The following is a 245573-nucleotide window of genomic DNA, read 5'->3' on the forward strand; positions in this document are numbered from 1 at the left end:
CTGCTTCAATGAAGGAGTGACTGATATGTGTCGAGAAAGAGGGTTGCAAACTTGCGTCCATTGAGATACCAGGGTCCACTGAGGAATTCTGAGGTGAAGTCTGCAAAAGGAGTCACGTGTACTGTGGAGGCCATGTGACCCAGAAGTACCATCATGTGTCTCGCTGAGATGGAATAGCGGGAAGACACTGTATGACAGAGTTGAAGAAGAGCTTCCAATCGTTGTTGTGGAAGGAATGCTCTGAGTTGGACAGTGTCCAGAACAGCTCCAATGAATTGTAGATTCTGTGAGGGCTGAAGTTGAGATTTGGGAAAGTTGATTTCAAATCCCAAACTTTGTAGGAACCTAGTAATCTGTTGGGTAGCTACAATAACCCCTTGAGATGTGGAATCTTTGATGAGCCAGTCGTCGAGGTAAGGAAAAACTGAAGACCATGATTTCTTAGAGCTGCTGCTACCACTACCAGGCACTTGGTGAACACTCTGGGAGACGAAGGGTATTACTCTGTATTGATAATGCAGATGCCCCACCCGAAATCTGAGGTATTGACGGGAGGCCGGATGAATGGGGATATGAGTGTAGGCCTCCTTGAGGTCCAGAGAGCATAACCAGTCGTTCTGCTCAAGAAGGGGATAAAGGGATGCCAGGGACAACATTCGAAACTTTTCTTTGACTAGAAATTTGTTGAGAGCCCTGAGATCCAGAATGGGCCGCAGATCGCCCGTCTTCTTTGAACAAGGAAGTAACAGGAGTAAAACCCCCCTGTTCTGCTGTTCCAAGGGAACTGGTTCGATGGCATAGAGATGAAGCAGAGCTTGAGTTTCCTAAAGAAGAAGGGATGGATTGGAAAGATACTCTCTTGGAGGAAGCTCTGGTGGAACCTAAGAGAAATGAAGAGAGTATCCTTCCCTGATGATGGTAAGTACCCAGAGGTAGGATGTAATTGTCATCCATCGATTGTAAAAAAGATGGAGATGATCTCCTATAGGGGAAAAGAAGACAGAGTCAGAACGGTGGAGGGTATGCTCTGTTTTAAACAGTCAAAAAGGCTGAGTAGCTTTAGGTGCAGCAGAAGGTTGAGGTTTTTGTTGCTTCTGAGGCTGCTATTTCTTAAGAGGAAGGCGATTATAAGGAGCAGTCCTCGGAGGAAACCGTCGCTGATAGATAGAAGCAGGGCGTGCAGATTTGGCAGGAGCTAGCCTTGGCTTAGGTCTAACAATAGAAGCAAAGGATTTTTCATGGTCAGACAATTTCCTGGTGGCTGCCTCGATGGATTCATCGAAGAGGTCATTGCTTTCACCAGGGATATTAGCCAAGCGGTCTTGAAGATTAGGGTCCATGTCAATGGTACGAAGCCAGGCAAGACAACGCATAGCTACAGTGAAAGCAGCTGCTCGGGCAGACAACTCGAAGGCATCATAAGATAACTGTAGAAGATGTAATCTGAGTTGAGATAAAGAAGCAAGAACTTCTTGAAATTCAAAGTGCTTTTGAGTATCCAAATAAGTCAAGAACTTTGGTAATAGAGAAATGAGGAATTCAAAATAAGTAATAAACTGAAAATTATAATTGAGGACTTTAGAGGACATCATGGCATTTTGATAGATGCGACGTCTGAATTTGTCCATCGTTTTCCCTTCCCTTCCAGGAGGAACTGTGGCATAAACCTTGGAAGGATGGGATCTCTTCAGGGAGGACTCAACAAGCAGGGATTGATGAGATAACTGTGAGTTGTCAAACCCTTTGCGATGTACGGTTTTATACCAAGAGTCCAATTTTCCTGGAACAGCTGGTATGGAAAAAGGTGTTTCCATGCAACGACCAAAAGTCTGATTCAAAAGCTTATGAAGAGGAAGCTTAAGTGACTCTGCCGGAGGTTAAGGAAGATGCATGACTTCTAGATACTCCTTAGAGTATTTGGAGCCAGTATCTAATTGAAGATCCAAGTCCACAGCCATCTGATGAAGAAAAGATGAGAAAGATAGCTGATCTACCAATGCTTTGCCTCGAGAAGTACTCGAGGACATCGAGGCAGCCTGGGTCAAAGATGAAGCTTCGGCAGGATAAAAGGCATCAAAGGAATATGGTGACTTGAACGAGGCAATTGAAACAGGGACATCCTCAGCGGTCTAGTCAAAGTTGCTTAGTTGAAGAAGGTCGTTCTTTAGAAGAAGAACTATGCCTGGAAGGATGCCTGATGAAGGCCTTGATCGTCGATGAGATCTCTGCCTGGAAGCAGATCTCGAAGATCGAGGAGACTTCACCTCAGAGATGGAAGCAGTCGATGGTATCAAAGAATGTATAGGACTGGAGGCTGTAGATTGAAGCTCCAAAGGCTTGGTGGAGGAACCTTGATGCACTCCCAAAGACTCTGCTCCTTGTATAGAGTGTGAGGATTCCTTCCGAGGCACTTGAAAAGATTCTGCTTCTTGCTGTACGTGCTTGGATGCCAGACCAGACACTCGCAGATCGAAGCACTTGGGCTGCGGCCGAGCGGCCTGTCCCGGGAAACGGACAGAAGAGAAAAAAATTTTTTTTTTTTAAACTGAAAATGAAAGAAATAAAAGAACAGCGATTTGTGAGGAAAAAAATACAAACCGCGGTTCAGAGACGGCACAAAGTAACGAAGTTAAACGCAGAGTCAAAGATGGACTTCTCGGCTCCGCGGAAAACTGAGTAGACGTGCCCTGCGCTGGGCAGGAAAGTACTCGCGCATGCGCGGTGCGGGTGACTCGAAACTTTGAGTTTCTTCAAGCAAGTCTGCTTGTGAGATGTCCGCATCCGGGCTCCATCGATGACATCACCCATATGTGAGAATAGACTGCCTGCTTGTCCTGAGATAACTACTGCTCCTAAGCCTTTATTTTGTGCCATCTTCTCTTTGTCATGAGTTCAAGACCTTGTAGGCATACTATTGCTAAGGCAATACCCATGTGACACAGACTTTGCTGGACACTGGACTGTCTCATTGGTCACTAAGACAAAACGATTGAAGATAGGAAGTGAGGTGTATTGGAAAACTCCACACGATACAAAAAACCTCACTTGTCAGGATTGAAGATCCAAATAAATAGCAATTAATAAATCCGGAAGTGTGAGGAAGGCTAAAATGAGTGCTCCCTGCTGGAACCCTTGAGAAATCCTTTTTGGCGAAACGGGTCCCATCGGGCATATAAGCATTGGGGCAAGAATACTACAATAAAGGAAAAGTAAAGAATGACATAAGTTTGTTCATCATCTTTGATCTTAAGGATTTATTGATTGCTATTTATTTGGATCTTCAATCCTGACAAGTGAGGTTTTTTGTATCGTGTACTGTCTCATTGGTCCTCAGCCTCAGCTTTGGCTCATACACATGTGGCTTGCCATCTAGGGACTGGGTTAACTAAAGCTAGTGTATGGAAAATTATTCCAGCCTCTTCATAGAGCAGTTGTTGTTTCCTGGATCTGAGTCAGGAATTTGCATCTTGTCCGCCACAAAATGTAGTATGGTTGTTTATATTATTTTTAATTAGGCTATGGATCAGATAAAGAAATTATTTGGTTTCCAGAAGTAAGTGTGAGTCAGGCTGTTTGATACTTTGATTTATAAGAAAAACTTTGTAACAAATCTACTGCTAATTAAACATTGTTAATTATGTCTTTGTCCACTGCATTTGCCATGCTTCAATAAATCATGTTCTCAGAACTATATTTTTCTTGGCCTTCTTGTTGCTAGCCAGTAGTGTGAAGCTGAAACAGGGTCAGATTTAAGCAATTCTCCTAGGCACTGCACACTTTCCTACAGGGACATGCTAGTGAGAGAAGATCGGAGAAGGAACCATAGAAGGGACTTTAATACTATAGGCATTTGGATTTCAGGAAGAAGGGGGTAGAGAGGAACCATAGAAGGGACTTTAATACTATAGGTATTTGGATTTCAGGAAGAAGGGGGTAGAGAGGAACCATGGATGGGGGATGGTGATGCAGAGAGAAAAGGATCTAGAATGGAGAGGGAGTGAGAAAGAGAGGGAGTGAGAGGGAGTGAGAGAGAGTGAGAGAGAGAGAGAGGGGGAGTGAGAGGGAGTGATAGAGGGAGTGAGAGGGAGTGAGAGAGGGAGTGAGAGGAAGTGAGAGAGAGAGGGAGTGAGAGAGGGAGTGAGAGAGGGAGAGAGAACCAAGTATTTAGTGGAAGAAGAGGGAGAAAGGACCTAGGTTAGGAGCAGCCAAAGAGAGAGAACCTAAGACTGAGCTAAGAGAAGAAATAACAAAATAATAATATAGGAGGAAGAGAATGAAAAGGGGGGGGGGGGATTGCAAGAACAGGGAAAAAGGCAGGCAAGGAGAAAGACAGAAAATCACAAAGAATAAGGGAAAATATATTAATAAGAATAGCCTTACTGGGACAGACCAATGGTCCATCAAGCCCAGTAGCTCGTTCTCACTGTGGTCAATCCAGGTCACTTGTACCTGGCCAAAACCCAAAGAGTAGCAACATTCCATGCTACCGATCCAGGGCAAGCAGTGGCTTCCCCCATGTCTTTCTCAATAACTATGGACTTTTCCTCCAGGAAATTGTGTAAACCTTTCTTAAAACCAGCTATGCTATCCGCTCTTACAACAATCTCTGGCAACACATTCCAGAGCTTAACTATTCTCTGAGTGAAATAAAATTCCTTCTATTGGTTTTAAAAGTATTTCCCTGCAACTTCATCAAGTGTCCCCTAGTCTTGATCCACTTGTACCCATTCTACTCCGGTTGGTCTCTTTTTCCCATACAATGGAAAAGACTCTGGTGAGTTTAAAGATGTTCTCCCTGTGAAGAATGACTTATTTATGTTTCATATGATTTCATTGTCACCATGAACATTTGTCACAGTGAACATTTAAAAGGAAAAAGAAGAGAAAATGAGTCAGAAAATAAAGCCAGAACCATGACTGGGATTGTAAACTTGTACCATCTCACAAAGATTAATAATTTAAAAGTGTAAAACATCATGGCACCCAATTCCAAGTGTTAGTATCTGGATATATCTTTCATAGAATTTAGGGGAACCAATTCGATTTTGATCTGATTCTACTTATTCTAGTGTAGGACAAAAATGTTTTATGAGGGACATATATGGCAGATGGTTTTCAAAAGTTGTCCGATTCTTCTTTAAGGAAAAGAGAAATTATTATTTGGATTTCCATTGCTGAAATCTATTATATCTCATAAAATGCTGGACAAATTCACTACCTTATCAGACTGTACTAATCTGGAATGCTACATCAGCCCCGACAATCTTTAAGACTGGAGAACATGATGTGCTTATCTACTGATGGGTTACAGCAGCAAGTGAAGCTTTGGAATAATTTGGTTGGACAATTGAGAATGAATAAGAACATTCAGAGTTTTAAAAAATGATTAAAAATATCTCTTTTTACAGAAGCTTTTTGAGTGATTGAAGGAAAGCAATGAATAATGAATCTGTTCTCTGTATTTTGTTTTATTATGTTTTATAGTGTTTGGGGTATTTTTTAACCTTAAAATTATGTTTGATTTTTTGTAATCCGCTTAGGTATAAGTGGTATATAAGTTTTTTTTTCTTAAATAAATATATCAATAAATAGTTATTAGGGGAAATGACTACTTTCAAGGAAATTATTGAACATTTTTGCTGTTGTTTAGAAACTATGTTTTAGGCTTGTAGTGATGCTGTGGATCTGATGTCATAGTAACATAGTAGATGACAGCAGATAAAGACCCGAATGGCCCATCCAGTCTGCCCAACCCGATTCAATTTAAATTTTAAAAAATTTTTTCTTAGCTATTTCTGGGCAAGAATCCAAAGCTCTACCCGGTACTGTGCTTGGGTTCCAACTACTGAAATCTCCGTTAAAACCTACTCCAGCCCATCTACACCCTCCCAGCCATTGAAACCCTCCCCAGCCCATCCCCCACCAAACGGCCATACACAGACATAGACCATGCAAGTCTGCCCAGTACTGGCCTTAGTTCAATATTTAATATTATTTTCTGATTCTAGATCTTCTGTGTTCATCCCATGCTTCTTTGAACTCAGTCACAGTTTTACTTTCCATCACCTTTCTCGGGAGCCATTCCAGGCATCCACCACCCTCTCCGTAAAGTAGAACTTCCTAACATTGCGTTTGAATCTATCACCCCTCAATCTCAAATTATGTCCTTTGGTTTTACCATTTTCCTTTCTCTGGAAAAGATTTTGCTCTACGTTAATACCCTTCAAGTATTTGAATGTCTGAATCATATCTCCCCTGTCCCTCCTTTCCTCTAGGGTATACATATTCAGGGCTTCCAGTCTCTCCTGATATGTCTTCTGGCGCAAGCCTCCTATCATCTTCGTCGCCCTCCTCTGGACCGCCTCAAGTCTTCTTATGTCCTTCACCAGATACGGTCTCCAAAACTGAACACAATACTCCAAGTGGGGCCTCACCAATGACCTGTACAGGGGTATCAACACCTTCTTCCTTCTACTGGCTACGCCTCTCTTTATACAGCCCAGCATCCTTCTGGCAGCAGCCACTGCTTTGTCACATTGTTTTTTCACCTTTAGAACTTCGGACACTATCACCACAAGGTCCCTTTCCCCGTCCGTGCATATCAGCTTCTCACCTCCCAGCATATACGGTTCATTCCGATTATTAATCCCCAAATGCATTACTCTGCATTTCTTTGCATTGAATTTTAGTTGCCAGGCATTAGACCATTCCTCTAACTTTTGCAGATCCTTTTTCATATTTTTCACTCCCTCTTCGGTATCTACTCTGTTACAAATCTTGGTATCATCTGCAAAAAGGCACACTTTTCCTTCTAACCCTTCATCAATGTCACTCACAAACATATTGAACAGGATCGGTCCCAGCACCGAACCCTGAGGGACTCCACTACTCATCTTTCCTTCCTCCGAGTGACTTCCATTACAGCCAGTTTCTAACCCAGTTCACCATTTTGGGTCCTAACTTCAGCCCTTCAAGTTTGTTCAACAGTCTCCTATGAGAAACTGTATCAAAGGCTTTGCTGAAGTCTAAGTAAATTACATCTAGCATATGTCCTCGATCCAGCTCTCTGGTCACCCAATCAAAAAATTCAATCAGGTTCGTTTGGCACGATTTACTTTTTGTAAAGCCATGTTGACTCGGATCCTGTAACCCATTAGATTCAAGGAAGTACACTATCCTTTCTTTCAGCAACACTTCCATTATTTTTCCAACAACTGAAGTGAGGCTCACCGGCCTGTAGTTTCCTGCTTCGTCCCTGTGACCACTTTTGTGAATAGGGACCACATCCGCTCTCCTCCAATTCCCAGGAACCACTCCCATCTCCAGAGATTTGTTGAACAAGTCTTTAATAGGACTCGCCAGAACCTCTCTGAGCTCCCTTAGTATCCTGGGATGGATCCCATCTGGTCCCATTGCTTTGTCCACCTTCAGTTTTTCAAGTTGCTCATAAACACTCTCCTCCGTGAACGGCGCAGAATCCACTCCATTTTCTCGTGTAACTTTGCCAGACAATCTCGGTCCTTCTCCAGGTTTTTCTTCTGTGAACACAGAAGTATTTGTTTAGCACATTTGCTTTTTCCTCATCACTCTCCACATATCAGTTCCCAGCATCTTTTAGTTTAGCAATTCCATTTTTCATCTTCCTCCTTTCACTAATATATCTGAAAAAATTTTTGTCTCCCTTTTTTACATTTTTAGCCATTTGTTCTTCTGCATGTGCTTTCGCCAGATGTATCTCTCTCTTGGCTTCTTTCAGTTTCACCCTGTAGTCCTTTCTGCATTCCTCTTCTTGTTTTTTTTAATATTTCACGAATGCCAACTCTTTCGCTTTATTTTCTCAGCCACTAGTTTGGAGAACCATATCAGCTTCCTTTTTCTCTTGTTTTTATTGATTTTCTTCACATAAAGGTCCATAGCCATTTTTATTGCTCCTTTCAGCTTAGACCACTGTCTTTCCACTTCTCTTATGTCCTCCCATCCTAACAGCTCTTTCTTCAGGTACTCTCTCATTGCATTAAAGTCCGTACGTTTGAAATCTAGGACTTTAAGTATCGTGCAGCCGCTCTCCACTTTAGCCGTTATATCAAACCAAACCGTTTGATGATCGCTACTTCCCAGGTGAGCACCCACTCGAACATTAGAGATACTCTTTCCATTTGCGAGGACCAGATCCAATATCGCTTTTTCCCTCGTGGGTTCCGTCACTATTTGTCTGAGCAGAGCCTCTTGAAAGGCATCCACAATCTCCCTACTTCTTTCCGATTCCGCAGATGGAACATTCCAGTCCGCATCCGACAGGTTGAAATCTCCCAACAGCAGAACCTCCTCTTTCCTTCCAAACTTTTGGATATCCACAATCAGATCCTTATGAATTTGCTATGATTGAGTAGGAGGTCTGTAGACTACATGTCCTAGTTTGAGTGTCATCTTGAAAGTGTGTCATTTTTTTAATATAATTTTTTAAATCCGATGTAATTCCTAGTTACAGTCTAGTTGTTTTTGTTAACCGTTTAGAACCTTTGAAAGGTAACTGCGGGTTATAAGATTTTTTCTAATGTAGGACCAATTCTAAAGCTTCATATCTAAAATTGTACCAAATAAAATTTTGAAAGCATTCTGTATTAAGAATAGACGACTTTTCCATATGAACAAGTCATTGGCCAACGCTTCCCCTTTTTCCCTTCTCCCTGGTAACAATATAGACAGCAAGAAACCTAGATTCGGCCACCCCAAATGTGGCAAACTCAGGCCACTCGCGCAGCCCCGCCACTGGAGCGCGAGAGAGACAGAGAGAAAACCAACCAAAGTCTCGCCTACTACGGATTTGTTGACCTTTATTTCTAAGTCCCGTTAGGAAACAAATGACTGGCAGCAGAGCTAGCCAATCAGATGCGTCGCCCTGAGCCCGACCAACCAGGAGCTCGGGCAGCTCACTTCCTGGCACGAGCGGCTGCTGCACAAGAGGTTGAGCTGGGTGGGCGGCGTTCCCAGCAACTGTCGGGTTAGGCTGAGGAGCGAGACTAGTTTCTTTTTTTTTTTTTCTTCTTTATTATTCTTTTTTCCGTTGTCACACCTCGTTCTCCGCTTCCCCCGTTAGTGCGTGAGGACGAGAATCGAAACCGCGCATTAACCCCTCCCCCCCCTTCCAAAAGCGAAGTCGTTAAAGAAACCTCAAATCAATCCATTGAGCGTTGCGAGGAGCGGGAGGCGACAGGCGCTTTGGCGCTTAAGTCCTGGCAGGAAACGTCGAAGGAAGGACGGGCGCGCGGAGGAGGGAAAGCGCTCGAGACGTCCTGGCCTCGCTCCGTCTCTCGCGCTCGTTCTCTTTCCCTCTTCGGCTCGTTTTCCTTTCCCGCCCCCGCCTCCGGCGCTGAGCGGTGGTTGGGGGGGTGGGGCGGCCAAGGGCTCGCGCCGACGACGGCCTCAGCGCCAGCAGCGGCACTATCCGATTGTTTTCTTTTGTCTCTTTTCACTTTACCCGCGGCCGGTACCTGGAAAAGCCGGCGCTGGGCGGAAGTTTCGTTTCCTTTGCTCTCTCTCTCTCTCTCTTTTTTTTTTTTTTTTTTTCTAACTGCTGAGATTTACGCTTCGCATCTTTTACTCTCCCCCCCCCCCCCCCCGGTCTCCAGAGCCGAGCCGGCAGAGACGGGAAATAAATGGGAGAGACGGGAGGCGAAGCAAGCCAAGTTTTGGGGGAAGGGCTGCCTCTCTTTTTCTTCGGAGCAAAGGTGAAACCCGAGCTGCCCTTTTAGCATGCCGACCTTTCCAAAAGAGCGAGTCTGAACGCTGCCATTCGGAAGAGCAGAGGCGGCCTTGGACCATTCGTATTTGGGAGGATTTTGTTAGAAAAATTTGGGACAAGGAACGTCATTTCTTGGGGGGGGGGGGGGGGGAGAAAAGAAAATTGCAGAGAAAATAAGCACAACACTAATCTGGAATAGACAGTTTCTGAAGGCTCCAGCAGAAGAAAAGAAAAACACATGAAGGAAAACGGTTAACCTCGGAAAGACATTCTTAAAATGGAGAAGAGTGAAATGACTTGGAGGAAACGTTTCTGAGGCGCAAAATCCAGTTGTTGGGGGTTTTTTTGTAACGGGGACTGGAGATCTTTGAGATGTCAACGATTTGGGAAGCGAGATATTTTATCATCTAAAACACTTTTTAAAAAAAAAAAAAAAAAAAAGAAGCGTTATTTGGAAAGATAGTAACGTTAAAAACTTTTTGTCAGAGCAAACATTTGGCAGACCGGGCATTTGAACGAGCAACAGTCCTCCCCCCCCCCTCCCTTTATAATATGGAATAAGGCTGCGAAAATCTATAACGGGACAACAATATTGGAAAGAGAAGAACCAAAAAAGGGACTCTTAAAGCATGGGAGAAAATGCATAAAGTGTGCCAGATGGGGCTGGGATTCCAGATCCTGTGACTTTTGAACCGAGCCACAATCGCATCCTTTCTCAAAAGAGAGAGAGAGAAGGATGTAGTTGCAGCCAAGCCCGAGCTCTGTTAGGTTTTAAACGGGCAGCATGCACGTGCATTATTTTCCAGCTCCCTTTTAACTGCACTTTTCGTTTTCCTCTTAGCCGGGCAGCGATGGTGGAGAAGCAACGCTGCCCCTTGCAGAGGGACGCCGTGTACCGCTGGTTCTCGCAGCTCAGCTCTTCCCAGAGGGTGGACTTCCTGTGCGGGCTGCTCGACCTGTGCATCCCTCTGGAGCTGCGCTTCCTGGGCTCGTGCCTGGAGGACCTGGCCCGCAAGGACTACCACTCCCTGAGGGACTCGGAGATCAAGGCCAACAACCCCGCCGACCTGGGCAGCCTGACCAACTTGACGGACGAGGTGGTCCGCAGCAGGCTGCTCGTGTCCTTGGCCCTGCTCAGCTCGGACAACCGGGAGGCGGCCGGGGTGCTCTGCCGGACCCTCACCCACATTGACTCCATCATCAATAACTACGGGCTGCAGCTGAACGACGGCAGGACAGGGGACGAGTTCCTGCTCCTTTTCACCATGGCTTCTAACCACCCCGCTTTCAGCTTCCACCAGAAGCAGGTGCTGAGCAAGGAGTTGATTCAGATCCAGAGCATCATCGAGACTGCAAATCCTCCTAGCTCGAGCGCACTAAGTTCTGCTCCTTCTTGCCCCAATGCATTCACAGCTACCACCACGACAGTCAGCAGCAGCAGCAAAACCGCTGCCATTTGCCACAAGGTGAGTATAGTACAGCTCTTTAAATATGGGAGGTCATGATTGGGCGCGTTAATGAAATGGGGCAGGACTTGTAATAACCTATTGGCTGCAGCTTCTGTTGAGTTTGGGAAACAGGGTCAATTTTTTCCCCCCCTTCTTTTCTACTTAAGATCAGCAGCAACTTTATGACGTTTGAGCAAACGACATGATGTTCCTGCTGTTATGCTGCCCTCTGATAAATAGGTCTCTCGGTGACACATTGGGCTTTTTTGGAGTGTGTTGTGACGTTTCCGGTTATTTTTAATTTTAAATCTGAGAATGACGTTGCTCGTTGTAGTTATCATACCTACATTGAAGGTGCACATATTTAAATTTGTTCCTTAGCAAGTGTAAATGTTAGCACGGTATTCATGTATTTTACAAAATGTGTGTAAACAGTGATTCCATGCTTCCCTAAACACACCTACTGTACATGCGAGTAGGTATAACCTAATTTTGAGGCCTTTTACATACAGAGGTTTTATTACCCTCTGTCTAAAAGTCCTCTTTGCATGTTTGTGCTTTGTCTTCTCTGAAAACTATAGCTTTTCATTTCTCAAAACATCTAGAATAGTGATAAGAACATAAGAATTGGATCAGTGTTATATTCCACAGTGGTCAATCAAAGTAACAACCCAGGGCATACAGTATCTTCCCCAGGTCTGTGACCACTAGACAGAAAACCACATATAATTTTCATCTATTAACCTTTTTAAAAATTAGTATAAATTTGCTTTTTAAAAATGTAGGAATTTGGTATTTTTCTATCTTAAGTCATTTATGTACTAGAGTTATAATTTTTGCTATGACATATTTTAAAGTTTTTTTGAGGCTGCAATTTTGCTATTTTGTTGCAACTCTAATTAAAAACTGCTTACAATTATGCTTTCTTTAAGCATTACTAATAAATCATTAAATAAATCTGTAGTGAAATGTTTTCTGTCACTATATGCATGTTTTGAGGAAGGAAGGCTTGAGAAGACCCTTTGTGCTTTTTTCATAGTTTGATTTGTGTGTGTTTTAGCAAAGTTCAGCAAGATGATATTTTTTTTTATCATGCCAGTGTAAGAATTATCTAGAGATGAGAAACCTGTAGCCTTGAGGCTTATGTACAGTACTTCAAGCCATCTTCACATGTGCATCAGATGTGTTCCTACTGACTTATCCCTTCATCTAAGGACAATTTGTATACTAGTACAATTGTAAAGATCATAATTCTGCAAATTGTTTGTTCCAAGATTATTTCAGCCTGTCGAATGTATGTTGGTCACCTGTATTAAAAAAGGGTCAAACTTTTCTTACAACCCTGTGATGCAAACTGATTCAAGGCCAGTGAAAGCCATGTATGGTTATTAGGGGAACTTTGGATGTATGATGGGAACACATGTTGCCTTGGCAGTATGGTATAGTACAGTGTTAGTGATGTCTGCCTTTGGTGATTTTCTAGGGTTAATGCAGTACAAAGTACTTCTAAGACTTATAGGGGAAGGGAGCAGCATGGAGCACCAGTTACAGCCGTAATCATCAATAGGCAGACTATATAGAAACATTACAGCAGTTAAAGGCCAAATGGCCCATCTACAATAACCATTATCTCTTTCTCTCTCCTAGAGATCCCATGTGCCTATTCCAGGACCTTTTGAATTTAGACACAGTCTCTGTTTCCACCACCTCTTCTGGGAGACTGTTCCATGCATCCACCACCCTTTCTGTATAAAAGTATTTCCTTAGATTACTCCAGAGCCTAACATCTCTTAACTTCATCCTATGCCCTCTCATTGCAGAGTTTCCTTTCAAATGAAAGAGATTAGACTCATGCACATATACATTATGTAGGTATTTAAACTTCTATCATATCTCCCCTCTCCCGCCTTTCCTCCAAAGTATACAGATTGAGATCTTTAAGTCTGTCCCCATACGCCTTGTGATGAAGACCACACACCATTTTAGTAGCTGTCCCCCGGACTGACTCCATCCTTTTTATATCATTTTGAAGGTGCAGCCTCCAGAATTGTACACAATATTAAATGAGGTCTCATTAGTCTTATACACGGGTCATTTGGTCTTTATCTTATTTGAGATTTATTAATTGTCTGTATGAAGGATTCACCCAAATTGGTGTACGACGGGTACAGTTTAACTTGTTTCCCATTATCTACTCTTGAACTGTTACTATATAACACATTAGCAGAATTGTATTACAGAATTGTATTACAGAAAATATAAATGGTTTAAAAAAAAATGCTAAAAAAAAGTATGACGGAGTAACAGGATAAAAATATTACAAATGTGCCAGAAATGTTAGCAACCCACATAAAAACCTCTGTTCTGCCATTCAGTTCTTGACATTAACTTGGAAATCATTTCCTTAATTTTTACGTGGCTTCCACACTCCTAGTGCCTTTTTAAAGGTTCCCGCTCTTTGTGGAATTTTTCCTTGCTTGAGAAAGTGTCAGAATTGTAAGTTTGGGACAGAAGTACTTGCACATTCTGTTCTGTTTTTGGCTTTCTTCCTTTTGTCTCTCTCCCTGGAAACTAAATCTGGCATCTAAAAGACTGAATTCTATTTCATTGCTAAATCAAATTGTATATCCAGATTTTATCCCAGGACAAGCAGGCAGCCTATTCTCACATGTGGGTGCCGTCCATGCGGACAGCCTCGCAAGCAGACTTGCTTGTAGAAAACATGAGAAGTTTGAGTCTGCCGCACTGTGCATGTGCGAGTGCCTTCCCACCCAGCACAGGACACGTCTCCTCAGCTCTCAGTTTTCCGCGGGAGTCAAGAAGTCCGTCTTTGATGCTCTGCGCTGAACTTGGTTCACTTTGTGCCTTCTCTCACCGCGGCTTGTGTTTTTTCTTTTTTTTATTACCATGTCACTGTGTTTTTTCTTTTGATTATTTAAATAAATAAAAAAAAGTTTTAATTTTCATCGACTGACTGGCGGGGGGGCCTGCCACATGCCCTCAGCCTGCGGACTTCAACTTTGCAGTGGCTATCTTCTATGTCCCGGCCGGTCACGGGCTTTAAGGGATGTAGACAGTGCCAGCATGCGATCTCCCTCACTGACCCACACTGTTGGTGTCTTCAATGCCTGGAGCCTCTGACCATTGCCTGGAGTTGTGCGTTTGCTGTGCTACCGTTCAACCTCGAGCCCTCAAATGTCGAGTTCAAGTGAAGAAGATTTTCAGTATGGAAAACCCTGCAACACCTTCGACCTCTGACTTGGTCAGGCCTGCTGCGGGGTGTCCTGCCTCCACCACTCCGACCTCAAATCTCATCAGACCTTCCTCGTTTGGAACGTCCTCGACCTCGAGTAAATCTGCCAAGTTTTCTCCTGAGCGTCCCTCAGGTCGGATACCTCAGCAGACGGTTGCGGAGCTGGTTCTCAAGCTACCCAAGCATCATTCCTCCAAGTCGAAGCATGCTTCCTCTGCCACCTTGGAACCTTTAGCCTCAACAAGTGATCCAGTTTCAGACTCGGATCCATAATTGCAGGCTACCATCCAGACCATTTTAGAGTGGGAATTTTTTCAGTTATTGAGCAAATACAGTCCTGCCTCGGCTCTGTTTCCTGCAGCCCAGGGCACTCAGCAGTCTCACAAGAGGTCAAGTCCTTGCCTGTGCCTTGAGCTGAATCTACACACTATGCAAGGAGTCAAGACTATGCGAGTGTCTGGTCTGGAATCTTCACACTCTATGCAAGGAGCCGAGTCTTTGCGAGTGTCTGGTCTGGAATTTTCACACTCTATGTAAGGAGCTGAGTGGTTCAAGATTCCTCGATCCAAGCCACTATGGGGTTTCGATCTACAGCTTCCAGCCCTATACCTTCACCAAAGGCATTTCCCATTTCTTGGCACAAGGCAAAGTCTCCTCAACATCGCATGAGACCTGCTTCCAGGCAGCACTCTCGTCGCTGGTTGAGGCCCTCATCGAGGCACAGGTCCTCTTCCAGAGAGAAGCCTTCCTCATCCAGGCCTTCCAGTTCTTCTCAGCCTCTAACTCCTCAATTGAGGACACCGATAGTAGAACCTGAGTGCTCAGCCGATTCCAGTGCCTCATCCCAGTCTGTCTATTCGCTGGGATACCAATTCTCCTGAGAGGCCTTACCTTCGTTCTTCACTCGAGGCGCCTCAGTCATCAAGTCCCTCTCGAGGGCATGCTCTGGCGGATCAATTGTCCTTTTCCTCTTTCCTCCATCAAATGGTCGAGGACCTGGATCTTAAATTGGACGCTAGTTCTAAGTACACTAAGGAGTATTTGGAGGAAATGAGTATGCTTCGGATTCCTGCAGAGTCTCTCAAACTTCCTCTTAACAGGCTTCTATCTCAAACTTTCAAACGAAATTGGGAGACCTGCTGTTCCAGGCAAGTTGGAATCAAGGTATAGAACTCTACATTGCAAGGACTTTGAGAACTCCCAACTATCTCATCAATCCCTTCTTGTGGAATCTTCATTGAAGAGGAGTCAGCCTTCCAGGGTCTATGCTACCGAACCTCCTAGCAGAGAGGGCAGGACCATGGACAAGTTTGGCAGTCATCTTTATCAAAATTCGATGATGGCCTCCAGTGTTTTGAATTATAATTTTATCTTTACTACTTATTTCAAGTATTTTATTGATATACTCCCTGGTTTTTCTAAAGACCTTGGTCAACACAGGCTTTTAGAATTCCAGCAAGTCATTGCCATTTTGGCACAACTCAGTCATCTTATGATGCCTTTGAACTTTCCTCGAGGGTCACTGCATTCTCGGTAGCGATGCACCGTCTGGCCTGGCTTCGCTCCATCGATATGGATCCAAACCTTCAGGATCGTCTGGCTAATATTCCTTGTGAGGGCAATGACTTCTTTAATGAATCAATCGAGGCCGCCACCAAGAAGTTGTCTGAGCATGAGAAATACTTTGCTTCCATTGTCAGACCAAAGCCTAAGCCAGCTCCTGCAAAGCCTTCTTGACCTCTTCCATCCTATCAGAGGCGTTATCCTCCAAGGGCAGCTTCTTACACTCGAGCATCCCCCAGGAAACAACAACAGCAGAAGCAACAGAAACCTCAGCCTTCTGCTGCACCTTTTTGACTGTCTCAAACAGAGCATAACCTCCATCATTCTGCCTCTGTCCTCTCCTCTCCCCATAGGAGGTCGTCTCCATCATTTTTACCATGGATGGGAAAACATTACATCCGACCTCTGGGTGCTGTCAATAATCAGGGAAGGATACTCTCTTCATTTCCTCCAGAGCTTCCTCCAAGAGAGTATCCTTCCAATCCATCCCAGACCACCCTTCTTCTTCAGGAAGCTCAAGCTCTTCTTTGTCTCCGTGCCATCGAGGAAGTTCCCTTGGAAAAGCAGAGCAGAGGGTTTTACTCCCGTTACACCCACCATCCAAAAATGTCAAACGAAAAAAACTATATGACAACCTAATAGTCTCCAAAGCAGCTAAACAGGACAGATAGATCACCATTCTGTTGTCATCGACCACAGACTACAAAACCTTCAAGAAAGATACTAAAACCATATCTTCAAAAAATACCTAAAACCCATCTAACACGGCCATTCCCTACCCAAACCCCACCTACCCTCCCTATACCCTTAATATACTGTAATATGCTTCTAACTACCCAACGAATTCTAAAATGCTTCTAATTACTCAACATTTATCACCTTAAGATCTCGACAACTCTTTGGTACTTCTTAAGTAACTATTTTGACATCTCTTAGGCTATTTCTGTAAACGTTTATGTAATTCTGGATAACTTTTATATAATCCGCCTTGAACCGCAAGGCATTGGCGGAATAAAAATCACCAATGTAATGTAATGTTACTTCCTAGTTCTGAAGAAGACGGGCGATCTGCGACCCATACTGGATCTCAGGGCTCTTAACAAATTTTTGGTCAAAGAAAAATTTTGCATGTTGTCCCTGGCATCCCTTTATCCCCTTCTAGATCAGAACGATTGGTTATGTTCTCTAGATCTCAAGGAGGCTTACACTCATATTCCCATTCATCCTGATTTCAGGTGGGCTATCTGCATTTTCAATCCAGTGCTACCCTTCGGCCTGGCATCATCTCCCAGAGTGTTCACCAAGTGCCTAGTGGTGGTAGCAGCAACTCTAAGGAACCATGGTCTTCAGGTATTCCCCTACCTGGACAACTGGCTTCTCAAAGATTCTACATCTCAGGGGGGTTATTGTAGCGACTAAAACCGCAAAAAATAGAAGACAGGAAGTAAGGTAATAGGATAACTCCACAATACGAAGAGACCCTCACTCATAGGGTTAAATCATCAATCTGTGTATTTCTTGATCAGTCTATTAGAAAATTCTTAATTGGATTCAAAAACTGACCAACGACTGGTGCAACATTAATTACTTATCCTTTATTGTAGTGAAGTTGCTTGCCCCAATAATTATGTGCCCGACAGGACCCGTTTTGCCTAAACAGACTTTCTCAAGGGTTCCAACAGGGAGCACTTATTTTTGGCGTCCTCATGATTCCGGGGCAAAAGCCTGTTTAGACGAAACGGGTCCCGTCGGGCACATAATTATTGGGGCAAGCAACTTCACTACAATAAAGGATAAGTAATTAATGTTGCACCAGTTGTTGGTCAGTTTTTGAATCCAATGAAGAATTTTCTAATAGACTGATCAAGAAATACACAGGTTATTGTAGCGACCCAACGGATTATGTGGTTCCTACAAAGCTTGGGATTCAAAATCAACTTTCCCAAATCCCACCTTCAGCCCTCTTAGAATCTACAGTTCATCGGAGCTATCCTTGACACTATCCAGCTCGAGCATTCTTTCCTCAGCAGCGTCTGGATGCTCTTCTTCAGCTGTATCACAAAGTGTCTTCCCTTTCGTCACTCTCAGCGAGACACATGATGTTACTACTTGGTCACATGGCCTCGACCGCTCACTTGACTCCTTTTGCCAGACTTTACCTCAGAATTCCTCAGTGGACCTTGGCATCTCAGTGGACGCAGGCTTGCGAACCACTTTCTCGACACATTACAGTCACTCTTTCGTTGAGAAAGTCTCTCCACTGGTGAATGCTCTCTTCCAATCTCTCCAGAGGTTTGCTCTTTCAGACACCCCCTCATCAGAAGGTCCTCACGACAGATTCCTCAACCTATGCTTGGGGGGCTCACCTCGACGGTCTCCGTACTCAAGGCCATTGGTCCAGCATGTATCGTCAGTGTCACAACAATCTGTTGGAACTCAAAGCGATCTTCAGTGCTCTCAAAGCTTTTCAACATCTTCTTCATGACTAGGTAGTTCTCATTTGGACAGACAACCAAGTCGCCGTGTACTATGTCAACAAACAGGGAGGAACAGGATCTCTCCCTCTTTGCCAAGAAGCTCTGAAGGTTTGGGATTGGGCAATCCTTCATAACACTTTCCTCAAAGCTGTCTACATTCAAGGAGAGGAAAACTAGCTGGTGGACAAGTTGAGTCGTCTTCTGCAACTTCACGAATGGACACTCAATTCCTCGCCTCTTCATCACATTTTTTCTCAGTGGGGAACTCCTCAAATAGATCTTTATCCAAGGACAAGCAGGCAGGTATTCTCACAAGTGGGTGACTTCATCCGACGAAGCCTCGATGCGGACGCCTCACAAGCAGACTTGCTTGAAAAAACTCGAAGTTTCGAGTCGCCATCACTGCGCATGCGCGAGTGCCTACCCGCCCAGCGCAGGGCGGCCTCCTCAGTTCTTACTTTTCCGCGGAGCCGAGAAGTCCATCTTCAACTCTCTGGTTTTGTGTTATTTTTGTCACGAATCGCTGTTTTCTTCTTTGTTCTTTTCTTAAAAAAAAAAAAAAATTATTCCGTTCGTTCGACCGGGCAGGCCTCATGGCCGCAGCCCCCGCAGCTTCGATCTTGTGGTGGCGCTTTTTCGGCCTATGTCCTGGCCTGCAACCAGTTTTAAAAAGTGTTCCAAGTGCCAGCGCGCGATTCCCTCATGGACCCTCATCAACGCTGTCTTCGGTATCTTGGGCCTCAACATCTCCCGAAATCGTGCCGGCCTTGCTCAACACTTAAGTCTCGTGCTTTCAAGCGTCGCCGTATCCTGTGGGAGCAGCTCTTCATGGAGTCTTCGATGGAGCCTTTGACATCTAAGGGTGCTTCCCCCTCGACCTCATCCAAAGCTCTTCCGGCTTCTACTCCGAGCCTCATCAAACCTGCCTCGTTTGTACCGGCTCTGTCTTCGACGCCTGCTGCGATGCCTTCCTCTGTCTCTTCAGGTCAGATAGGGCAGCAGCCCATTCCCCCGGTGGTGCTTAAAGTGCCTAAGTCCAAGCACTCTCACACTGCCTCGAGGGAACACGAGGCCCGTGCAGAGACGCGGATCCATCCTTGCCGGCTTCGTTCCAGACCTTGTTAGAGAAGCAATTCATTCAGCTCTTTACTACCATGGGGCCGAAGCTTCTCTCACAAATCCAGCCTGGGCATACCGAGGTCTCCCGCGAGGTCGAATCGCCTCTTATGCCTCAATCTTATGCACACTCTTTGCAGGGAGCAGTCTCTGCGAGAGTCTGGTCTGGCATCTAGGCATGGACAGCAAGGAGCAGATTCTTTGCCAATGCCTCAGTTGGAATCCTCACACTCAAAGCAAGGAACAGAGTCTTTGCGAGTGCATCGAGGTTCCTCCTCTCAGCCTCCACTGCTTCGTTCCACAGCCTCCAGCCCTATCCATTCTCTGGGGGCTTTGACTGGGGCACGTTCTCCTCGATCATCGAGGCCTGCTTAGAGACATATCTCGCATCACAGATCGAGGCATTCTTCGAAGCATTCATCCAGGCATGCCTCGCCTCATCGCAAGCAGCCTTTTCTTCAATTTTTTCCACCTCTGGACCTCGAGGACCCGGTGGGTTCTTTTTCTCCATCCAGGTCTCCTTCTTCGCTGGACCAAGCTGCCTCGATGTCCTCGAGTCCTTCTCGAGGCCAGGCTTTAGCAGATGAGCTGTCTTTTTCATCTTTTCTGCATCAGATGGCGGTTGACTTGGATATTCAACTTGATACTGGCTCGAAGTTGTCCAAGGAGTATCTTGAGACCATGCATCTTCCTCAACCTCCGGCTGAATCTCTCAAGCTTCCTCTCCATAAGCTTTTAGATCAAACCTTTGTCCGCTGTCTGGAAACTCCTTATTCCATTCCAGCTGTTCAGGCAAATTGGACTCCAGATACAGGACAGTACATCATAAGGGTTTTGACAATACTCAGTTGTCTCACCAATCCCTTCTGGTTGAATCTTCTTTGAAATGATCTCACCCTTCTCAGGTGTATGCCACTGTTCCTCCGGGAAGGGAAGGTAAAACGATGGACAGATTTGGTCGTCGCATCTACCAGAATTCGATGATGACCTCCAGAGTCCTCAACTATAAATTTCATTTCATTATCTATTTTGAGTTCTTTCTTTCCATTCTTCCGAAGTTCATGCCTTATCTGGATTCTCGTATGCACTTTGAATTCCAAGAAGTTCTTGCATCCTTGTCACAACTCCGGCTGCAACTTCTTCAGTCGTCCTATGATGCTTTCGAGCTGTCTGCTCGAGCTACTGCTTGCTCTGTGCCCATGCGACGTCTAGTTTGGCTCCGTACTATCGATATGGATCCTAACCTACAGGACCGGCTGGCTAATGTTCCTTGCGCAGGAAATGACCTCTTTGATGAGTCTATAGAGGCAGCCACCAAGAAACTATCGGACCATGAGAAGTCTTTTGCTTCCATTCTCAGACCGAAGCCAGCTCCTCGTCCTACACGCCCTCCTCAAATCTATCAGCGGCGTTTTCCTCCAAAGCAGGCTCCTTCTATTTGTCAGCCTGTCAAGAGGCATCATCCCCAGAAGCAGCAAAAGCCTCAGCCACCTGCTGTACCTAAGGCTCCTCAGCCTTTTTGACTGTCTAGAAGGGAACATAACCTCAGTCGTTCTGCCCTTTCCCATCTTTCCCCCTATCGGAGGTCGTCTCCATCATTTTTACCACCGATGGACGACGGTTACTACCGACCTCTGGGTCCTTTCCATCATCAGGGATAGATACTCTCTTCAATTTCATCAAGTTCCTCCGGAACATCCTCCAAGAGAGCATCCTTCCAATCCCTCCCAGACCGCCCTTCTTCTTCAGGAAGCTCAAGCTCTCCTTGAGCTATCGAGCCAGTTCCTCTGGCTCAGCAAAACAAGGGATTTTACTCCCGGTACTTCCTTGTTCCGAAGAAGACGGGCGATCTGTGACCTATTTTGGATCTCAGGGTGCTCAACAAATTCCTAGTCGGAGAAAAATTTCGCATGTTGACCCTGGCATCTCTTTATCCCCTCCTTGAGCAGAACGACTGGTTATGCTCTTTGGATCTCAAGGAGGCCTAAACACACATTCCCATCCATCCGGCCTCCCGCCAGTACCTCAGATTTCGGGTGGGAAATCTGTATTATCAATACAGAGTACTTCCTTTCGGTCTGACCTCGTCACCCAGAGTATTCACTAAGTGCCTGGTTGTGATGGCCGCAGCTCTCAGGAACCATGGTCTTCAAGTATTTCCATACCTCGACGACTGGCTCATCAAAGATTCCACGTCTTGTCGTAGCAACCCAATGGACTATTTGGTTCCTTCAACATGTAGGATTCAAAATCAACTTCCCCAAATCCCATCTACAGCCGTCTCAGACTCTTCAATTCATCGGGGCCTTTCTAGACACGGTCCAACTCAGCATTCCTTCCTCAAACACGTCTGGAAGCTCTTCTCCATCTTTGTCATGCAGTGTCCTCTCGCCCTTCCATCTCGGCGAGGCACATGATGGTTCTTCTGGGTCACATGGCTTCCACAGTACAAGTGACTCCTTTTGCCAGACTTCACCTCAGGATACCTCAGTGAACCCTGGCATCTCAATGGACGCAGGTTTCCGACCCTCTGACTCGACACATCCAGGTCATTCCTGCTCTAACACAGTCTCTTCGCTGGTGGATGCTCTCTTCCAATCTATCCAGAGGCTTACTTTTTCACACACCCCCTCTTCAGAAAGTTTTCACGACAGATTCTTCAACTTACGCTTGGGGGGCTCATATTGATGGTCTCTGTACTCAAGGCTATTGGACTCCTATGAATCGGCAGTGTCACATCAATCTGCTGGAACTCGGGGAGATTTTCAACGCTCTCAATGCTTTTCAGCATCTTCTTCATGACCGTGTAGTCCTCATTCGAACGGACAATCAAGTTGCCATGTATTATGTCAACAAACAGGGAGGCACGGGGTCTGCCTCCCTCTGTCAAGAAGCTCTGAAAGTTTGGGATTAGGCCATTTGCCACAACACTTTCCGCAAAGCTGTCTACATTCAGGGGGCGGACAATGCCTTAGCAGACAACTTAAGTCGTCTTCTGCAGCCCCACGAATGGACTCTCCATTCCACGCCCCTTCACATTTTCTCTCAGTGGAGGACGCCTCAAATAGACCTCTTTGCAGCCCCCCACAACTACAAACTGCCTCAGTTCTGCTCCAGGATGTACACTCCTCATCGCCTCGAGGCAGATGCTTTTCTTCTGGACTGGATGAATCTCTTTCTATATGCGTTTCCTCTAATTCAAAAGTCGCTGGTCAAACTGAAGACCGACCATGCCACCATGATTCTGGTTGCTCCTCGGTGGCCCAGACAACCCTGGTACTCCCTTCTACTTCAACTCAGCAGCAGGGAGCCATACCTTCTACCAGTTTTTCCCTCTGCTTACACAGTATCCGGGATCTCTGCTTCATCCCAACCTACAGTCTCTACACCTGACAGCTTGGTTCCTCTCAACATAGCTCCTCTTCAGTTTTCTCAATCTGTGAGGGATGTTTTGGAAGCTTCACGTAAGCCTACTACTAGACAATGCTATCACCAAAAATGAACTAGATTTTCTACTTGGTGTTTTTTCATCATAAGGAGCCTCAACATTCCTCCTTATCTTCAGTTTTGGACTATCTTCAGTTGCACCTTTCTCATTCTGGCCTCAAGTCTACATCGATACGAATCCATCTTAGTGCAGTTGCTGCTTTCCATCAGCCTATTGAAGGGAAACCTCTCTCTGCTCATCCTGTGGTTTCCAGATTCATGAAAGGACTTTTCAAAGTCAAACCTCCTCTCAAACCGCCTCCGGTGGTTTGGGACCTCAATATTGTTCTCTCTCAGCTGATGAAACCTCCATTTGAACCAATGGACAAAGCTCATCTGAAGTATCTCACTTGGAAAGTGGTATTTCTTATTGGCCTCACTTCCGCTCGAAGAGTCAGTGAGCTTCAAGCGTTAGTTGCAGATCCACCTTTTACAGTGTTCCATCATGACAAAGTGGTTCTTCGCACTCATCCGAAATTCCTTCCGAAAGTGGTCTCTGAATTTCATCTCAACCAATCCATTGTTCTTCCAGTGTTCTTTCCAAAGCATCATTCTCATCCTGGAGAATCAGCTCTTCATACGTGTTTTGGCTTTCTATTTGGAACGCACCAAACCACACAGAACTGCTCCTCAACTTTTTGTCTCCTTTGATCCAAACAAGTTGGGACGTCCTATTTCTAAGCGTACCATCTCCAATTGGATGGCGGCTTGTATCTCTTTCTGCTATGCCCAGGCTGGACTGCATCTACAAGAGTCGAGTCACAGCCCACAAAGTCAGAGCCATGGCGGCTTCAGTAGCTTTCCTCAGATCTACACCTATTGAGGAAATTTGTAAGGTTGCTACTTGGTCCTTGGTTCATACCTTCACTTCTCACTATTGTCTGGATACTTTACCGGGATGGACAGTTTGGCCAAACAGTATTACAAAATTTATTCTCCTAAATTGCCAACACTACCACCATCCCATTCTGGTTAGCTTGGAGGTCACCAATATGTGAGAATAGGTTGCCTGCTTGTCCTGGGATAAAGCACAGTTACTTACCATAACAGGTGTTATTCAGGGACAGCAGGCAGCTATTCTCATAACCCACCCACTTCCCCTGGTTGGCTTCTCTACTAGCTATCTGAACTGAGGAGACGCGCCCTGCACTGGGCGAGAAGGCACTCGCATGCGCGGTGTGGCAGACTCGAAACTTCTGAAGTTTTCTACAAGCAAGTCTGCTTGCGAGGTTGTCCGCCTCTGGGCTCCGTGGATGACGTCACCCACATGTGAGGATAGCTGCCTGCTGTCCCTGGATAACATTTGTTACGGTAAGTATAAGTAACTGTGCTATATAGCTGCAGTTTGTTGGTTTGGGATTCAATCTGCCTTTTGGCCTTGGAAATGCTTCTGGGTTCCTCCTTTTCTGCAGGAGGTCTGCTCCTGTGCATCTGGGTGCCAAAGGGTTCTTTGGACTGAGCAACATATCGCCTTCCTTCCAAGTCAGAGCTTTTCCTTGTCCTGACAGTAGATCTGTCCTGAGGTAAAGGTACTGCAAAGGTAGGACTAGCAGTCTGACTCAGATAGCAGCGGTAGAAATGGGGAGGAATTCTCCCAAAACATGCATCAAAAAGATTTTGGCAGCAATAGGAGTAAGAAACAAAGAAAACCAGCTTAGAGAATGGCTGCAATGTGTCCTACCTACCCTGATGCCATCTTGGCCTACTTTGTAATGTCACAGTCTTTTCTGACTTAGCTTGCCGAGATAGTTTTCCAGGCACCAGTGTTCAGTATTGGTTCTGTTCATAAATTCTGATTCTACTTTTAGATCCAACCTAGTCTTTTTCAGCACTACCTGGATAGTGTGTTCTTAGTCCCCCTTCTGAGACTCTTATCTAGCTTGTATATTCTTAGATTGACTAAAACATATGTGTTCTTAGCTTCGTATCTTGTCACAATTTTCTGTAACGCATGATTACTGATCATGTATCTCACTATTTTTCCTGTAAAATGACATGTATGTTATCGATCCTGAAAACTACTGTATACATATCATTGCAACCCGTTCTGGGCTCCTGGAGAGGACAGGCTATAAAACAAACTAACATTGAGGCAATATTCAGTGGTACTCTCTGATCAAGTGCCACAGAAGATTGGCACCTGGTCAACATGAGTTAACTAGGTAGGAGCTGTTCCTGATAAAGACTAGGGAATACTCAACAAAGTTACATGGTAATACCCTACTTTTAAAATGAATAGGAGGAAATTTTTTTTTCATTCCTAAGTGTAGTTACCAGAGGATGTGAACCGTAGCTGATCTTGGTTTTAAAAAAGTTTGGACAAGTTCCTGGAGGAAAAGTTCATAGTCTGCTATTGAGGTAGAAATGGGAAAAGCTGCTGCTGTTCCTCGGTCTGGTAGCTAGTGTGACACCGCCGGTGCTGGCTTGTACGATGGCCCTGGTCAGCGCCCGGAATAGCCTGCGTCTCACGTGCTTCCAGAAGAGGCTGGAAGTCCTGCTGGTTTGTTGGTCAATAAAGTAACACAAAAATAGTCAGGAACAATAAAGTTCAAAATAAAATTAAGTCCCGATTTATTGAGTTCACAGACCCTTCTCAGGGTTCAGTTCATTGACTCCATGAACAAAGGAAAACATAAAAGAATCTCCGGGCTGCAAAACAAAAAGCCCACACCTTCCTTACAGGTATAACGGGTGAGTAATAGTCCAGCCTTAATAAATCTGCCTTTAGCAAGCAGGCAGGAATAAGACTATAGCACTTTCTTTGAGGTATGAAAGTGTTGTACTCAGGCCTGGATTGAGGCAGGCCTGTCCCAACCAACTTAGAAGTAGTTGGTGGGGGAGGGGAGTAGCCGAATCCACTTATTTAAATCTGCATTTAAACAGTTGCCACGAATGGCCCCACAATCCCACCCAGGATCTTGAATAGATTCTCCCCACTATCACCCTACACAAAGTCCATACTGCAGTTGCACTCAATCCTCAAAAGGAAAATACAAACAAAAACTTTCAGGTAAAATAAACCAGGTTTAAAGGCTTCCAGGTTTAGACACCTTTTCACTGGCTTCAAACAAATGCAAACAAAAAAAAACCTCAAAAAGTTCACCAACTTAAACACCACAAAAACAGAGATATTGTACTTAGCTTTCGTCCATTGCACATGCTTCAGTATCCATGCTAGTGTCCATAAATTCCATGGGTTCTGGAATAGCTAGCTGGCTGGCATCAGAGACAGGGCTGTATCCACCATCTCAATATCCTGAAAGCTCTGAGGTTCAGGAGAGCTGTCCTGTGAACCTCCTTCCTGGGCTGCCCCAGGGTAGACTGACTGGTTCCTCCTCAGTGCTGCCTCTAAAGCACTGAGGCGACCACGCCCAGTTCTATGCGGGGGTAGGGCAGCCTGTAACTTGGGCTGAGATTTCCCTGAGCTTCTAATTAAGCCCTGCAGCTGTGGGTTAGCTGAGCTGGTGGACTTGCTCTGGGGCTGTTCCAGGCTGTTCCCTCCAGATTCCTCACCTCCCCAGGGTTTTGTGAGCTGGGCTTTCAATGGGAATTCAGAGTTTTCCTTACTATTGCTGTCCAGCCTGTCACAATGGTTAGCCCTCTTTAAAGTCAGCGTAGGGTTAGGCAAAGCCTTTTCTGCCACAAGCCGAGCCTTAGGGCTAGGATTGTGACACTAGGAATCTGGCTGCTGTCTGGTATTCTTCCAGGTATTTTTGACCTGGATTGGCTAACATTGGAAGAAGGATACTGGGCTAGATGCATCATTGGTTTGCCCCATTATCCCAGGACAAGCAGGCAGCATATTCCCACACATGGGTGACGTCACCGACGGAGCCCCGCAGCGGACAGCCTCGAAAGCAAACTTGCTTGAAGATCTCGATCTTTCGAGGACTGCACCGCGCATGCGCGCGTGCCTTCCCACCCGAACTAGGGGGCGCATCTCCTGAGAGGATCCTCAGTTCGTTTAATTCCGCGGAGACAAGAAGACACGTTTTTCTTCAGCTCTGCAGCACTTTTGCCTTCTCTTCACCGCGGCTGTTTCTTTTTTTTTCTCAAAGTCCGGTCGCTGTGCTTTAATTTCTTTCTCCTTTTTCAAAACTAAAAAAAAAAAATAATAATAATTGAATTTTTGTTTCTCTTTTATATTTGTCCGGCCGGTGATCCTTGGGCCTAGGCCCAATTGCTCCTTCCGTTCGACACGGACTTTATTTTTTCTATGTTCCGGCCTCTCACCGGGTTTAAACGTTGTATTCAGTGTAATCGTGTGATTTCGGTCACCAATCCCCACTGTCGCTGCCTTCAGTGCCTGGGTCCTTCCCATTCACCAGAAGATTGCCATCGTTGCTTCACTCTCACTCCACGGGCTTTTCGACGCAGGTGCGTCCAATTTTTTCAACTCTTCGGAGACATGGAGCAACCTTCGGATTCGACTTCGACCTCGGCGGCTGCCCTGGTATCGAAGGCTTCGACTCCGACATCATCGAAGACCACGGTCTCGAAGGCTTCGACCCAAGTTCCGGCTGGAGCTTCGGTCTCGAAGGCCTCGACCTTGCCTGCTTCGGTTCCCTCGAAGACGGTGTCCTCGATGAAATCTGCCATGGGGGGTAAGTCTCCGGGTTTTCTTTCAGGTACCGTACCCAAGAAGCCGCCAGAGTCCTCTGCACGTCCATCTTCCAAGCGTACCTCCAAGACAAGGGAATACTCACCTTCGAGGTCTCCCTCTTCGGAGCGTACTGCTGCACCTACGAGATCAGAACCTTCTGTCTCGGTGCCGATGCTGGAAGACATGCTAAAATCTATACTGACCACTCAGATTTCCTCTTTACTGGCTCAATTGGTCCCGTCCTCGACCTTGCCTCGGGTAGATCAGCCTGTCACCCAACCGGAGCATCCAGTATCTCGAGGCCGATCCCGGACACCGAAGAGAATACCTTAATCTGATTCTTCTCCGGACTCAACTCCTTCGAAGCACCGATCGAAGCCTTCGAGACATAGTGCTTCTAAGCTTCGGAGAGAGTCTTCAGCTTTGGACACCGAGACTTCTCTTCCCCTTTCTTCGAAGTCGAAGTATAGATCTCGACACCATCGAGCATCGACTCGAAGTCCTTCTCAACCGAAGACTCCTTCATCGAAACCAGCTCGTCGAGACACTTGACCTCGACTCATTCAGTACCACGTACACCTGGTACTTCTCCATCCAGGAGCCTTAAGAGGAAACATTCTCTTACTCCACCTCACAGTGCAGCTTCTTCAGTGACTCTACGCCTTGAATCGGAACCATTGTCATCATATTCCAGAGAGGCTTCTCCTTCATACTCAGCACTCCCTAGATCTCGCAGTGTGTCTCCTGAGGAAGCATCTGATTCCAAATCCATTTCATTTGCCAAATTTATTTTTGATATGGGACAAGCTCTCAAACTAGATCTTCATTCTGATTCCAAATATACTCCTGAATATTTGGCAAATATGGAGCTTCCTCATCCACCTAAAGAGTCACTACGTTTACCCATGACTCCTGTTCTCAAACAAACCTTTGCTCGTAACATGGAAACTCCTTATTCCATCACTGCCATTCCTTCTAAATTGGAATCTTGCTATAGAACAGTTCCATGTAAGGGTTATGAAAAATCTCAACTTTCTCATCAATCCCTGGTAGTGGAATCATCTTTAAAGAAAGCACATCCTTCTAAAATCTACGCTTCAGTTCCTCCAGGCAGAGAAGGTCGTACCATGGATAAGTTTGGTCGCCGTTTATACCAGAACTCTATGATGGCAAATAGAGTTCTTAATTATAGCTACATTTTCACTTCTTACTTCAACCATTTTCTGAAGATTTTACCATCTTTTTATCCGGATATTTCCACAACTCGTCTTTCAGAATTCAAACTCATCCTCAAGACTCTCTCTCAATTACGACTCTTCATGTTACAAGCATCATATGATGCTTTTGAACTCTCCTCTCAAGTATCTGCATTTGCAGTAGCCATGCGTCGTTTAGCATGGTTACGGATTGTTGACATGGATCCCAATCTTCAAGATCGATTGGCGAATCTACCTTGTCAGGGTAACGAATTGTTCGATGACTCTATTGAAGCAGCTACCAAGCGTCTCTCAGAACATGAACGCTCTTTTGCTTCCCTCATTCGACCGAAACCCAAACCTGCACCAACTAGAGGTTTTAAACAGACTTCACGTCGTTATCCTCAGAAAACGACTCCTGCTTTTTCCAGGCCTCCTCCTCGTCGTCCTCCTCAACAACAGCGTCAGCAAAAATCTCAGACTCCTGCTGCCACAAACCAGCTCAGTCTTTTTGACAGTCTCAGCCTGAGCGTTCCAATTTCTCTATTTCCAAATTCTCCCCTCCCCTTAGGGGGTCGTCTGTCCACATTTTATCACCAGTGGGAGCTCATTACATCAGATCTCTGGGTGCTTTCCATCCTACGAGAGGGATACTCTCTTCGGTTGCTGCAGGTGCCTCCAGATCGCCATCCAAGAGAGTGTCCTTCCGATCAGTCGCACCTTCCCCTTCTTCAAGAAGCTCAGGCTCTGCTTCGCCTGCGAGCTGTGGAGGAAGTTCCTCTTCCACAAAGGAACTTGGGATTCTACTCCCGTTATTTTCTAGTTCCCAAAAAGACGGGGGATTTACGACCGATCCTGGATCTCAGAGCTCTCAACAAATATCTAGTCAAAGAGAAATTTCGAATGCTCACTCTGCCAACTTTATATTCCTTAATGGATCAAGGGGATTGGATGTGTTCCCTCGATCTCAAAGAGGCGTATACTCATATCCCTATTCATCCAGCATTTCGCAAGTACCTCAGATTTCAAGTAGGAAGCCTTCATCTGCAGTACCGAGTTCTCCCCTTCGGGTTGGCTTCTTCTCCCAGAGTTTTCACAAAATGTCTCGTGGTGGTGGCTGCAGCTCTTCGCAACCAGGGTCTCCAAGTATTTCCATACCTCGACGACTGGCTCATCAAAGCTCCTTCTTTTTCAGGGGTTATTGCAGCGACCCAACGGACTATTCTTTTTCTACAAAGTTTGGGATTTCACATCAACTTTCCCAAATCTCAGTTGACTCCCTCTCAGTCTCTCCAGTTCATAGGAGCAACTCTGGACACTATCAATCTGAGAGCTTACCTTCCACAACCACGTCAGGCCGCCCTTCTTCAGATTTCTCAACAAGTCTTCCAACTTTCAACTGTTCCAGCACGAAAGATGATGGTTCTGCTCGGTCACATGGCTTCTACAGTTCATGTGATTCCTTTTGCCAGACTTCACCTTTGTATTCCTCAATGGACACTGGCATCCCAATGGCAGCAATCCGTGGATCCACCAACTCGACTGATTTCCATAACTCCTTCATTGCGGAAGTCTCTCCGTTGGTGGATGCTCTCTTTCAATCTTTCAAGAGGCTTGCTGTTCCACCCTCTTCCTCCTCAGAAAGTCCTCACAACCGACTCGTCAACGTACGCATGGGGAGCTCATGTCGATGGTCTTCGCACTCAGGGCCTATGGACTCAAGCAGACCGTTGGTGTCATATCAATCTGTTGGAACTCAGAGCGATATTCTATGCTCTCAAAGCTTTTCAACATCTCCTTCATGACATGGTGATTCTTGTTCGTACCGACAACCAAGTAGCCATGTATTATGTCAACAAACAGGGAGGGACGGGATCTCATTCCCTATGTCAAGAAGCTCTGAAATTGTGGCATTGGGCAATTCTTCACAACCTCTACCTCAGGGCTGTTTACATTCAGGGTCAACACAATTGTTTGGCGGACAAACTGAGTCGTCTTCTACAACCTCGCGAATGGACGCTCAATTCTCCTACTCTTCACCAAATCTTTGCTCGTTGGGGAACTCCGCAGATAGATCTGTTTGCATCACCTCTCAACTTCAAGCTGCCTCAATTTTGCTCCCACATTTACACTCCTCAACGTCTCGAAGCGGATGCGTTTCTACTGGATTGGAGGAATCAGTTCCTTTATGCCTTTCCTCCGTTTCCTCTGATTTTCAAGACTCTAGTCAAACTGAAGTCAGAACATGCCACCATGATTCTGATAGCTCCTCGGTGGTCCAGGCAACATTGGTTCTCCCTACTACTTCAACTCAGCACCAGGGAGCCTCTACTTCTGCCAATCTTTCTTCTCTACTCACGCAGAGTCAAGGATCTTTGCTTCATCCCAATCTGCAGTCTCTACACTTAACAGCTTGGTACCTTTCTGCATAACAGACTTTCCTCAATTTTCTCAGTCTATTCAAGATATCTTACTTGCTTCCAGAAAGCCATCGACTAGACAATGTTATGACCAGAAGTGGACAAGATTTTCTACTTGGTGTTCTACTCGTCACTTGCAACCTATATCGTCCTCTTTATCATCAGTTTTGGACTACTTGTTTCATTTGTCCCAATCTGGACTTCAAACTACATCTATTCGAGTCCATCTTAGTGCTATAGCTGCTTTTCATCAGCCTCTGGATGGAAAACCTCTTTCTGCACATCCTATGGTTTCTCGCTTTATGAAAGGACTTCTAAATCTCCATCCACCGCTTAAACCACCTCCTGTGGTTTGGGATCTCAATGTTGTTTTAGCTCAACTTATGAAACCTCCTTTTGAACCGCTTGACAAAGCTCACCTCAAGTATCTCACTTGGAAAGCTGTGTTCCTGATCGCCCTCACATCTGCTCGACGAGTCAGTGAGTTACAAGCTTTGGTTGCAGATCCACCCTTCACAGTTTTTCACCATGATAAGGTGGTCCTACGTACTCATCCTAAATTCTTACCTAAAGTTGTTTCAGAATTTCACATCAATCAGTCTATTGTTCTTCCTGTATTTTTTCCAAAGCCTCATTCTCATCCAGGAGAGGCGGCTCTTCATACTTTGGACTGTAAACGTGCTTTGGCTTTCTACCTCCAACGCACTCAGCTTCACAGAACATCTCCTCAACTTTTCATCTCATTTGATCCGAACAAGTTGGGACGTCCTATATCGAAACGCATAATCTCCAACTGGATGGCTGCTTGCATTTCTTTCTGCTACGCTCAGGCTGGTCTTCCTCTGCAAGGTCGAGTGACGGGCCACAAAGTTAGAGCTATGGCGGCATCTGTAGCTTTCCTCCGATCAACTCCTATTGAGGAAATCTTCAAGGCTGCCACTTGGTCCTCGGTTCATACTTTCACCTCTCATTATTGTCTGGATACCTTATCCAGGAGGGATGGCCATTTTGGCCAATCTGTTTTGCAAAATCTTTTTTCGTAAATTGCCAACTTCCCTCCATCCCTTTTTACTTAGCTATGCTGCCTGCTTGTCCTGGGATAAAGCACAGTTACTTACCGTAACAGTTGTTATCCAGGGACAGCAGGCAGATATTCCCACAACCCTCCCACCTCCCCTGGATGGCTTCTTGGCTAGGTATCTGAACTGAGGATCCTCTCAGGAGATGCGCCCCCTAGTTCGGGCAGGAAGGCACGCGCGCATGTGCGGTGCAGTCCTCGAAAGATCGAGATCTTCAAGCAAGTTTGCTTTCGAGGCTGTCCGCTGCGGGGCTCCGTCGGTGACGTCACCCATGTGTGGGAATATCTGCCTGCTGTCCCTGGATAACAACTGTTACGGTAAGTAACTGTGCTGTATGGCTGTTCCTGAGTTACCCAGTTAACTCGTACTAAATATCAACACCCATAGAAAGTACTTAAAAACATCCTTACTGGGTCAGACCAATGGTCCATCTAGCCAAATATCCCATCTTCATGGAGGCCAATCCAAGTCGCAAGTACCTGGCAAAAACTCAAAATAGTAGCAGCAGTCCATACCACAGATGTAGGGCAAGCAGTGGCTTCTCCTATGTCTGTTTCAACAGCAGACTGTGGACTTTTCCTCCAGGAACTTGTCCAAACCTTTTTTTTTTAAAATCGGCTACATTAACCGCTCTTATCATATCCTCTGGCAACGCATTCCAGAGCTTAAATATTCTCCGAGTGAAAAAATATTTTTTCTTACTGGTTTAAAAAGTATTTCTCTATTCTAGGTGAGGTTGCAACATGGAACAGAGGCATTAAAACATTCTTAGTCTTGTTTACCATCCCTTTTCTAATAATCCTAGCATCTTGTTTGCTTTCTTGGCAACTTCAGCACATTGGGTGGAAGGTTTCAGCGTATTGTCTGTGATGACACCCAGATCTTTTTCTTGAGCACTGACCCCCACGGTGGAGCCTAGCATCTGTTAACCGATTTGGATTCTTCTTTCCAATTTACATCACTTTGCATTTGTCTACATTAAATTTCTTCTGCCACTTAGACGCCTAGTCTTCCAATTTCCTAAGGACTACCTGCAATTTTTTGCAATCTGCATGTGTTTTACAACTTTGAACAGTTTATTGTCATCTGTAAATTTAATCACCTTGCTCATTGTTCCAATTTCCAGATCATTTATAAATAAGTTAAATAGTACCGATCTCAGTATAGATCCCTTCGCCATGCCATTATCTGAATCCCCCTCTTTTGTTCATTGGGAAACTGAGGGCATTTACACCAAGTTTTGACTGAAGACAGTGAGCTAAAGTCATTCCAGGATATCCAAAGTGAGTTTCAGGTGCCAAGTAAGGATTTCTTTTCGTATATGCCATTCTCATTGTATGTCTACTTTGGATTTGGCTTGCCTTACTATTTATATGAGGAGCTGGATACAGCCCTGGCACTGGATCTCAACTTAGTGCCATTAGCCATCATCATCTTAAGGATCATTCATCTTCTGTACATTTTTTAAGCTAGAGCAGGTGTGAGCAGTTGTGATCACCTGGCTTTCTCAGGGCCCTACTGTGCAGCAATGGAGAATCTTTTAGTTTTACTTTTGCAATAGAGAGATGTTGAATCACAGAAGGATCATTCATCTTCTGTACATTTTTTAAGCTAGAGCAGGTGTGAGCAGTTGTGATCACCTGGCTTTCTCAGGGCCCTACTGTGCAGCAATGGAGAATCTTTTAGTTTTACTTTTGCAATAGAGAGATGTTGAATCACAGATTGTGAGTCATCTATGGGTAGGCAGTTTCAAGTGATATGGGAACTTTTTGGACAATCTTGACTAATACAGCACGGAGCAGAATATTGAAGTGTTCTTTGATGTTTCTTTATTTTGTGTCAGGATGGATTGTTGAGTTCAAATCTTGTGTGATGGGGATAGGTAGGGAAGTTGGTCGGGGGTGGGGAGTCACACAGGAAATCATTTGCTTATGAAATTAATATTGCCTTATCAGCAGATGAACCCAGAGACGAGTAAGTTATGACTATCCACCAACAGGTGGAAATAGAGATCCCCAAAACTGAGCTCTGTCATATATAAGATAGTATGCTCACTGGTCAGCCAGTATTCTCGTATCTCCAGCAGGCAGAGGGATGATCTCAGTTCCTGGTTTTATCTCCTGCTCTGCATGGCCTGGGAGTGATGGCTTGGTCCAGCCTGGCTTGGCTCCTGTTTCAGCTTTGCTGATTCAGTTGAGGGTCATTCCATGTCAAGTAGACCAGTACTGAAAACTGCCTACACCCAACCCGCTTGAAATCCAACCAAACAGAATCACAGCAATATCAAAGGTCTACACCCAATTGATCTTCCTGCAGCTGATCATTTAAAAAGCTATCACAAAGCACAAGTTTAAACCACGAGTTTAAAGCTTTGCCCAAGATGCAGGCAAGACTTGCGTCTCAAACTGCAAGATTTAAGTAACATAGTAGATGACAGCAGATAAAGACCCTGAATGACCATCCAGTCTGCCCAACCTGATTCAATTTTAATTTTTTTAATTTTTTTCTTCTTAGCTATTTCTGGGCAAGAATCCAAAACTTTACCCTGTGCTTGGGTTCCAACTGCCAAAATCTCTGTTAAGACTTACTCCAGCCCATCTACACCTCCCAGCCATTGAAGCCCTCCCCAGCCCATCCTCCACCAAACGGCCATATACAGACACAGACCGTGCAAGTCTGCCCAGTACTGGTCTTAGTTCAATATTTAATACTCTTTTCTTTTTTTTTTTTATTATTTATTTATAGAATTTTATATTACCAAGCATATACATCTTATACAGTAAAGTGAGATCAATAACATAATAAACTAAGTTTCCAAAGTTGCAATATACCATAATACATAGTTAAATCTAAAAATAAAAATACATAAATGAAGTAATAATGATCTAATTTGATCACACACTAGTCCTATCTGTCCCGGTGGGCTCACAATCTATCTAACGTACCTGGGGCTATGGAGGATTAAGTGACTTGCCCAAGGTCCTCAATAATTGGATCCAAGATTTAAAGAGTAGAACAAAATAAATCAAATGAGTTAACAGGAAAACCATGTCTACTACAGTGCAGGGAGCTAACCTTCCTTGGGCGCTGTTATTCCTTTCTCAAGACGTTTCCCTGAGAGAAAACCTATCAGATGAGATGGCTCTGTAAAAATGTACTTCAAGGATAAATATCTAACTACATATTTACATGGATATCTCAAAAAGAAAATACCCCCTATTTGAGTCACTCCAGGTTTCAGAAGTAGAAATTCTTTTCTTCTCTTTTGAGTTTCTCTAGAGACATCAGGAAAAATCTGAATATGATATCCCAGGAAGTCCTTGGACCTATTTTTAAAGAAAAGTTTTACTATCCAATCCTTGTCTGGAGCCAAGGCCACAGACAGCAAGAGAGTGGCTGAAACAGCCAATTCTCTATCCGATTGTTCCAAAATTGCAGAAATGTTCAATGGTCTATCCCGGGATTCTTCAATTTTTTCTTCTTCTTTGGATTGGGGCTTGGCGGGAAGATAATACACTCTTGTAAGAGGAGGTAAAGAGCTTTCAGGAATTTCCAATATTTCCATAAATACCTTTTCACCATCTCTCTAGGGGAAGTTGATAAGATCTTAGGAAAATTTATAAATCTCAAATTGTTAGCTCGGCCATTATTCTCCAGAGTTTCCAGCTTCCTCCTGAGTATTATATTATCTTTAACCAGCAGATCTTGATTTTGTTTTAATGATATTAGCTCCTTACTTGTATTTTGGTCTCTGTTTTTAACTGAGATATGTCCTGTTTTATCAATTTTATTTCTTCTTTCTGTTCTTTTAATTCTTTGTCCAAACTTTTTATTTGAGGATTTAAGGAATTCCCCAAATTCACTCCAAGTCCCATAGTGCTTCAAGTGTAACTTTTGGGGGTTTAGTAGGAGAAAAAAGTTGTAATGGTGTAGTATAAGACTGTTCTGAAATTAGTTTTACCTCAGTGAAGTCTTGTACTCCCCCAACCTCCGTTGTCCCGGTCGCAGGTCCTAGCAGAGAGAGCATGTCACTCTGTGTTGTTCTATTCGGCGAGCCTTCCATAACAGCCTCTGGAGACAAAGAAGCTACCTCTTCGGGTGCATTCTGGTCCCGTGGAGAGCTAGCTGCCTGCGGCGTCGGTTGAAGGGGTGGCGTCCTGACGTCGGGGCTAAGGGTAACATTAAGCCCAGAGGATCTCACCACTGCACTACTCTCCGGCGGTGTACCTAGCGAGTTGGCTCCCGACTCTTCCTGCTCCCGCTGTAGGCGCCGAAGAAAGTCGTCAATGGTAACCACAGGAGCTAAGGGTCGCTGGGAGGCTCCTCCAACGTTCCTGCCCCGTCTCTTCGGCATTATTGCTTATGAGTAAATCTCGACGACGTCCTCACTGCAGCAGAGATGCAGCGGCCATCTTGGATTTAATATTATTTTCTGATTCTAAATCCTCTGTGTTCATCCCACGCTTCTTTGAATTCAGTCACAGTTTTACTCTCCACCACCTCTCTTGGGAGCGCATTCCAGGCATCCACTATCCTCTCCATAAAGTAGAATTTCCTAACATTGCCCCTGAATCTATCACCCCTCAACCTCAAATTATGTCCTCTAGTTTTACCATTTTCCTTTCTCTGGAAAGCCCTAAGTCTGACAGTGATAACCCTACCAATGCATCTGAAAACCTCAATGCCAGCTTTTCACCACTAGGAATTTCTCCTCTAAAGATTCAACGGATTAGCAAGCAAAATTCTTTAAGTTATGCTAAACGCAAACTCTCTGAAGCCCATAATGCAGTTGCAGACCAAATTGCAATTATTGGTGACTTAACTCCAGCTGATATCAAAGCAGAACCAGAAAGTGGCCAATGTAAAAGGTGTTATGACTTATGACCTTATATTGATTGAACTGAAGCAGAAGTTAGAACTATCTAGTAATAGGGAGAAAATACAAATTCTCACTCTTGGTCCACACAGTTGGACTATTGAGAAAACTGCTTTGGAATTTGGCGTTCAATAAGAATGGTTAAAAAGGCCAGGAAGCTGAAACAGCAGGGGGTGGCATTATTGCTGTTCCAGCAACAAAGAGAGGAAAAGTGCTTGCTCAGCAGATTACACAGAAAGTCCTGGATTTTTATGAAGATGATGAAATCTCTAGAATATGCCCAGGCAAAAAAGAGTATGTCTCTGTTCGTATCGGTGGTGGAAAAAGTGCAAAAGCAGAAAAGATTGCTATTATGCAATCGGAAGAAACTGTACACCACCTATCGCAGTCAGCATGAGTCTGAAATTGGGTTCTCAAAGTTCTCTGAGCTTCGGCCAAAGTGGTGTGTCACAGTCAGTTCATCAGGGATTCATTCAGTCTGTGCCTGCACAATCCACCAGAATGTGAAACTTATGCTTTCAGCAATTGCAGTTCCAGATGACTACAAGGTGCTTCTGAATAAAACTGTCTGTGATACGAACTCAAAAAACTGCATGTTGCAGTGGTGTGAAATATGTCCTAGGGGAATATTTTACTGAGTTCTTTGGTGAACATGATCCAAATGATATCATTGAATTTAAACAGTGGATTCAAACTGATCGGAATACACTGGAAACTTGACAATTATCCATAGAGGACTTCACTTCCGAATTAATTGGAAAAATTTCTAATTTGGCCAGCCACCATTTTATTTCCAAGAACCAAAGTGCTTATCTGAAGGAACTGAAAGCAAATATAAAGGAGGGGCATGCTATTATTTTTTATGGTCTTTGCTGAAAATTATTCCTTCATCGTTCAGGATGTAGTACAGGGGCTTCACTGGGAAAATAGTTATCTACTTCTGCAATTCTGATATCAAAAGCCTATGCATATGCATGATCAGTGACTACTTGCGTCACAATACTATTGCTGTTCATGCATTTTTGAGGAAGCTTATTCTGCAACTGAAGGAAGTCTTGCCTGTCTTAAGCCATATTCACTACTTTAGTGAAGGTTCTGCTGCGCAGTATAAAAACTTCAAGAATTTCATTAACTTCTGCAGCCATGATACTGACTTTCAAATTACTGCTGAGTGGAACTTCTTTGGCACCAGCCATGGCAAATCTCCATATGATTGGATTGGGGGGAACAGCCAAGCGTTTAGCTGCCCATGCCAACTTAACGCTCTCAATAACCAAATTCTGACACCAAGGGATCTATTTGAATTCTGCGATAAATCTGTCTCGGGAATCAAATTTTTCTTCATTGCTAAGCAAGATATTAAAGCAATAAGACCTGCTCAGGAGCAAAGGTTTAGTATGGACCACACAGTGGCTGGAACAAGAGAAAATCACCAATTTAAGCCCATAGACACTGCTAGACTCTGCATTAGCAAAATTTCAAGTGACACCAGCTCATTCATTGCCAATGTCTTAGTCTGATACTGATCCTGAACATGACAATTCTTGGTGGATTGGTCATGTATGTGAAATTTCAGTGGAAGAATGTGACATCCTGGTTAATTTTTTGCATCCACAAGGTCATGCACGGTCATTTCACTGGCCTTCCCGCAGAGACATATGCTGGATCCCTGAACAGCATAATTTTGCAGGCCTTAATACACCTATGAAGGCTATGATCACTTCATCAGGCACCTCCGGCTGCATTAGAGAGACAAAGTTCTTGGATGCTGTAGGCGATTGCTTCCTGGAACAACTTGTCAAGGAAAACACTAGAGGAAATGCAATTCTGGACTTATTCTATATGGCCTACGAGGACTGGCACAAGATGTAGAAGTAGAAGGGGTGCAGGAGAGAAACATCAATCCAAAATGACAAGCCACGGCACTGAACTTCTGAAAAGGAAATTACGAAGGGATGAGATTCATGGTAGGGAAGAAGATTAAGAAGAGGATAAGCACTGTAAAAACGCTAGAGCAAGCTTGGTCCCTTTTTAAGGACATAGTCACCGAGGCGCAAAATCTATATATACCGCATATTAACAAGGGATCAAAGAGGGAAAAAAAACAAAGTTTCAAGTTCAAGTTTCAAGTTTTATTTCACATTTGATGAATCGCCTATTTCGAAATTCTAGGCGATGTACATAATAATATCATATAGAGACTTTAACCTAAATACAATAAAATCAATTATGACTCACATGAAAGATAGGGAAGGAGGGTAAAGTTACAATGGGGAAGAAGAAAAAAACAAAAAACCAGGGAAGAACGAAAGGTAGGGTAAAAATTTTCAAAGCTTTTCTTGCATATTTGTTTGAGTCAAATAAAAATTCGTTAGAGGCGTCTCTTATTTAAGTTATAGATCGAAGGCGTCCTTAAATAAATGAGATTTTAAAAGCTTTTTAAATATTAGGATATCACTTTCTATTCTGATGTACTGGGGAAGTGAATTCCACCATTGTGGTCCTGCAACAGTAAATATATCAGCTCGTCTCGTTCCAATGATTTTTAACGATGGCACAGTGGCGTGGCTCACTGTAGAGGAATGGTAAAGGTCAAAAACGGACAAAAACTGGAACAAGCACAAACAACATCAATGCAGGTGCCATAAGGTGGTTAAAGGGGCCAAAAGACTACGAGGAAAAAATAGCCAAGGAGGCAAATAACTTCAAGCCGTTCTTTCGATATATTAAGGGGAAACGACCCACGAAGGAAGTGGTGGAACCGATGGATGACCATGGAATAAAGGGAGTGCTAAAAGAGGACAAAGCAATCGCCGCCAAACTGAACACATTTTTTTTGCATCTGTATTTACTGAAGAAGATGTACACAGCATACCGAAACCCTCAGGATATATGCTGGAAATGAAGACGAAAAGCTGACAGTATTGATGGTCAGTCTAGAGGAGGTGTGTAGGCAGATTGATAGGCTTAAGAGTGATAAATCCCCGGGACCGGATGGCATTCATCCGAGGGTCATCAAGGAACTGAAAGGGACCATAGCTGAACTGCTTCAACTAATAGCCAATCTGTTGTTCAAATAGGGAAAGATTCCGGAAGACTGAAAGGTGGCAAATGTTACGCCGATCTTCAAGAAAGATTCAAGGGGAGATCCAGAAAACTACAGACCGGTGAGCCTGACCTTGGTACCGGGAAAGATGGTAGAGTCGCTGATAAAGGACCGTATCATTGATCAGCTTGATGGACATGGGCTGATGAGGACCAGTCAGCACAGTTTTAGCAAAGGCAGATCGTGTTTGACGAATTTGCTGCACTTCTTTGAGGGAGTAAACAGACTGATAGACAAGTGCAACCCAGTTGACTTATATCTAGATTTTCAGAAGGCATTTGACAAGGTTCCGCAAGAACGACTACTTCGGAAAATTACGAGCCATGGAGTCGAGGGTGAAATACTCACTTGGATTAAAAACTGGCTGGATCATAGGAAACAGAGAGTGGGGGTATATGGACAATACTCGGACTGGAATAACGTCACCAGTGGGGTTTCGTAGGGCTCAGTGCTTGGACCCATGCTCTTCAACATCTTTATAAATAATCTAGACATGGGTACGACGAGTAAGGTGATTAAATTTGAGGACGATACGAAGTTATTCAGAGTAGGGAAGACACGGGGATTGTGAAGATCTGCAACATAGAAACATAGAAAGATGACGGCAGAAAAGGGCTATAGCCCATCAAGTCTGCCCACTCTACTGACCCACCCCATTAAGTCTGAGTACTAATGACCTAGTTCCTTAACTCGACCCTCGTAAGGATCCTACTAGGGCATCCCATTTATTCTTAAAGTCAATAACGCTGGTGGCCTTGATCACCTGCTCTGGAAGCTTGTTCCAGTGATCTACAACCCTTTCTGTGAAGAAATACTTCCTTATGTCACTATCGAATTTCCCTCCTCTGAGTTTGAACGGGTACCCCCTTGTGACTGAGGGTCCCTTGAGAAAGAAGATGTCTTCTTCCACCTCGACACGTCCCGTGATGTATTTAAATGTCTCAATCATGTCCCCCCTCTCCCTGCGCTCCTCTAGAGTGTAGAGCTGCAATTTGTTTAGTCTTTCTTCGTATGAGAGACCCTTGAGCCCCGAGATCATCCTAGTGGCCATCCGCTGAACCGACTCAACTCTAAGCACGTCTTTACGGTAATGTGGCCTCCAGAATTGCACACAGTACTCCAGATGAGGTCTCACCATGGTTCTGTACAGTGGCATTATGACTTCAGATTTGCGGCTAACGAAGCTTCTATTGATACATCCCATAAGTTGCCTTGCTTTGGATGAGGCCTTCTCTACTTGTTTGGCGGCCTTCATGTCTGCACTGATGATTACTCCCAAGTCTCTTTCTTCTGAAGTCCTAGCTAGTGTTTCTCCATTTAAGGTGTAAGGTTTGCATGGATTTCTGTTACCGAGATGCATAACCTTACATTTCTTAGCGTTGAAGCCCAGCTGCCATGTCGAGGACCAGTTTTCCAACGTAAGCAGATCCTGCGTCATACTATCCTGCAGATTGCTTTCACTTACTATATTACATAGTTTGGCGTCATCAGCGAATAGAGTTACTTTACCCTGAAGCCCTTGGGTCAAGTCCCTTATGAATATGTTAAAAAGGAGTGGACCCAGGACCGAGCCCTGTGGCACTCCGCTGGTCACCTCCGATGTCTCAGAGAGGATGCCGTTGACCACCACCCTCTGACGTCTTCCACTCAGCCAATCATTGACCCATGCAATTAGTGTCTCACCTAACCCCATTGATTTCATCTTGTTTAATAGTCTACGGTGTGGGACGCTGTCGAAAGCCTTACTGAAATCCAAGTACACTATGTCCAGAGACTCTCCCGAGTCCAGCTTTCCTGTTACCCAATCAAAGAAGCTGATAAGATTGGATTGGCATGACCTACCCCTAGTGAATCCATGTTGACTAGGATCCCTTAGATTCCCCTCATCCAAAATCGTGTCTAATTTACATTTAAGTAGTGTTTCCATGAGTTTACACACTATTGATGTGAAACTCACTGGTCTGTAATTTGCAGCCTCCGCTCTGCAACCCTTTTTGTGCAGAGGAACTTCGTTAGCTGTTTTCCAGTCCAGGGGGACTCTCCCCGTACTTAGGGAGAGATTGAAGAGCATGGTTAACGGTTCCGCCAGGACATCGCACAGCTCCCTGAGCACTCGTGGGTGCAATTTGTCTGGTCCCAAGGCTTTGCTCACCTTGAGTCTTGACAGTTCGCTGTAAACATCAGCTGGTGAGAACCCAAAATTCTGAAATGGGTCTTCCTTGCTTGGCTTTGCTTCCAGCTGTGGCCCGTGTCCAGGTGCCTCGCAGATAAAGACTGAGCAGAAGTAATCGTTTAGTAGTTTGGCTTTTTCGGAATCTGTTTCCACATAAATCCCATCTGCTGTTCTAAGGCGTACTATCCCGTTTGTGTTCTTCTGCCTGTCACTAATATACCTGAAGAAGGATTTGTCCCCTTTCTTAATGTTCTTTGCTAGAGTTTCTTCCACTCGAAGTTTGGCCTCCCTGACTGCTGTTTTGACCGCTGCAGACCTTGTCTTGTATTCAATGTTAGCTTCATTCTCCCCGGTGCGTTTGTATGAAAGAAATGCTCTTTTCTTGTCCTTGACTAGGTGTGAGACCTCATCAGTGAACCAACGGGGTTTCTTCTTTCTTTGTTGTTTATTTACCGATTTTATGTAGCGGATAGTTGCTTCGTGTAGTGTCCTTTTCAGTGTTGACCACATAGCTTCCACATCATCCGTTGTTTCTTGAGCCTGTAGCGTCTGATGGACGAAATCACCCATGCTTGCGAAGTCAGTGCCCCGGAAATTGAGTACCTTCGTTTTTGTTTGTGATCTAGGGAAGCCCTTTCTAAGGTTGAACCATACCATGTTATGGTCACTGGTTGCCAGCGTTTCTCCCACCAAGACTTCCGTGACGCTTTCCCCGTTCGTAAGTACCAGGTCCAAGATGGCCTGGGCCCTAGTGGGCTCTAGTACCATTTGTTTGAGCTGTACTCCCTTCATGGATGTTAATATCCTCCTGCTACTACAAGTTGTTGCTGAGAATGTGTTCCAGTCTACATCAGGCATGTTGAAGTCCCCTAACAGGACAACGTCCCCCCGTAAGGTGATATTCTCAATGTCTTCAATTAATTCTGTGTCCTTGTCCTCCGATTGTCTTGGAGGTCTGTATACCACACCGAGGTATAGGCATTTCTCTCCGCCTCTGGCCAGGTTTACCCAGATGGATTCCCCAGTGTACTTGACATCTGTGATCCTAGTTGTCTTGATGTTCTCTTTGATGTAAAGTGCTACCCCACCCATAATTATGCTCGAGGAATGGGCATCGACATGGCAGATGAGGTTCAACGTGGATAAGTGTAAAGTGATGCATGTAGGTAACAAAAATCTCATGCACGAATACAGGATGTCCGGGGCGGTACTTGGAGAGACCTCCCATGAAAGAAACTTGGGAGTTATGATCGACAAGTCAATGAAGCCGTCCATGCAATGTGCTGTGGCGACGAAAAGGGCGAACAGAATGCTGGAATGATAAAGAAGAGGATCACAAACAGATCGGAGAAGGTTATCATGCCGCTGTACCGGGCCATGGTGCGCCCTCACCTGGAGTACTGCATCCAGCACTGGTCGCTGTACATGATGAAGGACACGGTACTACACGAAAGGGTCCAGAGAAGAGTGACTAAGATGGTTAAGGGGCTGGAGGAGTTGCCATACAGTGAAAGATTAGAGAAAGTGGGCCTTTTCTCCCTCAAACAGAGGAGATTGAGAGGGGACATGATCGAAACATTCAAGGTACTGAAGGGAATAGACTTAGTAGATAAGGACAGGTTGTTCACCCTCTCCAAGATAGGGAGAATGAGAGGGCACTCTCTAAAATTGAAAGGGGATAGATTCCGTACGAACATAAGGAAGTTCTTCACTCAGAGTGGTAGAAAACTGGAACGCTCTTCCGGAGTCTGTTATAGGGGAAAACACCCTCCAGGGTTTCAAGACAAAGTTAGACAAGAATGTAAGCAAGTAGGGCTAGTCTCAGTTAAGGCGCTGGTCTTTGACCAAGGACCACCGTGTGAGCGGCCAGCTGGGCACGATGGACCACTGCTCTGACCCAGCAGCGGCAATTCTTAAGTTCTTATGTTCTAAACTGCACATTAGAGAGATTTGAATCTGAAAAACAGTGAAAATTTGCATAAATGCATAAAGCCATATTTTTTGAATGGTCATATCTTCAGCTTCACTGTAAAGGCTCGTATTGCAAATCTTGGAAGTACCTCATGGTACATGTCTGCTGGTAAAATTGTACCCTCAGCTGACTTACCTACCAGCAGCAGTATGGAGCCAAACTCCATCAAAAATTTTCATTTGTGAACTATTTTGCTTAATTTGCTGACCTGTAGAAATGGAAGCACATTCACAAAAGATTTCAAACATGGCACAGAAACTTCTCCAAGGTGTTGTACCAAACTGCAAAATTTCATACACTTAGGTAGTTTCCTTCTGCTGCAGTGCTTAAGCAAAGTTGGTGTTTAGGTCACACGAGGCATGAGAGTGGATCGATTGCTTTTGTTCAACCACCCATAGCTCCTGACCAAATTGAGATCCAAAAATTTTTGTAGATTTTCATTTGAGACCCTAGACCAGGGGTGCCCACACTTTTTTGACTCGCGAGCTACTTTTAAAATGACCAAGTTAAAATGATCTACCAACAATAAAATTTTAAAAAAACACAACGCACACTGTACACATAGAATTGTTAATTATCATTCCTATTCCGGGGTTTTTTCAAAGAGGTCAAAGCAGATGACTCTATGCACTGTCACCTCAGTAACAACCATACAAAAATAGACAAATACCCACCCCTCTCCCTTTTTACTAAACCACAATAGCAGTTTTTAGCGCAGGGAGCTGCGCTGAATGCCCAGTACTGCTCTTGACGCTCATAGGCTCCCTGCGCTAAAAACCACTATTGCGGTTTAGTAAAAGGGGACCATATTGTAAAATATAGACAGCAGATATAAATTCAGACACATTTTGATCACTAAATTTAAAATAAAATCATTTTTCCTACCTTGTCTGGTGATTTCATGAGTCTCTGGTTGCACTTTCTTCTTCTGACTGTGCATCCAATCTTTTTTTCAGCCTGTATGCTTCCTCTCCTCCACACCTCATTCCCTCCCCCAACTTTTTCTTCCTCTCTCCCTGACCTTTCTTTCTTTCTCTCTTTATGCCCCCTTTCTTTTTTTCTGTTTCTCTTCTTTCCTTCTGTCTCCCTGCCTGCCCCCTTTCTTTCTTTCTCCCTGCCCTTCCCCAAGCCACTGCCGCTGCCATTGGGGAACAGGACCCAAACCGCCACCAATGGATAACAGGCCCCAAAGCCGTCGCCGCCCCATGCTCTCCCTGCTTCGGGCCGACCAGCATTCCTCTCCCCGACGTCAATTCTGCCGTCGGAGAGGAAGTTCGCCCAGCCAGGCAGCGATTGGCTGCCCTGAACTTCCTCTCCGACGGCAGAATTGACGTCTGGGAGAGGAAGACTGATCGTCCCGATAGATCGCCAAGGCAAAGTGAGTCCTGGGTGATCGACTCACTTTGCCTTGGCGAGCTACCCATCGATCGCGATCGACCTATTGGGCACCCCTGCCCTAGACAATACCCCTGTAAAATTTGGTTGGATTTCAAGGGGGTCGAGCATGGGCTCCTGGTCCACTTGACATGTAATGACCCATCTTTGCTTTCCTTACTACACAACCATCCTCTCTTAACTTTTCCAGATATTTTTGTCTGTTTTCATCTTTCTGTCATCTTTTGTAGTTTATGAAAGCTAACCTCTTATTCCTTACCTTCTCAGCTACTACTTTTGCGAACCAAAGTGGCCTTCTTTTCCTCTTACTTTTACTTACTTGCCTCACAAAAAGGTTCGTCACCTTTACAGTTGCTCCTTTCAGTTTTGCCCACTGCATTTCCACTCCTTCCAAACCCCCATCTGGACAAAGTTAGTTTTTTAAAAGTCTAGAACAGGGGTGTCAGTCCCTCCTCGAGGACCGCAATCCAGTCGGGTTTTCAGGATTTCCCCAATGAATATGCATGAGATCTATTTGCATGCAGTGCTTTCATGGTATGCTAATAGATCTCATGCATATTCATTGGGAAAATCCAGAAAATCCAACTGGATTGCAGCCTACGAGGAGGGACTTTGACACCCCTGGTTTAGAACCTTTGCTTCTGAATGAGCCCTCTCACTACCCATCGTAATATTAAACCGTACCATGCAGTGATCACTGAATGCCAGACACCCACAGACGAACATAAGGAAGTTCTTCTTCACCCAGAGAATGGTAGGAAACTGGAACACTCTTCCGGAGTCTGTCATAGGGGAAAATACCCTCCAGGGATTCAAGACAAAGTTAGACAAGTTCCTGCTGAACCAGAACGTACGCAGGTAGGGCTAGACTCAGGGTAATGGTCTTTGACCAGAGGGCCGCCGCGTGAGCGGACTGCTGGGCACGATGGACCACTGGTCTGACCCAGCATTGGCAATTCTTATGTTCACTGTAACATCGGAAACACTTAAATGAGCTAGCGGTGGATATCGTTAATGCTGATCCTCCACAACCTCTGTCTTAGAACCAGGCTTACTGAGAGGGTTAGGCACTAGGCCAGCATTCCTCCCCTCAAGGGTCACCTGTGGAGTCTGATCTCTTAAGAAAGTCCTCAGAATTCAGTCTCATGAATTCACTCACATGCTCATGCCCAATAATTCTCCCTTTCTATTCCTTTCCTCCCTCCCTCCCTTATGTCTCAAGTTCATGCCCCACCCTTTCCTTCTATGTCCTAAGTTCTTGTACTCCTCCTTGCCTTCTAGCCTTTGTCCCAAATTATGGCCCCTCCCATGTCACAAAGCTTTCCTCCCCCTCCTTTCTCCCTTACTTGTTCCTTTCATGTCCGTCCAGCTGGGTATGCCCGCCGAAGCCGATCCAGAAGGCTTCCCTTTAGTGTTAGAGCTGACGTCGGAGGGAAGCCTTCCAGGTAGAGAATGACATGGTGACTTGTAGCCGCGGGTAACCCACTGAAACGGGGAGGAAAAAAATCTGGTTGCCACGGGTATGGAGACAAGGCCATTCACCGCCCTGTGGAGCAGTGAATGGCCTTGTCCCCACAGTTAAGTGAGGCAATGTGCCTCAAATATTTATCATCCTCCTTGATCGCACGGTCCAGCAGCCCCCCTATCTCCTTCCTCCTGATCGCTGCGGTCTGGGCATATCCCTCCCTCCCCATCTCTTTCGCTGGTGATTTTCATTTTTCTATCTCCGAGCGGCACAAGCTTTTAAACAATTTGTGCACAACTGCCTGAAATGTCTCCTCTGATGCAACCGGAAACAGGAAGTTGCATCAGAGAAGTTTCAGTGCAGCTACACTCAACTTGTTTAAAGGCTTGTGCCACACGGAGACAGAAAAATGAAAATTGCCAGCGAAGGGGAAGGGAAGGAGATGCCTGGACTGCAGCGATCAGGAGGGAGGGGGCTGCTGGACCGCACAAAGGGCGCTGAAGGGAAGTGGAGAGAGAGAGAGGGAAATGGGGAGCAGAGAGTGAGGAGCAGACGCTGCATGGAAACAGGTAGGAGATAGAGGGGAGAAGACGCTGAAGGAAAGTGGGTGAGAGAGGGGAGCACATACTGGATGGAAGGAGGGGATATATAAGGCTACATGCTGGATTGGGGAGACAGATACCAGATTTGAGGGGAGTAAAGGAGAGAGATGCTAAAAGCCACCTGGGGGAGGGAAGGAAAGATGGAAGGGAAGAAGACAGAGATGCCAGATTAGGGGAGGGGGGAGTGGAGGGAAGAAGATGGGTGCCAGACCAATGTGGGGGGGGGGGGGGGGGAGGGGAGAGATGGAAGGGAGAGGCATAGTTTCTGGTAGAAGCATAAAAATAGAGCAGATTCCATATGGAAGAGGCAGAGAGAAGGCAGACAGTGGATGGAAGGAATAGAATGATGAGAAGATGAGAAAAGCAGAAATCGGACAACAAAGGTAGAAAAAAAAATTATTTTATTTATTTATTTTTTGCTTTAGGATAAAGTAGTATATTAGTTTTGCTGATAAACATTTATAGACAAAGCCCTTCAGTTGAAGATCTCTTCCTCTAGTTCGGTAGCCAAAACTTTGGTTTATAAAATAATTGTACAGAATATTTTCTTTTTATACTTTTATAAAATAAGCTCAGTATAAAACAGATGGTTTACAGGGGCGGAGATGGAGACCGAGCTCCCCGGGACAAGCCTGAGCGCGCCGGGATGGGCTGGAGACAGGGACAGGTTTTTCCCCTGTGTCATTCTCTATTTCCAGGTTAGCCGGGGATTCCAGTTACCTCAACAGTCCTCCTTCCAGCTGGGCTGCTCCTTCCTGCTTTCAGCCATACTTGTTTGCAGGGACACATGCAGCAGCTGACCAGAAGCAATCTCTCTGTCGGAGAGATGGTTTCCGGGTCAGCCAGGTGCAGTGTGCAAGAGCTGCTGCACACGTCCCTGCAAGCAAGTGCCGCTGAAGGCAGGAAGGAGCAGCCCAGCTGGAAGGAGGACTGTTGAGGTAACTGGGATCCCCGGCTGACCTGGAGGGAAATCTTCTGGGTCAGCTTTGGCGCCGGCAGCAGACGCATTAGGTGCGACTGTTCAACCCGCAATAGGCATGGAGGGTGGTGCTGGACTCGTGGGGGGGGGGTACCGCTGACCCTGGAGGGGTGAGAAGGGAGGCAACTCGTTGCAGATTTTTTACTGTGGGGATAAGGCCATCCACTGCTCCATGGGATGGTGAATAGCTTTGTCCCCGTACCTGCAGCAACTTGTTGGGGTGTGGGGGATTTTTTTTGTGGGGGGGAGGATTTCCCCCCTGTTCTGGCAGGTTACCCATGGCTAGCAGTGGGTAACAGTCACCGTGTCATTCTCTAGTTTGAAGTTCAGGAGAGTGGATGGTGGATAGGAGAGAAGAGAAGAGTGTAACTTTAAAATGAATTCAAGGGCGATCTTGTTGTCATGGAAATAATCAGCCATAATCTTGGGAGAGCGAGGAGGAGGGATCAGAGGTGAGGGTGCTTTGAGGAGGGAGTTCAGTATGGCTGAGATGATGGTTAAGATTAAGTTGGTTTGCAAAAAATTGTTTGGCCTTTTAAGGAGATATGTCCTGTTTGTAAAAAATTTTACAAATCAGTTTTTGCAGTACTGGTCCAATCCCTTATTCTTTTCCAAATTGACTAAACATAGAAACATAGAAATAGACGGCAGATAAGGGCCCACGGCCCATCTAGTCTGCCCACCTTAATGTCCCTCCCCTACCTTTGCCCTGTGAAGAGATCCCATGTGCCGATCCCAATTGGCCTTAAAATCAGGCACGCTGCTGGCCTCAATCACCTGTAGTGGAAGACTATTCCAGCGATCAACCACTCTTTCAGTGAAAAAGAATTTCCTGGTGTCACCTCGTAGTTTCCTGCCCCTGATTTTCAACGGATGCCCTCTTGTTGTCGTGGGACCCTTGAAAAAGAAGATATCTTCCTCCGCCTCGATGCGGCCCGTAAGATACTTGAACGTCTCGATCATGTCCCCCCTCTCTCTGCGCTCCTCGAGCGAGTATAGCTGTAATTTGTCAAGCCGTTTTTCGTATGGTAGATCCTTGAGTCCCGAGACCATCCGGGTGGCCATTCTTTGCACTGACTCCAGTCTCAGCACATCCTTGCGATAATGCGGCCTCTAGAATTGCACACAGTATTCCAGGTGGGGCCTCACCATGGATCTATACAATGGCATAATGACTTCCGCCTTACGACTGACGAAACCCCTTCGTATGCAGCCCATGATTTGTCTTGCCTTGGACGAAGCCTGCTCCACTTGATTGGCAGACTTCATGTCCTCACTGACGATTACCCCCAAGTCTCGTTCTGCTACCGTTTTTTGCTAGGATCCTCGCCATTAAGGGTATAAGACTTGCATGGATTCTGGCTGCCCAGGTGCATAACTTTGCATTTTTTGGCATTGAAGTTGAGTTGCCATGTCCTAGACCATCGCTCCAGTAGGAGTAGGTCGTGCATCATGTTGTCGGGCACTGAATCTTCGTCTGTTGTGCATTTGCCTACTACATTACTCAGTTTGGCGTCATCGGCGAATAATGTTATTTTACCTCGAAGCCCTTCTGCCAAGTCTCTTATAAAGATGTTGAATAGGATTGGGCCCAAGACTGAGCCCTGTGGTACTCCACTAATCACCTCCGTCATTTCGGAGGGGGTGCCGTTCACCACCACCCTTTGGAGCCTACCTCCAAGCCAGCTCCCAACCCATTTCGTCAATGTGTTACCTAATCCTATAGAACTCATCTTGCTCAGTAACCTGCGGTGTGGTACGCTATCGAATGCTTTGCTAAAGTCCAGGTACACGATGTCCAGGGACTCCCCAATATCCAGCTTCCCCGTTACCCAGTCAAAGAAGCTGATCAGATTGGATTGGCAGGATCTCCCCTTAGTAAATCCATGTTGTCGGGGATCCCGTAGATTCTCTTCATCCAGGATCTTATCTAATTGGTGTTTGATTAGAGTTTCCATTAGTTTGCTCACTATCGATGTTAGACTCACTGGTCTGTAGTTTGCTGTCTCCATCTTTGAGCTTTTCTTGTGGAGTGGAATGACGTTAGCCGTCCTCCAGTCCAACGGGACGCTGCCTGTACTAAGGGAGAGGTTGAAGAGCGCGGACAGTGGCTCCGCCAAGACATCACTCAGCTTCCTAAGCACCCTGGGGTGCAGGTTGTCCGGCCCCATTGCTTTGTTAACCTTGAGCTTTGACAGCTCACCGTAGACACTGCTGGGCGTAAACTCAAAGTTACTAAACGGGTCAACTGAGCCAACCCTTGTCTGTAGCTGAGGGCCGAGCCCTGGCGCTTCTCGGGTGAAGACTGAGCAGAAGTATTCATTTAATAGTTGGGCTTTTTCTGAATCCTTTTCCACATAGTCTCCGTCTGGTTTCCTAAGACGTACAATCCCGCCTGAGTTTTTTCTTCTATCACTGATATACCTGAAGAAGGATTTATCTCCCTTCTGGATGTTCTTTGCTAGAGACTCCTCCATGAGGAATTTAGCCTCCCTGACTGCTGTTTTGACGGCTTTTGATTTGGCCAGGTAGTCTGCTCTAGAGTCCTGCTTCCCTGATTGTTTGTAAGAGATGAATGCTTTTTTCTTCTCCTTGATCAGGTCTGAGATCTCCGCAGTAAACCACTGTGGCTTATTGTTCCTTCGCCGTTTACTTACTGATTTTACATAGCAATATAGTTTACTGTATACAGTATACTTGATTATAAACCGAGGTATCCTTGTTTTCCCTCCAGAAAGGAGGAAAAAAGGTTGACTCGAATATAAACAGAGGTTAGAAATTTGGGTTAACATAGTAAGCCAGTCTATGAAGACAGTTCACCCTCCCTCCCCATCAGCTATCTCGTAAGTCACTAAACATAATACAAATATCTGTGATGCATATCACAAGGCCCCTTCATAGGAAAATGCAACTACAAGTATCCACAAACTTAAATTAGACAAAAATCAAACTTAAACCTCAAAATTGGTAAGATATACAGTGCAACACCAAAGAGGAACATCAATCTACACTGCAGTGCAAATTTATAGTAAAACTGCATTTTTTTGTTCATGAAACTAAAAATAATTTTTTTTTTTCTGCCTTTTGTTGTCTGGCCATTTTATTCATGTTTATCCCAGTTTCTGCTTTCTTTCTTAATTTTCTTGCCAGGGGCTGCACTCTATTTGCCTGTTCTCTCCTTCCTGTCTTTACTTCCTCTCCTACATCCATCTCTGACTTTAACCTTTTTCCTTTTAGTTTTCCTCCATTTATTTTTCTGCATCTCTATCTCCCTCTTAGCAACAGCAGCAAATGAATCCAGAGACTAGTGGGCTAGCACACATCTACCAGCAGGTGGAGATAGAGAGACTGATTAACAGGTGTCCCTCTTGGATGTAACTTCTGTTCCTCAGTATTCTACGAGGGCTGTTCAAAAAGTATCAGACCTTAATTTTTCTTGCAGAAACAAATAAAGCTAGGGAGGAGTGGTTTAGTGCACGTATGTATGTGACCCTAATGCGCATGCTTGCATTTTTTCCCGCCTACAGAAACTGTCAGTTGCTGGCAGCCTGCCAATGAGTGAGGAAGTGTAAGTGAGCACTGTCAGATTTTCATTTTTGACAAAATGACAGAAAAAGTTGAACAATGCTACTGCATTAAATTTTGTGTAAAGCTTGGTAATTCCCAAGTGGAAACGATCCACAAGATTCAACAGGCCTTTGTGGATGAAGCAATGGGCACCACACAGATAAAGAAGTGGTACAACCACTTCAGAGATGGCCGCACAACAATGGAGAGTGAAGCACATTCTGGTAGGCCCTCAACATCCAGAAATGAGATTGTCATTGACCAATTGATGCAGGATTGTCAAATCACTAAGGGGTACTACCAAGAGGTTCTGCATTGCCTTTGTAACACTGTGAGCCGCAAACAGCCGGACCTGTGGGCAATTGGCAGCTCCATCACAATAGGCTGGCTTCAGTGTTCTCGAGCACCCATTGGATTCATAGGATCATTTCAGCAACTTACCTCACTCGTGGCAAGCAGCCACTGTTTTCTGTTAAGATCCACTCAACTGGAAGTGTTGCTACCGCATGAGCGGAGGCTCAAGTGTTTCATCCAGATGAAATTTGCAGGACGGCTGCTTGGTTCTGTCTTCATGCCTTTACCTGGTTTTACCAAGTGGATGTGCCGGCTCACTTCTTCTTTTAGTACCTTGGTGTTGAGGGCAGGTTCTTTCATCCCTTGACGCTGCCATTGCTTTGGTACGTTACCTAGAGTATGGAATCCGGAAGGGACGTAAAAGAATGGAAGATTAGGTTCTTACCTTTGGTAATCTTATTTGTTAGTCCCTGTAGGATTCCATATAGGCCGCCCTCTCTCTTCTTCTTTTTTTTTTTTTTTTTAAAGAATGTATTAAATATTTTATATGTTAGATGTATGATACTTAGTTTATTTTGCTTTGTCTTTCCTACTTTTAAATGGAGTTCTTTTCATTACTTTGATTGGATTGGATTGCTAACCGCTTTGATCTTTTTTGGCAAATTGGGCGGTATATAAAGATTTTAATAAACAAACAAACATATGCTTCATGTTTGTGAATCGCCTGCCTTGGTACTTTCTCCTTGCAGGCTGAAGTATCTTCCAGCTAGTAGACGGGTATATCTCTTACTGATGGTAGTTTCCTATGGGTGCTCAGTGCACATGGCAGGTGAGTTCTGCGTTGTTCCTAACTGTCCTTTGTATTGGCTGTTGCCTGTTTCTTCTTTATATTCCTATATCTTGCTGAGCACATCAAAACAGAAATTGCTTATGTTGCCAGAGTGGTTTCTTCGTGTTTTGTCCTAGATTGGTTTCGGTATGGTTTCTTGGCTTTGGGACTGAACTGCAGGGGGCTCTAACTCTCTCTTTGAGGTAGGAGGAGCATGTGCTCAGAAAAGTGTTTGGATTTCTGCAACACCCACACTGCGGGAAGGGATTGAAAGCTAGAGTATGGAATCCTACAGGGACTAACAGAAAGAAGATTATTGAAGGCAAAAACCTAATCTTACATTCATTTTCCATCTCCACAAGTAATTTTCATTTACTCAATGGAATGCATCTTTTTTTTTTTTTGGGCTCCTCTAATTTGGAATAACCTTCCTATTTTAATTAGATTAGAAGATTGTTACATAGTTTGTTTCCAGTAACTGATGTTTTATTATTATTTGCCATGAACCCATAAGGGCTTTGGCAGAATATAAATTGTAATGTAGTGTTCACATTTCACTTTTATTTGATTTGATTTTATCACAATTTAAAAATAGGTTGGAGTATTGAAGAAAGCCAATTATATTTACCTCCTATTTTTTGAACTTTACCTGTTTCTAGGCTTCAAGGGCTGAGGTCCCCATACGTATTAGTAACAGTTTGGAGAATGCACTACCTACATCAGCACATTCCATTGAAGAGACATCATCCAAAAGGCCTTCAGGGAAGCATTCCAAAGGTGAGGTCTATCTTGTATTATATAATCTCATCCACTAAATATGGAAAACCATTTTGTTCATTTCTTTTAAAGAAGGGAATAGTAAGAATGACCACAGATGAAAAATATGTACCCCATTTCAGAATAAACTGAGGCCATTGAGCATTGTTAATGTCTACATCAAGTTTTAAATAATGCTTTCATCTGTGACTATGCAATAATGCTATGAAAACATCTGTACCTGGTTGGATGAGAACAATGTTTTTCATGCAAGCAATAATGTTGATCGTATTTTCAATTTTATAGTTTGAAAGGTTTTAGTACAATTTTAATTATACAGTGGAACCTTGGTTTACGAGCATAATTCGTTCCAGAAGCATGCTGGTAAACCAGATTATCCCAGGACAAGCAGGCAGGTATTCTTACTAGTGGGTGATGTCATCCGACAGAGCCCCGATACGGACGTCTCACAAGCATGTCTTGCTTGAAGAAACTTAGAAGTTTCGAGATGCCCGCACCGCGCATGCGCCAGTGCCTTCCCGCCCGATGGACCGGGCGTGTCTCCTCAGTTCTTTTCTTTCCGCGGAGCTGAGAAGTTTTACTTCAATTCTGCGCTGACTGAATTCCCGTTTTATTGCCTTCTAATTCCGCGATTTTGGATTTCTTTTCCTCTTTTCGTGTGTTTTCTTTCTTTTATTTAAAAAAAAAATAAATAAAATTTTTTTTTCTTCCGGCGAGTCGGCCGGGTCGGCCACGTGGCTCAGGCCCAGCTCCTTCGATCTAGCGGTGGAGCTTTTTCGGCCTATGTCCCGGCCAATCACCGGTTTTAAAAAGTGTAGCAAGTGCCAGCGCGCGATTTCGCTGACGGACCGCATCGACGCTGCCTGCAGTATCTTGGTCCAGAACATTTCCCGAAATCGTGCCGGCCTTGTCCACTCTAACAGCGCGAGCGTTTAAGCGGCGCTGCCTGTTGTGGGGAGTCGATGTTCAAGATGGATAGCTGCTAAAGAACCTTCGGCTTCGACTTCATCGGCCACTTCGCCCGTCCATGCGAAACCAGCGACTGCTCCTGCGACTCCGGGCTTTTGAAGCCGGCTTCGTTTACCCCGACTTCGGCCATGAGTTCGACGTCGGTGCCTGTCCTCGGCTCAGGTACCGCCTTCCACTATTCCACCTGTGGTGTTTCGAGACGTCGTACTCCATCCCTGCGGTCCCAAGCAAATTGGATGCAAGATACCGCATTGTTCATCATAAGGGGTTTGAGGGCGCTCAACTCTCTCACCAATCCCTGCTGGTCGAGTCCTCTCTCAAGCGTTCTCATCCCTCCCAGGTCTATGCCTCTGTACCACCAGGACGAGAGGGGAGAACGATGGATAAGTTCGGTAGGAGAATCTACCAGAATTCTATGATGGCGTCTCGAGTGCTCAATTATAATTTCTTTTTTTCTTCATAATTGGAGTTCTTCTTGCCGGTGCTCCGCAAGTTTACTCCTTACATTGATGCTCAAGGCTCGATTCGAGTTCGAGGAAGTGGTAGCCTCCCTTTCCCAGCTACGTCTTTCAGCTGATGCAAGTCCTCGTACGATGCCTTTGAGCTCTCGGCACGTGCTGCCGCCTGTTCCGTGGCCATGCGTCAATTGGCATGGCTTCGGACAATTGACATGGATCTGAACCTCCAAGACAGACTTGCCAATGTGCCTATGTGCGGGACGCTGATTTATTCGACGAGTCTATCGAGACTGTTACCAAGAAACTTTCGGATCATAAAAAGTCTTTTCAATCTATCCTTCGGCCTAAGCCCAAGGCCTCAGCAGTCTCAACCTTCTAGACCGCCTTTGATTTATCAGCGGCGATACACCCCTCGTCAGACTCCTGCTGCGAGACAACCGGCGAAGAGACAGCCTCCCCAGAAGGCTCAGCAGAAACCTCAGCCGCCGCTGCACCGAAGGCTACTCAGCCTTTTTGACTCTCTTCCAGGGAGCATAACCGACCTCGTTCTGCATCCCCCTATTTTTCCCATCATTTTTACCATCAATGGGAGGCTATTACCACCGACCTCTGGGTCCTTTCCATCGTAAGAGAAGGTACTCTCTTCATTTCCATCCGAGTCCCCCCGGACCACCCTCCAAGAGAGTATCCTTCAACTTAACGCAGACCGCCCTTCTCCTTCAGGAGGCTCAGGCTATGCTTCGTCTTCGGGCCGTCGAGCCGGTCCCTGTGGACCAGCACAACCGGGTTTTAGCTCCCGGTACTTCCTCGTCCCGAAGAAGACGGGCGACCTACGACCCATCCTGGACCTTCGAGTCCTCAACAAGTTTTAGTAAAGGAGAGGTTTCGCATGTTGACCCTTGCTTCTCTCTACCCCCTCCTCGAGCGGAACGACTGGGTTATGCTCTCTGGATCTCAAGGAGGCCTACACTCACATTCCATTCATCCGGCCTCCCGCCAGTTCCTCAGATTTCGGGTGGACATCTGCAATCTGCAGTATCGAGTGCTTCCTTTCGGCCTGTCCTTCGTCTCCCAGAGTCTTCACGAAGTGTCTGGTGGTGGGTGGCTGCTGCACTCCGGAACAGGGTGTCTTCAGGTATTTCCCTACCTCGACGACTGGCTCATCAAGGCCCCCTCTGCTCCAGAGGTCATTTCGGCGACCTTGACCACGATCTGCTTCCTGCAGAGAGCTTGGGCTTCAAGATCAACTTCCCCAAATCCCATCTGCAGCCCTACCCAGTACCTTCCCTTCATCGGGGCGGTACTGGACACCATTCAGCTTCGAGCATTCCTTCCTCCTCAGCGCATGGATGCTCTTCTTCATCTCTGCCAGTCTGTATCTTCTCACCAGTCCATCTCAGCGAGACACATGATGGTCCTCCTGGGCCACATGACCTCTACAGTTCATGTGACACCCTTTGCCAGGCTCCATCTCAGAATTCCTCAGTGGACCCTAGCTTCTCAATGGACTCAAGTGTCAGACCCGTTGACTCGACACATCATAGTCACTCCTGCTCTTCGCAGGTCTCTACTTTGGTGGATGACTCTCTTCGACTCTGTCCAGAGGTTTGCTGTTTCAACACCCTCCTCATCAGAAGGTTCTCACAAACTGATTCCTCGGCCTATGCCTAGGGGGGCTCATCTGGCTGGGCTTCGCACTCAGGGATTCTGACCAGTGCGGACCGCCTCCATCAGATCAATCTTCTGGAGCTCAGAGCAATCTTCTATGCTCTTCAAGCTTTTCAACATCTGCTTCACGACATGGTGGTCCTCATACCGCACAGACAACCAGGGTCGCCATGTAATTATGTAAACAAGCAGGTGGGGCACGGGATCGGCCTCCTTCTGCCAGGAAGCACTCAGAGTCTGGGATTGGCAGTTCGCCACAATGCCTTTCCTCAAAGCTGTCTACATTCAGGGGAAGGACAATGTCTTGGCAGACAACTTGAGTCGACTCCTCCAGCCTCATGAATGGACTCTCCATTCAACCCCTTCATCAGATCTTTGCACATGGGGGACGCCTCAGATAGACCTCTTTGCGGCTCCCCACAACTTCAAAACATGCTCAGTTTTGCTCCAGGATCTACACTCCTCATCACCTCGAGGCAGATGCTTTTCTGCTGGATTGGAGGAATCGATTTCTGTATGCGTTTCCTCCATTTCCTCTCATTCAAAAGACTCTGGTCAAATTGAAATCAGACCAAGCCACCATGATTCTGATAGCTCCTCGGTGGCCCAGACAACATTGGTTCTCCCTTCTGCTTCAACTCAGCAGCAGGACACCAGTCCTTCTTCCAATGTTTCCTTCTCTGCTTTCTCAACATCAAGGATCACTGCTTCATCCCAACCTGCAGTCTCTCCACCTGACAGCTTGGTTCCTCTCAACGTAACTCCTCACCAGTTTTCTCAAGCGGTGAGGATGTCTTAGAGGCTTCAGGAAGCCTGCTACTCGACAATGCTACTCCCAAAAGTGGACTAGATTCTCTTCCTGGTGTATTTCCCAATGCCAAGGAGCTCCAGCGAGCTTCCCTATTCCTCTGTGATTGGACCTATCTTCTACACCTGTCTCAGTCTGGTCTCAAGTCTACATCTATAAGAGTCCACCTGAGTGCTATTGCGGCTTTCCATCAGCCTCTACAGGGGAAACCTCTTTCTGCTCATCCTGTGGTTTCCAGATTTATGAAAGGTCTTTTTCATGTCAACCCTCCTATCAAACCTCCTCCTGTGGTTTGGGATCTCAATGTTGTCCTGTCTCATCTCATGAAGCCTCCGTTTGAACCTCTCAACAAGGCTCCACTTAAGTATCTCACCTGGAAAGTGGTTTTTCTGGTGGCCCTCACGTCTGCTCGCAGGGTCAGTGAGCTTCAGGCCTTAGTGGCGGATCCACCTTTCACAGTATTCCATCATGACAAGGTGGTCCTCCGCACTCATCCGAAATTCCTGCCTAAAGTGGTCTCTGAATTTCATCTCAACCAATCCATTGTACTTCCAGTATTTTTTCCAAAGCCTCATTCTCATCATGGAGAATCAGCTCTTCACACTCTGGACTGTAAACGTGCTTTGGCTTTCTACCTGGATCGCACCAAGCCACACAGAACTGCTCCTCAACTTTTCGTCTCCTTTGATCCGAACAAGTTGGGACGACCTGTATCAAAGCGTACCATCTCCAACTGGAAGGCGGCTTGTATCTCTTCTGCTATGCCCAGGCTGGATTATCCCTTCCTTGTAGGGTCACAGCCCATAAGGTCAGAGCAATGGCAGCCTCTGTAGCCTTCCTCAGATCGACACCAATTGAGGAGATTTGTAAGGCTGCCACTTGGTCCTCGGTTCATACCTTCACCTCTCATTATTGTCTGGATACTTTCTCCAGACGGGATGGACAGTTTGGCCAAACAGTGTTACAAAATTTATTCTCTTAAGTTGCCAACACTCCCACCATCCCATTGAGGTTAGCTCGGAGGTCACCCACTAGTGAGAATACCTGCCTGCTTGTCCTGGGATAAAGCAATGTTACTTACCGTAACAGTTGTTATCCAGGGACAGCAGGCAGCTATTCTCACGTCCCACCCACCTCCCCCTGGGTTGGCTTCTCAGGCTAGCTACCTGAAACTGAGGAGACACGCCCGGTCCATCGGGCGGGAAGGCACTGGCGCATGCGCGGTGCGGGCATCTCGAAACTTCTAAGTTTCTTCAAGCAAGACATTGCTTGTGGAGACGTCCGTATCGGGGCTCTGTCGGATGACATCACCCACTAGTGAGAATAGCTGCCTGCTGTCCCTGGATAACAATTGTACGGTAAGTAACATTGCTTTACTTGTATATCAAAACAAGTTTCCCCATAGGAAGTAGAGGGAAATTCACTTGATACTTCCAATGTTCCCCACACTGCTCCAGCCCCCCCCCCCCCCCCCGAGAAACTGGCATCGCTCCCCCTCCCCCCCCCCCGCCCGCTCCCCCTCCCCTCGCCTGAACAGCACTCAGCCTTACCCCCATCTGGCACCGGCACGCAGGCCCACAGGACGTGCCGATGAAAGAAGTTCCTGCCTCTTGCCTGGGCCTTGAGCATCTGCGCATGCTCAAGGCCTTCGGGTTCTCGCTCTCTCCCAAAATCATTGACACGTGACTATACCAAAACTTGACGCTTTCTCTAACTCCCAACTTTAATTTTTAACCTAGAAGAAAAGATCAATATTACTATCAATGATAAACTTGCCCTATGGAATGACTCCATATCTGACTATAGCTTCTCATGTTATGGAACTTAATTTCTCCAGAATCAAAATGCTCGTCACATAATCCACCATTAGATGGTGTCCCCCCCCCCCCCCCTATATCTATCATGGTGGGGTAGAGTCTCATCTGTTTAAAATGACTTTATCCCCCAAATCATATACAGTACTCCCTCGGTATTCGCAGGGGTTTTCCGTTCCAGGAACCCCCACGAATGTTGAAAAACCGCGAATACGGTTTTTAGCAGGGGAAACAGGGAGAGGGCAGCTGGAATGCAGGCGAGTGAAGGAAATAAATTGCAGTATGCTCCGACCGCCTCTTCCTGTACTAAAGTTGGGCCTCACCAATCAGGAGCTGCGTGTCCCCTCTGTCTCCTCTTTCAAGGGAGAAGAGGCCCAGTTTCTCCAATCTCTCACTGTACAGCAACTCCTCCAACCCCTTAACCATTTTAGTTGCTCTTCTCTGGACCCTTTCGAGTAGTACCGTATCCTTCTTCATGTATGGCGACCAGTGATGGACGCAGTACTCCAGGTGAGGGTGCACCATGGCCCGGTACAGCGGCATGATAACCTTCTCCAATCTGTTCGGGATCCCCTTCTTTATCATTCCTAGCATTCTGTTTGCCCTTTATGCCACCGCCGCGCATTGCGCGGAAGGCTTCATCGACTTGTCGATCAGAACTCTCAAGTCTCTTTCCTGGGAGGTCTCTCCAAGTACCACCCCGGACATCCTGTATTTGTGCATGAGATTTTTGTTACCGACATGGATCACTTTACACTTATTCATGTTGTGAACCTCATTTGCCATGTTGATGCCCATTTCTCGAGCTTGATATGTCACATTGCAGATCTTTGCAATCCCTCTGTGTCTTCACTACCCTGAATAACTTCATATCGTCCACAAATGTAATCACCTCACTAATTGTACCAATGTCCAGATCGTGTATAAAGAGGTTGAAGAGCACGGGTCCAAGCACCGAGCCCTACGGCACCCAACTGGTGATGCTCTTCCAGTCCTAGTATTGTCCATTTACCCCCACTCTCTGTTTCCTATGCTCCAGCCAGTTTTTAATCCACGTGAGTATTTCACCCTCGATTCCATGACTCGCAATTTTCCAAAGTAGTCGTTCTTGTGGAAAATTGTCAAAAGCCTTCTGAAAATCCAGATATACAATGTCGACCGGGTCGCTCTTGTCTATCTGCCTTTTATTATGTCATGTGTTCTGAACTATATAGGCTTGCTCTAGTCTGTAGACAGAACCCAAAATCTCGAGTTATTGTACAACTTTGAATGTTTGTTCTTGTTTCAGTAAAAAAGATTTCACATAAAATAAAAAGGTTTGCATAATTTCCTAAAAGAAAAGGCTATAAACCATTATTAAGATAAACTTGTGAAAATCCACTGCTTATTTCTAGGATAAGCAGTATAAAATCTGTTTTAGTCTTTTGGGATCTTGTAAGTACTTGTGACCTGTCTTGGCCACTATTGGAAATGGGATACTGGGCCAGTATGGCAGCTCTTATGTTCTCTAGTCCTTCCCCCTTCTCCATGTGAGTGAATCTGCCCTTTCTCCTTCCATTGTAACTAGCAGCAGAGACTGCTCATAAGATCCAGTCAGTGAGAAGGCAACAGGGGCAGAAAACTGGAAAGCAGTTCTAATCACAGGAAGGAGGAGATGATCTGGAGCAATTCTGTGCTGTAGAAATAAAGCTTCAGCATATTTATACTACTACTACTACTACCATGTTTTCCCGAAAATAAGACACTGTCATACTAATTTTGGGCCCAAAAAAAGCACTAGGGCTTATTTTCGGATATGTCTTATTTTTTTTTCATGTACAGTGATCATCTCTCCCTTCCTCTCCTCTACCCCAAATCTTCCTATTTCCTTTCTCTCACCCACATGTTCAGCATCGTTCCTCCCCTCTCACCCATCCCCTTGTGCAGTATCTTTCTGTCCCTCCTTCCCTCCCTTCCATCCCCCTTGTGCAGCATAACCCTTGCAGCTTCTGTTCCTCCACCTTGTGCAGCAGAACCCTCGCAGCTTCTGTCCCTCCCATCCCCGCCATCTGCAGATGCAAAGATCGCTCCTCTGCAACTGATTCACTGTAATATTGTGATTTAAAGAATTGAACCTTTTTCAAATTGCCTTCCCCTCATCTTGTCTACTGATCACAGACACACAGAAAGCACACATACACCAAGAGAGACATGTACAGGCACATTCATACCAACATGATTGCAGAGGGGTTGGAAAGAATTCTATGAGTCATGTTCTGCATGATTTCCCCACTTATTTACCTATAGAAATGGTGCATATATCAAACCTCTGATATTTTGGAAGATGTAACATAAATGTCTCTCTTTTATAGTGAGTGTTGAAAAGGTAGAACTAAAGGGAATGCTGCTCAAGAAGAATGAAAGAAACTTTGATTGCTCCTTTGAGGTAAGATGTGGTGGTTTTTAAATAAATTTTAAAAAATTGCTGGCCTAATGACTTCATAACACTGCCATGTGGGGAAGCAAAATTTTGTTCTGAAATCAGACCTTTTGTTCTAGTCAGCAAGGATTTTGGGTTGCTGTGATATTAGTATTTGTGTTTCCCAGGAAGATGAAGTCTCTCAGCTTTGGTTCAAATGCAGTGGTCTCAAACTCAAACCCTTTGCAGGGCCACATTTTGGATTTCTAGGGACTTGGAGGGCCTCAGAAAAAAATAGTTAATGTCTTATTAAAGAAAAGACAATTTTGCATGAGGTAAAACTCTTTATAGTTTATAAATCTTTCCTTTTGGCTAAGTCTTAATAATAATAATATTGTAAAGCTAAAGAGACATATTGTATAACTAAAGAAACATATGATCAAGAAACTGTTTTATTTTACTTTTTGTGATTATGATAAACATACTGAGGGCCTCAAAATAGTACCTGGAAGGCTGCATGTGGCCTCCGGGCCGCATTTGACTGTTCTAGAGTGATATCTAATGTAGCTTAAGGCTACACCTGTATTGGGTTCTGAAGGGTAAAGGATCATAGAAATAAACTGCAGATAAGGGCCACGGCCCATCTAGTCTGCCCACTCCAATGACCCTCCCCTACCTATCTCTCTGAATAGATCCCACATGTGTATCCCATTTGGCCTTAAAATCAGGCACGCTGCTGGCCTCAATGACCTGAAGTGGAAGACTATTTCAGCGATCAACCACCCTTTCAGTGAAAAAGAATTTCCTCGTGTCACCGTGCAGTTTCCCGCCCCTGAGTTTCCACGGATGTCCCCTTGTTGCCGTGGGACCCTTGAAAAAGAAGATATCTTCTTCCACCTCGATGCGGCCCTTGAGATACTTGAACGTCTCGATCATGTCTCCCCTCTCTCTGCGTTCCTCGAGTGAATAGAGCTGTAACTTCTTTAGCCGCTCCTCGTATGGGAGATCTTTGAGTCCCGAGACCATCCGGGTGGCCATTCTCTGGACTGACTCCAGAGAATGACCACCCGGATGGTCTCGGGACTCAAAGATCTCCCATACAAGGAGTGGCTACTCCTCTCAGCCAACTGATTGCTACTACAGTGTCTGAACTACAGTACATAGGATGGAGTAGATGTAGTAGTAATTCAGAAAGCTTTAGATGCTTCAGTGCAGGGAGAATGATGGAGACTGAGAGATCTTGGACCTGTCTCTCACTGACTTTACAAAAAGGCATTCCAAGGAAAAACCTAACTTTTAAAAAGAGAGCTTGAACTGTAAAGGTTCTTACTCAGTGAGAAACAGGAGTGCTAAGCCTCTTAGTTAGAGGCCTGGCTGTTATTGAGTGAACATGTCAAAAAGCCCAGGGTCACCTACTAGTTAAGGGCTGCCTGCTGTAGATATAAGAGCATAAGAATTGTCATACTGGGACAGATGGAAACGGGATACTGGGCTTGATGGACCGTCGAACGATGATTAACTCAGGTCCTAAGAGATGTAAATTACCGCTCTTAACACGCATTCAATATCCCTAGCCCCACTGTGCTAGTCTACCTCTGTTCTTCCATGGCAGTGGCAATATTGCACATTTGTTCTCTTCAGTCTGGTTTGAAGCTTTCCCTCTGAATGGTCCTGCCCATGAAGACATAGGAAGTGATGTCATAAATGATCTAGAAACAGGAACGAAGTGCGAGATAATAAAATTTGCAGACGACACCAAACTATTTAATGGAGCTCGGACTACAGAGGACTGCGAAAAGTTGCAAAGGGACTTGAACAAATTAGAAGAATGGGCGGCGAAATGGCAGATGAAGATCAACATTGAAAAATGTAAAGTATTACATGTGGGGAGCAGAAACTCGAGGTACAACTATACAATGGGAGGGATGTTATTGAATAAGAGTACCCAGGAAAGGGACTTGGGGGTAATGGTGGACATGACAATGAAGCCGTCGGCACAGTGTGCAGCGGCCGCTAAGAGAGCGAATAGAATGCTTGGTATAATCAAAAAGGGTATTACAGCCAGAACGAAAGAAGTTATCCTGCCGTTGTATTGGGCGATGGTGCGCCCGCATTTGGAGTACTGCGTCCAATATTGGTCGCCGTATCTTAAGAAGGATATGGCGTTAGTCGAGAGGGTTCAAAGGAGAGCAACACGTCTGATAATAGGTATGGAAAACCTGTCATATTCTGAGAGATTGGAGAAGCTGGGTCTCTTTTCCCTGGAGAAGAGGAGACTTAGAGGGGATATGATAGAGACTTACAAGATCATGAAGGGCATAGAGAGAGTAGAGAGGGACAGATTCTTCGAACTTTCAAAAAATAAGAGAACAAGAGGGCATTCGGAAAAGTTGAAAGGGGACAGATTCAAAACAAATGCTAGGAAGTTCTTCTTTACCCAACGTGTGGTGGACACCTGGAATGCGCTTCCAGAGGACGTTATAAGGCAGAGTACGGTACTGGGGTTCAAGAAAGGATTGGACAAATTCCTACTGAAAATGGGGATAGAGGGGTATAGATAGAAGATTACTGCACAGGTCCTGGACCTGTTGGGCCGCCGCGTGAGCGGACTGCTGGGCACGATGGACCTCGGGTCTGACCCAGCAGAGGCATTTCTTATGTTCTTAGAAGCAGTAAGACAGGTCAGAGGGGAAAGCTTTGGAGCCGGCAGCATATATACAACACTTATCACTGCATGGGCCTTTAAGGTAGACCAGCAAGAAAGGGGAAGGAGCAGATGCCAAACCATGGGTAGAGAGGGGCTTGACCCACGAGCAAAACTGGAGGAACCATTAGTACAATCTAAGGCCAAGGTGGTGATCTGGGTGTGGGAAGAAGGGAGATTATCTGTCCTTTATGGAAGGTAAGGGGGATTTGATATATCGCCTTTCTATGTCCCGCTTTTCTACCCTGGGTCTGGCATCTCTCCCCACCTGTGATCTGTCATCTTTATTTTTTTTTTTCTCTCTCTCTCTCAAAACCTTCCTTCTATCTAAATTCCAATATCTTTTACTGCTAGAAATTGCTGGCATTGGCAGCAGTTATGATGCTGTGTGCTGTAGAAGTTGGTCTTCCTTCTGACAGGTCCTGCCCTTGAAGAAACAAGAAATTGCAGCAGAGGGGACAGGACACCATCTTGCAGTGTCCCTCAGGGATCATCCCTATTCTCTTTCACATCTATATGTCCTCCCTGAAACTCCTCCAATTATCCCCCCTTGAAACAATTTACACATATGCTGATGACATCCTTGTCCTCCTTGAGACAGACCAGAACCTCACCAACCTCCACGAGAACATTACAGCTTGCATAATGAGACTCTATTCCTGGTCCTTCTCGGTACAGATGAAATTGAATGAATCAAAAACAAAATTACTCTGGCTCGGCCCAAAATTAGAACACCTGCCCACCCTCTTTGCACTACCCTCTGGCGCTGCACTGCAGCTTGAGTTCTCAAGCAAGGTCCTTATCGATTCTTCTCTCTCCCTCAATGACCACCTCAACTCCTTGGCTAAATCATGCTTTTTCAGCCTCCACATGCTGAGGAAAGTAAGATCTTATTTTCGCCAACATTTCGCCGTACTTGTCCAATCCATCATCCTCTCCAAATTAGACTACTGCAATGCCATCTACTTAAGCCTATCAAAAAAAAGTCTTCAGCTAATCCAGAATACTGCAGCCAAGTTGATCTTTGCAAAACGCAAGTCTGACCATGTCTCCCCACTCCTAGCCAAACTTCACTGGCTCCCAGTGATTTCCAGAATCCATTTCAAATGCTCCTGCCTTGCTTTTAAGATCATTCTCGGCATCCTTCCTCCCTTAATCCCACTATCTTATAACTCCTCGAGTCCTGACTCTACCAGACCCGCCCAAAGGTATAAATTATCCTTCCCCTCTCTACATGATATTCGCTATGCAAGCAAACTGGGAAAATCCCTTCTCTTCAGAATCGCAGGTCTTTGGAACGACCTTACTACCCCACTGCGGAACCTGGGCTCCCTCCAATTATTCCGCAAGCAACTGAAAACCTGGCTTTTCACTAAAATGTAATTCTATCCCCCCTTACTCTTCTCTTCTATATATAAGTTCATGTAAACCTTTTTTTTTCCTTCTCTTCCTATATTTTAAGTTCTTGTAAACTGTGTCGAGCTCTACAACATCCGTGGAGATGATGCAGTATATAAACTTAAGGTTTAGTTTAGGACACATTGGAAAGAAGGTTTTAGGGCCAGCCATAGGCAGCATGAGCTTTGTGATCTCCGTTCATCATGCAAGCCCCTCTTATCTGTACCCTTTTCTTCCACTGCCAACTCTAGACTCCGTCCCTTCTTTCTTGTGGCTCCGTATCCCTGGAACAGGCTGCCTGAATCAATACGTCGAGCTCCATCCCTAGCAATATTCAAATCTAAGCTAAAAGCCCTTTTTTTTTTTTTTTTAACTGCTTTCAACTCTTAACTCGCACTTACTGCTGTCAGATACCTAGACCCACTGTATAATTTACTCTTCCAACAATCTCCACAACCTTAAATGTCCTGTCGAAATTAGATTGTAAGCTCTCCTGAGCAGGGACTGTCTGTTGTATGTTAAAATGTACAGCGCCGCATACACCTTTCAGCGCTATAGAAATAATAAATAAGTACTAGTAGCCATTGCACATTGCCGCCACTGCCAGTGACTTCTAGCAAAAAGTTGGGGTTTTTTTTTTTTTAATATAAATGAGGAAGGGGGAGGGTGTGAAAGAAAGGGGGAAACATTGATGGGCAAGAGGAAAGAGAGGGAGAATGTTCTGGATCCGGCAGTGGTCTGGTGATTCATCTTCTGTAGCGATATTGAGCCAGTTGCCCTTTAACGGACAGCTGTTATTCAGCCAGGGTCTGGATGACCTGGCCAGTGTGCAGGATCGCAGGCCCAAGTCATTGCCTGTTAATAGATCCTGCACCTTCAGGAATTCGGGGTGTTCTAATTTTCATCACTTCAAGTGCTCTCATCCGTACTTGGGCTCTTTCACGAGACAACTGTCCTCTTCATCTGCCAGACCGCCCTTGTGCGGATCTCAACGTCGGCAGTCCACAGGGAGTTGGCTTGTAACGTAAAATGTTCCCATTTTCCAATCAGTTTTGATTCTAATATCTTAATTTCTTGTTCCAAATTTGAAAATTTCTTCCTTAATTGCTTCTTAGTATACACTGAGAATGAAATAATTTGTCCTCTCATGGTTGCCTTAAAAGCATCCCATAAAATTTCTACAGAGATTTCTTCTGAACTATTAATTTGAAAATATTCATTAATTTTAACTTGAAAATCTTCACAAAATTTTGGATCCGCAAGCAATGCATTATCAAATCTCCATACAGGTTTAGAATTATCCTGATCAACTAAATCTAATGCAACCCACACACCACCATGATCTGACAAAATTATTGGATCTATAGAGGCTTGTGTAACCTGTTGCACTAATTGATCAGTAACAAAAATATAAACAATTCTGGAAAAAGATTTATGAACATGCGAACAAAATGAAAATTCTCGATCATTAAAATGAAGTATACGCCAGATATCTTTCAAGTTACAAGATTGTACAAAATTATCTAGACCTAAAAATTTCTCAATTTTACTAGGATTTTTATCCATTAAAGGATCTATAACAGCATTAAAATCCCCTGCTACTACTAAATTGGTAGCAGCCAGTGGTAAAACTAATTGTTGCAGAGATTTAAAGAACTCAATTTGATTCGAATTAGGGGCATACACATTAAAAAGCGCTACAGTAGTATTGCCCATGCTCATGTCCACATGCAACCATCTTCCTAAAGGATCTGCAGTTACCATATTAAACACAGCAGAACATTTTTTGTTAATTAGTATAGCTACTTCAGCCTTTTTCCTTGTCGCAGGTGCAAAGAAACAATGCTTTACCCAATTACCTTCTAACTTCTTAGATTCTTCTCCAGATAGGTGCGTCTCTTGGATAAAGCAAACATCCGCATTCTGCTGTTTAAGGTACAATAATGTTTTTTTCCGTTTAATCGGATGGTTGAGGTCATTAACATTCAAAGAAAAATTTTTAATACCCATTGTGTTAATATACTAAAATATCCATTAAAATTCCCCAAAACAACACTAAATACTCCTTTTCCCCAATCCAAAGAACTAAAATTATACCCCATCCCTACACCCAACCCCCCCATTACCCCCCTCTCCCCCCTCCCAACCCTCCCATAATATTAATGCAAACTTTGAAACGCACATACCAGATCAAGCAAAAGATAAAAAAGGCTAAACCATAAACAATTCTAATAGTTAACCAAAAACTTCTAATAATAAAAAGAAGGTCACATAATAATAATAAATCAACTAAAATGTATTTCCACTCCTTCATATATACTTTTTTTTTAAAAAACATATGAAAGAGTATTCAATAATATCCAATCAAAAAAGAAAATAGCACTGATATTAACATATTTTCTTAATATCATCTCTACCCAAACAAAAATAATCTCACATATCTTAAATAAAGATTCTTTTAACCATTACAATTCCCCAGCAAATACCAATCACTACTATCCTCTAAAGAGTCATACATACTCAGAAAAACAATACATAAACAAAATACATTTTCCTCTTAATATATCCTTTTGAAGAAGTAAGCAAAATCACCAAAACTCTTAATTAATCTATATAGACTTATAAGGAACATTAGTTAAGTCAATCTAATCTCTCAATTTGTGACCCAATGAATCAGTTAAATAAACTGATTTAAAGCACTATACATCCATAAGTATCACGATATTCTTTTCTCTAAAGTTCAATATTGCTGTTATGATGAACTTTCAAGCCTTCCATCAGAATTCCTTATAGACAGAGTGCAGCATATATTAATCCCAGATCTCTGCATCTATCAACCTGACGATATTAGAAAATCTTGTAAGATCTCTCAAAAGCAGATTGTAAAGTATGGTGTAAAACGGAGGTCAGGCCGTAACATACATGCACTCCTTCTGTTCAAATTTTAACACACCATATCAAATGCTCTCCACTACATCGCAGGAATAATCCAAAGTTTGAAGAAATCCTCTTTACCTCGATTATAAGTGACATCGTAAACATCCAGATACAAGACTTTAAAACACTCAATGCAGCAGATTAAGCATTCTGAAACCAAAAGTTTTAAACAGAACTTAGCCATAGTCAAAGTCTCAATTTGCTTGAAGATCCGTGTTTATTCATGCTTTCCAACCTCTGCCATCACATTTCCTCATGCTTAATAAACAATGCGCACGACTTTCAGCAAGCACATTTTCATATTGCCGCCCGATGTATCTCACAGCGCCACACTCCATACAGGTCAATCAACAGAAATGCAGGACTAAAAGAAGCAAAGTCCCAGCACTTTGTGCTAATATTATTTCTCCATTCAAATAAAACATAGAGAACATCATATCTTTAAATAGTCAAACCGATGATCAGAATCAGTAACTTTAATTTCCTTATTTGGAAAAGATCACTTATAAAATAACTGCTATAGAATTATTTCTATGCTTCAAGTGATCACGAGCTTGCATCAGAATGCTGAGCTGATTCAAATTTAACTGTAGCCTTACTGAATAGAAATATCCAGCTTTTATAAATTAAATATTTCTTATTCAGTTAAAAATAAATAAAATTATTGAGATAAAAGAAAAAGATGTATAACTCAAAAATCAATCTTATGTAGCCACAGGCGATTCACAGTGATCTAAAAACTCCTTTAACTTTGCTGCATCTTCAAAACTCAAAGTTTTATTTTCATAGGTGACCCACATAATTGCCGGATAAACCAAGCCATATCTAGCTCCCAATGCCCTTAATTGTTGGTGCAGGTCCAACAGCTGTTTTCTTTTAAAAGCCGTCACTTTTGCAAAATCAGGAACAATGTAAATCTTTGAGTCCTGACATTTGAGATTTTTATTTTCTTTAGCCAATTTTATTATTTCAGACACCTGCTGAAATTGGAGCATTTTAAAAATCAATGGCCTTGGTCCTTTCTGACCATTTGATTTTTTTTTTTTTTTATTGGGACCCTGTGTGCCCTTTCCAATTCTAATGGAATTACTTTGAATTGGCAGAATTTTTGGTAAGAAATTCACAAGAAAGGCAATCAGATCGTTCTTCTCAATCCCCTCAGGTAAACCAAGCACTCTCAAATTGCTCCTTCTTTCACGGTTAGATAAATCTTCCAGTTCTTTTTTCAATAGTTCAATTTCTTTATGATCTTTTTTAAACTGCACTGCTTCTGCTTCAGTACGCTCTACTCGCTTCTCCAAATGATCCACCTTAATATCCATTACTTGTAACCTCTTTGTTAAACAAGCCACTTCCTCTTTAACTTCTTTTATATTTTTTGCAGTATCCAGTATTTCTGTATCTCCTGCATAAGATCTTTATTCTCAATTTCTTCCGTTAGCAATAGAATCAGCAAAGGAGATGCCGACTCTAATTTTGATCTTTTCATGCTACCTCATCCAGATCCCGCTGAATTAACTTTACTTTGTTTACCTGAAGCCATTACTTTATACAATAAACTCCTTCAGAGTAACTTTAAACAATTTTTTTTTAAACTTGCAACTCTATAACTAGCCTGACACCACGGAGCTGATCAATCACCCGACCATCTTGGTACGCCTCAAAGCCACGCCCCCCCCTGAAAGTACATTATAATATGGGGAAGGGGGGATGGTATAAAGTTCTATTTAAGGTTTAATCATTAGATAATGTAATATTTATACAAAATTTATGATTAAAATATTTGTGGGAAGGGTGGGTGGGGAGGGAATAAATTTATGTATTTAAGATAATTGAAAAAAATTCAAGTGATGTGTATAAATTTAAATGATGTAATATTGTGTACTTGATGTAAGATGAAAAATGAATAAAGACTTTGGAAAAAGCTGTTAAATGTATTTTCTGCCTTTATTTTTTGATTTACCTTCTATGTATGTGTGTTGTATGTATGTGTACATAGCATATTTAAATATAATTTTTATATATAAATGCAGATAACATTTAGCTTAGATTTCTGGCTTACAGAAGTTATCCTTATAGATCTATTTTCTAAATCATTTTGCATTATTTTCTTAAGGTCTTATGGTCTGATTCATCTCTGGCATTGGTAACCAAGTCATATGCTGAAGTGTCTGAATTTATTTCAAAGGTAAGTGCTTTACAACTCCTTATGTCAAATTCAATCACATAAGGGGTTGAAATCTCAAACACAGGCTTAAGTTGAAGGCCAAATTTTATATTAAGATACTTAGGGCTCCTTTTACTAAGGTGCGCTAGCGTTTTTAGCACACGCAGCAGATTAGCGCACGCTAACCCTGCGCTACGTGGCTAGAAATAAAGCCAGCTCAATGGTGGCGTTAGCGTCTAGCATGCGTGGCATTGTAGCGCGTGCTATTATCCCAGGACAAGCAGGCAGCATATTCTTTACGCATGGGTGACGTCACCGACGGAGCCCTCGGTACGGACCTTTTTGACTAGAAAGTTCTAGTTGGCCGCACCGCGCATGCGCGAGTGCCTTCCCGCCCGACGGAGGAGTACGTGGTCCCCAGTTTCTTCGTTTCCGCGGAGCGAAGAAGACGTGTGTTTTTTCAACTCCGTTGAAATTCTATTTTTGCCTTCCCGCTCGCGCTATTTTTTCGTTTTATTCACCTTCGGGTACTTTTTTCTTTCAGTTTTCAAAAAAAAAACAAAAAAAAAAAACTTTAATTTTTCCCTTTTTTTTTTCGTTCCTGCCCCGGCGGGGCCTGTTGTCACTATCCAGGCCTCGGGGTTTGATTTTGCGGAGGCCGTGTTCCCATTCATGCCCCCGCAGCCGGGTTTTAAGAAGTGCCAGCGGTGTGCACGCCCGATCTCCCTCACTGACCCACACAATTGGTGTTTACAGTGTTTGGGACCGGAGCATCGGGCGGACTCCTGCACCCGCTGTGCCACTCTTAAGAAACGCACTTTGAAGAATCGTCAAATCCAGCAAAATCTACTTTTCGGCACCGGCCCGGCTATGGACTCGACTTCTTCACCTGCGGCACCGTCGAAATCGGCACCGACCACTTCGACACCGCCTGATCCATCATCGGCGCCACCGGCGCCAGGTAAGCCGGCTAAGAAGCCTTCCACCCTTGAGCGCCCTCCCACCTCGGTGGCGACACCAGTCCTTTCGGCTCCACGCCGACCGAAAAAACGCTCCGCCCCGATATCGGTGAGTGCCTCGTCATCGGCCTCCTCATCGCCGGGGCGTAGAGCGACACCCATGGAACCAAAACAGAAAAAAGTGGTTCCGGTGCCACCCCTGGATGACCGCATCGCGGCCATCCTCCAAGATAAGTTGCAGGAACAACTCCAACAGCAACTTCAGCAGCTCTTGCCCTCTATCTTGGCACCGCTGCTTTCGGTACCAGACCGGCCCGAGCCCCGCACTGTCCAACCGGTATCCACTCCATCGGTACCTTTGGACTCCTCCATGCCTATTCTCTCGGCATCGCATCTCCATACCCATGCCGAGAGTCTCGCCTTGGCGACGGCCGATCCTCCTCGGGACCGGACAGGGCACCGGTCTTCCCGTGACCCTGACCGGCACCGTTCTTCCCGGGACCAAGACAGACACAGGTCTTCATCCCCCGGTACCGTCTCGGTACGCTCAGGCAAGTCTCTGTCTAAAACTCACCATACCGAGCCTTCCACTCCGGTCTCCCGACACGCACACACCGATGTCAGAGACCCGGACCTATGGGAAGAATCCCCTCCCGGTACCGAGGAGGACCCATCGTCGTCGGACGAAGAGCCTTCAGCCCCCGATACCACATCTAAGCCTGAGCAATCTTCCTTTTCTAAATTCCTCAGGGAGTTGTCAGGGGCTTTATCTTTGCCTCTAGAGTCTGACTCTAAGAAATCACAAGCTTTCCTGGAGGCATTAGATTTTGATCAACCTCCCAAAGAGTTCCTAAAGTTGCCCGTGCATGACATCCTACGGGAAACTTTTTATAAAAATTGGGAGAACCCACTTACTGCCCCTGGGGCCCCCCGTAAACTGGATAGCCTCTACAGGGTTATACCAATCCCGGGATTTGATAAACCCCAACTGCCCCATGAATCTCTCCTGGTGGAGTCCACTTTAAAAAAGACTCAGGGCTCTAGTGTTTATGCCTCCACCCCTCCTGGCAGAGAGGGCAAAACAATGGACAAGTTTGGCAAGCGACTCTACCAGAATGCCATGCTTGCCAACAGGGCTAACAACTACTCATTCCATTTTTCATTCTACTTAAAACATCTGGTCCTGCAACTCTCCGCCATGCAGAAGTACCTGCCGGAACACAAAGTTCCACTTTTCCAGCAGCATATCTCCAGCCTGCTCCAATTGAGAAAATTTATGGTGCGCTCTATATACGACTCTTTTGAGCTCACCTCCCGTGCATCTGCCATTGCTGTGGCTATGCGCCGCCTGGCCTGGCTCAGGGTCTCTGATTTGGACATTAACCATCAAGACCGACTAGCCAACGCCCCCTGTCTTGGGGATGAATTATTTGGAGAGTCCCTGGATACCACCACGCAGAAACTCTCAGCCCATGAGACCAGATGGGACACTCTCATAAAACCTAAGAAAAAGGCTCCACCTGCTCGTCCTTACAGACCACAGGCCTCATATCAGCGCAGGTTCTCCGCTAGGCCGCTCAATCCACCTTCGCAGCAACCTAGGCGGCCCCGTCAACACCAGCACACCCAGGCTCGTGCCCAGTCTAACCAACCTGCCAAGCCTCTTCCTCCTACCAAACCAACTCAGCCCTTTTGACTCCTCTCTCCAGGGCTTAGCCAGTCTTCCACCCTCATTGCCTCTTCCTCAGCCAATCGGAGGCAGGCTCCACATCTTCCTCAGCCGTTGGGAGGTCATCACATCGGACCAGTGGGTCCTCAACATCATCCGCCACGGCTACTCTCTCAACTTCCAGACTCTCCCACCAGACAATCCTCCCGTAGAGTCTGCTTCTCATTCAACTCAAACTCCCCTCCTCCTGAGGGAGGTCCAATCCCTCCTTCTTCTCAATGCCATCGAAGAAGTGCCTCCGGAACAAAGAGGCCGGGGATTCTACTCCCGTTACTTCCTAGTTCCCAAGAAGACAGGAGACCTCCGTCCCATTCTCGATCTCAGGGACCTCAACAAGTGTCTCATCAAGGAGAAGTTCAGAATGCTCTCCCTTGCCACGCTTTACCCTCTTCTCTCTCAGCACGACTGGCTATGTTCCCTGGACCTCAAAGAGGCCTACACTCGCATCCCAATCAATCCGGCTTCACGTCGCTACCTGCGATTCCAGGTGCACCACCGCCATTATCAGTACAAGGTGCTACCTTTTGGCCTCGCTTCATCACCCAGGGTGTTCACCAAATGCCTCATTGTAGTGGCAGCCTTCCTCAGGTCTCACAACCTCCAGGTGTTCCCCTACTTGGACGATTGGTTAGTGAAAGCACCTACGTCTCCACTTGTGCTACAAGCCACTCATCATACCATATCTCTCCTCCATCTCCTGGGGTTCGAGATCAACTACCCCAAGTCGCATCTGCTTCCCACACAGCGCCTTCAGTTCATTGGAGCAGTTCTCGACACCACACTAATGAGGGCGTTTCTCCCCTCCGACCGCCAACGGACTCTGCTCCACCTTTGTCGTCAGGTGCTCCTTCATCACTCCATTTCTGCCAGACAGATGATGGTCCTCCTGGGACACATGGCCTCGACGGTGCATGTGCTTCCCCTGGCACGACTCCACCTCAGGACACCTCAATGGACTCTGGCCAACCAGTGGTCACAGACCTCGAATCTTCTTTCTCATCCCATCTCTGTGACATCGTCTCTTCAGCGATCTCTACAATGGTGGTTGAACTCCTCAAATCTTTCCAGGGGCCTTCTGTTTCATCTGCCCCCTCATTCCATGATCATCACCACGGATGCCTCCCCTTATGCATGGGGAGCTCACCTGGGAGATCTACGCACCCAAGGTCTTTGGACCCCGCAGGAGCGTCGACATCACATCAATTTCCTAGAACTGAGAGCCATGTTCTACGCTCTCAAGGCCTTCCAGCACCTTCTCTGCCCTCAGGTTCTTCTCCTGTGCACAGACAATCAAGTCGCCATGTACTACATAAACAAGCAAGGCGGCACCGGGTCTCGCCTCCTTTGTCAGGAGGCTCTCCGCATTTGGACCTGGGCCACGGCCCGCAGTCTCTTCCTCAAGGCTGTCTATATCCAGGGCGAACAGAACTCCCTGGCCGACAATCTCAGCCGCATCCTTCAACCTAACGAGTGGACTTTGGATCCTCCCACGCTCCACTCCATCTTTGCTCGCTGGGGCACTCCGCAGGTGGACCTATTTGCAGCTCCTCACAACCATCAGCTGCCCCAGTTCTGCTCCAGACTCTTCTCTCCTCACCGTCTGGTCCCGGATGCATTCCTGCTCGACTGGACGGATCGGTTCCTCTATGCCTTTTCTCCACTACCTCTGATGTTGCGGACTTTATCCAAACTCCGCAGGGACAGGGCCACCATGATTCTCATCACTCCTCGGTGGCCCCGCCAACACTGGTTTCCTCTCCTGCTTCAGCTCAGCGTCAGAGAGCCCATTCCTCTTCCTGTGTTTCCTACTCTACTTACGCAACAGCGTCAGTCTCTGCTGCATCCCAATCTGTCTCCGCTCCACCTGACAGCTTGGTTTCTCTCGGGCTGACCTCTCCAGGAAATCTATCTCAGCTTGTCCGTCTCATTTTGGACGCCTCCAGGAGACCGGCCACCCTCCAATGTTACCATCAGAAGTGGACCAGGTTCTCCTCTTGGTGCCTCCGTCATCATCACAATCCCACCTCTTTAGCGGTGGAAACTGTACTGGACTATTTGCTCTCCCTGTCCAATGCGGGCCTCAAGTCCACCTCAATCAGAGTCCACCTCAGTGCCATCACTGCGTTTCATGAGCCTGTCCTCGGAAAACCTCTCATGGCTCATCCTCTGGTTTCCCGATTCATGAGGGGCCTCTTCAATGTCAACCCACCTCTGAAGCCTCCCCCGGTCGTCTGGGACCTGAATGTGGTTTTATCAGCCCTCATGAAACCTCCTTTTGAGCCTCTTGCCACAACTTCGCTCAAACTTCTAACATGGAAGGTGCTTTTCCTCATTGCCATCACCTCTGCCAGGAGGGTTAGTGAGATGCATGCACTGGTCGCCGATCCACCGTTCACTGTTTTTCACCATGACAAGGTGGTTCTGCGTACCCATCCAAAATTCCTTCCCAAGGTAGTCTCGGCTTTTCACCTCAACCAGTCTATTGTGTTGCCTGTTTTTTTCCCCAAACCTCATTCACATCCTGGGGAACAGGCCTTACACAGTCTTGATTGCAAGCGTGCCCTGGCTTACTATCTTGATCGTACAAGGGCTCACCGCTTGTCCCCTCAGCTCTTCCTGACCTTCGACCCTAATCGTCTAGGTCGACCGGTTTCTAAACGAATGCTATCCAACTGGCTTGCAGCTTGCATCGCGTTCTGTTATGCTCGGGCCGGTCTGTCACTGGACGGTGCTGTCACTGCCCACAGGGTGAGAGCTATGGCCGCTTCTGTGGCTTTCCTCCGTTCCACACCCATTGAGGAAATCTGCAAAGCTGCCACCTGGTCCTCAGTTCATACATTCACTACTCACTACTGTCTGGATACTTTCTCCAGACGGGATGGGCACTTCGGCCAATCTGTACTTCAGAATTTATTTTCCTAATGGCCAACCATCCCTCCTCCCTCTTTGTTAGCTTAGAGGTCACCCATGCGTAAAGAATATGCTGCCTGCTTGTCCTGGGATAAAGCACAGTTACTTACCGTAACAGGTGTTATCCAGGGACAGCAGGCAGATATTCTTACGTCCCACCCTCCTCCCCGGGTTGGCTTCTTAGCTGGCTTATCTTAACTGGGGACCACGCACTCCTCCGTCGGGCGGGAAGGCACTCGCGCACGCGCGGTGCGGCCAACTAGAACTTTCTAGTCAAAAAGGTCCGTACCGAGGGCTCCGTCGGTGACGTCACCCATGCGTAAAGAATATCTGCCTGCTGTCCCTGGATAACACCTGTTACGGTAAGTAAATGTGCTTTCCGTGCGTTAATGCCCTAACGCAGCTTAGTAAAAGGAGCCCTTAGTCTTAATAGAAGTGTAGACACCATTCCAGCGATCCACCGTGTTATTTTCACCTCATAGATTGTACTTAATCCCAGCTTCATTCAAATAGTCATTCTAGGCAAAGGCAGCAGACCGCTTTTGGGGGGGGCAAAAGCTCTGCCAGACCCCGCCCTCATAATAGTACTAATTGTAATACCATTCATTTTTCATATATACACACACAATATAATTTTATTAACGACACATAATGGTTAACCACAAAATTAAACTACACAAAGCACACTGTATGCTTCTCAACATTCATTCCTAACAGAACACCTGGCCTTGGACACACATGCAGAACACAGATAATCTCTATGCAAATACGGTACCACAAACTAAAAGTACTAATATATACAGTCGTATGTGAAAAAATTAGGACACTCCATTAAATATTCAGTTCTTTCATAAGAAAAGTTCACATGTCAGATCTTTTTTTTTTATTTATCTCTGAAAAAGAAAGTGATTGCAGAAACACTGGCCAGACGGAATTCATTAATAGACTTTTGATACCATATACTCTATCACATCTTCTTCGATCCTCTGATCAAAATCTATTAGCAATCCCATCCTTGAACTATATAAATACTAGAAGAAATACATTCTGTAGACACCCCAACCCTTTGGAACTCAGCACCGAATGTATTAAGAGAGATAACGAACCTCGAGAAATTCAAGTCATCTCTTAACAACAGTGTCCTTTTAAAGATTTTTAAACTTTTTAGTTCATTTGCATTGGACCATCTTGTCATAACCCCGCCCTCTTGTTCTTTTCCTTGTATCTTTTCTTTTCTTTAACATTATTGTAGTTCTTCCCTCTTTTCCATTTGTACCTGTTTGTCCAGTGGTGCCTATTGTTTTTTGTTTGTTTGTTTGTTAATTAGGTTTTTATTACATTACATTAGTGATTTCTATTCCGCCAATACCTTGCGGTTCAAGGCGGATTACATAAAAGTTTTCAGAAATTACATAAAAGTTTACAGGAATAACGTAATAGATGTCGTAAGAGTTACATATGAATTACCAAAGAGTTGTCGAGCTCTTAAGGTGATAAATGTTTGGGTAATAAGAATTATTACCAGAGAGTTGTCAAGATCTTTAAGGTGGTAAGTGTTGGGTAAATAGAGACATTTAGCATTAGTTGGGTAGTTGGGGGCATATTAGAGTATATTAAGGGTATAGAGTGGGTAGGTGGGGTTTGGGTAGGAACTGAAATTATCTGTAGCACCCTAATTTTTTATTGTATAACCACTTTGAAATAAATGATAAGATGGTATATCAAATCAATAATAAACTTGGTAAACAAAAATTTTCTTTGATTTACTCATGAACAAAAGATATCCACAAAAATGTGTATTCTAACTGAGGAATAAATTTAGGACACTCCCCACATATCCTCCCACTTAAAGTGGCTCAAATCACACACTGGTGTGTCACATCAGTTGCACATGATTAGAACATCGTTACTTAGCATTTTAAAGGAGGTTTTCCCTACTTAATCCCCAGACATTTAGTTTGGTGTGCTCATGATTACTGTGATGAGAGTGAACACCATGGTGAGATCAAAAGAGCTGTCTAAAGCCTTCAGAAAGAAGATTGTAGCAGCTTATAAGTCTGGTAAGGGATTTAAAAAGATCTTGAAAAAATGTGACATTAGCTATTCCACGGTCTGGAAAATAGTGTACAAATGGAGGACTTTCCAAACAATTTCCAACATGTCCAGGTCATCTAAGCAAGTTGACCCCCAGAGCAGATCGCAAGATGCTAAAAGTCTCCAAAAACCCTAAAATGTCATCACAGGACCTACAACAGGCTCTTGCTACTGTTGATGTGAAAGTGCATGCCTCTACATTCAGAAAGAGACTTCACAAATTTAACTTGCATGGGAGGTGTGCAAGGAGGAAACCTTTGCTCTCTAAGAAAAACATCAAGGCCAGACTGAAGTTTGCCAGAGAGAACATAGACAAACACCAGGTTTTCTGGAATAGTGTTCTATGGACAGATGAGTCTAAAATTGAATTATTTGGACACCAGAAAAAAGGACATGTTTGGCGTACACCAAATACAGCATTCCAGGAAAAGAACCTTATACCAACTGTGAAGCATAGAGGTGGAAGTGTCATGGTTTGGGGATGCTTTGCTGCAGCAGGACCTGGCCAGCTCACCATCACAGAATCCACCATGAATTCTACCGTGTATCGGAGGGTGATTGAGGAACATGTGAGACCATCTGTAAGAAAATTAAAGCTGAAGCGGAACTGGACCCTGAATAACGACAATGAACCAAAACATACCAGTAAATCCACCAAGAACTGGCTGAAAACTAAGAAATGGAGAGTCCTGGAGTGGCCAAGTCAAAGCCTGAATCTTAATCCCATTGAGATGCTGTGGGGTGATTTGAAACAGGCTGTACATGCAAGAAACCCCTCAAACATCTCACAGCTAAAAGAATTCTGCATTGAGGAGTGGGCCAAACTTTCCTCAGACCGATGTCAGAGACTGGTAGATGGCTACAAGAAGCGTCTCACTGCAGTTATTTCAGCCAAAGGGGGTAACACTAGCTTTTTATGGTGTAGGATGTCCTAACTTATTCCTCAGTTAAAATACACATTTTTGTGGATATCTTTTGTTCATGAGTAAATCAAGGAAAATTTTTGTTGTTTACCTGCAATTACATCACTTTCTTTTCCAGAGATAAATAAAAAAGATTTGACATCGTTATGTGAACATTCTTAAAAAAGAACTGAATATTTCATGGGGTGTCCTAATTTTTTCACATCACTGTACAAACGAAACCCTAAATATGCAATGCCAGAGAAATAGAAACAAATGTATTTCTTCCTGAACAGTGCAAAATATAGACAGTAGATGTAAATTCTCAGAGCTGACACAATTCAATCACTAAATTGAAAATAAAATCATTTCCCCTGCTTTTGTTGTCTGGTGATTTTGTTTTTCAAACCATCTTTTCCCAGTCTCTGGTTACACTTCCTTCTGTCTGTGCTCTTAACTGTGTATCCAGGGCGACCGTATCTATTTGCTGTTTTTCTCTCAATTTTCTGCCATCCATCCATCTTTAGCATTAACTTTTAACATTTCAATTTTCTTCCATTTTTCTGCTTTCTTCTCAAAATCTACTTTTCCATGTCTTCCCTTCCTATCTATCCCATGTGTACCATCTCCTCCCTCTTTCTTCTCCCTTATTACCATCTATCCATAAGAAGCATTTTTTCTTATCTCTTCCCTGCTGTGCACCATATCATACCTCTCCCATGGTCAGATAACTCTTGTCTTCCCCCTTTCCCCCCTGATATGGTCTGGCATCTTTCTCGTCTCCCATGGTCTGGTATCTCTCTCTTTTCTCCTTCTACTCCTCTTCCCAAGGTCTAACATCTCTCTCCTCCTCTCATTTCTGCGGTCTGGCATCTCTCTCTCCCCTCCTTTCCTTCCATTCCAGTGGTCTGGCATCTCTCTCTCCTTCCCATTCCAGTGATCTGGCATCTCTCTCTTCCCTCCTTCCATCATCCTTCTCCAGAATCTGACATTCTCCCTTAGTTGAGTCCTCTTCTCCCTCCCAGTGTAACATTTCTCCCTTCCTCCTCTCCATCACTATCATGTCCAACAATTCTCCCTCTTCCCCATGTATACCATCTCTTTATCCCAGGACAAGCAGGCAGGTATTCTCACTAGTGGGTGATGTCATCCGACAGAGCCCCGATACGGACATCTTGCAAGCATGTCTTGCTTGAAGAAACTCAGAAGTTTCGAGATGCCCGCACCGCGCATGCGCCAGTGCCTTCCCGCCCGATGTACCGGGCGCGTCTCCTCAGTTCTTTTCTTTCCGCGGAGCTGAGAAGTTCTCTTCAATTCTGCGCTGACTGAAATTTCAGTATTTTGCCTTCTTTCCCCGCGTTTTATTGTTTTACTTACTTTCTTTGACTTTTATTTCTATTTAAAAAAAAAAAAAAAAAAAAAAAAAGTTACAATTATTTCGTCCGGCGGTTCGGCCGGGCCGGCCTCGTGGCTGCGACCTAGCTCCTTCGACCTAGCAACGTCACTTTTCCGGCCTATGTCCCGGCCTATCACCGGTTTTAAAAAGTGCAGCAAGTGCCAGCGTGCGATTTCGTTGACGGACCCACACCGGCGCTGTCTTCAGTGTCTTGGTCCAGAACACGTTCCGAAATCGTGCCGGCCTTGTTCCACGCTCACAGCGCGCTCTTTTAAACGGCGCTGCTTACTTTGGGAGTCCATGTTTAAGATGGAGTCTTCTAAGGAGCCATCTGCTTCGACCTCGACAGATGTTTCACCGGTCTGTTCGAAGCCTGCATCTGCGACTCATGCATCGAGCATCGTGAAGCCAGCATCGTTCACACCGGCTTCTGCATCGAGTTCAGCATCGGTTCCTGCTCCCGTCTCCTCGGTTCAGGTACCGCCTTCCACTGTTCCTCCCGTGGTCATAAAAGTGCCCAAAGCTACCAAGCAGAAGCACTCGACCACGAAGGAACGCGATGACCGTGCAGGAGGACCCCCTTTCGGTGCGGATCCCTCCATATCGGCATCGCTTAAATCCCTGCTCGAAGCTCAATTTGTTGAGCTCATGCGGACGATGGGACCGAGGCTTATCGCTAATATTCAGAGCGATACTACGGTCCCGGTCCCGGAGAGCGGTCCGCCCCCTCCTCCTCCTCCTCGTCGTTCGATTTCCCTGCTCGACGAGGGGGAGCGGCGGAGGGCGGCGGAACCCACTAGGCGGGCTTCCCTTTCTGACATGCCGCCTTTAGAGCCCATTACACCTCCACGTCACCAGGGTACTACATCTGCCCCTGATAATCGGAGTCCTGGGCATACTGCATCGCAGGAGGAGTTCTTTCGCACTCCATACCAGACTTGGGTGGCACTGCGTGAGTCGGCATCGTTGCCTCCCATGCGCTCCACTGCATCGAGTCCAATCCATTCCTTCGAGGCTTCAAGGGATCGATCGATGCCTCGAAGATCACGTTCCCCATCCCGGCATCGGGAGGGGCATCGATCTCGACATTCTTCTAGACACTCCTCGCGTCATTCAGAGGTGTCTCCACAGAAGAAAATGCAGCGTATGGGATACTCATCTTCAGATTTATCCCAGCCAGAGGGACCGGAGTATGAAGAACCATCTACCTCATACTCTCCATGCCGCTCCCAGCTCTCCCTGGAACCGGAGGCTTCCACGTCTTCTAGTCCGTCTCGCCGGCCGGCCTTGGCGGACCAACTTTCCTTTTCATCCTTTCTCAGACAGATGGCGGATGACTTGGATGTGACCTTAGATACTGGGTCGAAGTACTCTAAGGAGTATCTGGACACCATGCATTTACCTCATCCTCCGGCGGAGACACTTCGGCTTCCCCTGCATAAGTTACTTGACCAGACTCTCATGCGGTGTTTGGAGACACCGTATTCCATACCTGCGGTACCTAGCAAGTTGGATGCTCGATACCGCATCGTGCACCACAAGGGGTTTGAGGGAGCTCAACTCTCTCATCAGTCCCTCCTAGTCGAGTCTTCCCTTAAACGTTCGCACCCCTCCCAAGTCTACGCTTCCGTGCCTCCTGGCAGGGAAGGGAGAACGATGGATAAGTTTGGTAGACGTATCTATCAAAATTCAATGATGGCGACTCGAGTACTCAATTACAATTTTTTCTTCTCGTCCTATTTGGATTTTTTCTTGCCGGTACTCCGCAAGTTCACACCTTTCATCGATGCTGAGGCTCGGTTTGAGTTTGAGGAGGTGGTGGCGACCCTGTCCCAGTTGCGCCTCCAATTGATGCAATCCTCCTATGATGCTTTCGAGCTCTCGGCTCGTGCTGCGGCCTGCTCGGTCGCCATGCGTCGACTGGCTTGGCTTCGCACCATTGATATGGATCCGAATCTCCAAGACAGACTTGCAAATGTGCCTTGTGCGGGAGCGGATCTCTTCGATGAGTCTGTCGAGACTGTTACTAAAAAACTGTCAGACCACGAAAAATCTTTCCAGTCTATCATGAGGCCTAAGCCTAAACCACAACAGTCTCGTCCTTCTAGACCGCCTATAATCTACCAAAGGCGTTATCAACCGAGGCAGGCCCCTCCTGCGAGACAGCCTGCAAAGCGACAGCCGCCTCAGAAGACTCAGCAAAAGCCTCAGATGCCGGCTGCTCCCAAGGCTACTCAGCCTTTTTGACTCTCCTCCAGGGAGCATAACCGATCTCGTTCTGCCTACCCCATTTTTTCCCATAGGGGGTCGTCTCCATCATTTTTGTCATCGATGGGAGGCGATCACCACGGACCTCTGGGTCCTTTCCATCGTAAGAGAGGGATACTCTCTTCATTTCCAACGGGTCCCCCCGGACCATCCTCCAAGAGAGTATCCTTCCAACTCCACACAGACCGCTCTTCTTCTCCAGGAAGCTCAGGCTTTGCTCCGGCTTCGGGCCGTCGAGCCGGTACCGGTGGATCAACAAAACCAGGGGTTTTACTCCCGGTACTTCCTGGTCCCGAAGAAGACGGGCGATCTGCGTCCCATTTTGGACCTTCGGGTCCTCAACAAGTTTTTGGTCAGGGAACGGTTCCGCATGCTGACCCTTGCCTCTCTTTATCCCCTAATCGAGCAGAACGATTGGTTATGCTCTCTGGATCTCAAGGAGGCCTACACTCACATCCCGATTCATCCGGCCTCCCGAAAGTTCCTCAGATTCCGGGTGGGACATCTGCATCTGCAGTATCGAGTGCTTCCCTTCGGCCTATCTTCGTCGCCCAGAGTCTTCACGAAGTGTCTGGTAGTGGTGGCCGCTGCACTCCGGAACATGGGTCTCCAGGTGTTCCCATACCTCGACGACTGGCTCATCAAGGCCCCGTCCGCTCCCAAGGTCATTTCGGCGACCTTGACTACCATTTGTTTTCTGCAGAGCTTGGGCTTCGAGATCAACTTTCCAAAGTCCCATCTTCAGCCCACCCAGTCTCTCCCCTTCATAGGGGCTGTCCTGGATACCATTCAACTTCGAGCATTCCTTCCTCCTCCACGCTTACATGCTCTCCTTCTACTCTGCCAGTCAGTGTCTTCTCGCCAATCCATCTCAGCGAGACACATGATGGTCCTTTTAGGCCACATGGCATCTACAGTTCATGTGACGCCTTTTGCCAGACTACATCTCAGGATCCCTCAATGGACTCTGGCATCTCAGTGGACTCAGGTGTCCGACCCGTTATCTCGTCACATTGTGGTCACTCCTGCTCTACGGCAGTCTCTTCTCTGGTGGATGACCTCTTCGAATCTATCCAGAGGTTTGCTGTTTCATTCTCCTCCCCATCAGAAAGTTCTAACGACCGATTCATCGAACTATGCATGGGGGGCCCATCTGGATGGTCTTCGCACTCAGGGGTTCTGGACCAGTGCGGAACGACTCCATCAAATCAATCTTCTGGAGCTCAGGGCCATCTTCAATGCTCTCCAAGCTTTTCAACATCTGCTTCACGACATGGTGGTCCTTATTCGCACAGACAATCAGGTCGCCATGTATTATGTCAACAAACAAGGGGGCACGGGCTCGGCCCCTCTTTGTCAGGAAGCTCTTCGAGTCTGGGATTGGGCGGTTCGCCACAACACCTTCCTCAGAGCAGTCTACATTCAGGGGAAGGACAACGTCTTGGCAGACAAATTGAGTCGTCTACTTCAACCTCACGAATGGACGCTCCACTCCGACCCCCTTCATCAGATCTTTGCTCAGTGGGGGACACCTCAGATAGACCTCTTTGCAGCCCCCCACAACTTCAAGCTGCCTCAATTTTGCTCCAGGATCTACACTCCTCATCGCCTAGAGGCAGATGCTTTTCTGCTGGATTGGAGCAAACGTTTCCTATATGCGTTTCCTCCTTTTCCTCTCATTCAAAAGACTCTAGTCAAATTGAGATTAGACCATGCCACCATGATTCTGATTGCTCCTCGGTGGCCCAGACAACCTTGGTTCTCCCTTCTACTTCAACTCAGCAGCAGGGAGCCAGTACTTCTTCCAGTGTTTCCTTCACTACTCACTCAACATCAAGGTTCACTACTTCATCCCAATCTGCAGTCCCTCCACCTGACAGCTTGGTTCCTTTCAACATAACTCCTCACCAGTTCTCTCAAGCAGTGAGGGAGGTCTTGGAGGCTTCCAGGAAGCCTGCTACTCGACAATGCTATTCCCAAAAATGGACTAGATTCTCTTCCTGGTGTATTTCCAATGCCACGGAACCTCAGCGAGCTTCCCTATCTTCTGTATTGGATTATCTTCTACACCTGTCCCAGTCTGGCCTCAAGTCTACCTCTATACGAGTTCACCTGAGTGCTATTGCGGCTTTCCATCAGCCTCTACAAGGGAAACCTCTGTCTGCTCATCCTGTGGTTTCCAAATTTATGAAAGGACTTTTTCATGTCAACCCTCCTCTCAAACCTCCTCCTGTGGTTTGGGATCTCAATGTTGTCCTGTCTCATCTTATGAAGCCTCCGTTTGAACCTCTCAACACGGCTCCACTCAAGTATCTCACCTGGAAGGTGGTTTTTCTAGTGGCCCTCACGTCAGCTCGTCGGGTCAGTGAGCTTCAGGCCCTAGTGGCGGATCCACCTTTCACAGTATTCCATCATGACAAGGTGGTTCTCCGTACTCATCCAAAATTCTTACCTAAAGTGGTCTCTGAATTTCACATCAACCAATCCATCGTGCTTCCGGTGTTCTTTCCAAAGCCTCATTCTCATCCTGGGGAATCTGCTTTGCACACTCTGGACTGTAAACGTGCTCTAGCTTTCTACTTGGATCGCACAAAGCCACACAGAACTGCTCCTCAACTTTTCGTCTCCTTTGATCCAAACAAGTTGGGACGACCGGTATCGAAGCGCACCATCTCCAACTGGATGGCGGCTTGTATCTCTTCCTGCTATGCCCAGGCTGGATTATCCCTTCCCTGTAAGGTCACAGCCCATAAGGTCAGAGCAATGGCAGCCTCTGTAGCCTTCCTCAGATCGACACCGATTGAGGAGATTTGTAAGGCTGCCACTTGGTCCTCGGTTCATACATTCACCTCTCATTATTGTCTGGATACTTTCTCCAGACGGGATGGACAGTTTGGCCAAACAGTATTACAAAATTTGTTCTCTTAAGTTGCCAACTCTCCCACCATCCCATTGGGGTTAGCTTGGAGGTCACCCACTAGTGAGAATACCTGCCTGCTTGTCCTGGGATAAAGCAATGTTACTTACCGTAACAGTTGTTATCCAGGGACAGCAGGCAGCTATTCTCACGTCCCACCCACCTCCCCTGGGTTGGCTTCTCAGGCTAGCTACCTGAACTGAGGAGACGCGCCCGGTACATCGGGCGGGAAGGCACTGGCGCATGCGCGGTGCGGGCATCTCGAAACTTCTGAGTTTCTTCAAGCAAGACATGCTTGCAAGATGTCCGTATCGGGGCTCTGTCGGATGACATCACCCACTAGTGAGAATAGCTGCCTGCTGTCCCTGGATAACAACTGTTACGGTAAGTAACATTGCTTTCCCTCCCACTCCACACACCTATGTCCAAGAATTTTCTTTTTCTCTTCCCTTGCCCACCAGCAGCATCTCTTTCCCTCCCTTCCTAACCCCCAACCCATGCAGCCTCTGTCCTTCCCTCATGCCCTCCCCTCAGCTGGATCCTATGGTATGACCTGCTCCAGTTCAGACTCCCCCACCTACCACCTCCCTGCTGCTGGAATTTAAAATCTTTAGGTAGCCAATGGCACAATGAAGCCAGCCTTCCCTGGAAGTGTTCTTTTTGCAGCACTTCCTCTTCCCATATAGGCAGGACGCTGCAGAAAGAACAATTTCGGGACAGGCCGACAGCAGGAGGCTGGCTTCTTTGTGCTGTTGGCTGCTCGAAGATTTTAAATTTCAGCGGTGGGGAGGTGGTAGGTGAGGGAGTCAGGACTCAAGGAGGTTCCTGGAGAGGGTTTCACTACAGTGTATTGTCAGGTGCACAGTTACCATGGGCCACATAAAACGACCAGCCCATTAACCAAATCCAGCTTATGGGCCAATTTCCCTTGGCCCGTTTACTGCTGCTGCCTCTCTTCTTGGCTCCTGCCCTCCCATGGCCTTTTAGCTTGTTTTATCTCTAGCTGTGACAGCATTAATTTATAAACACTACCTTTTTGTTGGCCTTGAGTCCTCCTGCGTCCCATCCCCATCAGAAACAGAAAGTTGAGTAGGAAACAGGATGGCTTTGGAATTGGCAAAAGATTCCATTTTGTTAATTGCCACAACTGCTGGAGGTAAAAGCAAGTTGAAGGACCATGGGGTGGGGTAGGGTATAGAGGTCAGGGAAGAGAGTGTTCTGGACCACAAGGGATGGAGGGGAGAGAGCAGACGAGATACTGTACCATGGGGGTGGAGGGGAAATGCCGTACACTGACCCCTCTATATCAGTGGTCCACAGACTGTTGCCCCAAAGCTTTAACAAGACAAGAGGAAGGGAGGTGGGGGAATCCTGCTCATCAAACTTCTCAACACCATTGTATCCTGAAAGGTCCCCAGTAGGTTTGGGGTCTCCTCATTCAACTCAAACCCTGTTTTGGACTTTAGTAGTTAATAGTTCCCACAGATTGGATTACCTAGGTATAAGACAGTAGGTCACTATTGGTGCAGTTTTGAAATATTACAAAACTTATTTGGAAGGGCCTGAAAAAAAAATATTTGTGGTGCACAAGAGGCCATGTCTACCTACAGGGTGAGGCAAAAGTAGCCCCTAGAAGGATTTATTTTGCTGTTTTCTTAGCAACTGTTTGGAATTTCAACCTGAAATTTTGCAGCTTTGTTATTTCTATCTATGTTTATGTGCCGAATAGAATAAGATTATCTTCAAATATGGCAAAGTTTTATACTTAACATTACCACCAAAGGTTTTCATGCGTTCAAAAATGTTTACATTGTGAAATTACCATTGTTTGGGGGGAAAAAAGGGGGCATCTGCTTACCTTTAATAACATCACAATAATGTAGACAATAATGTAGACATTTGTCTGGGGAGCAATATTGGAAGGCTATCGCAAGCTCCACTCAAAGCCTCAAACAATCATCAAACTCAAGGAAGTATTGCAGATCTGGGACAGCCGGCCACAGGAACTGATCAACAAGGCTTTTAATAACTTTACAAAACAACTGAAGGCATGTGTTTAAAGCTGGAGAGTGAGCACTTTGAGCATTCACAGTGACTGTGAAATTATTATTATTATTATTATTTTTTTAATTCTTTATTTAAACATTTGACAATCTTTACAAGTCAAACATGAAAAAATACTATGTAAATGAAATACAAAAGCCCAAATTATTCAAAAGGTATCTCCTTAATTCAAAGCATAGTTAGTCCTCTATAATCTTGGGGACGTAGCTAGAGTATAACTGAAATTAAACATAGGCAATCAAATAATAAGAAAATAGAGAAAAGTGGCCTGACAGCTCATGAGCAATTATTTCCCTGAGCTATCTTAGAAACAGCAAATTTCAAGTAGTAGATATTAGTTGCTCTCTGGCCGAAATAAATTTAGACAACTTATGTGGTTCATAAAAAAACATCTATCATCCTTACATTTTAACACACACTTGCAGGGGTATTTTAGAACAAAGGTTGCCCCCAACTGGATTGCCCAGGGCCTCAAAATGAGAAATTGCTTCCTTCTCTTCTGGGTAGACCGAGAAACATCTGGATACATTCTTAAAGTGTTCATCAGGAAAGGTACATCCTTATGTTTAAAAAACATCTTAAGCATCCATTCCCTTTCGGAGTCAATAGCAAACTGTACAATCAATGTAGCTGAAACCTGTAGCTTGGAATCCGACCTCTCAAGGAAATTAGTCAGATCCAGACTATCAGCATACACATTCTGCAGGTCAGGATTTTGAGGTTTAGCAATCGTAGGAAGGTAAAAAAAATTTGAGAGAAGTGGGTATGATGTCTCGGACACTTTCAGAATTTCATTCATAGCTTTTAAACATTGCTAAGGGTGGTATAGGATGAACTTTAGGAAAATTAATAATCTGGAGATTACATCTCCTGATATAATTTTCCATCATTTCTTGCTTAAAGTGCAAACTAGTACTGTCCTTAGCCCAAGTTAGAGCTTGTACTTCCAAAGATTTTATCTTAACCTCAAAGTCACTAGTTTTAGACTCTAAACATGTTACCTTGGTCTCAAGTTCCAAATTTTCTGAAAGTGCAGTGGTGCATTTTGTGGAAAGTTGGTGAATTTGGTTCCCGAGAGAAGTTTGCATGGCAGAAATAGCATCCCAAATTGTTTCCATCATGAAGACCTTAGGCCTCTGTAAGGGAGCAGCTTCTGCTCCAGAGCTTCCTGCAGCTCCCTCAATACCTTGAGCTGCCTCAGTTGTAGAAAAAGCTCCTTGAGTTTGCTGTCCTCTTGTCACCTGCTGGAAAGTTATTTTCTCCTCTTGCTTCCTTCTGGAGTGGGTCCTCCCGCTCCGTGGTGCTAGCAAGAAGGACTCCCGGGCCGGCACATCTAGGAAAGTCTCTCCTGTCGCACCAGGACAGCTGGGCGGACTACGCTCTTCGGAGGAAAGAGTGACGCCCTCGAAGGAGAGATTTCGCCAGCCGTGGATACCTCCGAACTCTGTGCAGTAGAGCTGCGTTCCACAAAGGTGTCCATCAGGCCTGACCGTGGAACAGTTTCATCTGGAAAAACCTGGAGCTTAGACTTTCTTTTTACCATTGGGTAAAGTGAAAATTCAAATGCAGGTATGATAACGTCCTTGGAAAGGCATCAGGCTGCCATCTTAGTTTCGCTCTGCCCCATATCTGACTTTCTGACACATTGTTAAATATATCATTTGAATGACATTATTTTACTGTTTTATCTTGACCCCTTTAAAGTGCAAAATTCACTAGGGAGTAATGCTAAAATACAATAATGACACGGGGAAAAAATTTGTCCTTCACTGCCCCGTCCCTGCAACTACTGTCCCCGCAGCATCATACAAGCCTCAGTACTGCAATATTTAGCTTATTCCTTCCTTATAAATCAAAGTTCTCGCTGCTGAACTAGAGAAAGAGATGTTAATCTGGCAGGACTGTTCAGAGATTCAGCAGGGGCAAGAGACAGCAAATCTCAGGCTTTCAGTCCTTACCAGCCCTTAACAAAGCACAGTGAAGCCAGGACAGGTCCGAGCTCCCCCAGATAGGGGGCAGATTGTCATCTTTTTGATCAGTCTGGTCTCAGATTGGTGCAGACCAGTGGGTTCTAGATGTCCAGCAGGGGTACAAAATCAAGTTCTTTGCCCCCCCCCCCCTTCCAGACTGCTTTGTAAATTCTCTGGCCAACCAGAGCGAGGCCTTTTCGGGTTATGGTGTAAAGGCTACTGGATCTTCAGGCCACAGAACTGGTTCTGGACACAGACTCGGGCAGATACTCCACATATTGTGCCAAAGAAAGGCTCAGATGACTGGAGGCCAATTCTGGACCTCAATTCAGGCAATACGGCACTGAAGGTACCACACTTCTGCTTGCAGACCGTAGAGTCAGTCATAGTGGCAGTAGCACCGGGGGGAATTTCTTGCCTCCCTTGGTTTGATGGAGGCCTATCTTCACATTCCCATCTTCGCAGCCCACAGAAGGTACTTGGCAATTTCATGTGCTGGAGCAGCATTTCCAGTTCTCCAAGCTCCCCTTCGGCCTAGCCAGGGCACCTTTACCAAGGGGGGCTGGGACGGAATTTAAAGGTGCTGAGGGGTATGTAAAAGTGATGATTGATTGGGGGGGGGGCTTGAGATGGAATTTAAAGGTGCTGGGGGGCTGGGACAGAATTTAAAGGTGTTGGATATAAGTATACAGTTTGGTTCAGAATGAGGTTTTTTCTTATTTTCCTTCTCTAAATCTGGGGTGCATCTTATGGAGCGAAAAATAGGGTAGTTAGTTTTATTTCCTATCCTCCCCAGAGAGCTCAGAACAGGTTACAGTATAACATTACATAGGGTTACAACCTCTCCAACCCCACACAGGCTTTGAGGTGTAAACAAAATAAAGACTTTTCCTCTTCTTTTAGGTCCTAGCTCACGCTTGCTGTCTAATCTGGGTAGATTATTCAAAATTCTATCAGAGTTGTTCCAAATTTACAATGCAAAAATTCTTCACTGGATCAATTCTATCATATTTCCTTTTTTTTTTTTTTTTGTATCATGTTTTATTGAGGTCAACCAAAGCAACAAAATTCATACAGGAAATACAAATGCAACCGGGAAATACAGATGCAAACAAATGCAAGCGGCTGGGAAGAATGCAAAAACAATACAGGACAAACAGCTGCACCAGTAGAGAGCACAGTACTGGCATAAAGGTTACATGGTGTACAGTCGAAAAACTAAAGAACAACAAAAATGCCATAAGAAACCTAAACCAAAACCCAAGGAATGAGAAGCCAGCCCCCCCCCCTCCCCCCCGGAGCACATAAAAGACAAAAACTAGTAGAATGATCAATAAATGGGACATATTTCTATATATGTGTCCTCAAAATAATCTGCTTTGGCATCTGCTTCAGCAGGAAAGTTCATCAGCAAATCAATGGGAACAAAAGATAAAGCAGGAAGCATTTGAATTTGTAAAACAAATTCAGCATCATTTGAATATTTCTGTTGAAGACCTGCCATTTGTACTTTACGGAAAACATTTTGACACACACAAAATAAGCATCCATTGACATAAATGTTTGGAAGAACAGATTCATAGCTACTCTTTCGAAATCGTAAACAACTGATAACAGCTGAAAATTAGGACAAAAAGTTTCTAATTTCATTCGAAATCAAATGTAAGTTTCTTGACACTTATTTGGTAGCAATGCATAAACTAATGGAAAACATGGACCCTAAAAAAAAGTGTGCAAAGTATAAAGTGAAAAAATATCTGGAGAAACCTTAAAGGTTCCAGTAAATGTAGATTTTGCTTTGTTGAAAAAATTTGAATTATTTAAATTCATTAGGAATTTGAAGAAATCTTAAATCCTTCAGCTGACGTGGTGCTGTTCCTTGGCGCTTTTGTTTCAAGAAATTAATGCATGGCAAACTAACCAATGCAGCTAAAGAAACTTGATTAAAAGAATCATAAATTATAATTTGTGTTGATTCGTGAGTGTTTTCATCCGGTAGTTGATTATTATGAACTACAGTCAAACCTCGGTTTACCAGTACCGCGGTTTACGAGTGTTTTGCAAGATGAGCAAAACATTTTGTAAAATCTGCGACTCGTAAACCGAGCTTGACTCACTATACGAGCATGTCCCAAAGTAAGAGTGTCCAACCTGCTGCCCCGTGCGGCCCGCTTGAGGATAATGCGTTTGTTCCCTCTGCCGCCCCTGGATGATTGCCTTCTTGGCAGCTCCCTCCTCCTTGCGGTGTTCACTCGGGGCAGCGGGCGGCAGCTCCTGCATGCCTCCAGCTGGCCTGGAGACGTTCCCTCTGACGTTGCGACGTCAGCAAGGAGGAGGGAGCCGGCAAGAAGGCAATCATCCAGGGAAGGCAGAAGGAGGGCTTCTGGGTCGACCGCGGGGGGGCATGCAGGAGCTGCCGCCCGTGGCCCCAAGCGAACACCACAGCAAGGAGGAGGAAGCCAGCAAGAAGGCAATCATCCAGGGGCAGCAGAAGGAGGACTTCTGGGTTGGCCGCGGGAGACACATGAGAACCGCTACCCGCAGCTTTAAACGAGCACTGTGGCAAGAAGGAGGAGAAAGCCGGCATGAAGATAGGCACCCACGGCACAAAACGAATGAAAAAGAAGTTTGGTTTGTTCGGCTGTGGAAAGTGCCCCAGAGCCCCAGTTCTGTTATGTTTATGTCGGTTGCTGGCAGCCGTAGCAACAAATCGTCTGAGTTTCCATTATATCCTATGGGGAACTTTGCTTTGATAAACGAGCATTTTGGATTACGAGCATGCTCCTGGAACGGATTATGCTCGTAAACCAAGGTACCACTGTACTTTTAAAACTTCTGAGCAAGTGGCTTCAGGCAGATGAGAATGATTACCTTTCACGATTACTACTGAATCATCTGTCACGTGAGCTCTGGCCTTGCATATGTTCCACTTCTCACAAACCCAGCTGAATCTGCTTCGCGATTGTAAGCACAACCGTCAAAAATTAGCTTCTGGTTTTTACGCTTGATGTGACTAAATTAGGCCATATTAATACCGGACAAGACTGAAACACAGTTAAAAAAAAAAAAAAAAAAGAATAAAGGATATTAACTAAAGGAAAGAGAGAACCATTACAAAGCTGTGTTTTTATCATCCTAGCAATCGTAGGTAGCAGAACCACTGCTCTTGCCACCCAGTGTTCCCTCTAAGCGGGCGGGTGTTGTGAGCAAACTTTTTTCACTGTGAGCTAAAAATATCGGGCGCCAGCAAGTTATGAGCCAAATAAATATGTTGCTTTCTACCACAGAACTTCCTTACGTTTGTATGGAATCTATCCCCTTTCAACTTTAGAGAGTGCCCTCTCGTTCTCCCTGCCTTAGCTACTAAGTCTATTCCCTTCAGTACCTTGAATGTTTCTATCATGTCCCCTCTCAATCTCCTCTGCTCAAGGGAGAAGAGGCCCAGTTTCTCTAATCTTTCGCTGTACGGCAACTCCTCCAGCCCCTTAACCATTTTAGTTGCTCTTCTCTGGATCCTTTCGAGTAGTACCGTGTCCTTCTTAAAGTACCAGTGCTGGACGCAGTACTCCAGGTGAGGGCGTACCATGGCCCGGTACAGCAGCATGATAACCTTCTCTGTCTCTTCAGTCCAGCATCTGCCCCTTCCATTCACTGTCTGTCTTTCCCTGCCATCTCTCCTCCTGCCCCCCCCCACCCCCCAATTTGGTCTAGCATCCATCATCTTCCTTCTGTTCCCCTCATGGTCTGGCATCTCTATCCTTCCCTCCCCCCTGTGGTTTTTAGCATATCTCTCTTCTCATTTCCTCCACTCAGATCTGATCATTCTCTGCTCTCTCTTCCCTTTTCTTCTCTGGTCTTCCTTCTCTATTTTCTGCCTCCATCTAAATTAAATTCTTTCTTACTATTTAGTCCCGTTTCCCTCTTTTCACTGTGTCTACACACAGCTTGTCACCCCTTTCCCTCACCCCTCCATTATCTTACTATTTTCTTCCCCCTTTATTTATCTCCTCCTTCCATCCAGTATGTGTTCTTTCCCCACTTCCATTCAGCATCTGCTCTCCCTTCTCAACTGACATCCATCTGCCTTCTGCTCTCTCTCCCTTCTTCTCACTTCCATCATCTGTCCCCTTCTCTCTCTCTCTCATCTCCTCCATTCCATCATCTGCCCCTTCTCTCTCTCTCTCTCCCCCCCCCCCAACTTCCATCATCTGCCCCCCTTCCCCTCACCTTTGTGGGTCACTTTCTTTCCCCTGAGGGTGGCTCATGTCACAGGGGAAGCTTTGGCCGAGCAGAACCGCTTGATTGACAGTGGAACTTACTTGATTGATGTCGATGCTGGGGCCCGTTGCCGTTTGAAGGAAAAAAAAAAAAGGTGGAAAAAAAGAACCTGTAAAGGCGAGAGGAAGGGAAACCTCCAGGACAGCTGCTTTTTGCCCTCCTTCAGCGGCCCAAGAGTTCAGACCAGCAGCGGCAGCTCTGTATGCTTTTAACTTCGGCACAGAGCTGCCCCTAATCAATAGTTTAGCGCGGTTTCATGAGGCAGCCTCGGGGCCTTTGATAGCCGGCCCGCTTCGATGATGCGATGTGGGCCGGCCTAGCAAAGGCCCCGAGGCTGCCTTATGAAACCGCGCTAAACTATTGATTAGGGGCAGCTCTGTGCCGAAGTTAAAAGCATACACAGCTGCCGCTGCTGGTCTGGAGGTGCGGAGACAAGGCAGGAGGCAAACGCGGTGGAAGGCAGGAGTCCCGGCGAAGGCAGGAGTCCCGGCACAGCGACTGCAACAGGAAGTTGCAAGTCAGCTGACGCCGGCCTTTCGTTGCGGCGGGGACCGAATCCTTCGCGGACCGGCAAGATTTTGTTTGCAGACCGGCGGTTGAAGAACTGTGCTCTACACTGTGTGCGCTGTGACGAGAAACTTGTGCGCTGCGAGGTAATATTTTGTGCGTGAGCGCACCCCAGCGCAGCTTAGCGGGAACACTGGCTATGTTCCATCCCTTCCTCCCTAGTGTGTCCCAATGCCACCTCCTTCCCCTCTGTGTCCCACGTTCTCCATGGCCGTAGAGCAAGCTCTTGTATATGTTTCCACCATGGCCTATGCTCGGCCGGGTCATTCGCAGGATTGCGATCCATCCTGGATTTGTAGTACTAGTGGTGCCCGATTGGCCTCACAGACTCATGGTATGCAGACCTAGTTCTAATCCAGAGGGAAGAAGACCTCAGACTGCTGGTTCAAGTGGTTATTCTCACTTGGAGACTGGTTCCTATTGAGAATTCAGAACACTTTGGACTTGCGGCATGGCTCTTAAGCGGGCAGCCTATGCTAAGGCCTGGAATTCCTTTCATCACTGGTGTGCGGTGAAGGATGTAGAGCCCTTGTAAACTCCAATTTCGATAGTCCAGATTTTTTGCAGGAAGAACTTCAAAGGGGGCTATTGGTAGGAGCTCTGAAAGTACAATTAGCAGACCTTTTCTGTTTCCATGTTCGGGGGGAGAAGTTTGTTGGCCTCTCACTCAGATGTCACATGGTTCATTTCTCTTTACTGATGCTTTGAGACTATAACTTCTTATAAGAACAATATGATGCACATTCCCCTCTTCTCGTCTTTCCTTTTCTCTGTATATTGTAGTTCATTCCCTCCCTCCCCTCTGTGGATGTACGTCTCCTCTGTCTGTTTTGTTTACTAATCTACCTTAGTAATGTTTTACTCACTAATTTAGTTATTTTAATTTTAATGTACCTTACATACTATTTTTATTGATGTACATCGCCTAGAAGTCTGATTAGGCGATATAAAATTTTTTTTTTTTTTTTTTTTTAATAAACTTGAAACTTGATTAAAGGGGCTCAGTGGTTACACTCTCTAGTATGTTCCCTTTTACCTTCTTGGAACCTTAACATCATGTTGCAGGGTCTCAGTTCAGCTCCATATGAGCCCTTACGGGAGGCTTCCCTTTTGGATCTTACAGTTAAGACAGTGTTCCTGGTGGCAATTATGTGAGCAAGATGAGTTCCCAAGTTACAAGCTCTTTCCTGCAGGGAGTAGTTCCTTTGGGTGCTCATATCTTCTTACGTTTTTCTTGTAAATGGTTTTTTTTTTTAAATTCTAATAGATGACCTTTTCTATGACCCAAAGCAACTTGAGGCTTTTCTTGATAACAAGCAAATTTATCAGTGCTGTTGTCCAAACTACAGTATATAGGGATTGATGACGTGGTGTTGGAATGGTTTGAATCTTTTGGGGAGATGGTTTTGTGTAAGAGGTGATCAGAGGATGCACAAAGGAGCTCTGGCCTGTTTTGGTGCATTGTGGGAGATATATAAACCGGGAAGGACACTGAGATCAGAGGGAGGGATGAAATTTAACAGCCGTAGAGCCCACACTCTTTCGGCTCTGCGCGAGTTTTGTTTTTCTAGGCACATATCTGGTGGGTGATGCTGAGCTCCTCTTGTTTTGTACTGCTTGTACCATATCTGCTATTGTTGGCAGTCATTCTATTATTATTCTATTACTTATGATTGCATCTGTGTTATTTCTGTCATGCCTGTTTCTCTTGTTGATTCCTTAATAAAAATGATATTAAAGGAAAAGGGAATGCGTTATGTGACCTCTAAAATAAGAATGTTCTGTATCGCCGGTGTACATCTGTGGAACAGTCAACCTGGACATCTGAGATTTGTGCACAGAATGTGTCAACTTTAAGAAATTACTGAAGACCCAGCTATTTGTCAATGCCTATATGTAGGTAGTAGAAACAATTCTCGTGTCACGTTGAACATGTGGCCATCCTATGGATGTAAATCATGAACATTGCCTATGTCTAGTTTTTACAGATATTCAGATATTGTTTTGTTGATTTTATGAATGTCCTTGATATTGGAAACTGCCTAGATTTTAGGCAATATATAAGTGTTAAATGAAAATACAAATCTCCATGTTGGATAAGGGGGTTATACGTACTAGAACTTAGGGGTCCTTTTATCAAGCTGTGGTAGGGATTTAACGTGCGTAATACCACGCGTTAAACCGCCTGCGCTAGCCGCTAATGCCTGCATTGATCAGGTGTTAGTTTTTTAGCCAGCTGCGGGGGTTAGCGCGTGATGAAATGTCCGCACTAACCCCGCTTGCGCGGCTTGATAAAAGGACCCCTTAGTTAATGGAAGGTATAGAATGTAATTGTCTAGGTTAAATTGCTGAATTTGATTGTATCTTTTCTTTATTTTTTTTTAGTGAGTATGCCTCTTTTCCTTTCAATCTCCTCTTTAAATTGTGGGCTTATAGGAAGTTGTGCTTTTCCTTGTTCTATACAGATATTTTAGTTCCATTAGATTTATTTTCTGTTAATTTGTGTATAATGCAATTGAACATTTTTCCTAATGAATGTTATATGCTATGTATTAAAAATGCAGAGACAACATTAATAAAAAAAGAAAGAATTGCCAAGGTCCATCAAGTGTTGAAAACAGTGGCCAAGCTAGGTCACAAGTACTTGGCAAGATCCCAAAAGAGTGAAACAGATTGCTGCTTATTCCAAGACCATCTTAATAATAGCTTAAGGACTTATTTTAGGAAATTATTCAAACCTTTTTTTTAAACCATGCTAAGCTAACTGCTTTCACCAGAAAATGTGGTGATGAACTAGCTTTCCTGTAGGAGTCATTTCTTGTACTGTAGCCTCTCTTTCAACCTCAAATTGGGTGAATTTGAATGAAGCTCATATTAAAATATTTTTAAATATTGTAATTTATTGATGTGGAATTATAAAATATTGGCCTTTTAGTAGTGGCATGGTATAATGTAAATAAATTGAATGTCAAAAAAGATGCTGTCATTGAATTCAAATCAACAGAACAAGATACATTTTTTCATCGTGTGTAGTTGTGTTTTTCTTTAGCTTTCTCAGATGTTTCCAGAAGAAAATTTGGAGAAATTCATTCCTTACCGATCTGGTCTAGATTCATTTTCCCCAGAGATAAATCATATGGACCTGGAGCTGGACCTACGGTAGATACAAAATTTACATTTCACTTGTTGTTAAGTTGCAATGACATGTTTGATTTAATTTGTTAGCTGCTTTCTGTCCTGAAACAGAGTCATGAAACAGAGAATTTGATTTTATTGTTCCTAGTGAGGTGGTTTCAGAATCAAGTGGCACGAAGAGCTTCCATATCCCTTAAAACATGGAATTCTATAAATAAACCCTTAATGACTTCCTTTTCCCCATATCACTATCCTCATACACCACAGTTTGATCTGTGCTTTATTACCAGAAACAGAATGCAAGTTCATGCTGTGGAGCAAGTGATTATTATGCTTCCCTTGATTTTCTGTGTTCTTATTCGGCTTCAGAAAGAACTGTAATGAAAATCATATTTTTAAGACACAAAGCTGAATGTATATGTTTAAGTAATTTTTAGGTCAAATTGGTTGAACTTTTTTGTTTCGAAATACTCGATCTAAATGCTGAGGATCTTTATCTTTAAGGAATCTATAGTAGGTCTACTTATACAGTGCCTTGTAAAAGATATCAAATGCGTGAACATTTTTTCACATTCTTCTGTCTAAAAATTCAAAATTAATTTAATTAGGATTTTTCACTGAACAACACAACCTCCTGTACAACTTCAACACAAAAATTAAAGAAATATTCAATGAGTGATTTAGAAACCAAAACATTTTGAATGCATGAGTCTTCATATCCCATGACTTAATACTTGATGGCAGCCCCTTTTTCATCAACAACAGCCACTTAGAATAGGTGCCTACCAACTTTGGTAGTATAGAGCAAGTTTTGTCCATTCTTTTTTGGTAGGATAGCTCAAACCTGTTTTTCAAGTTGGCTAAGGATCTTTTGTGGATTGTAGACTTCAAGCCTTGCCACAACTTTCTATTAGATTTCGTTCTGGGATCAACTGGGATATGCAATGCTGTTCACTTTCTTCTTGCTGAGTCCCTCGTAGGCCCTCTTTTACTAAGAATTCATTTAAGTGTCATAGTATTTAGTATGCTGGGCCATGGTAGAAACCTCTACCATGGCTTAGTAAAAGAGAGCCTAAGTGCTTTTGCTTTGTGTTTAGCAATATAGTTACATAGTAAATGACGGCAGATGACGATAACATGTGTGGTCTTTCCAGTTTGCCCAAAAGTCACATTCATTCTCAAGGTCAGCATCATTGCCCTGCTTGAAAGATGAATCCTCTCTCCAGTCTCAGATCTAAGCATGCTTAGGGAGTGCAGATGTTGGTGGCTGGAGGCATGCCGCTGACTTCTCCACTTCTGAGGCAGTATGAGGAGAAAGGGGATGACTCAGGAAATAGATTTTGTTTTGGCTGACAAGGTTTCGGCTACCCCAGCAGCCATTGAACACATACTGAAACTCTGAAGGGAACCTGGAGGAGGAGGTGGCGCCCCAGTAGCTTCCTTTCTCCCTCCCTCTTCCCCAGATCTAACTCTTTCTCTCTCCCTCTCTCTCTTTCCCTTTCTCTTTTTCTTTCTTTCTCTTTTTATCACTCTCTTTCTCTCTCGCTCTTTCTCTTTTTTTTCTCTCTCTCTTTCTCTCGCACGCTCTTTCTTTCTTGCTTGCATAATAGAGCAGAGTACGGTACTAGGGTTCAAGAAAGGATTGGACAATTTCCTACTGGAAAAAGGGATAGAGGGGTATAGATAGAGGATTACTGCAAGGGTCCTGGACCTGTTGGGCCGCCACGTGAACAGACTGCTGGGCACGATGGACCTCAGGTCTGACCCAGTGGAGGCATTGCTTATGTTCTTATGTTCTCTCCGCACCTACCCAGGTCCAACTCAGTTTCCCTACCAAACACTGATTCTGACCCCCCACACTTGCACCCTTTACCTTTCCAAATCAGTCTTCCATAAATTATTTTGAAAAGGAGGTGAGCCAGGTCAGAGGGAAGGCCCAGTGCAGGCTGCAGGCAGCCTTTCAATAGGGCTACTACTGGCTGCAAAGCTGAAAATTGATTTGGAAAGGTAAAGTGTATTATAGGAGGAGGGTCAAAATTGTCAGTCCATTTGCTCTATCTCCTGTTTAAAGGTTAACTCCAGAAGCCTGATTACATCTTGGATAAGGGTAAGCCCATCCTTTTGGAATAGGCTTCTCATTCTCAAGATTGTTCAGTTTCTTACAAATCTAATTCCTTCCTTCCTACATTATCTTGTTGAAGCATTGAGACTCCATAGCTCTGTTTGCCTCATTGGCTCCTCTACAGAGAAGAGAAGCATTTTGTGAGAGTGCTATCTTGAAGGTTCTGGATTTCAGTTTTCTCTTTAAAGCCTAAATTTGTTTTCCAGAACCTTCATCCCATACTTTTATTTTGAAGAAGTGAATATGGTACAATAGAACAATATAAATATTGTACACTCTTCATATGGATAGTCAACATGAAAACAAAGATCGGACAGTGTACACTAGAACTTATCCCTCCACCCACCTCCCCCCCAAACCCCCCTCCACTACTAATCGGCTACAACATATAACCAAGACGTGGTATGTACCAACATCCAAAGAAAATTGTAACATGCAAGAGGTCCTATATCTAAAAGCAAATTTCAAAGAATGTAATAAAAAGAAAAAGGGCAAAGTCTAAATTAACCAAAACTCTTCTCTAGGGCCAATAATGTATATACTCGAATATAAGTTGATCTGTGTAAAAGACGAGGAAAAAAGGTTGACTTGAATATAAGACTGAGGGGGGATTAATATTCATGTACCCTGCTCCCCCTACCCCACTCCCTGCCCTGTACCCTGTCCCCCCCTCTTCCGGTGTCCTTCAGGCCTCCACCGGGCCTGCCATACTAAAGATACTAAAAGATGCTGGAAACAGATATGTGGACAGTGATGAGGAAAAAGCAAACGTGCTAAACAAATACTTCTGTTCTGTGTTCGTGGAAGAAAATCCTGGAGAAGGACAGAGATTGTCTGGCAAAGTAACATGAGAAAATAAGAGCATAAGAATTGCTGCTACTGGGTCAGACCAGTGGTCCATCGCGCCCAACAGTCTGCTCACGTGGCAACCCCCAGACCAGTGCCCTAACCAGCCTCACCTGCTTACATTCCGGTTCAGCAAAAACTTGTCTAGCCTTATCTTGAATCCCTGGAGGGTGTTTTCCCCTATAACAGACTCCGGAAGAGCATTCCAGTTCTCCACCTCTCTCTGGGTGAAGAAGAACTTCCTTGGTCATTGGTAAGGCCCCACTTGAAGTATTGTGTTCAGTTTTGGAGACCGTATCTGACAAAGGACGTAAGAAGACTTGAAGCGGTCTAGAGAAGGGTGACAAAATGATAAGAGGCTTGTGCCAGAAGACGTATGAGGCGAGACTGGAAACCCTGAATATGTATACCCTAGAGCACACATGTCAGACAAGGCCCGGGGGCCAAATCCAGCCTGCCTGGCTGTTTTATATGGCCGTCAGTGATTGTGTCTCATCTAAGTATCTGACTGTGCAGCCCCAGTCCCAGTGGAGCTTCAAGCTCCTCACCATGCTGCCTCAGTACCCATTTGCAGGCATAAGGACACAGTCCGTGTATAAAATTTAGGTTGGAGCAGGGCGCTCCATAGAAGTGCCTGACCGCGCCACAGGTGTCTCAGGGCGAGGAAGGATCTATACTTCTACTAAGACTAAGTATATTAATAGAAAATTTGGCCCTCGACTTAGCCTGTGTGTTAGATTTCGGCCCCTTATGTGATTGAGTTTGACACCTGCCCTGGAGGAAAGGAGGGACAGGGGAGATATGATTTAGACGTTCAAATACTTGAAGGGTATTAATGTAGAACAAAATATTTTCTAGAGAAAGGAAAATGGTAAAACCAGAGGACATAATTTGAGGTTGAGGGGTGGTAGATTCAAGAGCAATGTTAGGAAATTCTACTTTACGGAGAGGGTGGTGGATGCCTGGAATGCGCTTCCGAAAGAGGGGGTGGAGAGGAAAACGGTGATGGAGTTCAAAGAAGCGTGGGATGAACTCAGAGGATCTAGAATCAGAAAATATTAAATATTGAACTAAGGCCAGTACTGGGCAGACTTGCACGGTCTGTGTCTGTATATAGCCGTTTGGGGGAAGATGGGCTGGGGAGGGCTCCAATGGCTGGGAGGGTGTAGATGGGCTGGCGTAGGTTATGACTGAGATTTCGGCAGTTGGAACCCAAGCACAGTACCGGTTACAGCTTTGGATTCTTGCCCAGAAATAGCTAAGAAGAAAAAATTTAAATTGAATCAGGTTGGGCAGACTGGATGGACCATTTGGGTCTTCATCTGCCGCCATCTACTATGTTACTATGTATGATCTGGTGGGCTGGAACAGGAGAGATCCCTCCTGTCCCGGCCGACTGTCAATTTTTTTACCTTCCTCCCACCTCCCCTGTACCTTTTTGAATCCCTGGTGGTCCAGCGGTGTACCAGGCAGGAGCGGGCTTTCCTCCTTTGACTCACTGATCAGGGTTCGCAGTGCACAGGAATGTAGGAGCGAGCTTCTCGAGCTCCCGCACGGCCCTGAGCCACTAGCAGAATGGTTGCCGCAAGGTCCCGCAAGAACTGGCGGCAGCCAATCCGCTAGTGATGCAGGGCCGTGTGGGAGCGCAAGAAGCTCATGCCTGTGCTCCCCGAGCCCCGATCGAGTCAAAGAAGGTGCGCAGGGCAGGAGCGCAGTCCTGCTCATACACCGCTGGACTACCAGGGATAACTAGGGGTATCGGGGAAGGGGTGTAAAAAAAAATGATATGCGATAGCTGGGCCAGGAGATTGGAGGGATCTCTCCTGTCCCGGCCTATTGAAGGCCTACATCAAGTTGGGGAGGGGGGACGGGTGATGACCCGAAAATAGGACGAAACCCCCATTTTTAGCCTATTTTTTGGGTCCAAAAATCTTGTCCTATATTCGAGTATATACGGTAAGTGCTGAAGCGCATAACTGTAAGGAGGCATACTTGTGGTGGAGCATGGAGGAGACTTGAGCTTGTTTCCTACCTATACATGCACCTACGCCACAGACCTGGATTTTATCATGGCACCAAGATCCAAGAATTGGCACAAAGTGTCTAAGTGCCAAGTTACATTGACCTCTGTGTTTGTGAAATAATCTTGCAATTGTTAGATATCCATTATGTGAAGCCTTTTTTTTTTTTTTTTTTGGTTAATGTCTTAATTGGTGTAATTCACCCTGAACTTGATGGTTGGGTGGAATTTAAGTGTACTGAACTAAACTAAAATGTTGAATAGTCAACATTTTTCTCCATTCTCAGCCAGGGACCTCGGAAGCTTTTTATTGTCATCTTAGACCTCACGATGAGTTTCCTTAACCTACAGTTATTGACTTTAAGGGAATAGTCCACTTGAGGCAGTGTCTTGTGGTGTTAAGCGGTTTCCTCTTTAAAGTGATGGACCTGACAGTGTCCCAGGGAATATGCACATTTAAAATTGTATTGTATTCCCCCCAAATCTGTGCTTTTTTGAATAACTTGATTCTGGAGTTCTTTTGGCTGCTCTCTATTTGACTCATTTAGACTTTTGCTTCCAAATTTCCGTCATAGATTAGAAACAGTTTAATAATTCATCCTGGATTATTTTAATTCAATCAGCTACAGTACTTTGATTGGACTTTAGCTTCATTTGCAAAAATTGCCTTAAAGCTCAGTTTGGGTTTGTTGTGGCCAGGGAAATGAAGATTTTTGGTTTCTTATTTTTAATAACATTTTGAGTATTTTTATAATTGTTTTAGCATTGAAAGTGTAAAGTTGTGTAGATCGGTGAAAACGCCTACCTTAATGTATGTTGAACTTTTATGTAGACATCAGAATGTGAAAAATATTCAAAGGTGTGAAGTTTTCAGTATACAGTAAATATTCAACTGGCATATATAAATCATAAGATTGTAGTGGTTTATACTGTGACAAGGGCCAGGTTTCAGACTTAAACTACAGGGTGTAGGTGAAAGATCATAGAGGTTTGAAAAGCATTTTATGGTAACTGTGATAATTTTCCTTGATATAGTGGTCCAGCAATTTTCGGTAAACAGAAGAAAAAAACGTGCATGATGCCATTATTTAATATAAAGGAAAACAAAGCCATGATTTGATTTTCTCCAGTTTTACATAATCCTTTATTTCATTTGCAAATTAATTTAAATATGCTTTATGAAACTTGGGTTAGATTGTTCCTATGACACAGGGTGCCCTTTGTCTGGAACTCCTCAGTGGACCTTGTTCCAAATCCCCCTTCAGGAAATTTAAGACTACTTTGGAGTTATGGGTTCTCTATAAAATAAGTGATCTAATCTTTGGTTTATATACCGGGTCATCTCCTAGTGGAGCTCAACTCGGTTCACATATAATTAAGACTAGAGTACATGGCAGAGAACATAAGAGAAGGAGGAACTAATTAAAAACTAAAGTACATAAGAAAAGCATAAGAAAAATAACTATAATATTATAATTTCGTTGAGGCTGTAGTTAAACCATTTAAAAATTGCGAGAACAACAAAGTTTTCAGGAATTTACGAAATAATTGCAGCTGGCCTAAAAGCCTAATGGAGTCAGGAAGTTCATTCCAGATCTCTACAAACTTGAAAACAAAAGATCGACTGAGCTTCCCAGCAGATTTAATTCCCTTAAAGGAAGGGAAGGCTAACTTATATCTTTGTGTGTTTCTCAAATGGAAAAGTCTAGGGTATTCCAACATAAGGGGACAAAAAGATCAAATATTCCATAGAGAAGCTTGAAGATTATGCATGCGCATTTAAACTGAATCCTAAAGCAAACTGGGAGCCAGTGCAGCTTTTATCAACAAAGGGGAAACATGATCATACTTTCATTTCCCAAAAACAAGCTTAGTTGCAGTATTCTGTATTAACTGAAGTCGTTTTAGACTGCTTTGCTTAATGCCCAGATAAACTGAGTTATAATAATCTAGCTGAGAAAGCACAGTGGATTGTACCAATACTGAGAAATGTTCTTGATGGAATAGTGATCTGACCTTCCTCAACATGTGCAGACAAAAAAAAAAAACACTGGCAATCTCTTAGGCTCTAATCTCCCTGCCCCCTCCTTTCTCCAGTTTTCTTTTTCATCTTGTAGTGACAGTTGTCTTCCCTTTCCTTCCCTCTTATCCTTTTTGAATTCTTTATTGTAGTATATTTAATATAACTTGTTATGCTATTTATTCCCCACTTCCAACTCATTCTTCTCTTTTCTGGTCTTTGACCTAAGGACCGCCATGGGAGCAGACTGCTGGGCATGATGGACCAGTGGTCTGACCAAGCAGCGGCAATTCTTATGTTTTTGTTTTCTTGTTTTTCTTCCTTCATATGTATTGGTTTGTGTGTGTGTGTATACACCCCCCACACACACACACACATACATACATACATACCCCCAATACATATGAAGGAAGAAAACCAAACGCATAAGAATTGCCGCTGCTGGGTCAGACCAGTGGTCCATCGTGCACAGCAGTCCGCTCCCGCGGCGGCCCTTAGGTCAAAGACCAGAAAAGAGGAAGGGAGGTAGGAAGTGCTGTTCAATGTATTTATAAATGACCTGGAAACGGGGACGAAGTGTGAAGTTATAAAATTTGCGGATGACGCCAAACTCTGTAGCAGGGTTAGAACCGCGGAAGAATGTGAAGACCTACAAAGGGACGTAAACAAACTGGAAGAGTGGGCAAATAAATGGCAAATGAACTTTAATATAGAGAAATGCAAGGTCATGCATATAGGAAAAAAGAACCCGATGTTCAGCTACAAAATGGGGGGATCAGTGCTAGGGGAAAGTAACCTTGAAAAAGACTTGGGTGTGCTGGTGGATACAACAATGAAATCAACGGCACAATGTGCGGCAGCCTCAAAGAAAGCAAACCGAATGTTGGGTATTATTAAGAAAGGTATTACAACAAGGCCGAAGGAAGTCGTCATGTCGCTGTATTGCACGATGGTGCGCCCACATCTGGAGTACTGTGTCCAATATTGGTCACCGTACCTCTAGAAGGACATGGTGATACTTGAGAGGGTACAGAGAAGAGTGACGAAATTGATAAAAAGTATGGAGAACCTTTCATACGCAGACAGGTTAGAAAGGCTGGGGCTCATCTCCCTGGAAAAGCGGAGACTCAGAGGAGACATGATAGAGACTTTCAAGATCATGAAAAGCATAGAGAAGGTAGAATGGACAGATTCTTCAGCCTATTGGGAACCACAAGAACAAGAGGCCACTCAGAGAAATTGAAAGGGGACAGGTTTAGAACCAATGCTAGGAAATTATTTTTTACTCAGAGGGTGGTGGACATCTGGAATGCGCTTCCAGAGGTTGTGATAGGACAGAGTACACTAAGGGGTTTCAAAGAAGGACTGGATAAATTCCTGAAGGATACGGGGATTGAGGGATATAGATAGAGGTAGAGATAGGCTATGAAAGGGTATAGATAGAAGGACAAGGAGGATTAAAGGGTTTAGACAGGGATCACCTTACAGGTCATGGACCTGATGGGCCGCCGTGGGAGCACTGGGCGCAATGGACCTCTGGTCTGACTCAGTGGAGGCAACTTATGTTCTTAACACAGTTATGTTATGCTATTTATCTATATATAGATAGATAGATAGATAAATATAACAAATAACACAGTGAAACAGAAAATCTAATGAATGGTTTTGATTTACCTTTTAGGTACCTGTCATCATTGCCTTCTCATATGTTGAAAAATGAATATGTTAAGAAATTTTTCAGCACTTACTCACCTGTCCAGCAACATCAGAGCCCAAGTAAGTTCAAATGAAAGTATGGTGGAATTTTAGTTGGAAACTTGCATTGGCTAGATATCTTGCCTTATGAAGGATTAGATTGAGAATACAATAATTGCTTGAATTTTAGCTTAAAAAATGTGAATCATGTAAGCCATAAAATAAGAGTTGTAAAACTGATTTGGACTAGTGGTCCATTTCATTCAGCTTACTTCCTTACAATGGAGAATTACAAGAAATGTGACAAGTAGGTGCAACATTCTTCATTCATTATAATATCTTTCTAGTTGCCAGCTCTCAGTTTGAGGATGAATTGAATTTAGAGCAGCACCCCTAACCTATGTTAAATATTTTGTGACTGATTTAATCTTTCTGAGCCCAGAGGCACTGTTCACCTTCACAGCATCCTGTAATAAGTTCTAAAAGTAATTTGCACTATCTGAAAGTCTTCTCTTGTTTTTAAACTTGAAGCCAGATGTGTTATTATTGAGACAAATACAGGAGAAGCCACTGCTTGCCCTGGATCGGTAGCATAGAATGTTGCTGCTATTTGGGTTTCTGCCAGGTACTGTGACCTGGATTGGCCAGTGTTGGAAACAGGAAACTGGGCTAGATGGACCATTGGTCTGACCCAGTATGGCTATTCTTATGTACCACAATATATGAGAAAAACTCTGGGAATAATTCAATTTAGCTTTATAAGAATTAACTTTCAAATCTATGCCCTGTAGAAAAAAAGCTGAATATTCAATACACCAAATATATATATTCTCATTTATTTTACCAAAGCATAAATATAGCACAATATAAAATCATCATACATGCCCACTCATTAATTTCACACTAGAGAATGACACGGGGGAAAAATTTGTCCCCATCCCCACGACCACTGTCCCCACCCCGTCCCCATCCCCTCAACACTGTCCACGCTCCGTCCCTACAGCATCTATACAAGCCTCAGTACTGCAATATTTAGCTTATTCCTTCCTTATAAATCAAAGTTCTGGCTGCTGAACTAGATAGATAAAGAGATGTTCAGCTGGCAGGGCTTTGTTTATAAATTTTTATAAACACAACTAATATACTACTTTATCCTAAAGCAAAAAGAAAAGAAATAAATAGAAATTTTTTTTCTACCTTTGTTGACTGGTTTTTGCTTCCCTCATCTTCTCATTCAATTCCTTCCATCCACTGTCTGTCTTTCTCTCTGCGTCTTCCATTTGCTCTATTACTGTGCCTCTCCCTTCACCCCCCACCCCCCAATTGGTCTGGTACCCATCTTCTTCCCTCCGCTCCCCCATAGTCTGGCATCTCTGTCTTCTTCCCTTCCAATGTCTTCTCCCCACTCTGTCATCCCTATTTCCCTTCAGTGTCTTCTCCCCACTCAGAGGAGCGTCAGAGGAGAAGCTTCCGCCCACACACGCACGCTACTGCTTGCAGGCTCCGACGGCTTTGTGAAAGTTACTCAAAATGCGCCGCGAAGGTAAAGGGGAAGGAGGAAGATAGGTAGATTCAGGTAGGTAGGAAGGAGGGAGGGAGCCGCACGAGATTGTTGACCGCACACGTTCCTTCCATTAACTGCGGGGACAAGGCTATTCACCACTCCACGGGGCGGTCGATGGCCTTGTCCCCGTCCCCGCAGTGAGCATTTTTTCCCCCCTCACCATTTCGGCAGGTTAGCCACGGGTAACAGCCACCGTGTCATTCTCTATTCCACACTCATATCTTTTTTTATAGAAAAAAATCATATCTTCAATCTGTTGCCTTAAGCATGCATTTTTACACAGGAGACTCTATCAATACAAAATACAAGAGAGGGAAAACCCCTATCAGTTATACAATTAAAAAAAAAACCTTTAGGGATGAAGTCTTATCAAAACTCTCCCCAACGGTCACTCTCACCAAATGAAAGTGGCACAGCACTCCAGTGTTCACATGCTGAAAACAACCAGAGAGAAAATTCAGACTTCACTGTTAGGTAAACAGCCCAAAGGATCATTGAATCTATATTTATCCCAGGTCAAGCAGGCAGCATATTCTCTACATGTGGGTGATGGAGCCCCCTAGCGGATGTTTTCGCAAGCAGACTTGCTCGAAGACCTTCAGGCTTGCGATTGGCCCGCGCATGCGCGCGAGCCCCTCCCGCCCTACCTAGGGCATGCATCTCCTCAGCGTGTCCTCAGTTCAATGTTTTCCGCGGAGCCAGAAGCACTGCTCCCTTGCTGCGCAATCTCGTTGTCCCTCTTGCACCGCGGCTTTCTTTATTATTTTCGTTAGGTCGTTGTGCTCGCGTCTTAATTATTTTTAAGTTCGTATATTTTGGACCGGTTTCCTGGTCCTTTCCTGGCCTCGCGGGGCCGCGGCCGTGTTTTTTCTTATGTTCCGGATTTAAAAACTGCACTCAATATAACCGGGTTATCTCTTATCACCGATCCCCATCGTTGGTGTGTTGAGTACCTGGGTGCTGACCACCGTGCTGAGTCGTGTCCCCATTGTGCAACCGCAGGCTCTTCGTTGACGGGTGGCCAAGATTCTTCAACTCTTTGGCCCCATGGATCCTGCGGGGCAGGCCTCGAGCTTGGCCTCGGCACTCTCTTTGGGCGCCTCGGCCTCGGCTGCCTTGTTGGGCATTCAGCCTCAAAGTCCTCGGCCTCGAAGTCCCAGTCGGCCTTGAAGGCTCTGGCCTCGGCCTCTTCTGCTACTCCGGCCTTGGGTAAGTCTCTTCTTTCCTCCTCAGGTGTGCCGGCAAAGAAGCCTTCCTCTGAGTCTCATGCCAGCGCCGAGTCATCGGCATCTTCGAGACATCTTGCTAAGCGTGCTTCCTCATGTAAGGAATACTCATCCTCGAGGTCGCCTCCGAAGGAGCACACTGCTGTACCCTCGACCCACCTTCCTTCGGTCTCGGTGCCTATGTTCGAGGACATGCTTAAGGCTATTATTACCACACAGCTTTCCTCGGTGGTAAGCCAACTCGTCCCGACCTTGATGCCTGTGGCCTCGGTCTCGACCCAGTCGCAGTCTGCCTAGCCTGTGCGTCCCCTCATTTCTCGAGGCGTCATCCGCAAGTCTCGGGTTCCCTCAAGCGATTCTTCCTCCCCTGAGGCGCCGAGGACCTTTCTGAGGTCCCGGCCGGGGGGGTCATGTTTCCCCCGCTACTGGAGCGAAGCTTGCCTCTTCCAAAAAGCCCTGGTCTTCCCCGCCTTGTCGGGGCAGGTTTCCGACCTCGAGAACATCTACACACACGCTTGTCCTCGAATTGGACTCTAGTGTTTGTTCCCCATCGAGAAGCTTGCCGGCTTCTAAGAGGCCTACTTCGAAGCCTGTTGGGGATTTTTCCTATAACCCGTCTTCTCCAAAGCTCTCTCAGCGATTTCCTCGGACTCCTTGGTCTTCCCCGGTCCATGTGTCGCGGGGCCGTTCTTCGACGCCCCCCTACCCGCCTTAGTTAAACCTCCATCTCCCATTCACGGGACTCTGAGGCTCTGGCTTACTATTCCAGAGAGGTTTCTCACTCTTTCTCGGCTGCGCCCTGATCTCGGTCGGAGTCTCCTCCAGAGGATGAATCCTCTTCTCGGACCTTCTCCTTTTCTCGTTTCTTCTCCTTTTCTCGTTTCATCTCTGACATGGGCAGAGCTCTGAATTTGGATCTTCAGTCTGATCCCGCTTTACGAAGGAATACCTGAAGGAACTGGGAGTTGACAATATGCCTCGTGAGGCACTTCGCCTTCCATTGCATCAAGTTCTTCGGCAGACGTTTCTCCGGAACCTGGAGACACCTTATGCTGTCACGGCTATTCCCTCCAAGTTGGAGTCCCGTTACCGGACTACTCTCGTTAAAGGGTTTGAGAGTGCTCAGCTTTCCCACCAATCATTGGTGGCTGAATCTTCTTTGAAGAAGTCTAATCCCTCGAAGGTCTATGCTGCCGTCCCCCCTGGTAGGGAGGGCAGTACGATGGACAAATTTGGTCGCCATCTTTATCAGAACTCGATGATGACGAACCGTGTCCTTAACTACAGTTTCTTCTTCACGTCCTACCTTCGGTTCTGAATTGATGCCCTCCACTCGTTCCGGGAGGCCCTGCCAGAGCCTTGGCACCAGGAGTTTCGTCTTCTTGTGGAGACCCTCTCCCAGCTCCGCCTGTATATGTTTTAGGCCTCTTACGACGCCTTTGAATTATCCTCGAGAGTCACAGCCTTTGCGATCGCTATGCGTCGCCTCGCTTGGCTCCGGCTTGTGGATATGGATCCGAATCTACAGGATCGTCTTGCCAGTCTCCCGTGTGTGGGTCATGAGCTCTTCGCTGAATCCATCGAGGCAGCCACGAAGCGCCTCTCGGACCACGAGCGGTCCTTTGCGTCTCTGGTGAAACTTAAACCTAAGGCCCCTCCGGCTCGCCAATATAAAATTCCTCTCCGGAGGTATCCACAGAAATCCACTCCTGCTTTCTTTAGGCCTCCTTCGAAATGGCCTCCGCAGCAGCAACGTCAACCTAAAACCCAGCCGCTAGCCCCAGCCAAATCAGGGCCGTCCTTTTGACAATTCCAGTATGAGCCTTCGGGATCCCTTCCTCATGGAGCCTTCCCCTTTTCCCATCGGGGGTCGTCTCCATCATTTCTTTGCCCAAAGGGCAAATATTACCACCGACAGCTGAGTACTGTCTATCATCAAGGAGGGGTACTCCCTCCACTTCAGTCGCGTACCCCCGGACCTGCCTCCAAGAGAGTTTCCTTCTGCTCAGTCTCAGCTTCCTCTCCTTCTGCAGGAAGCTCAGGCCCTTCTTCGCCTGAGGGAGGTCGAGGAGGTTCTCAAGGAACAGTGGACCTCCAGATTTTATTCCCGGTACTTTCTGGTACCCAAGAAGACAGGGGATCTGCGTCCGATCCTGGACCTCGGTACTCTGAACAAGTTTCTGGTACGGGAACGATTCAAAATGCTCACCCTTCCCACGTTGTATCCCCTCTTGGACAAGGGGCTTGGCAGTGCTCACTGGACCTCAAGGAGGCGTACACGCACATTCCGATGCATCCGGCCTCTCGTTGGTATTTGAGATTCCGGGTGGGGGATCTCCATCTTCAGTATCGTCTTCTTCCCTTTGGCCTGGTGGCCTCTCCGAGGGTCTTCACAAAGTGTCTGGTTGTGGTAGCTGTGGCCCTGCGCCTCCGTGGCCTGCAGGTGTTTCCCTACCTCGACGACTGTTAATCAAAGCGTCCTCTCGCAACGAAGTCCTGTGAGCGACGAATCAAACCATTGTGCTCCTTCAGAGTATCGGCTTCGAGGTGAACTTTCCCAAGTCTCACCTCTGCCCGTCCCAGTCATTTGAGTTCATCGGAGCGGTCCTGGACACGGTTCGTCTCCGCTCCTTCTTGACTCGGTCTCGTCAGGAGGCCCTTATCCGTTTGTATCAAATGGTGACCCATCTGCCCTCGGTGCCAGCTCGACTCATGATGGTCCTACTAGGTCACATGGCCTCCACAGTTTACATGACTCCTTTTGCCAGACTTCACCTATGTATTCCTCATTGGACTCTGGCGTCCCAATGGAACCAGGATCGAGATCCTCTCTCTCAACGCATTGTCCTGACTCCTTTGTTGAGGAAGTCTCTCCGTTGCTGGATGCTCTCTTCCAATCTTTCCAGAGGGTTTCTGTTCCATGCTCCTCCTCTGCAGAAGGTCCTCACGACAGACTCGTTGACCTATGCTTGGGGAGCTCATCTGGACGGTCTGCGCACCCAGGATCTTTGGTCCCGTGCCGACCGTCTTTGTCACAGCTTTTTGTCATCTGCTTCACGACAGGGTGGTGCTGGTTCGCACGGACAACCAGGTCGCTATGTATTATATCAACAAACAGGGGGGCATGGGGTCCCAGTCCCTGTGCCAGGAGTCGATGCGACTCTGGAATTGGGCCGTCTGCCGCAACATATTCATTCGAGCTGTCTACATTCAGGGCCAGCGGAACTGTCTGGCAGACAAGTTGAGTCGTTTTCTGCAGCCTCACTAGTAGTCTCTCCACTCTGTCACCCTGCATCAAGTGTTTGCTCATTGGGGGGCTCCGGACATTTATCTGTTCGTGTCTCCCCCTCAATCACAAGTTGCCCCGCTTCTGCTCCAGGGTTTACATCCCTCTCAGGTTCGAGGCGGATGCTTTCCTTCTAGATTGGATGAACGCGTTCCTATATGTGTTCCCTCCATTCCCTCTGATTCTGAAGACTCTCGTCAAACTCAAGTCTTCGCATGCCACCATGATTCTGGTAGTTCCTCGGTGGCCCCGGCAACCTTGGTTCTCCCTTTTGTTGCAACTCAGTACCTCTTCTGCCTATATTTCCTTCTCTGCTTACGCAGAGTCGGTTTTCTCTGCTTCATCACAACCTCCAGTCTCTGCACTTAACGGCTTGGTTCCTCGAGACTTAATACCCTTGTTCCAGCTCTCCCAGCCTGTCCTGGATGTCCTGGAAGCGTCTCGGAAGGAGTCCACTCGCCAATGTTACCATCAGAAGTGGACCTGTTTTTCTTCCTGGTGTGCTGCTCGACAGCTGGAGCCTCTATCTGCCTCCTTATCTGCTACACTTGTCTGGCGCTGGACTCCGGTCCTCTTCAGTTCAAGTCCACCTTAGTGCCATTGCTGCTTTTCATCAGCCGATTGACGGGAAGCCTATCTCTGTTCATCCTGTGGTCTCCCGCTTCATGAAAGGACTTTTCCACATTCATCTGCCCCTTAAACATCCTCCAGTGGTTTGGGATCTTAACTTGGTACTTGCTCATTTGATGAAACCCCCATTCGAGCCGCTGGCACAGGCTCACTTGAAGTATCTTACTTGGAAGGTTGTGTTCCTTATTGCTCTCACTTCTGCCCGTCGGGTCAGTGAGCTTCAAGCCTTGGTTGCGTACCCACCTTTCACTGTCTTCCATCATAAGGTGGTCCTCCGTTCCCATCCTAAGTTCTTGCCCAAGATTGTTTCTGATTTTCACATCAACCAATCCATTGTTCTTCCTGTGTTTTTTCCGAAGCCCCTTTCTCACCCTGGAGAAGCAGCTCTGCATTCTCTTGATTGTAAGCGTGCGCTGGCCTTCTACTTAGAGCGCACCGCTCCCCACCGTACTGCTCCCCAGCTGTTCATCTCTTTCGATCCAAATCGCTTGGGTCGCTCTGTTTCTAAGCGGACCATTTCTAGCTGGTTGGCCGCTTGTATCTCTTTCTGTTACGCTCAGGCTGGTCTCTCCCTACCGGGCCGAGTCCCAGGCCACAAGGTCAGAGCGATGGCGGCGTCTGTTGCTTTCCTCCGCTCAACTCCCATCGAGGAAATATGTAAAGCTGCCACTTGGTTCTCGGTTCATATGTTTACCTCGCACTACTGTCTAGATGCTTTTTCCAGGCGTGACGGCTGCTTTGGCCAGTCTGTTTTACAGCATCTGTTCTCCAGAATTACCAACTTTCCCTCCATCCCATTGTAGTTAGCTTGGAGGTCACCCACATATAGAGAATATGCTGCCTGCTTGTCCTGGGATAAAGCACAGTTACTTACCGTAACAGGTGTTATCCGGGGACAGCAGGCAGATATTCTCGCATCCCACCCACCTCCCCGTGGTTGGCTTCTTTGCTTGCTACCTGAACTGAGGACACGCTGAGGAAACGCATGTCCTAGGCAGGGTGGGAGGGGCACGCACACATGCGCGGGCCAATTGCAAGCCTGAAGGTCTTCGAGCAAGTCTGCTTGCGAAAACGTCTGCTAGGGGGCTCCTTCGGTGACGTCACCCACATGTAGAGAATATCTGCCTGCTGTCTCTGGATAACACCTGTTACGGTAAGTAACTGTGCTTTATTTTATTAGCTATTCAAATGCCACCTATTAAGGTTATCTAAGCCTGCAGTACCAAAAATTCCCCATAAAATCCATTAACTTCAAATCAACAAGTTGTATCGTGTTATATTTATGCTTTAGAAAATATGAATATACTAGCTTTATAGCCCGTTACATTAACGGGTGCTAGAATATATGTGTGTGTCTGTCTTTATTTCTTTCTCTCTCTGTCTCCTTAGCCGCTTTCTGTATTTCTGTCTTTCTATCTTTCTTTCTTTTGGCTGTCCATCCCTTGCGTGTTCCCCCTGACCTTTCTCCCTTCTTTTTACTTCCCCTGTGTCCATCATCACCCCTTCACTGCTCCCCTTATCCATCAGCAGGCCTTTTCCCGTTGTTTTACCTCCTCCCTGTCTATCAGCACTTCTTCCTGCTCCCCCTGTCCAGCAGTAGGCCTCCCTTCCTTTCCCCCCCTGTCCATCAGCACCTCTTCCTGCTCCCCCTGTCCAGCAGTAGGCCTCCCTTCCTTTTTCCCCCCTGTCCATCAGCACCTCTTCCTGCTCCCCCTGTCCAGTAGTAGGCCTCCCTTCCTTTTTTTCCCCCTTGTCCATCAGCATCTCTTCCTGCTCCCTCTGTCCAGCAGTAGGCCTCCCTTCATTTTTCCCCCCCTTGTCAGAGGATCCTAGCATCTGCCAGCTATGATTTGGATTTTTCTTCCCATTTTGCATTTGTCCACATTAAATTTTAACTTGAATTTGGATGCCCAGTCTTCCCATTTCCTAAGATCATCCTGCAATTTTTCACAGGCCACATGCGTTTTAAGAATTTTGAATAGTTTTTTTTTTCATTTAGTTCTTTACTTTTTTATGGCCAGACGTGATGAGGGAGCTGGATGCGCGACAGAAGGCCGGGGCTCGCTCCGCCCTCTTTTTCTCTCACCACTGAGGGCGCTGGGGGCTCGGAGGAGAAACGCTAGCAGGCAATGTACTACTGCTGCTGGGGGTTTGTCAGCGGCAGCGGGGGAAAACTTCCCTCAGACAGCGCTCGCGCCCTACCGCATGTGCACCTCCGCCGCACACGCTCTCTGCCATTAACGTGTTCAAGTATGGCTCTGGAGAGTTTGCAGCAGTTTTGTTGCGAGCGTAGGTTCTGGGGAAGGATAGCAACGGCGGCGGCAAACTTACAGGTTTATCCTTGAGATGGCAAGAGCCACCGCAGCCGACAGCCTCCACACCCCCAGAAGTCAAAAAGAGATCTTAAGTGCTGGAATCGGCGGCTCCTCTCAAGATCTCCGACTGCATCGGACGTCCGACGCAGGTAGGGATCCTGAGAAGAGCCGCTGGCAAGGAGCAGGGCACACCGAAGAACAGCACGGCTGACAGCCGCCGCGTCCGACATCCGCCTCAGGGGAGGAGAGAGAGTGTTTTGCGCACATGTGCACTCCTATCTGCAGTGCCCTACAGAGCACGGAAAATGGAACACGCGATGGGAGTGCGCATGCGCGGCTTAGCCTTTTATTATATTAGATTTTTTAATGTATTGAATATTCAGCTTTTTTTCTATAGGTTGTAGATTTGTTCTTATGTACAGTACCCCAAGTTCTTGTATTGTGTGTTATGCATATTGATTTATTTTTCCCATAAAGGATTTTACACTTAGCATCCCTTATATTGTATACTTTTCATTATTTAATATATCTGTATTGTATTACATGTCCTAAAATTTTTGATTCTGCTGCTCTGGAAGCTTTTTCTTTTCACTTCTTCTTGCTGCCCTTCTCTGTTCTTTTATGAAAAAAAACAACATATTGATTACTGTTTAGATCAGCTGGCTTTAAACTCAAGAGTTGAATTCAAAATGGAATAACTACTTGCTACATAGGAGGAATATTTTAAATATGCACTAGGAATATTCTCTCTCTTCAACCTTCTGTTTCCCACCCCCACCTTCCACCTAATTCTTGTTGACATCATTCACTGTACATTTATTTGAGTCAATTCATCACTGCTGACAATTAACTGCCAATTTTCTTCTTCCCAGATCTTGGCAATACATCACTTCATAAAATGAATGCTACTGTGGCTGCAAGTATAAGGTGCAGTATTATTCCTGAGAATGGGGTTAACATAATTGCTTGGCTACAAATAGATTGAGTACATATGTTTTCATTTTACTGTACACAATGTTCATTGGACTTTGTTGAATGCTTTTCTACTTAGAGTACCAATATACAAAATAATCCCAAGACTCTTAAGTTAAACTGTTTCAAACCAATTCAATATTCCATATCCAAACTCAATTATTTCCATTATATCAACTATAGACCTCAGAAACACCACTTTACCACCCGTACTGAGAAACTTTTAGTGGGGAGATTTACGTGTTATATCCTCACCAGTCTAAGTTGAGTTTTCTAATTTATTATTATTTTTTTTTAATATTATGAGGTTGCAGAAGATGACTCAACTTGTCCGCTAGACAGTTTTTCTCTCCTTGAATGTAGACAGCTTTGAGGACGGTGTTGTGAAGGATTGCCCAATTCCAAACCTTCAGAGCTTCTTGACAAAGAGGGAGAGATCCTGTTCCTCCCTGTTTGTTGACATAGTACATGGCGACTTGGTTAACCATCCGAATGAGGGCTACCTGGTCGTGAAGAAGATGTTAAAAAGCTTTGAGAGCATTGAAGATCGCTCTGAGTTCCAACAGATTGATATGACACTGACGATCCATGCTGGACCAATGGCCTTGAGTACGAAGACCGTCGAGATGAGCCCTCCAAGCGTAGGTTGAGGTATCTGTCTGAGGACCTTCTGATGAGGGGGTGTCTGAAACAGTAAACCTCTGGAGAGATTGGAAGAGAGCATCCATCAGCGGAGAGACTGTCTCAATGAAGGCGTGACTGAAATGTGTCGAGAGAGTGGTTTGCAAGCCTGTGTCCTCTGAGATGCCAGGGTCCACTGAGGAAATCTGAGGTGAAGTCTGGACACTCAATTCCTCGCCTCTTCATCACATTTTTTTCTCAGTGGGGAACTCCTCAGATCTCTTTGCATCTCCCCACAACCACAAACTGCCTCAGTTCTGCTTCAGGATATACTCTTCTCATCGCCTCAAGGCAGATGCTTTTCTGTTGGAATGGACAAATCTCTTCCTGCATGCATTTCCCCCATTCCCTCTCATTCTCAAGACTCTTGTCAAGCTCAAGAACGATCAAGCCACCATGATTTTCATAGCTCCTCGGTGGCCCAGGCAACCTTGGTACTTCCTTCTACTTCAACTTAGCAGCAGGGAGCCATACCTTCTACCTATTTTTCTGTCTCTGCTTACACAGAGTCAAGGTTCTGTACTTCATCCCAATCTGCAGTCTCTGCACTTGACAGCTTGGTACCTCTCAACATAACTCCTCTTCAGTTTTCTCAACTTGTTCGAGACATTCTAGAGGCTTCCAGAAAGCCTGCCACTAGGTAATGCTAGATTTTCTACATGGTGCATCTCTCATAACATGGAGCCTCGAGATACCTCATTGGCTTCTGTCTTGGATTATCTTTTGGACTTGTCTACCTCTGGCCTCAAGTCTACATCTATTCGAGTCCATCTCAGTGCAATTGCTGCTTTCCATCAGCTTCAAGAAGGGAAACCCCTCTCCGCTCATCTGGTGGTTCCCAAATTTATGAAAGGACTTTTCAATGTTAAACCTCTTCTCAAACTGCCTCCAGTGGTTTGGGATCTTAATGTTGTCCTTGCTCAATTGATGAAGCCTCCTTTTGAACCAATGGCTTTGGATCATCTCAAATATCTCACTTGGAAAGTGGTGTTTCTAATTGTCCTCACATCGGCTCGAAGAGTCAGTGAGCTGCAAGCTTTAGTTGCTGATCCACCTTTCACAGTTTTCCATCACGACAAGGTGGTCCTCCGTACTCATCCAAAATTCTTGCCTAAAGTGGTTTCAGAATTTCATCTCAATCAATCCATTGTACTTCCAGTATTTTTTCCAAAGCCTCATTCTCACCTTGGAGAATCAGCTCTTCATACCCTGGACTGTAAAATTGCTTTGGCCTTCTACTTGGAACGCACCAAACCACACAGATCTGCTCTTCTTCAACCCTCTCAAGTGCTGAATTCATAGGATCCCTACTCAACACTACTCTTCTATGGGCTTTCCTACCCCAAAGACAAAACACCTTGCTTCAACTTTGCAATCATGTGTCCACTCTGCAAGAACAATGATGCATCTCATGGATCACATGGCATCCACAGTTCATCACTCCCTTCGCACGACTTCATCTCAGATTAGCTCAGTGGACCCTGGCATCTCAATAGTCTTGGACCATGGATCCCTTATCCCAACAGATCAAAGTCACCTTACCTCTTCGTCAGTCTCTCCAGTGGTGGTTGAATCTGACAAACCTCTCCAGAGGTTTGCTGTTTACAGCAAATTTCTCCAACCACACGAGTTGTCACTCAACTCCACAGTCTTGCACCACATCTTCTCTCTTTGGGGGACTCCCCAGATAGACCTATTTGTGTCTCCCCACAACCACAAGTTGCCTCACTTCTGCTCCAGACACTACTCTCATCATCTTGAAGCTCATGCATTTCTTCTAGATTGGACAAACAAAGTTCCTCTATGCATTTCCACCAATCCCTCTCTTTCTGAAGACTTTAGTCAAGCTCAAGCAAGATCCTGACAACTCCTTAGTGACCCAGGCAACCTTGGTTCTCTCTTCTACTTCAACTGAGTGCCAATAATCCAATTCCATTACAGATCTCTACTCAGTCTAGGTTCTCTTTTGGATCCCAATCTGCACTTAATAGCTTGGTACTTCTTGGTCTGACTTCAGCAGATTTTAATCTTTCTGACTCAGTACAAGCCATTATAGCTGCTTCCTGAAAGCCTTCTACTCAGCAATGCTATCAACACAAATGGATACACTTCATTTCATGGTGTAATCTCTATGACCTGGTTGCTTCCTCCTCTTCCCTTCCAACTTTGGACTTAAACCACTTAAGTGCTATTAGTGCTTTCCATTCTCCTTTCAACAATAAATCTCTGGCCACTCATCCACTTATTTCCCAGTTTATGAAAGGACTTTTCAACTCCAAACCTCTGCTCAAGCTGCCTCCAGTTGTCTGGGATCTTAATGTTGTCCTGGCCAGTTTGATGAAACCACCATTTGAACCACTGATGTTAAGATCCTGCCACCTAGTTTAAAAAAATACATTTCAGTGTTCTCCCCAGAAATTTTTTCCAGCCGGGTGGCATGAAAAAGTAGCCGGGTGGGGCGGGGCGGGACGGGGAAATTTGGTGGTGGTGAAAATTAAGGGCTCCTTTTACTAAGCTGCAATAGCGTTTTTAGCACGTGCAGAATTGCCGCGCTACACGGCTAGAACTAACGCCAGCTTAATGCTGGCGTTAGTGTCTAGCGTGTGCGGCAATTCTGCGTGAGCTAAGCGCACGGTAAAACCGCTATCGCAGCTTAGTAAAAGGAGCCCTAAATGTGTACTATTTATATTAGTTAATTATTATTAGTTATTTTCCAATGCTCAATATGACTGCCTTTCTTAAGGTTTGACACTTGTTCCATAATATTTTTATTAAATTTAAGAAGTATCCAATTCTAGAAGTGAATAATTAGATATTTGCCCTCTTTCAAATGGTATAGAGCAGCGTCTCTCAAACTTTTTTCAACTCCGGCACACTAAACGGAGCAAATGTTTTTTGTGGCACACTAAATGCAGCAAATGTTTTTCATGGCTGGAAAAAATTTCTGGGGAGAACACTCATGCCGTTAGTTTTCAAGGTCCAATCACGTCAAAGAATGATGCTTATCTGGGCAGTTGTATAATAAAAAGAATGGTTAAGATAACATTGTCATGAATCAGAGGGATGGTTAAGATAACATTGTCATGAATCAGAGGGATACATACCCTGTAGGTCCTAAAAGCAGGCTTGTGGATTAGATATAAACTATGAAAGCAGTGGCGTACCTAGCATATGTGACACCCGAGGCCCATCATTTTTTTTACACCCCCCACCATCTGTATGAAAAACATGATTTTTAGTAACAATCCACACATCACACAAGAGTGTACCTAGGAAAAGGCAGCGTCTTACATATTGCAGTGAGCAGTACATCAATATACCCATTACTAAACAAGCCAGACTAGTACAGATCAATCCTACACAGTCAATCCTAACTGAAAACCATTTCTTTCAAACACACAGAACACAGAAAACACCTTCGCCTAGTATGGAATATGTAATCACAAATTAACCCCTCTCCCTTTTACAAAACTGTAATGTGGTTTTTAGCCATAGTGGTAACAGCTCAGACTCTCATAGAATTCTGAGCAAATACCACCATGGCCGGTGCTAAATAAATGCTCTACAGTTTTGTAAAAAGGGGGATAAAACAGAAAAACGTAGACAAAGGTTAAATTGAACCACCAAGAAGCTGGACTCTGCATACAATGCAACACCAAAGAAACAGCGATGCATCTCCCCTAAAGCAAAAAAATAAATAAAAATAATTTTTTTTTACATTTACATTGTCTTCTCTGGTTTCTGCTTTCCTCATAGTCTTGTCACTCTCTTCCTTTCATCCACTGTCTACCTTCTCTCTGCCCCTTCTATATGGCATCTTCTCTCCTTGTATTCCCCTTCCATCTCTCCCTTCACCCCTATTAATCTGGCATCCATCATCTTCCCTTCACTCCTCCAATGGTCTGGCATCTCTCTCCTCTTCTTCCCTTCCCTCTCCCACACCCCCATGGTCTGGCATTTCACTCTCTCCAATCCTTTCCCCCCCACTTCCATCAGCATCTGTCCCCTTTCTTTCCCTCCAACCCAATTCCATCCAGTATCCTTCCCCCTTATGTCTCACTCTCCTTTCCCTGCACACCAATTCCATCAGCATCTCCCCCCCTTTCTCTCCCTTCCCCACCCTTCCATACCACCCTGACCCCCTTTTTCTCCCTCCACCCCCCTTCTATGCTCCTCTCTCCCTCCAAACCAGCAAGGTCCCATGATGACTGCTTCTGTTGCCTATGCCTTTGGAAGATGTAAGTGACATTGGAGGGGGTGGGCTGGCAGACACAGGGAGTTACGGCAAGGTTCCGCAATGACTGCAGCTGCCGGTCCACCACTTCCAACGTCACTTACATCTTCCGGAGGCAGAGGCGGCAAATGCAGTCATCACGGGACCTTCCTGCACTTCAGTGCGGCTGCCGACTCAGCAGCTGCGCTGATGTGCAGGTGCCATTTAGAGCAGCTCAGAAGGTTCTGGATCCAGCCAGCTGTGTACCCCCCCTAGGGCTGGCCCCGGGGCGGTCTGCCACTGTATGAGGGGACAAAAAATAATATAAAGAATGGATAACTTGACCAATTTAGACATGTCATACAATTATAACCACAAAAATATGTCATAAAATGTAATTCTAAACTCAAAAGACTCCAGACAAAAAGCAGACTAAAGAAAGGAAACCAGAAAAGACCAAACCCGTAGTACTAAAATTCAAATGCTAAAATCGGACATGTCCATTATGAAGAGACGTGTGGATCACTGCTAATTATAATGAGTGAGTCTTTAAAATATGAGACGGTAACGGATAGCCAGACCTGGTGGACGGAAGTGATAAATACTGGAGCTAAAACCAGAGCACAGTGATGAAACTTGAATGGAAATATGGATACCTATTTAAACTTTTGAGTAAAATTGCGATGCAAACATGTCATAGAAAAGAATAAATAATGTGTAAACTAAAAAACCAAGAACAACATGTTGTAACACCGAACTCAGAATTAATGAAATAACATACTAAAAGAACTTACCCCCCCCCCTTAAAATAGGGCATATACATACTTAAAATGATGGCTGTTTACAAACAGTATGCCTAGACTATATAGACCTAAACAGGGCAAAAGTAAACATGGGAAATGAACAGTGTATCGTGAAAACATAAGCCGATAGTAGCTCAAAGACAAGCTGACTGGGTAGATGAAAAGTGAAATCTGGGAAAGATCTAAATTATTGTTCAAATGAGTTTCTATTAAAACCAAAGAATAAAACCACAGCACTCAGGAAAGTAAAAAAAGGAGAGTAAAATGGACTTACCGAAAAGGTCTCTGCACTGATGAGATAAACTCGTACGCAGAATAAATGTGAACACGTGACAGTGGGGCTATATTTGATCCGTTGAAAGAGGCACCAAAAAAGTGTCGGCAGTGGATTGGATGCACACTGATAGGGGAGGGGCATCGGGCTGTTAAAAAAGGCTGCTTTAATAAATAAATGAAAATACTGGTGAAAAACTAAATAAAAAACCAAAACCATGATAAAATGCCGAACCTGACTGCAAGTGGTAGTGAAAGTAGCATAAGGCACCCGTACTACTGTTAGTGACAGAGCTGCTTAGAATAAAGAATCATGCTGTACATGAGGAGAAAAATAAAGAACCATGCTGTACATGAGGAGAAAAAAGAAAGAATGAGGTGATAAGATGTAAAGTGCTGGCCCCTCACTGCACCACTTGATAAAACTAAGGAGCGATGTTCTAGAGCAGGGGTGCCCACACTTTTTGGGCTTGCGAGCTGCTTTTAAAATGACCAAGTCAAAATGATCTACCAACAATAAAATTAAAAAAAAAAACACAAAGCACACTGTACGTATAGAAAATGTTAATTATCATTCCTATTGGGTTTTTTTCAGAGGTCAAAGCAGATGACTATGCACTGTCACCTCAGTAACAACCATACAAAAATAGACAAATACCCCCCTCCCTTTTTACTAAACCACAAATAGCAGTTTTTAGCGCAGGAAGCTGCGCTGAATGCCCAGTGCTGCTCTCGACGCTCATAGGCTCCCTGCGCTAAAAACCGCTATTGCGGTTTAGTAAAAGGGGACCATAGTGTAAAATATAGACAGCAGATATAAATTCAAACACATTTTGATCACTAAATTTAAAATAAAATCATTTTCCCTACCTTGTTGCCTGGTGATTTTCATGAGTCTCTGGTTGCACTTTCTTCTTCTGACTGTGCATCCAATCTTTCTTCCCTTTTTTCAGCCTGTATGCTTCCTCTCCTCCAGACCTCATTCCCTCCCTCAACTTTTTCTTCCTCTCTCCCTGCCCTTTCTTTCTTTCTCTCTTCATGCCCCCTTTCTTTTTTTCTTTTTTTCTGTTTCTCTTCTTTCCTTCTGTCTCCCTACCTGCCCTCTTACTTTCTTTCTTTCTCCCTGTCCTCCCCCAAGCCACTGCCGCTGCCATCGAAGAACAGGCCCCCAAGCCGCCGGCGCCATCGAGTAACAGGCCTCAAAGCCGCCCCAAGCTCTCCCTGCTTCGGGCCGACCAGCATTCCTCTACCTGACGTCAATTCTGCCGTCGGAGAGGAAGTTCCGGCCCAGCCAGGCAGCGATTGGCTGGCCAGAACTTCCTCTCTGATGGCAGAATTGACGTCGGGGAGAGGAAGGCTGATCGGCCCAAGATCGCGATCGACCTATTGGGAGAAATGCTGCCGGGTCCTGCCTTCACGGAAACAGAAAGTAGGCAGGACCTGGCAGCAAGAACAGCAAATTGTAAGCTTCACTGACCTGTCTCCCGCCTTAGCCCGTAGTGAACGCATGCTCCGAGGCTCTTAACATGTGCGTGCTGGCTTCCCTTCTTTTCTCTTCTCACCTCCCACCGGACATAACTTCCGGTTTCGGAGGGAAGAGAAGGGAAGCTGGCGCACACACTTAGAGCCCTGGAGCATAAGTTTTCCAAGCCGTTTTTTTGGGGTTTTTTTAATGTTGAGCAGCCGCGGCAGCAACAGAATTCACATCAGATGATAGCCAGGCGGTCATCTAAATTAGCTGGGTGGAGCGCCCGGCTAAAAGGCCATAGGGAGAACACTGCATTTGTTTAAAAAATAAATTGATTCGCCACTCTCAACTGTTCTTTTCAAATATGCTACAGTCGGAGAAGTTTGCTACTGCAGAAGAGTGATCACAGGATGATCACAGTATCAGAGGACCTCAGCACCTGATCTTGCAACAGTGAAATTTGGTTTCTAGCCTGGACAATTTAAACTAAAAAGGAAATTTATTAGTTTTCTATATAAGTGTTGATCCTCATTGGTATTTAAATTCATATTTGGTTTTGAGTTAAATGGTGTGGTGACCCTGTTAGTCTATTTTTCAAGGTAATACCTTGAACAATAATAATAAAACAAAAATATAGAAGAAAAAAAGGTGATCACCTTTTTTTTTATTGAACTAATATAATGTATTTTATGCTTAGCCTTGCCCTCCTTTCTTGTAATAAAGGAAACTTCTATTTCACAGCCAGTAAGAAAAGTCCAAATGATTTATTTTGCCTACAGTATGGGTATTGTACAAATTAACACATTAAATCCACAGAAAATAGTTTGAGATTCATACAGGCTTGTTTTTGTTCCATATTTTTTTTTTTTTAGGCCTATATGTGGAGTGGCTAGCATTCAGTCTTCTCAGATAAGCACCCCACATCATTCTGGTGCTTTGGTTCCCTGCCCTCATTCAGGGAGTTCCAGCTCTTCCCTGCCCTGCCGTCCCCAGATGGACACACCACCTGCCATACTAATGACTTCCAGTCTTCAGAGTCCTCAAACACAGGAACAGCAAGAAATTTTGGAGTGGCTCAGGAAACTGCGTTTGCACAAGTACTACACTGTCTTTAGTCAGCTGTCAATGAAGAAGGTATGCTGTTGTCTTTATGAGAATAAAAATGTTTTATTCCTTTTTTAGCTAATTAATTTTCAAAGCAATATTGGACTCAATATCAGAAGTGGTTAAGAGTAGAATGAAATGATTATTAGATCCTATATACAGTAGACTCTCTGTTAACCAGAACTCTCAAGCAACCAGAAAAAAACCATAAATACTGTAATACTTAAAATAAAATTGATTTCTGGTAGAAATTTAAGTGTAAACTTGACACGCCACACTTGAGTACGCCCACACTTTGCCTACCACATGTCCAGTAGTTTGTTTGGAACAGTTTATGGTATGGCATAGTATAGGGTATAGGTATAGTATTTGGAATAACCTCCCTGCCCCGCTGCAGAACCTAGGCTCATTCCAATTATTCTGAAAGCATCTGAAAACCTGGCTTTTCTCCAAAACGCAAAGCTATCTATTTGAAATGTAAAGCTAGCTATCCTCTTCATAACCTCTAAATTCTTATGTCCTTCCCTCATTTATTGAATTTACCTGTAAACCGTGCCGAGCTCTATCTTTATGGAGATGATGCGTATACAAACGTAAGGTATAGTATTAGGCCTATTTTTAATAGTAACTCTCAAGCAACCAGAAACTACATTTATCCAGCATCTATCAATTCCAATGGGTGCTGGTTAACTGAGAGTCTACTGTAGATATTAAATTAATGTGCTTATTAATTTTGGGGGCTCTCTAGAACAGTGTTCTTCAACCTTTTTACACCTGTGGACCGGCGGAAATAAAATAATTATTTCTTGGACCGGCAAACTACTAAGACTGAAATTTTTTTTTTAAACCATCGCCGCCCCATCCCCGCGAGCTCGGTCCCACAAACCATCTGATCCCATCTGCACAAGCCTCAAATAGTTATGATTTTATATTGAACATATTTTATTAAAGTATAAAAAGAAACAATATTCTATACAATTGTCATTTTATAAATACAAATAATACAGGGCAAAGATCAACAAAACCCTGTCTCCCCTCCCCTTCACATATATCCCCTCTACTAGAAAAATGAATAAGCTAAAATATTACAGAATGCTACACAAATATCATGTAACAGAATAACACAGTCACACATGACAGGAATGGTGTTAGGGGATTGGAACTAGGGCAACTGCCCCCTGGTCAGAGAGAGCCCTAAGCCAGCTGGAAGCTAAAGAAGCAGTGTCTGGGCTTTGCACTCCCCAGTTATGTCTAGCAAGATACATACTTCAAATCTGATATATTTGAATCACAAGATAGAAATAAAATTATTTTTTTCTACCTTTTGTTGTCTCTGGTTTCTGCTTTCATTGCCTTTTCACTCTCTTCCATCCAGCATCTGCCCTAAGAACATAAGAATTGCCACTGCTGGGTCAGACCAGTGGTCCATCATGCCAAACAGTCTGCTCACGCGGCGGCCCTCTGGTCTAAGACCAGCACCCTAACTGAGACTAGCCCTCCAGCGCACGTTCTTGTTCAGCAGGAACTTGTCTAACTTTGTCTTGAATCCTTGGAGGGTGTTTTCCCCTATAACAGCCTCTGGAAGAGCGTTCCAGCTTTCTACCACTCTCTGGGTGAAGAAGAACTTCCTTATGTTTGTACGGAATCTACCCCCTTTCAACTTTAGAGAGTGCCCTCTCGTTCTCCCTACCTTGGGAGAGGGTGAATAGTGTTTATCTCTACTAAGTCTATTCCCTTCAGTATCTTGAATGTTTCGATCATGGCCCATTTTAATCTCCTCTGTTCGAGGGAGAAGAGGCCCAGTTTCTAATCTTTCGCTGTACGGCAGCTCCTCCAACCCCTTAACCATCTTAGTCGCTCTTCTCTGGACCCTTTCGAGTAGTACCGTGTCCTTCTTCATGTACGGTGACCAGTGCTGGACACAGTACTCCAGTTGAGGGCGTACCATAGCCCGGTACAGTGGCATGATAACCTTCTCTGTCTCTTCAGTCCAGCATCTGCCCCTTCCATCTCTCCTCCTGCCCCCCCCTCAATTTGGTCTGGCATCCATCATCTTCCTTCTGTTCCCCTCATGGTCTGGCATCTCAGTCCTTCCCTCCCCCCTGTGGTTTTTAGCATCTCTCTCTTCTCATTTCCTCCACTCAGATCTGATATCGTTCTCTGCTCTCTCTTCCCTTTTCTTCTCTGTTCTTCCTTCTCTATTTTCTGCCTCCATCTAAATTAAATTCTTTCTTGCTATTTAGTCCTGTTTCCCTCTTTTCACTGTCTACCCACAGCTTGTCACCCCTTTCCCTCACCCCTCCATTATCTTACTATTTTCTTCCCCCTTTATTTATCTCCTCCTTCCATCCAGTATGTGTTCTTTCCCCACTTCCATTCAGCATCTGCTCTCCCCCTCTCAATTGACATCCATCTGCCTTCTGCTCTCTCTCCCTTCTTCTCACTTCCATCATCTGCCCCTTCTCTCTCCCCCCCTCCAACTTCCATTATCTGCCCCCCTTTCCCTCACCTTTGCAGGTCACTTTCTTTCCCCTGAGGGTGGCTCATGTCAGAGGGGAAGCTTTGGCCGAGTAGAACCGCTTGCAAGGAACAGTGGAACTTGCTAGATTGATGTCGATGCTGGGGTCCGTTGCCGTTCGAAGAAGAAAAAAAAAAAAGGTGGAAAAAAGGGACCTGCAAAGGCGAGAGGAAGGGAAACCTCCAGGACAGCTGCTCTTTGCCCTCCTTCAGCGGCCCAAGAGTCCAGACCAACAGCGGCAGCTCTGTGTACTTTTAACTTCGGCACAGAGCTGTCCCTAAGCAGTAGTTCAGCGCGGTTTCATGAGGTAGCCTCGGGGCCTTTGCTAGGCCGGCCCACATCGCATCATCGAAGCGGGCCGGCCTAGCAAAGGCCCCAAGGCTGCCTCATGAAACCGCGCTGAACTACTGCTTAGGGGTAGCTCTGTGCCGAAGTTAAAAGCATACAGAGCTGCCGCTGCTGGTCTGGAGGTGCGGAGACAAGGCAGGAGACATACGCGGTGGAAGGAAGGAGTCCCGGCGAAGGCAGGAGTCCCAGGCAACAGGAAGTTGCAAGTCAGCTGACGCCGGCCTTTTGTTGCGGCGGGGACCGAATCCTTCGCGGACCGGCAAGATTTTTTTGCGGACCGACACCGGTCCGCGGACCGGCGGTTGAAGAACTGTGCTCTAGAAGGTAAGTAAGTATTTGCTTTCATACAGCATAGTTTCTTTCATACAGCATAATTGACAATAGGCAGCCATAAATTTTCCTTTGTAAAAAAAAAAAAACAGCTAATAATATTATACCCAGCATGCTTTAGCTTTGCTGATTAACTATTTTTTTTTTTTTTATAATTCTTTATTCATTTTTAAACTTTCAACAAGTGTACAATATAAGTAATACATAGATTTACTAACATCACTTGATAAATTTATCAAGATCATAACAAAGGTATATATATCTAAACCCTTCTTCCCCCCTCCCTTTCCATACAATTATTTAATTGAATCAATCTTTGTCATATTTCTTTTTTTTACATTTTTATTTATTTATTTTTTTTCATTTATATAAACCCTCCCCTTTCCCTTCCAATCATAAATAATGTTAATAAAATGGTGTTTATTCATTACAAAACAATGTCAATGGCCCCCATATTTCATTAAACCTTTTATAATTTCCATTTTGTATTGCTATTGAACGTTCCATTCTATATATGTGACATAGTGAATTCCACCAGAAATTAAAATTAAGTCTTGTGTGATCTTTCCAATTTGTAGTAATATGTTGCATGGCAACTCCTGTCATAATCAATAAAAGTTTGTTATTACTTGCCGATATCTGACTCTTTTTCCTCATAGATATGCCAAATATCACAGTATCATAAGTTAATGCTACAGGATTATCTAATAAAGAATTTATTTGATCCCAGATCGAATTCCAAAAGGGTAATATATAGGGACAGAAAAATAAAAGATGATCCAAAGTCCCTACTTCAAGCTTACAATGCCAGCATCTATTAGACATTGAACTATTTAATTTTTGTAATCTAACAGGGGTCCAAAATGCTCTATGCAAAAGAAAAAACCAAGTTTGTCTCATAGATGCTGACAGTGTACATCTTATTCTCCAAGACCAAATTTGTGGCCATTGAGATGCCAAAATTTGATGATTAATCTCAATGCTCCAAATATCCCTAAGACCATTTTTAGGTTTTTTATTAACCAATTCACTAATAACTTTATACCACTGTGTGGCCTGGTGACCCAGAAAATCTGCCTGGAAGCATAAAAATTCCATGCTGTATTGAAAATTTAAAGTTTTCCATTCAGGGAACCCTGCCTGAATGGCCTGCTTCAATTGCAACCATTTATAAAATTGTGATTTATTCAGTCCAAATTTATTTTGCAATTGTGTAAACTCAAGCATTTTTCCATTTGAAATAACATCATTTAAAGTTCGTATTCCTGCATTTAACCAATGCCTCCAGACAATCTTAGTTCCGCCAATCTGAATCTTGGAGTTTAGCCATATAGATTGATTTGTCGATTTACTAATAGGAATTTCAGTTAAATTACTTACATATCTTAGAGTTTTCCATGTATCTAATAAAAGTTTATTTTCTTTATACAATCTGGGCATCTTGATACTGAGAATGTGACAAAGATGTAAAGGAGACAGGAGTCGCCATTCCAAGTATAACCAATCTGGAGTGTATTCAATGAGATCTGGGAGGACCCAATACATACCTTGACGTAAAATATAGGCCTGATGATACCTATAGAAATTTGGGAAATTTACCCCACCCTCCTTAATTGATTTCTGTAAAGATACCAAAGCAATTCTAGGTGTTTTGCCAAGCCAAACAAACTTAATAATTATTGCATTCAATTTTTTATAAAAAGAGTTCTGAAAAAATACCGGAATCATACACATTTGATAGCAAACCACAGGCAATATCATCATTTTTATGGTTTGAACTCTTCCCCACCAAGATATATGTAATGGGTTCCATTGTTCACATAATTCCGAAACCTTTTTTAATAAAAGTTTTTCATTTTCTTTTACTGTATCTTCTATTGAATTTTTAATCCAAATTCCTAAATATTTTAATCCATCCTCTTTCCATACAAAAGGAAATGAATCAAACATAGATTTTATGCAATGCACATTAAGCGAAAGAATTTCAGATTTATTCCAATTGATTTTATATCCTGAAAACATTCCAAATCTTTCAATCAATTCTAACAAACATGGTATAGATGAACCTGGATTGCGCAAATATAATAAAATATCATCCGCATAAGCAGATAATTTGTATTCCCATTCTTTCAAGGGAATACCCTGTATCCCCCTTGTCTGATTAATAGCTATCAATAAGGGTTCTAAAACAATATCAAACAGCAAAGGAGATAATGGACATCCTTGTCTAACTCCTCTATGTAATTTAAAACTCTCAGATAAATTATTATTAATGTATAATCTTGCCATAGGGGAGCTATACAAAGTTTTAATCATTTGAACAAAACCAGGACCCACACCAAACCAATCCAAAGTCTGATACATGAATGACCATTCTACCCTATCAAAAGCTTTTTCTGCATCTAATGAAAGAGCAAAAGCTGGTTCATTCATCATTTTAGTTAAATTTAATGTATGAAATGTCAATCTTGTATTGTTAGAAGAATGTTTGTTAGCAATGAAACCTGTTTGATGTACATCAATTATGTAAGGAAGAGCCTTTGCCAATCTTAATGCCAGTGTTTTAGCCATTAATTTTCCATCAACATTAATTAATGATATTGGCCTGTAATTTGAAACCATAGTGGGATCTTTATTTGGCTTTGGCAAAACAATCACCATAGATTCTGCCATAGTACTTTTAATACAACCTTTATTAAGTTGAAACTGATATAAATTTAGTAAATAGGGTAATAAAGAATTTTGAAATGTTTTATAGAATTCCACAGTAAAACCATCCCCACCTGGAGCGGATCCAACTCTAAGAGACTTCAATGCTGTTTCTAATTCTTTTAATGATATAGGTTCTTCTAAACTTCTTTTTATATGATCAGGAAGCTTTGGACCCTCAAGAAGATTTAAAAATTCCATACCTTTTTGAACTTTATCAATAGAAGACTCGGAAGAATACAACTCTTTGTAAAAAGCCAAAAATTGATTTAAAATGTTATTAGTTTGATTATGCATATTTCCTTTCTCATCTTTTATTGCACTTATTTTTATTCTTCTCTTTTTTGCTTTAAGATAATTTGCAAGTAAACTTCCTGCCTTATTAGATTTTCCATAATACAAGGTTTGCAGAGAAAACAAATCTTTCCTTGCCATTTTTGAAGAAATTTCATTATATTTGCCTTTAGCCTTTAATAAAGTTTGCAAATTTTCGTGATTCCAATCATCTATTAATTTGGATTCCAGCAATTTAATTTCTTTTTCCAAATCTGAAAATTGTTTAATAAGTTGTTTTTTAATATACGCAGAATAAGAAATAATATTACCTCTTATAGTAGCTTTAAATGCATCCCATAAGATTTCCGCATTAATATCTGCTGAGGTATTTATTTGGAAAAATTCCAAAATTTTTAACTTAATTTCTTCAAGAAAAGTTGAATCTGAAACCAATGTATTATCAAACCTCCATAATGATCTATTGTATTCATTATTATCTAGTGTAAGTGTAATCCACACTCCTCCATGATCAGACAAAATAATTGGATCAATGGAAGCTTGTGTCACTTGTTGCACTATGGAATTTGATACCAATATGTAATCAATTCTTGAAAAAGATTTATGAACTGGTGAGCAAAAAGAGAACTCCTGATCATTAAAATGAAGAATACGCCATATATCTTTCAAATTACAAGTATTCACCAAATTATCTAACCCTAATGATTTTATATTTTTGCTTGGTTTTTTATCCAAAAAAGGATCCATAACAGCATTAAAATCTCCAGCTACTATTAAATTAGAAGCAGCCAGTGGGAGTATTAATTTTTGTATATTAATAAAAAAATCATTTTGATTCGAGTTCGGGGCATAGATATTTAATAAAGTCAAAGTATTATTTCCCATTCTCATTTCCGCTCGTATCCATCTCCCTAAAGGATCAAAATCTATCATTTTAAATGAAGCTAAACATTTTGTGTTCACTAATATAGCCACTCCTGCCTTTTTCCCTATTGCGGGAGCGAAAAAACAGTGTTTCACCCAATTATCTTCTAGCTTTTTGGATTCAACCACTGATAAATGTGTCTCTTGAATATAATACACATCAGCCTGTTGCCTTTTTAAAAATGCTAACATTTTTTTTCTCTTTACTGGGTGATTAAGGCCATTAACATTGAGTGAAAAAATTTTAATCTCCATCAATCCAAATAATTTTTACAAAAGTTCTTCCAATTATTATATCTGAACAAAAAACTGAAATCATTTGAAATGAATAAACACCACCTTCATTTATATCTCCCAATCCAACATCTCTACCCCAATTATCAAATCCCTTTAACCCCCCTCCCATCCCTCCCTCTCCCACCCTTAATATTGGCTGATAAAACCTGGAACTGCACATACAAGACCAAGTAAAGCTAAACTAAAAGCTCTATACAGACTTCAATTATAAAACAATATTGTATGTAATAATCATATGTATTTTTATAAATAATTTATGTAATATTCTCAAAATATTAAAATATCAAAATAAGAAACTAAATAAAGATCTTCCACTCACATTATAAATGATAAAAAAGAATGTAAAACTCTGTCTGCTAAAAGTATCAGACTTGTAAGAAACCTATAAATGAAAATTAAGCATTAATAATATATTTTCCTTTTTTTTTTTTTTTTAATTATTGTTATTATTTATTTTTAAATACATATATTCCCTTTAAATATTCTCAAAGAATCCTACTAAACCTTAAACTAGAGTCCCTTGAAAATCTTTGCTAACTGAAATCTTTTGTACTGAATTTTTATCAAAACCTCCATTAACTCATCATAACCTATGATCTAAATCTGCCACTATAAGCTCTGTATATTAATATCTTATCTTCATGAATATATTGCAATAACATATATCAGAGATTCTAATATCTTATTAAGATATGTAACATCAAAGGAACAAATCATTTCAACTTTAAAAGTCATCCTTTGAGAAAGAGATATTAAAGGCTCACAGAGAAACAAACTGCCTTTTTCATCAACATTCCATTTCACAGTGTCCATTCAAAATAAACAGAGCCAAACTGTCAGTTAGCAGATTCTCAAATATATTAAAGATGAATAACAAATAAAATCAAATAAAAACCAAGAAGAATCAACTCCAACTCCAGGAAGTGAATAAGTCAAATTAAATTGACATCGGCTGCTCCTTTTGATTTAAAAACATTTCCAACTTCACAGGTTCATCAAAGCTCATAGTTTTGTTGTCAATAGTTATTTTCATAATCGCAGGGTATATCAAACCAAATCTAGCTCCGATTTCTCTTAACTTCGGCCTCATGTCTAGAAATTTTTTCCTTTTATCTGCCGTTGTTTTAGCGAAATCAGGAACGATGTGAACTTTGGCATCCTGACATTTTAAATTTGCATGTTCTTTAGCCATTCTTAACACCTCTAAAACTTGCTGGTGTCTTAGCAACTTGAAAATTATAGGGCGAGGACCTTTTAAAGTATCCAGTCTTTTCACTGGTATGCGATGTGCACGTTCAACTTCTATCGGGTAATTGGATTTGAGGGGCAGGACTTTCATCAAAAAATTTTCCACAAATGAAACCGGATTATTTTTCTCCACCCCTTCCGGTACGCCCAAAAGTCTCAAATTACTCTGTCTCATGCGATTCTGGCAATCCTCAACTTCCCTGGTGAGTGTAAAGATTATTTCTCTGTCCAGTTTATATTGCCTTTTTTCTGCTTCAAAACTGTCCATTCTCATTTCCATTTTTGTTGTTTTAATCTCCAGCACTTCTGTTCTTTTATTTAAAGTCATTACTTCTTCCTGTATTTCATCCAGCTTTTTGGCGTTTTTTAGAAGAATTTCTTTTATCTCTTGTATTTCTTTCCAGAAATCAATGTCACTTTTCTCTCTTGACAACGGACACTTTGAGGGTGTTGCCGGCTCTGGCTTAGATCTCTTAACACTGCCAGTATTAGAAATCCCCATTTCAGACTTGTTTTGTTTTCCTGAAGCCATCACGTTGTATTTTCCTTCGTTTCTTCAGTTAAAATGAAAATTTTATTTCAGTATTTTATGTCATTAATGTCTGTATGTACAGAGCCTCTGCCCTACCCGACCATCCTCGTGCACTCCCAAGCCACGCCCTGATTAACTATTTTTTAATGAAATAGAACATAATCACGGTAGGGGATGGGAGGGTTTCTATTTAATAATAATTGTTCAGATATCAGGTGTAATACATAATATTCAAGATATTAGAATATAAATATGTGATGATATGTTATATTTAATGTGTTATATGAGAGTTAATCAAGTGTATTTATAAGTTCATATGATTTTATCTAATACACTTGTAATATGCAAAAATGAATAAAGAATTTAAGAACAAAAGAAATAGAACATAATCAATACTTTTTTAGTGTTGATTGCAGAATCACTTATGACTCTTTAAACACGTTTTTGGTATTATTTTATGGATATGTTTCCTGAGGATTATTTGTTTTTGTCTAATTATGTTTTTTACAGTTTTATGTATATAAATCATGTAACAATAAATAGAAATACTCCACTTTAATATGGGAGCACTATCCACAATGGAAGAAAAAACCTCAGGTATATCACGGCAGAGCAAGAAATGCTCAATCCTCCTCCACCCTCATCATCGGCCAAAAAACTTCCAAAGATCTCGAGGACCGGACTTGGGCAGCCCTGGTCTAAACAGTATATAGCAAGGTCATTCTAGAGCATCGGCTATGTCTAACTTAGAACATAAGAACTGCCATCTCCGGATCAGACCTACGATCCATCGAGTCCGGTGATCTGCACACGCAGAGGCCCAGTCAGGTGTACATCTGGTGTAGTTTTAGTCACCCATATACCTCTATGCCTCTCATAAGGAGATGTGCATCTAATTTGCTTTTGAATCCTAGAACGGTGGATTCCACAATAACTTGGCTAAGAATTTCTGATATGGACATTAATCTTCTGGACAGATTAGGCAATATTCCATGCTTAGGAGATGAGCTTTTTGGTGATTCCATTGAGGGAGCTACACATAAGAACATAAGAAGTTGCCTCCACTGGGTCAGACCAGAGGTCCATCTCGCCCAGCGGTCCGCACCCGCGGCGGCCCATCAGGTCCACGACCTGTGAAGTGGTTTCTGAACACCTCTACAACCTTCCTCAAGTTCTATCTGTACCCCTCTATCCCCTTATCCTCCAGGAACCTATCCAAACCCTCCTTGAACACTTGTACAGAGTTCTGGCCTATCACATCCTCTGGAAGTGCGTTCCATGTGTCCACCACCCTCTGGGTAAAAAAGAACTTCCTAGCATTTGTTCTAAACCTGTCCCCTTTCAATTTCTTCGAGTGACCCCTAGTGTTTGTGGCTCCCCACAGTTTGAAGAATCTGTCCTTATTTACTTTCTCTATGCCCTTTAGGATTTTGAAGGTTTCTATCATGTCCCCTCTAAGTCTCCTCTTCTCCAGGGAGAACAGACCCAGCATTTTTAACCTTTCAGCGTATGAAAAATTTTCCATACCTTTTATCAGTTTAGTCGCCCTCTTCTGCACTCCCTCGAGTACCGCCATGTCCTTCTTGTGGTACGGCGCCCAGTACTGCACACAGTACTCCAGGTGCGGGCGCACCATTGCGCGATATAGCGGCATGATGACTTCTTTCGTCCTGGTTGTGATACCCTTTTTGATGATGCCCAGCATTCTGTTTGCTTTCTTTGAGGCTGTCGCACACTGCGCCGATGGTTTCAGTGATGTGTCTACCATCACCCCCAGGTCCCTTTCAAGGTTACTCACCCCTAGTAGTGTTCCCCCCATTTTGTAGCTGAACATCGGGTTCTTTTTCCCTACATGCATGACCTTGCATTTCTGTACGTTAAAACTCATTTGCCACTTGTTTGCCCAGTCTTCCAGTCTCGTTAGGTCCCTTTGCAGGTCTTCACAGTCTTCCGTGTTTCTAACCCTGCTGCAGAGTTTGGTGTCATCAGCAAATTTGATAACCTCACATTTTGTCCCCGTCTCCAGATCGTTTATAAATATATTGAACAGTAGAGGTCCCAGCACCGACCCCTGCGGAACTCCGCTCGTGACCCATTGCCAGTCTGAGTATTGGCCTTTTATTCCAACCCTCTGTTTCCTTCCTGTTTGATCCATCGGTAGATATCCCCTTGCACCCCGTGATTCCACAGCTTTTTATGTAGCCGTTCGTGAGGTACCTTGTCGAAGGCTTTTTGGAAGTCAAGGTAAATGATGTCTATGGATTCCCCCTTATCCATCTGGCTGTTTATTCCCTCAAAGAAGTGCAGCAAGTTCGTGAGGCACGACCTTCCCTTGCAGAAGCCATGCTGGCTCGCCTTCAGTTGTCCATTGTTTTCTATGTGTTCGCAGATTGAATCCTTTACCATTGCTTCCATCATCTTTCCCGGAACCGAGGTCAAGCTCACAGGCCTGTGACTTTGAATGAAATGAGTTGGAATTCTTTGGTCAGAACAAAAACTAAGCCTTTGATTCAAGACAGGCAGCCAAGCCTTCTTATTCCTATCAAAGGGGATATACTACTAAACCTATTTCTTATACCAGGGGTGCCCAAATGGTCGATCGCAAAGGCTAAGAAGGAAAATTTTAGTTAAATCAGTAATTTAAAGAGAGGGTAAGGTTGGACAGACTGGATGGATCATTCTGGTCTTTATCTGCCGTCATCTACTATGTTACTCTCCTCATCGTCTGGAAGCACATGCCTTCCTCCTTGATTGGACAGGCAAGTTCCATTTTGCGTTCCCTCAGATTCCTTTCATTCTCAAAACACTGGTCAAGCTCAAGCAAGAATCAGCTACTATGATCCTCATAGCCCCTTGGTGGCCCATACAACTGTGGTACTCCCTTGTACTTCAGTTCAAGGTCAAAGATCCAATAACCCTCCAGATCTTTCCATCTCTTCTAACTCAGTCAGGGGTCTCTTTTACATTCCAATCTGCAGTCGTTGCTCCTCACAGCTTAGTTCTCTCAGCCTGACTTCAGCAAAAGCTGATCTTTTTTATTTGGTCAGAGTCATTTTAGAAGCATCCAGAAAATCTTCTACACAACAGTACAAATGGACATGGTTTTCAGCGTGGTATGATCTTCATCATCACGATGCTTCATCCTCCTCCAGTGTTGGAATACCTTCTACACTTATCCAGCTCAGGACTTAAAACCATTTCAGTCAGAATTCACCTTAGTGCTATCAGTGTTTTTCATATTCAAGTCAACAATAAATCTCTTGCGGTTCATCCTCTTGTTTCCAGATTTATGAAAGGTCTTTTTAACATCAAACATCCTCTTAAACTGCCTCCAGTGGTTTGGTATCTTAATGTAGTTCTCACTAGATTAATGAAATCTCAATTTGAACCAATGTCTTCTCATCTTAAATATCTCACTTGGAAAGTAATATTTTTAATCTCCATCACTTCTGCAAGTCGAGTGAGTGAGCTTCATGCATTGGTGGTGGACCCACCTTTTACGGAACCTGAGCTCCTTCCATTTATTCCGCAAGCAACTAAAAACCTGGCTCTTCTCTAACATGCAATTTCTTTTTCCCTTACTTTTCCACTCAATTTATAAACTTATGTAAACCTTATCCTACCCTTTCTCATTTTTAAGTTCTTGTAAACCGTGCCGAGCTCTACTTCCATGGAGATGATGCGGTATATAAACTTAAGGTTTAGTTTAGTTTAGTTTTACAATTTTCCACCATGATAAAGTAGTTCTCCACACCCATCTGAAATTCTTGCCAAAAGTGGTTACAAAATTTCATTTAAATCAATCAATTGTGCTTCTAGTTTTCTTTCCAAAGCCTCATTCTCACCCTGGAGAAACAGCTCTTCATACCTTGGACTGTAAACCAGCATTGGCTTATTACTTACAAAGGACTCGGTCTCACAGAAGATCTCCTCAACTGTTCATCTCCTTTGATCCCAACAGACTGGACTGTCCAGTAACCAAGAGAACTATTTCCACATGGCTCAGGCTGGGCTGCAGTTCGAGGGTGATGTAAAAGCTATAAAGTCTGAGCTATGGCAGCTTCAGTTACATTCTTGCGTTCCACTTCCATTGATGAAATCTCAGTTCACACGTTCACGTCTCATTACTGTCTGGAATTATATTCCAGATGAGACGGGCACTTCGGCCAAGCAGTCTTACAAAACTTATTTTCTTAAAGGCCAACTCTCCCTCCATCCCACTGTTAAGCTAGGAAGTCCCACATGTAAGAATATGCTTATCCCAGGACAAGCAGGCAGCATATTCTCTACATGCGGGTGACGTCATCAACGGAGCCCCCTAGCGGACGTTCTTGCAAGCAGACTTATTGAAGGGAAACCGTATATGCACGTGTGCCTTCCCGCCCGACTCAGGCGTGCATCTCCTCAGCATGGTCTCAGTTCTAAGTTTTCCGCGGAGCCAGAAGCCCTGCTCCCTTGCTCTGCGCAATTTCATAGTGCCTCTTGCACCGCGGCTTGCTTTATTATTTTCAGGTAAGTCGCTGTGCAGCGCGTCTTTTTCTTTCTTTAAAAAAAAAAAACCCACCTTTTTAACCTTTGTATCTTTTTTTTCGACTGGGCTGCCGGTTTATGTCAGGCTGCCTGGCCTCGCGGGGCCACTGCTGTATTTTTTCCTATGTCCTGGCCTCTGTCCGGGTTTAAGAACTGCACTAAGTGCAACCAGGTGATCTCCATCACCGACCCCCCATCATTGGTGTGTGGAGTGCCTTGGTGCTGATCACTGCGCCGAGTCTTGCCCATGTTGTGCGACTCTTCAACCGCGGGCCCTTCATCGGCGTGTGGCCAAAATCCTCCAACTCTTTGGCCCTATGGAGACTGAGGGCACAGCCTCGACCTCGGACCTACCGGTAGGGGCCTCTGCTTCGAAATCCTCTACCTTGATGAAGTTGCCCTTGGTCTCGAAGGCCTCGACCTCGGCTCCACCTGCTGCCTTGACCTTGGGTAAGTCTCCTTTTCCCTCCTCAGGTGTGCCAGCAAAGAAGCCTCCTTCGGAGTCTCATGCGAGTCCCACTTCTTCGGCCTCTTCGAGACCTCATGCTAAGTGTGCCTCCTCACGTCAGTAATACTCTTCCTCGAGGTCGCCCCCGAAGGAGCGCACTGCTGCACCCCAGACCTAGCCTACTCTGGTCTCGGTGCCTATGTTCGATGACATGCTTACTACGCAGATTTCCTCAGTTCTGGGTCAGTTGACCCCGGCCTTTACCCGACACCAGCCTGGACATTCTTCTGAGGTTCCTCCAGGCTCGTCTTGCCGCTTGCCTTCGAGCGATTCTTCTTCTCCGGATTCGAGGCATGCGCCTTTCCGGGTGGCCCGGGCGGGCCCTCCATCGAGGGCTTCCTTACCTTCGAGGCTTGTACCTTCTAAACAGCAACGGACTTCCCCGCCTCAGCGGGGCCACTCCCCGACCAAAAGGCCCATGGGGCCTATCCGGGCATCTGCCCCACATGCGTTTGGTGTGAACTCTCGCATGTCTCCTTTCCCGCCCCTTTCTTCGGGGCAGGGGGTTTCCAGATCGAGGTTCCCTTCTTCGCCACCCGTGGGGGAATTGTCTTTCCCGCCGACTCCTCCAAAGCTTCAGGTGGTGGTGCCTTGGACACCAGGATCCTCCCCGAGTCGTCTCAGACGGGGCTGTTCCTAAACATCTCTGGGGCAGTTCAGCAGGGCATCCTCAGTGTCCCGATCTCGGGACTCTGAAGCCCCTGCATATTATTCGAGGGAAGTCTCTCTCTTTCTTTGCTGCTCCGAGGTCTCGGTCTTCCTCGCCTCTTGAAGATCCTTCCTCTTCTAAAGCCTCCTTCTTTACCCGATTTGTTTCGGACATGGAGAAGGCGCTGCAGCTGGATCTCCAGTCCGACTCCCGGTATATTCGGAAATATTTGGCGGAGATGGGGCTCCCCAAATCAGCCCCATGAGGCATTGCGTTTGCCTCTGCATCAAGTGCTCCGGCAGACGTTTCTCCGGAATCTGGAGTCTCCGTATGCGGTCACAGCCATTCCTTCCAAGATGGTGTCCCGTTACCAGACGGTTCCAGTCAGGGGTTTGAGAATGCGCATCTTTCCCATCAGTCCCTGGTGGTAGAGTCTTCCTTAAAGAAGTCTAACCCCTCCAAGGTCTACGCTGCTGTCCCTCCGGGCAGGGAAGGGCGTACCATGGACAAGTTCGGTCGCCGTCTTTACCCAAACTCTATGATGGCTAACCGAGTTCTCAATTATAATTTTACCTTCACGTCCTATCTCAGGTTCTGTGTGGACGCCCTCCAATCGTTTCAGTCTGATGTGCCTGCTCCTCTCAACTTTGTCTCTATATGTTTCAGGCGGCTTACGACGCTTTTGAGTTGTTCTCGAGAGTCACGGCCTTTGCGTTCGCCATGCGTCGCCTGGCATGGCTCCGGATAGTGGACATGGACCCCAACCTCCAGGATCGTCTAGCGAACCTCCCTTGTGTGGGGAATGAGCTGTTTGACTCCATCAAAGCTGCCACTAAATGCCTTCCTGAGCATGAGCAGTCTTTCGTCTCCCTGTTGAGGCTCAAACTGAAAACTCCTCCGGCTCGACCATACAAAATTCCTCTGAGGCGATACCCGCAGAAATCTACTCCTGTGTTTTCTCGCCCGCCTCCGAGGCGACCCCAGCAGCAGCAGCAGTTTACCCCTAAAGCCCAACCGCCTGCTCCGGCAAAAGCTGGGCCGTCTTTTTGACAATTCAAGTCTGAGCCTGCTGGCTCCCTTTTTTCTGGAGCCTTCCCCCCTTCCCATCAGGGGTCATCTCCGTCATTTCTATCCTCAGTGGGAGAAACTTACTACAGACCTTTGGGTGCTTTCCATTGTCCGGGACGGGTACTCGCTTCACTTCAGTCGCGTACCCCCGGACCTTCCACCAAGACAGTTTTCTTCTTCCAGGTCGCAACTTCCCCTTCTTCTGTGGGAAGCTCAGGCCCTCCTTCGTCTCCGGGCGGTCGAGGAGGTTCCTCAGGATCAGCTCAATATGGGGTTTTATTCCCAGTATTTTCTGATCCCCAAGAAGACGGGGGACCTGCGCCCAATCCTGGACCTCAGAGGCCTGAACAGGTTTCTAGTCCGAGAAAAGTTCAGGATGCTTACTCCCTGTGTTGTACCCCCTGCTGGGCGAGAAGGACTGGCTGTGCTCGTTGGACCTCAAGGAGGCCTACATACACATCCCGATTCACCCGGCTTCTCGCCGGTATCTGAGATTCCGGGTGGGGGATTTCCACCTCCAATATCGTGTTCTTCCCTTCAACCTTGCGGCCTCGCTGAGGGTTTTTACAAAGTGCCTGGTCGTGGTGGCCACTGCCCTGCGTCTGCGGGGCTGCAAGTTTTTCCTTACCTTGACGATTGGCTGATCAAAGCGTCGTCTCGTCAGGCGGTCTTGGTGGCGACGAATCAGACTGTTTCCCTCCTTCAGAGTCTCGGTTTCGAGGTGAACTTTCCCAAGTCCCAGCTGTGTCTGTCCCAGTCCCTCGAGTTTATCGGGGCGGTGCTGGACACTCTTCGCCTTCGCTCCTTTTTGCCTCGTCAGGAGACCCTTATCCATCTTTGTCGGAAGGTGTCTCTTCTGCCCTCAGTCCCGGCCCGTCTCATGATGGTCCTGTTGGACCACATGGCCTCCACATGACTCCTTTTGCAAGACTTCACCTCCGCATACCTCAGTGGACTCTGGCGTCTCAGTGGAACCAGGATCCTCATCGTCTGGAAGCACATGCCTTCCTCCTTGATTGGACAGGCAAGTTCCATTTTGCGTTCCCTCAGATTCCTTTCATTCTCAAAACACTGGTCAAGCTCAAGCAAGAATCAGCTACTATGATCCTCATAGCCTCTTGGTGGCCCATACAACTGTGGTACTCCCTTGTACTTCAGTTCAAGGTCAAAGATCCAATAACCCTCCAGATCTTTCCATCTCTTCTAACTCAGTCAGGGGTCTCTTTTACATTCCAATCTGCAGTCGTTGCTCCTCACAGCTTAGTTCTCTCAGCCTGACTTCAGCAAAAGCTGATCTTTTTGATTTGGTCAGAGTCATTTTAGAAGCATCCAGAAAATCTTCTACACAACAGTACAAATGGACATGGTTTCAGCGTGGGTATGATCTTCATCATCACCGTGGCTCGACACATTGTATTGTACTCCTTTGTTGAAGCAGTCTCTCAGCTGTGGATGCTCTACTTCCAATCTTTCCAGAGTTTTCTGTTTTCAAGCTCCGCCCCCACAGAAAAGTTCTCAGACGACTCATTGGCCTATGCTGGGGGCTCATCTGGATGGTATTCGCACCAGGGGCTTTGGGTCCACTGCGGACCGTCTCTGCCACATCAAGTTGCTGAGCTCCGAGGCAGTTCAAACGCTCTGAAGGCTTTACATCATCTGCTTCCGCGATCGTGTGGTGCTGATTCGCACGGGCAACCAGGTTGCCATGTATTATATCAACAAACAGGAGGCACGGAATCTCTGTCCCTGTGCCAGGAAGCAATGTGGCTCTGGGATTGGGCAATCCGCCACAACATTTTTCTCTGTGCGGTCCTACGTTCAGGGCCAGTGGAACTGCTGGCCGACAAATTGAGCCGCCTTCTGCAGCCTCACAAATGGTCAATCCATTCCTCGACTCTGCGTCAGGTGTTTGCGCAATAGGGGGACTCCAGAGATCAACCTGTTCGCGTCCCCCCACATTCGCAAGTTGCCTCGTTTCTGCTCCAGGTTTACACCCCCCACCAGTTCAAGGGCGGATGCTTTCCTCCTGGATTGGACGAACCTGTTTCTATACACGTTCCTTCCATTCCCTCTGATTCTAAAGACTCTCGTCATGCTCAAGTCCACTCACGCCACCATGTTTCTGATTGCTCCTCGGTGACCCCAGCAACCATGGTTCTCCCTTCTGCTACAACTCAGTTCCAGGAGCCTCCTTCTGCCTGCTTTTCCTTCACTGCTTTTGCAGAGTCGGGATCTCTGCTCCATCCCAACCTGCAGTCTCTACACTTAACAGCTTAGTTCCTCAAGACTTGATGGCCTCTTTCTAGTTGTCTCAGTCGGTCCTGGATGTTTTGGAGGCGTCTCGGAAGGAGTCCATTCGCCAATGTTACCAGCAGAAGTGGACCCCATTTTCTTCTTGGTGTGCTACACAGTGTCTGGAGCTTCAATCTGCCTCCTTGTCCTCTGTCCTGGATTATCTGTTGCTGGTCTCAAATCCACTTCGATTTGAGTCCACCTCAGCGCCATTGCTGCCTTTCATCTGCCGATCGACGGGAAACCGCTCACTATTCATCCTGTGGTTTCCCGGTTCATGAAGGGTCTTTTCCACATTCATCCCCCCCTTAAACCTCCTCCTGTGGTTTGGGATCTCAACATGGTCCTTATTCACTTGATGAAACCGCCCTTTGAGCCACTGGCTAGGGCTCACTTGAAGTATCTTATGTGGAAGGTTGTTTTTCTTATTGCACTCACTTCTGCTCGTATGGTCAGTGAGCTGCAGGCCTTGGTGGCAGACCTTCCTTTCACTGTTTTCCTAAATTCTTGCCTAAGGTTGTTTCGGACTTTCACATCAACCAGTCCGTGGTTCTTCTGGTGTTTTTCCCGAAGCCTCATTCTCACCCTAGTGAGGCAGCTCTACATACTCTTGACCAGGGGTGCCCACACTTTTTGGGCTTGCGAGCTACTTTTTAAATGACCAAGTCAAAATGATCTACCAACAATAAAATTTAAAAAAAACACAAAGCACACTGTATGCATAGAAAATGTTAATCATCATTCCTATTCCAGGGTTTTTCAAAGAGGTCAAAGCAGATGACTCTAAGCACTATCACCTCAGTAACAACCATACAAAAATAGACAAATATACCCCCTCCCTTTTTACTAAACCACGATAGCAGTTTTTAGCGCAGGGAGCTGCGCTGAATGCCCAGCGCTGCTCTCGACACTCATAGGCTCCCTGCGCTAAAAAACCTCTATTGCGGTTTAGTAAAAGGGGACCTTAGTGTAAAATATAGACAGCAGATATAAATTCAGACACATTTTGATCACTAAATTTAAAATAAAATCATTTTCCCTACCTTGTCTGGTGATTTCATGAATCTCTGGTTGCACTTTCTTCTTCTGACTGTGCATACAATCTTTCTTCCCTTCTTTTAGCCTGTATGCTTCTTCTCCTCCAGACCTCATTCCTTCCCCCCAACTTTTCCTTCCTCTTCCCTGCCCTTTCTTTCTCTCTGCCTCCCTTTCATTTTTTTCTGTTTCTCTTCTTTCCTTCTGTATCCCTGCCTGCCCTTTTTCTTTCTTTCTCCCTGCCCTCCCCCAAGCCACTGCCACTGCCATTACCATCGGGGACCAGGACCCAAACACCACCAATAACAGGCCCCAAGCTCTCCCTGCTTCGGCCAACCAGCATTCCTCTCCCCGACGTCAATTCTGCCGTCGGGAAGAGGAAGGCTGATCAGCCCAAGATCGTGATCAACCTATTGGGGGAAATGCTACCGGGTCCTGCCTTCGCGGAAACAGAAAGTAGGCAGGACCCGGCAGGAACAAGAACAAATTATTCACTAACCTGTCTCCCGCATTAGCCCATAGCGAACGCTTGCTTCAGAGCTCTCAACATGTGCGTGCCGGCTTCCCTTCTCCTCCCCCCCCCCCCGGACATAACTTCCGGTTTCGGAGGGAAGAGAAGAGAAGCCGGCACGCACACATTAGAGCCAGGAGCATAAGTTCGCTAGGGGCTGAAATCTCCAAGCCGGTTTTTGGGGTTTTTTTTTTTAATGTTCAGCAGCGGCAGATGACAACTGGGCGGACCGCCCAGCTAAAAGGCCCTAGGGAGAACACTGGAGAGGAAGGCTGATCGGCCCGTAGATCAGGACGGCAACACGAGTGCGATCGACTCGAGTTGCCTTCCTGAGATACTGGTCGATTGCGATTGACGCGTTGGGCACCCCTGCTCTTGACTGTAAGCGTGCACTGGCCTTTTACTTGCAGCGCACTATGCCTCATCGGACTGCTCCCCAGCTTTTCATCTCTTTCGATCCCAATCGTTTGGGGCGTCCTGTTTCTAAGCAGACCATTTCTAACTGGTTGGCCGCTTGTATCTCTTTCTGTTACGCTCAGGCTGGTCTCTCCCTGCTGGGTCGGGTCACGGGACATAAGGTCAGAGCGATGGCGGCGTCTGTTGCTTTTCTCCAATCGACTCCGATTGAGGAAATCTGTAAGGCTGCCACTTGGTCCTCGGTTCATACTTTCACCTCTCACTACCGTCTGGATGCTTTCTCCAGGCATGACGGCCATTTTGGCCAGTCAGTTTTGCAACATCTGTTTTCTTAGATTGCCAACTCTCCCACCATTCCTTTTTGGTTAGCTTGGAGATCTCCCACATGTAGAGAATATGCTGCCTGCTTGTCTTGGGATAAAGCACAGTTACTTACCATAACAGGTGTTATCCAGGGACAGTAGGCAGATATTCTCGCAACCCACCCACCTCCCCGGGTTGGCTTCCTTGCTGGCTATCTGAACTGAGGCCACGCTGAGGAGACACACGCCCTGAGTCGGGCGGGAAGGCATATGCGCATGCGCGGTACACTCGCAAGCTTGAAGATCTTCAAGCAAGTCTGCTTGCGAGAACATCCGCTCGGGGGCTCCGTTGATGACATCACCCACATGTAGAGAATATCTGCCTGCTTGTCCTAGGATAAAGCCACAGTTACTTACCTTAACAGGTGTTATCCGGAGACAGCAGGCAGATATTTTTGCATCCCTCCCACCTCCCCTGGTTGGCTTCTTAGCTTGCTTATGGAACTGAGGTACCATGAGCCTCGGTAGGCAGGAAGGCAGTCGTACATTCGCAGTGTGGGCAGTCGTGAAGTTTCTTAAAACTTAGTCACAGTTCACTTGTCATACTGTCCTTACCGGGCTCCGTGGATGATGTTGCCCATATGTTGAGAATATCTGCCTGCTGTCTCCAGATAACACCTGTTATGGTAAGTAACTGTGCCTTATTCTAGGACAAGCAGGAGTTCTGAGGACAGCAGGCATACAATATATTCTCAAATCCCTCTTGCCTCCCCTTGAGTTGACTTCTTAGGTTTTGTATTGTACTGTTGGTCCCATGCTTGAACGTCAGGTGGAAGGCACTTGTACATGAACAGTGGGATCACTTTCTGAAAGATTTAAAGTGACAGTGTCTGCCCTGGGCTTCATGGATAACTTCACCCACATGTGAAAATATATGCCTGTTGTCCTCGGAGAACACTTGCTACAGGCAAGTAACTGCTTTATTCCCCCTCCTCTCCAACTGCCTATAGTTTTTAATCACTTAGACTTTCAAGGCAGGTACATGTAGATGGAGAAAACTAAAGCAACTGTAGGGGCATTTATCGCATCCAAGATGTAATGGATATGCATGGATTTTCAATGTTAGACTAAGGCTAGGCAGGCAAATGCTTTCAGGATAAATACCTGTCCTAAATATAGCTGATCAGAACTTAGCTGATATGCACTTAGTGGATCTCTGAAAATTGACCTTCATCCCCCAAAAGTATTTGAGGTGGAAAAATCAGATTATAGACCGTTTTAAAATGCTGTGTAAAAAGTACATGGATTTGTCTGTCTTGCTTTTGTAAAATTAATATCCCCAATTTTTATTTTTCTTCTCTTGTTTTTATGAAAGTTTTTGAGCCTTACTGAGGAAGATCTAAATAAGTTTGAATCTCTTACCATGGGAGCAAAGAAGAAACTTAAGACTCAATTGGAACTAGAAAAGTAAGTGTGAAGTAAAATAGATTGTGATTTCAGTTCACATCTGTGTTTTCCATTGGTCCTATCTTTTGACTCTGTCCTGCCCTTGTATTGAGGGAGTAGAGGAATAACTTTGTGATAGTAAGAGTAATTTGAAAACTAGGGTTCCGATCTCGCTTGTCACACAATCACTTTCCTTGACCTTGGATAAGTCATTCTTCCCTCCATTGCCTCATGTACAACTAGATTGTAGGACAGGGAAATAACTTGTATAGCTGCTTTGAACTTGAACTTATATTTGGAAAAATACAAGTAATAAATCTAAAGTCCACCTTGAACAATATCAGAGATTGCAACATTTTAATATTAGTAGTGCTGTTTGCTTTCTGAAGTAATTGAAAAATCATTTACATGCATAAAAAAATTTTCTCTTTTATAAGCAGATTAGTGGCACCATGCTCCTTTAAAAAAATTGATCTTTCAACTTACAGCTTTTTTTTTTTTAATTTTAGAGAGAAATCTGAAAGACGATGTCTAAATCCAACAATCAATTCTTCTGTTAACAGCAGCGGTATTGCAAGGATTCCTCCTACAAGTCATGTAGGGCCTCTCCAGAGTTGCTGTAACCATGCTGCAGGTAAGGCAAATAAACTTGCTGTTTACAGTAGTGTTTTCTAATGTATAAATGAAATGTAATTGAAGTGCATTTTTCCAAAAACTTACTCCTTCTTTAGCATTCCAGACCGGTATAGGAAATCTTACAAGCAGGTATATATCCCAATCATGACCAGCAGGTGGAGACTGAAAACAAAACTGTGAAATAGTATATAATAGGTACCTTCCCCTATTCCTATCAGTTTTCTTTGTCTCCAGAAGGTGTGAGTGAGCTGTACCCATCTCCCTTGGTAGGGCTGTTGGAATTTGTTTAGGAATCCTAGTCCCCGTTTTTGTGCCGGGTTGAGCTTGGGTGAACCCTGTTTGGGGGTCCATCCGACCTCGGGAGTGTCAAACCCAGCAGGTCTCATGCTAGGTCCCTCCCCCATTTCCTCCACCCCCCCAACATTTTTTTTAGAGAAGCCTCAGCAGTAAGCCTTGCCCCTTAAGTCAAGCATGGCATGCTGCTTTGAGAGCCAGTGGATTCTGTTCTGTAAAAAAAAAATTCTGAGGTAGTGCTGGTCCCTTTAAATATGCTGTAAATTACTGTATTTTTTGACTAACCGGCACTTTTACTGTAGCTAGATCACATATAGACCAATTGAGCACTTTTCAGGGGAAGTGATGCACAATTTGGTCCAGACGTGAGGCAGCTGTTTGGGCCGGTGCGGTCGTGGAGCTCCGTAGGCAGAGGCAGCAGGCGTCCAGGTCTCCCAGGCCTAAGTGCTTCGTGAGTTGGAATGGGACAGTGGGGAAGCCCAGTCTTCCCCACCGCCCCCGGAGGTATTCCCTCTTAGCTGATTTTTGTTAACAGCTGATGCCGGCTTGCCTGCTTTAGCAGCTGGGACAGTTCGGGCTTCCCAGCCGCTACAGGCCCTGGAGGGGTTATTTTTGGCAGGAACTTTGCCATTTTAACAGACAGGCCCCTCCATTTTGTCTGCAACCTCAGGTGACCTTCCCCCTGTATTGGAAAAACAGGGGCAGGTTTCAGCTGGGTCCCCTGCTATGGCAGGGAGTCCAATGGTACCCCCTGGGGTTTTTTCCCTGATTTACATTTTTCTTTGTTCAGAGCCTCTTTTCAGGCAGCTAGGGGTCCCACGTGCACTCGGGGGGGGGGGGGGGGAGTGTCCCTCTGCACCCCCTGTGGCTTTTCTACCCTCTTCTCTTTTGGCGTCCCCTTTTCCTCCTCCCTCGTCCAAGTACCCGCAGGTGGCTTGGGTTTCGGATTGGTGGTCAGAGAAGCATGTTGGCCTGGATGAGGACCTGGACCCTTTTGAGGAATTCCAGGATCCTCTTGAGGGGACGGCCGCTGGTGCGCCTTTTTTCAGAAGGATGAACTACCAGACCTGATACAGCAGGTCTCATCGGTGCTGCGTTTTGAAGAAGTGCCATCGGAGACCCTCTTCTTAGGGGGATCCGTACTGTTTCCCGCTCTTTTTCCTATGCATCGGGATATTCGGGATATTGTACTGGTGCAGTGGAATATGCCATAGACGCCATTTCGGTTAGCACGCGCCATGGCTCGTTTGTATCCCATCCCGGAGGGGGATAGGGCTATTTTAAAGTCGCCAGTGGTGGACACGGTGGTCTCGGCAATTGCTAAGCGGCATACAGTGCCTGTTGAGGGCGGTTCTGCCTTGCGGGACTCTGAGGAGCTTAAATTGGAGACCATTCTTAAGAAGAATTTTGATGTCTCTGCCTTGGAGGTCCAGGTGGCTATTTGTAGGGGGCTGATGGCTCACACTGTGTTTCAGTGGGCCGAGCATGTCCTGGATCATGAGTCTGATGACTGGTCCTTAGTGGCTGCCTCGTTCCTCTCGGATGCTCTGTATGACTTGGTGAGACGTCGGCTAAGTCTATGGCTTTTAGAGTGGCCACACCTTGTGGCTTCACACTTGGTCGGCGGATGCCGCGTCCAAAACAAAGCTTACCAAATTTCCCTTTCGGGGTCTTTTTTGTTTGGAGAGGACTTAGATAAGTTGGTCCAGACTTTGACGGACTCTAAGGTGCCCTGCCTGCCTGAGGACCGTGCCCGCCCGGTGTCTCGGGGTGGCACTGCCCGCGGACATCTGCGGGAGTTCCACAAGTATCGCCCTGGGCATGGTAGCGCAGGAAGTGGCTCTGCTCATGGTCTGGGCAGAGTCCCACCTTCAGGAAATCTCGGCCTCCCACATAGCCGGAGTGGAGAATGTTCAGGCGGACTGCCTCAATCGTCACGTGCTAGATCCCGGAGAGTGATGTCTAAGCCCTGTAGCCTTTCAGTTGATAGTGTAGTCTTGGGGTCATCCCCTGATGGCCATGAGTATCAATGGCAAAATGCCCCACTTCTTCAGTTGTCGCAGAGACAGTCAGGCCAAGGGTCTGGATGCTCTGATTTAACCATGGCCAACGGCGGGGCTGTTGTATGTGTTCCCTCCGTGGCCATTATTGGGCAGAGTTCTTCTCCGCATCATTCGCTATCCGGGTCTCGTGATTCTGGTAGCTCTGAATTGGCCTCAACGTCCGTGGTACACAGATCTGGTGGCAGATCCTCTTCCTCTGCCTCTCTTGGATGACCTTCTGACTCGGGGTCCCATTTCAATGTTCGATCAGGGTCCCTTCTGTCTTACGGCTTGGCTCTTGAAAGGGGTCGCCTAGGTAAGAAGGGGTATTCAGATAAAGTGATCTCCACTCTCTTGGGATCCCAGAGACTTTCCACATCTCGGGCTTATGTGAGGGTTTGGCGTCTATTTGAGGAATGGTGTGATTTGCGTGGCGTGGTCTATTTTCACGATTCCTTACCTAACATCTTAGGGTTCTTGCATGAATGGCCTGGATAGGGGACTGGCTTGGTCATCTCTCCGGGTTCAGCTTGCGGCCTTGTCAGCCTTTCGTGGGCTGTTGAAAGGTCAGCATTTGACTGCTATTCCTGATGTGATTCACTTCTTGTGGGCAGCCGAATTGCTCAAGCCTCTCGTACAACCCTCTGTTCCATCTTGGGATCTGAATCTGGTTTTGTCAGTGCTAGTGCGCCCTCCTTTTGAACTGTTGGGGCGACTGCTCTTTGAAGGACCTTACTCTTAAAGCAGTCTTTGTGGCCTTTTCTTCAGCTAGACGTGTTTCTGAGCTGCAGGTTTTCTCTTGTAGGGCTCCCTTCTTGTAGTTTTCTAGGGAGTGGGTGGTCTTGAGGTCTGTTCGTTCTTTTCTGCCAAAGGTAGTTTCTCCTTTTCATGTCAATCAGGCAGTGGTCCTCCTGGTGTTGAGTAGTCGAGAGGGATCTTCTGAACAGAAGCAGTTGCGCAAGGTAGATGTTGGTCGGGTTCTTCGCTCTTATGTGCAGAGGACCCAGGAGATCCGGAAATCAGATCATCTCTTTGTCCTTCTAGCGGGTCCTCGTCAGGGGGATGGCGCTTCTAAGGCTACTATTGCATGCTGGATCAAGGAGACTATTGCTTCCGCTTATCTTCTGATAAAGAAGCCTGTTCCAGAATTTTTCAAGGTTGATTCCACTAGGGGTCAGGCGGTGTCTTGGGCTGAGTCTTCACTAGTGCCTCCAGTGGACATTTGTAAGGCTGTGGTTTGGTCTTCCTTGCATTCATTTGTCCGACACTACCGGGTAGATGTTCAGGTGCGTCGGGATGCGGTGTTTGGTGAGTTTGTTCTGGTGTCGGTCCTTCAAGGGTCCCACCCATGATGGGGACTGATTTAGTACGTCCCGCGTGTTAGATTTCCTATACTGGTCTGGAGAGTGCTAAAGAAGGAGAAATTAGGTTCTTACCTGCTAATATACTTTCTTTTAGCTTCTCCAGACCGGTTGGTATAGGACTCCACCCTGTCTATTGTTGTGTTATTGTGGCTGTTGCATGGGCAGCTTTTGGTTTTTGCTGCAAGTTCTAGTATTTTTCTAAGAGTAGGGAGAATTGAACAGTGGCTTAGCTGGCAAGCTGTGGGGACATTTTCTTTCTGGGATCTCTCCTTTGCATTTTCCAACAACATTTGGGTATATTAGTTGTTATTCCTGTTCGGAGTATTGTTCTTTTTTGTTTCAAGTTCTTAGTTCTGCTTGGTTATTCGGCAGACTGATAGGAATAGGGGAAGGTACCTATTACTTTACGGAGAGGGTGGTGGATGCCTGGAATGTGCTCCCAAGAGAGATGGTGGAGAGGAAAATGGTGACTGAGTTCAAAGAAGCGTGGGATGAACACAGAGGATCTAGAATCAGAAAATAATATTAAATATTGAACTAAGGCCAGTACTGGGCAGACTTGCACGGTCTGTTTCTGGCCGTTTGGGGAAGGATGGGCTTAAGAGGGCTTCAATGGCTGGGAGGGTTTAGATGGGATGGAGTAGGTTTTAACGGAGATTTCGGCAGTTGGAACCCAAGCACAGTACCGGGTAGAGCTTTGGATTCTTGCCCAGAAATAGCTAAGAAGAAAAAAATTTAAATTGAATCAGGTTGGGCAGACTGGATGGACCATTCGGGTCTTTATCTGCCGCCATCTACTATGTTACTATATTATGTACTATTCCACAGTTTTGTTTTCAGTCTCCACCTGCTGGTCATGATTGGGATATATACCCGCTTGTAAGATTTCCTATACTGGTCTGGAGAAGCTAAAAGAAAGTAAACCTAATTTCTCCTTTTAATTTTGCTCATCAAGGCAATATTCATTTATTGTAGCTTATTCCTGTGCCAAAACTCACTCAGTCCATGGTATTTTGATGACTTTGTTGAAAACTCTATGAAAATTTCACTCAGTCCAAAAGCCACTACCTTTTTTTTTTTTCTCAAAACTGCTGCTGATCAACTGAATGAGTTTTGGAAAAGTGCTTTTCAATTGTTGCACCACCTGTTGTAATATTTATTGAGATTAATTGTCAAAACTCTGGGCACAAGTGAAGCCATCTTGCATACTGGTATGTGAAAAATAGCTCTATGTCCATTTTCTTCTTGGAGAAAGACATGCTATGCTACTTATACTTTTAACTAGTTGTGTTGCAAGTATTCTTACTATAGAAAAATTTGGGGGTTGGACTGTAGTGCATTGTGCTGCATTTCCTGCATAGATGCACAGGTGTTTTGAAAAGCCTCTTTTAGGTATGTTATCACCCTTAGATTAGCAACTGAATTCTTAAACCATAATCAATTTTGATAAACTTATGTTCATCATATTCTCACATATGGGTGATGTCATCTATGGAACCCATTTTCAAATATACTCTTTTATATTCACCGAAGTCCCTCAGATCCCCACACTTGCACTATGTATTAGGCGAATCTTGTGTGGTGGCTCTCCTCACCGGAACTATTTAAATCGGTGTAATCAATTAATATTATCAAATTTTCTTAAAGTTCCTGTGCTTATATTTAATTAATTTTTTCAATAAATAAATAAATATGTATATATGAACTTAGCTTTTTGATTCATTTGATTAATTTTGAACAGTTACAGACTCATTCCCCACCTACAGTACCGGCATGTTAATTGTAAGCTATAAGCTGTTTGCCTGAACTATTCTGCCGTTACATAATCCCCAACCCTGATGAAGAATGAAACGCGTCGGTGGGGAATGAGGCTGTAACTGTTCAAAATTAATCAAATGAATCAAAAAGCTAAGTTCATCTATAATAATAAAACGCTAAGGGCGCATGTGCGCTTAGGGTTCTGTTCTGTGCTGTTCTTCAGTCTGCCCTGCTCCTTGCCTTGCCTTAGTGTATTTTTAAGTTGAAAGACGTGGCAGCGGCTCCTCTCACGATCCCCAACTGTGTCGGAAGTCCGATGCAGTCCGGGATCTTGAGAGGAGCCGCCGCCACGTCTTTCAACTTAAAAATACACTAAGGCAAGGCAGGGAGCAGGGCAGACCGAAGCTTCCAAAACTGCATGTGTGATGCTTTCCCATACTGTTGTTTTCTCCGCCGCTGCATCTTTCAACTTAAAAATACACTAAGGCAAGGTGAGCAGGGAACAGGGAGTACTTCCGTCCTTACAAAGGTCCCACACACTACTCCAACAAGCGAAAAGTGAATCGCGGACCCAAACAGCTCTGGCAGCTGAACTGAATCGTGGCCCCCACACAGTACTTCCGCCCTTACAAAGGTCCTTTTTGTGATGGCTCCCAGTTGACAACGAAATGGCAGAGCAAGGAGACCACGATCACTGTAAGTGAAAACCAAGCGCAAGTTCGGGGCATTAGCAAGCAGGGTTGCCATGGAAAACCAGCCGGCACCACATAAATGATGCAGTTGCAAGGATCAGTGAAAGGGGAGCAGGATCGACATGCACAGCCACTTGCAGCAGGGGCTTAGAGGGCAAGAGAGATGTAGTTGTACAGACTGAGGAAGGGAATGTTCAGAGAAATAATAACTGAGACTGAAGAAGGAATAAAAAAAAAAAAAAAAAAGGAAGAGACACCTACAGGGAAACACAGGATCAGGAGCATACAGAGAAAACAGGAAAGGTCAGAAACATATAGAGAAAGGAAAGCAGAGACCCCTGCAAGAACAGAAAAAGAGCAAAGAGACTGGGGATGAGAAAGAGAGCTGCTTGCAGGGAGAAAAAGCGAGGCAGTAATGTTACAGCTGGAGAGGGCAGAGTGAGGAAGAAAGCAGAGACAGCGCTGCACAGGGAAATGTAGAGGGACAGAGACAGACATATATTCTAGCACCCGTTAATGTAACGGGCTTAACGACTAGTATATACATATTTATTTATTGAAAAAATTTATTAAATATAAGCAAAGGCACTTTAAGAAAATTTGATAATATTAATTGATTACACCGATTTAAATAGTTCCGGTGAGGAGAACCACCACACAAGATTCGCCTAATACATAGTGCAAGTGTGGGGATCTGAGGGACTTCGGTGAATATAAAAGAGTATATTTGAAGAATGAGCTCTTGAAGAAATATTATTGACATTAATGTATTACACAGGTGCCAGAATTGTTCTTGATAGTCAAAAATCTATGGAACCTGGCACGTCAAAAAGTGTACTGTCATTTAAAATTTTGTAGGACCGCCTGAACTGTGCATATGCTCGTATCTTCCCACCTATCGGTGCGTGGGACCTGCAATTATTAGTTTTCCACAGAGCCGAGAAGCTGTATTCTTGGAGTTCTCTTCAGCGCATCAAACTTTTGCCTTTTGGGTGCAATCCCTTTGGGAGATTTTCTTCAGTTTTCTCATTATTTGTTGTTTTCCATTGAGTTTTTTCAACTGGCCAAGTTTTCCCCATGTTTTCTGACTTTCTTTTTTGGTCCGTTGGGCTCCCTGAAGCCTTTTTCTGTTCTGGAAACATTGTTTTTTTTCAGGTTGAGTTTTACTCAAGCTCCCTGGGCCATTGAGCCATTTGACATTAAATCAGCGGTTTCTCCTAGATATCCATGGCGCCTAGTGGCTTCAAACAGTGCACTCGATATAATTTGACCATTTCAGGCACTGATCTGCACAACTGATGTGTGCAGTGTTTTGGTCCTGACCATCGAGATATTTCATGCATCCCCTGCTGTTGCATGCGGAAAAAGTCACTCAAAGCCCAGAAACTTCCATTTCAGAAGCTCTTCGGTACAACTTCAGGGATATCGAGCATAACTGGAGACTCCAACCCCGATGTTCAACCTCAATCTACTCCAGCATCGACACCCGCACTACCTGTGCATCAATGCATGGCAGGGACTCAATGTCTTTGTCAGTGCTACCTCCATCAGGGGAGCATCGTAAGAAAGCTAAGAAGCACAAACATACCTCCTCTATCTCACATAGCTTTGACTCTTCACATCACTCCATTTGCATGTCTGTGCCTCAGAGTACCCCAATGGACTCTCTCCTCTCAATGGACACAGGCCACTATGTCTCTTTTCAACAAATACAGGTTATCTCAGAACTTCGTCACTCCCTTCATTGTGTGGATTCTTTCGTCCAATCTCTCCAGAGGCCTTCACTTCCAGCCCTCCTTGCTATTAAAAGCTGCTCAGCACAAATGCTTCCATGTTAAGTTGGGAAGCTCAAGGCGTCTGGACTCATAACAAGAAAGTTATCCATATCAGTCTCATAGAACTCCAATCAATTTGCAATGCCCTCAGCACCTTTCAAGATTGTTTGCGGAATCAAGTAATCCTCATTCACACCAACAATCAAGTCGCCGTGTTCTACTTGATCAAACAAGGAGGCACAGGATCTCTCCAACTCTGCCAGGAAATGATAAAAATATGGACCTGGGCGATTGCCCACAACATTCTACTCAGAGCAGTATACTTTGTAGAGAAACAGAAAATCTTAGCAGACAAACTGAGCACAGATTCCTTCAACCTCACGAGTGGTCTCTCAATACATCTGTTTTGCATCAGATGTGCTTAGTTTGGGAGCCCCCTGAGATAGATCTCTTTGCTTCTCATTACAACCACAAGCTTCCACTTTATTGCTCCAGACCCTACACTCCCAATCGTCTGGAGTTGGACACTTTACTCCTAGACTGGCAAGAGAGGTTCCTCTATGCATTCCCTCCAATACCTCTACTCAAACTTCTACAAGGTGGTGCTGAAAGTTCTTAGCCCAGCCAACTTCTTAAATTCTGAGTGTTATTTTGCCACTGTAACTGAAGTGTTAATTTTGCAAAGTGCCAATTTGCAGAATTGTAATGCTATGCTTGACATTATTTCAGATCATTGATTAAACTGTGTCAATGAAAAGTGTAGAATTTTCAAGAAAATAATAACATATAAAACGAAGTTTAGAAGAACCAATATCCTTAAAAGAGTTAGGTACAGCATTGAAGTCCCTCAGAGTTGGATCCGCTCCAGGATGGTTATACAGTAGAGTTTTATAAATCATTCCAAAACATCATAATGCCCTATTTATTAAAATTATATCAGAAACAACTAAATAAAGGTTGTATTACAGGTACTATGGCTGAATCAATAACTATAGTTTTACCTAAGCCAAATAAAGATCCTACTTTGGTATCAAACTATAGACCTATTTCTTTAATAAATGTGGATGGAAAAATTTTAACTAAGGCAATAGCATTAAGATTGGCTAAAGCTCTCCCTTTCATTATTGATATGCATCAAACAGGTTTTGTTGCTCAAAGACATTCGTCTCATAATACTAGATTGGCACATCACATGTTATATTTGACAAAATCCATCAATGACCCAGCATTCTCTATTTCATTAGATGCGGAAAAAGCTTTTGATAGAGTGGAATGGTCCTTCATGTTTCAGACAATGGAATGGTTTGGTATAGGATCCGGTTTTATACAAATAATAAAGGCATTGTATAACTCCCCTGTTGCTAGATTATATATTAATAATGATTTTTCAGAAAAATTTATTCTACAAAGAGGGGTTAGACAAGGATGCCCACTATCTCCTTTGCTTTTTGATATCGTTTTAGAACCCTTGTTATTAGCTATAGAACAGATAAAGGAGATACAGGGTATTCCACATTCAGATAGAGAATATAAATTATCAGCATATGCGGATGATATATTACTTTATTTGAGAAATCCGGAAACAACCATTCCAAAGCTATTCGAACTGATTGAAAGATTTGGAAAATTTTCAGGATATAAAATAAACTGGAATAAATCAGAAGTACTTCCACTCAACGTACATTGTACAAAAAGTTTATTTGACTCATTTTCTTTTATTTGGAAAGAGGAAGGATTAAAATACTTAGGAATTTGGATTACAAAAACTATAGAAGAAACTATGATAATCAATGAAAAAAATTTATTACAAAAAGTGTCAGAAATATGTGAGCAATGGAATCCTTTGTGCATATCTTGGTGGGGGAGAGTGCAAACTGTAAAAATGATGATTTTACCAATAGTTTGTTATCAAATGGGTATGATACCAATTTTTTTTCCAGGGGTCTTTTTACAAAAAATTGGATAAAATATTAACAAAATTTATTTGGCTTGGAAAAAACCCCAGAATTGCTCTAGTATCTTTACAAAGACCAATTGAGGAGGGAGGGGTAAATTTTCCAAATTTTTATAGGTACCATCAAGCCTATATTATGCGTCATGGTATGTATTGGATCCTCCCAGAACCCATTGAACATATACCAGATTGGTTCTGGTTAGAATGGAGATTAATGTTTCCTTTACGTCTGAGTCATGTGATAAGTATTCAAATGCCAAGGTTATATAAAGATCATAAAATATTAATGGATACTTGGAAAACTATAAGATATATAAGTAATCTAACTCCTATTCCAATAACTAAATCAACGACTCAAACAATATGGCTTAACCCAAAGATCAAAGTTGGCGGTTTTAAAATTATCTGGAAACATTGGATGATGGCTGGAATTCGTATTTTAGAAGATGTAATAAATAAAGGTAAACTGCTTGAGTTTTCACAATTGCAAAATAAATTTGGTTTAAATAAATCACAATATTTCAGATGGTTGCAATTGAAGCAGGCCATTCAGACAGGGTTCTCTGAATGGAAAAATCTTAATAATTATCATAGTATGGAATTCTTATGTTTTCAGATAGATTCCATGGGACACCAGGCCACAATGTGGTATAAATTAATATCTGGATTTATACATAAAAAAAAAAAAATGGTCTTAGAGATATTTGGAGCATTGAGATTAAGCATCAAATTAATGCATCTCAATGGCCACGACTTTGGTCTTGGAGGATAAGATGTACAATGTCAGCATCTATGAGACAAACTTGGTTTTTTATTTTACATAGAGCTCTATGGACCCCTACACATTTACATAGAATTGATAGCTCTAAGTCTAATAGATGCTGGCATTGTCATCTAGAAGCAGGGACATTAGATCATCTTTTATTCTATTGTCCATTCATATTAACATTTTGGAAATCAATTTGGCCCCAAATAAATAGGATGTTAGAAAATCCAGTAGCCTTGACATATGATACAATTCTATTTAGTACTACAATGAGAGCCCATAGTCAAATCTCATCAAATAACAACAAACTTTTATTTATTATGACTGGAATAGCAATACAGCAAATTACACATAATTGGAAAAATTGGGACAGATTGAACTATAATTTCTGGTGGAACTCAGTTTGCCATATATATAAGATGGAACATGCATTTGCAACACAAAAAGGATATATGAATAAGTTCAAGAAGATTTGGGGACCATTAACAGAATATTGCAATATTTAAATTTCATTTTCCCATGATAAGAAAATAGTATAAAGAAGGAGGGGGGGAGGGGTTAAGGGGAGGGAATTATTCTCTTTATCATACATTATAAATAAAATATTATAATAGATGATATTCTTACATGAAAATAACGTAATAAAGGGAGGGGGAAAAGGTTCATATTTAAATAATAATTGATAAAATCATTACAATATATATATTGTATAACTTTATAAGAAAAATAATTACAATTATATGATATATAAAACCATAAGAAAAATAAGACAAGAAATGTTATATATAAAATATATTATAAAAATATCAAGTGTATTGTTAAGATAATTGTATGAAAATTTATGACACTTGTTGTTAAATGGAAAAAAAATTCAATAAAAAACTTAAACTGGAAAAAAAAAAAAGAAAATAAGAATTTTCAAGAACATAAGAATTGGGACAGAACCAAAGGTCCATCAAGCCAAGTATTCTTTTTCCAACAGTGGCCAACCCAGGTCCCAAGTACCTAGCTAGATCCTAAATAGTAAAACAGATTTTATGCTGCTTGTCTTAGGAATAAGCAATGGATTTCCCCAAGCTATCTCAGTAGTGGTCCATGTACTTCTCTCTTAGGAAATTATCCAAACCTTTTTTAAACCCCTCCATGCTAACTGATTTCACCACATTTTTTGGCAACAAATTCCAGAGTTTAATTACACGTGTGAAGAAATATTTTTTTCGGGTTGTTTTTAAATCTATTACTTAGTAGCTTCATCATATGCCCCTTAGTCCTAGTAATTTTAGAGTGAACAAGCGTTTCACATCTACCCTTTCCACGCCACTCAGTATTTTATAGACCTCTATCATATCACTCCTAAGTCGTCTCTTCTCCAAGCTGAAGAGCACTAGCCACTTTAGCCTTTACTCATAGGGAAGTCGTCCCAAACCTTTTATCATTCTGTACTTTTTCTCATTCTATATATCTTTTTTGCATACAGTATTCAAGTTGCGGCCATACCACAGAGCAATATAAGGACATTGTAACATTTTCATCTTTGTTTTCCATTCCTTTCCTGATAATTCCTAATATTTTATTTGCTTTCCCGGCCACCACCGCACATTAAACTGAGGGTTTCACCGTATCCTCAGCAGTGACACCTAGATCCTTTTCCTGGGCAGTGACTCCTAACATAGAACTGAGCATCATGTAGCTATAGTTCGGGTTCCTCTTTCCCACATACATCACTTTGCACTTGTTCACATTAAACATAATTTGCCATTTTGATGCCCAGTCTCCCAGTCTCACAAGGTCCTCTTGCAATTATTCACAATCCTCTTCTGATTTAACAACTTTGTGTCATCAGCAAATTTAATTATCTTAATAGTTATTCCTATTTCTAGATCATCAATAAATATGTTAAAAAAAACCAGCGGTGAACCCCATTATTTAAACCAAAACCCTGTACCAGCTAGAAATTATATCACTCAAAATATAAGCTGGATCAATGCATTAGAATCTGTGTTGCTTCTGTTGATTCTAATGCACTGATCCAGCTTATAATTTGAGTGAACCCCACTATTTACCCTTCTCAATTGAGAATATTAACCATTTAAACCCACTCTGTTTTTGTCTTTCAACCAGTTCTCAATCCATAAAAGGATATTACCTCCTATCCCATGACTTTCTAGTTTCCTCAGAAGTCTTTCTTGAGGTACTTTGTCAAATGTCTTCTGAAAATCCGGTTCACCTTTATCCACATGTTCATTCATCCCTTCAAAGAAATGCAGTAGATTAGTGAGGCAAGATTTCCCTTGACTAAAACCATGTTGGCTTTCTCTCATTAATCCATGCTTATGTATATGTTCTGTCATTTTCTTTATAATAGTCTTATCATTTTGCCCTGCAGAAACATCACATTCACCAGTCTATAACTTCCCAGATCACCTCTGGAACCCTTTTTAAAAATTGGTGTCACATTGGCCACCCTCCAGTCTTCTGGAACTATGTCAGTTTTTAAAGAAAAATTACTAATGATAGCTCTGCAATTTCATTTTTCAATTCTATCAGCACTCTGGGATGTATACCATCCAGTCCAGGTAATTTGTTACTGTTCAGGTTGTCAAATTGACCCATTACATCATCCAATGTTAAAGATTTGTATGAGTTTCTCTGCTCCATGTCATCTTCAGTGAAGACCAGGGGTGTCAAACTCAAACCCTAAGATGCGAGGCTCTGCATGCAGTACAACCCCAGAGAAATAGAAACAAATGCATTTCTTCCTGAACAGTGCAGCAGATGTAAAGTCTCAAAACTGACACAATTCAATCACTAAATTGAAAATAAAATCATTTCCCCTACTTCTGTTGTCTGGTGATTTTGGTTTTCAAACCATCTCTTCCCAGTTTCTGACTGCACTTCCTTCTGTCTGTGCTCTTAACTGTGTATCCAGAGCCACCTTATCTATTTGCTGTTTTTCTCCTCTTCATTTTCTGCCATATATCCCATCTTTACCATTAACTTTTAACATTCAACTTTCTTCCATTTGTAAGCTTTCTTCTCAAAATCTATTTACCTTTCCATGTATTCCCTTCCTATCTATCCATGTGTACCATCTCCTCCTTCTTTCTTCTCCCCTAGTCCCATCTATCCATAAGAAGCATTTCTTCTTCTCTTCCCTGCCGCACCCATTGCTGTGCACCATCTCCTCTCTCTGTCTCCCCTTCCCCTCCATCCCTGTGCAGCATCTCATCCCTCTCCCATGGTCAGACAACTCTATCTTCCCCTCTCCCATGGTCTGGCATCTCTCTCCTTCCCTCCCTCTTCCTGAGGTTTAACATCTCTCTCCTTTCTGCAGTCTGGCATATCTCTCTGCCTCCTCCTTTCTGCAGTCTGTCATCTCTCTCTGTCTCTCCTCTCCTTTCTGCAGTCTGGCATCTCTCTCTGTCTCTTTCTCTCTCTCCTCAGTCTGGCATCTCTCTCTCCTCTCTCTCTCCAATCTCCAGTCTGGCATCTCTCACTCCTCTCCTCTCTCCAGTCTGGCATATATCTCTCTCTCTTCTCCTCTCCTTTCTCCAGTCTGGCATCTCTCTCTCTCTCTCTCTCTCTTTCTCCTCTCTCCCAGTGTAACATTTCTTCCTCCTTCTACTCCACAACTATCATGTCCAACAATTCTCCTCCTTCCCCATGTATACCATCTCTTTCCCTCCCACTCCACACACCTATGTCCAAGAATTTTTTTTTCTCTTTCCTTACCCACCGGCAGCATCTCCCTTCCCCTCCCTTCCTAATCCTCAGTCCATGCAGCATCTGTCCTTCTTGCTTTCCCAAACCCCCTCCCTGTGCAGCATCCCTCTCAGTTGGATTCTATGATACGACCTGTCCCCAGTTCCCAACTCCCCCACGTACCACCTTCCTGCCGCTGAAATTTAAATTATTCGGGCATCTGACACAAATCCTGCTTCCTGCCGTCAGCCTGCCCCAGAAGTGTTCTTTCTACAGCACTTCCTCTTCCCGCATAGGCAGAATGCTGCTGAAAGAACACTTCTGGGGCAGGCCAATGGCAGGATGCTGGTTTTGCATCGGCTGCCCGAAGATTTTAAATTTCAGTGGTGGTAGGTGGGGGAGTCGAAACTCAAGAAAGTTCCTGGGGAGTGTAGTATCAAGCACACAGTCACTGTTAGCTGCATAAAACGGCCAGGTGGCTCAGATTTGGCCCACAGGCCATGCAGTTGACACATGTGGTGAAGACCAAAGCAAATAATTCATTTAATCTCTCTGCGGTCCAACCAGTTCTCTTCCCGGTTTCTTGATTTTAACATACTTAAAAGTTTTTACTGTGTGTTTGCTTCCAGCGCAATCTCTTTTCAAGGTCTCTCTTCGCCTTCCTTATTAGTGCCTTGCATTTGACTTTGCATTCTTTGTGCTGTTTACAATTATTTTCAGGCTGTGCTGTCATGAAATTCCTATTCCTGCAGAAAAGAACTCCAAAGGAAATCCATGATGCAAACATTGATTGACAAATGCCCATCATACTCCACAGTAAAGAAGTAGTGTGCATACTTTCAGCATGGAAATTTCGAGACTGAAGATGCAGCAAGGTCTGGAAGGCCTCAAATGGTGTCAACTTCTGAAATTATTGATAATGTCCATGATCTGATTTTGGAAGATCAGTGAATATCGGCTAAAACAATTGCTGAGACACTACAGATATCCAGGGAATGTGTTGGGTGTATAATCCATGAGCAGCTGGGTATGCAGAAGCTGTAAGTCAAGTGTGTGCCAAATGTTTGAATGCTGATGAGAAACGATGTCGAGTGGACAGTTCCAAGTTGATTTTGCATCATTTTCAGTGAGCTGGTGCCAACATTTTGGAACAGCTAGTTACTGATGATGAGACATGATTACACTACTATGATCCTGAGACAAAACAACAGTCATGCAATGACGGCACTCGGGGTCTCCAAGGCCAAGGAAATTCAAGACCCAAAAGTCAGTAGGAAAGGTCATGGCCACAGTGTTTTGGGATCAGGAAGGTATTGTAATGACTGACTTCTGAGGGGCCAAAAAGTTATTGCAGAATACTACAATAACTTGCTGTGCTGATTTAAGGAGGCATTGAAAGGAAAAAAAAAGGAGAGGGAAGCTGAGGAAAGGAGTTTTTTTGCAAGATAATGCACCTCCTCGTACTCAAAACTTCTACTCAAGATCGAGACACCACGATTTTCATCACTCCCCATTGGCCATGTCAACCATGGTTCTCTCTCCTCCTACAGCTCAGTGTACGGGAATCCATCACACTTCATTTTCCAACCTTACTCTCACAGAACGAAAATCCTCTCTTCATCCCAATTTATGCTCATTAGCACTTAGACAGCATGGTACCTCTCCCAGTGAGTAGATGCTTTTGCCCTATCTGCAACAGTGTCAGCTATTTATTGAAGCATCCAGAAAACTTTCCACACAACAATGCTATTGATTGACGACAATACCACCTACGCACCTGACTGCTTCACCTGGGAGAGAAGGTGAAACAGTCAGATGTGCAGGTGGAACCCTCAACAGGGAGGTCAGAAGAGAATAAAGGCCGAGATGAATATGAGGCTGCGTGGATGGTGTCATCAAAAGCATTTCAGTTTCTTGAACCATGGGATGATTTTTTAAGGGCTGTTGAGCAGAGATAGTGTGCAACTATTAAGGGAAGAAGTTTCTTCAGCAGCAGACTGAATATAAGCCCTCAGGTAAGTGAATAACAAATACCTCTATACAAGAGGGAAAAGGGGGCAATGTTTGGAAAGCTGTATACAGTATACCAATGCTCGAAGTATGGGAAACAAGGTTCCGGATCTAGAGGCTATGATGGAAGAGGCTGAGTTGGATTTAGTGGCAATCGGAGACAAGGTTCACGAAGAATCATGACTGGGATATGATTATACCGAGCTATAAGATGTTCAGGAAAGATAGGATAGGAAGAAAAGGAGGAGGAGTGGCGTTATGTGTTAAAGATCATATTAAAGCCATGCAATTGCAGGAGGATTTTCAGGTTAAGGAAGAGGCATTATGGGTCAATCTGAAAAGAGGGAATGGAAAATGTATTTAGATTGGTGTGATATACAGGCTTCCTTCATAGACAGAAGTGGACAGAGATTTAATAATAGAAATTCAGAATATAGATGTAAAAATTGAATTATTACTAATAGATGATTTTAACATGCCAGATGTTGCTTGGAGTATCCTTATAGCAGGGTCTTCTAGAAGTAGGGAGATCCTGGATTCTCTACAAGGAGTACTGAAACCCTCCTGGCCTCCCTAATCTCGAAGATCCAACAACTCCACTCTCACAAAAAATATGCCGTTCTACTCCAATTCGACCTCTCTGCAGCCTTTGACGTTGTCCATCATGACATTCTAATCTTCCTACTCTCCGAGATAGGCATCAGCTCCACGGTCCTTGACTGGTTCTCGAATTTCTTACGTTCTCGCTCTTACATCGTCACCAAGAATGGTACCTCATCCTCCCCGTGGAAACCGACATGTGGAGTTCCACAAGGCTCCCCCCTATCCCCTATCCTCTTCAACATTTATATGTCCTCCCTGAACCTCCTCCACCTTTCCCCCCTAGAAATACTTTACACTTACGCTGACGATATCCTGATCCTCCTCGAGACCGACGCAAACCTCACCAATCTCGCAGCAAATATCTCTTCATGCATAACCAAACTTCAATCCTGGGCTCTTGCTGTACAAATGAAACTGAAGAATGAGTCCAAAACCAAACTACTTTGGCTTGGCCCTAAACTTGATCATTTACCCACTTCCATCCCACTGCCCACAGGCTCCTCTCTACAACTAGAGTTCTCTAGCAAAGTTCTGGGCATCACCATAGATTCCTCGCTATCCTTCAACGACCACCTCAACTCCCTGATAAAAACATGCTTTCACAGCCTTCACATGCTGAGGAAAGTGAGGTCCTGCTTCCACCAAAAACACTTTGCCGTGCTCGTACAGTCCATCATCCTCTCCAGATTGGACTACTGCAATTCCATTTACCTTAGCTTAACAAAGAAAAGCCTCCACAGACTCCAACTAATCCAGAACACCGCGGCCAAACTTATCTTCTCCAAAAGCAAATTTGACCATGTCTCTCCGCTCCTGTCCAAGCTGCACTGGCTTCCTGTCATCTCCAGGGTCCATTTTAAATGTGCCTGCTTAACCTTCAAGATGCTCCACGGCATCCTTCCACCTCTTATTCCTCTATCCTGGAATTCCTCAAATCCATTCTCCACCAGATCCACGCAAAAATTAAAACTATCCTTCCCCTCCTCAAAGGGTATCTCGGTAAACTCGGGTCCTCCCTCCACTTCAGAATCGCTCAGCTCTGGAATAGTCTCCCTTCCCCTCTCCGCAACTTGAGCCCCCTTCTACCATTCCGTAAGCTTCTGAAGACTTGGCTCTTCTCCAAAACGTAACCCGTCCCCTCCCTATTATTATCACACCTAACCTCTCTCCTACTTACTTCTATAAATCCACTGGAATTCCGTTGCTTCCCTAACCATGTAAACCGTGTCGAGCTCCACCTGTGGAGATGATGCGGTATATAAACCCAAGATTTAGTTTAGTTTAGTTTAACTGTTCCAGCAGCTGGTAATGGAACCCATGTAGGATGGGGCCCTAGACTAGACTTAGTACTTACAAACAGGGAATTTTTTTCTGATATTACAGTGGGTGATCTGACATCCAGTGATAGATGTAGAGAGAGTTAATTCAAAAGTAAATGTTCTAGACTTTAAAAAAAACACTTTGTTCAGATAGGGAATTACATCAAGGAATTATCTGGATTGGAATATCTGGAAGAAGAAGAACTTTATTTTTGTTTCTTACAATACCTTACAGTTCAGAGTGGTTCACATCAAGAAAAGCTACGAAAGCAGTGGGCAAAACTGAAAGCTATTGTAAGGGCAACAAACCATTTTGTAAGGAAAGTAAGTAAAAGTAAAAGGCTGCTTTGGTTCTCAAAAAGTAGTAGCAGAAAAAGTTAGTTTTCATAAACTACAAAAGATCGCAGAAAGAAGACAGGTTAGAATATCTGAAAAAATAAAGAAACTGGTCGAGTAGTCAGATTAGCAAAGAAACAAATGGAAGTAATAGCTTACACACTAAAACGGAGGGGGACAAGACATTTTTAGGTATATTAGTGATAGGAAGAAGTGCAAAAGTGGCATTGACTCAAAGGTGAAGGGAGAAATATGTAGAAGCTGATAAAGATAAGGTTAAATTTCAATTCTGTGTTCACAGCTGAGGCACCAGAAGTACTGCAAAAGACAAATACAAATAGTAATAGAGGTTTGGTGGACCCTGGTCGATTTTCACAGGATTGTGTTCGTGAGGAGTTGGCTAAACTGAAGGTGGACAAAGCAGTGGGGCTGGATGGTGTACATCCGAGGGTACTGAAGGGACTTAGGGGAAGTAATGACAGCTCCATTGGCTGACCTTTTCAATACTTCTCTAGAATCAGGTGTAGGACTGGAGAAGGGCAGATTCCCTCTCCACAAAAGTGGAAGTAAGGAAGAAGTAGGGAATTAGAAGCCTATAAGTCTGATTCTGTGGTAAGCAAATTAATGGAAACACTTTTAAAACAGAGAATGGTGAAGTTTCTGGAATCTGGATTACAGGACCAGAGGCAACATGGATTCACTTGAGGCAGGATTTGTCAGACAAATCTGATCAATTTCTTTAAGTGGGTGATCAGAGAATTAGATAGAGGGAGTGCGTTAGATGTGATGTATTTAGATTTTAACAAAGCCTATGACACTGTTCCACACAAGCGTCTAATAAATAAACTGAGTGCCCTCGGGATGGGCCCTAAAGTGACAGATTAAGTCAGGAACTGGTTGAGTGAAAGGTGACAGAGGGTAGTGGTCAGCGGAGATCTGAGGAAAGAGATGTTACCAGTGGTGTTCCTCAAGGTTCGGTTCTTAGGCCTGTTCTTTTAACATTTTTGTAAATGATATTGCTGAAGGGCTGTCAGGTAAGACTTGCCTCTTTGCAGATGATACCAAAATCTGCAATAGAGTAAGAACTCCTGATGATGTGAATAACACGAGGAAGGACTTTGTGAAGCTTGAAGAATAGTCTGAAATTTGGAAGCTAATAATGCTAAGAAATGCAAGGTCATGCATTTAGGCTGCAAAAACCCAAAGGAACGGTACAGTTTAGGGAGTGAAGAACTTTTGTGCGGGACTTGGGTGTGATAGTATGTGTCCATCTTAAGGTGGCCAACAGTCAAAAAGGTAACAACGAAAGCTAGAAGGATGCTAGGGCGCATAAGGAAAGGTATGGCCAGTAGGAAAAAGTCACTGCTTACCCTGTATCAGTAGCATGGAATATTGCTACTCCTTGGGTTTTGGCCAGGTACTAGTGACCTGGATAGGCCACTTTGAGAACGGGCTACTGGGCTTGATGGACCATTGGTCAGCAGTAAAGATGTTCTTATGTTCTTATGAGGTATTGATGCCCCTATATAAGACTGGTGAGACCTCATTTAGAATATTATGTACAATTCTGGAAGACTGCACCTTCAAAAAGATATAAACAGGATAGTCAATCAAGAGGAAGGCTACTAAAATGGTTAGTGGTCTTTGTCGTAAGACATATGGTGACAGACTTAAAGATCTCAGTATGCATACTTTTGGAGGAAAGGCAGGAGAAGAGAGATATGATAGATATTTAAATACCTCCATGGCATAAATGCACATGAGTCGAGTCTCTTTCATTTAAAATGAGAAGGCATAGGATGAAATTAAGAGGCGATAAACTCAGTAGTCAAGAAAATACTTTTTTACAGAAAAGGTGATAGATGTGTGGAATAGGCTCCCGGTAGAGTTGGGTCTGAAAAACTGGGTCTGAATTAGAGAATGACACGGGGACAAATTTTTCCCCGTCTCTGCAATAACTCAATTTCCCCATTCTGTCCCCACAAGTTTTGTCACGGTCCCTGTCTCTGTCCCATTCCTGTAAGCTCTGCCTTAACCGCACAAGCCTTGAACACTTATGATTGTGTTTGAGGCTTGTGCAGATGAGGACAGAGCTTGCAGGAATGGGGCAGGGACGGGAAAATGAGTTCCCACAGGGATGGGGAAAAATTTGTCCCTGTGTCATTCTCTAGTCTGAATTCAAGAAAGTGTGGGATAGGCACGTGAGATATCTTAGGGAGAGGAGGAGATGGTAGATGCTGTGGTTGGGCAGACTGGATGTGCTTTTTGACTTTTATTTGCCATCATATTTCTATTTCCAAAGGATTTACTTCACTGTCTGGTGTAATCTCCACTCATTAGATCCTATCACTGTCCTCTGCCATCTGGTTTTAGATTATCTGCGTCACCTTTCCAATTCTGGACTCAAGATTACTTCAGTATGTGTTCATCTCAGTGCTATCAGTGCCTTTCATTCACTGTTAAACAAGAAACCATTGTCTGTACATCCCTTGGTATCCAGATTCATGAAGGGCTTTTACCATACCAAGCCTCCTGCATTTCCTCAATGCCGTTCTCTCCATTCTGATGAAGTTTGTTTGAACCTCTCTCAATGACTTCTCTCAAACATCTGACTTGGAAAATGGTCTTCCTTATAGATCTTAATGTGTGCACACCTGGTCTGCGAGCTTCAGGCACTTGTAGTAGATCTACCCTATACAATATTCTACTACGATAGGGGGGGGGTTTCTCTGAACACATCTAAAGTTCCTCCTGAAAATTATCTCTGAATTTCATCTCAACCAGTCCATATCTTCCCAAGACATTACATTAAAATACATTTCTAGACCGCAATACCTTCCAGATTGATGCGGTTTACATCATCAAGAGACTGTACATCACAGTGAAATACAAGAGAAATATCATCTTCCTTACTTTCCTAAGAATTTTCCAAAAAGAAATGTCTAATAGTTTTCGGAAATGCATATATGAAATCAAAGAAGCAAACAAAATACGCAGTTCCGAATCCCAACTAGCAGCCTGATATGCAATTGTTTGATGCAAAAATTTCTTGTAAAGACATCCTCGTACTAGAGGGAACACAAACAATGAAGTTATCCTTAGTGGACGAACTGCCTTAAAAAATGTAAATTGTTCTAGTAAATAACCAGGTGCCTGACCATGTATGGCTTTAAAACAGAGCGTCCCAAATTTAAATCAAACTACATTCTCACCCTTTTGAGGCAGCTGTCCATACTTTGGGCTGTAAACATGTACTTGCTTACTACATGGATTGAACCAAGCCTCATAGAACTACAACTCTTTGTCTCCTTCGACCCTAACAGACTTGGAGTACCTGTCACCAAGAGAACCGTCTCCACTTGTCTAGAGGACTGTATCTCCCTCACATGTGCTTGGGATGGACTGACGCTAGAGGGCCGTGCCGCTGCTCATAAGGTCAGAGCTTTGACGAGGTTTGTAGCTCATTTATGCTCTGCTCCTATTGAAGACATTTGTAAAGCAGCAACTTAGTCCTCAGTCCATACCTTCACTTTTCACTACTGTTATGGAGAATCATTCCAGACTGAATAGTCGGTTTGGGTAAGCAGTTCAGCAAATGTATTCTCTTCCTAAATGCCAACTTTTCCTCCAACCTTTTTTGGGTTTCACCAGGTCTCATGTTTAACTGTAACCCTCTTCCTAGAGGCATGATCCTGGCAGCTTGGGAGTCCCATATGTGAGGATATGTAACTGCTTGTCCTCAGAGAAAGCAAAGTTTCTCACCTGTAGCTGATGTTCTTCCAGGACAGCAGGTATATATTCTCACAACCCAGCCACCTCCCTAGTTGGCTTCTTAGCTTTCTTACTGAACTGCAGGTCCTGTGAACCAGCGTTGGGCAGGAAGGCACCAGCATGCACCCTGTATAGGTGATCCTAGGAAATTGAAAGTGATAGTATACTTTTTGACTGTCTATGCCGGGTTCCATGGATGACATCATCTATATGTGAGAATATATGCCTTCTGTCCTTGGGAAAACACCTGTTTCAGTTGAGTAACTTTTCTTTTTTGTAAGTTTTTACATGTATTTCTAATATCTAGATCTGCGTGTGGATGTGGAACCGTCAGCCCACCATATACCTCGAGAAGGCAGCTCTTCCTCTGAGTATTCTAGCTCTCCATCAAGCCCAATGGGGATTCAGGTCAGGGAAGAAAGCTCTGACAGCGCAGAAGAAAATGAGAGACGTAAGGAAACCAAAGGCTCATGTATTCGTGATTTATTAGTTTCTCTTTGTAGCTACTGAATGCCATGTTGTAAGCAGTATTTGAAAAGCTGGTAGGTTCACAGTCAGAGAGAGTGAGTGCTCTTGTGATTTGGTGCCTTTTCTTTGTTTGGGGGGAGGTTGTTTTTATTTTTAACTTGTAATTCTTCTCCAAACATTTAGTTTGTAAATACGCATGAGAAAATTTACAAAGAAACTGTAATGCTCTGAGCAGAAATAGGATGCAACTTCAGTTGAATATTTTGAAATAAAATATTGCAATATTTTATGAAAGTGTATTTTAGAGTTGCAGTAGGAAATTACCAAAATTTGACATGCTTACTGTATGAGGAAAATTCTAAATGCCACATATCAATAAAATAGTATTATAGTACAACTCCAGCTTTGTTATTTCTTTATTACAAAGGTGGCTGTAAAACTGTTAAGCTCCCAGTGTGTGAGAAGAGACTTTAGAATGTCATTTAAAATTAGGACTAGTAATTACAGATTTTACTTCTTTCTCTGTCTAGAGATGCACTTGGAGTGTTGTGAAAAGGACAAGCCTGTCATGTTACTGAATCATTTTCCTACCAGCTCAGTCAGACCCACAGCTCAGGTCCTGCCAGTCCAGAATGATGCAGGCTCAAATCCTTCCAGCCACCACCCCTTGCCACTGCAAACGATGACAGCAGTCTCCTCTCATATTGCCCCCATCCACATCATGAATTCGATGCACAAATCAGACAGAGGAAGCACAGATATAAAGCTTCTTTCATCTTCTGTGCACTCACTTTTGCCTTTAGAAGAAAGGAATAAAGTATCGCCTGGACCCAGAAGCAGCATTAAAGTGGAAAAGAGCTTTGGAAATATGCTGGATGTGATGCCCACACCATCTCTACAATCCCTGCAGGCACTCTCTGCAGTCCCTGAAAACAGTTCTGTGCCACCTACTGTCAACTTTGGTGTGCGGACTAAGGTTGGCCATCCTACTATGGACCGAGTGATTAAAACGGCACCACAACCGACATTGATAGTTGAATCTAGTACTGCTGCTACTTTGACATCCAGTACAGTCTTCCATGTGGCTCGTCCACCAGTCAAACTTCTTGTACCATCGTCTATTCCTTCCGATTCTTCTGTGGTTGGACAAACACCATGCTCCAGCAGCATGCAAATAAGTGTATCTCCTGCAATAATAAGCCCCAGGACTGCTCTTTACACACCCAGTACCAAAGCTGCCTTTTCTGCAGTTAGCAGTATGCCAGTAGCACCAGTTCCAGGCAGCTTCTGTGCAATTAGTAACACTGCCACCTCCAGCAGCCATCAAGGCACGTCATTTACTAATATGACAAATTTATCAAGCTGCCCTGCGCCTAGTTCTAGCCCCACCCTTCCCTCTGTTGCTGAAAACAGTTATTATAGCAGCAGTGGCAGTGGACCTACAGTAAATCTCCCATTACCAAATCAGACACCTCATCATCACCATCACCACCACCACCATCAGCAACAGCAGCAAACAGGATGCATGGTGTGTAGTTCTTGTGGGTGCAGTGGAAACTGTGGTTCTGGTGGCATGGCTGTAACTTATGCAAATTATTTCCAGCATCCATTTTCTCCTCCATCCATGTTTACGTTTCCATTTTTACCCTTTAGTCCTTTATGTAACAATGGCTACATCAACACACAGCAATACAACAGCGGCACCAGTTTCCCTGTTGTTCATTCTCCTTACAACAGCAGCTTAAATCCAGACTCTATGCTGAGCGGGGGCTCTAATTTTGCAGTCTCCCCAATGCAAAATTTCATGACAGGGACAGCGGGAGTATACCAGCCACAAGGAATGATAGGAAACCCTAACAGCACAGGCCACAGAAAGAGTGGGAACCTTTCATGTTACAACTGTGGTGCTAGTGGTCACCGAGCACAGGATTGTAAACAGCCACCAATGGACTTCAATCAGCAAGGTAAGGCTCTGCTTCCAACTATGACACGCAGCATTTATAGTTGGAAATGAAATAGCTTCCAGATTTAAAAAGCAATCCATTAACCATGGTCACACATGTAGTTGACAGCACCTATCCAGAATACGTTTTCTAGAGATTTGCAGTGGGACAATAAAATCATTTCTGAGCTTGTATAAATAATTCCTATGGCTAAGTAGCCTGCCTCAGCTTATCGTCCAGTAACATCTGATAGTTGGGCATTTTTTTTAACTTGGTACTATTGACAATGTTTTTAAGCAGGTTTTTTTTTTTCAGGATTTTCTTCCTATGACAACAGCGAGGCTTGGTATTTTCTTTCCAATAGTACTTAATTGGTTTTCAGCAATTGAGTTTTATTTTTGGTGTTCTGTAGCAGGCTGTTTTGCAGCTTCTAACAGATTTTCAGCCATGGAACCCTCTTTTCCCTTTGGACCATCTTTCCTGATGAGATTGCTGCTCCCTTTTGATTTTATATCATTGATGGGTTTTGTTAGGTTGTTTTTTTGGGATACTGAAAAAGAGGAAGATAAGTGACTTCAAGAAGCACCTAAATTGCAATCAGAAGATGTCAGACATCAACAAGATCTGGTATAGATATTTGGAGTGTGATGCTAATCTAATCCTTAGGTTTGTATACCGCATCATCTCCACGTTCGTAGAGCTCGACACGGTTTACAGTAGGAGAAATAGGAAGGAACTACAACAGAGGGTTAGAGGTAGAAGTGTGAAGAAAATTTAGAGGATTTGGGATGCCAAGATATAAGAGTTTCCTTGATTCCTAAGTTGGAGGGAGACTTACATTTTTTGAGAAAAGCCAGGTTTTCAGATGTTTGCGGAAAACTTGGAGAGAGCTCAAGTTCCGAAGAGGGGAGGTAAGGTTGTTCCAAAGCTCAGTGATTTTGAAGTGGAGGGAGGTCCCTAGCTTTCCTGTGTGGGAAATGCCTTTTAGCGAGGGGAAGGATAGTTTTAATTTGTGGGAGGATCAGGTAGCTTTTCCATAAGTTCTGGAAGGACTCAGTACATACCATGGCGCAAGATATAGGATTGATGGTACCTATAAAAATTTGGAAAATTTACCCCCCCCCCCTCCGCAATTAGCTTTTGTAAGGTTACTAAAGCAATTCTTACTCTTTTACCCAGCCAAATAAATTTAGATACAGTACTATTTAACTTTTTATAAAAAGAACCCTGAAAAAAAAACTGGTATCATACCCATTTGGTAACAAACAACAGGCAATATCATCATCTTTACAGTTTGGACTCTTCCTCACCAAGACAGATGTAACGGATTCCATTGCTCACACAATTCTGTAACTTTTTGTAATAAAGTTTTTTCATTTGATGCTAATATATATAGTTAGAGAAAAGAAGAGATGTCAACCTCAGAAGTATGAACATACTAATACAAAAAGTGCGGTGAGGAGTCTGAAGCTTTCAAATCATCAGCCAAATCTTATTCAGTTCTCAATATGGGATACAGAATGTAAGAATGACTCAACACGGCCATGTATTAGCAAGGCAGTTTACATCAGAAGTCAACAAAAGACTATCATTAGATCATGTAGTCTCTGAGCAATTGAAAAACAGAACTCCGTCACATCTACAGCACAGGACTAATATCTGCTACTATTGCATGAGATGCTGTCGGTCCTGTGCTTTAGACATAAGGGAGTTCTGTTTTGTGTTGTAACATCCTTTATTTTTAAATTACTCAGAGACTACATGATCTTAACAGTAAGCTCTTTTGTTGACTTCTGATGCTGGCTGTCTTGTGAAACATGGCCGAATCGAGACATCCTTCACATAGTCAAACATGGTTTCATGGGACAGAGTCGGCATGAGTTCAGCTAAGGAAGGCCTTGCCTCATCAGTTTGCTTGATTTCTTTGAATGTATGAATAAACACGTGGATAAAGGTGAGTTGGTTGATGTAAAGTTCCTCATGAGAAACTCTGAGAAAATTAGTCATTGGATAGGAGGCACCTTTTCAAAGCTGCTTGTAACTTCTAACCCCAACTCACTTGTAAAGTCACCATGCCTGAGAAACTCCCTAACCCCCTACTTGCCTGATTGTTCGATTATATTGTAAGCTCTGACTTGTTTCTGCGCAACGTTGCTTTGCAGGGCTTTTCCTCTTCTCAGTCTGCCGCTGTTCAGGGTTTGGGATACCGTTCCACAAGAGTCACTGATGATGATGACCATTTTGTGGGTCCCTTGTTTTCAGGGGATGGTCTTCCCATGACTGGTGATCAGGGGATGTATGCCAGCTCTATGGATCCTGCTTTCGCTTTAGAGCCCGGGGACAACCACGGTTCTGTGTTTATTTCAGTCCACTGCCCTGCCAGATCATAGAAACATAGAAATTGACGGCAGAAAAGGGACATAGCCCATCGAGTCTGCCCATACCAATGACCCACTCCCTGATTCTTACTCCCCTATAGATCCCACATGAATATCCCATTTTCTCTTAAAATCTGACACGCTGTTGGTCTCAATCATCTGCTGAGGCAGCTCGTTCCAATGATCAACCACCCTTTCGGTGAAGAAGTACTTCCTAGCATCACCTTGAAATTTCCCTCCCCTGATTTTCAGCGAGTGTCCTCTGGTTACCGTGGGCCCTGTAAGACTGAAGATATCATCTTTCACCTCTATACGCCCCGTGATATATTTAAAGGTCTCAATCATGTCCCCCCTCTCTCTTCGCTCCTCCAGCGAGTACATCCGCAGTTTTTTAACTTTTCTTCATACGTGAGATCCCTGAGTCCCAAGACCATCCTGGTAGCCATTCGTTGAACCGACTCAACTCTCAACACATCTTTCTGGTAGTGTGGTCTCCAGAATTGAACACAATACTCGAGATGAGGTCTCACAATGGATCTGTACAGTGGCATTATAACTTCAGGTTTTCTGCTGACAAAACCCCTACGGATGCAGCCCATCATTTGTCTTGCCTTGGACGAAGCCTTCTCCACATGATTGGCAGCCTTCATATCATTGCTAATGATCACTCCTAAATCTCGTTCCACCGTGGTCCTGGACAAGGTTTCACCATTTAGTGTGTATGTTCTGTGTGGATTTTTTTTGCCTAGGTGCATTACTTTACATTTTTTAGCATTGAAGCCTAACTGCCAAGTTGATGACCACTGTTCTAGCTGCCGTAGGTCCTGCGTCATAAAGTCAGGCACACTGCTTTTGTCTACTATGTTGCATAGTTTGGCGTCGTCGGCAAACAGTGATACCTTTCCTCTAAGCCCTTGGGTCAAATCTCCTATGAATAAATTGAATAGAATCGGCCCTAAGATGGAGCCCTGAGGTACTCCACTCGTCACTGCTGACGTTTTGGAGGGGATACCATTCACCATCACCCTCTGAAGCCTACCATCTAGCCAATCCCTTACCCATTTAGTGAAAGTATCCCCTAATCCCATTGATTTCAGTTTATTCAACAGCCTACGGTGTGGGACGCTATCAAAAGCTTTGCTGAAGTCCAAATATATCACGTCCAGGGACTCCCCGGCATCCAGATGACTGGTCACCCAGTCAAAGAAGTCAATCAGATTAGTTTGGCAGGACCTTCCCCTGGTAAATCCGTGTTGGTGTGGATCACGTAAATTTTCTTCGTCTAGAATTTTGTCAAGATTCTGTTTGATCAGTGTTTCCATGAGTTTGCACACTATGGATGTAAGACTCACCGGTCTGTAATTTTCTGTCTCTGTTCTGCAGCCCTTTTTGTGGAGTGGAATTACGTTAGCTGTTTTCCAGTCTAGTGGTACTTTTCCCGTGCGCATGGAAAGATTGAAGAGCACGGATAGTGGTTTAGCCAGAACTTCACTCAGCTCTCTGAGTACCCTGGGGTGTAGATTGTCTGGTCCCATGGATCTTGGTCACTCAGCCAGCTCCTTCTACCTCCTCTCTTATGGGTAGTGCGAGAGCTCAGTCCTCTGCCTTTCTCTGGCATCTGAATATTAACATCCTGATTTCAGAGCAGTGGGACTCTCCAGAGGGGGCTCTCGGGGTAGCAAGAGCCATTTCCCAGCAATATCCTATGGCACAGGTATGTCAGCAATTCTTTAGTCAGCCTAGAGTGAAGAATAATAATCAGTTTATATACCACAAGGCCGTGAAGTTCTATACGGTTTACAAGTTTAAAAAACAAAACAATAATAAAAGAAGTTGAATAGAAATAAAAAAAAGTTAAAAGCCAATAGAGACACTAAAATGATCAAAATAGTGACTCAGATCACTAAGCACACCTCCCTTCCGAGCGAAAGTGGCGTGATGCTTAAGGACATCCAGGACCGCAGAGTGGATGTAGTTCTTTGGAGACCTTTGAGGCAGTGGCTTTGTGAGTCAAAGATGCCTCAGCAGCATCCTTTGTCACATGCACTTGTCTTTCCAGGCTGCGCACTTTGGAGAGTGAAGCTGTCGAGCACTCACTCCCATCAGTTTCTTTAGTTAGGGGCATCAGGGGAAGACTATGTGGCTGACACCATGTATGACTGGATTAGTCAATGAGTTGGCAATTCCACATCTAAAGCTACTCTTGCCAGCCTCCCTTTTAAGGAGTAGCTGTTGTTTGGTAAAGGTCTGGATGATCTTAAGCATTCTGTGGTGGACTGTCCTAAGACCCTGTCTGATGGTAGACCCAGAAGCCTTAGGGGGTCCGGGTGCTCTAATTTTCATGGCTCACATCACTCCTATAGTATGCTGGTTCTGTGGCACAGAGCTACTGTGCAGAGGTTCTTGGGACCCTGACGTAACCAGTTCTCTGCTTCCCAAGATGCTCCAGCTACCAAGATGTTGCATTCTACTCTCATTTAAAACTAAACATTCCCATCAACCACTATTCCTCGATAAATTACTGATTCCACAATGTTCCCCTCGCACACTTAGATCTACTGACCAAAAACTCCTTTTCATTCCTTCTCTCAAAGATTTCTACTACACCCGAAAAACTAATTTTGCAGTAACCGCTCCTACACTATGGAACTCTCTTCCACAATACCTTCGGGACGAACAAAATCTAATTAATTTCAAGACTGGCTTAAAGACCTTCTTATTCCAAGACGCTTATGACCGTCCCTAGATCCCTTTCTCTCTTTTTTACTTCCTTTTTTTAATGCGAGTAAGTAATCGCTCCTACAATGCTACCATACCCCACTTGTTCAACCCTTCCCCCACCCTTTCTTATCTTAACTAATATATGTAACTTCTCCCTTCCCTCCCCTCCTATCCTCACTTTCCAGTTAGTCTAGTTAATGTCATTTTCGTTCACTTCATTGTATTTAATCATTATTTACTTTTATTATATTTTGTAAACCGGCCAGATATTCATTTGATGGTCGGGATATTAAAAAATTAATAAACTTGGAAACTTGGAATAATGCCAGGCTGGGAGTGGCCCCTCTTCTCATTGGGTGTAGGCTCTCCACATTTCTGCCGACCTGGGTTCAGATTTCATCTGACTGTTGGGTTTTGGACATCATTTGGTCCGGACACAAACTGGAATTTGCCCAGCCTCTGACAGATTAGTTTGTGGACTTGCCTGTGGAACACCTGGAGAAAGCAGCCAGGGTTCTGGCCACTATGAGAAGATTGCTCGATGTTTGGGCCATAGAGCCAGTGCCACCCGAGCTCTTGGGCTCAGGCAGATAATCCATATACTTTATTGTGCAAAGAAAGGCTCAGACAATTAGGGACCCATAGTGGACCATATTCCTGTGAATTCAGCGCTTAAAGTTCCACACTTTCTCGTGGAAACAGTGCGAGAGCTCAGTCAGTGGCTCTGGGAAAGTTTCTGGCCTCTTTAGTGCTGTCAAAGGCCTACTTATATATTCCTATTTTCCCAGATCACAGGAAGTTTCTCAAGTTTCATGTCCTTGGAAGATCATTATCAGTTCTCAGCTCTACTTTTTGGCCTGGTGACAGCTCCTCGCACTTTCATAAAGGTGATGGTAGTAGTGGCACAAAATGGGATTGCAGGTGCATCCCTACCTGGATGATTGGCTGATCAGTGCTCCCTTGTTGTCCAAAAATCAGTGCATAGTGGATCAGGTGATCAGAGTCCTAGAAGATCTGGGTCGGATTGTGAATTTCCGGAAGAGCAATTTGACACTGACTCAATCCCCGGAGGGTGGCCAATATGACACCGATTTTTAAAAAGGGTTCCAGAGGTAATCTGGGAAATTAAAGACCGATGAGTCCGACGTCTCTGCCGGACAAAATGGTAGCAACTATTATAAAGAACAAAATGGCAGAACGTATACGTAAGCATAGATTAATGAAAGAAAGCCAACATGGTTTTAGTCAAGGGAAATCTTGCCTCACCAATCTACTGCATTTCTGTGAAGGAGTGAATGAATATGTGGATAAAGGTGAACCAGTTGATATTGTATATTTGGATTTTCAAAAGGTATTTGACAGAGTACCTCATGAAAGACTTCTGAGGAAATTAGAAAGTCATGGGATAGGAGATAATGTATTTTTATGGATTGAGGATTGGTTGAAAGACAGAAAACAGAGAATGGATTTAAATGGTGAATATTCTCAAAGGAGAATGGTAAATAGTGGGATTTCCCAGGGGTCTCTCTGGGACCAATGCTTTTTAATATATTTATCAATGATCTAAAGATGGGAATAACTAGTGCAGTATGTCTCAAACTGTGACACGGTACAGTGGTATGCCCCATAGAGATTCTAGGTGTGCCATGAGAGATTCCAGAATTTGTTTACTTACAAAGGGAATTATTAAAAATATACATTAGAAGAGATGATATGTACGTTGCATACACAAGAATCTGTCAATGTTATGAGCATCTGTATGCGTAAGAATATAACTGCCCAGACAAGCATCATCATTATCGTGATTGGTCCTTGATAACTAATGGCATGTAATTTTATTTTTATGCAGTAGTTATCCTAATATGAGCAACGAAGCAATGAAGGCTTTCTTACTGTTTGGATCTTATCTTTGCAAACTTGGATTTTCAGCTCTGACAGAAATTTTAAAAAAGAGAACGACTGCAGATGGTGGATGATGAAATGTGTTTGCTTGTTGACTATTGAGCCACGTTTTGAGTTAATTTGCACTCAAAAGCAAGCATATCCACCGCATTGATTAGAAATTCCATTCTATCTACTTGGTTTCACTGTTACAATTACCCATACATAGCTTAAAGAACTTCAAATACGGTAACTCTCAAATTTAATTTTTTGTTGGCTTTGCAATTTTATAATTTCAATTATAATGTTTCAAAAAACATTTTCTCTGTTTAGTGTGCTGGAGCTAAAAAAAAGTTTGAGACACTGAACTAGTGAGATAATTAAATTTCCAGTGCAATAGGTACATAAGAACATAAGAATTGCCACTGCTGGGTCAGTCCATCGTGCCCAGCAGTCTGCTCACACGCTGGCCTTTAGGTCAAAGACCTAGCTTTATCTGTGTATGTTCTGGTTCAGCAGGAACTTGTCTAACTTTGTCTTGAATCCCTGGAGGGTGTTTCTCCTATAACAGCCTCTGGAAGAGCGTTCTAGTTTTCTACCACTCTCTGGGTAAAGAAGAACTTCCTTATGTTTGTACGGAATCTATCCCCTTTTAACTTTAAAGAGTGCCCTCTCATTCTTTCTACCTTGGAGAGGGTGAACAACCTGTTTTTATCTACTAAGTCTTTTCCCTTCATTATCTTGAATGTTTCGATCATGTCCCCTCTGTTTCCTCTTTTCAAGGGAGAAGATGCCCAGTTTCTCTAATCTCTCACTATACGGCAACTCCTCCAGTCCCTTAACCATTTTAGTCGCTCTTCTCTGGACCCTCACGAATAGTACCGTGTCCTTATCCCAGGACAAGCAGGCAGGTATTCTCACTAGTGGGTGATGTCATCCGACAGAGCCCCAATACGGACATCTTGCAAGCATGTCTTGCTTGAAGAAACTCAGAAGTTTCGAGATGCCCGCACCGCGCATGCGCCAGTGCCTTCCCGCCCGATGCTCCGGGCGTGTCTCCTCAGTTCTTTTTCTTCCGCGGAGCTGAGAAGTCTATCTTCAATTTGCGCCCATTGAATCTCTTTTTTGCCTTCTTTTTTGCCGCGGATTGAGTTCTTTTGGCTCTCCTATGCATTTTTTCTTTCTTTGATTTCTTTTTTTTTTTTTTTTTTTTTTTAATTTTTCCTTCCGATACCGGGTCGGCCGAGTGGCTGGGACCTTGCGGCGGAGCTTTTCCGGCCTATGTCCAGGCCGATTACCGGTTTTAAAAAGTGTAGCAAGTGCCAGCGCGCGATTTCGCTCACGGACCCTCATCGACGCTGCTTACAGTGTCTGGGACCGGATCACTTCCCGAAATCGTGCCAGCCTTGCTCCACTCTGACGGCGACAGCGTTTAAGCGTCGCTGTCTGCTGTGGGAGTCCATGTTCAAGATGGAAGCTTCATCGGATCCTGCAGCTTCGACATCGACGGGTGCTTCGACTCCTTCGGCGAAGCCTTCTGCCTCCCCGGCTGCTTCGGGCCTCCTGAAGCCGGCATCGTTCACACCGGTTTCGGCCCCGACGTCGGCGCCGGTGCCTTCATCCGTCTCCTCGGAGCAGGTATCGACCCCGACTGTTCCACCAGTGGTGCTAAAGGTGCCGAAGACTGGCAAGCAGAAGCACGCAGCATCCAAGGAGCGCGGAGACTGTGCGGAAGGGCCCCCTTTTGGTGCGGATCCCTCCATATCGGCTTCGTTGCGGTCCATCCTGGAGGCTCAGTTCGTAGAGCTCATGCAGACCATGGGACCTCGGCTGATTGCCACCATCCAGGGTGACCTTCCAGCTTCGGCTTCGAGGGGCGGACCGCCCCCTCCTCCTCGCCGCACGACCTCGTTGCTCGGCGAGGAGGAGCGGCGAGCGGTATCCGGGTCCTCGAGGAGGTCCTCCGTTAGCGCTGTACCTCCTTTGGAACCGATTCCCTCGTGGAGGGCCTCCCTTAGTGATATGCCTCCCTTGGAGCCCATCCCCTCGAGAAAAGCCTCGTTTAGTGACCTGCCTCCCTTGGAACCGATTACTCCGCCCCATGACTCAGTATGGCGTCCACCTTCGGGGCCACCCAGTCCTGGGCATAGCAGGAAGCAGGACTAATTCTTCCGAACCCCCTATCAAACTTGGGCGGCGACGGGGGAGGCGCCAACTCTGCCGCCTCTGCGATCGACGGCATCAAGTCCAATCTGCTCCTTGGAGGCGTCTGACCCAGTTTCTCACAGACGGGCTCGATCCCCTTCCAGGCATCGGGAGGGGCATCGATCCAGACATTCTTCGAAGCATTCCTCTCGACACTCGACCGTTTCGCCTCAGAAGAAATTGCCTCGGTTGGGGTATGCGGCTTCGACTGGGTCTCCTCCTCCGGGCCCAGAGTTCGAGGACACCGAGGTTTTCTACTCGTCCTGTTGCTCGCAGGCTTCTCTGGAGCCTGAAGCCTCTTCTTCTTCTAGTCCGTCTCGCAGACCGGCGACGGCAGACCAACTGTCCTTTTCATCGTTCCTCAGGCAGATGGCGGATGACATGGACATTACTCTCGATGCTGGGTCTCGATATTCCAAAGAGTACCTCGATACCATGCACTTGCCTCGTCCTCCGGCAGAGTCCTTGCGGCTTCCCCTGCACAAGCTCCTCGACCAGACCTTCATGCGATGCTTCGAGTCTCCTTACTCTATCCCTGCGGTCCCTGGCAAATTTGATGCGCAGTACCGCACGGTGCATCATAAAGGCTTCGAGGGTCCTCAGCTTTCTCACCAGTCCCTCCTGGTCGAATCCTCGCTCAAGCGGTCTCATCCTGGCCAGGTCTATGCTTCAGTGCCTCCGGGCCGCGAGGGTAGAACCATGGATAAGTTTGGTCGACGCATCTATCAGAATTCGATGATGGCGTCTCGAGTCCTGAATTACAATTTCCACTTTGCAGCCTACTTGGAATTTTTTCTACCTGTGCTTCAGAAGTTCACACTGTACATCGAATCCCAGGCTAGGTTTGAGTTTGAGGAAGTGGTTGCTTCGCTGTCCCAACTTCGGCTTCAGTTAATGCAATCTGCCTATGATGCGTTCAAGCTCTCCGCCCGAGCAGCGGCCTGCTCGGTGGCGATGCACCGGTTGGCCTGGTTGCGGACCATTGATATGGACCCGAATCTTCAGGACCGCCTGGCAAACGTCCCGTGTGCTGGGGCGGATCTTTTTGACGAATCCATCGAGACTGTCACGAAGAAGTTGTCTGACCACGAAAAGTCCTTCCAATCTATCCTTCGGCCGAAGCCTAAGCCTCAGCAGTCTCGACCTTCTCGTCCGCCGTTGATTTATCAGAGGCGTTATCAGCTGAGGCAAACTCCTTCTGCGAGGCAACCGGCGAAGCGTCAGCCTCCCCAAAAGGGTCAGCCTAAGTCTCAATCGCCTGCTGTCCCTAAGACCACTCAGCCTTTTTGACTGTCTCGTCGAGGGCATAACCAACCTCGTTCTGCCTACCCCTGTTTTTCCCATTGGAGGGCGCCTCCATCATTTTTATCATCGCTGGGAGGCCATAACAACCGACCTCTGGGTCCTTACTATCATCAAGGAAGGATACTCTCTTCATTTCCATCGGGTCCCTCCGGACCACCCTCCAAGAGAGTATCCTTCCAACTTGACTCAGACCGCCCTTCTTCTCCAGGAAGCTCAGGCTTTGCTCCGGCTTTGTGCCGTGGAGCCGGTCCCGACGGACCAACTGAACCAGGGGTTTTACTCCCGGTACTTCCTTGTTCCGAAGAAGACGGGCGACCTGTGACCCATTTTGGACTTCAGGGCCCTCAACAAATTCCTAGTCAGAGAGAGGTTTCGCATGCTGACACTTGCTTCTCTCTACCCTCTCCTCGAGCAGAACGACTGGTTATGCTCTCTGGATCTCAAGGAGGCCTACACTCACATTCCCATTCATCCGGCCTCCCGCAAGTTCCTCAGATTTCGGGTGGGACATCTACATCTGCAGTATCGAGTGCTTCCATTCGGCCTGTCCTCATCTCCCAGAGTCTTCACGAAGTGTCTGGTGGTGGTGGCCGCTGCACTCCGGAACAAGGGTCTTCAGGTATTTCCATACCTCGACGACTGGCTCATCAAGGCCCCGTCAGCTCCAAGGGTCATTTCGGCGACCTTGACCACGATCTGCTTCCTGCAAAGCCTAGGCTTCGAGATCAATTTTCCCAAATCTCATCTGCAGCCTACCCAGTCCCTTCCCTTCATCGGGGCGGTACTGGACACCATCCAGCTTCGAGCATTCCTTCCTCCTCAGCGCATGGATGCTCTTCTTCGTCTCTGCCAGTCTGTATCTTCTCGCCAGTCCATCTCAGCGAGACACATGATGGTCCTCCTGGGCCACATGGCCTCTACAGTTCATGTGACGCCCTTTGCCAGGCTCCATCTCAGAATTCCTCAGTGGACCCTAGCTTCTCAATGGACTCAAGTGTCAGACCCGTTGACTCGACACATCATAGTCACTCCTGCTCTTCGGCAGTCTCTACTTTGGTGGATAACCTCTTCGAATCTATCCAGAGGTTTGCTGTTTCACACTCCTCCTCATCAGAAGGTTCTCACTACCGATTCCTCGACCTATGCCTGGGGGGCTCATCTGGATGGGCTTCGCACTCAGGGATTCTGGACCTGTGCGGACCGACTCCATCAAATCAATCTTCTGGAGCTCAGAGCCATCTTCAATGCTCTTCAAGCTTTTCAACATCTGCTTCACGACATGGTGGTCCTCATTCGCACCGACAATCAGGTCGCCATGTATTATGTCAACAAGCAAGGGGGCACGGGCTCGGCCTCCCTCTGCCAGGAAGCTCTCAGAGTCTGGGATTGGGCGGTTCGCCACAACACCTTCCTCAAAGCTGTCTACATTCAGGGGAAGGACAATGTCTTGGCAGACAAACTGAGTCGTCTTCTCCAGCCTCACGAATGGACACTCCACTCCAAGCCCCTTCATCAGATCTTTGCTCAGTGGGGAACGCCTCAGATAGACCTCTTTGTGGCTCCCCACAATTTCAAGCTGCCTCAGTTTTGCTCCAGGATCTACGCTCCTCATCACCTCGAGGCAGATGCTTTTCTGCTGGATTGGGGGAATCGCTTTCTGTATGCGTTTCCGCCATTCCCTCTCATTCAAAAGACTCTGGTCAAGCTGAAGTCCGACCATGCCACCATGATTCTGATAGCTCCTCGGTGGCCCAGGCAACCTTGGTTCTCCCTTCTACTTAAACTCAGCAGCAGGGAACCGTGCCTACTTCCAGTGTTTCATTCACTGCTTACTCAGCATCAGGGGTCTCTGCTTCATCCCAACCTGCAGTCTCTCCACCTGACAGCTTGGTTCCTCTCAACGTAACTCCGCACCAGTTTTCCCAGGCGGTGAGGGATGTCTTGGAGGCTTCCAGGAAGCCTGCTACTCGTCAATGCTACTCCCAAAAATGGACTAGATTTTCTTCATGGTGTATTTCCAATTCTAAGGAGCCTCAGCGAGCCTCCCTATCCTCTGTTTTGGACTATCTTTTACATCTGTCTCAGTCTGGTCTCAAGTCGACATCTATACGAGTCCACCTGAGTGCTATTGCGGCTTTCCATCAGCCTCTACAAGGGAAACCTCTCTCCTCTCATCCTGTGGTTTCCAGATTTATGAAAGGACTTTTTCATGTCAATCCTCCTCTCAAACCGCCTCCAGTGGTTTGGGATCTCAATGTTGTCCTTTCTCAGCTTATGAAACCTCCTTTTGAGCCTCTGAGCAAGGCTCCACTAAAGTTTCTCACTTGGAAAGTGGTTTTTCTGGTGGCCCTCACATCTGCTCGCAGGGTCAGTGAGCTTCAGGCCTTGGTGGCGGACCCACCTTTCACAGCATTCCATCATGACAAGGTGGTCCTCCGCACTCACCCGAAATTCCTGCCTAAAGTTGTCTCTGAATTTCACCTCAACCAATCCATTGTGCTTCCAGTGTTCTTTCCAAAGCCTCATTCTCATCCTGGAGAATCAGCTCTTCACACTCTGGACTGTAAACGTGCTTTGGCTTTCTACTTGGATCGCACCAAACCACACAGAACTGCTCCTCAACTTTTCGTCTCCTTTGATCCAAACAAGTTGGGACGACCTGTATCGAAGCGCACCATCTCCAACTGGATGGCGGCTTGTATCTCTTTCTGCTATGCCCAGGCTGGATTACCCTTTCCCTGTAAGGTCACAGCCCATAAGGTCAGAGCAATGGCAGCCTCTGTGGCCTTCCTCAAATCGACACCGATTGAGGAGATTTGTAAGGCTGCCACTTGGTCCTCGGTTCATACATTCACCTCTCATTATTGTCTGGATACTTTCTCCAGACGGGATGGACAGTTTGGCCAAACAGTGTTACAAAATTTATTCTCCTAAGTTGCCAACTCTCCCACCATCCCATTAAGGTTAGCTTGGAGGTCACCCACTAGTGAGAATACCTGCCTGCTTGTCCAGGGATAAAGCAATGTTACTTACCGTAACAGTTGTTATCCAGGGACAGCAGGCAGCTATTCTCACATCCCACCCACCTCCCCTGGGTTGGCTTCTCTGCTAGCTACCTGAACTGAGGAGACACGCCCGGAGCATCGGGCGGGAAGGCACTGGCGCATGCGCGGTGCGGGCATCTCGAAACTTCTGAGTTTCTTCAAGCAAGACATGCTTGCAAGATGTCCGTATCGGGGCTCTGTCGGATGACATCACCCACTAGTGAGAATAGCTGCCTGCTGTCCCTGGATAACAACTGTTACGGTAAGTAACATTGCTTTCTTCATGTACGGTGACCAGTGCTGGACGCAGTATTCCAGGTGGGGACGTACCATGGCCCGGTACAGCAGCATGATAATCTTCTCCGATGTTTGTGATTCCCTTCTTAATCATTCCTAGCATTCTGTTTGCCCTTTTCACCGCCGCCACCACAGCGCATTGCGCAAACGACTTCATTGACTTGTCGACCAGTACTTCCAAGTCTCTTTCCTAAGGTGTCTCTCCAAGTACTGTACCGGACATCCTGTATTTGTGTATAAGATTTTTATCCCAGGACAAGCAGGCAGCATATTCTCAACATGTGGGTGATGTCATCCACAGAGCCCCGTAGTGGACAGCCTCACAAGCAGACTTGCTTGTAGAACTTTTAAAGAGTTTGAGTGCTGCACCGTGCATGCGAGAGTGCATTCCCGCTGAACCTAGCTCATGCGTCTCCTGTGAGGTATCTCAGTTTTCCGCAGAGCCAGAAGCACCTGTTTCTCAGCTCTGCCGAATTTTGAGTTGCCTTCTCACACCGCAGCTATTTTTCTTGTTGTTTGTTTTCCTTTTCTTTCTGGGGTTTTCCTTTCTTTCTGGGGTTCTCATCATCATCCGAGAGGGTTACTCGCTTCAATTTCTTCAAATTCCACCAGATCTCCCTCCAAGAGAGTTTCCTTCCAGCATGTCGCAACTTCCCCTTCTTCAGGAGGCTCAGGCTCTTCTTCGCCTCCGAGCTGTTAAGAAGGTCCTCTTAACCCAATGGGACACGGGCTTTTATTCCCAGAGAAGATGGGAGATTTGCAACCTATCCTGGACCTCAGAGCCCTCAACAAATTTCTTGGCAAAGAAAAGTTTTGCATGCTCTCTCCCAACACTGTATCCCCTGATGGATCAAGGCGAGTGGTTATGCTCCCTAGATCTCAGAGGCTTATACTCATATCCCAATTCATCCTGCCTCTCGCAGATTCCTGAGATTTCAGGTGGGGAATCTCCATCTTCAGTACCAGGTCCTTCCTTTCGGCCTCGCCTCATCTTCCAGAGTCTAAACAAAGTGCCTGGTGGTGGTGGCTGCAACCCTGCAGACGCAGGGTTTTCAAGTCTTTCCATATCTGGACGACTGGCTCATCAAAGCATCGTCTCAACAGGAGATGGTTATAGTGACCCAACGGACTATCACGTTTCTCCAGAGTTTTGGGTTCAAAATCAATTTTTCAAAGTCCCAGTTACGTCCTTCCCAAACTCTACAGTTTATTGGAATCATACTGGACACTGTTAAACTAAGAGCATTCCTGCCTCAATCACGTCAGGACACTCATTCACCTTTGTCAACAAGTGTCTTCCCTCACATCACTCTCGGCAAGGCGCATGATGGTTCTTCTCGGTCACATGGCCTCTACAGTTCACGTGACTCCTTTTGCCAGACTTCACCTCAGAATTCCTCAGTGGACCCTGGCATCTCAGTGGCAGCAAGCTTCCGACCCTCTCTCTCAACACATTACAGTGACTCCGTTGAGACAGTCTCTCCACTGGTGGATGCTCTCTTCCAATCTTTCCAGAGGTTTGCTATTTCACACGCTCCCCCCCCCCCCAATCAGAAGATCCCCATGACAGAGTCTTCAACCTACGCTTGGGGGGCTCATCTCAATGGTCTCCGTACTCAAGGCCATTGGTCCAGCACGGATTGTCAGTGTCATATCAATTTGTTGGAACTCAGAGCGATTTTCAATGCTCTCAAAGCTTTTCAGCATCTTCTTCACGACCAGGTAGTTCTCATTCAAACAGACTACCAAGTTGCCATGTACTATGTCTTACAGGAAGGAACAGGATCTCTCCCTCTTTGTCAGGAAGCTCAAAGGGTGTGAGAAATGGTGATCCGTCACAACTCCTTCCTGAGAGCTGTCTACATCCAAGGGCAGCAAAACTGGCGGACAAATTGAGTTGTCTTCTACAACCTCACGAATGGACACTCAATTCCTCACCTCTTCATCACTTTTTTGCTCAATGGGAAACTCTTCAGATAGACCTATTTGCGTCTCCCCACAACAACAAACTGCCTCTGTTCTGCTCCAGGATATACTCTCCTCACCGCCTCAAGGCAGATGCTTTCCTTCTGGAATGGATGAATCGGTTTCTCTATGCGTTCCCTCCATTCCCTCTGATTCTCAAGACTCTTGTCAAACTGAAGACAGAGCATGCCACTATGATTCTGATAGCTCCTCGGTGGCCCAGACAACCATGGTACTCCCTTCTACTTCAACTCAGCACCAGGGCGCCTATACTTCTACCAGTATTTCCCTCTCTGCTTCATCCCAACCTACAGTCTCTACACTTAACAGCTTGGTTTCTCTCAACCTGACTGCCACTCTACAGTTCTCTCAATCTGTACAGGACATTCTAGAGGCTTCCAGGAAGCCATCCACTAAGCAGTGTTACATCCAGAAATGGACTAGATTTCTGCTTGGTGTACTATTCATCACAAGGAACCGCAATCTACTTCCTTGTCTTCAGTTTTGGATTACCTGCTGCACTTATCTCAATCTGGCCTCAAATCCTCATCAATTAGAGTCCACCTCAGTGCAATTGCTACTTTTCATCAGCCTATCGAAGGGAAACCCCTGTCTGCTCATCCTGTAGTTTCCAGGTTTATGAAAGGACTTTTCAATGTCTTTTTCAACATATTCATAGGGGATCTGACTCAAGGGCTTCAAGGTAAAATAACACTATTCGCCGATGATGCCAAACTATGTAATATAGTAAGTGAATGCAGTTTACAGAATTATATGGCGCAAGACCTGCTTACATTGGAAAGTTGGTTCTCAACCTGGCAGCTAGGCTTTAATGCTAAGAAATGTAAGGTCATGCACCTCGGAAGCGGAAATCCATGCAGGATGTACTTCTTGAATGGAGAAACTTTAACTAGGACTTCAGCAGAACGAGATTTAGGAGTAATCATCAGTGCAGACATGAAAACTGCCAATCAAGTGGAGAAGGCTTCATCTAAGGCAAGGCAGATATTGGGTTGTATCAATAGAAGTTTCGTCAGCCGAAAGCCTGAAGTCATAATGCCGTTGTACAGGGCCATGGTGAGACCTCATCTGGAGTACTGTGTGCAATTCTGGAGGCCACATTACAGTAAAGATGTGCGCAGAATTGAATCGGTTCAGCGGACAGCCACCAGGATGATCTCGGGGCTCAAGGGTCTCTCGTACGAAGAGAGACTGAACAAATTGCAGCTCTACACTCTCGAGGAACGTAGGGAGAGGGGAGACATGATCGAAACATTTAAGTACCTTACGGGACGTGTCAAAGTGGAAGATGATATTTTCTTTCTCAAGGGACCCTCGGCCACAAGAGGGCACCCGCTCAAACTCAGGGGCGGAAAATTTCATGGCGACACCAGAAAGTATTTCTTCACAGAGAGAGTGGTTGATCATTGGAACAAGCTTCCAGTGCAGGTGATCGAGGCAGAGAGTGTGCCAGACTTTAAGAATAAATGGGATACCCATGTGGGATCCCTATGAAGGTCAAGATAAGGAAATTGGGTCATTAGGGCATAGACAGGAGGTGGGTAAGCAGAGTGGGCAGACTTGATGGGCTGTAGCCCTTTTCTGCCGTCATCTTCTATGTTTCTAAACTACCTCTCAAGCTGCCTCCAGTGGTTTGAGATCTCAATCTTGTTCTTACTCAATTGATGAAGCCTCTTTTCGAACCAATAGATTCGGCTCATTTGAAATATCTCACTTGGAAAGTGGTTTTTCTCATTGCGCTCACCTCTGTTAGACGAGTCAGTGAGCTCCAAACACTTGTGGCAGATCCACCTTTCACAGTTTTTCATCATGACAAGGTGGTCCTCCGTACTAATCCTAAATTCTTACCTAAAGTGGTTTCGGAATTTCATCTCAATCAATCCATTATCTTTCAAGTGTTTTTCCAAAGCCTCATTCTCATCCTGGAGAAATAGCGCTTACTATGTTATATGTTACGCTTCATACTCTGGACTGTAAGCGTACCTTGGCATTCTGCTTGCAACGCACTCAACCTCACCGGACTGCTCCTCAGCTTTTCATCTCCTTTGATCCAAATAAGTTGGGCCATCTTGTTTCCAAGCGCACCATCGCCAACTGGATGGTGGCTTGCATCTCTTTCTGCTATGCTCAGGCTGGTCTCCCTCTGCAGGGTCGAGTCACGGGCCATAAAGTTAGAGCTATGGCGGCGTCTGTAGCTTTCCTCAGATCAACTCCTATTGAGGAAATCTGCGAGGCTGCCACTTGGTCCTAGGTTCATACATTCACCTCTCATTACTGTCTGGATACTTTCTCCAGATGGGATGGCCATTTTGGCCAGGCAGTTTTACAACATTTATTTCCTAATTTGCCAACACTCCCACCATCCCATTCTGATTAGCTTGGAGGTTACCCACATGTTGAGAATATGCTGCCTGCTTGTGCTGGGATAAAGCACAGTTACTTACTGTAACAGTTGTTATCCAGGGACAGAAGGCAGATATTCTCACAACCCACCCATCTCCCCCGGTTGGCTTCTTAGCTAGCTATCTGAACTGAGGTACCTCACAGGAGACGTACGACCTACGTTCAGCGGGAAGGCACTCACACATGCGCAGTGCAGCACTCGCAAACTCTTTGAAAGTTCTACAAGCAAGTCTGCTTGCGAGGCTGTCCGCTATTGGGCTCCGTGGATGACATTACCCACATGTTGAGAATATCTGCCTGCTGTCCCTGGATAACAACTGTTACAGTAAGTAACTGTGCTTTCTTACCAACATGCATCACCTTACACTTATCCACGTTAAACCTCATTTGCCATGTCGCAGCCCATTTCTCGAGCGTGTTTGTCACATTGCAGATCTTAGCAATCCTTTTGTGTCCTCACTACTCTGAATAACTTTGTATGGTTTGCAAATTTAATCACCTCGCTTGTCGGACCAATTTCCAGGTAGTTTATAAATATGTTGAAGAGCATGGGTCCAAGCACCGAATCCTGTGGCACTCCACTCGTGACACTTTTCCAGTCCTAGTATTGTCCATTTACCTCCTCTCTCTGTTTCCTATTCGCCAACCAGTTTTTAATCCACGTGAGTATTTCACCCTCAATTCCATGTCTCGCCATTTTTCAAAGTAATCATTCATGCAGGACCTTGTCGATCGCCTTCTGAAAATCCAGATATACAGTGTCGACCGGGTCACCCTTGTCTATCTGCCTGTTTACTCCCTCGAAGAAGTGCAGCAAGTTAGTCAACCAAGATCTTCCTTTGCTGAAGCCGTGCTGGCTGGTCCTCATCAGATTGTGTCCATCTAGGCCAGGGGTGTCCAATGTCGGTCCTCGAGGGCCGCAATCCAGTCGGGTTTTCAGGATTTCCCCAATGAATATGCATTAGATCTATTTGCATGCACTGCTTTCAATGGTCTAGGTGATCTAGGTGATACATTCTAGGTTATTTCCCTATATCCGTGTACTGCTGCAGAAGGAATCCACTCCAGATTTTTTTATTGCCTCTTTTGTACCTCACTGGGCTCTCTAGCTCCACCTTCAGTTCTTTCCTTCTGTATGTGTGCCTGCAGGAGTGTTTGTTCTCTCCCCATTTTATTATTTTAATTCATTGTAATTTTGTCCCCTTTTTGGGTAATTTAGTACTTGGAGTGTTTTTGAAGCTCTGCCTGCTTGAGAGTTCACAGACTTTGGTCTATAGATGATAGGCCGATCCCTCCTGGTACCTGTTAGCCTGCCTGCATAGTTTCTCTGGAGCTCAGGGGCCGTCCCTGAGGTTTTTTCATCTGTTAATCAGTGGTCAAGCACAGGTTATTAGGCACCCTTAGGAGGCTCAGCAGGGTATTGGCTGGCTGCATCATTGCGCCTCCATCCATCCCGGTGCGCATCCGTTGGTTCGCAGGGGTGGAGGTGTAGTCAAATGTAGGAGACTGGCAGCCCAAAGATCAGCTTTGCAGAAGCATTCCCAGCATTGTGGCTGTGATATTTCTCATCCAGCTACTGTGTCCAGCTACTGAGAGAGAGCTGTAAGCAGGCTGCAGCACTGATCCTGTCTGGTCACAGTGAGTATATATAACCTGTGAGAGACATCAAGGGAGGTTGGAAAACTGGGGTTTAGAAGGTTTCTAGATGTTCCCCTCCTGAAAAATCCTTAAATTGCTGTTTTTACTGTTTGGGCAGTGTGAAAAATATCACAATTTTGGCACAAATTTTATGACGGTGGCCCTCTTGGATTTTTAGCAATCTTTTTTTTCTAAAATTCCCTGCTTCTTCAAAACTGCAAATTTTGCCTGGAAAACTGCTGGGATGGAGTCCATAAGCTTTCCTCATGTGAATTCTTGCCAGGATTATGCAAATATAGCACTTTTAGAGCATTTTTGTGCCGTGTGGCGCAGTCAGGAAGGGCTGCAATGCACAACTTTGCTTCTCCTCTGCTGAAGCAGATGACCAAATGCTCAACTAGCCTGGTAGGGTGTCCATCATTTTTGGGGCTTGGCACAGCTAGTACTTCTGTCAGCCAAGCTGCGGACCCTCCACAGCCAAAGAAACGCAAATGCATATAAAAGTGACTTTTCACCTTAGGAGCCAGACACTTTTTCTAAATTTGTGAAACTTTTGTGGTCAGAGTTTCAGACCAAGTGTTCTCCCTCTGCCTTCGCGGTGTCTTAGTGGTATGGTGCCTCTGGGCACGGCATCGCCTCTGCCTGCTGCGGCTTTTGCACTACTTGATCCTGATCTGGAAACAGCAGATGCTGATGTTTCCCTTACTGATCCCTTGTTTGCAGGTACTGCGTGATCATGGACTGTGTGCTGGATCTGTGGATCCCTTTTCAGTCTTAGATCCTGTGGATGATTCTACTGTCTTGCACTTATTTTAAGGCTGCGGCCCTGCCGGACCTCTAATCTGAGTTGTTCCAGGAATTGAATTTAGTCACTCAGCCGGCTCTTTCCACTTCTTCCTCCTTGCTATGTGGTGTGCGCTCACAGTCAGCTACCTTTCCCTGGCACCCTGATATGAGTGTTCTAGTCTCGGAGCAGTTTGACTGTCTGAAGGGTTCTCTGAAAACCAGAAGTTTGGTGGAACGCTGATGTGTACCCTTATATTGTTTTCATGGTTGCTATCACGGATTCAAGGCTCAGCTTGATATCGAGGCTCAGGCAAACACAAAATCGAGCAGCATTATTGTATTAAGGTCTTTACTTATCTATCTCTTTGTCAGCTATAACTCTCCCCATTTTATATGTACTCTGTGATTGCTGGCTGCTATACTCTACATTCTATCTCTTGAGCCCATTATATCTGAAATTACTCGACTTCCTAGTTCAATCCCATTGGGTGGAGTGTGCCACTCAAAATTGAAACACTGCTCAGGGGTTAGCAACAATTGAGAAATGTCACCGCCCAAAGGTAACTGTATTTGGATCAAAACCAGGTCCATTTACGAGTGGCCACTCTCCCTCCAATGTGACACTAACGGGCATCTGAGCAATATACCACTCCCGAAGATGTACAGCAAGCCTCCATTAACATAAACACTAGTGGCCAAAATTATGGAAATACTTTTGAGGTTTTTGAGATTGCAGAATGTTATTCAACTGCTGTTGCTGGCCGGCCGCTGCTGCACCTGCTTTAGAGGGGGGTGGGTCAGTAGGGAAGTGCTGCTGTCTGGCTTCCCTCAGTCTCCCGCTTCCCCCCCTGGCCTCCCCGCACCGTTTACCTTTGAGGAGCAGCCTTCAGACAAGATCGCATGCTAGTGATCTTTGCACTGCTTCAGAGCTGTTTCCTCAGCTGCAATCCTGCCTCTGATGTCAGAGGAGGGGCGGGACCGCGGCAGAGGCAGGATTGCAGGCAAAGATCGCTAGCACCGCGATCTTGTCTGCAGGCTGCTCCTATAAGGTAAACGGTGCGGGGAGGCCAGGAGGGAAGCCGTACACCAGTGGGAGGCCAGGGGGAACACGCAAGCCTTCCGGGGCTGAGGGGGTGCGACAGGCCTTCGGGGGGACAGGCAGGCAGGCCTTCAGGGAGACAGGCAGGCAGGCCTTCAGGGGTGGGATGCAGGCTTTTAAGGGGGGAGACAGGCCTTCAAGGGGGGACAAGCCTTCAAGGGGAAAACAGGCCTTCAGGGGGGACAGGCCTTCAGGGGAGGGGGGCCCTGGTGTAGTACACGGAGGGAGGGAAGAGGGGGTTCAAAGAGACATGCATTTGCCGGACTTTAGGGGGGGAAGAAATAATGGGTTTAAAAATAGAGGAGAGGAAGAGAGATGATGGACAATGGGATTTAGGGAGGGAAGGAACAGAAAGGGAGAGAAGTTGGACACAAGGGATGGTGTGAAGGGGGGATAGAGATACTGGATAGGAGGATAATTGGGAAGAGAAAGCGAGAGATGGTGGACCCTGGGGTGGTGGGGAAGGAGGGAGAGATGCTGGATGAAAGGGTAGTTGAGAAAAGGTGAATCTGTGGATGGAGACGAAAAAAGGAAAGATGCCAGACTTCAGGGGGAGGGAAGGGAAACGGAAGGGGAGGACAGAGATGGTAGATGGATGGTTAGAAAGAAGGAGACCCTGGCAAGCAAGTTATCAGAAGACAACGAGAGCCTGGGACCAACAAGATTTGAATATTGACAAGACAACAAAAGGTAGAAAAAATATTTTTTGTTTTGTGATTACAATATGTCAGATTTGAAAAGTGTATCCTGTCAGAGCTGGTGTTAGACCGCAAACTTGAGCTAGGATTTAACAGAGAGGAAAAGTCCTTTTTGTTTTTTTATTTTGTTTACACCACAGCACCAGTGTGGTTAGGAGAAGTCAAAGGGGGTGAAGAAGCTATAAAATAAACCCACCAGGATGTTTGAAAAAAAACAAAACAACACCCAATTGGGAAGGAAAATCTAATCAAAAGCAATTCAATAGGCTGAATCGAATCAAAATTTTTTTCCTGAATCGGGCAACACTACTCTCTAGACTTTCTCTCGCAGGGTCTAGCCTTCATGGAAGATCCGGGTCACTTTGTTCTTACAGCATCTGGCTATTAAGCGCATAGTTTTGGAGCATAAAAGATATTCTGCCCTTGTTGATACTCTTCTGAAGTGTAAGAAGTCGTCCACTGTGTCGGCTTACACTAAAGTGTGGAAGGCCTTCAGCATTGGTGTGCCCAGGACCAGGTGGACCCTTATTCAGCTCCAGTGTCGCTAATTCTCGCCTCTCTTCAAATTGGGTTAGATAAAGGCCTCACTGTGGCTTCTGTTAGGGTCCAAGTAGACGGGCTGTCCTGTTTTACATCCTGGGAGCATTGGTCTTCCTTGGCATCTCCTGATGTCGCTTGTTTCTTGAATGGGGCTCTTAGGGGCAAATTCTATTAAGAAGTGCCGAAATGTTAGACCACGAAATCGGCACCATTCAGTGCAATTCAAGTAAAATTGGATGCGGTTTAGTGAATCACGATGAGAGGCACCTATTTTGGAGGTGCCCAATAAATAGGCCAGCTCTAGGCTCAACTAAAAGTTAGGCGATTCTGTAACAAGGTGCCTAACACAAAGCCACGCCTACACCTAACATGCATAGCGCCTATTTTTTTGAAGGCAGCCTAAATGTTTAGAGGCGCCTTGTTACAGAATCGCTCTTTCTTGATAGGCGCCTAAGTTTTAATTATTGTTGATTTAAAAAGCTTAATTGAGCTTGTTATTCAATTTAGATAGGGGCTTATCTAGTTGAGCACCTCCAAAATAGGTGCCTAACATTAGGCGCTGGTTACAGAATTTTGGCCTTAGTGTCTGACCACCTGTTAAGCATCCTTCGAAGGAATTAACAAACGGATGGACAAAGGGGGACTCCATAGACCTCGTATACTTAGATTTCCAAAAAGCCTTTGACAAGGTACCCCATGAAAGCCTACTATGGAAACTGAAGAACCATGGGGTGAAAGGAGACGTACTTAGATGGATCAAAAATTGGTTGGCGGGTAGAAAGCAAAGGGTAGGAGTGAAGGGCCACTACTCGGACAGGAGGAGGGTCACGAGTGGTGTTCCGCAAGGGTCGGTACTCGGACCGCTGCTGTTCAATGTATTTATAAATGATCTAGAAACAGGGACGAAGTGCAAAGTAATAAAATTTGTAGACTACACCAAACTATTTAGTGGAGTTGGGACTAAATAGGACTGTGAAGATTTACAAAGGGACCTGAACAAACTAGAAGAGTGGGCGATGAGATGGCAGATGAAGTTTAATGTAGAGAGATGTAAAGTCTTGCATGTAGGAAACAGAAATCTGAAGTACAGCTATACGATGGGAGGGCTGGTAATGGGTGAAAGTACCCAAGAAAAGGACTTGCCATCGGCACAGTGCGCAGCAGCCTCTAAGAAGGTGAATAGAATGTTGGATACTATCAAGAAAGGTATTACAACCAGAACGAAAGAAGTTATCCTGCCGCTGTATCAGGCGATGGTGCGCCCGCATCTGGGGCACTGCATCCAAAATTGGTCACCATACCTTAAGAAGGATATGGCGATACTCGAGAGGGTTCAGAAAAGAGCGACACGATTGATAAAAGGTATGGAAAACCTTTCATATGCTGAAAGATTAGAGAAACTGGGGCTCTTTTCCCTGGAGAAGCGGAGACTTAGAGGGGACATGATAGAGACTTACAAGATCATGAAGGGCAGGGAGAAAGTGGAGAGGGACAGATTCTTCAAACGTTCAAAAACTACAAGAATGAGAGTGCATTTGGAAAAATTAAGAGGGGACCGAATCAGAACCAATGCTAGGAAGTTCTTCTTCACCCAAAGGGTGGTGGACACCTGGAATGCGCTTCTAGAGGATATGATAGGACAGAGTACTGTTTTGGGGTTCAAGAAGGGATTACCGTATTTTACTCATATACCGTGCACCCGTGTAAAACGCGCACATGGGTATAGCACGCGGGAAACTGTAATTTATGTAAATACCGCGCACACCCGTATACCGCGCATGCCGCCCCGACTCTCCCGTCACCGCCCGACTCTCCTTTCGCCCGCCCCGACTCTCCTCTGGCCACCCCGATTCTCCTTTAGCCCGCCCCGACTCTCCTCTCCCCCTTGAAGTCCTGTCCCCACCCTGAAAGCCTGATGCCCCCCCCCCCCCCCCGACGTCCGATTCACCCCCCTGCAGGACAGCTCGCACCCCCACCCCGAAGGACCGCTCACTCGCACCCCCACCCCGAAGGACCGCTCACACCCCCACAGCCTCCCGACCCCCCCCCCAATCATGGAGAAGCTCCTACCGTTGTCCTGATGCTTCCTCTGCCGGCGGTCCTGGCCCTTCTGTGAGCCCTGTGTCTGCGCTGCTTCCTCTTCCGGCGGTCCCGCCCTTTCCGCCGGGTACTAACTGAAGGTGGAGCTAGAGAGCCCACTGAAGTATAACAGAGGCAGTGTGAAAAATCTGGTGTGGATTCCTTCTGCAGCAGCATGCAGCAATAGGGAAATATCTCTACAGTCTAGGGTTAGTACATAATCTCTTTTTATTCAACCTCCAAGAACATGAGTGTTCCAAAAGAGTTGGTGTTGATGCCCTTTCACCCTCTCTATTAGGAGTTGCATAAGAGATTGTACTGATTTAAAAAAGGCAAAATAAAATGACTGGATTTGTCTAATAACTACTGCAGCATCCTATGATGGTTAAATCCATATTGAAATAATTATTTCTTCTTTCCCTTGAGGTTTAAATAGCAGATGTTGGCTAATTTTGTTAGGATTTATTATCAAATGTTATGATAGCATTCTATCAGCATTTACACACCAATTTTTAAAAATTATAGGGACTCATTAAAAATCTCTCTCAAAAGGATGGTGTGAATTCCATTTGCTATTGGCCACGTGAGAAATGCATAAAGTATCTTATCCATGCCAAATAATAATAATTTTATTTCTTATATACCGCTATACCCTAAGTTCGAAGCGGTTTACAGTGAAAGTCGTGTCTAGAGAGAGTGCAGTGTTACCAGTAGGATACAGGATAATACAAAGTGAGCAGGTACTGGGTGATTACAATAGGTAATAACAAGAAAGCAGTTACAGGATGTTTACAATAGATGAAATGCTTTTTAGATAACGTCGAACTTCTGCATTGGTTATGAATCTATACAGAGTCTAATGGTCATAGTCACCTAGCCTGCAGGATAAGGACTATTGACATGCCTGGTATTGGAGGAATTCTCTTCACATATAAAGTCATGCAGTTGGAAGTGCTTAGAGACCACTTGTTAATGCTTCAGAAACCCAGAAAGCAATATCTTCACTTAGAAGCATGTCCATTTCTCATCTCATACAGCAATAGGACTGCATGCCTTACCATTATGGAGGTGGTAGTTTTAAGTTGTTTGAGTTCATAATTGGGTTTTCCCCAGTCCGTCCTCAGCTCGGCATTTTGTTATATGAGTCAAACAGGATTTAATGTCTACAGTGGAGAAAGTGAAGTGTTGTCGGCTTTCTCCCTGCACCATGCTAAGGAAGTTGGATCTCAACTTCAAGTCTATGAAATTCACATAGCACATCGCCATATGTGAAATGCTTAAGTCACATTGAAACCAGGGAGCTATAGGAACTGCTGTTTTACTAGGAAGACTCAGCTGCTGTATTTGTCACTGTCCTATTCCAATCCAGTAAAGGGTATGCTGTTCTAAGTTCAGCGGCATTCAGTTGTACTAACCACAGATATGGCCAGCTTAGGCTAGGTAGTTCACAAAAATGGATTGCACGTCCAGGGTCCCTGTTGAAACCAGGAAAAAATTACTTTACATCAATCTTCTGGAACTAAAGACAATATGCAGTGTCCCAAGAATTTTCAGAAATCAGGTGGCCAGTCAAACTGTTCTCATTCAGACAATAATGTAGCTATGTTCTTAAATAAGTAGGAAGGTGCTTGCAGTATCTGGGACCTGACCATAATCTTTTTTGTAAATCATGTTCACAGTTATCAACAGCATAGAAATATTTTTGGTGTGGACAGTTCCATAAACATTGGCTTCAGAGGTATCAGTCTTTGACTTCCAGAGTAGTATCAGATACTGGGAATGCATCCATATCGAGGAGGTCTACATCTGCCTCATCATCAAACATTGGCATACATTGGCATCTGACATCCTCTGATCCCCCTCCTCAGCACTCAGGGGCACTGATGCCATGCAGTGGGCAGAGGCCAAGAAGCATCAGCATTGGTCGTCTTCAAAGCGCAGTGGCAGGAGCCACCAGGGCATAGACATCATCTGTATTCGAGAACCGTCTGCACCAAGAGGGTAGCTCTCCTTCCAAGACCTTGGAGCAGATTCGTCGGCATCTGTTGAGCTGAGACCTAGCCACCGATTCTTGCTAAGGATGTGACTAGCAACTACAGCCCAGCCCTTACTATTGGCCATCTTTGAGGGGCAGATCCAATCCAAGCCATGCTCCAGGAAAAAATGGGAGTACCTTTTTACTCAACACGTTGCCAAGGCATCAAGGTCATCAGTGACATACTGATGAAGCTTTAACATACTCTAAAAGCCCATGATGCCTATTTGGGCATCAATGCTGATACATTGAAAGACATCAATCAGCAATGGTCAAGACAGTGTCGCTGGCCAGCTCTTTGAGAGAGAGAGAGAGAGAGCTTTCTCGGAGCACAGGATGGCACCTGATCCTTAGTGCTCCCCCTCAGTCTTGCCAACAGCCTTGTAAACTGAGACAGGCATAGACTTGGGAATCCCCACAGGAATACTTGTATGTATCTAAATCAGACTACTCTTGGATATCTGAACCAGGATCCAGGGGTTCTTATACTTCAAGATGTATGTAAAGAGCTAGAGGTATACTTCATGCCATGTGTCATTACTGAATTTGTGTTCCTACAATCAAAATTAGTTACCATGTTTCCCCGAAAATAAGACATACCCTGAAAATAAGTCCTAGCATGATTTTCAGGGTAGGTCTTAATATAAGCCCTGCCCCAAAAATAAGCCCTAGTTAGATCGCTCCTGAAGCCCCCCCCCCACAGCTGAACCCTGCTGACCCTCCTACCACAACACCGACATACCTCATTCCAATCAGCAGCACTTTAAACAGGCTGCTTCACGGTCTTTTCCCGTTGGGTCCTACCCTCTGCTGTATCACTGATGATGTCGTCGGCAACGTGGCACAGGGAAGGCCACAAAGCAGCCTGTTTAGAGTGCTGCTGATGCTGCTGTTTGGAGGGAGGTATTTTGGTCTCGCAGTGGGGAGGAGTGGTGGTGTTCTGCACGGGGGGATGGCAGGGAGGGATAGAAGTTGTGCAAAGGTTCTGCTGCATGTGGATGGGAGGGAGGGATAGAAGCTGTGCAAAGGTTCTGCTGCACAAGGGATGGGAAGGAGAGAGAGAGATGCTGTGTAGAGAATGACATGGTGGCTGTTACCAGCGGCTAGCCGCTAAACAGGAAAAAAAAGTGTTCACCCGCAGCTACAGGGACAAGGCCATTCACAGCCCACTGGAGCGGTAAATGGCCTTATCTCCACAGTTGAGGGAAAAAATGAGCACAGTCACTTGGAGGGTCTCAGAAAAAATAGTTAATGTGTTGGAGGGTAGATACTTGGAGGGTCTCAGAAAAAATAGTTAATGTCTTATTAAAGAAATGACAATTTTGCATGAGGTAAAACTCTTTATCCCCGACAAGCAGGCAGCATATTCTCTACATGTGGGTGACGTCACTGACGGAGCCCCCTAGCGGATGTTTTTGCAAGCAGACTTGCTCGAAGACCTTCAGGCTTGCGACTGGCATACGCGCGTGCCCCTCCTGCCCTACCTAGGGCATGCGTCTCCTCAGCGTGTCCTCAGTTCAATATTTTCTGCAGAAGCACTGCTCCCTTACTTTGCGCGTTCTCTTTGTCCCTCTTGTACCGCGGCTTATTTGGTTTGTTTCCTTTGAGTCGCTGTGCTCGCGTCTTATTTTCTTTATTTTCATTTTTTTCAGTTCGCATAATTTTGACCAGGTCCCCGGTCTTCCTCTGACCGCCTGGCCTCACGGGGTCACGGCTCTCTTTTTTCTTATGTCCCAGCTTCGTTCCGGCTTTAAACACTGCACTAAGTGCAACTGGGTTATCTCCATCACCGATCCTCATAGTTGGTGTGTGGAGTGCCTGGGTGCAGAGCACTGCGCTGAGTCATGTCCCCGTTGTGCGACTTTGCAACCGCGGGCTCTTCGTCGGAGGATGGCCAAGATTCTCCAACTCTTTGGCCCCATGGATCCTGCGGGACAGGCCTCGAGCTCGGCCTCGGCGCCCTCAGTGGGTGCCTCGGCCTCGAAGTTTCCGGCCTCAGCCCTCCTGCTACTCCGGCCTCGAGTAACTCTCCACTTTCCTCCTCAGGTGTGCTGGCAAAGAAGCATTCCTCGGAGTCTCATGTCAGCACTGCCTCGTCAGCCTCTTTGAGAAATCACTCTTAAGTGTGCCTCCTCACGTAGGGAATACTCTTCTTCGAGGTCGCCCCTGAAGGAGCGCGCTGCTGCACCTCCGACCCACCTACCCTTGGTCTCGGTGCCTATGTTCGAGGACATGCTTAAGGCTGCTATTACCACACAGTTTCCTCGGTGGTAAGCCAACTAGTCCTGACCTCGACGCCTTTGACCTCGGTCTTGACCCAGTCACGGTCTGACCAGCCTGAGTGTCCTCTCATCTCTTGAGGCCTTGCCTGTAAGACTCGGGTTCCCTCGAGCGAGTCTCTCTCCCCTGAGCCCCCGGTGACTTTCCGGGGGTCCAGACCAGGGGCCAAGTTTTCCCCTGCTACTACGGCGAGGCTCGCCTCTTCTAAGAAGCACTGGTCTTCTCTGCCCTGTCGGGGCAGGTCTCCGCCCTCGGGGCCCTCTAGACATACGCTGGTCCTCGAATTGGACTCTAGTGTCTATTCCCCTTTGAGGCGCTTACCAGCCTCTCAAGGGCCTCCTTCGAAGCCTGTTGGAGACTTTTCCTATACCCCGTCTTCCCCGAGGTTTCCCCAGCGGTTTCCTCGGACTCCGGGATCTTCCCCAGTCCATCTGGCACGGGGCCGTTCCTCGATGCCCTCTACACGCCTTAGTCAAACCTCTTTGGGCTCCCATTCACGGGACTCTGAGGCCCCAGCTTACTATTCCAGGGAGGTTTCTCCCTCTTTCTTGGCTGCACCCCGATCTCGGTCAGAGTCTACCCCGGAGGATGAGTCGTCTTCTCGGATCTCCTCCTTTTCTCATTTCATCTCTGACATGGGCAGAGCTCTGAACTTAGATCTTCAGTCCAACTCCCGCTTTACCCAGGAATACCTGGCGGAATTGGGAGTTGACAAAACGCCTCGTGAAGCGCTTCGCCTCCCGTTGCATCAGGTTCTCCGGCAGACGTTTCTTCGGAACCTGGAAACTATTACGGCTATTCCCTCCAAATTGGAGTCCCGTTACCGACTGTCCCAGTTAAAGGGTTTGAAAGTGCTCAGCTTTCACACCAGTCCTTGGTGGTTGAGTCTTCCTTGAAGAAATCGAACCCCTCGAAGGTTTACGCTGCTGTGCCAGGCAGGGAGGGCCGCACAATGGACAAATTTGGTCGCCACCTTTATCAGAATTCGATGATGGCGAACCGTGTCCTTAATTACAACTTCTTCTTCACTTCCTACTTCCGGTTCTGTGTAGATATCCTCCGCTCGTTCCGGGAGGTTGTTCCAGAGCTTCGGCGTTGAGAGTTTCGTCTCCTCGGAGACCCTCTCCCAACTCCGCCTGTATATGTTTCAGGCCTCTTACGACGCCTTTGAATTCTCGATAGTTACAGCCTTTGCCGTCGCCATGCGTCGCCTCACTTGGCTCCGGATTGTGAACATGGATCTGAATCTGCAGGATCGGCTAGCCTATCTCCCATGTGTGGATCATGAGCTCTTTGATGATTCCATCAAAGCTGCCACGAAGCGCCTTTCGGACCACGAGCGGTCCTTCGCGTCTCTGGTGAAACTTAAGCCAAAGGCTCCTCCGGCTCGACAAATATAAAATTCCTCTCCAGAGGTACCCGCAAAAATCCACTCCTGCTGTCTAGAGGCCTCCTCCAAAACAGTGCCTGCAGTAGCAGCCACGTCAACCTAAGACTCGGCCAACGGTCCCGGCGAAGACCGGGCCATCCTTTTGACAATTTCAGTCTGAGCCTTTGGGCTCCCTTTTTGGAGTCTTCCCCCTTTCCCATCGGGGATTGTCTCCATCATTTCTATACCCAATGAGAGAGTCTTACCACCAACAGTTGGGTGCTGTCTATAATCCGGGAGGGGTACTCTCTCCACTTCAGTCATGTACCCTCAGACATGCCTCCAAGAGAGTTTCCTTCTGCTCAGTCTCAGCTCCCTCTCCTTCTGCAGGAAGCTCGGGCCCTGCTTCATCTTCGAGCGGTCGAGGAGGTTCCCCCGGAGCAGTGGAACTCCGGATTTTATTCCCGGTACTTTCTGGTACCCAAAAAGACAGGGGATCTACGTCTGATCCTGGACCTCCGTACTCTGAACAAGTTTCTGATCCGGAATGATTCAGAATGCTCACCCTTCCCACGTTGTATCCCCTCTTGGACGAGGGGGACTGGCTGTGCTCACTGGACCTCAAGGAGGCGTACACGCACATTCCGATACACCCGGCCTCTCGTTGGTATTTGAGATTCCGGATGGGGGATCTCCATCTTCAGTATCGTCTTCTTCCCTTCGGCCTGGCGGCCTCTCCGAGGGTTTTCACAAAATGTCTGGTTGTGGTAGCTGCGGTGCTGCGTCTCCACGGCCTGCAGGTGTTTCCCTACCTCAACGACTGGTTGATCAAAGCGTCCTCTCGCGACGAAGTCCTGCAAGCGACGAATCGAACCATCGTGCTCCTTCAGAGTATCGGCTTCGAGGTGAACTTTCCCAAGTCTCACCTCTGCCCGTCCCAGTCTCTCGAGTTCATCGGAGCAGTCCTGGACACGGTTCATCTCCGCTCCTTCTTGCCTCGGCCTCGTTAGGAGGCCCTTATCCGTTTGTGTTGAATGATGACCCATCTGCCCTCGGCACCAGCTTGAATCATGATGGTCCTACTAGATCACATGGCCTCCACGGTTCACGTGACTCCTTTTGCCAGACTTCACCTATGTATTCCTCAATGGACTCTGGCGTCCCAATGGAACCAGGATCGAGATCCTCTCTCTCGACGCATTGTCATGACTCCTTTGTTGAAAAAGTCTCTCCGTTGGTGGATGCTCTCTTCCAATCTTTCCAGAGGTTTTCTGTTTCATGATTCTCCTCCGCAAAAGGTCCTCACGATGGACTCGTTGACCTATGCTTGGGGAGCTCATCTGGACAGCCTGCACACCCAGGGTCTTTGGTCCCATGCCGACCATCTTTGTCACATCAATCCTCTGGAGCTTCGAGCGATTTTCCTCGCTCTGAAGGCCTTTTGTCACCTGCTTCGCGACCAGGTGGTGCTGGTTTGCACGGACAACCAGGTCGCCATGTATTATATCAACAAACAGGGGGGCACGGGGTCCAGGTCCCTGTGCCTGGAGGCGGTGTGGCTCTGGGATTGGGCCAACCGCCACAACATATACATTCAGGCAGTATACATTCAGGGCCAGCGGAACTGTCTGGCAGACAAATTGAGTCGTCTCCTGCAGCCTCACGAGTGGTCGCTCCACTCTGGGACCCTGCGTCAGGTGTTTGCTCGTTGGGAGACTCCGGACGTCAATCTGTTCGCGTCTCCCCTCAATCACAAGTTGCCCCGCTTCTGCTCCAGGATCAAGGCGGATACCTTCCTTCTGGATTGGACGAACGAGTTCCTGTATGCGTTTCCTCCATTCCCTCTGATTCTCAAGACTCGTCAATCTCAAGTCCACGAGTGCCATCATGATTCTAATAGCTCCTCGGTGGCCCCAACAGCCGTGGTTCTCCCTTCTGTTGCAACGCAGTGCCAGGGAGCCTCTTCCTCTGCCTATTTTTCCTTCTCTGCTTATGCAGAGTCGGGGTTCTCTGCTTCCTCCCAGCCTCCAGTCTCTGCACTTAACAGCTTTGTTCCTCGAGACTTAATGCCCTCGTTCCAGCTCTCCCAGCCTGTACTGGATGTCCTGGAGGCGTCTCGGAAGGAGTCCACTCGCCACTATTACCATCAGAAGTGGACCCGCTTTTCTTCCTGGTGTGCTACTCGACAGCTGGAGCCTCTGTCTGCCTCCTTGTCTGCTGTCCTGGATTATCTTTTACACTTGTCTGGCGCTGGGCTCTGTCAGCCTAGAGGCCTCTGGGAGATTATATCAATCTGACCCTGGCATGGGAAGGCAGATAGACCCTTAGTGCAGGGAAACTGTTTTAAGTAGCCCTGATTGATATATTCTAAGTTTCAAGTAGCCCTGCTTGAATCATGGCTAGCTAAAAGGTGTTAATGTCTGATTAAGAGGGTGCTTAGGACAATGGTGCACAGATCAAGCCAGAGACTTAATCCCATCAGGTTTCTCACCCTCCTTTGTTAATTAAATTAACCATTGTCTCAAACAGTTTACAAATTCTAAACAGAAAGATACTGGGAGATACAATATTTTCTCTATTCAGAATAAGATTCCAAGGTATAAAAGCCTGCTCTCTGCAACACACATCTCTCTCTCTTTTCCTATCAAGCTATCAGGAGAGGGGTCTTCAACTCCTCTCTCTCTTTCTATCTAACTACCTCTTGGCTCTTTGCTTGGCACTCTGGTTCTGTCTTGGCTCCCCTTCTCTCGGTCTATCCTTCCCTTTATCTATGGAACACGAAGCTTCCTAGAACTACAAGCTTCTATGTCCCTCTTTATCTCTGACCTCTGTAAGGCAGTGAGACTGCTTGCTCTCTGCTTAAGTGTAATGCTCCCTGCTTAATTGTAATGCTTATAAATATTACTTTTCTGTAAGACTATTTCTATAATATATTCTTTATATAATCACCCCTGGCTGGGCTTCTTATTTGATTCTATCCCTAATGAAACTTCTGTGAAGGAACTGAACCTGGGACCTGGCGTCTGTCAGTACGCCTTTCACTTAACCCCTACCACCTAATATTGTGGGGGCCACTTTCAAACTGACAGGCTCAAGTCCTCTTCGGTTCAAGTCCACCTTAGTGCCATTGCTGCTTTTCATCAGCCGATTGACGGGAAGCCTATCTCTGTTCATCCTGTGGTTTCCCGCTTCATAAAAGGACTTTTCCACGTTCTTCCGCCCCTTAAACCTCCTCTGGTGAGTTGGGATCTTAACGTGGTCCTTGCTCAATTGATGAAACCTCCGTTCGAGCCGCTAGCGCGAGCTCACTTGAAGTATCTTACTCGAAAGTTGTGTTTCTTATTGCTCTTGCTTCTGCCCTTCGGATCAGTGAGCTTCAAGCCTTGGTAGCAGACCCACCTTTCACTGTCTTCCATCATGATAAGGTGGTTCTCCGTACCCATCTTAAGTTGTTGCCTAAGATTGTTTCTGATTTTCACATCAACCAATCTAATGTTCTTCCTGTGTTTTTTCCAAAGCCCCTGGAGAAGTGGCTCTTCATTCTCTTGACTGTTAAGCGTGCGCTGGCCTTCTATTTGAAGTGCACTGCTCCACATCGTTCTGCTCCCCAGCTGTTCCTATCTTTCGATCCCAATCGCTTGGGTTGCTCGGTTTCTAAGCGGACCATTTCTTTCTGTTATACTCAGGCTGGACTCTCCCTGCCGGGTCGAGTCACAGGCCATAAGGTCCGAGTGATGGCGACATCTGTTGCTTTCCTCCGCTCGACTCCCATCGAGGAAATCTGAAAGGCTGCCACTTGGTCCTCGGTTTATACGTTCACCTCGCATTACTGTCTGGATGCTTTCTCCAGGCGTGATGGCCATTTCGGCCAATCCGTTTTGCAGAATTTTTTCTCCTAAACTTGCCAACTCTCCCTCCATCCCCTTTTTAGTTAGCTTGGAGGTCTCCCACATGTAGAGAATATGCTGCCTGCTTGTCCTGGGATAAAACACAGTTACTTACCATAACAGGTGTTATCCAGGGACAGCAGGCAGATATTCTCACAACCCACCCACCTCCCCGTGGTTGGCTTCTTTGCTTGCTATCTGAACTGAGGAGACGCATGCCCTAGGCAGGACGAGAGGGGCATGCACGCATGTGCGGGCCAGTCGCAAGCCTGAAGGTCTTTGAGCAAGTCTGCTTGCAAAAACGTCCACTAGGGGGCTCCATCGGTGACGTCACCCACATGTAGAGAATATCTGCCTGCTGTCCCTGGATAACACCTGTAACGGTAAGTAACTGCTTTATAGTTTATAAATCTTTCCTTTTGGCTAAGAATTAATAATATTGTAATTTATAGCTAAAGAGACATATGAGCAAGAAACTCTTATTTTACTTTTGTGATTATGATAGACATGCGGAGGGCCTCAAAATAGTACCTGGCGGGCCGCTTGTGGCCCTTGGGCCGCGAGTTTGAGACAACTGATCTATGATGTAAAAATTGAGAGAAAGGAAGACTATTTTTTAAATGAGGAGGATGCATACTATTGTAGTGCAACAGAGTACTGCAGTCTGTAGATTTTACATAAGTTGAAGTACAGAATTTATCATCATGAACAGAAACATGTACATCTATAAAGTTCGCTGACCTGGTATGACAATTCAAATTTAATAGTTAGATGACATACACTTAAGTATGAAAAAAACTGCAAAAAAATTATTCCATTCCCTGCCATATGACAAAAATATTGTCTGTATATCACCACCTACATAACAAATGATGAACACACTATGAAGAATAAACCCACTTATTTTCAAAAGTTTCCATAAATTAGCAATAGAAGGGGCAAATAACGCCCTCTTTGCTATTCCTGATATTTGTTGGTAAAATTTGTCATTAAATATAAAGTAATTAAATGACATAGCAATTTCTATTAGTTGTACCAAAAATTCAGTGGGACCCATATATGGCCGAGCGGACATATAAAAATGGTCTTTCACCACATCTAATGCCTCACATTGAGGAATACTGGTATATAAAAAAACAGACATCTAGTGTCACAAGAAAATAATCATTAGGCACATCAAAAGTTGAAAGCATTTCTAAAAATTGCTTTGTATCTCTGACATAAGATCTACCTAAAGGCACAAAAGGTTGTAAGAAGGTGTCAATGTACTTACAAGATCTTCCTAACAGAGAGTTATATAGGCTGAAACGATTGGGTGGCCTGGAGGATTTATGAGAGCTTTATGGATTTTAGGTAAGATAAAAAATTGAAATTTGAAAGGATTGATAACTTAAATATGTATGTTCATTTTTAGACACAAAGCCTTTTTTTCAAACCTTCAGTTGTTAATTTATTAATTAGTGCAAAGATATCAGAGGGATCTCTGTCTAAAAGTTTGTATACAGATATTTGTAAGCTGTCTTAAACACTCATATAGTCCTTAGTAATGCTGCCCTATTCAGGGGAAAAAATTTTGATTCAATTTGATTCAGCCTATTGAAATGATATTTCGATTCGATTTTCCTGCCCAATTTGGTGGGTTTTTCTTGGGGGGTTTTTTTGTTTGTTTTTATTTCCAACATCCTGGTGGGTTTATTTTATTTTGCTCTCTCCTACCCACATTATTGCTGTGGTGTGAACAAATTAAACAAAAGACTTTTCCCCTCTATGTTAAATCCTAGCTCACGTTTGCAGTGTAACACCAGCTCTGGCAGGATACACATTTCAAATCTGGCATATTGTAATCACAAAATAGAAAATAAAATTATTTTTTCTACCTTTTGTTGTCTCGTCATTATTCAAATCATGTTGATCCTACACTTTGGTTGTCTTCTGATAACTTGCCAGGGTCTCCTGCCCATTTGTCATTTTCTTCTCTCTCAGTGCTAACCATCCATCTTCCATCTCTGTCCTCCCCTTCCGTTTCCCTTCCCTCCCCTGGAGGTCTGGCTTCTTTCCTTTTTTTTTTTTTTGTCTCCATCCCTGCAGCTGCAGCGATGGACCCCAGATCCACCATCTCTCCTTTTCTTAACTACCATTTCATCCAGCATCTCTTCCCTCCTTCTCCACCTGTTCTCCCTTTCTCTTCCCAACTACCCTCCTATCCAATATCTCTATCCCCCACCCCCCTCCACACCATCCCTTGTGTTCAACTTCTCTCCCTTTCTGTTCCTTCCCTCCCTAAATACCATTGTCCACCATCTCTCTCCCTCTCCTCTGTTTTTAGACCCATTATTTGTTCCCCCCCAGTCTGGTATATGCACGTCCCTTCCCTCCCTCTGTGTACTTCTACTCCAGGGCCTCCCTCCCTTGAGGACTGTACCCCCTCGAAGGCCTGCACCCCCCAAAGGCTTGCATGTTCCCCCCTGGCTTCCTACTCTTACCTAAAGATAATCGGCAGCCTGCAGAGAGGATCACGGTGCTGTAGCGATCTTTGTAGTCTACCATTGTCCTCAGCATCACGTTCACTCTACCGTGATCCTGCCTCTCCTCTGATGTCAGGGGCAGGATCGCAGCAGAGCCAACATGGTGCTGAGGACGACGGCAACCTCCAAAGATCGCTACAGCACCGCAATCCTCTCTGCAGGCTGCCGATTATCCTTAGGTAAGAGCGGGGAGGCCAGGGGGAAGCCTGAGGACGCTACAAAGGGCCAAGGCAGCATTTCCCGACTGACCCTCGCCCCCTAAAGCAGCAGCAGCAAGAGGCAGAGGTGTCACTCCTACTTTAGGGGGTGGAGGGGAGGGTTGGTAACCGAATCGGCAAGGCCAATTTTTTTTTTTTTTTTTTTAACAAAGCAATTTGAATCAATTCACCCAATTCGAATCGGTGAATTGATTCAAATCGGGCAGCACTAGTCCTTAGTCTTTGAGGGAATAAACAGCCAGATGGATAAGGGGGAATCCATAGACATCATTTACCTTGACTTCCAAAAAGCCTTCGACAAGGTACCTCACGAACGGCTACTTAAAAAGCTGTGGAACCACGGGGTGCAAGGGGATATCCACTGATGGATCAAACACTGGTTGGCAGGCAGGAAACAGAGGGTTGGAGTAAAGGGCCAATACTCAGACTGGCAATGGGTCACGAGCGGAGTTCCACAGGGGTCGGTGCTGGGACCTCTACTATTCAATATATTTATTAACGATCTGGAGACGGGGACAAAATGTGAGGTTATCAAATTTGCTGATGACACCAAACTCTGCAGCAGGGTTAGAAACACGGAAGACTGTGAAGACTGCAAAGGGACCTAACGAGACTGGAAGACTGGGCAAAAAAGTGGCAAATGAGTTTTAACGTAGAGAAATGCAAGGTCATGCATGTAGGGAAAAAGAACCCGATGTTCAGCTACAAAATGGGGGGAACACTGCTAGGGGTGAGTAACCTTGAGAGGGACCTGGGGGTGATGGTCGACACATCACTGAAACCATCGGCGCAGTGTGCGACAGCCTCAAAGAAAGCAAACAGAATGCTGGGCATCATCAAAAAAGGTATCACAACCAGGACGAAAGAAGTCATCATGCCGCTGTATCGCGCAATGGTGCGCCCGCACCTGGAGTACTGTGTTCAATACTGGTCGCCGTACCTCAAGAAGGACATGGCGGTACTAGAGGGAGTGCAGAGGAGGGCGACTAAACTGATAAAAGGTATGGAAAATTTTTCATATGCTGACCAGTGCTCCCTCTAAGCGGGCGGGTGTTGTGAGCAAAATTTTTTTCGCTGTGCGCTACAAATATCGGGCGCCAGCAAGTTATGAGCCAACTCGCCCGATTCTCCTCTCGCCGCCCTGCCCGCCGTGCGCTGTGACGTGAAACTTGTGCGCTGGATGTAATATTTTGTGCGACAGCACACGCCAGCGCAGCTTAGAGGGAACACTGACGCTGACAGGTTAAAAATGCTGGGGCTGTTCTCCCTGGAGAAAAGGAGACTTAGAGGGGACATGATAGAAACCTTCAAAATCCTAAAGGGCATAGGGAAAGTGAATAGGGACAGATTCTTCAAACTGAGGGGAGCCACAAGCACTAGGGGTCACTCGGAGAAATTGAAGGGGGACAGGTTTAGAACAAATGCTAGGAAGTTCTTTTTTACCCAGAGGGTGGTGGACACATGGAACGCGCTTCCGGAGGATGTGATAGGCCAGAAATCTGTACAGAGGTTCAAGGAGGGTTTGGATAGGTTCCTGGAGGAAAAGGGGATAGAGGGGTACAGATAGAACTTGAGGTAGGTTATAGAAGTGGTCAGAAACCACTTCACAGGTCGCGGACCTGATGGGCCGCCGCGGGAGCGGACCGCTGGGCGAGATGGACCTCTGGTCTGACCCAGTGGAGGCAACTTCTTATGTTCTTATGTTCTTATCCATAATGACTACAGTTTACCCCTTTATCTGCCCTCCTAATAACAATAGAGCATTCTTTCTTCAGTCTATTAAGAGCAGTTAATTCCTGAGTAGTCAAAGTACATGACCCATAATGAGGCCTTTCTTCCAAAGCCACTAGATCTCTCAATACTAATTCTCTAAAGGTAAAAATTACAGGATCAATGGGTCAAGTGGGAATCCATGAGAAAGACAAATTAACAAGGTTGATTAGCTTTTTGAACATCTTTCTATCTGCAAAATATCTTAACTGTAGTTTCCAAATAAAATTTTCCAACTCAGTTTTTGCCTGAAAAGCATCGTGATGTCTTAACAGTCACAAAAGAGAATCCTTAGACAATAAAGATAACTCCTTAGTAGTCAAAGAATATTTTGATAAATTAATGACTACTGATTTTTGTACTGAAGTGATAGTTCAGATGGGGATCAAGGTAATCACAGGGACAGCTGGCGAGGAAGAGGAAGAAGAGAGAATAAGGGGATTCAATCAGAATCAACCAGTGACACTATCTCGGAACTCTATCACTATTTCCTTCCAAACTAGAATGACTAGAGGCCGATTGAAACCCTACACATTTACCCCCTCTTCTATGAAACTGCGCTGAATGGCCCGCACTGCTCCTGACGCTCATAGGAACTCTATGAGTATCGGGAGCAGCACAGGCCATTCAGCACGGCTCTCTGTGCTACAAACTGCTAGCGCAGTTTTATAAAAGAGGGGGTTAGTCTTAACTTCATCTGGGGATCTCAGCCAGAGATAAACATATCCCTCAGTACAATCTTTTTGATCTCTTCAAAATTTAAGTTTCTGCAACTTCAGCTCTTTCCTAAAATGTTCCGTTTTCCCATTAATATTTTGTAATTGTTCCTGATAATCTTTCATTTTGTAAACTGGATAACTGTTTTGATTATTTAATGTGTTCCACTTTTAATTTTTCTTGAAGTTCAAATAACCAATCTCATTAGATCAAGTGAACATCTATTTAAAATACAATGAAATTGATGTGGGGACAAGCTAGCAAAGTTTCTGTGGGCAGATCAAAACTAAACTGTGGGCAGAGCAGAACTGAAGAAGAAAGATTTATGGAGAAGCTCTTCACGCTGATGGACATAACGTATCTGCAAGTAGAGAATGACACGGTAACAAAATTCATCACCGTTCCTTCCCTGCGGATAACCACAGGAAACAATCCCGTGTCACTCTTTAGTGTCTATCTCAACCGCAGTCCTTCTACACCGGCATTCTTCAATGTAAGGCTTGAGGGTCAGTGGTGGTGCCCATTCATGCTCTGATTCTATCTTCTCTCCTTAAAGAATGATTTGGAGATGGTTATCCACGGAAACGGTGATGAATTTTGTCACTGTGTCATTCTCTACCTGCAAGTGTGAAATGGAGTTGCAGTTTTGCCTATGTTAGTAGAATGCACATACTTTGACTACAGCAGAGAGAAGATTCCTCTGAGTTAGCCTTTATAAAAAGTCAAAGAGAAAGTTGGAAATATTGGACCTCATCAGATTGGACCAGTCAACCTCCCTAAGACCAAAAGACAAGAACTGCAGAAGGAAAAGCAGGCAAAAAGGAAGGAGAATGAAGAAAAATGAGGAATGAAAAGTGAAAATAGAGTAGAAGAACAAAAGATGATGGAGAGATCTGTGCTTAAGTGGAACAGTGAGATTCAGATGACGTAGCAAAAGAACCAATGGAGGAAGCTCCTGTTGCTCTAGAGCAGGGGTGTCAAAGTCCCTCCTCGAGGGCCGCAATCCAGTCAGATTTTCAGGATTTCCCCAATGAATATGCATGAGATCTGTTAGCATACAGTGAAAGCAGTGCATGCGTATTCATTGGGGAAATCCTGAAAAACCAACTGGATTGCAGCCCTCAAGGAGGGACTTTGACACCCCTGCTCTAGAGCACACAAGTAAAACACAAGGGCTGGGGGCCAAATCTGGCCCGCCTGGCTGTTTTAGCTGGCCCTCGGTAACGGTGTCGCATCTAAGTGCCTGACTGCAGCCCCGGTCTTAGTAGCGCCTGAACGCACTGCCCCACTCCCAGCAGCGCTCCAAGCTCCTCACCATTTGCAGGCAGAAGGACCCAGTCCCAGTGTAAAAGCTAGGTTGGAGCAGGGTGCTCCACAGAAGTGCCTGACCAGGCCACAGGTGTCTCAGGGCAAGGAAGGATCTATACTTCTACTATGACTAAATTTCTTAATAGAAAATTTGGCCCTTGACTTAGCCTGTGTTTTAGATTTCGGTCCCTTATGTGATTGAGTTTGACACCCTTGCTCTAGAGAAAGCTAGGAAGAGGCCAAAATATAATACTGAGGGTATAACCAACATAGCCCTTGCCAGTTTAAGACACCATACTGGACTGAAAGGGACAGCGGAGATTGCTGCTGCCTGGATTGATTCAGGACTCATCACTCACTTGGACACTGTTTTGGTGATTGATCCATCAGTTGCATTTTCTTTGGAAGTCAAGCTTCAAGTTTATTATGGTTTGATATATTGCTTTAATACCAAAATGGTTTACAATATAAAACAATTTTAAAGCAAAAATAATTTGTGATGATGCCAGACGAAAGAGAATAACAAAATGTATCCAGGTATGGTGAAAGAGGAACATTGCACAGTTTATATGGAACCAGGAGGCAGGTATCTGGCATTTATTCCTGCAAAAGCAACTAAAGAGAAGACTCATGCAGAAATAATTGGGTTGCATGGCTGAGAGAGAGAGAAACAGACAAATCTCTTTAAGCTGTTGGAAGTGATTCCTGTAATGTAAACACTGGTTGGGAGGGAGAAGTGATGCATTATACTGAGGAGACACTACAAAGGAAGTTGGTGTGGATTGTCTGTAAGCTGCACACAGGTGAACTACTGTTCAGGCACTTGGGGGACTACTTTAGATGGCAAAACATTAAGCAGCAACTTGGAAAAATGCTTGATTCTGCTGCTGAAATGAAAATAAATCCTAATGCTAGGAATGATTAAGAAGGGGATCACAAACAGATCGGAGAAATTTTTCATGCCGCTGTACCAGGCCATGGTGCGCCCTCACCTGGAGTACTGTGTCCAACACTGGTCGCCGTACATGAAAAAGGGCATAGTACTACTCAAAAGGGTCCAGAAAAGAGTGACAAAAATGGTTAAGGGACTGGAGGAGTTGCCGTACAATGAGAAGCTAGAGAAACGGCGCCTCTTCTCCCTTGAGAAGAGGAGACTGAGAGGGAATATTGAAGGGAATTGACTTAGTAGAGAAAGAGAGATTGTTCACCCTCTCCAAGGTGGAGTGAACGAGAGGGCACTTTCTAAAGTTAAAAGGGGATAGACTCCATACAAACGTAAGGAAGTTCTTCATCTAGAGAGTGGTAGAAATCTGGAAATCTCTTCCGGAGTCTGTTATAGGGGAAAGCACCCTACGGGGATTCAAGAAAAAGTTAGATTAGGTCCTGCTGGACCAGAACATACGCAGGTCTTTGACCTAAAGGCTGCCGTGTGTGCGGACTGCTGGGCACGATGGACCACTGGTCTGACCCAGCAGCGTCAAATCTTATGTTCTAATCCCCAAGGTGGACCCTAGCATCCAGTAACTGTGATTCAGGTTATTCCTACCAATGTGCATCACTGCATTTGTCCATATTAAATTTCATCTGCCATTTGGACGCCCAGTCTTCCAATTTCCTAAGATTCGCCTGCAATTTTTCACAATCTGCATGCGTTTCAACAACTTTGAAATAGTTTAAGTGTCATCTGCAAATTTAATCACCTCACTTCGTCATTCCAATTTCCAGATAATTTATAAATAAGTTAAATAGCACCGGTCCTAATACCGACCCCTGCGGCACTCCAGTGTTTACTCTCCTCTATTGAGAAAAATTACCATTTAATCCTACCCTCTGTTTTCAATCCGATAACCAATTCCTAATCCACAACTGAACTTTGCCACCTATCCCATGACACTTTAATTTTCTCAGGAGCCTCTCGTGAGGAACTTTATCAAAAGCTTTCTGAAAATCTAGATAACACTACATTAACTGACTCACCTTTATCCACATGTTTATTCACACCTTCAAAGAAGTCAAGCAAATTGGTGAGACAAGATTCCCCTCAGCTAAACCCATGCTGACTCTCATTAAATCATGTTTGTCTACATGTTCCACAATTTTATTTTTTATAATTGTTTCTAGAGATATAGAAATACGATGGCAGATAAAGGCCAAATGGCCTGTCTAGTCTGCCCATCCACAGTAGCCATTATCTATTCCACTATCTCTGAGATCCTACATGCCTATCCCATGCTTTTTTAAAAATTCAGACACAGTCTCTGTCTCCACCACCTCTTCCAGGAGACTGTTCCACACATCTACCATCCTTTCTGTAAAAAAGTATTTCCTTAGATTACTCCTGAGGCTATCATCTCTTAACTTCATCCTATGCCTCTCATTTCAGAGCTTCCTTTCAAATGAATGAGACTCAACTCATGTGTGTTTACATTATGTAGGTATTTAAACGTCTATCATATCTCCCCTCTCGCGCCTTTCCTCCAAAGGCTACAGATTAAGATCTTTAAGTCTGTTCCCATATGCCTTATGATGACGACCACACACCATTTTAGTAGCCTTCCTCTGGACCAACTCCATCCTTTTTATATCTTTTTCAAGATGCGGCCTCCAGGATTGTACACAATATTCTAAATATGGTCTCACCAAAGTCTTATAGAGGGGCATCAATACCCTCTTTTTCCTATTGGCCATACCTCTCCCTATGCACCCTAGCATCCTCCTAGCTTTTCCTGTCACCTTTCCAACCTGTTTGACCTCCTTAAGATCATCACATACAATCATACCCAAGTCCTGCTCTTCCATCATGCACATAAGTTCTTCACCCCCTAAACCAGGGGTGCCCAACGCATCGATCGCGATCGACCAGTAGCTCAGGAAGGCAACGAGAGTCGATCGCAGAGCCCATCCCGGGCTCTGTGATAGACTCGTGTTGCCGTCCCGATCTACCGGGCCTATCAGCCTTCCTCTCCCCGACGTCAAAGATGCCGACACCGGGCATTAGGCTGTTTTTGTCATTTCGTGGGGGGGGGGGGGCTTTGGTGGTGTGGCGGCGGCAGCAACAGCAACAGCCTGAAAAAGAAATCATCCTGGCCCGGGTTGGTGTCATACTCCGGAACTTCTACCTCTTCCAGCAGCCCTCTCCCTTCTACCTGCTTCCTGCCACACACCCTGCTCCGTGGCTCTCTTCGGCAACTCAGCAGCAGCGATCGACACAAGCTTCTGACGTCGGGGCCTACCCTCTGCGAGTCCCGCTTTTTTCAACTTCCTTTTTCCACAAAGGCGGGACTTGTAGAGGGAAGGCCTCGATGTCGGCAGCTTGTCTTGATCACCGCTGCTGACGAGTTGCTTAAGAGAGCCGCGGAGCAGGGGGGTTTTGCCAGGTGCAGGTAGAAGGGAGAGGGCCAGATGCAGGACTCGTGGGTGAGGGAGGAGAAGAGAGAGAGAAAGAGAGAGGGGAGGGAAACAAAAGGAAATATTTCATACTGGGCTGGGCCGGAGTGGAGGGAGGGTGGAAAGATTCTAGCTACAGGGTGCAGTAACAAAGGAAAAGGGGGGGAAAGCTGAAAATGGAGATAGTGACACAAAGAAGAGAAAGGGTAAGCAGGACCTACTGAATAAGGATAGAGATACAGAGGGGACATGAAGAGGAGGTGAAATAGAGACGTAGAAGTAATGCTGAAAAAGTGGGGGGGGGGAGATAAAGACATTGAAAGGGCAAATGATGAACATGGGGTAAAGACAAGGACAGAGACAAATGAAGATTCTGAAAAAGTGGTGAGATAGGGATATAGTGAGATGGACACAAAGAAGGGTGATGCTGGAAAATAGGTGGAATGGTAATTCTGACAAACACAGAAGGGAAATGCTGCATCAAGGAGAGATGGAGCTCAGGCTGGATGGAATGAGGAGAAATGCCTTGTTGGCCCGGAACTTCCTCTCCTACGTCAGAATTGATGTCAGGGAGCGGAATGCTGGTCAGCGCGATGCTTCTGCAGGGAAAGCTTGGCGGCGGTGGCTTGGGGGCTGTTCCCTGATGGCGGTGGCAGCAAACCGAGTGGCTTGGGGGAGGGCACGGAGAAAGAAAGAAAGGGGGCAGACAGGGAGACAGAAAGAAGGGGGAACAGGGAGACAGAAAGAAAAAGTTGGGGGAGAGAATGAGGTATGGAGGAGAGGAAACATACAGGAGGCTGAAAGAAAGGAAGAAAGATTGGATGCATAGTCAGAAGAAGAAAGTGCAACCAGAGACTCATGAAATCACCAAACAGCAAAGGTAGGAAAAATGATTTTATTTTCAATTTAGTGATCAAAATGTGTCGGTTTTGAGAATTTATATCTGCTGTCTATATTTTGCACTATGGCTCCCTTTTACTAAACCGCAATAGCGTTTTTTAGCGCAGGGAGCCTATGAGCATTGAGAGCAGCACGAGGCATTCAGTGCAACTCCCTGTGCTAAAACCTACTATTGTGGTTTAGTAAAAAGGGAGGGGGTGTATTTGTCTATTTTTGTATTTTGTTACTGAGGTGACATTGCATAGAGTCATCTGCCGTGACCTCTTTGAAAAAACCCGGAATATGAATAATTAACATTTTCTCTGCCTTTCAGTGTGCTTTGTGGGTTTTTTTTTTATTTTATTGTTGGTAGATCATTTTGACTTAGTCATTATAAAAGTAGCTCGCAAGCCCATAAAGTGTGAGCACCCCTGACCTAAACTGTACCGTATCCTTGGGTTTTTGCAGCCCAAATGCATGACCTTGCATGTCTTAGCATTAAGTTTTAGCTGCCAAATTTCAGACCATTCAAGCTTCACCAGGTCTGTCTTCATGTTATTCACACCATCCTGAGTGTCTACTCTATTGCAGATTTTGGTATCATTCACAAAGAGACAAATCTTACCAGACAGCCCTCAATATTGTTTATAAAAATGTTAAAAAGAACAGGACCAAGAACAGAACCTTGAGGCACACCACTGGTAACATCCCTTTCCTCAGAGCGGTCTCCATTGATCACTACTCTGTCGCCTTCCACTTAACCAGTTCTTGACCCAGCCCGTCACTTTGAGACCCATCCCGAGGGCACTCAGTTTATTTATCAGACATCTGTGTGGAACACTGCCAAAGGCTTTGCTAAAATCTAAATACTCCCTCTATATAATTCTCAGATTTGCCTGACAAAACCTGCCTCAAGTGAATCCATGTTGCTTCCAGTCCTGTAATCTACAGGATTCCAGAAAATTCACCATTCTCTGTTTTGTTTTGGGGGGGTTAATATTTGTTTGTTGAGAATGGCAAACGGCCTCTCTGTTTTAAAAGTTTTTCCATTAATTTGCTTACCACAGAAGTCAGACTTATAGGCCTGTAATTCCCGGTGTCAGGTCAAAACCGCGGAAGACAAAGGCGCGCGCCGACAACTGAGTGCAGCGTGGAGGCGCGTGCTGAAGAAAATAACTGTTTTTAGGGGCTCCGAAGGGGGGGGGTGGGGGGGAACCCCCCCCACTTTATACAGATCGCGCCGCGTTGTGGGGGGTTGTAACCCCTCACATTTTACTGAAAACTTCACTTTTTCCCTAAAAACAGGGAAAAAGTTGTTTACAGTATAATGGGGAGTTACAACGCCGCCACGATCTGTATTAAGTAAAGTGGGGGGGCTCCCCAACAAAACCCCCCGTCGGAGCCCCTAAAAACTGTCATTTTTTTTGGGCGCGCACCTCCATCTTGCGCTCAGTTGTCGGCGCGCACCTTTGTCTTCCGCGGTTTTGTCTATGAACAGTAATTCCCTACTTCTTCCTTACTTTTACTTTTGTAGAGAGGGACCACATCCACCCTTCTCTGGTCCTCCGTTACCATTCCTGACTTTAGAGACTCTTTGAAAAGGTCAGTCAGCAGAACCACCAGAACTTCCCTAAGTTCCTTCAGCACCCTCAGATGTATACTGTCCAGCCCCATCGCTTTGTCTGCCTTTATTTTAGGTAGCTCCTCACGAACACAACCCTCTGAAAATCAATCAGGGTCCACCACTCTTCCATACCTATTCACATGTGTCTTCTCTGGTCCCACTCCCAATGCTTCAGCTGTGAACACAGAACAGAAATATTTGGTTCCACTCCTGGCGCTTCAGCTGTGAGCAAAGCAGAAATATTTGTTAGGCAATTCAGCCTTTACTTTATCAGCTTCTACATATTTCTCCCCTTCACTTTTGAGTCTCACAGTGCCACTTTTGCACTTTTTCCTATCATTAATATATCTAAAAAATGCTGGCTATGTCCCTATATTTGACATAATAGAGATTTGAAGCTGGTTACATGGAGAAGGTATAATGCTATTTTGTATAGACATAAGAGAACTTTACAGTCCTTAGCCATGTTTGTAATCTGTGTTTCTATAGAAGGTAATTTTTAGTATGGTTCCTATTTTGTGCATATGTGTACACTCATAACGCCATAGAAAATATTTGCAGACATCCCTAGCTACTTATAGGCATATTTCTGCCTATATTATAAAATAACCACTCAATAGAGCCTTAACATTAGCCACAAAGGTTGCACTAGACATCAGCGGCTCTACTCAAACCCGAATAAACCTTGGTTATGAGAAATTACAAGCCAGCCTCGTCATCGGTCTTGTAGAATATTCATTTCTTTTAACTTCATAAGTGTAAATATTTCAAGAATATTTATTTAAATCCCTGAAACTTTTATAAAATATGCCTTTAATTACTAGTCCTTCAACCCTGTCTCAGCCAAGGTAGGGTAGACTTACTCACCTAGAGGTTGTGTGCACTTAAGCTGTTTCTGCATATACACTAATGTTTTAGCATGAAAATGGCTTTTAAAATTGCCCCTCTCCATGCATAATTATTTTGACAAAGATTGGGTGTTAATATGCTGACTGCAAACTTATTAATGCTGGTTAAATTTTTAATTTTGACTTGTCTTATTGTTCTCTAGGTACTTTTCGGCTGAAGTATGCACCACCAACAGAAAGTCTGAATAACACAGATTAGTCATTCTCAATGGCAGTTGATTGCTGTAAACCATGGAAGACAGAGGATATTTCATTACTAAACTGAAGCACCAAGTTTTCGGAGCTCTCAACTTGGTTGGATTTTTTTTTTTTTAAATCAAATGGTGCTTTACTCTATTAGATTAGTAGGAAAGTCTACCTTATGGATGTATGAGAGCCAATTTTATCAGTTGCCAAATTGAACCTTGAACAGAATCTTGCCCAGTGGATATCATCCTTTTACTGGTTATAATGGAGAGAAAACATATGTATTGAAGTGTTGTCCTTTGAATGTATGTTTGGGTTTTTTTAATCAACATTTTAAAATCTGTGGCAGCTAGAAACTTGTACAGTGCAAGCTGAGATCTGACAGTGTCCTGTGGGCAGTCTTGAGTCTGACACCCCTGTACTCGCTGAAATATATGCTTTATCTCTAAGTGGCCAGGAACTAATCACTGGAATTCATACAGATTGCACTACGGAAGAATATAACATTCAGAATTTCAGCATTGAAAGCCTTTGAGACCATTGCAGAAGATGTGACCTATTTCAGTATTAAAATATAACCTAGTTCATTCTCTCCCCCTCCAAGAGAACAACAGTGTCCATTTTAATTTTTCAAATAATAAACTTGCACTGAAATATCAAACATTCTAGATGGAACTGGCTTACCAGCAGCAGACAGGGTCCAAATCTTAAAGATGTCCTTCATAATGCATAAAGGAAACGTTTGTTGGCTAAGGGTTTCTTTCACAGTAATCTACAAATATGCTGCTGCAAGATTTAAAAAAAAAAAAAAAAAAATGGGCTTCAAACCATCTTCATGCTGGACTTGAGCACCTGCAATGTTTCATGTCAAATCGCATAATTGTTACCAAGGGCTTTTGGTATAGGATTCAGGAATCTAGAATAGTTCAACATCTGAGCAATGTGATCATGCTTAAATCCCAGGGCACATTTTAATTCCTGTCCTTTTTATTGGAAGGGACTAGACAGCTATATGCAGGACCACATGGTAGCACAGATCATACAAAGTCCTCCCTTGCCAAGTGCAGGACCTTCTCTGCCCTCTGGTATTTCAGGAGTTCCCATTCTCAGGAAGGATCTGGTATTTGATCATTTTGAGTGAAATACTGAAGGCTACAAAAATGTAGATAGATTACCAATTCGTAGAGTAAATGATCTAACTTTTCGTATCACAAGATTGATTAATTAGTGGTTAGCAAAGTAAATTTTCAGTAAGGATCTAATTTCTACCAAATGCTATGGAAGGATTGCCTACTGGACCCCCCTTTGTTCATTTACTACATTTAAAAAAACTGGCTCCTAACTGAAAATAAAATAGTGTGATAAAAAAAATTAGCTCTTTGTAAACATTGTACTGGTTAGACAATGTCTTAGCTTCATGGAAACCAAAGTAGGAAAACAGCATAATGCCTGATTTGAGAAAACAAAACTTATACAGTACACGATCTCATCTTACCTGGTAGAGTTTTCTTTCTATGCAGCAGAGAAACTATGGACCTCTACAAACACTACACAGTATTACAAGCAACCCTGAAATATGGTAACTTTGTTTTGAGCTGCTTTATCTGTTCTATTGATCTTGAGATGCAGAACATACAAGTGAAAAGAAAAACAATGCAATTTTCAATGTCTGCCTTAAACTTAAAAGACAATAAGTATGTCACCTTGTTCTATTCTGTACTGTGTTAAAGAACTTTTGGGTTTTCATTTTTAATGTTTACGATTTAAGGTTTTCAAGGACCTTTTGTTCTGGCCTAAACATGCTGGAAGCCAAACTTTTTTTTTTCTTTTTAAGAGAACTGTTCTAAACTTGAACTACATTTAAATGCCTAGGAGTACAAGTAATGAAAACCCATAAAAATGCAAATATGTATCAAAGCATCGTTTAAGGAAATTAACACAATTGTGTCAGGAGATAATTAACAAAGATGACACTGCTTAAAAATCTGACACATTTCAACTACTTTCTTTGTCATTAGGAATGTCTCCTAACCACTGTGTTAAGACTAGTATTTTATTTTAGTTAGGATTTTTTGTTGTGTTTTTTTGGTAAGAATTTTGCCAGGTCATAATCTAGCCCTGAATCTATATTGGTTAGGTTCTGTGGAATATCCCTCAAAGCAAAAGCAATCTGTGTTCACTCATTTCCAGTTCATAGTAAAAGTTTGCATAGATTTAGTATGCCAGTTATTTCCACTCATTTATACTAGGACATCCCAAGAGCAGTGGATTTACAGAAGAGACACCTTGAGAGAACTGTTACAGGTCTGTCAGAACAAGAAATCATTGACTGGTGGGTTTTCGTAAGGTAAAATTGATCATTTTTATAGAAATAATTCACAGAACCTGAAAATCGTAACGGGCAAAAAAAAAAACACCTGAATCAACTACCGGTAGTTTTGTCCAAAGGGAGACTTCTTGATGAATTCAAGATTTTACTCACTGTACCAGGAACAATGTCGTAACCTTAAAATGATGCACTTTATATTTACACTTGACTCTTTAATTATATCTTGGAACAGTGACATGTGCTCTCCTTTCCTGAAGAAACAAAGTATCTTGCCTTTTACAGGGGCATTTATGATAATCCATGCAGAGGTGATAACAGCCATTTTTTATTCATCTTTGTCCACATACACTTAAAATAATTACTGTAGATATTGTACGTAGAATATACCATAGGACTAAGAAAATAGGGCATAAAGTGCTTGTGGACCATCTAAGTATTTTCTATGCAAAAATGCTGTGCTTATTGAAGGAGGGCTGTGGGAGTTCCCAGGAGTGGAAGCTTAACCCTAACCTTTCACAGAACTGTCTAGTTTTTGGTATTAGGGGGAGACACTTAATACATTTTCAGCACTATTAATGCACAGAATTGATAACATGGAATTTGTCACCACAAAACTTGTCAAAGGCTCTGGAGCATTTTATTTGATCTGGTGTACAAGTAACACTTTGATGGTATTGAGTACGTTCATGTGGTTAAAAAGGGGGGGGGGACTGGGTAGCAACATAGTACAATATTTAAATTGCAGCAATAGTTCCATTCAGAGTGTACCAAACACCCCAAAGATCATTTCCTAGATTTTGTTTACATTAATGTGTAGATGTTTTACATACATGTTGTTTTGACAGAAGCAAACACACTTACAACAACTCTAAATATCTACCTAGTTAAAACTACAGGAAAAAGCATCTGCCTAAATTTAAAAATAAAAAATATATAGATTTATGTTTGTGGCCAAAGCTAAATGTTACTTCATTACTAGACTTTAGGGGACCTGTGGGAACAGATTTAACAATTTGTCATTTCCATTTTATAACGACCCTAATTACATTTTATTTCTCTTGCTTAAAATAAGCAAGATATTTGGTACACAGACTGTAAGTGGTTCCTGTTCTTTCAAAAACTAGATAAGCAAATAGCTTCCTTTTGAATGTGATGATCAGCTTAGGAAGGAGTACAAAAGCTACTCCCATTTCTGAGCCATTTCTTTTATGTCACAGTTCATAGTAGTATTACAAATTGTGCATGGATCTTTATAAATATTTTAAGAAAAGGTATTGTAGTTTTGTAAATATTTAATATTCAGCTAATTTGAATCATACATGTCAAGTATTCCTTTGGAATTTTTATGTTTTACTATACTTTGTTAAAAGAAAACAATTGTACATTTTTAAAATGACGTTTTTATCTGAGTAAATTTAATGTACTGAAGATAAAATATTGTTTAAAAAAAATAAAAGAAAGATAACAGCTATTTTTGCCTTGTATGTTTTTGTTCTTTTTTTGTTGTTTAAATATTCTTATTGAATAGATCTTCACAAATAGAAACAGAACAGTATAACCACATAACAGAAAACTGCATCGGCTTACAAGACCGGACAACAGCCTTTACATTTACAATGGCAAAATTCTACATACCATGTGCAATATGAGGAAAGCAATCATGAACAAATTTTTATATTGTGTACTTTAAGTACCTCCCCTCCCCCTGGACCCTAAAGCCCTCCCCTTGACTTGTTTCTCCCTTCCCCCCCCCAAAAAAAAAGTGTAGGTTTCTTTTTTTTTTTTTTTTATAAATTTATTCATTTGTTACAACTTATAACAATTCCATGAAAAAGAATAATCAAGGAAAATACATTCGGATGTGGAAGAGATATCTGGATAACATTTTCTGCATCTGAACATCCACCAAAGAATCTTTAGCGGAATTTATAGTATGGTTAAATCAGGTTAATGATCATATTCAGTTTACCGCCACAATTGAGCAATATGAAACTTCTTTTTTGGCTATTAAAATAATGAAACATCATAGTCATTTAATCACGACCATCTATCGAAAACCTACTGACCGTAATAGCTTGTTAAGATATCATAGCTTCCATCCTTATAAACTGAAATTCTTGAGATTGCGAAGAATATGTCATTCCATGGAAGAATTTAGGAAGCAGGCCAGGGAAATTAAAAAGCAATTTCAACTGAGGGGATATCCAAAAATGGTGATACATCAGGCATATTTAAGAGCAAAATATGCTCAGTGACCTCTGCTTTTACAATATCAACAAAAACCAGCGACAGAACATACTTTTTACATTCGTCCAACAGTACTCTCTCCTTGCTACCAAAATAGGGCATATCATATGTAAACATTGGCATGTTGTGCAATTAATAGATGATTCTATTCGTGAGGTCCCCAATTTTGCTTATAAGCGATCGAGAAATATAGGTGAATGCTTAAATTCCCTATTTAACAACAAACAAGAACTTAGGGAATCAGGATCACATAATATGTGTGGGGCTTGTCAATGGTGCCAATATGCCATAGTGGGTGATAGCTGGACTCATTCTGAAACTGGCAAAAAAATATGTGGCCAAGGAAATTACTGATTGTAACTCGTCCAACGTGATCTATGTCATACAATGCCCCTGCCCCAAACTTTATGTGGGGTGGATGACGCGTTCTATTAAAGTGAGACTTACAGAACATAAGTCTCTTGTACATACACATAAGGAAACGGCTCCATTAGTTCGCCATTGGCAATTATTGAAACATTCTCAAAGATTTGAGATGGAGGGTCATTGACATAGTAAAGATTGGGTGGGAGGGAGGTAACTATGAACGTATGTTAAACCTAAAAGAACTACGCTGGATGCATGAGTTAAATAGCATGCAACCTAGAGGTTTGAATGAAATGAGTGACTGAATGGCTTTAGCTGAATGAGTGAGTTCGGTAGCCAAATAAATCTTTTTGGGTTCCATTTAGGGTTTTTGCTTTTGCTCTCTAGTGATTTGGGGTTGTTCCAAGAAGCATGACACTTTAGGAAGAATGCTGCTGATTGGTGTGTGTCTTTTGATGTCATGGGGGTGGGATATAGATTGTGAGCCCACTGGGACAGATAGGGAAAATGCTTGAGTACCTGATTGTAAAACCGCTTAGATAACCTTGATGGACGGTATATAAAATCCTAATAAAACTTAAAACTTGATATAAATAGCTTGCAAAGAATGCCGCAGCCATATTTGAATGTTAGATCGGCCGCAGAATGGAATGGTGTAAGCCAACAGGTTGGTGTGTTTGGTTTTTTACTGAATGGTAGTTTTGTAAGTATACTATAAGGTAATCTGTGTGTTTTTTGGTGTAGTTGCAGCACTAGCCCCATCCTGAAGAAGGCGAAACGCGTTGGTGGGGTACAGTGCGGCCACACAGTTGATATATATAAGATAAGTGCATTATCCATTAGTGAATTTTTTAAAATGGCATGCTTTAATAATAAGATGAAGTTTTTATAAGCAAAAAAGATGAAGAAATATTTATAATATTAATATGTTTAAAGAAAATTTTCATGCCAAGTTACGAGTTGAACTATAAAATATAAAAATATTAGGTTTGATATACACAGGGTGAACTCAGTGAGAAGTGCTGCTACGCTGATATCTTTCAGAGTAGCGTTCTGAGATATCCCCAGTGTTTATATATCAAAGTTTAGTTCTTTGCATTTGGAGTTATACATGGCAAGATAGCTGGTTTGCTTTGGACTGTTATTGAATACTTGCCACAAAGCCATTGATTTCTACCTATTTTATGTGGGCATTTTCTCAGTTCTGTATAAATCAAGTATATGTTTATGCTAAGATGTGTAGCTCCAGTAGGCTTTGCTTTACCCAGAGAGCCAGGCTGCAACCAGAGAGCTTAAGCCCATCCATCTTTAGCTTTTGGGAGAGAACAGTATCTAGTAAGACCGCATGGCTGCATGAAAACCTGGGTCTAACTTTGTCCTCTCACCAGGTTTCCTTCCTTTATTTCCGCTAGCCTAATATAGCTTAGGTTCAATATCTAAGTCTGGAACAGTGTGTTTTTCCCCACATGGTGTGTGGACACACTCCCAGCTGCTGGTAGAGTAAGAAGATTCTGTATAAAAAAGTTGGACTGCCTTGAAATCATCAAATTGTGATTATTCTTTACTTCAAGTTATTAAAGAAAGTTGTTCAGAAAAACTACAGTCTGGTTGATAACACTAAGTTTACAGAAGTAAGAGTTAACTGAAAAGGATCCTCAGAAAAGTGCCAACCTAATTTAGTAAGTTCAGAAGTGCATGGCCATGGGGAGTTTCTGCTTTTCAGTACTAAACCTGGGGAGGTTTCAGTGAAAGTCTATGGTAAGACTACACAATAGCTGTTAGCAGCACAGTGAAAACCTGAGCTCAACATACTAGTGCTCACATAATCTTTTGTTTGGTTTTTTGGGGGAGGTTGTACCTGGGGCAATAGAGGGTCACAAGAAGTTGCAGTGGGAATCAAACCCAGTTCCCCAGGATCTCAGTCCACTGTACTAACCATTAGGCTACTCCACTCACAGTTGTAACAGTATATTTATGCAAAGATTAGGACACTTAAACATTCAGGTTGCCCAACACAATTGGAGTTCATAGCCTTGCTAGACAAGACTTGGACAATTGCTTTTCTTCCACAATAAAGGGTCCACAACTTGGTATCCAGTGTAGGAGAAATTCAGGAGGAGAATGTAATAGCAGGTGCAGTGGGCTTTGATCCTGGTGAACTGGGATTGACTCCTACTGTAGCTCCTTGTGACCTTGGGCAAGTCACTTAACTCTCCACTATGCCAAGTGCATAACTTAGATTGTAAGCCCACTAGGGACAGAGCAAGTGCCTGCAAATAATATATACAGTGCTGGGTACATGTAATAGTGCTATAGAAATGAATAGTAGTGCTGGGACACTTGGCATCCACAAGTTGTATAACTCCTTTGGAGGCCAAGTGGACCTTGTCAACTCAGTGGATTACGTCCATAGGAAACCTTGTCCCCCAAGCCAGTTCTGTAATTTCCTCCCCTTTATACACAGCATAATTAGATTATTTGACATAGGGTTACCATTTTTCAGGCCACAAAAATCTGGACACATGGCCCATCCCATTCTGTCCTGGCCCCACCAAGCCCCTCGCAGTTCAGCCTCCAGCCTCACCCCCACAAACCTGTTCTTCCCCAAGCTCTGGCCGCGTCTGGAGGGCCTGGAGCATGTGCGGATGACATCACACACATCCATGCATGCTCCAGGCCCTCCAGACACAGCCAGAGCTTGTTGGGGCTTTCCAAGACCCAAACTGCCGGGTTTTGGAAAGTCTGTCCAGGACCCTGGACAGTCCTCTAAAAAGAGGACATGTCTGGGTTTTCCTGGATGTCTGGTAACCCTAATTTGGCACCTTGGTCCCTCCACTCAAGGAGAACCATTATTAAAAGGTGGATTCCTCAGGAACAACTACACAATTCTCATGCCCCAATGCTCAAAACTTACTGTGCATTTAATGTTCGACGTTTTCGATACAGTCGGAGGAAGGAGGATTCAGGGTGGTGAGGAAAGAAGAAATGATGGATTTGTTGTATGCTTGTTTCTTTCTGTCTGCAGATCTTTGGAGGTGAATGGTGGGGAAGCAATGCTAGTTAATTTGTGGCTCTAGCTGAGTCGCGGGAATTCTGCATGTCTCTGCTTGTGGGATGTGCTTATTAGACTTGCAGAAGTTTGCTGACATTACATATCCACCTGAATTTGTATTTTACCTTGGCCATCTTTTGAGACACTTCTGTGGAATACATGTACTTTGTTTAGATTTGGAATGATCTAGGTGGACTGCCCTTGGTGGTTCTGCATAGGTCTTCTTCCTCTTATGATTCTTTCTCTGGTATACTTTTCTGACTTTAGAGTTTAGAAATAGTTATTAGTAAATGAATATGACTAGGAAAATATATATTTAATATAAAACATATTTAATATGAATTGGATGAATGGATAAACTAAATTTTTATGAAATACAGATTAGATTGAGTGTGTGGTTGATTGAAATATTGTAAGGTATGTTTTTTATGTTTAAGGGGTAAATATATTGATACAAGGTATATATTTCAGATAATTATATTTATGAGTACAATGAAACATTTATTTTTACACATGGTTATGGAAATAGTTTAAAGTATAATTCTATGAAAATAAGATGGAATACTAATTATTTTTTATCATTTATAGTGTTAAAAGAAAATGTATGGATGGATTAATCTAATCCTGATGTAATAGGATGCTTGGGGGAGGGGTAGTTGGGCTAGTCTTAATTTATGTCTTCAAGTTTTTGCAAAACAGAAAGGGTGGGGTTATGGGAGGGAATAGGGAGGGGGTTTTGGGATTATAGAATTATAATAATTAAGAAAATAAAGGAAGTTTTACAAAGTAATTTAAGGGAGATGAAAGGTATAAAGAACAATTATATTAAGATAATATATTTGAGAAGGTTTATGTGTTCAATACATAAATTTCTTAATGGAGCTTAAATTTTATTCGCTAAATGTTAATGGCCTCAATCATCCCATAAAAAGGAAGAAAACACTTATTTTTTAAAAAAACAGAATGTAGATATATGTTACATTCAAGAGACTCATCTATCAGCTTTAGAGTCCAAGAAATTGGAAACAGATTGGGTAAAATATCGTTTTTTTGCCCCAGCTATAGGGAAAAAGGCAGGGGTAGCAATTTTAATTAATAAAAGATGTAATGCTTTAAGATGATTAAGGCTGATCCTTTAGGAAGATGTGTACATGTAGACATGATAATGGGAAATACTACCCTGGCACTTTTCAATGTATATGCACCTAATTCAAATCAAATTGAATTTTTTAGATCTCTACAACAATTTTTATTACCACTGGCTGCTTCTAATTTAGTTGTGGCAGGGGATTTTAATGCTGTTATAGATCCTTTATTGGATAAAAATCCTAGCAGAGTTATGAAATCATTAGGTTTAGATAATTTGATACAAAATTGTGATTTGCAAGATATATGGCGGATATTTCATTTTAATGATCGGGAATTTTCATTTTGCTCCCATGTCCACAAATCATTTTCAAGAATAGATTATATATTTGTTTCAAATGCTTTAGTTCAACAAGTTACACAAGCCTCCATAGATCCAATTATTTTGTCTGATCATGGTGGGGTGTGGATTAATATTAAAATAATTGATCAAGATGATAGCAGATCTGTATGGAGATTCGATAATACATTGCATGTAGAACCAAATTTTATAGAGGAAATTCAATTAAAAATAAATGATTATTTTCTAATTAATAGTACGGAAGATATCTCAACAGAAATGTTGTGGGATGCTTTTAAGGCAACCATGAGAGGTCAGATTATTTCTTTTTTCGGCATTTATTAAAAAACAAATTAAAAATCAATTTTCCAAATTAGAACAAGATATAAAGATGCTGGAATCTAAATTAATTGATAAATGGGAATACTCTACATTACAGGATCTTTTGAAAGCTAAAGGGAAATATAATGAGATTTCTTCTAAATTGATATGAAAAGATTTATTTTCTCAACAGGCTTTGTATTATGGGAATTCAAATAAGGCGGGAAGATTATTGGCAAATTATCAAAAAGCAAAAAAACGGAAAACGAAAATAGTGGTGATAAAAGATGAAAAAGAGAATACATATTCTCAAATTGGACCGATTTTAAAACAATTTTTGGATTTCTACAAAGACCTGTATTCTTCTGAGCCTTATTTAGATAAAGTAAAGGATGGATTGGAATTTTTAAATTCCTGAGCATATAAAAGAAAGTTTAGAAAAGCCAATATCAATAAAAGAATTGCAAGCAGCATTGAAGTCCCTTAGAGTTGGATCCACTCCAGGTGGGGATGGTTTTACAGAAGAGTTCTATAAATCATTCCAAATTACCCTATTACCATATTTGTTAAATTTATATCAAACTCAATTAACTAAAGGATGTATTACAGGTACCATGACAGAATCGTTAACTATAGTTTTGCCAAAGCCAAATAAAGATCCCACACTGGTTTCAAATTACAGGCCTATTTCTTTAATTAATGTTGATGGAAAACTTTTAGCAAAAACTTTAGCTATACATTTGACTAAAGCTCTCCCTTTTATTATTGGAATGCATCAAACAGGATTCGTTGCTCAAAGACAATCTTCTAACAACACTAGGCTTGCATTATATATGTTGAATTTGTCAAAAGACTTAAATGATACGGCTTTTTCTGTGTCCCTTGATGCAGAGAAGGCCTTTGATCGTGTTGATTGGACCTTCATGTATCAAGCGTTGGAGTGGTTTGGTATTGGTTCAGGATTTATATAAATGGTTCAAACATTGTATAGCTCCCCTGTTGCTAAATTATATATTAATAACTAGTCTTTAAGCCCGTTAGATTAACGGGTGCTAGAACATATGTGTGTGTGTCTGTCTTTTTTTCTCTCTCTCTCCTTAGCCGCTTTCTTTTTTTCTGCCTTTCTTTTTCCTTGGCTGTCCATCACCACCCCTTGCCTGCTCCCCCTGTCCATTTTCCCTTCCTTTTACCTCCACTGTGTCCACCACCACCCCTTCACTGCTCTCCTTATGCAGCAGCAGCCCTTCTCCCTTTGTTTTACCTCCCCCCTGTCCAGCAGCACCTCTTTCCTTCTCCCCCTGTCCAACATTAGTCCTCCGTTATTTTTTCTTCACCTCCCCTGTCCATCAGCATCTCTTTCCTTCTCCCCCTGTCCAGCAGTAGGCATCCCTTCCTTTTTTATCCTCCCTCCTCCTTCTTATCCCTATGATACTCTTACCTTGCTCTGCCCCTGATTAGAGGTTCCCGACAGCTGCCCAGTTGCACCCATTGGAAAAGTTCCCACTGCCGCATTCCGCACCCCTCCTGACGCGGCTCCCGCTGTCCTTTCTGTCTGTCTCTGTCCCTGGCCCCCTTTGCCTGTCTGTCTTTCTGTGTATCTCCCTGACCCTGTGTCTTTCTTCTTTCCTTTCTGTCTCCCTTCCTCCCTCTGTCTGTCTGTCCAAAGCAGCATTCCATCCCCCTCCCCCCACATCAGTTCCCTGTGCACCTGCCCCTGTGTCTTTCTTATTTTCTTTGTGTTTCCCTTCCTCTCTCTGTCTGTCCAAAGCAGCATTCCATCCCCCTCCATTTCCCTCCCCCCACACCAGTTCCCTGAGCACCTGCCCCTGTGTATTTCTTATTTTCTTTGTGTTTCCCTTCCTCTCTCTGTCTGTCTGTCCGTCCAAAGCAGCATTCCCTTCCCCTCCATTTCCCTCCCCCCCCCCCACCAGTTCCCTGTGCAGCAGCATTAGCGTTTCCTCTACCCGCCCCTGTCCCTTCCCCTTCCCGCGGGCCGGACTACAAAGGTGGTGATTCCAGCAGCGCTTTTATCAGTCTCCACACGCTGCTTCGGGCCCTTCTGCCCTGATTTACTCTGGCACGTCCCTGATGACATCATCAGAGACGCGGCAGAGCAAATCAGGGCAGTAGAAGGGCCCGAAGCAGCGTGTGGAGACTGATGTACACGCTGCTTGAATCGCCATTCGGACCCGCGGGAAGAGAAGGGGGTGGGCGGCAAAGGAGAAATGGAGATCGGCGGCGGCGACAGGAGAAACGGAGAACGTCGTCTGGCTGCGGTCCGGCTTGTGGAGGCGATCTGGTTGTGACGTATTCGCGCGCATGCACACTCCTTCGGCCACAGACCTACAGCGCACGGAACACGAAAATAGGACTGCGCATGCGCGAGTTAGCCTTTTATTATATAGGACTAGTCTTATAGCCCGTTACATTAACGGGTGCTAGAATATATGTGTATGTGTCTCTCTTTATTTCTTTTTCTCTCTCTCTCTCCTTAGCCGCTTTCTTTCTTTCTGTCTTTCTTTTTCCTTGGCTGTCCATCACCACCCCTTGCCTGCTCCCCCTGTCCATTCTCTCTTCCTTTTACCTCCCCTGTGTCCACCACCACCCCTTCACAGCTCTCCTTATGCAGCAGAAGCCCTTCTCCCTTTGTTTTACCTTCCCCCTGTCCAGCAGCACCTTCCTTCTCCCCCTGTCCAACATTAGGCCTCCGTTCCTTTTTCTTCACCCACCCCTGTCCATCATCACTTCTTTCCTTCTCCCCCTGTCCAGCAGTAGGCGTCCCTTCCTTTTTCTCCCCCCTCCTCCTTCTTATCCCTATGATACACTTACCTTGCTCTGCCCCTGATCAGAGGTTCCCGACAGCCGCCCAGTTGCACCCATTGGAAAAGTTCCCTCTGCGGCATCCCGCACCCCTCCTGACGCGACTCCCGCTGTCTTTCTTTCTGTCTGTCTCTGTCCCTGGCCCCCTTTGTCTGTTTGTCTTTCTGTATATCTCCCTGCACCTGTGTCTTTCTTCTTGTCTTTCTGGCTCCCTTCCTCCCTCTGTCTGTCTGTCCAAAGCAGCATTCCCTCCCCCTCCATTTCCCTCCCCCCACACCAGTTCCCTGTGCACCTGCCCCTGTGTCTTTCTTCTTGTCTTTCTGTCTCCCTTCTTCCCTCTGTCTGTCCAAAGCAGCATTCCCTCCCCCTCCATTTCCCTCCCCCCACACCAGTTCCCTGTGCAGCAGCATTAGCGTTTCCTCTACCCCCTTTCCCTTCCCACAGTCGCACTACAAACGCGGGCCCGAGTCCTTTGCCACCGCCCCCCCTTCCCTTCCCTTCCCGCAGGTCCGACTACACATGGCGATTCAAGCAGCGTGTGCAGCAGTCTTCACACGCTGCTTCGGGTCTTTCTACTGGCCTGATTTACTCTGGCACGTCCGGAGCAAATCAGGGCAGTAGAAGGGCCCGAAGCAGCGTGTGAAGACTGCTGTACACGCTGCTTAAATCGCCAGTCGGGCCCGCGGTAAGGGAAGGGAGGGGCGGCAAAGGACTCGGGTGCAGGGCAGCGGAAATCTTCTACCTTGCCTCTCCTCCACCGTCGGGAGTCAGCGCCAGGAGCTTTAACGGCTGGTGGTTCCGCGTTGAAAGAATCCCGCGGCTCTTTGAAAACTGTCACGCCGCTGGAGCCGGGAGGCGACGGAGAGGGCAGGGGGTGAGCCGCGCATGCGCACTTCCTAGCTACAGCTCACGGAAAACGGACGCACGCTTAGGAAGTGCGCATGCGCGGCTTACCGTTTTTTATATTAGATTTTTCAGATGGCTTTAGATTGCAGAGGGGGGTTAGACAAGGATGTCCCTTATCTCCTTTACTTTTTTATATTGTATTGGAACCCTTGTTATTAGCTATTCAACAGGCAGAGGAGATTTAGGGTATTCCATATAAGGATCGGGAATATAAGGTCTCTGCTTATGCGGATGATATATTGCTCTATTTGAGAAATCCTGAGACAACTATTCCCTCTTTTACTTGAACTGATTGAGGAATTTGGAAAATTTTCAGGATACAAGATAAACTGGAGTAAATCAGAAATTCTTCCACTTAATGTCCACTGTACAAAAGGTTTATTTGATTCATTTCCCTTTCTTTGGAAAGAGGATGGAATAAAGTATTTAGGCATCTGGATTAAAAATATTCTGGAAGAGACAATGAAAATTAATGAAAAATCTTTAATGCAGAAGGTAACAGAATTGTGTGAGCAATGGAATCCTCTACCTATTTCATGGTGGGGGAGAGTTCAGACTATTAAAATGATGATTTTACCTGTAATTTGTTATCAGATGGATATGTTGCCAGTTTATTTTCAAGGGTCCTTTTATAAAAATTAAATAGTATTCTAATAAAATTTATTTGGTTGGGTAAAACTCCTAGAGTGGCTTTGATATCTTTACAAAGACCAATTTCAGAGGGAGGAGTAAATTTTCCCAATTTTTCTAGGTATCATCAAGCCTATATTTTGCGCCAGGGTATGTATTGGGTCCTTCCAGAGCTCATGGAAAAACTCCCAGATAGGTTGTGGATAGAATGGCAACTCATGTCTCCATTACGCCTTTGTCATGTGCTCAGTATCAAAATGCCTAGTTACAGTAAAAATAACCGAATTTTAACTGATACATGGAAAACATTGTGGTATGTAAGTAATTTAACAACTATTCCAATTCACAAATCTACAAATCAATCTATATGGATGAACTCCAAGATTCAAATTGGCGGAGAAAGGCTCGTCTGGAAGCATTGGATGATTGCAGGAATACGTATATTAGATCACAGTTCTTCAACCGCCAGTCCGCGGACCGGTGCCAGTCCGCAAACAAAATCTTGCCAGTCCGCGAAGGATTCGGTCCCCGCCGCAACGAAAGGCCGGCGTCAACTGACTTGCAACTTCCTGTTGCAGTCGCTGTGCCAGGACTCCTGCCTTCGCCGGGACTCCTGCCTTCCACCGCGTTTGCCTCCTACCTTGTCTCCACACCTCCAGACCAGCAGCGGCAGTTCTGTATGCTTTTAACTTCGGCACAGAGCTGCCCCTAATCAATAGTTTAGCGCGGTTTCATAAGGCAGCCTCGGGGCCTTTGCTAGGCCAGCCCACATCGCATCATCGAAGCGGGCTGGCTATCAAAGGCCCCGAGGCTGCCTCATGAAACCGCGCTAAACTATTGATTAGGGGCAGCTCTGTGCCGAAGTTAGAAGTACACAGAGCTGCCGCTGTTGGTCTGGACTCTTGGGCCGCTGAAGGAGGGCAAAGAGCAGCTGTCCTGGAGGTTTCCCTTCCTCTCGCCTTTGCAGGTCCCTTTTTTCCACCTTTTTTTTTTTCCTTCAAACGGCAACGGGCCCCAGCATCGACATCAATCAAGTAAGTTCCACTGTTCCTTGCAAGCGGTTCTGCTCGGCCAAAGCTTCCCCTCTGACATGAGCCACCCTCAGGGGAAAGAAAGTGACCCACAAAGGTGAGGGGAAAGGGGGGCAGATGATGGAAGTTGGGGTGGGAGAGAGAGAGAGAGAAGGGGCAGATGATGGAATGGAGGAGATGAGAGAGAGAGAAGGGGACAGATGATGGAAGTGAGAAGGGAGAGAGAGCAGAAAGCAGATGGATGTCAGTTGAGAGGGGAGAGCAGATGCTGAATGGAAGTGGGGAAAGAACACATACTGGATGGAAGGAGATAAATAAAGTGGGAAGAAAATAGTAAGATAATGGAGGGGTGAGGGAAAGGGGTGACAAGCTGTGCGTAGACACAGTGAAAAGAGGGAAACGGGACTAAATAGTAAGAAAGAATTTAATTTAGATGGAGGCAGAAAATAGAGAAGGAAGACCAGAGAAGAAAAGGGAAGAGAAAACAGAGAATGATATCAAATCTGAGTGGAGGAAATGAGAAGAGAGATATGCTAAAAACCACAGGGGGGAGGGAAGGATAGAGATGCCAGACCATGAGGGGAACAGAAGGAAGATGATGGATGCCAGACCAAATTGGGGGGGGGGGGCAGGAGGAGAGATGGCAGGGAAAGACAGACAGTGAATGGAAGGGGCAGATACTGGACTGAAGAGACAGAGAAAGTTATCATGCTGCTGTACCGGGCCATTGTACGCCCTCACCTGGAGTACTGCGTCCAGCACTGGTCACCGTACATGAAGAAGGACACGGTACTACTCGAAAGGGTCCAGAGACGAGTGACTAAAATGGTTAAGGAGCTGGAGGAGTTGCCGTACAGCGAAAGATTAGAGAAACTGGGCTTCTTCTCCCTTGAGCAGAGGAGATTGAAAGGGGACATGATAGAAACATTCAAGGTACTGAAGGGAATAGACTTAGTAGCTAAGGACAGGTTGTTCACGCTCTGCAAGGCAGGGAGAACGAGAGGGCACTCTCTAAAGTTGAAAGGGGATAGATTCCGTACAAACGTAAGGAAGTTCTGTGGTAGAAAGCTGGAACGCTCTTCCAGAGGCTGTTATAGGGGAAAACACCCTCCAAGGATTCAAGACAAAGTTAGACAAGTTCCTGCTGAACAAGAACGTGCGCTGGTAGGGCTAGTCTCCGTTAGGGTGCTGGTCTTAGACCAGAGGGCTGCCGCGTGAGTGGACTGCTGATCATGATGGACCTCTGGTCTGACCCAGCAGTGGCAATTCTTATGTTCTTAGGGCAGACTCTGGCTGGAAGAGAGTGAAAAGGCAATGAAAGCAGAAACCAGAGACGACAAAAGGTAAAAAAAATAATTTTATTTCTATCTTGTGATTCAAATATATCAGATTTGAAATATGTATCTTACTAGACATAATTGGGGAGTGCAAAGCCCAGGCAGTGCTTCTTTAGCTTCCAACTGGCTTAGGGCTCTCTCTGACCAGGGGGCAGTTGCCCTAGTTCCACTCCCCTAACACCATTCCTGTCATGTGTGACTGTGATATTCTGTTACTTGATATTTGTGTAGCATTCTGTAATAATTTGGCTTATTCAGTTTTCTTGATAGTAGAGGGGATATATGTGAAGGGGAGGGGAGATAGGGGTTTTGTTGATCTTTGCCCTGTATTATTTGTATTTATAAAATGACAATTGTATAGAATATTGTTTCTTTTTATACTTTAATAAAATATGTTCAATATAAAATTATAACTATTTGAGGCTTGTGTGGATGGGATCAGATGGTTTGTGGGACCGAGCTCGCAGGGACGGGGCGGCGATGGTTTTTTTAAAAAAAATTTCAGTCTTAGTAGTTTGCCGGTCCACGAAATAATTATTTTATTTCCGCCGGTCCATAGGTGTAAAAAGGTTGAAGAACACTGTATTAGATGATGTTATTTCTAATGGTAATATGCTTGAATTTTCACAGTTGCAACCTAAATATGGACTTAATAGATCTGAAAGTTTTATATGGTTGCAGTTGAAGCATGTCATTCAGGCGGGGTTCCCTGACTGGAAAAACCTTAATAATCATTATAGTATGGAGTTCCTATGTTATCAGGCAGACTTCTTGGGTCAACAGGCCGCCCAGTGGTATAAATTATTAAATGGACTTATTAAAAAGAAATTAAACACTGGTCTTAGAGACATTTGGAGCATTGAGATTAAGCACCAAATTACTGCATCTCAATGGCCACGAATTTGGTCTTGGAGGATGAGATGTACAGTGTCAGCATCTATGAGACAAACTTGGTTTTTTCTGTTACATAGAGCGTTATGGACCCCTGTTCGGTTACAAAAATTGGATAGCTCTAAGTCTAATAGATGTTGGCACTGTCATCTCGAAGGAGGGACTTTAGATCATTTATTATTCTATTGTCCATTTATTATGAATTTCTGGAGATCAATTTGGGACCAAATTAATTGTTTATTAGATAACCCAGTGGCATTATCATATGATACTGTGCTATTTGGTATGGCAATGAGAGCAAAAAGTCAGATTGCTACAAACAATAACAAATTATTACTCATAATGACTGGTGTTGCCATTCAACAAATTACGTATAATTGGAAAAACTGGAGTAGATTAAATTATAATTTTTGGTGGAATTCCTTATGTCATGTTTATAAAATGGAGAGATTTCTGGCAATACAGCGGGGTAGTTTCAAGAAATTTAAAGATGTTTGGGAGCCATTAACAAAATATTGTACTGAATAGATGAAATTTTCTTTTCCCTTAAATTTATAAGTTCAATTGTGACGGAAGGGGGGGAATTTTATAGTTATGTATTGTATAAGTATTGATTATTTGATAGGTAAGGGGGGAAGGGTGGGAGTTAAGTATTTATCACTGTTACCATTGATGATTATTAAGTGATATAGATATTGTTAATTTGTTTGGACATTTTATCACACTTATTGTAAGTTTGAAAATGAATAAAGAATTTAAAAAAAAAAAAATGTTCGACGTTAAATCAGTTGCAATCGGTTTAGCAAACAAGCATTTTAACTTCCAATGCTCGAAATGGCTCTGCACGGGCTTTTCTATACGTTGTGGCAGCAACATAGATTCCTTGTAGAAAATTGCGGTATATACAACACTATTTTATTGTATTACAACAAGCTCATTAATATTAAAATGAGCATTCCAGGCAATGCCCAGCCATTGCTGGGTGTTGCACTAAAAGAGATCTCTTGAAGGTCTCCTTAACATTAGAAAAGCTATAAAACCCTTCATCTTCACCTAGCCTTTCGCTCTACCCTCTTCCACCCCACCCTTTCGTTATTGCCTCAGCAATACTTTTAATGGACTGCGGTTAAATGATTAGACATGGGAAGGTGCTGAGCATTTGTGTATCAGCTATACTCATGCATTGATCTATATGTTCCAAGCATATCTTCTTATCCACCTTACCTGTACCGCCCTCGACTCTAAAATGACCCTATCCGAGATTCTTCTAAAACTATGCAATGTCTAGAGAATAACCTGTGTAATGTTATGTTGTAATGCTATGAATGTAACCATATATTGTAAAACTTTGATTGTAAACTGTAACCCATTTTAAGTTCTTTGGGGAGGACAGGATGTAAAATAAGTCACCAGTATGCCATGAAACTGTCTTGGTGAACAAATCATTCAAATCTGGTAAAAAGCATGCTCATAGATATGAAATTTCACACCCAGGGTGTGTGGTCTGTTTGGAAATGATTTCATCAGATAAACTTCCTAGCATTAAGAGCAAATTAAAACCTTCCATAGATCAGTTATCCAACAAGATTATCCTGGTTCAGATATTCAGGTGGCCATGTGCTATGTGAACAAGCAGGAAGGGACAGGTTTGTACCTCCTGAATGTGGAAATGGGCCACAAAATGTTTCTCAAGGCTACAGTGATGTGAAAAAATTAGGACACCCCATGATATAGTCAGTTCTATCTTAAGAAATGTTCACATATCGGTGTCAAATCTTTTTTATATTTATCTCTGGAAAAGATAGTGGTGTAATTGCAGGTAAACAAAAAATTTCCATGATTTAATCATGAAACAAAAGATATCCACAAAAATGTGTATTCTAACTGAGGAATAAATTAGGACACCCCCCACATATCCTCCCACTTAAAGTGGCTCAAATCACACACAGATGTATCACATTAGGTGCACATGATTATAACATTGTTACTCAGCATTTTGAAGAAGTTTTGCCCTACTTAAACCTCAGACATTTAGTTTGGTGTGCTCATGACTGCTGCGGTGAGAGTGAACACCATGGTGAGTTCAAAAGAGCTGTCTGAGACCTTCAGAAAGAAGATTGTAGCAGCTTTTAAGTCCAGTAAGGGATTTTAAAAGATCTCAAAAGAATTTAACATTATCCATTCCACAGTCCAGAAAATAGTGTACAAGTAGAGAACTTTCCAAACAACAGCCAACATGCCCAGGTCTGGCCATCCAAGCAAGTTGACCCCCAGAGCAGACCGCAAGATGCTAAAAGAAGTCTCCAAAAACCCTAAAATGTCATCATGGGACCTACAACAGGCTCTTGCTACTGTTGATGTGAAAGTGCATACCTCTACAATCAGAGACTGCACAAATTTAACTTGCATGGGAGGTGTGCAAGGAGGAAACCTTTGTTCTTTAAGTGAAACATCAAAGCCAGACTGAAGTTTGCCAGAGAGAATGTAGACAAACACCAAGACTTCTGGAATAGTGTTCTATGGCCAGATGAGTCTAAAATTGAATTATTTGGACACCAGAAAAGAGGACATGTTGGTGTGCACCAAATACAGCATTCCAGGAAAAGAACCTCATACCAACTGTGTCTGCATTTACCGAAGATGTACACAGCATACCGGAACCCAACAGGCTATATGCTGGAAATGAAGATGAAAAGCTGACAGGATTGACGGTCAGTCTAGAGGAGGTGTGTAGGCAGATTGATAGGCTTAAAAGCGATAAATCCCCGGGACCGGATGGCATCCATCCGAGGGTCATCAAGGACCTGAAAGGGACCATAGCTGAACTGCTTCAACTAATAGCCAATCTGTCAATCAAATCAGGAAAGATTCCAGAAGACTAGAAGGTGGCAAATGTTACGCCAAGCTTCAAGAAAGGTTCGAGGGGAGATCTGGGAAACTACAAACCAGTGAGTCTGACCTCGGTACCGGAAAAGATGGTAGAGTCGCTGATAAAGGACCGCATCATTGATCACCTTGATGGACACGGGCTGAATAGGACCAGTTAGCACGGTTTTAGCAAGGCAGATCGTGTTTGATAAACTTGCTGCACTTTGAGGGAGTAAACAGACAGATAGACAAGGGCGACCTGGTCGACATTGTATATCTGGATTTTCAGAAGGCGTTTGACAAGGTTCCGCATGAACGACTACTTTGGAAAATTGCGAGCCATGGAATCAAGGATGAAATACGTGAATTAAAAACTGGCTGGATCATAGGAAACAGAGAGTGGGGGTAAATGGACAATACTCGGACTGGAAGTGTCACCAGTGGGGTGCCGCAGGGCTCAGTGCTTGGACCCGTGCTCTTCAACATCTTTATAAATGATCTAGACATTGGTACAAGTGAGGTGATTAAATTTGCGGACGATACAAAGTTATTCAGAGTAGTTAAGACACAGGGTGATTGCGAAGATCTGCAATGTGACATAATCAGGTTCGAGGAATGGGCATCAACATGGCAGATGAGGTTCAACGTGGATAAGTGTAAAGTGATGCATGTAGGTAACAAAAATCTCATGTACGAATACAGGATGTCTGGGGCAGTACTTGGAGAGATCTCCCAGGAAAGAGACTTGGGAGTTATGATCGACAAGTCGATGAAGCCGTCCATGCAATGTGCGGTGGTGACAAAAAGGGTGAACAGAATGCTAGGAATGATAAAGAAGGGGATCACGAACAGATCAGAGAAGGTTATCATGACACTGAACCGGGCCATGGTGCGCCCTCACCTGGAGTACTGCGCCAAGCACTGATCGCTGTACATGAAGAAGGATATGGTACTACTTGAAAGGGTCCAGAGAAGAGCGACTAAGATGGTTAAGGGGCTTGAGGAGGGCCTTTTCTCCCTCGAACAGAGGAGATTGAGAAGGGACATGATCGAAACATTCAAGGTACTGAGGGAATAAACTCAGTAGATAAGGACAGGTTGTTCACCCTCTCCAAGGTAGGGAGAACGAGAGGGCACTCTCTAAAACTGAAAGGGGATACATTCCGTATGAACATAAGGAAGTTCTTCTTCACTCAGAGTGGTAGAAAACTGGAACGTTCTTCCGGAGTCTGTTGTAGGGGAAAACACCCTCCAGGGATTCAAGACAAAGTTAGAGAAGTTCCTGTTGAACCAGAACGTACACAGGTAGGGCTAGACTCAGTTAGGGCGCTGGTCTTTGACCAAGGGCCACCGCATGAGCGGACTGCTGGGCACGATGGACCACTGGTCTGACCCAACAGCGGCAATTCTTATGTTCTAAGCATGGAGGTGGAAGTGTCCTGGTTTGGGGATGCTTTGCTGCAGCAGGACCTGGCCAGCTCACCATCATAGAATCCACCATGAATTCTATTGTGTATCAGAGGGTGCTTGAGGAACATGTGAGATAATCTGTAAGAAAATTAAAGCTGAAGTGGAACTGGACTCTGCAACACACCAGTAAATCCACCAAGGACTGGCTGAAAACTAAGAAATGGAGAGTCCTGGAGTGGCCGAGTCAAAGCCCTGATTTTAATCCCATTGAGATCCTGTGGGGTGATTTGAAACGGGCTGTACATGCAAAAAAAAAACCTTAACATAGTAGATGACGGCAGATAAAGACCCGAATGGTCCATCCAGTCTGCCCAACCCTCAAACATCTCACAGCTGAAAGAATTCAGCATTGAGGAGTGAGCCAAACTTTCCTTAGACCGATGTCAGAGACTTGTAGATGGCTACAAGAAGCGTCTCACTGCAGTTATTTCTGCCAAAGGGGGTAACACTAGCTATTAGGGTGTCCTAATTTATTCCTCAGTTAGAATACACATTGTTGTGGATATCTTTTGTTTCATGGGTAAATCAAGAAAAAGTTTTGTTGTTTATCTGCAATTACATTACTTTCTTTTCCAGAGATAAATTTTTTTTAAAAATTGACATCGATATGTGAACATTTCTTAAGAAATAACTGAATTTTTCATGGGGTATCCTAATTTTTTCACATGACTGTACATACCTGGCAGGCAAGGACAATATCCTGGCAAACAAACTGAGTCGAGCAGTCCTTGCACAGGAACGGTCCACAAGATCTTTTAAGAGTAGGGCAGCCCCTCACTAGGTCTATGAGTTTGCTGCTTTGTTTAATAGAAAAGTTCCTCAATTCTCCAGAACAGGGTCTTAAGCAGACTAACCTGAGGGGGCAGGTCTTTCGTATATTTTTCCTCCAGTTCCCCCTCATAGCAAAAAATCTTGTGAAAATCAAAAAGATCAAGGGACCATGATTCTCATAAACCCCCTGTTGACTGAGGCAAGTCTGGTTCCCTCTTTGTTGGGTCTTTTCATCTGAAATCCAATCCTAGAATAAGCAGCATGTTTTGCTATTTGGGACCTGGGTTGGCCATTGTTGAAAACAGGATACTGGGCTTGATGGACCTTTGTTCTGTCCCAGTATGGCAATTCTTATGGAACTGGAAGGCTTTCCAAATGTAATCATAGAGGTAGGGACCAATGTTACATTATAATTTAATTCCTCTAGCCCTCACAGTTTAGAAAATGAGGCTAACAGTGGCTTCTCTACATCTAGATGAAATTGTCTCAGATTTTATTGGTTTCAAAAAGAACATCATCTAGATCAGTGGTTCCCAACCCTGTCCTGGAAGACCACCAGGCCAATCAGGTTTTCAGGCTAGCCCTAATGAATATGCATGAGAGATTTGCATATAATGGACGTGACAGGCATGCAAATCTGTTCCATGCATATTCATTAGGGCTATCCTGAAAACCTGATTGGCTTGGTGGTCCTCCAGGACAGTGTTGGGAACCACTGATCTAGATCCCTTTTCTTGCCCCTACACAAAACTGCTTGACTAACTTCTGCCCCCCCCCCTTTCAGAGTCAAGCCTAAAGACCAGTTATGTTAGGGTTCACCTTGGTGCAACTGGAGCTTATCAACAGATAGAAGGTAAACCCATCTCTATGCACCCTTGAGGTTGATGCATTTGGGACTTGCTCCTTTTGAATTTTCCCATAAAAGCACCTGCAGCATCATGAGACTTCAATGTTGTTCTAACCCAGCAGCTGAAAGCTCCTTTTGAGCCACTTGATAATTGCCATCTGAAGTGCCTGACCTGGTAGATCTTATTTTTGATAGTAGTTACTTAAGCCTGCAGGGTGAGCTCCAGGAGCCAGTAGCAGATCCACCTTTCACAACATTTTACAACACAAATAGTTCAGTGCTCCCAGCCAATGTTCCTTTTTAAAGTAGTATTAGATTTCTATCCTAGCCAGGAAATAGCCCTACCAACCTTTTCCCCTAAATTTCATGCCCATAAAAGCACACTTTGAGACAGTCCCCGTCCTTGCCCTGCAAACTGTCAGATCCCATCCTCAGAAGCCTCAAATAGTTATGATTTTATACTGAACTTATTTTATTAAAGTATAAAAAGAGACAATATTCTGTACAATTGTCATTTTATAAACACAAATACCAAGCAAGGATCAACAAAA

At 44.5% G+C, this 245573-nt stretch overlaps 1 protein-coding gene across 4 annotated transcripts; it reads left to right on the forward strand.

Annotated features, from left to right (window-relative positions):
* Positions 1-9572: 9572 nt before the first annotated feature.
* On the forward strand, positions 9573-225510 carry ZCCHC14 (zinc finger CCHC-type containing 14). 4 transcript variants are annotated; one of them, XM_033941595.1, is made up of 13 exons: positions 9573-11208; positions 54301-54418; positions 62487-62560; positions 71689-71760; positions 98843-98952; positions 107618-107712; positions 117525-117579; positions 125935-126196; positions 148054-148145; positions 148688-148758; positions 171454-171597; positions 172145-173578; positions 221668-225510. In XM_033941595.1, exons 1-13 carry the CDS (start codon positions 10594-10596, stop codon positions 221721-221723), a joined length of 3198 nt encoding a protein of 1065 aa, XP_033797486.1. In that variant the 5' UTR covers positions 9573-10593; the 3' UTR covers positions 221724-225510. The 4 variants fall into 4 exon arrangements, with proteins under 4 accessions (XP_033797486.1, XP_033797485.1, XP_033797488.1 ...); XM_033941594.1 differs by having other exon boundaries at positions 9574-11208; positions 148634-148758; XM_033941596.1 differs by lacking the exon at positions 9573-11208 and adding an exon at positions 11319-11544 and having other exon boundaries at positions 148634-148758.
* Positions 225511-245573: the final 20063 nt, after the last annotated feature.

Source organism: Geotrypetes seraphini, chromosome 4, assembly GCF_902459505.1.
Source record: "Geotrypetes seraphini chromosome 4, aGeoSer1.1, whole genome shotgun sequence".
Taxonomy (NCBI): domain Eukaryota; kingdom Metazoa; phylum Chordata; class Amphibia; order Gymnophiona; family Dermophiidae; genus Geotrypetes; species Geotrypetes seraphini.

Excerpts from the sequence above, each read along its gene's own strand:
- ZCCHC14 (XM_033941594.1), top strand. The coding sequence starts at position 10,594 with ATGGTGGAGAAGCAACGCTGCCCCTTGCAGAGGGACGCCGTGTACCGC. Across the intron at positions 117,580-125,934 it reads ACTGTGGCTGCAAGTATAAG|GCCTATATGTGGAGTGGCTA; the intron begins GTGCAGTATTAT and ends TTTTTTTTTTAG. Across the intron at positions 126,197-148,053 it reads GTCAGCTGTCAATGAAGAAG|TTTTTGAGCCTTACTGAGGA; the intron begins GTATGCTGTTGT and ends TTTTTATGAAAG.